This window comes from Natator depressus, chromosome 17, assembly GCF_965152275.1.
Source record: "Natator depressus isolate rNatDep1 chromosome 17, rNatDep2.hap1, whole genome shotgun sequence".
NCBI classification, from domain to species: Eukaryota; Metazoa; Chordata; order Testudines; family Cheloniidae; genus Natator; species Natator depressus.
The window spans coordinates 16,139,283-16,359,395 of NC_134250.1; the positions used below are offsets into that span (position 1 = coordinate 16,139,283).

Here is a 220,113-nt window from a genome sequence, read left to right on the forward strand (position 1 = left end):
AAATCTGGGCCAACATCTTTTTAAAAAAGCACCCAGTAGTGGAGCATTGACCTAGCTGGAATGGGGGGTGTTTTCTTCATTATTCTACAGTGTTTTTTAATGGGTCATAGGGCTTTAGGGTAGGAGGTTTTCACAGATAGACCTCACGGGGAGAGATTTGAACGAGGAGAGGCCAAGAGCTTCACTACAAACAGAAAACTTGGTTCTGTCCTCAGATCCATGTGATTCCTGGGACAGATCCGGCTACAATACCACAGCATATTCAGATCCATGTGTCCATTGTCACCAAAAAATGAGAGAGTCTTCGAGGCAAAACTGTTAGCACAACAGGCCTCTGCCTTCCTTCTCAACAGCATGTGAAGCCAGACCCATGGCTGATGTGTTCATACTCAATGATCCTCAGTGTTTGAGCCTTGAGCCCTCCATACCAATTATTCCTATTATGGCATCTGAAATGGGAGTATCAGGGCAAATTTCATGAGTATTGTTTTATTCTCTTCACTTCCTTGGCTAATTAAAGCTGTCGATTAATCGCAGTTAACTCAGATGACTACCTCAAAAAAATTAATCGTGATTAAAAAAATTAATCACGATTAATCGCAGTTTTAATCGCATTGTTAAACAATAGAATATCAATTGAAATTTATTAAATATTTTGGATGTTTTTCTACATTTTAAAATATATGGATTTCAATTACAACACAGAATAAAGTGTACAGTGCTCACTTTATATTTCTATTTTTGATTACAAATATTTGCACTGTAAAAAGGAGAAAAGAAACAGTATGTTTCAATTCACTTCATTCAAGTACTATAGGGCAATTTCTATTGTGAAAGTGCAACTTACAAATGTAGATTTTTTGCTAACATAACTGCACTCAAAGACAAAACAATGCAAAACTTTAGAGCCTACAAGTCCACTCAGTCCTACTTCTTGTTCAGCCACTCACTAAGACAAACAAGTCTGTTTACATTTACAAGAGATAATGCTGCCCACTTCTTATTTACAATATCACCAGAAAGTGAGAACAGGCGTTTGCATGGCACTTTTGTTTTTGAGTGCAGTTATGTAACCAAAACAAAAAAAATCTACATTTGTAAGTTGCACTTTCACAATAGATTGCCCTACAGTACTTGTATGAGGGGAACTGAAAAATACTGTTTCTTTTCTCATTTTTACAGTGTAAATATTTGTAATAAAAAATATAAAGTGAGCACTGTACACTTTGTATTCTGTTATAATTGAAATCAATATATTTGAAAAAGAAAACATCTAAAAATATTTAAATTAATTTTTTTAATCGCTTCACAGCCCTACTAATTAGTGCTTCTGAGCCTTCTCAGCTGGAAAGCCAGTAGGGAACTGGTTAGCTAAAGGATTTCTTTTACACATCTTTCCATTAATTCAGAGTTCCAGATGCAAAAAATCTAGCAGTTGGAGATGTGAAGCTTTTGTTTGTTCCCTGAAGGTCTTTGGGTCTGTAAATCAATGAGACATATAGAGAAAGGGAGTCAAGTGTGGCATGGGCCTGGGAGTTGAGACACTTGGGTTGTATTCCCAGTTCTGCCATGAACTTAGTTTGTACCCATGGGGTAGGCAGTTACATGCCCTGTGCCTCAGTTTCCTCCTCTCTTAAAGGGCAATAATAAATAATACTTTAGCTCCCAGGAATGTCGAGAAGCTTAGCATGTTAGGCTTTTCAAAGTGTTCTGACATTCTTGGAGGGAAAATGCTCTAGGAATGCCAGTTAAAAACGCATTTATTTGGGATGTCTCATTTCACTCCAGTATAAACACCGTATTCTTAGTTGAATATTTTTAGACATTTCCAAAACTCACTGCCTTCCCCCAACATAGTAAAACCGTTACAATCTGCATCCAAAAGGTGGGGTGTAATTCACCTACTTAGAGACGACCGGTACAAGGCAGGTTTCAGAGTAGCAGCCATGTTAGTCTGTATTCGCAAAAAGAAAAGGAGTACTTGTGGCACCTTAGAGACTAATCGAGGATGGGCACAGGATGGGCAGCGTAGAGTCCCTTCACACACACACCCCCACCCCCAGTGCTCTGCAATGTGGGGCTCAGTGATAGCTCTGAATGGATTGGCAAGGGTTGCTGTTACGGGTAGGAGTTGAGAGAGTTGTCTCTACTATTTCAGCCCCTAACGAGGCATACGGTCCATCCCATAAGCTAGAATAGCTGCCACAGAGGGTGAACTCCATCCCCTATGGCCTCCGTAGGAGTCCCACTTATTCAGGCTTTGTGAGAGGAGGGGGGACTTTCCATGCCATTAATAGAAGGTCCTGTTAAGGGGATAGCTGGGAGTTGGGAGATGCAGGTTCAGTTCCTTGCTCTACCACAGACATCTTGCATAAGCACAGACAAATCACTTAGCCCACATCTTCAGAAGGTATTTAGGTGCCAAACTCCCATTGATTTCACTCTGTGCTTTAGTTTCTTTGGCTCAGGTACTAAGGTAGTTAGGTGCCTAAACCACAGATTTAGGTGTGTAAAACCCAGGTTTGGCTACATTGTGATCTACAAAATTCCTGATGAACCCTGTAGGTGCCTAACTTCACTCCGTGCCTAAATTTTCAGGGGAAAAGTTCCCTTGGCACCTAAGTTTCTGCCACTGGGCATGCGCACCACTGCGTTGCTCTAGGTGTCTGGGCACTTATCCCTGACCTGAGCCCCAGGGAAGACAGATATTAGGCTGCCTAAGTCGCGTGTGGCATTCAATGGGGTAGGCTTGCTAAGAGGCGGTCTGCAGGACTGGATCCCATTCCAAATCTGACTGCTGAAGCCAGTGCTCATCTTATAACTTTTACCCCAAGAGTTAGAGCACTCACCTGGGATGAGGGAGACCCAGCTTTCAGTTCCCCGCTCTCTGCCAGAGGGGGAGCTGGGATTTAAACAAAGGTCTTCCACCTCTCAGGAGCATGCTCTGCCCACTGATGGATTGGAGTTCTGATGCAGAGGGCTCCCTCAGTCCCTCCTGTTGAAGCTGTTCCACTGTGGAGAAATAATGACAGAGTGACTGGAGCCAGGGGATGGACCCGGAGTCTTCCACCTCCCAGGTGGGTACCCTAATCACTGACCACAGTCATTCTTATTCCCACACTCACTCTCCTCTCTCTGCCCCAGTGACTGTTCCAGTGTGGATAAAAACGTAAATCATTCCTGTTTGTGGATCTGCAGCAGAGCTAGGTGCCTCTCTGCAGCCGGGTCTTACGCACCTATGTCAGAGAGGGGCAGGGCTTAGCAGACACCCCTGTTCTCGGCATCTCCCATTGGCTAGCGTAGGCAGCTCCCCCCCTAGCATGGTGGCTTTGGCAGCTTGCACTCGAAGGCATCTCTCTCACCCCATTCATTGTATAGGGAGCCAAGGCGCCTCGCTTAGCCTATGTGGGTCGCAGTGGTGTTCCTGCGATTTTCTAGATACGTACCTAAGACAGATCAGTGCTACTAAAATTCCAGTGCAAAAGGGGAATTATTCCCTTCTAGTTACTGCAGGCCTGCTTAAGGGTTGTGCTGCTTGCCAATCAGGTACCTAGAGAGACAAGCCAGGTGAGGTAATCTTTTATTGTCCCACCTTCTGTTGGTGAGAGAGACAAACTTTCGAGTTAATTAGGTACCTAGCTATCCAAGCAACATCCATTGCAGGCCCAATAACTGACCACCTGGGGAGGGAGCCCATTTTAAAAATCTGGCCTAGGCTTTCCGAACCAGCCTGGGACACATGGGCTAGAACCCTACAACCTAACCAGAAGCAGTGGCTGGGAATAAAAATGGACCCCATTGGGCTCAGTCAGCTCTTCTGCTCCTGCCCATAGGGCCCAGGCTACAATGGCTCTGTGCCTGCCAGCCACCGCCTCATTGCACTGTGGAGTGAGTGTCCCGAGGACTCTCAGTGCCTCTCACTCCGCAGTACACACAGAGCAAAGCACAGGCCAGAGGCTGGCAGGAGCAGGGTACCCATCACCGCCGCACACAGCCACCTCTGTGCTGACCCCAGGGCTAGGAAGAGGAGAGCAGCCTACACAAGCCTAACAACAAGGGTTGTTGCCTACCTTTTTCAGGAGTGCCAGTCTCGTCTTATTAAACCCTATCCAAAATACTTCTATGGTGGGTCACACAGCTACATTCCATTGTTCAAGGTCACAAAAAATACCTGCGCCAACGGTTTTAGAAGGTTGGTATTAAAGTGTGCCAGTTTCATTCAGCTACATCACTCTGCCTTCGTACCCCGTGGATCTGTTAATTTGAACAGAGGCAGCTGTTTAATATATTCACTTAAGAAACGATTTAGACGCTCCACTGGTAGTGTCCTCATGGGACACTGAAAAAGAAAACCCCGTCTGATTACATACGTACATCATCACCTGCTGCAGTCGAACCAGGTTTGTTGCTGAAACCATTTTCTCAGATTTAGAGAAAGTGAACTGTGAAGCTCAGCCCACCCTTAATACAAGGCAATGCTGAGGAGCCAAAGAAAAAGGGTAGAACTAGGAACAATGCATATATATTAACATTGTGCTGGTCTCTGCAGAAGGCTTCTTCTCCACGCTCCTTGCTGTACAGATACAATCCGTTAACATAAAATGGAGGTGTGTATATATATACATACACACACACACCCCTCAAAGGGGAACATACCTCAAAGTTTCAGCATGTGGATGCCAATCCCTTGTAATTCGCGGCATTCTCCATTGGTACCTTGTTATAGATGATATTTAATGAGCATGTTTATCATCAGGTTAATGACTGAGACAAATCACCCGAGAGAGGAAAACAAGCTGCCTGACGCCCCAAAGTCTTCCACAGTGTGCAGCATTTGCATCTGGGCCGTGTGGGTGTAAAATGTCATCACCCAACCGGAGAAGCAATTTACACCCAGTTGGTGCTGGTTTAAATGGACACACAACACGGCATAAATGGAGAATCAGGCTCTATGGTCCAAGATCCTCACCGGTATTAGGCACCTAACTCCCATTGCAATCAATCGGTGTTAGGCACCTAAATACCCTTCAGGATCTGGGCCTATATTTCATAATCATTCACCTGTCCCTGCTGCTTATCACTTGAAGTCACAAACCTCTGTTTTACAATAGCACTGCTGGTTGCTGTGGAATAACTGGCTAGATTCGGACTTTAAGCATAGCCTTAAGCAAGGAGTGGTGTGTAGGCTGCCCCAATACAGCAGTCTGTGCCTCAAGCCAGGTCCAGATGGGGGTTTAGTGGGTGATGTAACTATGTGTTACCTGACACAAGCTAACCAACACCTTCCAGCAAGTTCATTGTAGACAAGGCACGTGCCTTGAACCCATACTAACCTGGTGGAGTTAAAACCTAGGCTTCCACTTGACCCAGCTTAGACCGTTACAATCTACGTTAGAACCGACATGCTAGTGAGTAACATGCAACAGATGTTAGTCACCTTGCTTAATACACTACTGGAAGGTGCTCAGATACTACTTATAGAAGAATCTATGCAGAACAGAATAGATTTTGACAGCAATTGTGACTTACATCAAAACTTACTCTCTTCTGAGTTAGTTTAATTCTTCAAGAAAACTGAAGGAACAAGACTCACTCAGTTCTAATAATCCAGCCAACTGAAAATTCTCATTGGTTCCTTAGCAGTTTCTTAAGTATTTGTCATATTATCTCGGAGAGAAAACAAGATTTCCACGCTGCATCTGGCCAGCGGCTTGAGTCTCTTAAGAGGTTGTTGACAAACTCATTTCACTGAAATGTTTTGCAAAGTGTTTCCTCACAAATGGATTCTGGGTTCTGAATAAAAGCCCAGATGCTGTTTATGCTGCTTCTCCAGCATCTCCGTGTGCTATATTTTAAAAATGATTTGAATCAAAGCTCTCATTCTTTAATTAAACTTCATTTAGCTGCCATCTGTCTGAGATCAAAATGGTTTCATGTTTTGCAATTCTTAATGAGGATTGTTATTGGATTTGTAGACACACATACACACAAAATCACCAAACTCTTTCAAAAGTAATAAATGAGAAACGTGGTGGAAGCGTTAGGATCTGCATCTTCAATGTTCTAATTGCAATGGAAGAGATTCCATTCGGTAGGTCATCATGTACAGACAAAAGCCGTGTGTAAAAATACACCACAAATGAAAAGATCAAGATTATGGAAATTGCTGGAATTATATCTGACTGTAAACACCAATAAAGCAATCATCATCACTTTTCAAAAGGGGAAAGGTTAGAATTCACTTTTCAAATGCCTCCATGTTTCAAAATAACACACTGCATAATGATGGAAGTTTTCTAAGTGAGGCATATTTTCAGTGGGACTGAGATCCTGTAGACTTCATTGGAAATTATTGGTGTTCATCACTTCTAAAAATAAAGTTAGTAGTAATATATCACACTAGCAGCTAATAAGCCTCAACCAAGATCAGGAACTCTTTGCGCTGGGAGCTGTACATACTCATAGTAAGATGTCAGTCTTTGTTCCAAAGAGACTACAGTCTAAATAGACAAGACAGACATTCTCATACTGTCCTCGTTTTAAAGACCAGGAATTGAGGCTGAGAAAGAGCAAGTGATGTGGCCAGGGTCACAAAGGGAATTGTGAAAAATCATGGAACTGAGCCCAGACCTCCTGGGTCCCAGTCCAGTGCCTGAACCACAAGACCATCCTTCCTCCCAGCAAGCCATTTTTATTTCGAGGTTCCTAAATAGGGAGTCAGGCGCCCAGTTTTTGGTACCCAAGTTAGAAATTATTGGTCCAACAGCCTACTAATGCACACCTGTGTTATTCTTGTATTTCCTTCTATCTAATCAAGTGACAGAGACGTGAAATAGAAAGTAACAGGGGAAAAGAAATGTTGGTGGAGATAAAAAAGAAGGTAGGAATTGTCCATTTAAAATGTATTTAACATGAAGAACTCCTTCAGAGAGGCACTTCCACTGGGAGCAATTCTGAAAGGATAGAGTTTGGAAGCTGAAAGAGGGCAGCAGCTTCACCACCAGCTTTTCAGCTTCTGAATAATCTACGACAGGATAAGTGCACACTAAGCGTCTGAACATATGACTAAGCACATCCCAGGATCAGGCCCTTGGGTCCTGGGCAGAAATTACTGGTAAAATTGTTTTGTTCCTTCCTTGTAGCCCGGGTAAAAGAGATAACGCAGGGTCTTTATTGTCGGTCATCTTTTTCCCTTTTCCCTCAGGCACATTATTACAGTAAGTGCATCCATTCTGGTGGATGTTAGACCTCCGGGGACAAACAGAAGTATTTGAATCATGGCCCTGGGTTATGAGGGGTCCCTTTTCAGAAGCACTGCTGTGGTGTAATTCTGAGCAGACACGGGGGTGAGGCATGGCCATAAGGTTGACTGGAGATCGGCCCATGACACGGCCATTTCCTGATTCCCTGTGTGACTCCTCCCTGGTAATCAAGAGGCTTTTCCCCTTTCAAGCCTTTATGATTCCATCACAGTTTTTGGACCAAATTCATCCCTAGTGTAACTCTGACATCTGTTTATCCTAATTTAACTCCACTGACTCAATTTAACCCTTGCCTTTTAATACAATTAAGGCCCCATGAACACCCATTGTTTCATGTTCTCTGTGTATATAAAATCGTCCTACTGTATTTTCCACTGCATGCATTCGATGAAGTGGGCTGTAGCCCACGAAAGCTTATACTCAAATTTGTTAGTCTCCGAGGTGCCACAAGTACGCCTGTTCTTTTTATGAACTATGCAGTACATTAGACCTAAATTCTGCAAACAGCACCACCCCACGTATGCAAAAGAACAGCAAAGAAATCTGTGGGAAACTTGGAACGATGCAGTAAAGCTTACTTTATTACAAAGACGCAGTAATCTAGTTTTCCTGAATTGAATTTTTAAAATTAAAGACTCACAATGTAATGAATCCATCTTTATTAGCAGGCACCTAGATGGCTTGGTTTGATTCAACAATAAATTTCAGAAAAGGAAATGATTTTGTGTGTGAAATTATTTTTTCTAATTGGCGATATTCTGGGTTTGGGTGGCAGCCGGATGGAAGATTTGAAATGTAGGTGTCAGCTCTTCTGATGTGAAACTGAACTTCTAACTGGGCTCAGTGAGACGGCTCTTTGCCCTTCCTTTCATTGTTGGCTTTGTGTCTTTTCTTGAGTTGGTAGTGGAGGAGGTTGTTTCTTTTTATTATTTGCATCTAACTCAGCAGTGACTGGAGGTCAAGGAAATTAATATAAAATCCCAAGAGCTTTCAAACAATTCAAGGTATGATCAAAAATGCCTCTGTGGGAAAGGAAAAGACCAGTATTAAAGTAGAAAGATGTGAAGCCCTTACTACAAAAAGGTGTCTTACGTCTTCCAAATACAGAAGCATATTATATTGTAAAAGGGTATTCACAACTGGCTTCTCTTCTTGGAATACATTTAGATACATTTAGAAGCTCTAGAAATGCACCTTCTTGAATTCAATGCCACCAACCTGCACCAGTGGAAAAAGCTGGCTAACCCAATAGCGAAGTATAGCAAGGATGTCTGGGTACGAGCACCAACATTGAGCAATGGTTTTCCAAAATTAACCCTTAATTCTTCAGTCTGGAACTATACTAAAAACAAACTGGGGGGTAGTTTCCTTTATTTGGAGGAATGGGGATGTGTCTGTGGAGGATCTATATCTGAAGGACCTGCCATCATTGTTTCCAAATGGTTTTTAACTTGACAAGCAATCAACAGCTGAGATTTCACAGAGCATCAAGTTATCTGCATTCATGTTTAACTAGAGCACTTGAGCCATCTTCTTTCAGTATTACAGCTTGCATCTTCCTCTTGGCTAATCTCAAAGCCATCTTTAATGATTCTAGTCTACTCAGTTTATTATACAGCCCTCTTTGCTGTATTATCTGAGCACCTGACCTATCTTGACTATCATATCCTACTTGTGCTTTTCAATCTCTCACCTACATGTGAGTGCATGTTAACTAAGTGCTTTGATGAGACACATTGGTCAGCTATATTAGAGTGTACAACAGTAATCTGAGAATGAGATTGCAGCAATTTAAAATTATTTGCTGGAGTTTACTGCCAACTGCACAATGACGTGTGCTGGAAGAATGGGAAGCAAGGTAGTAATCTGACACATTACTTGAAATCAGGGTTGGAAGGGACCTCAGGAGGTCATCTAGTCCAACCTCCTGCTCAAAGCAGGACCAATCCCCAACTAAGTGTCCTCATAGAAGAACTTTTTATTCAAAGGTTATAGAAATAGTCTAGAATCATGTGTCACTAGATGTGGCAAAACTATACCTACCTACCTGAGTTTTCTTCAATCCATGAGACTCCAAAGCTTTTAAAAAATGGATTACAATCGCCTTTGTTGAGAAATTGATCCTTATGAATAAGCTTTTATGGTTTTAAAAGATTGGTAAATTTATACAGCAGAAATGGCTTCATCTTATTTGTGAGCTGAGGGTGGAATTCAGAAGGCCAGCACCAATCCTATGCACCTCTCAAACCCCAAAATTTGGCTTAAGCCAGGGCCACAGACAGGCTTTCTGCCCAGAGATGATTAAATTGAGGAATTCTATGAACTCTGATAAGAATTTCTCTCTGATTTAAGAGACAACAGACACGTGCAAATGACAAGCACGTGAGACAGCCGAGGAAGTGTTGTCGAGGTAGTAATCCAGGGACCGATGTTCATACAAAATAAGACCCCTTTAACCTGCTCTAGTGGGCTAAAGAATCCTTAAAGTGGGCTTACATGTAATCTTCTATGCACCTGAAAGCCCCTGTATGCTGCTAGAGTGGTGTATATGGGCCTGAGCATAAATGGGAATCCAGGCCCCGTCCTTTGTTTCTGTCAAGTGTTTATTCATCCATACTTCATGTTGTAATTTTGTGCTGATGTTTCAATATCAAGAAAAGATTTTTTTTAAACTGTTGACTGACGTCTGAAGACACCAGTGGCAAATGAAGCATGACAACCATGTGTCAAAAATCTGGGGTTCAAACTCTAGACCCTACCCATTTTATTTTGGAAGTAAGGCATGATGAGGTATGCTGATGCCCATCAGAAGGTGCTCCTCTGTATTGATTTTTACCTATCATGGATTTCATCAATAATACAAAAAATAAAATAAATAATGTTAAGAGCAAGGCAACACTTTTTATTTTTATTTAAAAAGGCCTTGATGGCAGGAATATAGTGTAAAAATCATTGGAAAAACTAAAAGGCATTGATACATATTAGAATATACACTTTTTACATAAATTACATTTATTTATTTATTTATTCTGTCTGTTGAGGTTCTGATTCAGTACTGAGGTCTAATAGTTAATAGGTCCTGGAATCTGGACATTTAGACCACCATAGTCTAACATGTACATGGGCCATTGCTGAAAGAGAGAGAGAGAGAGAGAGAGAGAGAGAGAAGGAAAAATGCTGTTAAGACAAAATACTCTACAAAAACGTGCATTCATCAAGTTTCTGTCACGCTCCCACACAGGGCAAGTCTTCCATTTTCCAAGTCAGATTTTCTTTTTAAATAAGAAAATAAAACACCATAAAACCTACCCAAAATAACTTCTAAATGTATTAATATTTTTGCTTTTTTAAAAAAAATTATGCTTGAAATAATAATTGATAATAAATAACTAAGGCCAGTTCCTTAGCTAGAATAGATCCATGAATCTCCCTTGATGTCGGTTCTTATTTTTACATCTTTGATTTTCTACTTCAAGGATATTTTAGCTTCACCCCACTCCCAAAACATTCACCTTTTCATACATATAAAAAACAAAACCAAGAGCCATCATACAACAATGGCCAAAGCACATGGAAAGCTGGAGCATGTTAATAGCGCTTCCCTGAGTTTGACAGGCTGGTTTATGAAATAATGCAGCTGGTTATGCGTTGGGGACTTTTTTAGATCCTTCAGATTTGTGTCTGGAACCTGTGAAGTATCTTCACAGGCTGAGAATCCTGCACTCCGTGACATAACCTTGCCACACAGTGCTCCTTGCATAGTGCTGAAAATGGAGAAGAAGGGTGTGGGGCACATGCAAGGGAGAAAGGTGACTACATAGTAACTTGACTCTCCCAGAGGCAGATCCTGGAAAGTGCATCAAGTCTATTGCAGCCGAAAGGGCTGAGGGTGCTCTGCACCTTACAGGATTGAGTCACCAATGTGACAATGCCAACAGAGAGCTCTAGGCGGTTGCGAGGAGGGTCAGGCGTTGGAATGGCTGCTCTCTGTGGCGTGTTCCCCTCTCAGGGCAGGACACTAAGTCATTCCTGCCCTGGTCACCACTACCTTCCCCTCAGCAGCATCAGTGTATCGCAGAGGAGGCTTCACTGATGGACGCTGGCAGAGGCCAGCCCATGGCAGCCCTGCAGAGCATGCTGGACTGGTGCAGGGGAGATGCCGAGTGGCCTCTCTGCTGATGAGCCAGCTCTTCCCAGAGGCAACAGAGGGACAGCGGCTCAAAAGCGAGCGTTCCCCTTCTTTACCAGACCTGGTGTCGCCATTCTAAGTTAGGGGTTTATAGCATTTCTAGGGCCAGTGAAGGAAAGAGATGAAGGGTGGTAGGGGAAGAACCCTGAGCTAGACAGAGATGCAGTAAGTTGGTTGACGTTTAGAAGGCTTTACCACAAGTGAGATCTGATTTGTTGAAGATGTGGACTCCATATTGGAAGAGGAGGAAGAGGAAGACGACGATGAGGAGGATATCAAGTTCCCTTCAGAGATCCTCTTCCGCTTTCGTTTGGGAACACTGTTGTCTTTTTCTGAAGGGGAGGATGGGAATGAAATGGGTTATCTGAATGGCTGATTCTCCAGCTTAGGAATGGAAGCAAACACCACACCCAGTCCCTTTCAAGGCCCTGGGCGTAGGGCATACTGGTTTCACACAAAAGTCATATCGCAAAATAAAAGTATCTCCAGAGGCTTTTCCCTTGCTTCCACCAGCCAGGGAAAAAGAGAACACACCCTTTCCCTCTGCCCGCTGGGCCTAGCTTCCTCTTTCTTATATATCCTGCTCAGCCCTGTGATAGGCAGAGACCCGTAACCTTTTCCAGGCTGCTGCTTCACCTTGTCATGGTCAGACTTGAGTTCTCTATTCACAGGATACTTATTAGGGCATTAGAAGTCATTTAGGTCACTGTGCCCCTCTGATCCATTGCCTTCCTGCTGAGAGATTGCCAACCTGGCAGCTAACAAGTGCCGGTCGCGTTGGTGACTTAAGTGAAATGGAGCCGCGTCCAGTAGGACTTGGATTGCGAGCACAGACTCCTCTCAAGCACAGTACATGATTTCATCTTTGCAGAGTAAAAAACAGTACTAGGGCTCAGATTTTCAAAGCCATCTTGAGGGATTTATTCAGCAACAGCCATTAAAATTAATGGGAAGGGCATTCAAATCCCCTAGGCCACTGAAAATCTTAGTCTAAAACTACAGCCTCTGTTTCCCTTTCACACACAGCCTCAGGAAAACTGCAGAAGCGAAGCCAAACCTGCGAGATTTCCTTCCTGGACAGACCCCAGACTTTGTCTCAGGCCCCAGCTGGATGACGAGATGGAGAGGATTAAGATGACAAACATCAACCTAACTAGCCTGCTCTATTTTCTTTTGAGCCCTGGAGTCTGGCCTCCTGTGTATTTTGTGCCGCAATCTGTATGTTTTGCTTTGCAGTTTGCTCCACTGGAAGGAGAGCTTTAGCATAGAGCTTACCTGTGTGTTTGGCCTCAGTGCATATTTCAGCAAACGGTCTGTGTGAGAAACAAGGTGGAGATTAGCAATTGTGAACGGTTAGGGCACAGATGTTCTTTATCCCTTGCATATCTAACCATATCCTAGTGGGGTTTCCTCTGTCTTGCGTGTGTTTGGAGCCAGAGCAGACCTTTGAGATTGTACTAGAGCATGGGACCGTCTCCTCTGGCAGCCTGCCCATCTAGGGCAGAGCACATAGCAGACCGAGTCCTCTGCATGGAGCGTTATTAGCCTTAGGAAAATGACCTGAAAATTGCTCATCTCGACGTCTAAGCAATTCTTTGCTTTGCTCCTTGTTGGGCTCCAGGATCCCACGACAACCCCTTGGGCACTTATCTTCCCAGTGGCCCCCAGAGGGGATCAGGAGAAGACGTCAAGGATCAAGGCCAGAGAGCGTATTTCCTGGTCATGCACCCTCCAGCCCTGCACTGGAGCAGATGCCTGCCTCTTTTGCAAGCAGGATCGGGATAAAGGAGCAGAGTCCAGGAGAGAAGGCTGGCTCTCCAGGCAGTATTCCTGGGGAGTGCGCCCTCCTGCCATATGGGTAAGGTCCAGGCCAAGTGTGCTAAGCAGACCCCAGACTGTGGATCCCTCCCCTTCCCCTTTGGAACAGCAGTTAGGAGAGGAGTCAGACTAACACGCACTGTACAGGATGGCTCCCTTGGTACCAGCCGGACTTCAGACCCACTGTTAACAGTGTGTGGAGACAGCTTTCAGCTGGCCAGGGGCCTTCAACAATGAACTGGCAGAAACCAGATCCTTCAGCATTCCTTTCCATGCAGCCACTGCCCACTCTCATGTATTCAACCCCACAGGCATCAGGTTCCCCCACATAGGTCTAAGGTGGCACTAGGCTTCTCAGGGGAGATAAGCAGAACACATTCTAACTTCCACCCCAGAGTCCTTCCCCATCCCACACAGGTACCAGCAGCCACATCTCAGAGGACTCCTCTCTGAGCAGGAATTCCCCAACAGCACCCTGAACATCTGACACTCTGACAATAGCATCCCCCTAAGAAAGACTCTTCTCAGCCTCTGAAAAACACCAGGCAAAAAGGAAACATTTGGAAGCTCATTTGGATTCCTCCTTAGACTATAGGAGCTACAGGTTGTCACAGAAAAAACCCAGAAGGCCAACACAGGCCAAAATACTCCTTAACACAGAATCCCAGACTACTCAGGATCAATCCTCTTTGGATCATCCACCCACAAATCCAGCAACGAAAGAGAGGAGGAATAGGCCATCTTTCCCACCCAGCTCCTCAAAGGAGGAGAAACTTCATGGGTCAAACCAGGGCAACCAGAAGAGGAGATACACAAATGTCTGTTTACACACCTCACCTGTTCAATACAGTGTTAAAGAAAGAGCTTAGTACTCTACACATCCAACTTGAAACCACTCCAGAACCAGAGACAGTCAGAAAAGTCTGAGGTCTCAGAGTCCAAGGTGTGGCATGCCTCCCAAGCACCACAGAGACAAAGCAAAGTTCACTGCAAGAATGTTGGGCTTGAAGGGTTCAAGAAAGGAAATTAGCAGGTAAGAATATAGACACATTAGAAACATGCTCCAAAATTCCTCCAGGATACATATTTCACGTAGACCAGTGGTGCTCAACCTATGGTAGATTTAGCACAGATTGTACATCAAATGGTTGATCAGAATAAGAATCCACTCTAACGACTCTGAGTAAAATTGCAACATTGGCACACTGAGTTCTTTTGAGTTTTAGATATATGGTAGGGCTGCAAATCTGAGACTTCCTGAGACAATATCAGCTGCTTCTAAATGGACCAGCCCAAAGCATTTTCAGTGCCTCAGACAATCTTTCGCTACGAGAACATGAACAAAATATAACCCTCATCTTCTTGCTGTGACCCAAGACCTCTTGATGCCAACTAGCAGGGGCACAGGGATCCCCTGTATTCACCCAAAGGGGACATATAACATCTCTAATGAAATCCTGGGTTACACTGGTCATCATAATCATTGAGAGATGTATGTATGGGAAATATGTGAGGAGTTATATACAGTATATACTAAAAATTAGGTTGTCTAGGTTTGTGAGTTAAGGTAGGTCACAAAAGGGTGGTCCACATACTCCAGGCAAGCAGGGGGGAAAAAGAGACATGTATCTCACTCTGGCTGGTCATATGCAAATTGAGTATTGTATGGTTCACAATGGATGCCCATTTACTACCTGGGCAAAATGCTAATCAATAGGTAGAGGAGACTGGAGGCAAAAACAAAACCAGCAGGAGTTATCCTGTTCTGGAGTAAGACAATGAACTTTTGAAACTCTATCTGGGGTGCAGCTGAACCCCAGGAATTCCTTCAGTCTGTCTGGATAACCTGCCAGCGTGCTTGGTCTTCCGAGATGGGATCTCAGCCAAACTGGTTGAAAACACTGGGAAAAAGACTTGAGGCAAGCTGTCTTCTAAGAGATAGTGGAATACCTTGATAGGTAAGCCAAGGCTGTAGAAAGCAGGTTATAATTTTGTTTTATATGTAACCACATCTCCAGTAGTCTCACTCTCTATCATTTGAATCTCTGTTCTTTAATCATCAACTTATTCTGGTTTTCACTTTCTGTAGAACTAAGCACAGTGTGTTAAGTAGAGGGTGATCCTGCGCTGACTCTTACAAGCTGGTGTGTGCTCTTCCTTTGGGAGTGACGAATCATAGTTCTGTGAGAGTTCAGGGGAATGGGTCTGAACACTCCAGAGGGATGCTCAGAGGACTCAGGGGTTGGCGTGTGCCTATTGCTAACCTGGACAGAGAGGGCGAGGCCTGTGTTGCCAGAAGCTGGTGGTTTCAGGGAGCTGATCCCAGGCAGGCACAGACAACACTTCCTCACACTAGGGGCAGGTGGTGGTGAGAGGCCTCACAACCCTGAATACCCCTCCGAAGCATCCTTCTAGCTCAGTGCAGAGAGGCCATATCACCGTAACAAAGCTTTTCGTTAACAAAGTGTTCTTTATACATTACAATAGTCTCATTGCTCAGGGGCAGCAACCCCAGGTTACTTTTCAGTTGAAAGTTCCTTAGCAAGGTGATCAACTGCCTAATGAAATCAGCAGCAGTACATTCATTGGGCCAGATCATCAGTTCGTGTTAATTGGCATCGCTCCCCTGACATTTAGGCAGTTGTTTGCTAGAGAGAAGGACACGCTGCCTTATCTTGTTTCCTAAGAATATGAATTGGACCCCAACCTTTCCTAGCCTGACAGGATTCCTCATATAGCTGAAAGACACCCCCCCCCCCCGCCCTGAGAATTCTTACAAATGTAAACCAGAAGATACTATGGACCAGATCCTCAGCCAGTGTAAACTGGTGCAGCTCCATTGCAACCCATGGAACTATGCCAATTTACACCAGATGGGGATTCTGGCCGTACATGTTTACAAAAGACCCCAGAAGTAGAGGAGCTATTGAGACTTACTGGAGTTGGTTTATAATCACTATCCGAATGTGCTCTCGTGCTTTCAGGATCTTCTCCAGCCGGTGGATGTCATAGGTGTTGGGATTTCTAAAAGGGATATCATCTGGCAGACCAGTAACTTCAACAGCATCAGGACTATCCCTGATCAATTTGTATGGCACCAAGACTGGCCGGTTCAATCCCAAAGCCTCTCCTGCAACAGCAGAATAGAGGCCAATGTGACAAGTGAACATTAAGTGGAGGCCTTTGAACCCTGAGGTAGTATTTCAACAGCAAAATTATACATTTTCACTGTACTCAATGCAATTTTCCTAGACATTTCATATTTTGCTTAATAAACTGTTTTCAAAGTGTAAGTACCAAACCACTTACTGAAGAGAATGGATTTGCTATTCAAGGAAGGAAAAGATATCCCCTGGTTGAATTTTAAAAGCTTTCCAATGTCTAGGATTGGCAGAATTCAATTTTTATTTTTTATAATTTGATGGATAATAAAAATGTTTGTTTTTAAGCATTTTAAGATTTGTATTGATTTACATGCTCACTTCGAAATTATGGTGGGTATCAGACAACAATTCTTTAATGACAGTAAATACTGAGATTCAAAAGGTTAAAGCTTTATAACCATTAAAACACAAATTGTCAATATCTCATGTCAAAATATACAAAATAAAGATCCTTCAATCAAACTTGAATAAGTTCTCAAGCAGCCTTTTTCTTACTTTGCCTATCTGTACATTTTGATTACTACTGATGGAAATATTTTTTCTTGTGTGTGTGATGAAATCAATGCTTATTGATAAAAATCAAATCTTTGCAAGCATAGCGATGGCTCAGCTCTTTCCCTAGAAGTCAGGAATTCACACAAGGAAAATACACCCCAGGGCCTTTTTCAGGGCTCATTGTCCAAGCCAATCAGTTGCTGGTTCAAGAGTCAGAGGCACATTACAATGGTAGTGCCTAGAGTTTTGGAAGTCAAGAAGATTGGCTTCACTATGGGATTTCAACATTACTAGGATATTGCTTTAAATGAGCTCTTGGATAAGTCATACTTCTGAATATCTGTACTCAAACTTCTTGCAAGGAGAGAAAAAACATTTCTCGGCTCTGTCAGATTAAGTTACAAACCCCCTTTTAGAGTAGCAGCCGTGTTAGTCTGTATTCGCAAAAAGAAAAGGAGTACTAGTGGAATCTTAGAGACTAACACATTTATTTGAGGATAAGCTTTGATGCATCCGATGAAGTGAGCTGTAGCTCACGAAAGCTTATGCTCAAATAAATTGGTTAGTCTCTAAGGTGCCACAAGTCCTCCTTTTCTTTTTGTGAAACCCCCTTTTCTTTTCACTAGCCCAGCCCTAGTAAGGGATACTAATTCCTTACGAGATGATGAAATTGCTTCATGTCTGTCTGTCCTGTTTATTGTCAGTTTCCGTGGTCCCTGTTAAGCAATCTTGCTATTAGGCACAGTTGGGGGCTATTATGCAATACATGTAATCGAGCATTCACATACACATCCCATATCTGTATCTGTAGGTATCACCTAAATACTCATGGTCATAACATAACCTGATGCACCAGGGAAGCCCACACCCTCAAAGAGTGTGGGTAAGGTGTTCTGTTCCTGATCAAGTTATGTGAAAAGTGACAGCCCACGGTTGCAATATATGCCACCTCATCAGCATTTACCGATAATCCCTCTGATATCTCCTCCATCTCCAGAGATACGAAGCAGTCAGAGAGGAGCACTGGCTATGCTTTGACGATGCAAGCGCTGCAGGTTGAAGTTTTCTTTTCTTTTCATGGAGATCATCTTTACCAACCGTTCCAAGTCCCACCTGACGTTCGCTGTTGGGTAAGGCCTGTTCAGGGAATGCACTGCTCATTTTCTAGCTCCTGTATTGAAGGGACTCAGTTACACTGGCTCAGACCCCAGGTCCATCCAGTACCGTGTTTTGTCCTGGATGCGTCAGAGGAAGGTGTAACACACCAGAGTGGACAGCTATGGAATAACCTGGTAATCTGGGGCTATGCACCGTTTTGTGGCTGGAACTGGGTAATACAAACCAAAACCGGACTTTGGACACTCTGGCCCTGATTCTGATCCCACATACAACAGTGGTACACCAGCATATTCCCATCGCCTCTTGTGGAGTTACTCCTGGATCGACACTTTATGCAGCTGAGAGGAGAGTCAAGCCCTCGGTCTCTCGGTCTAATTCATCCAATAAGCATACTACACAAATGGACGAGGAGCAACAACTATACAGCACAGGTCCTGGAAATTGGGATGTTACCGCACCCTCTGGCTTGAAGCGGCTTCCATTATATACGGGGTTTATTGTTTGGTTCAGTGGCTCCTAGCACCCCGACGATCAAAATAGTTCCAGCACCCCTGCTATACAGTGGGACAGTACTTCTTTAGCAAACAAGTGTTGGTTTTACATCTGGAACTTATCCAGCAACAGCCAGACTGTGTGCATGAGAGAGAGAGAGGGAGGAAAGGAGGGAGCGGAATGGGGGATCACCCACAGCTATTGCAATGAGAGAAGAGTCCCCCTTGCATTCTCTTTTTCACAAGAGGCTGGAGCATTTGTAATAGGAACCTCTACGCTCCCTCTCCCTCCCATGACTCAATAAGGATCACATTTTTTCCTCAACCCTTCTGTGCAGCTGTTGTTCAATAGCTGGCTCTTCCTGCTGGAAACCAACAGACTGACTCAGTAACATAATATTTTCCTCTGCATGGAACATCTGCCACAGGTTCTTTATTCCTTGCCTGGATTAGAACAGCTTCTGAGCTTGATGTTGAGCAGTTTGCAGAGTGGCAGATGAAGCACTCTGCCTTCATACCATTGGCCAAGCTACAGTTCCCCATCCGGCCAACGACCTGTACAGCTTGGTCACTTGGGTGCGTAACCGTTCCAGTCAGGAACTCGACACCTAAAGCAGACGCGGTCATTAGCTCTGCTGGCTGAGACCATCTGTGGCTCCTGCAGATTGATAGCTACCCCGGAGCACAGCCCATTGCAACGTGGCTTTTCCAAGCTGCTTTATGCCCGCATCAGTTACAGCAATACTTGTTGTTTCATGCATAAGGAATAAATAGAACGCGATGAAAGTATTATTATAATTACTCCTAATAGCCTCAACATGTATTCAGTCCAGAATGTGGTTAACAGACAGAGGGGAAGCAATTATCAGAAGTGTCTAAGAGGTTTAGGATCACAAGCCCCACTGAAAGTCAAGTCACTTCTACATATTTACATAAGATAAACAGTCTGAAAGCCAGGGAACGTGTTAGCCCAGGCCATGGTTATTTCCAAGTATAACTCTAAGGCTCTGTACGGAAATACAGGGCTCTTCTGCTGCCCTAGACACAGGTGCTAACATCCTGCCTTCATAGTCAGGGTAATTACAGCTGAGTCATGCACACAGGTGGATCCAATCAGCATCAACTATGATACAAAAGGGGATAAGGGGTGTCAAACTACAAATTCCATTTGGACTGTAAGGCTGCCCTGTGCCTTCTCTAACTTCAAGGGGTGGTGATGGGGCTAACAATGGAGGGTCGTTAAACCTTGATGATGTCCTATTCAAATGGAAGCACTCTTGGACAAACAGTTGACTACCACCCAGGGCAAACCAGTTTTTCAAGTCTTGGCTCCAGAGGGGTGGTGATCAAGCAAGGGATCCCCTGAGAGGGGCATGAGGGGCAACGGCAGGTGACAAGGGAAAGGAGACAGGAAGCTATAAAAGGAGCAGGTCTGCTAAGTTGGAGGCAGCAGCTTTCTCTCACGGACCGGAATAGGAAAAGACGCATGGGGTAGAGGAGCGTAGTCCAAGATTTGCTGAATTGGAATTAATCTGCAAACTGGACACCATTACATTAGGCTTGAATAAAGACTGGGAGTGGATGTGTCATTACACAAAGTAAAACTAATTCCCCATGTTTATTCCCCCCCCCCCCCCCGCACTGTTCCTCACATGTTCTTGTCAACTGCTGGAAATGGCCCACCTTGATTATCACTACAAAAGGTTGTTGTTTTTTCTCTCCTGCTGGTACTATCTCAGCTTACCTGATCACTCTGGTTACAGTGTGTATGGTAACACCCATTGTTTCATGTTCTCCGTGTATATAAAATCTCCCCACTGCATTTTCCACTGCATGCATCCGATGAAGTGAGCTGTAGCTCACGAAAGCTTATGCTCAAATACATTTGTTAGACTCTAAGGTGCCACAGGTACTCCTTTTCTTTTTACAGATACAGACTAACACGGCTGCTACTCTGAAACTAGTCCAGGAGAGGGGACTGACCAAATCCCAAAGAACACTGAAGAGTGGTGAGGAAACTCAGGCATGGAATTTCAGATCTGTATATCTTAGATCTGTACATCTCTTGTCACAGCGATTGTTTTTTTAGTAAGCCCTTTGCCAAGCCCGTGCCTGTTTGCTTCAACTATTGTGTGTCCCTGGAGGGGTAAACAATCAACCAGAATGCTCACAAAAGTGGAGATCTGAGAAAGGGTATGCTTAAGCTACAGGAGGCTCACAGGGGTGGGGGGGTCAGCACTTGTCCTGGGGGTCACAGCTAGGTCACAGGGTCCCTCATCCAGGAGGGATATCAGACAGAGTCTGTCCCTAGGGAGCATGCCAGAGAGGCAGGAACCAGAGTTTGTGTCTGAAGCTTATCCAGTGACCAAGGGCTGCTCAAAAACACATGGGCCCAAACACAGCAGCCTGGTAAGTACCCACCAGGGGGAGCATGATCAGGGCTGTGACACGCGTCCTACTGACATTTTAAATTAAACACTCCAACTACATGAGCTGTTCGACTGCTGCGAGACACATTGCTCTATCAAACTTGAAGGCCCCCTCGTATGGATCTGAAGATTTCTTCTCTGAACATCTGGATTTAATTTTTGTTTACACTGAACTTCAAAACCAAATTGGAAGGGTGGAGCCAAGGTATTCCCAATGTAAACCCAAAACACTGGATAGTTCTGGCTTTCCTGATCTGTAGGGCAGGAAGAGCATCAAAAGGGGGAAGTGTGTTTCAGGCGATTAACCCTTGCCCTTTCTGCTGCTTGGCACTCGCACTTTCTTGGCAATGCTGCTATTTTTGTTTCTCTTTCAGGGGGGTGGAAGGGAGGCAGGGATAGTCTGCTCCAGAGCAGGAGGTGGAAACAGCATTTTTGTTGCTGGCAAACAGGCTACTGGACTGAGAGTTTTCAAGCTATCAGAGCAGACAGACAGAGTAGATCTGTTTGCTTGATCACAGCACGGCAGTTGAGAAATCACCATAGTGCGATTCTGTAAATCCCTGCACTCTGATAGGCAAAAAAGTTGACCTCCCAATACAGCGTTCAGGGACTTGCACGGTATTTGAGAAATAACTGTACAGTGGTTATGCAATTCAGACACCCAGAACCACAATGGGGGAACAACTAGTCACAGTTATGTACCAGTAACTGTACTACATCCCTGCTCTGAGACAATTACACTGCTGACTGTTGTAGGGGAAGCTGCAGGGTTTGGGGTTTTTTTTTTCCTACTGCACGTTTGCAAGGAATTGAGGTGGAAGTACATGGATAACGGGACACACAGACAGCCTGCAAACCGTATTTTCAAATACCACCTTCCTTCAGCTCCATGGCCTACTTCTCTGCCACAGTTCCAAGCACGTTTTCCCAAAACGTGCCTTGTGTCTGGAGTTTGGACACATCGTGATTGAGCCTTGCTGTGCAGCAAAGAGCAGGCAAAGGTGGGGTCCATGTCATGCTCCTAGGAGTTAGGAGGCAGGTGCATTTGCTGAGCACACCACTGTTTATTCTAACTTGTCACATCTTAAAAATGCATCAGTGGCTGATGTAAGACTAAAGAAGTTCTATGGCCCGGAGAAGTTTCTCTCCCCCCTTAAAGATGGAGATGTAGACAAGAAGGTCACAGTCCCAGCTGTCAGTCACTGGTGAGATGAGGAATGTCTCTAGAGATGAGCTGAAACATGGGGCAGTGAGAAGAAACCTGTGCCCCAGCAAGCTGCCATGTGCTCGGTCCATAAATAGAGCACTTCAGCCTCATTAATTTTAACCAGAGCTGCTCTCGGTAAGAAACTGCAAGGAGACAACTCACCGTATTTTTCATTGAAAAGCTCTTTCACTTGCTCTCGGAGAATCACCTTTTCGCCAAGCCTGTTTGCATCGTCCTCGTCTGTAAAGAGAGCATACAGGGATCAAGTAGCCCACTTAGTTCCCCCCGCCAGCATAATCAACAACAAAAGAAAGGTCCAGAGAACATGTAATCTAACTGCCACATCCAAAATGTAACAGATTTCAAACTGCACTGTTCCTTGCCTTACACCTTGTGTTATCTTTTATACCTGTGCAGTGGGTATAAAATGCTGTCAAATCTGCATTTGCCACACACTTACATGAACAATAGCATTTTACATCCACTTTGCAAGGCTGTAAATGACAACCCAGTAAGCAAAGCAATGGAGATGCAGGCCCACAGAGTCCCAAGTACTCCCAGAAGTGATATAAAAGAGTGAGAGCACTTTGATAACCAGGCTTCTAAGTACAGGGTTGTTTTATAAATACGTCATACAATCACACTGGCCTTTCTAGCCTTTTTAAATTATCATCATGCCAAACTTCATTTTTCTTTATTCTTTCATTTTATTGACAGTCACTTATTTAGACTTTTTGCTGCTATTCAGCATCCTTAGGGAGGTTCAAAGAAACACAGTTGCATCCAGAACATGATCTCTGCAATGCTTTCCCAGCTCTGAGACTTGCAGATCCTGGTGATAAATCAACAGTCTTTTCCATTCTTCTCTATAATTCAAACCGTGAATAGTTTCAAACACACTCTCTCTCCCCCCCTCCCCCAAAATCAGAAGATAGTTCTTGCAGCTCTAAAACCCAGATCAACAACCGGGGCTGGGTATCTGTTAAGATTATATTGTCATTTACTTCAGCTGCATACTTGCTGGCTACCTAGTGGAAAGCACAGTCCAGTATTCCTAATAGAGAGTCATCCTCTTGAAATTAACTTCGCTGTCTGTCCACAGTTAAATTACTCCTGGAAGGCACTTGCTGTCTTGACAAGTGCAGAACTTGAGGGGAGGGCAGTTGGGGGTCACAAGGCTAGATGAACATGGATCAGTGGAACATACATTTCCACACATACGAAGCCTGCTGGTGTATGAACCATCCTTTCTGTTTCTAACACGGTTAACGATTCAGAGTAGGATACGATGATCTGGGCATGTGATAGGTCCAAGTGGTCCAGTAGGAAGTAGAAGTAGAAGTAGAAGTAGGAAGGGGGCTCATTTCAAAAACAATAAGAGACACTGTGTTAACACAGGAGTGGCCACAGGGCCATCTTCATATCCCCTCTCCCCGAGTCCTGTTGTTCTGGTTGAGGTAAGATTTAATGCACATTTTAGCATCATTACTGGATTGTCAAATATGTTTTTGGTTATGGTACTTTACACTAGGCTGTGTTTGTCTAGGGTTGATAAGTTGGGACAGGGTCGTTCAGCGGTATCCAAAGAGAAACAGTACATTTGCAAATAGGACTAGAATACACTCTGGGCTGACCCCGAGGTATAGGAGCAGCCCAACGGCCTGCTGTTACAAAGAGTGGGCGGAGTTTGCTCAACCCTTCATTTCCCTGGACCGCAGAAATGGCGTTTTCAGGGTCTGGGAATGAAGCTCGTTTAAAGTACTCCTCTCAGGCAGTCCTTTCTGGCTAATCCAGCTCAATGTGGGGCTGCAGGGAAGGGAACAATATCAGAGGACCCTGTTCCCTGTTATCTCCCACCATTAACAGCTTTTTTAAACAGACAGACTCTTCCTTGTTAGCAATTAAGATTGGGAATTGGCCTTAATATTTAAGCGAGGAGAGTCAGCTTCCAGTTAGTGTCTGAAAGATTTAATACTCTGGGTAGGAAATAAATACAGTATTGAAAGGAAAGAATATTGTGTACTGCACATGTACATAGGCAGGCTACATACAGGACATATTCATCTGACGACACAGCCGTGGTGCACAGATTTTGACAGTTTGTTTGATCACTACTGTTTGTTTAACTTCAGCAGCAACTTGCTCGCAGCCTCAATTCAGGAAAGCATTTCAGCACATGTTGAAGTGAGTTGTTGAATCAGGGCCTGAGTTGCTTTAGCATCATCTTCAGAGCCCTGGGTTTTGTTCTTGTAGAACTATTGTCCAGTGTGCTTGGCTTTCTCACAGTTTGTTTGCCAACCACCTCAGAGTTGCTGTCTTCAATACTGCCAATACCAGACATTCAAAAATCCTGAGTAAGGCCCCCAAAAGGCATGAGATTCATTTAACAACCATGAGATTTTATTTTATTTTATTTGGTTCTTTTTCTGTGTCTTGGGTTTCTGCACCTTTAGGATGCACTTCACTCAGGTCACATTTCCAAGGTTTTCTCTAAAACCAGGAGGGTTAGAAATGTACTTTTTAAATGAAAGCTGAGATTCTCATGCCGCCAGGAGTTGGGGCTTTAAGTAAAACAGAAAGAAGTGTGAGATTCGCAACAGAATCATAAGAATTAGCAATACAGCATCCTCATTCCTGACTACCTCATGCACATAACCTAAAGCGTCAGGGCACAGCCTCATAAAAGCTTCTCTGAGCTGGTGAGATTGGAAGACAATAGCTCTGTATGCCACACACTGAACTCACAAAGCAAGAGTTCGTTTTAAAAGAAGCCTGAGGCCAAGTAGCAGCTCGTATTCAGCGACCACAATGAAGACGCTTGAAAGGAACATGCCAAAAATTGGCCACACGGAACTGATTTCAAGAAAGAAAATAAGAATTTCTCTTTTGCTCTCCAATTACAGTAGGCATGTGTTTTAGCCAGGGCTGTAGTGGGCTCATCAACTGTAACACCTGCACATCCCTTTCTACTCCCTCTGTGACTTTCCTGTTATTTATGCTGTTTCCTGGGCATACGGATGTATAGATGGTAGCAGACAAAGAAAGAAATATCAAAATCAAGTGGTTTTTTGTTGCTGTCTAACTTTACAGCATTTTGATTTCTCTGGGATTTAAAATGCTGAAGGTTTTGCCCTTTCACTAATACTCCAAGTGACTATCAAAGGAAAAAGATCTGAACTTGTTATCTATCCTGGGGCTGCTTTGGAATGGTGTGAGGTTCCTAAGTTGGTACCAGGTGACTCAAACTAGACTACCACAAGTTGGTGAAATTCTAACTGAGCATGCACAACAGAGAAGCCAGAGAGGAAGAATAGAAGAATGCAGGGCTTTCACTAAACTGTGCTTTCTTCTTACAACACAGAGTCACCAGTACTGGGCTTGGAAGCAATCACTCTATTTCTCATTCAGGTCTGCAGACGGCTCTAACCAGACATTTTTCAGGGCACAATGTTCATTGTCTAGGTGTAACTGGGCAGGAGAGAACATGATTTGTCTTTTTACATATTTGATATTGTAATATAATTGACTCAAGAAAACCAACAGCAATACACTCTGATGTACCGATCCCGTACAGCAGAGCATTGTTATACAAACCTTCATGGCACAGCGCTGTCCTATCATTTTTAATGGACTTTTTAAAAATAAAGCAAATAAAGCAAATAAAGATGGTGGCCAAAATATTTCATTCCTCGAGTGGGTGCCTAAGGTTAGGATTCCAAATCTGCAGGCAGGCACTGAAATAAAGAGGTTATCCAGCTTCATGATACTTTGTTGATTTGGCCCATGTGCAGACACGGAGAGTCTAATTCCCCAGGGGAGAGTTTTAGTTTAGCTGACTGGATAGAGTAGCTCAGGGGAGGGTAATGTAATATGTGAGGGAGCCTTTCACCTCCACTTGACTTGAATTCAACCCAGGTCAGCAGTGAGTACCGCCGAATGGTTGTTTGCTGCCCTACATAAAGTGAGTTGATCAGTTCTGGTCCAGTTCCTGGTGTGCAAATGTCTACGTTATTTACAAATGAAACCTCCACAATGAGTATCCTGCTTGGTAGGCACAACAGAGGACTGAACCGGGGAGGGAGAATGAACTTCCTCTCACACGCCTACAGGTGGTCCCTTCTGGTCAGGGCAGAGGGAGAAGCTTGTCCTGCTGCTTTTTAATCTGCCTGTGGAGAAACAGGTCTTTCCGTGAAGTGGTGTTAATCTAGCACCTTATTCCTGCACTAAATGCACCCAAAAAAGGAAGGGAAAAAAGTCGAGAACACAAAGAATACCTATGTGAACTGAGTCAATTATCAACACAATACCACCAGGGTAAGTGGAATCTGCTGGCAAGCTTCATTAGGCCCAAATTAACAAACCAATGGTACTTAAAAGGCTCTACATATGTTTCCTGAGTGTAATTATAAATATATAGGCGCATGTAATTGACATGTAGATGCATGGGGCCAGATTCCCACTCGGGAAAGAAATGTAGCTCCACTGATGCCCATTGAGAAATGCCTTACTGTATCATACACAAAAATGATGCAAGTCCTTGTTTATGTTAGTAAATTATCACATACATTAAGTCAATGGAGCTATGCCGATTTATACCAGCTGAGGATACGGCCCAGCATATACAATAATTTATTTAAGTAAATAAGAACTAGCATAATTTGTGTGAACTGCACAATAAGACTTCTCAATAATTAATCACTTGGACAGCATCAATGAGCTAAGCATAGATAAGCCAGGTCAGTTTGCCTAGAGCAGAACTGGCATTGATACCTAGAAACTACAGGTTTCAGAGTAGCAGCCGTGTTAGTCTGTATTTGCAAAAAGAAAAGGAGGACTTGTGGCACCTTAGAGACTAACCAATTTATTTGAGCATGAGCTTTCGTGAGCTACAGCTCACTTCATCGGATGCATACTGTGGAAATTGCAGAAGACCTTCCACAGTATGCATCCGATGAAGTGAGCTGTAGCTCACGAAAGCTCATGCTCAAATAAATTGGTTAGTCTCTAAGGTGCCACAAGTACTCCTTTTCTTTTTTCTAGAAACTACAGTAACTGGTGTTTGGAAATATATATCATAATTACAAAATATTGTTAAATGCATCTTGAATTCATTCAGCTCTTGGTGCCATGGGGGAAACAGAGTGAAAGGGAGGGAAAAAACGCCTGCAACTTTGTGGTGTTTGGACAGTTTCGATCCCTTACTAAAAACACAAATACATTTCTTGTCTGCTACCATCTACAATGCATCAACTGAGCTACGTACCATTCAAAGCAGCGTAAGCTTTTTCCAGTGATGTTATCCGTCTAGGGGCTACAGTACAAGTTAAAAGGAGAGAAAGAGAGAGAGAGAGAGCAATGAGTGCTGTTTCTTATTAGTTCCGTTGCACAATATTCAAAAACAGCACAAATCCCAGTACAGCATTGTAAATGACAATATGAACCTCCTCTGGTCTCTAATCTCATTGGTGGAAAGATCTCATCAGCAGTTAAATATTGCTATAAGAGCTTCATAAACACGATCAGGGGACATAAAACAGGCCCCAGTTCAGCACAGTATTTAAGCACATGAATAGTCCCATTGCCTTCAACAGAACTACTCAACTGCATGAAGCGAAGCACATTCTTAAAGGCATTGTTGGAATTTGCGCTGTGTTGATTACAGGACTCCTTTCTCAACACGTTTCAGTTGTTTTGATACACTGCTGGTTGTGCTGAAGGAAGAAGCCCTCTAACCCAGGATGCAATTAACTTTAACATTAAACATATATTTCATTAGGCTGAATACGCATGGAGTGAAATTCACCCCTGTGCAGAGGGCTACCCCAAGGGCTATGCTCCTCAACCTTAGCTTGTGGTCTTGGGTGAGAAATGGTGCCGAGAACTGCACAGGGCTGAATTACACACTGGGTGCACAGCACCCTTATTTGCTCGTTCTCTTTCCAAGCTTAGCCAGGATGGAAGGACTCATTTACATTCCAGGGAAGCCTACCACAGGCATTCAGGGGAGATATTGCAAAACCACTCAATCACCTGCAAACATGCCACATAATCACCTCTGAAGTATATGTGACATCATGTGAAACACATACACAGAGGAAACAGAAATCTCCCCATATGGGGAGCAGAACGTCCAAAGTCCTTACATGTAAATATGGCTAAAAAAGGAGAATAAATGTCATAGGGGGAAATTATATAGGCAAAGGATAAGGGCGAAATGAAGATTCTGAGAACTGCCTCTCTTAGCCCGTGCTGTGAAGAGTATAATAGAGAGATTACAGTCCTGCATGAGCTTTGATTTCTTGCCAGACTCAGCTTCCAGGATGCAGCAGGGAGAAAAGAGCAGGATAAAGGGGGCAAACGTTGTACCTTGCTAGAGAAAAGGGACTCTGCAGTGCATTTATTAGGTGGCGGGGTGAGAGCGAGACCTGAAGCTGACTACTGAAATAGCAGTGGAGATTGCAGCGAGGAAAATTCTAAGGCTAAAGCAGATGAAAAGTAAACAGGATAATTGTGTTAGTTCTGTAGCAATGGGGAGGAAAACAGTGAAAAAGGGACCCCTAAGGAGATGCTGGCTCTAGTCACCATCTATGAAATGACAAGTGATATCAAAAAGGAATGAATTTCCTGGGGAAAACCAACAGCAACAGAGCTAGGACCAGAATTTGCATTACGGTCCAAACAAAAATGAAAAGGATCATAATGATAAAGCTGACAGTTCCAAGGGGAGAGGAATGTGAGGTGCCGTGGCAAACAAGCTAATGAGGAGGAAAGTCTGAGCAAGCTATGGTAATGATAGAGGCTGGAGGTGATGGTGACTGGAGATGGATAGAAAAGTACCCAGTGTGAATATGGTTACAGAGAAAGAGCAGCATTCTGGGCACTGAAGAATTGTGGGGGGCGGGAGGAGAGACACACAGAGAGAGAATTCACTAAATGGAGATACAAATAGTCTGTTAGGTTATACATAAAAGCAAACATTTCAAACTAAAGCTTAAGAGAACGTGCACTGAAATAAATGAGATAAAACAGAGAACAAAAATATTTTTATGTTCCTTATACTGAATGCATAAGTCTATAATCTCGTGCCCAGGCATCTGCAGTAGAGACTCTTATTTAGCTCAGTGGAGTCAAATCAAACAGAAGAAGAACGGTGACTCACCTTCTCATAACGGTTGTTCTTCGAGATGAGTTGCTCATGTCCATTCCAATTAGGTGTGTGCGCGCCGCGTGCAGAGTCGTCAGAAAATTTTCCTACTAGCAGCACCCGTCAGGTTGGCTGTGGAGCCCCCTGGAGTGGCGCTGTCATGGCGCTCTATATATAACCCTGCCGACCCAGCACCTCCTCAGTTCCTTCTGGCCGGCTACTCCGACAGAGGGAAACGGGGGCGGGTTTGGAATGGATATGAGCAACACATCTCAAAGAACAACAGTTACAAGAAGGTGAGTAACGGTTCTTTCTTCTTCGAGTGATTGCTCATATTAAATTCCAATTAGGTGACTCCCAAGCCTTACCTAGGCATGCGGAAGGACCTGCTGAGTGGTCTGCCAGATCGTTCTGGGCCCCTGGTAGATAGCCCCCTCCATTCACCTGGAAGCGTCCTATGCAGAACTCCCACAGCCGGAGGGCTTCTCAACACAACGGGGAGGACTAGGCTCCACCCTGCTTGTTGATGTAAAACATGGCAGTGGTGTTGTCCTCCTCACTGCCATTCACTGGCCTTGCAGCTGGACCCAAAAAGTTTGGCATGCTAACTGTACTGCCCTGAGCTCCTTTGATGTTGATATGATGGGAGAGCTTGTCCTGAGACCACAGGCCCTGTGTTTGTAGATCGCCCAAATGCGCACCCCAACACAGAGCCGTCATGTCTGTTACCAGGGACAAGGAGGGCTGTGGAACGGGACTCCTTCGCACACTGTCCAAGGGTCGAGCCAACATTGGAGGGACTCAAGTATGTGTTCTGGTACCATCACTACAAAGTCCAGGTTGTCACGGCCCGGGCATCTGAGCCTCAGCCTGGCATGCCAGACCACATAAGTCCAGGCTGCCATGTGGTGGAGGAGATGCGGGCAACCCCTTGCAGTAGTGGCCGGGAATCGCCTGAGGCCTTGAATGATGTCTGACATGGCTTGGAATCGTGTCTCTGGAAGAAAAGCTCTTGCCTGCACTGAGTCCAGAACTGCCCCGATGAACTCTATTCTCTGGGTCGGAGACAAGGTTGACTTGTTCATGTTGAGGAGGAGGCCTAGTCTCTCGAAAGGGGATCTGATGAACTGGACCCGAGATTCCAACTGCTCCCTGGTGCATCCCCTGAGCAGCCAGTCGTCGAAGTAGCAGTATACCCGCACCTGTCTCTTGTGAAGGAAGGCTGCTACGACCGACATGCACTTGGTGAAAACTCGGGGGGCTGTCGACAGACCGAATGGGAGGACCATGAACTGATAGTGTTTGTGGTTGACCTCAAACCTTAAAAATCGCCTGTGCGTGGAGCAAATGGCTACGTGAAAGTACGTGTCTTTCATGTCAAGGGCGGCGTACCACTCTCCCGGACCCAGGGAAGGGATAATCGTGCTCAGGGACACCATACAGAACTTCAACTTCACCACGAATTTGTTGAGCGCTTACAGCTCTAGAATGGGTCGGAGACCCCCCCCTTTCCCTTGGGGATTAGAAAATATCAGGAATAGAATCCCTTGCCCCTGAGCTCCTAAGGAACCTCCTCCACCGCTCCTATGCCAAGAAGTGACTGCACCTCCTGGGTAAGGAGTTGCTCATGAGAAGGACCCCTGAAGAGGGACGGGGAAGGGGGGTGGGAGGGAAGGGAGGAGCAGAACTGGAGAGAATATCCCACTTCTCCCGTGCGAAGGACCCAGCGGTCCGATGTTATCTGGGACTAGGGACCTGTGCCGAGTCGTCTCCGACTGTTTCCGCACCGGAGAGCGGCGGTGCCGTGGGTCTCTTCCAGAGTCCTTCCGCAGTGCCATCTCCGCCATTGCCGGGACACTACGCACCGATGCACTTGGTGCTGGGTCCTGCTGCGCCGATGCTGGTTGCGGTCTAAGTGCCGCCTCCATGAGGAGCTGCTTCAATCTAAAGTCCCGCTCCTTCTTCATTCTCGGGCAAAACCCGTTGCAAATCCTGCACTTATCCGCCTGATGAGCTTCCCCCGGACACTTTAAGCAAGCATCGCGGGGGTCGTCCGTTGGCATAGGCTTGTTGCAGGACTTGGAGGGTTTGAACCCCGTGGGACTTAGGGCATGCCCTGAGTCCCCAGGTTGAAGTGGAACCCCCACGCCCGACAGCAAACTATTAACACTACTAACTAATAATGAACTAAACTAACTAATGAGAACAAATACTAAGTAAATGGAGCTAGGGGAACGTGGAGAGCTTCCAAGGACTGTCACTGGCAGTAAGAAGGAACTGAGGAGGTGCCAGATAGGCAGGGTCATATATTGAGCGCTACGGAGACACCACTCCAGGGGGCTCCACAGCCGATCCGACGGGTGCTGCTAGGAGAAAAAACTTTCCAACGACAGTGCACATGGCGCGCGCACACCTAATTAGAATGGATATGAGCAATCACTCGAAGAAGCAGCTTGGGCTTTGTAACCAGCCAATGAAAATCACAACATTTCTGTGCAGAATGTCTCAGTTGGACGCGAAGCAGTGGACTCCATGTTCACTTTTGCCGATTATGGAGAAATCAGATGCTTTTGTCTGTAAGTGTGCAGAGGTTACGGTATTGTGATTTGCATCTGTTACTATGGTGCTGTTATTTACCATCCTAGAACCAGACAGAGTTTCTGCCAAAGATGCCTGATGCAACAGTAAAAGCTTCCTGCTGGCAGGGAGGGAGCTGAAAAGCAAACTCCACCACCCTAGAATTACAGAGGGGGCTGGAAAGGCTCTCTAGGGTCCTGTAATCCATGACCATACAACCAGTACCCATACTCTCTGAGGGTAAAATCCTCACCTTGTGTAAATTGTCATTGCTCAGCTGAACTCAATGGAGCCGTGACAATTTACACCAATTGAGGATCTGGCTTCTACGCACCAACCTCCTAGAAGTTTAACCTAGTCTGCTCTTCAGCACCTCTTGTGTTGCCTCCTCACCCATCTCCTCCCTTGGCAAACTATTACACTCCCAAATTGTGACACCCTTACTCTGTGTGTAGTAGTCAGTGTAGTAAGGGTGGCATAGCTGGGGCCCAAGATCATTTATCCCCTAGGAATATCTGTGTTTATGTTACCTGGTGCTATACACTGAAGAGCAAGGTGCTACTCCTCAGTGTAAATAATGGGTTCACACTCTGGCCCTTCATTTTGTCCCCCGTTTTAATTCCAAACCACTACTTAGTGTTTTGCTCCATTAACGAGTTTAAATAACTCCTTGTTGCTGCTGCCCCTATCATGAATGTGTAAAGAGTGGTATTACATCATAGAATCGTAGGGCTGGAAGTGACCTCGAGAGGTCATCTAGTCCAGTTCCCAGCACTCATGGCAGGACTAAGTATTATCTAGACCATCCCTGACAGGTGTTTGTCCAACCTGCTCTTAAAAATCTCCAATGGCAGAGATTCCACAACCTCCCTAGGCAATTTATTCCAGAGCTTAACCACCCTGACAGTTAGGAAGTTTTTCCTAATGTCAAACCTAACCCGCCCTTGCTGCAATTTAAGCCCCTTGCTTCTTGTCCTATCCTCAGAGTTTGAGGAACATTTTTTCTCCCTCCTCTTTGTAACAACCTTTTATGTACTTGAAAATTGTTATGTCCCCTCTCAGTTTCCTTTTCTCCAGATTAAACAAACCCAGTTTTTTCAGTCTTCCCTCACAGGTCATGTTTTCGAGACCTTTACTCATTTTTGTTGCTCAGCAGAAAAACTAAGGTGAACTAAATGGGGTTCCATCCAGCAAGTTCCCTTTTCACTTCTCCCCTACGAACGATGCTTTCTGTGCCCTACATGGCTCATTGCATTTGTATGGGCAAGGCCAGATTCTGATCTCAGTGACCACAGTGTAAATCTGAAGTAACTGTACTGGAGTTACCCCACATTTTCATTGGTGTAACCGAGAACAGAATTCAGGTCACTGACTCTATACTTCCTGTTTACATATTTCTCTAGGCTGTACAAAGTTTGCAACACATAACCTCTTTTCACGAATTATACTCTCTAATCGCTGGATATCTTATTTGGACTCTCTCTTTTCTAATAATGACAAGCCCCCAATTGACACAGCTCAAAGTGTGGTTTACCCGAGGTCGTATCAAGAGGAATTACTAACTCCCTGTTCTTACCTATGAGATTCCTATATTCCTCCAATATAATTTGCTACTAATCACCCCCTCCTCGAGCCTTCTCAGTGTTACTAATGGCCGTTGTTTATTAATGGCATCACAACCACACTTGGAAGCCCCAGATGAGATCGATGCACCACTGTGTTTATGGTGCCAAGTGCTGTGCATGCAGAAAATAAGAGACAAGTAAGTTCCCGCTCCGAAGATCGTACCATATGACGAGACAAGACAAAGTATGGGTGGAAGGGAGGATCTGCACCCCCATTTTACAGATGGGAACTGAGACACAAGGAGATCAACAAAAGGTGGAAGATTAAGTAGTCTCTCTCCTACATGTCTTTATCTTGAACCGTCCTGCTATTCCTGCTGCACCTCCTCTCCCCTTGCTCAGCATAATAATCACACTTGGTTTGAACACCCAATTTACATGGCTTTCAGACCAGCTCATCCCACTGTCTAACTTCACCACTAAGTCTGGCCCAGAGGGTTTCCATGGGAGTTAGATCTGCTTACACCAGGGCTGCATTTGGCCCAGTACGTGTAGAGAGGTGACCTTGAGAAAACTTTGCAAGAATTAAGAGTGCAAATAAGCAGAGCAATGAGAAAAAGAGGGGACAGAGCTTTCAAATTCTACCAAGAAAGCAAACATTAAAGAGGGGAATGAACATGGTACAGGCCAAGTTACTTGTGCAACTGCCAATCAGTCAAGGTAATTGGCCAAGGGACCAGGCTTAACCTCCATAGTTGAAGGTAACCAGTCGTTTGGATCACAGATGGTTTAGATAGGAATTAATATGGAGAAATATACAACAGTGTTTTCCCACCTTGGATGTGAATGGATACCTTACCTAACAGAGGCCCCTCATCAGGGGAGCAGAGCATCCCCACTTTCAATAAACTAGGCAAGGGCAACACAGATGCCAGTGGAAATGGGTTTAGCTATTCTGAGCACTGAATCTCAATTCTACAATTCATGTAAACCATTGAAGCATGAAAGTTATGACGGAGACACTTAATCATGAGCAGCTGATGTTCAGCCTTGGAAACTAAGCAATGGTTCCCTGGCTAATACTCCCAGTCCATTTGAAAGGCGAGTGCAGAATGTTAATTATTCCTTGCCCACCAACCCTTGGTTTCTGAACAGTTACAAATTTGATTTGCCCCTTGGTTGTGATTTTCTGCCTATTGAGCTTTCCTCACTGCACTAACTCAAGGAAGATCCTCACGTGCCAGGTACTACAAAAGTCACCCATCATAATCTAAATGCCAGCCTCACAGTTTTGCCCTCTGGTGCGAATTTACAGGCACAAGTGAGGGCCTATAACAGGCTAGAAGTGTTTGCCTGAAACACCCCAACCTGTTATCGGATCTTCAGCCAGCTGACAAAGGTGTTCGGTGGGTTCTGCTGACTGAACAAGGCAGATGACTCACTGGTCCACCTGCATAAAAGGTAGCTGGGAGTGACTTTCGGAGGGAGAGAGGATCTAGGGTGTGGACTGAACACTTCTGAGGGAGGAGCCTGTAAGAGCAGCCAACCCTGGTGAGAAGCCTTGAGCTAAACCTTGTTTATTGCTGAACTCTTTCATTAACAAATCAAAACTCCAGGAAGGCAGTGAATTTCGACTCTGCATCGAGGTATGGAGCTGTCCAGCAGCATGACTATGCCCACAAGACAGGTAGCTGGATGTCTACATACCCTCCTCTAAATGGCCTATTTCCCCTTGTTTTTTCCTACCCACCCCCCCCCCAGACATTCTGGTTAAACCTGGATTTGTGCTGGAAATGGCCCACCTTGATTATCATACACATTGTAAAGAGAGTGGTCACTTTGGATGGCCTATTACCAGCAGGAGAGCGAGTTTGTGGGGGGGGGGGGGGGACGGAGGGTGAGAAAACCTGGATTTGTGCTGGAAATGGCCCAACTTGATGATCACTTTAGATAAGCTATTACCAGCAGGAGAGTGGGGTGGGAGGAGGTATTGTTTCATGGTCTCTGTGTACATAATGTCTTCTGCAGTTTCCACAGTGTGCATCCGATGAAGTGAGCTGTAGCTCACGAAAGCTCATGCTCAAATAAATTGGTTAGTCTCTAAGGTGCCACAAGTACTCCTTTTCTTTTTACCCTCCTCTGTGCTCACAGTTATTCGCAGGCACAAAAGGGAAGACCCCTTCAAGACCAGGTCTTAAAGCTCCACAGTAGATCCTTTTTCTGCATTGTACATCTGCACAGACTAAGTTCCTTTAAGATGGTGACTTCATCTCTATCTTGCATAGCATCAGAGACACCATGAGTACGTAACCAATACTATCAATAATCTTACCATGGTGGAATGTATCACTGAGGCATTCTAACCCCTGCTGATTAGGTAGCAACAGCCATTTGAGAAGGGAAGAACATGTGTTCTACAACATACAGCAGAATAAGCTGGAAGGCACTGAATGAGCAGACGGACATAATATTCCAAAGTTAAATGTTACAGCAATGCAAACTGGCAAGTTACATTTAGGGGAAACATTTAAAGCATGTTATTCAGAGAATGTAGCATGGACTCTGCACGTATCCAGCTTTTTAGGAGTACTGATTTCAAAGAAACATAAGAGGAGGAAGTATTTGTTTGGTGGAAAGGAAACCAGCCAAAGACACTTCCAACATTTCAGATGAACACTTCATTTTTTGTTTGTTGGATCTGAAAGCTTGATTAAAAGATAATTAAGGTCCCGGTCCTACAAACACATATGCTGAACTTCAAGCATTTGAGTCATCTCACTGAAGTCAATGCAACTGCTCTTAAAACACATGAACATACAACCCAAAGGGATCTCCTGGCTCATCAAATCCAGCCTGCTGTTATTGCAGGCAATCCCATTATACTATCTGATTCATAAATTTATCAAACTCCTTCTTAAAACTAGTTAGGTTGTATGGCCCCACTACTTCTAATGGCAGGCTGTTGCAGAACCTCACTCCTCTGATGGTTAGAAACCTTCTTCTAATTTCCAGCCTGAATTCATTCATAACCAGTTCATACCCATTTATTCTTGTGCCAACATTGTTCTTTAGCAAGCTCTTCTCCCTTTGCACCATTCACCCCCTTGATTATTTGAAGGTAAGCACGTGTGTAAATGCTTGCAGGACTGGGACCTAGGCGAAAGAATATTTGCTGCAGGGTGACCAGTGATAATGCTGTCACTCTGGAAATTATTGGAGGATTTGTGTTCTCTGAAGAACATGGCAGAATATGAGATTCTGGCAAGGAAAAGGGGAGGTGATCATTGAAACAAGACAAAAGAAAAAAATTAACGGAGGAAGTTAGCTGGTAATCACATAATTACCTTCTGATACCTGTGAGGCCACTGCACATGCAAGTGAAAGAGAAAAGGAAAAACAACAAAGGCAAAAGAAAAGACAAGTTCAACTGGCTAGGATGACGACTCGATGTTTAAAAAAGTCTTTGAAATTGCACAACAATTTACATTATCTGTTTGATTTTCCACTTTCAGATTATAACAGTAATAGCTTTAACATATTATATATATATATTCATCCTGTGGGGGGGAAAAAAAAAAAGAGTTAAGATAAGAAAGAATAATCATCCTCCTGCTACTCTTCCCGTTCGGTACCAGGACTGGGAGGGTAAGATAGAGCACTTGGGTCTGAACTTCAGAAGGCAAAGGGAGAAATAGAAATGAATGTCCCTGAAATATGTTATGGTTGGGTCAACGTGAGATCAAGTGCTTTTCCCTGTTTATTAGGAGTTTCAAATGGGAGATGTGCCACATCAAAGTCTGGTGGAGGATTGTGTTCTTGTGATTTAAAAAAAAAAAAAAAAAAAAGAAGAAGAAGAAGAAGAAGAAGGATGCCTGGATGTGTGGTTTTTTTTAATTAAAGAACACTGCCTGCCCTACTTTATTAATTGGAATATGGGAAATAATCTGTCCGTGTGGTGGGGAGTCTGGGGAATAGGACAGATGGGGCTGGTGTGCATTTTCAATCAAAGCACATAAAAATTAACATACAGAAAGACGGGTTTTTTGGTGGGTTTTTTTTTTTTGCTAGACTACTTATGCTTGATTTTTTTTTCAAAGGCTCGAATTAAGTCTGTTTTGTATCTCTGTGCCTCAGGAAAGAAGAAAAGAAAGAATTTATAGTGTTTATAGCACTGGAATTTCAACCCCGCACCTCTTCCATCTCCTTTTATTTTAATACTGAAAGATCATTCCAGTCTAAAAAGGATTCCAAAGGACTTTTCTCTGAACAAATAACATCGGCGGATTGAAAAAACAATCAGAAAATTAAAATTAAAAAACCTGAAAGTAAAGTTGGTTATTAAATACTTATTTTGAGGTGCTGCCCATAGGGCTATATCCAGCTAGATGGGATTCCTTTCCGGGATACCACAGCCTACTGCTGATACTGAAGCCTTATTCTGATGGCTTACTTGAGAGTTAAGTAGTGTATAAAAGATTTGTGCAGACACACAGTTAAAAGTGAGGACACAAGAGATTCAGCCGGTGTCTCTCTACCGCAGTGGCAGTAGAAGACTTCGCCCTGTTTGAGGTGAGATTTTCAAAAGAGCTGGTCTGACTTTGCTCCCGCAGAAGTTCGTTGTCAAACTCTCAGCGACCTCAAGGGGAGCAGAGTTAGGCCAGTCTAGTTACAGTACTTAGTTGATCCCATTACCAGAGTAGCTGAGCACCCCCAAATCTTTAATGTATTTATCTTTACACACCCCTGTGGGCAGGGCAGTGCTAATATCCCATTGTGTAGATGGGGAACTGAGGTAAAGCGACTTGCCAAGGTAACACAGGACTCTGGGGTAGAGCAGAGAATTGAATCCGGGTTCAGACCCAAGTGCTCCAAGAAGCAATCATTTATGCTGTCTAGAAATTATATGTCCTGTTACTACTGTGACCTGAAACTATTCAATAAAGAAATAATTTTAGATATTGGTTTCCACCAACCATTTATAGCCTTTATTTAATGTAGGCCCTTCATCTCAGCCGGATGATGAAAACAGGCTACTCACAGCTTGTCTTCACTACAGGGGTAAGTCGACCTAAGTTACGTAGCTTGGGTCGACTTATCCCAGTGTCTTCACTGCACTGCGTCAATGGGAGACGCTTTCCGGTCGACTTCCTTTATTCTTCTCAGGGAGCTGGAGTACCGGAGTCAACTAGAGAGTGCTCGGCTGTCGATTTAGCGGGTCTTCACTAGACTCACTAAAATCGACACCTGTTCAATCGACTGCAGCACTGTCGATCCTCCGGTAGTGAAGACAAGCTCTCAGTTTCTCTTCTGTTTAGAGACCGTTTCACTGGACTTCCTAGCTCTCAGGCACTTCCCCAATGCTGTTGTGTTTGAGGAACAAACACTGAAAAAGAACGTTTAACTAAAAGCAAAAGAAAAACTGATTTTGATTTTTTTTTTAAATGTCAAGGAACCATTCTGTTGTTCTTAGCTTTTAATAAAACTTGGGTTTTTTTTTTTTTTTTTAATAAGAAGCTGAGGTTAAATGAACATGACAGCATCCCTTGAATTTTAATTTTGTGTTTTTTTTTTAAAAAGTTTCCAATTTTATTATGACAGATGAAAGATGATTAAAGCAAAAGCAATGAATATGCAAATGTGTGTGTATGTATGTGTAATAAAAGGGATAACCAAATAAAGATTATCACAGCTTGTGCGAAAATACATTTTTCTTTATAAAAAATCGTCTTTTTGATGAAAGATATTTTAGTGAGAAAACTCGCATTTTTGTCACAAATTTTCAGGTTGTTGAAATAACCAGGTTTTCCCGCCCTGTGTTTTTGATAAAAGCACAAAACATTCTACTACAAAGTGAGACAATAATTAAAATTGTTTTTCAAGGAAACAAACACTTTCTTCCCCCCTCTCCCCAAGCTTTACAGATTATGTAGCATTTCCAATGTGGCTGGCAAGTTGAACTGTTAATACTTGAGCTCTGATCTGCTCCCCACTAATGGTCTGATCTGAGTCAGAGCTGTTCACCTAACTGTAAATATATAGATTTTCCATTAATTTACAGTGGAAAGAAATATTGGCCAGGATTCGCCCCTCCAGTGTCACTCCAATTTTATGTCCATGCAACTTCATTGAAATGAAGGCCTGTTTCACCAGATCCAGCAACGTGACCGGTCTATGAACTCAGTGTCTGTTACTCTGGTGGAGAGAGTGCTTTATAAGTGACACACTTTTCAATTAATCTAAGGCCTGATGGAAAGGCTATGGAAGTCAGTTGTAGCCTTTCCATTGACTTAAATGGGCCATAGCTTTGGCTCCATAGGATTAAGAGGGTCTTCAGTATTGCACAAGCTTGTGCTTGACCTCTGTACAAGGGTGTATTTCACCCAGCTACATCAGTCGTTAAACTCATATGCAAGTTTCTCACCTCCTGGCAACTCCCATCAAGGGTCCCTAAATGTTTTCCTATCTACTGCATTTGCCATCCCTAAAGCATGCCATCCACAAGCAATGCTGGCCAAGCAGACAGAAAGCAGTAAACAAAGGAGGCAGCATTTGGTTATTTCCATGCGTGGCCGATCACCAGTTGTAAATACTTTTTTAAATATAAAGTAGCTGTGTGTTTAATTGCAAACTATGTCTTTCTCCTACTTCTCTGACCTGTTGGTAGTTTAAAAACTGGGCAGGAGACTGAACTATTCTAATAGTGAACTGGAAAGGATTGGGAGAAATCCCTGCAAGATATTTCCTGTGATACCACCTCCCAAGTGCTTTTACATGTGGGCTTTGACGTCTGAAAGTCTGTCACAACTAAAACAAAGCTGGTCTCCAACGGGCCCACCTATGGCCAAGAGGCTATCATATTTCCTACGTCACCGCTAGCAGGTGTTGACACCAGAGATGAGGGGCTGAGGAGAAGTCCAGGGCTGACCTTGAAAAGACAGGAGGATGGGAAATCAACTTGTTCTAAATCAAGATGGGGGCAAGGCTGAGATGGGAACTTCACAGGCGAGCCCATGTGGGTATTAATTCATTACAGGTTCAAATAGAGAAAAGCAATGAACTTTGTTTGGGACAGTGGATTAAATTCTGAAAGACTGAATACAGCTGATGACTTAAAATCAATAAAGCGTAATCTCTGTGTTACAAAAAGCTACTGAGAGGATTCCCAGATAGAGCTCCAGAGGATCTTTAATTGCACATACAGCAAAACAAATCTCACCTCTTTTCATTCTCCTTCAAAGATACAGTTTGATGTCTGTCCATACTTCCCTTTGACACATTCTAACTACTTACAAAACAGCTTCATGGAGGAAAAACACCAACACATTCTTCAGTATATAATTCCCCTAGCTGGATGTCATTCTAATTGGAACACAGACTCCGAGATGTTTGAACTACCCACCCATTGCTTTGCATTCATCCATTTCCCACACCACTGTAAAGAAGAGTTGGGACTATGTACTGCAAAGAAGGGAGTAGGTTGGTAGCCAGAAATTAAAGAGATCTGCAGTGAATGCTGAATGTTTGTTCCCTAGTTCAGCCAGGTCTTTGGGCAGAGTAAAATGCTTCACTTCAGTAAGGACAGAAGTTTGGAACCAAGAATCCCCAAATGTTACTCTTTTAGGAGAGGTAATGGGCTGATCGATCCTTAGGAGAGGTCTTGTCTATGATTTAGCAAGTGATGGCCTGCAATTGAGGCCACACCAATCTGCAAGTGCAGGCTTGGAAAGTCCTATTTTACACCATCTGGGCTCACTGCTGCTTGAAGCCAGTGTAAGCTCAACCAGTACAAACTGCAGCTTTCCTTCTGTACACTTGGGGGTTTTTCACCAGTACAGATTATCCCTGCAAGATTGGAGGATCCCAGAGCCCAAATGGCTACCTTGCAATTAAACAGCCCCTTAGCCCCATGAGCCTGAACCAGGTGGCACAGGCCAGCCACGGGTGTCTAACTGCAGAATAGACATACCCTAGGTGGTGCTGTCCTGGCTGAATACAAAGTGTAACTCTTCTAGTTTGATAAAATACTAGCTGGTTTAACAAGTCTAGAGATGATGTCGTAGCACCAGAAAGAGCTTACCTCCCACCCACCACTTTTTGTCAGTTTTTGCTTTTATTTGGCATGACACTTGAAAGGAAAAATAGAAACAAACAGACCACAGGAAATCCCATATGAAGGGATCGTTAAACTTGGAAACCAAGCTTATTTGTCCCTTTCTGTGCACACATTATAAAAATCCCTAGGCACCCATGATGGAAAGCGTTCGAGGAGCTTTGAACCTCAAAACCAGGGACCATCTGTCAGGAATGGAGCAGATTCTATGGCAGATCTGCTCCTTGTTCCAGCTGTAAATCTGAATGAGTGCAGCGGGGGTATTTCACTCTTATCACCGGACTCCTCAATAGGTCTGTGTACTCTCTTCTTCTTCTTTTTTTTTTTTAAATAGCATTTAAAAAATACAAGATCCACCTTCAAGATGGCCCCTCTGTTTCTTTTCAGTTGTTCTCTCAAGGGTGGCACTTACCTAGCCCTCAGCTGTGACAAAGCCCAGTTGGAGTAGAGAAGAAAGTTTCTTGGATGGGAGTGCCAGCTGACTCGAGAGTGCAGAGCTTGGGCTAAGGGACAGTTTAATTGCAGTGCAGATGTTCGGGCTCAGTCCCTTAGCCCAAGCTCTGCAAGTCCGAGTCAACTGGGTATTTACTTGCGGTGATTAGAGCGGGAGAAACTGGAACTCTGGGCAATACTCATTGTATTAAGTTCCAGTCGTTTGTAGTCTTCCTCCACCAGACACACAGTTACTCCATGTATGTGTCCATGAACAGGGGATGCTCCATTTCCTTTTTGCTGCAAGTAGATAACAGTCCTTCAGAACACACAAGCAACCCACAGAGGAATCTATGACTCCTCTCTTGTTTTTATGACAGACCCTGTGTTTATCAAGCAGCAATGATCATTCACTCCCATCCAAGCAACTTTCTTCTCTACTGCATCTGCGAGCTAATAGTAACAGATATTTAAGAGGGTCCTAGATTAGCATTTTAAAAATGCGGGAAGTTTCAAGGAAATACCGCCAGGATAAATGTGTGAATTAGGAGCCAGCTGTCCTCATCCAGGTGCCATGGAACTCCACCCGATTCACCAAACAAGCAAGGCTTGGACCACATTAAATGAGAAATTAGGGCAACGGCAACTTTCCCCACACTGGTAAAGTGAGTGCATCATTAGAGCTATGTAACTTCCTGACTGACAATACATTCTTAGTCATTGCTCTGCTTAGGCAAATAGGCATCTCCTCTTACCAGGTTTGGGGATGAGTCCTTGAAAAGGCCTGGAAAATACAAGGAGAAAAGAATACTTAGAATGAAGCCAAGGCAGAAAGCAGGCATGCCTACGACTGGCGATTGTTGTGAACAGCAGTGATACTTGTTAGTCATTATTTGTAAGTTAGTGACGAGGCGCCGATCATGATCAGGGCCCCATTGCGATGGATGCTGTTCAAAGGTATGAAGACATGGTCCCTGCTCTGATGAGCTTATACTTAATCTGAAGCACCATGCAAGAGAGGCAGCTGGTCCAATGGGGGAAAAGAAAGCACTGGGCTGGGATTCCGGAGGTTGGATGCTCTTCCCAGCTCTGTTACTGACGTACTGCAGGACCCTGGACAAGCTGCTTCCTGGCTCTCTTTCCATTCCCTCTCTGTGTCTGTCTTGTCTTTTTAGACACTGAACTCATCAGGGCCAGGCCCGTCTCTCACTATGTGTATGTGCAGGACCCAGCACAATGGGACCCTGGTATCTCAGTTGGGCTTCTGGGCACGACTCTCCTGGGTAGCATTTTTCATCTATAGATCTCGAAGAGCTTCACAAGGGAGGTCAGCATCAGTATCTCCACTTTGCAGATGGGGAAATGGAGACAAAGGGAGGCGAAACAACTTATGCAAGGTCCCCTAGTGACAGAGCGGGGAAAAGAACCCAGGGTCTCCCCAGTCCCAGTCCAATGCCCTAGTCATTAAGCCACCCTGTCTGCACTCTCAGGAGTTAGCAGGGTTCTGAGCCACAGCCCACTGAAGCCAATGTTAATCTTTCCATTGTTCTCTGCAGGCTTTGGATCAGGCCCTTGTTGCACAGCGTCTGACCGTTCCAACTCATCTGAGAGGTTTTGTTTTTGTTTTTTTTTTTAAAAAAAAAAGGAACACACACACACACACATTCGGTTATACCCTTCCCGAAGCTGCCACTAACTCCAGCCATTGCTGATTGCCTGATTTCCTGGAAGCCACACAGCTGGAGTGACACATAACCCAAGTGACCCAGCGTAGCTTGTTGTAATCCTCCCCCACCCCCGTCACACACACACACTTAACAGGGAGCACTCCTCAGTGCTTCCTCCTTAGAGACTTGGCACCCTGCGGTGATGGGAGACAAAGGGTGACTTTTTCATTCCTGTGATATTTACCCAGGTACTTATTTTTAATATGAGCTGGCCCCCTCTGGCAGGCAGCAACTGAACAAAAAGGAAGAAGAGGAAAGGGAGGGGAAACCTAGATTTTATAGCTCACTTCTCTCCGTCAAATTGTTAACTGCCAGCTTAATTGTTGTCTCTCAGCAGGATGGAGGCCGGTGTCATTAGAGTGTATTTATAGCCTTTCCCTTGAGGAGGACTGGCAGCACATGTGATGGATTTAGCCTCAGAGACTTAAGTGCAGGCACATGCAGCGGTCACCGGCACTGGGACCATGTTGTGGGTCCGTCCTCCCCCCGCCCCCAGGCTGCATGGCAAACAGTCCTCACCTTGTTACTGTGAACTTGATTTTGTCAGCCACGGCTAATATTCTCTCCAGGTTCTGAGAGCCAAAAGTGCATGGTTTCCTGAACGGAATTCCAGGGGGGAGCCCCTCTATAATCACAGACCCTGGGTTGCTTTTAATCCGTTTGTACGGCACTTGCACTGGGTATTTGATTCCCAAGGCCTCGCCTAGAAGAAAAACAAGCCATACATGCATCTTATGTTTAGGATTCAAGCAGGATTTCAGGTATCAGGTCCGGCCTCAACTCCTGTTATTTCACACATGGGCAAAATCTCCCCTCCCCCTACCCAAAGTGCACGATCGAGTACAGAACCAAATGTGCGAGCTGCTTAATGGAGCATGTCAATCTTTAGATCAAGGACCAGCATTTTCAGGCCATCACCATGGGGACGATCAGAATGGAATGGTCCTGAGGCAAGTAGGGAATGCACAGAGCCGCAGTGAAGAGCTGATGAAGCAAAGGAGAGACAATTAGGGAGCTAAAGCTACATTAAAAAAAAAAAAAAAAGAAGGAAAAAAGATAAAGGGTATCCCAAGCTGGTGATCATACAGTACAGTAGGAAGGATGGAAAAGTAAGTGCTGTTCACTTTGGGACATTATTTGGGGCAATTTCCATTCCATTTTCCTTCCCCGATGTCCATCCGCAGGAGTAAGGCCAGCAGCTTCCGCCTGAGAAAATGCAATCACATGTTGGATGGGAGAGTGCGGCTACATTGGGTAGACTCCCTATGTTCCTTGGACTATGCTCCAAGGGAGGGAGGAAGGTCCAATGGTTAGGGCACTAGCCTGCCACTTGGGAGACCTCTGTTCAGGTCTCTGCTCCACCAGAGACCTCCTGTGTGAGCTTGGATCACATACTCCTCTGTCTCAGTTCCCGATCTATAGAGAATAGCACAGAGGTGTTGGGGGTGGTGCTCAGTAAGTGTCACAGTCACATCCCCAAGGAAACACACAGGCAGACAGAAAGGACCTGCCTCCGAAATGCCCTACTCAGTGGCTGATACTCTTTGTTTATACTCATTCCAGTCCTCCCCTCCCCTCCACACTCTTTCCCTCCACCCCTAGCACCAGGAGTTCAGACGCATCTTCCTGGCTCTACAATGCTCTGCTAATGAAATTATCATCTTCATCCTTCAAGGGGGGGTGGGGGGGAAATCTGTCTGTGAACTGCAAGTAGCATTAACAAATGATGCATGCTCCCTATAACAAGAATCTTTCCTGCTAAGTAAGAGCACCTACACTACCAAAGCCTTCAACAAAAGCCACTTATTTCCCTCCTCAGAGAACAGAAACACCATTCTGTTTTAATCCATGCTCAAGTGCCATGTCCCACATGTGACCCTCAGAACATCAACTGCTCTAAATGGAAAGGGGGAAGACGGATGAAACCACCCAGGGAGAAGTTATCAAAACAGAAATTCAGAGGAACAGGGAGATAGGAAAGGGAGAAGACACAGAGAAGGTAAAGTTTCAGGGAAAAAAGAAAATCACCCTGATCTCTCACCATATTTCTTATTGAACAGATCTTGGACTTGCTCCCTTAGAGTGTTAGCAATATCTATTCTCGAAAGCCTGGCGTCATAATTTTCTGTAAAGTAAAGAAACAATTATGGACTTTGGATGTTCAATTAAAGGGCACTCCATGACTTTTAAGTAATACAATTTTCTAATTATAGGAAAGTCCTCATCTAGCAATTAACCAGTTCCTAGAGTAGGCCATTCACAGTCCTTAGAAACCAAAATAGTTTCAAGAGAAATTGATATTTTTCTCCTGGTCTCGAAGAATGCTGAGCAAGAACTGCATTAAATCTGGGATTCAATCATCGTAATTACTGACATTACACAAAATAACCAACCTCAAGCCACGCTCTGCAAAAGGCAGGAAGCATTCTGAACTGGTGCTCTAAGGGAGGGTTCTGCAGAAGAGATCCCGAAGAAGTCAGGGACCTGGTTACTGCAGTCAGCCCTGGTGCTCAGGAATTAGCTAACCAAGGAGGCAGGAAAGTTGTGGACAACTCTGACTCTGGGTTGACTCTGTTTAGACCAGAGCAGTGATAAGTCAGCCACAGGAAAAAACTCAGAAAGTCCCAGCACCACCACAAACAGTTCCTTTGTGAGGGCTGCCCAGGCTGCGTCTCTGCTGTGAGCTAGGGGCGTGATTCTCCTGCTCACGCACACATATACTCACGCTAGCTCTCATCAAGCGAATGCAACTATAAAGAGCAGCGTGGTTGCGATAACACCAGGTAGCAGCCGCTGAGGCACGGCTGAGGTACGTACTCGGCACAGCTAAAGCAATGCCTTCAGTGCCATGACACAGGTTACCGCAGCAGCAGGGCTATTTATACTCATGCTGGCTCGATGAGTACCTTGGGTGCCCTAGGGCCACACTCAGACTGCCCCACTAATGCATGCCCCTACTTATACCAAGTCTGAGTTCAGATTGGCACGGAAGATTCAGACGGCATGTTAGGGGACATGAATGTTTGGCACTTTGTCTAGGAAAGGCAAATGGGCGCACCAGTTGCTTACACTGGGTTTAAATTTGGCTGCTTGTGTAGCTAATTCCAAGTAATTGTTCATTCTAGGTCTGCTCCACAGTCAATGGGGGTGTCTCCACTGATTTCAACAAGCCCTGGATCTGGCCCTTCAGCTGCGAAGGTCCGTGCGCTTTGCCGAGAAATAACGTACACAGCGTGGCACTTGAATAGCTCTCAACGCTTGCCTTTCTCAAGGCTCTGGCTATACGGCGTGGTTTTAAAAGCATAGCTGTTTCTCCTTTGCAGTTGTGGGGATGCCATGACAGTGCCACCAGAGGCTGGACATACTGGGAAGAAAAAGCCAGCTCTGGTCTGTGAGAAGGCCTGTGTGCATGAGACTTGGCAGCAAGTGCAGTGCTGTTCTGGCGAGCACTGTAGAGCTGAACGGTACGTATGTAAATATCAGCAGGGTTGAAAAGCCCCCAAAATGCAAACCCCAGGGCTCAGAGTTTTAATTTTGTGCCTTGCAAGGTCAGATTGAGAGATAATTAAGTCGTGCAATTATGGCATATTCCTGAATGTCTCTCAAACCCCCTGTGTTCAGAGCTTGCCCAGACTTTGCCTCGACCCTCCTTTTGATCCTTCCTGTCCTGTCGCCATACTGCTTCCTCTGTCTTCTCCCTCTAGCATCAGCTTTGGACCCTTCTTCCACCTGCCTGCCAAGCCTTTAAACCACACTGCTGCCTGGAGCCTTTGCTACATTCATCTCCTCAACGACAGTACTTCCATGCCATTACATGAACCGCGTGTTGTCTTCTGCGGGACAGATCTCACCAGGGCAGCCAGGAGGAAGAATGCTCTTGCGGTGAAGGTTCCACCCTGGGATTCAGTTCTCTGCCCCACTGCGTGTCTGACAAGTCATTGTTATGTCTGGGCCTCATTTTCCACATCTGGGAAATGGGGTGATAACACTTCCCTCCCTCCCAGCAGTGCTGTGCAGATATATACACATTAGTGACTATGGCATGCACCAATACTGTGCTGATGGGGGTCATACTAGTACCTAGACAGACAGGGATTGGCTCTCATGCTGTAAATGCCACTATACACAGATATATTAACAAGAGCTGAATGAGAGGTCGAGTACTGCCCTCTCATCTCTCCTCTCTTACCACAGCCAAGTACGTTCCAACCCCCATATGGTTTTATAGAAGACTGGCATGGAAAAGCTCTTTTAAATGCACTTCAGACTCACTGGAGATCTTCCCAGATGCTGCCCACTCTTACCTTGAAAGCCCTGTCTCTTCACAGCTTCATCAACAAGGGAGTCACTGGAGTCTCTCTCGCTGGCTGCAAAGACAAGGGACACGGCAGGCAGCGTTAGGGCCACCTGTGCAACTGAAGCAACAACAAACAAGGCCCTAATTTTCGTCCGCAGCTCCCAGTGCACTGACTGTGTTCACAGCACTCTGAGAAATCAGGCCTAAAAGACTACAGAGGAAGGAAAAGGAATGCAGTGCTCTGGAAACGGTTTTGATTCCTTTCATGCTTCATTATGGGTGCCCGGGGTTATCTGTAAGTTTCAGAATCCTACCCATAGCTCCTGGGCTGTCAGAGGTAGTCTCCTTCACTCCCTCCGCAAGAAGCTCTGGTCTGGAAAACATTGAAAATCAGATGAAGAGTGAGTGAGGATCCATTCCTGTAACCCTTCAAGTTCCTACTGCTACAATCTGTCACTTAGGAGAACATTCCTGTGCCCACAAACCCAACATACACATCTGGCTAACGCAACTTTAAACCTCCTGCAGTACAATAGGGTAAGCTTGCAAAATCATTTTCATGCCAGAAGAGTCTTCAGAGAGCCAGTGTAACACCCTGTGGGATAAAATTAAGTTCAGAGCTGCTGAGCATCTTATATTGCATGCAAGTACAATGCAGTTCCCCTCCATAGACCATGCAGTGCAGAAAATTTTTTATGATAAAAATGAACCAGGATAGGACACTGCTACCTGTTACAAACCCCACATACAGGTGTTCAGAGTTATACTACAGAGAACTAGATTTAAAGGAGTGGGACAGGTAAGAAGAGAAACCACAAATCCCAAACCCGCTGTCAGTTTACAGATCAAGTACTGGTTGGATGCCAACCAAATTCTGCGCCCAACTTTTACTTTCCATGTCAGCTGTCATTGGGCTTGCCTCCACTATTCCCCTCATCTGCGAGGGAGAGGTTGTGCCCAAGAGCAGATTAACACATTGCTAGCAGCCAGAACATGAGCACTAATACCACTTCCTCAGCAAGCCAGACAATCCAGAGTTTGGAATCGTTCCGAAAGAGACAGTAAAAGGTGTTTGAGGCATAAATACCAGACATCTCTAGAACTCTGACCCTAAAAGCCTGTCACTGGGCAGGACCAGAGAACGTGTTCCAACATCTCCTCTATGCCCCCTCTCATCCAGTCAAGCTTAGATGTCTTATCAATTTATTTCATCTGGTTGGGGAAATAAAACAATCTCAAACTGGATTTCTACAAAGCTAAAGGCCTGCAATTACGCCATCTATGGCCGTGATTAAATCAGGTCATCTAAGGTAAGAAAAACTAGGCTGGATTAGCATTTCGATGGGAGACCTCCAAGGAATTGGATGGGAGACGACCACCTAGGGGAGTTAGATGCCAGCCTGCCATTGAAATGAATGGGGGATTATAAAATCTAATTCCCCTCGGTGCTGCAGGAAGTTTTGCTGCTCATGCAGTAAAATGATTTCCTCCATTTAATTCCACATGGCTATAATGTCCTGGCATGGCGTTATGGACCATTCAATTGCTGGAGGTGTGGCCTGTCACGAGAGATGTAAAACCAAGCCTCTGCCCATTTGTGGTCATGGACTATCCTGTGGTGCTTTCCTCAGCACTTGTGGACAAATTATAACAGCAGTTTCTACTGGATACAGGATTCTTCTCTCCTTCCTGGCCTATGCTGCTGTGTCGTCTTGCTGTTGGCTGCTTTAACAGTTACTCTATTTTAGTTGAGGCTAAAAACCGATGCATGTGTAAGTCACAGTCCCCCCACGCTCAGACACATCCTTGTTACTAGTGCAGATGGAACCTGGGATGTTCAGCACTAAAAGCGCCGTCTTCTACTGTTGGAGCCAAAGAAACAACTCCATCAGCTGGCAGCAACAGCAGGCCTTAATCCTCTATATACACTAGCCACTAGATGGAGACCTAACATACTCAGCCAGCAGGTTCTACATATATACAAAGAGTTTTATATAATCAGTCTGCACACGGCTTTGTTCTTACTCTGGAGGAAAGGCCTTATATAAACACAAGACTGTCACGTAGCCTCTTATCCTGCAAATTCAAATGCATCAATCCACACTTCCAGGAAAGTTCTGCCGTCAGCTCTTCCCTCCAGGCAATGACTTCGGACTCCAAGAGCAATGACTTAAGTAGTACTTGAAGGTCACAGGCTTTGTATCCTACTACAAATCCTTTGAGCCAAACAGTGCCGTGCCACGCCTCCCCCCTGCAAAGCACATGAGGAGGAGAGCAACAATATCATCCCTTCCTTTGAGAAACTGTTTACAGTAACCATTTGATTGCTTTCGTAGGGAACATTTATTGAAGAAGATCAAGCTCTGGATGTGTTCCAGGTAGTTTATGGGACACAGGGTCTCTTCTTTAGAAGTAAAAGCACAAACAGTAGCATAAGGTGCAGCCTCCCCAGCAGGTTTGCAGATACTGTACCAATCAGAGGTTAACCAGACTTGCCTTACCTCTTAATGACAAACTGGATGCTGTTGCTAGCTTGCAGTATCTTTTTCAGCTTCGCAATCCCAAAGCAGTTAGGACGCCGGAGTAAGATGCCTTCAGGCAAACCCACCACAAACAGGTCTTCTGGGTACATCAGGAACTTGGCGTAGGGGACTTTGACAGGCTCCGAAATTCCTATGGCTTTAGCTGAGTAAGGATCAAGTCTGATTAGTTCATTTGGCCTTCAAGTTGGGCTCAAGTAAAACTGACATCACACCCTATATTTTGGGGGGAGGTTTTTACACACACACGTCTTTATGAACCTGACTCATACAGACTGTAGAGCACCCTATGGAAAGAAGAGAAAAACTACAAAACTATCCTGGGTCGTCTTCTGAATTTGCTTGTTAAATGTAACGTGTAACCTGCCTCTCAACAATGTACTTGTCAAAAGGGGTTTCCTGGAAACGTTGGCAGACACTCTCTTAAAGCAACAGGGACCCCCCATGTTGTATCCACATAGAGCTCCCTCTCTGCAATTGCCCGATTTCTGGAACAAAAGGGGGAATTGCACCCAGAATCACCATATTGTGACAGTTCTGTAGTGCAAATGTAACCCCCTGGTGGAGTGTGTTACAGGCCTTCCTCTGGGCCATCTTGACCAAACACACAGCTTGTGAACTTCGGACCTCCACAGCTAAATGCACAGACTGCTACAACTTGAGCTAAAGAGCTCAGGCTTCCCAGCCGGGGCTGTCACAGACTCCTATCCTCTGCAGATCAGCACAGAGCTAACCATATCACATGCACTCACCAACGGGTTACACAAGCCAAGCCATGGCTATACACAGCCAAGAACCAAGTTCTAGAGTGGTCTTAGAAAACTTTCTACTGTCACAGAGGTGGTCTGGGAGAACTTAATGCTGGTGAAAGGCACTGGACTGACAGGCCTGGTGACTGGAATCCTCTGTGTATATTAAACATGCCGCACCAACATGCCCTAACTTTGATGCGGAGACACAACTTTGACGGGCAAGAGAGGAGCTCCAGGACACATTCAGCCCCCGGCCACTCCACTGAGGCTAGCACCAAGGGTGGTAGCCAGTGACAACGCTTGCAGTGGTTTTGTGATGAGGATACTCGTCCACTAGGAACTGGACTGAGGACACAAGCTAATTTCACACATGGCTCAAGTTTCAAAAGCGCTTGGCTCACAGCAGCTCTGGGGAGAAAGTGGGGATTGCTCCATTGCGTTCATTGGGAGCCCAGCTCTTTTGAAAATCCAGCCAATAGGCTGCTGAATAGCCATCACAGAGCAAACGCTTTTGGTCAAAAAGAAAAAAAAATAAATAAAACCCTGGGCTGAACATGACCTAGCAATTTGGAGTTGACAGGCTCCACTGATTGCCAAACCTGGGAGTAATCCAGTTCCAACCGGAAACCTATTGTTAAGGCTAAAGCTCTTTAATAAACTAGCGTCACCAGGAACAGAACTTCTCTGCAGATCATTTCAGTCTTGCAGAACAATGGCAAACCAATTTATTTCGACCATCCTAGAAAGCTCTTCCTGTTTTAAAGATTCCTTCTGATCTAAAGCTGCCCACACTTAACGTGGAACTGAAATGCTTTCTAAATACATATAAAAACCCCATAACCCCACTACCACCCACCACAAATAACCCCAACCACCCACCAACCCAATTTAAGATCCTAATTCAATCCACAGAATGGAAGGTTTAGCCTTAACATGACAAATGAGTACATTTTTAAACACATTTGAAAACCCATTTCCTCTTTCTTTTAACAGGCAAGACCTCAGCTCAGTGGAGGGTGTTTCTCCAGCAAAACTTGCCCATATCAGCTAAAGCAGCTTAAAGGTTGCAGCTCCCCTGCTCTGCTTCTGGTGTTTGTGACATCAGCCCTTGTGGGAGAAACACAGAACCTTGAATTCTGGTTGTGACAGGCCCAGAAAACTTTGTTTATTCTCAAAAGGTTCTTGTAATTTTCCAAGTCCCTTGTATTCTGTTCAGTGGTTAACGTGTGTGTGTGTGTGTGTGTGTGTGTGTGTGTGTGTGTGTGTGTGTGTGTGTGTGTGTGTTAGTTTTTAAGTACATTTCAGCTCACACAAAAAGTGTGCCCCCACGTTCACCCTGAACTCAATCAAGATCCGCTACCAACTCCTGCATGGTGATAAAAATACACAACAATGCTTAGCAGCTTTTTATAGAGCTTTTTATCCAGAGATCTCCACCTGCTTTGTTAAAATGGGCAGACCAGAGTCCTATTTTACTGAGGGGGGACACTGTGGAAGTGAATGGCATTTTCTCAGGAGAAGTGGGAAGCACTTTTGAAAATCTGGACCCAAATGAGTTTCTCAAGGATACATGGTGTAAGAATAGAACCCAGGTTTCCTGGCTCCCAGTCCAATGCTCTATCCACTGGACCACATTGCTGTACTGCACTGGTGCCCTTTTATAATCCCCCCAATACCTTGGCACACTCCAGAGCAATCTTATTGAAAAGGCTTCCTGAAATTTTCCAAACAGAAAAGGAAAATACTCCAGCCCTTTTCCACTGTAGTAGAAAGTTTGTGGGTCACTGAGGCAATTCATGGGCAGGTAGTAGCCAGCCTAGACGGTTTTTTTCAGGAAATCAAGAGGAAGAGTTGCAATAGCAAGGTCCAGTGAGAATCCCAATGCATTTGTAAGCCCAGCAGATAGCAAATGAACAAAATTAGACTTCACGTTCAGTCAACAACCGGTTTGGAAATAGCAGGTGACAGCTCTGAACAATTAGCTAAGTTCTCAGCTCCCTGAGTCAGCGACCCACGCTCGGCATTAAGAACAATTGTTAAGGAACATCTTACCATAGCGCGCGTTGAACAGAGTTTCAACTTGCTTCCTCAAATGACTTAAAACGTCACCTAGGCCATCTGGAAAACAAGAGAAACACACTGACAAATAAACCACTTCTAACTCCAGAGACGTACAATAAAGCTGTTGGGACAGCCCTATTCTCCACTGACCTGGAGAGGCACTCTTAACCCTCTGCCTCTGCTCCTTTAAAAAGTCAGTGCCATTCCTTGCAGCAGCTACCGCCAAACTCCATCCACACCAGGGATGGGGGAGTGACATCACGAAGAGTCATTGGCAAGGCCCCACAGCTGACAAAAGGTCAAGTGGCTCTTGTGACTAGTGAAGCTGATCTGAGCTCCCAGGCAAGATGGGTTTTCCCAGTCTCCTTTAGCCCTAGAGCAACATCGCAGACTCCTGACAAGGCACTATAGGTTGACGGGACAGGTATTTTTCAGAGGTAGCAGCGCTGTGTCAGATCAGAGCATGGACTGCGTGATGTGAATGGAACCACAAAGGGGTTGGAAGGATTCCTCAATCACATGGTTTTGCATCTGTCACATTCTTGATGGTTATATAATTTATTTCTCCCATGCGGTTTTATTTATCTACTGATGATTATATATTGATATCCTTTTACCTCCCTGTTAAACTGTAGGACAGTGTCACAGCCAGTGGGAAGTGCCATGATTTTCATTCATATCGTCTCTCTATTTTCACAAGTATGCTGTTGTTTTAAAATGCCTTGTTTACTTCTGTACATGCTACTAGTCGATCTCGTCATATTTATGGCACCAGGATTTCTTGCTGTGATTCACTCAGCCCAATACTGTTTGTTAAGCCGAGTTCCTCTTGCTGACGAATGGCGGCAGAACAAAAGTACCATAAGCGCAGGCACAAACACTGCTAATTGTTTAAAAATGTCGCCTCCACACAGTAACAGGTTAAAAATAAAAACGTTAAAATTAAAAATTCAGATAAAAGTCACCAACAATTTAACTATTTAAGAGAGGTCAAAAGATGGGCTCTGTCCTTTAATTTTTAGTCATACAGTCCACACAGTCAACCTATGGCACTCATTCCCATAGGATGAAAAGCATCACTGGGTTAAAAAAAGAATTAGATAAGCTCATGGAGGATGGATCCAACAGTGGCTATTAGCCAAGATGGTCAGGGATGCAACCCCATGCTCCAGGGGCCCCTAAACCTCCAACTTCCAGAAGCAGTGACTGGACAACAAGGGATGGATCACTTGAAATTGTCCTATTCTGTTCATTCCCTCTGAAGCATCTGTCACAGGCCACTGTCAAACGACAGGCTACCAGGCTACATGGACCATTGGTCTGACCCAGCGTGGCTGTTCTTCTGCAGGAAAACGTCAGTTTTGGAGAGTAGAAAGGAACAATGGGATCAAAATAAACCCACTCAAAAAGACGCAGTGAACCTATATTTATTATTCTAATTTGTATTACAGGTCCCAACTGAGATCAGGGCACCCGTGTGCTACGTGCTGTACATACACAGAGCAGACAGTCTCTGTCCCAGCATGTTTACAATCTAAACAGAGAAGACAGACAAAGGGTGGGAGGCGAAGCAGAGGGAGGGAGGGAAAGTGGTTTGCCCAAGGTTACACAGTACGTCAGGGCAGATCCGGGATGAGAGCACAGGTCTCCTGACTCACACATCGGTGCTGTACCTACTAGACCATGCTGTCTCTCTGAGCAATAATGTTCTTATATAGACTAGAATAAACTGTATGGATAATTATCTGAGATAGGTGTGTGCTCAAGTCCTCAAGAATTAACATTTTTTCAGAAAAATAAAAAGGGGTGACCTTCGATACAAGGCCCATGTGACCTGAATCAAAGTTCACAACATTCTCACATGGTAACCTCTCCATTTTCAACCTCTCTCCCTTCCTGTCAACATAGCACAGGACTCATGCTTCACTCTTGGACCACTTAGAGATAAACAGGCCTACGACACAACACTGAAACACTGAGAAGTTGTGCGCCAAACCCTGAAGAGTTGTTTCCGTTTTCATTGTTCAGTTAGTCTCTGGTCCAGCGGCAGTCAGGAAGGCATTTCCCGCCTTCACTACGAACCTCCACGCTACTCTGTGGTCAGACGAACAGCTGATTGGGATGGCCAATATTTCTCACTTTGGGGAGCTGTACAGCCTCTGCTAATTCAGGGCTTGCTCCTGCATCATTTAAGTCAACGGGAGCTTTGCTACTAACCTCAGTGAGCACACAACCAAGCTCTTAGTGACGTGACTGGTGACAGACAACAATAGTAAATGATTGAATCAGACAGGGCATCACTGCAATTTATACTTAAAAAATAACCCCCAAACCTGCAACTGACACCACTGTTGTGGCAAGTAGATTTGCTGGGATCGATTCTCAGCTGGCACAAACTGGAGTGATTTCACTAATGTCAATGGAGTGACGTTGATATACAATCAATCAGGCCAGATCTGACGATCTGGTCATTGAAATACAGAGATGTACTTCTGAACAAGGTAGTTGGGAAGCTAATTACCTTGCCAAGAATTTAGATGGTCCACCCAATGCAGTCTGTCTACAGCCATCTGTTTTCTCTTGTTTTATACTCTGATTGGGAGCTCACTGGGGAAGGGACTGTCTTTTTGTTCTGTGTTTGTTCAGCCCTAGCAAAATAGGGTCCCGGTCCATGACTGGGCCCTTTGATAATACAAATCAATAATAAATAATAAAATAAAAGAGAGCTGTTTTAATCAGGCTTTAAACAAACCTGAGATTATCAGAGGATAAGCTGGCCTGCTTTTATTACAAATTCACTCTTACCTTCCATCGGCTTTTCTTCGTGTCTTAAGTCCTGGCTGGGCTCTTTATCTGAAACTGGAAGGAAAGCAAAGGTTTAGCAGTTTCTCTTGCATAAATCAGTCAATGTTCCCCAAGACACCTCAAGGAGCAGGCATGAGAATTTGCTTGAGGCTAGAATGAGGGATGAAGATAGCTAGCTAGAGCATCTGGCTGTAAAAGGAATATATTCCTCCTATGCTGGGGAAAAACAGTCCAGTGTATAGCCAGCATTTCCCAGATAACAGAACAGCACTAAGCAGAGAAGTTTGGGGACTGCCCCCACACCCCCGCTTCAGTCAACAGAGCACAAAGTTGAGTGACACAGGACACGCCTTCTGATCCATCTTTCTGACAGTCTGTAAGGGCACTGTCTGGTCCCCAGCGAGCAAGGCGTTTACCTCGGCTCAGATTCACATCCCCTTTCACAGGTCCCCAGAGCAAAGGCTATAAGGGGGGCTACTTAGGCTGTAGGAAGGTGGGGAGCTGCCTTTGGGGAAGGTCAGAAGAGGACTAGGTTGAATCCGGGCAAAAACCTTTTCTCGTTAGTCTCCCTCGATTACATTAAACGATTCTGCTTTCTTGTTACAAACATTAACTCTCAAGGAAAGGTCCTTGCTGACTGTGCTTTTTATTCGACTGCTTCCCCATCTTATTTTGCCTTTCACACGGTGCTCATTACGATGGTATCTTACATTCATTTCGCCCTTGTGGAATGTCCTTGAACAAAGTCACTTCCCCCTGTCCCTCTCATTCCCATCCACCTGTGGCCTATTTCGTTATTACGGTTATTTATTATTGGTATTATTGCAGCACCTAGGAGCCCCATAGTGCTAGGCGCTGTACAAACACTACAAAAAACATACTCCCTGCCCCAAAGAGTTTACATCTATTTTTAGATGAGTCCACGGGGCAGGAACTGTCCCTTACTATGTGCAGCACCCAGGCACAATGGGATCCCAGTCTTGGCATTATTGTAATGCAAATAATAACAGAAAATATTTAAATGTGCCATGGGGAAAAAACAAACAAATATTTAACACACACTTCGCCTCTGGATTCTCAAACATGTTTTCTATTGGACACAGTTAAGGCAGCTTCAGGGCAACAAGGCTACATGTTTAGGCCAAGACTAAGTGACAGGAGCCTCTTAGGCTCCCATTTCCATATTTGTGCTCCCGAATGAGAGACCCAATTTCAGTAGTGCTGACCACCCAGCAGTTCTTACTGGTCAATAGGAGCTGCTGGGCGCTTGGCAATTTTGAAAGGTTAGAACACTTACTGGTGAGTAAAATTGTGGAATTAGGACCCTAACTTCAGGCTCCTATTATTGAAAATCTTGGCGGGAAATTTCTACTCCATTTCTTTCTGATGTTTGTAGAATTTCTGAGCTTTCTAATTCCATTATTTTTATTGGATTTTTTTTTTTAATTACCTGTTACTGTTTCTAGCATGTAGTTGGAATCGTCTGAAGTCATGCGGCTGGTCACTGGGTCGTGCATTTCATCGGAACCGGGGGATCGGTCTGTGAACAAAGCACCAAAGACAGTTCTGACAGCCCAGCCACTATCCCTGGAAGCAGACTTCAGAGCCTTATGGTCCATCCACAAGAATTCATGAAAAACTAACCTACCCAATATGAGCCTCTGCATGTTGCTTTGATAAAGGATGCACTTACACAGTCACAAGGGCACGTAGGACCAGAAGCAGGACTACTCACACTGGTCCACATCATCAAAAGTATTTAGGCATCTAATTCCCATTGAAATGGGAGTTAAGCGCCTAAATATATCTTTGAGGATCTGGGCCATTGTGTCTGGAATGTTTTGATGGCAACTCTGCTACCTTTCTCCTATACACTTTAACACTTGTAAGAGGACATCAGAAACACATCTATAAAACCCACTCCACCTTCCCAAATTGGTGAAGATAGCAACATCTGCAAAAGTTTCCTTATAAGCCTCACAAAGGTTGAAGGCCAAAAAATGGCTTCATGATGACTTAATATCTAGACATCCAATTTTGGCTTAAAAAAATTAATGCTGCTTGACTCCATTGCCCACTCCTCAGGAAGACCATTCCACCCACTCGCTGCCTCACTCCATAAAAGAATGCCTCCTTAAATTTTTCTTAGATATATGCCCTCTTAATTTAAACCTGTCTCCTCTAATGCTGGCCTCTCCAATGCCCTCAAAGAGATCTCAAATTTTAATTTTAAAATAAACCTTTAGCTACTTTAAATACTTCAATCAGGTCACTACTTAATCACCTTCTCTAAGGATAAATAATCCAAATTTCATCAAGGTCTCCTCATATGTGAGCACCTCCATTTTATTAATCTTCCTTGCCCTAAGCTGTACTCCCTCTAATTTAACTATACTGGCCTTCCATTGCCTTATGTGGACTCTGAACTCCAAGTGTCATCTAATCAGGGCTCAAAAACTATGATAACTCAGCTTCCTTAAACTTGTATAAAATACACCTATTAACGCCAGCCATTAGCCTTCTTCTCTCCTGTTACATGGCGAGCCGAAAATGAAAATGTTTGATCTAGCAATATACCTGGATCCTTTTTCCTTCCTCTATATTAACTATGGAATCAAGTCCGCTCTCATCAAAATGGTGTAAAATCCAGAGGGACTCCCCTGACTTCAATGGAGTTGCATCAGACTAACACAAGTGGCTCTAATTCAGAACCATCTGAACTGCAGCTGGCGTGGGCATTATTTCTACCCAAGAGCGTCACCTCCCAGTGGGACACACTCAAAGTCACGCTCTTGCTCTAATTCCATCAAGGTTACTCTGTAGTTAATGCTTGTAAAACACATTGGAAATGCACCTTACTAATCACCCCTTAAGATGTTCCTACCATTTGGTGCACTACCGAGCTAAGGTAACAACCCTATAAATACCAGCCCAAGGAATGGTCTTCCTGAGGGAAGCTCCTAATCTCTCCTCTTTACTCTCCAGAACCTATTGTTTTCAACGCTGCTGTCCCCATTATGGCCTGCGACCACTGGCTCCTCAACAACTCTAGGACCCAATGCAAGAAAGGACTTGGGCCCCGATACTCAGAGGTACTTAAAGGTGCCTATCTTCCACTGAAATTAATCAGCGTTGGGTGCCTAGGATCTGGACCTTGGGTAAGTGCTTAGGTCCCAGTGATTTCAGTGGGATTCAAGCATGTGCTTAGCCGCCCTTCCTGAACAGGGATGCTTTCCTGAACCGGTGCCCTGGTCAGGAATATAAACACTTGAGGTTTGAGATCTGCCAACCTTATACAACAGACAGGAAACAAATTAGGTGATTTTTGTGGTCTTGCCTTCAGAAACTATTTACCTACTTTGCTGTAGAGGATCCCAACACGGACTGTTAGCCCAGCAGCTTTTCAGGGCGATCATCTCCCCAAAGGTCCGTGGCTCATGAATGCACTCTGGGTCCAATCCTGCATGTATCCTTTCAGCCCCTTCTCCGCGGTCTACTCCAAAACCACATGCTTATTGCGCTGGATGCCACCTGACCCAGCTTGCATGGTCTACCTGTCCCTTCCGCTGATCCAACTGATCAATCTAATTCACTCCTGCACACGTTCCCCAAACGAACACCACTCAATGGGCTGGGATAGCCAAACACCAGGGCTAAAGAAAAGATGGGGGACCACATTCTGCTCTCAGTTCCACAGCTATAAATCCACGGTAACCCCCTAAAGACAAAGGGTTAATCTGGAATTCTATCAGCATACCAGATTGCCCCCTTGTGTCAGGACGCAGCTTTTTAGGGTTTCTTCCCGTCTAGCACCACAATGGTCTGGCACTTCTGTGGCCTAGCCCTCTGGCCAGATCAGCTCTCCATCTAGTCCCCTTCTGGCATGAACAGAAAAGAAGCTACATCTGAACTCAAAACAGCCACTTGGGCATTAAAGACCATAACTATATCTTCACAGAGAGCCAAAGGAAATCCTACCAAGGTGAGAGGCCTGATCAGGCCAGGTTACTTGGGTTAGGGCAAGGAGAATGAGCGTTCCCTGTCCTGGGCTTCCTCCAGAACTGGCCCCTTGTAAAAGCTGCCAGCCTTTTTTATCTGGCCTGATGGGCCCTCATTGACCTCGGCCTGCTGTCAGCCCTGCTAAGTTCCAGAGGACCAAGTCTACCAGGTTCTACCTGGGGAACCCACTCTAGGCAATCCCTGGAGAGCTGAAGTCATTGCTCTTCCCTCTAGCAGGACACCTTCTTAGGGTGGGTGATGCCACGACAGGGGGCAGCAAATGTGTGGTCCACCCTACCAGTGTGAGTGAGAACAATTCTAGCCCCTGCTACTTTTAGGGTGTGTGTGTGTGTGTGTGTGTGTGTGTGTGTGTGTGTGTGTGTGTGTGTGTGTGTGTGTGTGTGTGTGTGTGTGTGTGTGTGTGTGTGTGTGTGTGTGTGTGTGTGTGTGTGTGTGTGTGTGTGTGTGTGTGTGTGTGTGTGTGAGTGAAACATAGCATATGTGCACCACTGATTGCTCACTGGCAGCTTGGTAGCCTTAGAACTGGTTGCTTGGAGCTACTATTTATCCACTTGTATAATGATAAGCCCTAGCCAGATGCAAGCTGCAGAGACGTCACCAGTGGTCCTACAGGGCATATCAGCTAATGAGAGACAGAAGTGACGACAGAACACCAGCTTTCAATAGGCTCAATTACACCCTTGGGAGCCAACGCACAGTGCTATAGAAACGTGGAGGCCACAATTTAAAGGGATCCGCCTAACATAGCATTTTCCCACACGGGTGCATCCACCCCATAGGTGTTCATCTCCAGAATAAATCAACAGATACAACTTAAAGTGAAATCACTTTAAAATCCCTTCCAGACCCACTCCATATTCTTCCCCAACAGGCTGCAACCACTGTTTCCAATTTGCTCCTTCTAAAAGCAAGAATGTCTATGGCTTTCTTTGCACTGGGCTGGGAGTCAGAAAATCTGGATTCTACTCTCAGTCCTGCCATGGATTTGACATGTGACCTGGGACAAATAATTTAACTTTCTGTCTCTCAGTTCCCACCTCTGTAAACAGGGACAGGGATACTCACTGGGGCTCGGGTGGAGAGCACAGGGATAGAGGAAGGCAATGGTCACCTACTACCTCCGTGCTTCTTGCTTATCACTGAAAGAGCAGTGTTAGCATCTGCTCCAGAAGAGTCTGCTCCCAGCCTGCCTGGCCAGAGATGGGACAGGGACAGGGAGACGGTGAAAGTCATAAAATGAACTGACACAGACCAAGCCCTTGAAAAAACAAAGCCATGTGTTGTCCCAAAGGTCTTCCAAAGAAATCAGCTAACTTCTGATGCACAACTGGAACTTTACTTTCGAAAGAGAAAGGGACTGGGGAGCAAAATTCATCCTAAGAGAAAGTGAGATGAGGAGAGATCCCAATTTCCTCCAACCTGCCTTTCCAAAAGCAAAATCTTCACGCAGTGCAATCGGAGGCCAACGTTCTTTGCCTAGATATTTCTGAGCAATTCCAAAGTTTTATATTTTACCTGGAACGGTTATTTGAATGATGTCCAGCTCATCTGGCTCTATTTTGATAGGTCTGATCCCACTCAGTTCTGCTGAGGTACCTAGCAGGAAAAAAATTAATCAGATGCATGAAAGACAACAACTGGCCACTAATTATCCATGCCCGGGAAGGAAAAATCCTCACTGCCAGCATGTTCGATTCTATACAGTGACCTGTTCCTCATAACAACGCTCAGCACTTCACCCATAGGTCTCAAAGCACATTGCACATGTAGGTTACCATCACTAACTCCACTGTACAGACAGGAAAACTGAGGCAGAGAAAGGATAAGGCTTTGTCTATATGAGAAAACTGCACTGGTTTAATTTAAATCACTTTCTTCACTGATTTAGTTAAATGATCACACCCCTATGCGGATGCAGTTTAAGAATGACTTATTTCACTTCATCTTAAACCGATTCCTAATCAATTTAAACCAAACTGAAGTAAGCCTGGTTTAAAACCACAATAAGAGAGTGCTCACAGTCTGTTGTAACAGTTTAAATATTCTGGTTTAAAATTCTACCAGAAACAAACTAGGGCAACTTCTTCCGGTAGAGAAGGCCTCAGTAAATACGGTTCCGATTCAGCAGCACATTTAAGCATGTGTTTAAGTCTCATTATCGTCAAAGTGTTCTCTTGAATCAAGGCCTGCCCAAGAGGCCATAGGACAAGTATCTCTGCATCCCTGTCTGTGAAAAGGGAAAAATACTTACTCGCTTATTTGCCTCCGAGGGATATTGTGACAATCAATTCATGTCAAAAAGGTTTCAGAGATGTGTCTAAAGGAAGTTCTCTAGAAAGGATCCTTGACTGTAATTCACTCTTGCCACTAGTATGACAGAGCGACAGTCTGTAGGCCGTCAGGGCCCAGAATGAGTCTGGTCTATTTTCTCAGGCTTTCCCCCCCGCTTACTCTCCTGGGTAGGTATTCTTGTTATTATCTTTTGTATTTGTTTTTAAATAATGATGCATTCCCACTCAGATGGGCTCATTTTAAAGAGGGAGCATGTGTGGGTGTGTGTGTTGTGTGTAAACACAACACCACCACACACAATATCCCTCATACAGATAGTCACAGAATGCTTTATTACCCATCAAAATATACAATATAGAAGGCATTGTCCTCCCCATGACATATCTCTTCCTATAAGCTATTCAACAGAAGCATACAGAGATTCCAAGCCCCACACAATGGAAAGCATAGTACACTACGGGGAGCGGTGATAAGCAGCAATGTTTGCTACACTTTTGTCATTTGTATAGAAATGTTTCATTACAATAGCCATAACTGCAGCACATTGCTAGGAGAGTGTGCACTCAGCAAATGACATGCCACGTGGCATGTCATCATCTCAGCCGAAGAACTGGAGAGTTTATCTGCTTCCCGGGGAAATCTGATATTTATTAGACGGTACCTAGCCTTTTTTATGTCCCTCACCATTACACTTTCTCAGTAGAAAGCAGCCATTATTTCTTGCTCACCTGGTTCACAGTCTTCAGAAACACTACTCTTCTCAGACCTGACAAGGAGAAGCGGACATGAGACACGGTAAAGGAACTATCAATGGATCGCTTAAAAAATACATGCTTATGTACAGTGCAGTAAATAGACTAAAGGCGCATTTTCAAGGGACTGAGGAGGAAAAAAAACTAGCTCTGACTTCAATACTTCCTCTGCATAAGGAAAAAATAAAGATCCCACACTGACGATCCTAGCAGCAGAGCACTCCAGGGCTCCAGTTGAAAGAACTCATGACAGCTCTCAGGGTTTCTGGGGTCAGTAAACCATGGCAAATTCCTTTCTTTAAGGCTTATACAACTCGTCAGCAAATCAGATCATGATAACACATTTTCATAAGGAAGTAAGAGAGAGATACCGCAGGATGGCTCAGGAGGTTTCTCCGGCATGAGCTTTGGATGGGCAATGCCACTTAACTTACCAGCGTAAACCTTGCTTTACAGCAGCGTGGGGTTTCTGCAGTAGAGGTTTGCACTGGGGTAATTACATTGGTGTTGCTACTGCAAAGGAAATGTTTGAAAACGTTCTTAAGACAGATGGGTCTCAAATCAAGCTCTGTTTCCCCCCTTTAACAGTGCTATTATATGAACTTCTGGGAGGATTCAGGTATCTCCTGCACATCTGAAACCCTGCAAACATTTCAAGCATTGCCACAAATGAGATAAATCTTCTAGCCAGTGACCTACTGGAGGCTAAATCATGGGTTGTCTTGGGATTTTTAGCAACCAAGCCCACTGGGTTCTGAGTCCCCACTCAGTCACATCAGTGCAAACCAGGGGTAAAGCCACAGACATCAATGGAGTAACGTCTGTGTAAAGAAAGAGGAGAATCTCACTGAGTTTTAACAACAAACCTCAGGTCTACACTGCAAACTCGCATCAGCGCAGCTGTCCCCGTTAGCGCTTCTGGTGAAGACGCTTTAAGCTGATGGAAGAGAGTGCTGTCTTCTGCCAAAAACTCATTGTTTGGCTGAATCTGCACCCACCAAAGACAATGGGAGTTGTACCATTGACTTCCAGGGGAACAGAGTTAAGCCAGCCAGGAATGCTGTTAAAATCCCTTTCTAAGGATGTAAGGATTTATATGGAGATCAAGGCTATCCACAGCTACTAGAATACATGCCAAATATTAGAAAAAGCAAACAAGAGTTTTTGGAAGGGATGTAAACCCCCGTGCTTCAGAGCATTAGGCAACCTGTAACTAATGGCTCTTCAGAGGAAACCTTCCCTGGGGCAGATTATCCCATCATTGTCCAGTGCAGGGTTTTTTGCACCTTCCTCTAAAGCATCTGGGGTTACCAAATGTCAGAGACATGATATTGGACTAGCTGGATGACTAGTCTATGTTCCTAACAGGGGAGCAAAAGTCTCTGTACATACTCTACACACGAATATGGACTTTTTCTTTAAAAAAAAAAAATTTAAATTAAATTTAAAAATGTATATTTTATTTAGAAATATACATTACCAAAACATGGGGGGGGGGAGGGTCTGTATGATCAAAGCAAGTTTTTCATCTCCACTGTAATTTAGGATTTCCTATACAACAAACTGAATTAACCCAAGTGGGCTATAATTCACATAGCCTGTGAATTCAACATACATGGCTGGATTATGTTCTCACTGAGACCAGTGTTAGTCAACAGTAGCCCAGTTGAACTCAATGGGCTAGTCAGTTAGATCCCTGTAAATCCAGAGTGACCCCCTGACTTCACTGAATTTGTGGTAGTGTTTCACTAATATAACTGAGTGCTGAATCTGGTTCAATAAATCTGGGATTTATATTCGGGTAAAACCAAGGAAGTCAGATCAGAATAAGGTTCAGTACAAACAGCCGAATGATTATGCTGCAATGAAAACAAACTAAAAACTCGAAACCCTGCTCTGGTTGGTATCCCTCACAATCATTAAACTCCACTTAGAACCACTGCCCAACTCTGCTCCAGAAAAAAAAAACATTATTTTTCTCTAAGATTTTCTAAAGCTATTTTACCAGAATGTGCAATCCTGACTCACTACTAGAAACAGTCAGAGCACAGTAGGGATGAAGGTGAAGACAATTCAATATTAGCAGGTGTTCAACATGGACAGGAAGCCCCCAGATTCACTTGCACGTTGAGAATGCAAATTCCAGACCTTTTACTGACTCGGATACTGTTGCACAGTCTGATAAAAAAAATCTACCACTGAGTATTCTAAGCAAAATTTCTTAGGGGCAGATTGGCTAATTAGCTTCACATCCCTATCATCTTGTCACTATTCTGCCTGCCTGTTTGTCTTCAGGTCGATTTAACTGTATTTTTATATTTGGGGGGTGGGGGGAGAGAATAAAGTATACTAACTGAAGAGAAAAATCAAACAAGAGGAAGTGATATGTTTACAGCTATTGACATACAAAGGATGATTTTCAGGGGTGCTGAGCATTTTCCAAAGCCCCTTTGGAAGTCAACAGGAGCAGTGGGTGCTCAGCAGCTTTGAAGATCCAGCCTAAACACCTGAAGCCTGATCACACACCCATAGAAGTCAATGACTGGTTGGCTAACTGAAGTATAGCTTTGTAGTTAAGGCACTTGCTTGGGACTCTAGAGACCTGGGTTCAATTCCTGCTCTGTAACAGACTTCCTATGTGACCTCTGTCAAATCACTTAGTGCCTCAGTGTCTCAGTTCCCCATCTGTAAAATGGGGAAAGCAGCACTATCCTGCCTCCTTGGGGTGTTGCGAAAATGAACACAGTAACAACTTCAGGTACTATGATCATGAGGGCTGCGTAAGTATCCATCTAGACAGAACAGAAAAACTCTGATTAACATCAGCGGTGCAGAATCAGGTCCTAATTTGTACTACCCATTATGCTCTCATTTAGCAAAGATTATGCACAGTCAAGTAGACAATAAAGCTCTTCCATCTATGCAATATATCTACCTATACAATATACCTATATAATAGTATACCAATATAAGGAAAGGCCCAATCCAATGCCCACTGAAGTTAATAAAACCCTTTCATTGACTTTAATGAGTGAGCCCCATATTTATATATCAGTTCTGAATTTCAACAACTTATTACCAGTATAATCAATTCATACAGCGTATTACTTCCTTTAGCAGGATACATACTTTGTGCAATCCAATACCACACTTGAAATTACAGACTCCCCAGTTACAATTGTTCATCTGAGACCTGATTCAGCAAAACGCTTCTTAAGCGTATGTTTAAGTGTTTTGCTGAGAGGAAAATGAGCGCTCCCATGCTTAAAGTTCTGCATGTGCCTATATACCTTGACGAACCCTTGCCAAAACACTGTGACATCGCGATGTTGGATTCTGCTTGTAAGAGGCAACCCTTTGCACATTCCTTAAACCTAGGGCGGCAGTCAAAGAAGAGGACTCCTTTGCAAGCTCGAGCACTTGAACGAAAGCAAGGACCTGACCATTTTCACAGGTTTTGAAGACTCCCTCTTGCTCCAGAGACTCTTGCATGAGTCTCAGCCAAGCAAGAGACTTAAGAGAGTTCCCATCCCACAAACATATGCGAAATGGCACCATACAGAGCACGAGCCAAATTCCACTCTAAGTTCTGTCCGCTTCCCAGCGCTTATTGCCGTGAAGTCAATATCATCACACAAATCTCGTCCTTGTCTTGGGCGCCGGAGAATATGGAGAACGTGACTGTCAGGTGTTAAGAATTTTGGGTCAGTACGTTCCCTGTGCTAAAATACTCTGTGATAGGTTCACTGCTCAGCATGTGACAGCAAGTGCTGGACAAAGAGGAATTGATTCAACAGCAGCCCTTTTGGCCACGTGTTCCACATGTTTACTTATTTCCCCGTTAGGCCCTCGCCAAAGCAACAAGTTTATCCATTCTTGGAAAGCACAGCCTCGTCCGCATGCGACGGCTGCCAGTTTGACTAATGCACCTGGGGCTGAACCAGGGACCTGCTGGGCTAAAGCATGAGCTGCAACTGATGGAGCTAAAAAGCCAAGGCTCTGTAGCTGGGGGCTGTAAGAGAGTCATTATTTATGAATCTGTAACACATACAAGCAAATGGGTCACATCACACAGTTTAGTTAAAACAATGCAAAAGGCCGTGTCTCTTCTCTCTGTTTTAAGAGTATCTTAAGCTTTCATCTGTTCCTAATCAACTTTAGTAAATAAAAACATAATACCACCTAGCTCTTGTATTTAAATAAACTAAATGAGAATGTGGACACAACAGCCTTTGGGACCAGTTTAAGTGAATAAGATTTTAAAATCCCACCGTCAGTTAAATTGGATCAACTCGGCATGCCCTAAGCACACCAAGCAGCACCCGCTAGCCAAGCCGTGTGTGTCCTGTACAGGGCATCACTGTTGTTACTTGTGACACAGCAATTCACAGGCAGAGCCAGTCCCTGCCCTCAGTTGTAGTCATCTCAGGATATTTGTAAAGACCTTTTTCCTGTGGGATTCACGATCCATCACAAAATTAAACAGGATGCTGCAACCAATGCCAAACACCCCAAGGCCTTTAGGGCTAGAATGTTATTAACCTCAATGGGTACGTCTACACCACACGCTAAGTCAGGATTGACCCCAAGCGCCCCTTCCATGCACACACAAATCAGTCTGACTTGGGTCAACAAGCACTCAAGGCCCGGTCCTAGAGCCTTGCTGGTGAGAGAGCAGAGCCCCCGTCCCACTGAGACTCGGATCCAAGCCATATCATTTTGCAGTGCGGCTGCAGCTCAAGCTGCAGACCCATGTCAGGAGGTTGGCGTGGTGAAGTATGAACGTGTTGGCACGGCTCTGAGTCCTGGGTCTACCAACTGTAAACCCAGGTTTACGGTGCAGCTGGAAACCCCAAGACCATCAGCCCAGCTCCCACAGACCTGGGGTTAGCCCCAGAGCACCATGCGAGTTTTGCCCTGGGCTTCACTGGGACCAGGATTTCACCCAGCAAAGCTGGTTGAGCACGTGGGAGGAGGGAAGTGTCACAGAATAGCCCCTATCCCCTGGCACACCCTGGGGGCTGTGGAAGGAATCACACCTCTCTGGGGTAACACCAGCACCCAGAGCGCTGCTCTTCACACAGAGCTGCAGCCACATACCGCCATGTACATTGGGTCTCAGCAGCATGAAGCTGGTCACGCACCAGAACATCTCTCCCCCTGCCGTCTGTACTCACATGTCACTACATTTACATGTAGTTCATACAGAGTTAATACATAATCAATAGGTGTTATAAGACTATCACGGGCATGCGTAATGTGTGTTACATGTGGTTATAAATGCATCACTTGAAGGCTTGATGGTTATAACCTATTGACCTCACAGACTTTAAGGACAGAATGAACCACCGTGATCATCTAATCTGACCTCCTGCACACTGTAGACCACAGATGCTTGCCCACCCATTCCTATAATAGACCCCTGCCTCTGGCTGAGTTGCAAGTCCTCAGATCATGATTTAAAGACTTCAAGTCACAGAGAATCCACCATTTACACTAGTTTAAACTTGCAAGTGACCCATGCTACCGAGGAAGGTAAAAAAACCCAAGGGTCTCTGCCAATCTGACTTGGGGGGAAACTTCCTTCCCAACCCCAAATACGGCAATCAGTTGGATCCTGAGTATGTGGGAAAGACTCAACAGCCAGACACCTGGGAAAGAATTCTCAGAGTCCTCCTCATCTCGTGTCCCATCACCTGTTTGCCTCTATGAATTTGATTAGGCATTTGTCAAAACACCTATCAATCAGTTATGAATGTACCCTTCTTATAAAGCGTGACCTGTTAGACCGCAGTCTGATGGTGAATTTGTAGACCTACTTTAGGCATCTCAGATAATTCAGGAAGGAAATCTTCTCCTACCTTGTTTGCACACGGTAGTGACCCGATCCCTTTTGTTCAAACTCAGTGGTTTTGATCTCTTTTTTTGGTATCAGCTCACAATAGCAGGATGATCTGATTTCTCTAGTGGTTTGCTAATGGCAGCTACGGTGGGCACACCATCAAAGGTGAAAAATGAGCCCTGAGGTTTTCATTATTGTGCTAAAACAAAGCACTTACAGTTACCACATTATTAGCAACAGCATTCAGTGCTTTCCATCTCACTCCCCTTACTCAGGTCTTTCCTGATTTCAGATGGCTGCCAACAGAGGATTGCAGAGCATGTTCCAAACTCTCAGGATGACAAACAAAATATTGCTTCCACTTGCAGCAACTGCATCTTTGGAAATAATCTTTCCAGTGCCAACAGTGTGCTCAGCACTGCCCAAGTGACAAAAGATGATACAGTCCCTGCCCTGAGGAGTTTGCAGTCTAAACAGACAGGCAGCAAAAATTGGACACAACACCACACTGTAAGGCTCGGACATTTGGGGAAAATCCTGAAGTTCTTACTCGGTTTTCACTCAGGCAAAAAAGTCACTTCCTTTGACTCCCCCATCTAGCCCTGAGAGCGTACCGTAAGTGATATCAAAACATCTCTCTTACACAGACACACATGCATGAAAGAGCTTGGGCTAATTGACTGCATACTTTCCACTTTTTGTTTTACACATTCCCCCTCCGGATTTCTCAGCATTACTGTGACTAACAGTGACTCCCTCACTAGCCTCGTGCGTTAAAAGTCTGACAAATGAAGGCCGATTAGACTTGTTCTCTCTTACAGCTTTACTAGTAACGTCAACCCGACTGCATCAGGTTAAAAAAAGACAACAAAAAACCAAAAAACATACGCATCTGAAATGGGAAGGTTTCCAGCTCCCTTGCTGCATAGCCTTTGAAACCAACGAAAGACACAGTATATGGCAGAGGCGCGCTATGATCAGTGCTTCCACGGAGCAAGACTCTCACACTCACTGTGAGCAGAATCTCACTCCACCAGCGGCTCAAGTGGACCCCAGTGGGGCTGCACGTGGGCTGAGGGAGTCACAATCTAGCCTCTAGTCTTTATGGAGGAAACTGCTTAGGTGGAGATGAAAGCCACATACCTGTTATTAGCCTGAGAAGTCCCTGCCAGGTCTAGCAGTGCCATTCTGTGTGGTTCTGGAGAGATTTCCCCCGATGGGCTGGAGGGCTCCAGCTTCGTAGGATCTTTGGTAAATTTACTTCCTGGTCCCAGTTCCGCAGCAAGGTTTTATAATGAAAAGCAAAACCAGAATTAACCACAGAAGAATTCGAATGCTAGCAGCATAGCTCACTAGACTACATGATGTTCCTCTCCTGCATTTACAAAGCCAGTCAGCAGCTTGTGATGCATAAAGAGTGAGTGTCTGGGTTACACATAAAGGGTATGTCAATACACCAATCTGAGGGTGTGAAAGACATAACGAGCTAGCTTTAAGCTAGCTTGGGTCCCGGAGCAGAGGGCACTTCAGTGTGGGCCGTACAAGCCTGTCTGGAACCCTGGGTAATTACTCACAGGACTAGCCTGCACTGAAGCAAGTGCTGCTGGGGTTTCCCTGCTCCTGGACCTGAACGGGCTAGATTAAAATGAGCTCAGGTGGGCCTACTCAAGCAGCAGTCACCCTGTGACTGCAGTACAGACAATCCAAAGATACGAGGACACCTTCTCTTGGCTACACTGCAGCATTAGTATGATCTAGCACAGGAAATTCTGCTTGGCAATTGCCTTCACGCCATTCTAAGAGAAAGGTCCTTCCAGCAAGAAGAGATGCAGGACCTCCTGGGAGATGGGCACCTTTGCATTTGAGTCAGACCTCCTCGCACAGGGTTGGCTAGTTAGAGTAATATTACTGAACGCAGTGAAAGGCTTGAGGGGGAAAATCCTCAGGAAACGTGTTACGGAGGCAGTTGCACAAGTGTTGGCCAGGAGGGTCAGGAGCAGGAGGGTTCCGGTGGCGGGGAGTCCGGGGACTGCATTGAAGATGACTGTCATTTACACAAGCCTCTCTCTCGATGGATTTTCTTTTACCAGCCCTTCCTATTGGTTTTGGTCCTCCATGTCTCCTCTCTCAAGTCACCATGATTCCTCACTTCTCTGGGGGCAAGTACCTAAAAGATGAATTCAGTCCCCAGGTGCCAGTATGCCAGGCTCCACCCTGTTCCCTTCCCGGTTTGATATTATTGTTGCATAGCCTCAGGCGGCCTGAATTCCTGAGCACGGGAGTCAGACTGGGAGGGGCCCGGCATGCACTGCGTTGAACAATCTGACACGGTATGGCCAGTTCAGAGCTTAGCACAGATACAAGCGGGTGCCCTGGGCAATGCAGTTTGAGGTAGGGAGGCAAGGCTCAGAGCAACCACCTGCCACACAAATTGACCTGGAGGCCAGTGGTATCCTGTAGGCTGCTGCTTGGCCAAAGGCATCACATTCTACTTCAAATACAAGTGTTTTCGAATCTGTATGTGGTGCGGCGAGTGGGAGAGGTGTCAGCACCATGGCCTGAGCATATAAAATCTGCCCCTCGTGTGTGAGAGAAAGAAGGGGGCGTGACAAAATTGAGACAAGGAGACGAATAAGCATTTAGCAGCCATGAAAACCTTCTCTTTGCCCTTCCTCTGCTCCTCAGTAATCAAGCTCCAGCCATGATCTTAGAGATGAAAAGAGCCCTATGAAGACGGCAAAGGAAAGGAAAATGAGGTGCTAGAGAGCAGGTGAATGGAGACTGAAGGATTAGCCAGATCTGAGGGAAGGAGGAAGCAGAATTATTCTGACAAGCTGCACAAACAAGGCAGGTATCTCGTTATCATCTGTAATACTCGAACTTTACTCAGCTCGAAGCCACATTTCAGCTACCTCCTTTTGAAGTGTGTACAATCTGTGGCCATGTAAAGTCCCTTTTCCTTTAGTCACCGGCATGTAAAAGAGGGCAAGGCTTTGCAATGGGAACATGAAGCAGCAGGGATCACAAAAGACGCTATTTATCTTCTCACAGTTCAACTGGGTCCTTCTAATGTACTTTTTCCATGTACCAAAATCTTGATCTTGCAACAATGAAGCCTTACTTAAGTACCCGCCCAGGGAGCAGCAAAAATAGGTTTCCTAGGCGCGGTGGGTTTTTAATTAAATGTTGAGCAAAACTGCAGTGGAAACCTTAGGATACTTTGTCGATGGCAACTTAAAGTGCAGCGCCACTCTGACAAAGTGTAAAGTAAAAATGGCACCTCCTTACTCAGCAGACCCAGTTCTTCTGTGTATTCAGATCTGCTGACTGGAGTCAAAAACTAAGTTTTTACTGCTTTTTGCTTCTGTTAGCCCTGCAGAGACCACACAGCTAGCAGGGAGTAAGCTGGAATGTGTTCCAATCCTGTGCAACAACAACGGAATTGTTTCCTAATTTCCAGTCAGTTACACTTGCACAAACCCCATTGTAGGCAAAGGGGTTGCGTGGGTGCTAGTGAGGGCTTCCCAGCACCATAACAAGTTTGTACAGGTGCCATTGAAGGGTTAATGTGGCTTGTAGAACCTTTATAACTGGCGATAAAAGCACCCAGCTTGACTCTCAGATCCCAGCCTAAATTTGCAAAGCACTTAGTTAGAGAAAATAAGTTTTTACTTGTAAATTGAGCCCATTGGGTCTGAAATCATTGGCAGACAATAAACACATGACCAGATGGTGCCATTTTTACAGTAACTTTTCATATATACATCAGGTTAAGATAGGAAAAAGCCACTGGAGCAATATTTTGGGTGTCTTTTCATAGTATTCAAAAGGAGCACTCAGATCTTACTAATATATGCCTGGTTTTATTTGCTAAAAGTTGCTTGAAATGGCATCTCTTTCATATTACATTGCTCCCAGTACAAGTAAAAAGGACCAAAAGACAAAGCTAAGCAGTTAAATTGAACTAGTTGGGGATTTTTGTTTTTTGTTAAATAAACAAACAAACAGAAAAACAGAGTCATGTTAGCACTTTATATGCAAGGGAGAGAGAATAACTTATAAATGGGAATCCACAATGCGTCCTCTCCCTTGTAAGTACAGTTTAAATATTCCATGGCTTTCTAGGGGTGAAATATACCCTGTGCACAAAGTCAGCTCATGGCCTATGCACGACTTAAGTCTCACTTCAGCCCTATTTCAAGGGCTAAACTTAGATTTAAGTGGTGCATAGGTCCTATGCATGGAGTGAATTTTCTTCTACTTGTGTATATTATGTAGATAAGATTTTATCCTTTGTGAACACAACTACATATGCCCTTCACTTATGGCTGTTTATAGATTACATCATTGTAACTCTATTTCTCTGTGTTCTCTTTCACTTCAGAGACAATAAATCAAAGACAGTTATTAACATACCTGTAAAAATTCTCTCATCAAACATCCTAGAAGAGGGAAAAGAAACGAAACAGGAGCATCTAGTGAATGAATTTCAGATATCTTTTAACAATATATTGAGTAAGAATCATGTTGCGTTTATTCATTCCTTTTCCTTGAAAAAAACAAAAAAAAAAAAACAAAAAAAAATCCCTGTATTTTCTTGTACAAATCCAACAACTAACAACATGTGTCTTTCATCTAAAGCACCTTAACATCTGCTTCTAAGTCATGCCCTCCATTTCATTAACTGTATTAAATAAAGCTGTTACTTTCTGGCGTTAGCAGAAGGCTATGGGGCCAAGACAGTTCAAGATGGCTTTTAATTCTGCTGTTCAGTCTAGCTCATTTACCATTATGGCAGGAATATTTGCAATCTTGTCCATCTTTTGTACATATGCAATTTCGGGACCATTGTTAAGTTTCCTATAAAAACTTATCTCAAGAGTTACCTTAAGAAAGTGTTCACTAAGCTGCTCAGTCCAACAGCTCTTACGTGAGCAGAAAGAAGGAGACTTGCACAGGAGCAGCTATCAATAGACCACTAAATGACTAAATTTAGGACGGAAGAATGTTTCTCACTGTCTGCAATTCATCTTATGCCCACGACCTAAAAGAACTTAGGTTTCTCTCTGAACACTAAGATGCTGACCTGGCAAATCATTTAATATCATGCATAACTTTAAGCATATGAGTAGTTGCACTGGGCCTGATTCTTTGTTCTAAGGCTCTGATCCAACAAAGTACCTAAGCATGTGCTTAACTTTAAGCCAACAATGCCAGCCTCCATTGCCCACCTGTTATATTTCCAAACAAGCACCTTCATGCTTTGTCCCAGGCCACCCCTCACACTTTGGAGCAGCTCCCCAAAAACATCTGCAAAGCCACCTCCCAATCCTCCTTCAAATCCCTCTTTCAAACTCTTCTTTGTCATGATACCTACAAAAAAACCTAACAAAGGTTAGGCCACTGGTGTGCTGGGACCACTACCTAGCATGCTGACTAATATGGTGCCATTTATTCCTTGCACTCTCCCATCCATCTGTTGCCATCTGCTGTCTCCTGTCTTAGATTGGAAACTCTTTGGGGGCAGGAACTGTCTTTTTATTCTCGGTTTGTACAGCATCTTGCACAGTGGGGTCCTGTTCCGTGACTGGGGCTCCTAGGCACTATTACAACACAAATAATAAAGGATAATAACAAATAATAATAATAGTATTGCTGGATTGGGGCCTGACTTAGCAGTGTTTTACACCCCATTTGCACTCATTTTGCATTAGTGTAAATGACTATGAGGTGCAAGGCAATGGAGAAACAGGCCCCTTGACTCCATGGGATTACATACACACACTGAAAGTTAGGCATGTGTTTAAGTACTTTGTTGAGTCAGGGATGTGTGGTTTTGTTTTTCCTTCTTGCTCTAATGTTCAATAGCCTTGGCTTCACTTTCTGTCATTCTTTCAACCTTCTACCAATGCACTGCAAAGTTCCGGCCTTCGCTCATAATGAAGTGTTACGATTAGAGCTGGCTGGAGAAACTTTGAAGGAACATTATTTTAACCAGAATATGCAGACCCATCAACACCAAAACACTGCAAAAATCAGCTCTATTTCCCTGAGATTTTGTTTTGAAAGAAAACCAGGAAGAAGTTCCAACCACATTGAAACGTCCCGTTCTGATATTTTCAGAATGAAGCACTCCAACTTGGTCTATTTTTTTGAAATTTGGTATATTATACAATACAGAATTCAAAAAAAAGTCAAAACTGAAAATTAAAATTTTGTCAAAAACCAAATGTTCTCATTGACTTGAAACAAAAATATTTTCTGAATTGTTCTTCGGGAAGCATATCACAATTTTCAGTTTCCATTCCACTTCAGCATGAAGCCAGATCTTGGAATCTAAAAATCCGTAGTGAAACAGAACCTCTGTCCTCAGCACAGATCTAGTGACAACAAGTGGACATACTACTTTAAACTGGGGCATCATCATTCACGGTGTCTATTGATAGGGAGAGAGCCAGTGCACTGGAGTGTATCAGTTTTCTAAAGGAAGCACGATGGGCCACGAGATTAATAAACTGCAGCTATGTGCACTGCAAAAGAACGGGATGAATCCAAGCTGCATAATTCAGATGTGGATTTTTCTAGAGGGGCTGCCATGAGGCCTCTCTCTAAAAAGGACTAATCTTGCCTCATCTACACCCTCTCATCCTATATAAGAACAATTTTCCTTGACATAAAATAAACAGGAGTCATTGTGCCAGTTGATTAAAGGGAAAGTGGAGAATTCATGACTGGATTCACTGATTTTTCAGCTGAAAATTGAGTGGCAGTAGGTGTCTAGAAATTCAGATCTGGCACTAATGTCCTATTTCTTCTATGTTTTTATAGCCCTACCACCAAGGGATTCCAGCCCTGATAGTTGCCTTTGGACACTATAAAGAACACTAATGTAATAACACTGCATTTTTCAGGTGCTAGCAAAGACTTTACTTAGGGAATTATTGAGTTTTCTCAAAAGAAATTGTAATGAAAGATGTGGTTTTTGTCTCCCTCCCCCAATAAAGGGAGCTTTTGTTGACGACACAAATCAACAGCTCTGAGTAAGGATGAAAATTATGTTAAGAAATTGTCTGTTTCAGATGAGCCCAAAAAGGGGAAAAACAAAAAAAAGGCACATCGGGGAGGGAACCTCACAAAATGATGAGGAGAGGAAGGATTGTTAGGGCATCAGCCTGAAACTTGCTCTGCCATAAATCTTGGGCAAATCCATCTGCGCTTCAGTTCCCCATATGTACAATGGGGATAAACAGCACTGCCCTGTTCCATGGGCGTGATACACATAATGATTCCGAGGTGCTGAGTACTATGATGATGAGGGCCACATAAGCTGACAGAGGCAGATAGGAAATGTTGGTGTCCCTGCTGGAGAGATGAGGAGGGATTATATACACCAAAAATGAAGAAATAATTGTGCAGCTTTCCACCCTATTCCTATTCTAGTGCAAAAAATAGAAACCACTATAAAAAACACAACATATCTGTGGCTATCAGGCAAATACAGGTAGGGGGGGAAATGACCATACATCTCAATATGCACTCATATGGCACAATTTGAATATGTCATGTGTCATTTTGACAGCCTACTTAATAAGCAGGCAGATAAAACTCTTGAAATGTTTAGGATGATCTAGAGCCGTTGTCACTGAAGCATTTGAGATAACATTCGTGGTTTGTTATTGGAGGGATGATTATAAATACCGGGCAACTGGCATTGGTTTGGTTTTGTTAAAAGCTAAAAAAATTGAGAGAGCTGGAAACCCAATGATGGGGGGGGGGGGGGAAGTATATCAAAACTCACACATCTGTTTGCAAAAACAAAGTAATTAATTATTTATATAGCATGTGGTAAGTCAAGTTTTAGGTCTATTAACCATCACAGTTAGTTTAAAAAAAAAAAAAAACCCTCTGTAAAACTATATTGGAAAAAATCTTTTCCAGGTGTTGAATCTGCCCAATGTGCTTACTACTCTTTCATTCCCAGACTGATTCAAGGGAACCCATCTCTCCGCCTCCGGTGGAAACATTCCTGAGGTACCTCATCTGCACATTTGGCTATACTTCTGTGTGGAAGTTTGTTTCAAACACAGAGTGGGCGAATAGAAAAAGTGATCCAATATTTGCTGCTATTATGTAATTAAAAAAAACAAAATCAGAATATAATTTTCTGGTTACTATTTTGGGACTACATTTAGAACAGAACACTACCTGCACGCTCACACAAAATAGGTAGGCTAAAATGTCATCCATGCCACCTCTTTGAAGTATCTCTGATTAGCCGTGTACCTTTTAATGACAAAGTGGATGTTGTGCCTTTCCTCCAGGATTCGTTTGAGCTTGGGGACACCATAGGTACAGGGTCGTTTGAATGGTATTTTGTCAGGGATCCCAATTATTTCTACTGCCTCTGGGTCACAGGCAATCTTCCGGTATGGCACAGGAACCATGTGGTCCAAACCCAAAGCTTCAGCTGAAAGATTAACAGATGGTTTTAATTTCCACGCGGATTTTTGGGGTTTTTTAAAGACGACAAAGAAAAGGTGAAGACAATGTAATTCAAGTAGATCTGCAAAACAGATACACGTCTGCTGTCCTACTATCCTCCTTTTTCCCAGCAACAGAGCCCTGGGCTTAACCCTCGTCACTGCCAAAAGTTACTCCTAAGGGAGAAATTTCAGAGTAGCAGCCGTGTTAGTCCATATCCGCAAAAAGAACAGGAGTACTTGTGGCACCTTAGAGGCTAACAAATTTATTTGAGCATAAGCTGAAGTGGGCTGTAGCCCACTTCATCAGATGCATAGAATGGAACATATAGTAAGAAGATTATATACACACACACACACACACACACACACAACATGAAAAGGTGGAGTAAGAGGCTAATTAATTAAGATGAGTTATCAGCAGGAGAAAAAAAACTTTTGTAGTGATAATCAAGATGGCCCACTTAGACAGTTGACAAGAAGATGTGAGGACACTTAACATGGGGAAATAGATTCAATATGTGTAATGACCCAGCCACTCCCAGTCTCTATTCAAACCCAAGTTAATGGTATCTAGTTTGCATATTAATTCAAGCTCAGCAGTTTCTCGTTGGAGTCTGTTTTTGAAGCTTTTCTGTTGCAAAATTGCCACCCTTAAGTCTTTTACTGAGTGGCCAGAGAGGTTGAAGTGTTCTCCTACTGGTTTTTGAATGTTATGATTCCTGATGTCAGACAGGTAGCAAATAGAATACGCCTGGTCGGGGTTCTAGGCATGTGTCTGCACAGATCTGTTCCTGTGCTTTCTCAGGGAGTTTCTTGAGCAGATGTAGTTTCTTTTGGTAACCCTCAGTGGGATCAAAGGATAATGGCCTGTAGAATGTGGAGTTAGAGAGCTGCCTAGCAGCCTCTTGTTCATATTCCAACTTCTTCATGATGACGACAGCACCTCCTTTGTCAGCCTTTTTGATTATGATGTCAGAGTTGTTCCTGAGGCTGACAAAGGAGGTGCTGTCGTCATCATGAAGAAGTTGGAATATGACCAAGAGGCTAGGCGTGTTAAAAAGAGAAGGGAGTTTAGCATATGGCTTCTGCTGTTGTGTTAGGGAACAAAAGTGATTGCTACATAATGTTATGCAAACCACAAGCACTGCAGATGCATAATGGAATTTTAACTCCTACTCACCATATCTACTGTTAAACAGAATTTGCACGCACTCCCTAAGGGTGTTGATATCTTCAGTTTCTTTTATAAAACTGTCCCATTTATCTATCAAAACAAAATATAAGAAATAAGGAACTTCCATATGGCATACAGACAGCAGATGCACTTTTCGCTGGCGAGGTGTTAGAATCGGGAACAAGGCTTGGCTGCCTTATAAACCATTATATCCCCTTCCTGAGCAAGTGCTGGCAGCTTGGTTGATAAGGTCTAGGCTTCTCCCATCATCCTGAGGTGTACTCCTCTGCAGCTGCACCTGCGTGAAAAGGACCTCGAAGGAAATGACCCTACATTTCAACATTTAAATGAAAGAACCTTCAGAACAGAACACACCGAACCATAAGCCAGCCTTTAAAAATCGTTACAAGAAGTTTTAAAATCTCATATCAACTTTCCCTTCCCCCCGCCCACCTATTGAAAATCTAGGAGAGTGAATGCCTAATTGCTTGTTACAATGCATATTACCCAGGGCAGGGATGGTATTTTCCTCTGCATTTGGAAATTGCCCTGCACACCAAGGGCACCCACTGTGTGGAAGAGAGAGCCAGGTGGGGATTTTAGTCTGTCCTTTTTGTTTGCAAAGCCAGGCAGGGCAGGAAGGATGGTCAGCCACAGACTTTGGACAAGTTATTTAATCTACACTAGTTTCAGAGTAACAGCTGTGTTAGTCTCTATTCGCAAAAAGAAAAGGATTACTTGTGGCACCTTAGAGACTAACCAATTTATTAGTCTCTAAGGTGCCACAAGTACTCCGTTTCTTTTTAATCTACACTGTGCCTCAATTCCCCATTTATAAAATGGGCAGACTTCACAGGGGGTGTTCTGAGGAATTAATGACTCGGATGCACTCCAGTACTGGGGTGATGAGGCAGGGAGGGAGGTGTGGGTACAGATAGGTACAGAGAGAGGCCCAGCTGCTACGCTGACACACTGCAACTAGGCAAAAGGAAATTCCGCCCTGCGTCCTCAACAGAGTTACGGCTAAATTGTGTTAAAAGGGATGCAGAGCCAGAGCTCTCTATGGAGCCAGCTTCAGAAGGCAGAAGGGGACAAAAGTCCCAGCAGCTCCTCACGGAGGATGAGCCAGAGACATTTGGGGATGGTCAGAGCACTGAACTTGGCACCAACCACTGCGAGCCGAATGCTTCGGCAGCCATGCCAAGCAGTGGGGAAACAGCAGAAGTGGCCAGGGGCTGGGACTTTTGCCAGAAGCCATTCCCTTCCCTTGCCTCTTTCTCGCAGTGCCCTCCCTGCCCGGACCCAGCAAGCATCACACCTGTTTTGTCATGGACGATGGAGAAGAGGATACGCTTTGACGAATGCACATTCTGGATGAGCGGACCACCAGGGACTGCAGATTTCTGTCCTGGACACAAGGAAATACAAGGTGAAAGGAACTATAAGAGCCCTATCACCTAATACAAGCAGGGGCAAGAGGCCTGCCCCAGTGTGCACAGAAGGGCCTAGACTCTACCAGATTCAGCATAGGACTGGGAAGCAGGGACTTCTGCATTCTATTCACAGCTTGGGCACTGACTTGTTGCATGGCTTTGGGCCAGTCACTGAACCCTTCCCTGGGCAATATTCATCCCTGAGTGAGCAAGGGACTGGGGGTGGGAGGGTGAGCTGAAGGGATTTGTATAATCCCAAAATGCAGGGGGACCCTTTATGCTTGTGACAGCAAGGGGAGGGGTGATCTGGCATAGACTGGCTGCTGGTGCTGCAGCCATCACACCGCCTGACCCTGATCAGAGCAGGCCTAGAAGACGCAGGGATTAAAAAGGCATTGGTGGCCCATGTACACTGCATTGCTACTACTCTAAGGCAAGCTCGTAGAGTCACATTCAGTGCTTTTCAATACAGAGCCACGCAAAACGAAAGAGAGCCCTTAAATTCCCTTCAAAACCCTCAGCTGAGTCTCTGACCCCTCAGAACTGGGCTCTCCCCCATTTCGGGTACATAAGGCTCTGCACCAGTTATTTTAAAGGGAAAAAGAACCACACGTTGTTTGTTAGTTCTGTCTGCAGTACACACACATGCGCTGCTCTGCTTCCTGAAACAGCTGGGGTCTGCGCCTTAGGAAGGAGCCTATCACTGGAGCTGTGGCAGAGAAGCCTCATCGCAGAGAGGACTGTACAACTCTAGATCCGCACAGGGGAGTGCACGTGGAGGCGGGACATGGCAAGTCTTTGTTTTCCCAGGGAATGAGGGTGATGCCCAAAGTCAGATTCTGATTCTGCCCCCCTACACCCACAGGAATATAGTGGGCTGTCATTAGAAAGCCACAATAGCCTCTGTTGAAAGCACTTTATGGCGCTAAGGATTTCAGAACTAGCAAGTGGCTAGCCGATCCCAAGTCCCCTAAGATCAATTGAAGCCTTTCCATTGGCAATGATGGCCTTTGGATCACCTCCTCCCCCCCAGTGAATGACTTCTCCTCGGTTATACTCCGATGATCCACCAGACGCTCTAAACTAAAGGCTCTGGCACGACACAAATGGTCCCCCACTCCCAAGGTTAAAATGTACCCAAAGGTGACCGGGAGTGCAGTGAAATTCTGCGGGCCTGAGGCAGGCCTAGAAGTAACTGTGCTAACCCCCAACACTACTACTCCTTTTCTCTTTGAGCCAGATCTTGGGCCAGACCCAAAGCCAATGAGAGCCTCTCCAACGACTTCAATGGGCTTTAGGCCAGGCCCTCCTTTGAGAGCAAATGCAAGTCTATTACCACAGCAGTCGCTGTACTCCTGTGAGGAAGGCACCTTCAGCTCTCCTGAGGGCCTGGGCATCAGCATCTCGCTGGCTGCATTCACCCCGTGCAGACTGGCAGACATCTCCTGCTTTAGGTCCGTGGCGATCTGCGTAGGCAGCGAGACACCATATAAGAAATTGGTCCTGGCTACAGTGGATGGAGTGTCTTGACTGGCTGGTTTAGGGATCTGGTTATTTGGACCGGAATCCCGACTGCCCTTGGATGCTAGGGAGGTACAATTCAACTCTACATTAGGGTTCACCTCTCTGCTGGGCTCGTCTGCTGGCCTGAATGGAAAAAAAGAAAGAAGAGGAAAACACAGGTACTTTCAAGATCCATCGTATGGCATCTGACATAGGAACGGCACGCTCCAGCCTGCATACAGCTAACAACGTCAGCTACAAGAACCATTGCTGGGCTCAGCAACACTGCATGCAATCTCAGTCTCATCTGATCTTAAATGTCTGCTAAATCAGCCCTACAGGTCAGGGGCACAAGGATTCCTGGAGCAAGGAAGAAAGGTTTTGCTCATACAGCCCAGGGGGCAAAGTGGTTTGCAACAGCTTTAAAGCTGCACAGGTGGGCTTGTGCCCAAGCTGTCTATGTTACTCGCCTTAATGGCACACATCGGGGAAAACAAGCTAAAAAGCAATGGGGAGGAAAGGGAAAGGGAAAGGACAGCTGGCAAACAATCATTTCAAGACAGTCCAGCAGGGTGGAAAGTACAATCTCCGCTCCACTCTAATGACTGGTCCAGCTTCTTCTTCGCTTATCATTTCCAATCTACGGCTGCTGTCAAAGGAGCTGTAAACCTGCCCCAACTTCTCCCTCTGCTAACTCCCTATTTTCTTCTCTTTCCCTTCTCTCTTCAGAAAGGTAAGAGAATCTTTACAATACGTTTTATGAGCCAGATCCACAGCTGGTGAAAACTGGCCTAGTTCCATATCCCAAGAGGGGGAGACGAATTAGACAGCTCAATGCAATCTTTAGGGGCAAAACTATGGATGGAAGTCACTATCGTGCATGGTCGAGGATAAAGCTCCACTTAGGTCCTACTCAAACTAAGGCTTCAGGGGAACTCAGGTGGTGCGTAACACCTTGTACTAACCATCTGAATGTGGTAAATTTTACCTCGAGTAACTACACACGCGTCGGAAGAGAACTGCCCATTTCCAAAAGGGGCCTCCAATTTTATATGCCCCTACTGGGCATACCGAGCGATTTCAGAGGTGCTGAGCACCCCGAGGTCTAACTCGTTTCAAACTGGAAGCTGTAGGCACTGGGCACTTGTTAAAATCAGGCCCAACGTGCCTCAAGTTTGGCAGGCCCAAAAATTAACACGACCGAAATTAGAGGCCACTTTTGGAAATGTGGTTATAATAGCATGGAGGGTGCCTAGCCCCTATATCACCCCTTCATGCAAAAATCCTGACCCCCCTCGCACCGGATAATACCCTTTCTAGACTGGAAAAGAGGTTTAGGAGGTTTACATTAGAACTCTCTTTGGTGAGGTAAGAGCATTCTGCCCATCATACACACAATTCCTATGTAATGACACGGAGAAGAATGGGGTTAACCTTGTACATTTAGGAACACTTCAATATGGTTTTCACTTGATATTCAATAATTAAAGAAAGATCCCACGGCCCCCAGACAGTGATAAATTAGTCTCTCACACAGTCTTTGTACGCCACGATTTAACATGGCTGCACCTACATTTCAAGGTTCACAAGAGAAACCAGTGCTGGGAGCAACACACGACACTTAATGAACATCTGCACCTCGCAGACGAGTGGAAAACAGCGGCACGTGATCATTAGCGGTGGTATCGAGCTGTTAATTAACTCAGCCTGGGCAGCCTTTTATGTGGCTGTCAGAGAGCCCCATAAAGCAGCCAAGCCCATGTGTAATGAGACAAATGGCACCAGGCTCTGCAGCGTCCCCCTCTCACGTGATCCAGTTGGCACACAAAACCCTTCAGAGGCCTGGTTCAGAGCCCGCTGAACTCAAAGGGGAGGGTCCTTCCCTGGACGTGGCTCAGTGTGGACAAGAAGCGAAGCGAAGCCTCCCTGCTCCCACCCTCTCAGGGTTTGTGAAGTTACCTTTTTAGCCTGAACCGGATACTGTGGCTGTGCTCCAAAATCGCCATCAGGGATTTCACATCGTATTCCGTGGGCTTCCGGAAGCCAAGTCCCTCAGGCAAGCCGGCAACTGCGAGTAATCCTGGCTCTTTCAGCAGCTTCTCATAGGGCAAGGGCACCACGCTGTTCTTCCCTATGGCTTCACCTGGGAAACAGGCACAATTACACGTTGGATAAAGTCACTGGCTTTTCCAGTCGGAATTTGCTCACAATTGCAGCTGGTCGGGGCTTTAGCGGAGAGATGCAGTGCAGGACAGACTGCAAACACCAGTGCGAACTGGTCAGGATAATTCTTCCCACCCATGATATTGTTATAACAAAACGTGGCCATTACCTATGGCAGTATCTATTATTTAAGGCTCTTCAGTCACTTCACAAACATTAATAAAGTCTCACAAAACCCCAATGAAGAGGAGCAGGAACAGTGATATGGGAACACACAAAAATTCTTGGACTGTATTGAGGACAACTTTTTGTTTCAGAAAATGGATGAAGGAACAAGGGGACACCCATTTTAGATTTCATGATGGGCAACAGGGAGCAACTGGTTGTGAATCTGAAGGTGGAAGGCAATTTGGGTGAAAGCAATCATGAAATGAGAGATTTCATGATTCTAAGGAAAGGAAGGAGTGAGAGCAGCTGAATAAAGACAAGGCACTTCAAAAAAAAGGAGATTAACAAACTTAGAGAACTGGCAGGTAAGGTCCCATGGGAAGAAAATCTAAGGCAGGGGCTCAGGAGAGCTGGCCGTTAGTCAAGGAGACAATATTAAAGGCACAACTGCCAACTACTCCAATGAGAAGGAAAGATAGGAAGAATAGTACGAGGCCGATATGACTCCATCAGGAGCTCTTTAATGACCTGAAAATCAAAAATGAATCTTACAAAGAGTGGAAACACGGACAAATTGCTAAGAAGGCGTACAAAAGACGAGCACAAGCATGTAGGGACAAAATCAGAAAGGCTAAGGCACAAAGTGAGTTACACCCAGCAAGGGACATAAAAAGCAGTAAGAGGAGGTTCTTTACATACATTGGGAACGAGAGAAAGATGAAGAAAACTGTAGAGCATCTACTTAGTGAGGATGGAAAGCTAATAACTGATGACATCAGAAGGCTAAGGTGTTTAATGCCTATTTTGCTTCAGTCTTCACTAGACAGGTTAATGATGATCAGATACTCAACACAGTTAATATTAACAAGGTGGAAGGAATGCAAGCCAAAATAGGGGAAAGAATAGGTTAAAGAATATTTAGATAAGTTAGATGTATTCAAGTTGGCGGGGTCTGTTGGAATTCATCCTAGGGTACTCAAGGAACTACCTGATGGAATCTTGGAACCATCAGCAATTATCTCAGAGAACAGGTGAGGTCCCAGAGGACTGGAGAAGAGCAAACAAAGAAACCTATCTTTAAAAAGAGGAACAAAGAGGACCCAGGGAATTATAGACCAGTCAGCCTAACTTTGATCCCCAGAAAGATACTGGAACAAATTATTAAACAACCAAATTTTAAGCACCTACAGGATAATAGGATTATAAGGAATAGCCTGCATGGACTTGTCAAGAAAAAAAAACATGCCAAACCAACCTAATTTCCTTTTCTGATGGGGTTACAATCCCACTGGATGGGGTGAAGCAAAAGACGTGACATATCTTGATTATAGTAAGGGTCTTGACATGACTTTCTTGTAAGCAAACTAGGGAAATGGGGTCTATGTGAAATTACTATAAGGTGGGTGCAAAACTGGTTTAAAGACCATGCTCAAAGAGTAGTTCTGAATAGTTTGTGGTCAAACTAGGAGGGAGTTCCTACTGGGCCTCTGCAGGGGTCAGTCCTGAATCTGGTATGATTCAACATTTTCATTAATGACCTGGAGTTGCTTATAAAAATCTGTGGATGACACCAAGCTGGAAGAGGTGGCAAGCACTTTGGCAGACAGGATGAGAATTGGTCTGAAATCAACAAGATGAAATTCAATAAAAGACAAGTGCAAAGTACTTCACTTAGGAAGGAAAAACTAAACGTACAACTACAAAACAGGGAATAACTGGCTAGGCGGTAGCACTGCTGAAAAGGATCTGGGTATTATAGTGTATCACGGATTGAATGAGTCGACAGTGTGATGCAGTTGCTAAAAAAGCTCAAGTCATTCTGGGGTATATTAACTGGAGTGTCATATGTAAGATATATGGAGGTACTTCTCCCGCTCTACTCAGCACTGGTGAGGCCTCAGCTGGAGAACTGTGTCTAATTCTGGGTGCCACACTTTACAAAAGAGGTGGATAAATTGGAGAAAATCCAAAGGAGGGCAAAAAAAAAAAATGAGAAAAGGTTTAGAAACCTTCTGAGGAATGATTAAAAAAAACTGGTCATGTTTAGTCTTCAGAAAAGAAGACTTAGGGGATCCTGCTAACAGTCTGCTAATATGCCAAGGGCTGTTATAAAGAGAATGCTGATCAAGTGTTGGGCTTAATCTACAGCAAGGGAGATTTAGGCTAGATATTCGGAAAAACCCTCGTAAGTTAAATTGTGGAATAGGCTTCCAAGGGAGGCTGTGGAATCCCCATAATTGTCCCACAGGTTCTTAAAAACCTCCAAACCTTGCACAGGGATGGTCTTGGTTTACTTGGTCCTGCCTCAGTGCAGGGGGCTGAGACTTGACGGTCTCTGGAGATCCCCTCTAGCCCTACATTTCTTTGATTCTATGATCTGGTGTAATTCAATGAAACTCCCTGATTTCAGCAGAGCTATGCTCATTTACACAGCCTAGCTTCTGGCCCATAGTAACTTCTACCTTGTTAGAAGAAGGGAGAGAAGATCTGACCAGGAGACTAAAGATCTGCACTTATTTTTATTTGCATATTCATTAAAGTACTCTCAGCATTCCTTTTTCAGGCAGGTGAAGTATGAATAAACATTGAGCCAAAAAGTAAAGTGTCTCTTTTGCCTAGCGCCATTTTGTGTCTTTGTTTCTCATTAAAAAAAACAAAATGAACTAGCCCCTTTCTCTCAACAGTCTTAATGTGTTTTACAAATGTCAATGCACTGAGCCTCACAATACCACTTGTGACATAAGGAAATACCATGATCCCCATTTTACAGGTTGGCCCAGAAGGGTTCGTTGACTAGCAAATTAGCAGTGGACATGGAACCTGTATATCCTGCTCCCGTGCTTTACCCACAACACGACTCCTGCTTCAATAGCCAATGTCAAAATAAGAGAATTGCACACAAATATCACTGCATCTCTTCCAGCAATGCCTCAGGGGGGAGCAGGGAACAAATTGCTCCTCTCTTTCTCTGGCAATGGAAGAAGACCATTGTCCCAAGAGACACCTTAGGCCAGAAATTCTCAACCAGGGGTACACATACCCATGGGGGAACGACAGGTCTTCCAGAAGGTACATCAACTCATCTATGTATTTGCTTAGTTTTACAACAGGCTACATAAAAAGCACAAGCAAAGTCAGTACAAACTAAAATTGCATACAGACAATGACTTGTTTATACTGCTTTATAAAGTATACACTGAAATGTAAGTTCAATATTTATATTCCAATTGATTTATTTGATAATACATGGTAAAATGAGAAAGTCAGCAATTTTTCAGTAATAGTGTGCTGTGACACTTTGGTATTTTAATGTCTGATTTTGTAAGTAAGTAGATTTTAAGTGAGGTGTAACTTTGGGGATACGCAAGACCAATCAGACTCCTGAAAGGGGTACAGTAGTCTGGAAAGGTTGAGACCCAGTGCCTTAGGCAACTTGACCAAGAAGTTCAAAAATGTCGAGCGAGTCCAGGTGTCCAATCTGAGATGCCTTCCAGGGGCCTGATTTCAAAGAATGAGTGCTCAGCACGGTCTGGAAACCAGGAGCCTTTAACGGTGTCTCAAGCTGGACACCCATAAAATGGAGGCACCCAAAATCGCTAAACACTTCTCAAAAATCTTGAGCCCCTCTCTCCTGAGAAAATTAAATTCTGAGCCTGACCCAAACCATAGACACCAATACACCAGGCACTCATTGCAGGAAGCAAGAGAGAAGAGACACCAGCACAAGGACCTGAATCACTCAGTGACTCAGCATCCAGATGCACGTACAAGTGCAGCACATCTGGCTGTAATGCCCAGCTGTACATTCGTTCATCATTCTTCTTTGTTGTATTTCAATTCAGGTCACTGCACTGGTGCAGGGGAAACCCCGCTTAGGGGGTCTGTAATTAGTCGTGGGATTGTGTGTGATTTCATTTAAATCGTTTTTTAACCTGGAGCTGATTTTACAAAATCCTGGAAACCTGGTGGCACTTATTAAAAGTAATTTCTTCAACACACAGCATTGCTTCAAAGAACAGCAACTAATGATGTGTGACTTGCCCAAGCAATCAGTGTTCCTTATAGCTTGGATGGATAATGTTTTCATTAACTCCATAACAGAAGTTTCAAAACAAACCTTTGAACCACAACATTGTGAGTTCACTCTCAGCTAGCTTGAAAAGTACTAATTGATTCCCTGCCTCAGTGCACTGGCTGCAGCAGATTTTCCCTTCCCCATATCGCCCCCTCTCCCTCCCCAGGACAGGGAGAAAGAAGCAAATGTTGATAGCAACCAATTATCGGCTAGATGCTTGCAGGTGCCTCGGCAAGTTTTCGTGGGGAATGTGCTACCTTCAAAGTGACCTTCAGCAAACCCAGCAGAGGCTCAAGCTTTAACTAAAAAGAGACAATAATAATCATTAATGTCTGATTAATAGAACTCCGTGGTAATCAGTCATTCTGTTGGTGAAGAGATTACTGGGCTCCAGAGGGAATCTGGGATTTTTTTTTTGAGCAAGCGTTTTCTGTGATTTTTTATCCTCATTGATAGGAGGCAACTTTCTTTAAAGGATAAAAATGGAAGAAAGAGAATTGTTAATTTCAAACAGACCTCTAGGTATAGGATACAGAGCCAGCCTGAGGTTCTGCATCCATCGTCAGCATACTTGGCTGTAGTCAATATGGAACTGGACAAACCCTGGTTATGGTCTGAAGAAAGGGACAGTCACATGGGACATGACGGTTAGCAGACAAGACAGCTGTGCACCAGAGATGCATACAAAAATCTGGAGCTTGATTTTCAGAGCAGCCATTGTTGCCACCGAAGACACTGTAAATCCCGGACGCACAGCACCACTAAAAAAAATCAGGCAAACATTATTTGCATTAGGGTAGCTCTCAATGTTTCCTCTAATTTTTGACGGGCCGTGTGCACAAAAATTTCTTCTGTGCAAATTGTTGTCCTTCTGTGCAAATGGTTGTGCGCGCGGTGTTTTGCTGTGTGCACGAGGTTTAGGATCCGTGTTCGCGCGCACGCGCGCACAGCTTAGAGGGAACAGTGGTAGCACTTAGAGACCCCAATTAAAATTGGCACCTCATTGGGCTAAGCGCTGTAAACCACATAGCAAGGGACAATCCCTGCCCCAAAGATCTTGCAATCTAAAGAAACAAGACAGGCAAAAGGTGGGGCGGGGGGGGAAAGCAGGCACAGAGCGGGGAGCGATTTGCCCAAGTGACACAGCAGGTCAGTGGCAGAGCCAGGAATCAAACCCAAGTCTTCCAGTCCATTGCTCTAGACACTAATAAATAAATAAATAAATAAATAAATAAATAGCAGCTAGCTCTAACATAATGCTTTGCACCAGTAGATCTCTACGCACTTCACACAAGGAGGTGATGATCATTATCCCATTTCTACAGATAGTAAAACTGAGGTACAGAGCAATGAAACGACTTGTCCAAGGTCACATCAGCAGACCGGTAGCAGAAATAGAACCCAGGTCTCTAGAATTCCAGTCTAGTGCCTGTCCCACTAGGCCAAACTCCATTCCCCATTAAGTCTTAAAAATATGTGTACATGCACCACCACGGGTGCTGGATTGAAAATGTAAAACCTTTCCTCCAAACTGACCCTCAGACAGGTACATTTTATTATGTACATTAATTTTCTCCCTCTTCCCTCTTTCTCACCTGGGGATCTAATAAGCTGAGTGCTGAATTTCACTGCTCGTTCACCTGTCTTTGTTGCATACCTTTCCCTACAGTGTCTATTTGGGCTGCGATCTGCAAAGCCATGGAGAGGATCCGAACACCCATTGTAATGGGACAAGGTATCCAAATCCATTAAGTGATTTCTAAAATCATAGGGCACCGGGCAATAAAATGACTTGCCCAAGGTCATCCCAGCACACCACTGGCAGAGCCAGGAACAGAACCGAGGTAACTTGTCTCTTTACTTGGCTACAAAGCACTTAGCACTCTTTGAGTGCTACACAGTAACAAATAACAAGACTGAACTGATTCTAGATAACGGACTGCAAAACCACCATCGAAATGCCAAGTTATAAACACAACAAATCTGACGTTCGCTGTTAAGGGCTGATATTCAGTCTATCAGTCCCCTGTTCATCTTCAGGCAAGCAACGCATTTTCTTTGTAAAACAAGCATTCAAAGGCATGTGAAGTGACACAGAGTGAGTCAATGGAGTAGAGATTTAGTGGACTCCCCTGCAAGCTCTCAGCTTCCAATATATACTTACTATATACATTTATCAGTTTTCAGTATATACTTGGGCAATCCCCTGTGCAGCAACCAACTTCCATTTAACCCTGCATAGGCCGTGGTTGCCTAGGCACCCCTGGGGCCAGAACTTTCAAACCTGTGACTACTGCCAGGAAGACATCTATTTCTCAATGGGCCTAATTTGCCACTGTGCAGAAGGCCAACACACTGTTTAGGCACTATTTCAACTTGACTGAGGACTTAAATGGGACGAACGCGGTGTGAGCCCTTGCACTGGCCCTCGGCAAGGGGCAAATTTCACTCTGTGGGAATATCCTGGTGTGTCTACTCATTTTGCTAATACAAATGCGTTTTCACTACAGTTGGCCCAACCCAGATTATAGAAAGGTGAGCTGGAAGCCTGTCTGGTTTTGTGCATGTGTAACTGCCGCCATCTTGACCAACAGTAGGATTTGAACCCGAGACCTCCAGAGCCCATACAGCTACAGCGTGAGCTAAAGCTCCCTAGCTAGGGCTGTAACAATGCCTATCCTCTGTGGATCGGGCACAGCGAGAGACCTGTAACACACAGTCAACAGCGGGTTACATCAGCAACACGGTGCTCAGTTACATTTTAACGGCAGCATCTTTATTACTGGGGAAGATATATGAGCTGGAATGAAACGAGCTTGTATCTCAGAGCTCAGGTTGCATGGCTCTTAGGAAAATCATCTTTTTCCTTCAAAAAAGAAATTTGGCACTAAAACCACCTTAAAAGCCACATTAGGGATAAAGACCAAATTTTAAAAACTCTGCTGGGAGCACAGCATTGGTCTGAGAATGCTGCAGGGACAGCATTTCTAAGGACGTCTCCCCACACACGTTAATTTATTCATTGGCACATTTAGTTAACGAGCCATGGAACAGTCTCTTCTAGGGCCTTTCTGCAGAGGAAAATGTAACAGTTAGGCCCATTGATTTCAATGGAGTCAACATGATGTACACTCCATGTCGATAAGGCTATAAAGTTCCCTTCATAATCTCTTAAGGGCCTGATCCTGCACTCACGCAGTGACAAAAGGGCCATTGACTTCCGTGGGGCACAGGATTTGGCTTTGAGAGCCAGCTTCAGTAAAGCACTCAAGCTCGTGTTTAAATCCATCCCTGTTCACCCCAGCACTTAAGTCAATTGGACTTAAGCAAGTGCTTAAAGGGGCAGATTTCTAAGGGTATTAGTCAGTGCTTTGCTAAACAAGGACGGACTTAAGCACATGCTTAAAGTTAAAGTGAAGCATGTGCTAAGCGCTGTGCTGATCGAGGCCAAGAGGGATCACGATGCAATGGCTAAATCAGAGCAGGGTTGAAAGATGTAGCCACAAGTACATAGAGGCCCGTTTCTGAACATGTCAAGGTAATAACGGGCCTTCAGCTGTTGGTGAGACCAGTCCCTTCAAAAACAACCCAAATGGAATTGTGAAGATTCTTACTATAAAGCACATCAAACACTTCCTCTACCATCTTCCTGAGTAGGTAAACGTCTGATCCTTGATGCGGGGAGACCCTCGGGATGCTTCGGCCACAGTCCTTTGCCTTCTTATGGAAGTCTGCATCCTGCTCTTTCCTCTGCTGACCTCCTGCAAGAAAAGAAAAAAGAAAGAGAAAGTGGAAGTGCCTGGAGGAAGGGGAGGGTTTTGGTCACTGTGGTTCCCCCCCGCATCACCCTCAATTGACCATGATTCGCACTGGATTCAAGGTCACTGGCAGTTTTGGTTGTCCAGCATCCTGGAGCGAGCTCCCAAATGACTCCGCTTTAAAACAACAGGGGCCTGGTTTTCAAAAGCTCAAAGCACCTACAATTCCAGCAAAAGTCAATGATGGCTGCAGCTGCTCAGCCCCACAGTGTCCCCGGTCCAGAAGGGCTGCTCAAGACCCTGCACACCACTTAAACCCAGCTTTAGCAGTCAAATCCATCCCTGAGCAGAGGGACGGCACAATGCAGATGCACCACGCCTATCCAGGGACAATAAGTTACCCATAAAGGGTGGGATTTTCCCATCTGCCTAGGGGATTTGGACACCCAGCTCCCATTGTAAATTAACTAAACGAAAATTGAGTATCCAAATCCCCACACCAGCTTTGGGGAAATTTCCCCACCTTTGCACTAGGAGCGCTGGCTGGCTAGCGGTAGCGATGGTGGAAATGCTATTGTGGACACGTATGACCATAAGAGCCTCTCAATGCCCAGTGACAAAGGGTTTACTGTCATGTTACAGCAACTCCTATCAGCCCTGACAAACTCACTACACCTAACACATTGCTGTCATAGTATTTATCCATAAACAATGTCACGCAGAGGGTCAAAAGCTTATCGCCTACTGGCCACCATAAGCATTGTGGGATGTGTGTACGCAAGTTATTCAAGATGTATGTATGTACTAAAAATATGCTTAAGCTATGTAACCAGGCAGGGCAAATAAACATATTTTTCCCAGACAAAGAGATGTTGATTTACCCGTCTGCCTAGTTCGCCAGTGTAAATCAGACATTGTGTAACTCAACACGAAGCAAGCTTCATTCGCATATTAACTCAAAAGGAAAAGCAAGTTAAAAGGAGAATGTGAGAAGATCTGGCATCAGCACCCCAAAGAACACAGAGCAGGAGAGAAGAACTTTGTCTGTGGGTTCACGGCAAAGGGATACATGTCAAAGATTGACTGGACTATAAGGAGGAGGAAAGGGACCCCTTGGTGGTCCATGACGGAGGGAGCAAAACAGACAGTGCATTTTGGATCCTGGCCCAGAGGAGTGGAGATGTTGCGAGGTCACTTTAGGTGAGAGATGTAACTTAGACAAAGATTTCAGCCTGCTAAAGTGATGTTTAGTCTCTTAGAACCATGTTATACTTTTGCTTTAGTTGTAATCAGACCTGTTTCTACTACTCTTACTCAGGTTTCAGAGTAACAGCCGTGTTAGTCTGTATTCACAAAAAGAAAAGGAGTACTTGTGGCACCTTAGAGACTAACCAATTTATTTGAGCATAAGCTTTCGTGAGCTACAGCTGCATCCAATGAAGTGAGCTGTAGCTCACAAAAGCTTATGCTCAAATAAATTGGTTAGTCTCTAAGGTGCCACAAGTACTCCTTTTCTTTTTACTCTTACTCAGTGTCACTTGAACCTCTATCTTTGTAAATAAACTTCTCTTTGTTTTAATCACGAAGTGTGAATTCTTAGTGGAAGCAAGAAAGCTGGTGAGTACAGTGTCTCTTCGGAGGCAGGGACTGGATACCGCAAGCTACCGCTCTTCCAGGGGGCTCTGGGCCTGGGATGCCCTGAGTGTTACCTGCAAGGCAAAGTAAGGGCTGGCAGAGTTCACAGAAGTTAGTCGGGGTAGTTAACAGACTGGGGAGACAGGGAGCCATCCCGCAGTTTAGCACCAGCACCCCTCTCTCTCGCTGAAGCAAGGGTTTAACAAGGTGACCCACAAGAAAGTGCCACAGCAGGACGCAGCCATTCGATAACCTCGCTCAGAGCAGGTCTAGAGGACACAGTGGTAAGGTCACCTAAGTCCTATCTACACTAGCCCCTCCACCAATGGACAATTAGGGACCGAGTGTTGACAAGGCCTTGCAAACCACCAAAGCAGCAGCAGTCAGTCAGTAGCGTCACACTTTGAAGCAGGACTGCAAGAAGGCACCTTCAATGTCGCTTTCTACATCACAGAGACCATATAGCCCCCTTCATTTATTGTATTAAGGTTTTGTTTAAATGATTCTCTCCCCAAATGGATTGGTTTAGGTTTTTGTAAAGGACAGAAAATCCTGCAAATTCCAGAAAGCCACAGAGGCATTACAAGAGCATGGGAAGCCAGGCACAGAAACTCCAACACACAGAAGACAGAGAGCCTCTCAGTGCCAGTGATTTAAACAATACCTTCCACCGTACAATTATTAAACAGCTCCCATGCTCCTGCTACATCCATTCCGTATCCCACGTCCTCCCCCATCACACTCCAGGCAAAAGGCCTGAAAAGAGTCCAGCCCCTACCCTAGGACAGAGCAAGGTTCAGAACAGTGTTCTCCCCCTCCAACCATGAAAGAGCCAGAACTCACCCGCCCAGCACCAATCCCGGATATGCCAACCCCTTTTCCTGATTTCACACACACAGCTTCATTGAAACGATTGTGATTAATTGGCCAGTGTACTTCTTTTCACTGGGTTCAATCTGCTTAGCCCTCAGTTTTTCTGAAAAGCAAATCCCCCTTGCTTGAAGGCTTTCTTACTCCTCAGTGTTGCGCAGCCCTGTAATACCAGCTATTCCCTGCTAATTTCCCCCCATTAAACCTCAGCTAAATTATGTCTACAGCAACAATTTCCTTGCATCTCTAAATGCACAGAAAATTAAACACTACAAGTACATTATTGCCATTCTTTCTAAACCTATTCACAAGGGATTTTCGGTGGCAAAGGACTAATTCTTTCATCATACTCTGCAGACTCTTGCCAATGATCTGCCCGGATGCTGTTTGATTGCTTAAGGAGGAACTGATGGATCCCTTCGTCTGAAACAATCCTCTATGCAAATAGGAAACTGAGTTATTGCTTTTTAAACCCAGCTGTGGTTAAACACCCGCCGGATAATGCAGCAGGGCAATAAGCAGAACGTATGCTGATAAATGAAGCTCAAGTTATAGCGTGCTGCTTCCGATCCAAGAGTCCCAGATGCTCAGTGTCACGTGGAAGGCAACGCAAGCGACAAAGCACAAAGAGTCTGGGAGTATGGGACAGGTAGAGAGATCAGACCCATGTACACACAATGAACATCACTATAACAGAGAGTAGGACGCTTCTCAGGATCTGAGGTGCTGCTTTCTTATGGATCATTAACAATAATAATAATACATTTACGCTTTGGCCCGGTCAACATACAAAAGTTAAACTGGTTTAACTAAAGATGCAATTCTAAATTGACATGGTTAAATTGGTCCAGAACCACTCTCTTATCAATTTAAGCCTCGACTACACATGCTTTTCTTGCATCAGTACAGGTACAGGGACATACCAAACCAACAGAATCCGTTTTAACCAATATAAATCTGTCCACACGAGGCTTGCACCGATTTAACTCAATTGGTTTTTAAACCCATTTAAGTGGAGCCGGCGTAACTTCCACGTGCAGACAAGGCCTGATACGACACCTCTTCATTTGAGGATTTCAAAGCACTTTGGACACATTAAATAATCCTTGCAACGCCCTGGGAAGGATGGGGTGGGAGGGGAGGCAGCGCTGAGACACTTCGGCAGTGTCTGCACTTCTGAGAAATCTCCTGCCAATTAATTATCCCAGTGCAGCTCCAATGATGGCAACAGCAGAGGATGCAGTAATGGAGAGCGGGCGCAGGCAGGTCAAGACAACACAGGGAGAAAAAGGCCACTGAACACTGGAGTACTGACTACTCTAGTGCTCACCTCATTGCTCCTGCCAGGAGGCCTGGTGGTAACCGTACAGAGGGAGATTGCTCGTGCTGATAAAGCCAGCCAGGATAAGGGACTCACCACCCCCTCATTTCAGTAACCAAGGTCAGAGTGGACATCGGACTTTTGGAAAACCGCCTAGTCTCCATTACATGAGTTGGCGGCAAGGAGCGTCATGCTGCTGTTGTGGACTGTGATTCTAGCCAAAGCAGCCGGGTGCCTGGAGTGGTGGGTTTGGGGATCTTACTGTATTTGAAAACTACTAAAAGGTGTCACTCTGGCAACGAGACGATAACCAATGATTGTAAGAGATAGTCACCATTTTGTTTAGTGCACCAAAACAAATGGGAGGTGTATACATACACACACACACACACACACACACCCACCCACCCCCCTGAGCGCTTTTCGGCTCTGCAGCGAGCGTTAGTGTAACATAAGCCTCTTCCCACAGATGAGCACATTGCTGCAGACACACGATCAGAAATAAGAGCTACTGAAGGAAAAAAAAAAACCTTGACACTCACTTAATCCATTCCTCAGCCAATGCACAACTGTTCCGTGGAGCGGAAGGACGTTCGTGTTGTTAGACTAGGGGCTTGTCAACACAAACATTTAATTTGTGGCAAGCCGGGGTATAAATCTACCCTAGCGCAGTGTCTATGTGGACTATACCGCCCAGATCCCTAGTGTACTCGGATCTACTCTTGTTTCACAGCAACAGGGTCCACATGGACATTTAGCACATATCGGGCTAGCATGGGTAGATTTACGCCACAGCTTGCCACTAACCAAGTGGTCATGTAGACAAGCCCTAGCACAAGCCTGGGCAAGTCACTTCATTTGTCCATCCCTCAGTTCCACACCTCCTTTCTCCCACCCTTTCCTTATGTTTTGTCTTAGGTTAGCTCTTCGGGGTTGGGACCATCTCTTACTATGTGTGTACACCTGGCACAAATGGGGCCCTGATCTCAATGGACCTGTATGCGCTACCACATTATAAATACTGAATAGTACTAATGACACAGTACCTTCGCCAGCGCTGTCACCCAGGAGATGGATGCACAAAGAGAGGTGACAAGAAATGTCTCTGCTCCCCTAAAAACAGCATGGGGGTGAGCACATACATCCACACACCCTAGAAGGACTCAATACTTGTCAAGTGGGAAAAGGATGAAGCTAGTAGGAAAACAAATGTAATTTTCCATCTTCTTAGAAGATACTAGAATAATAGGAAGTGGGGAGGAGGGGGGGAATATGTGGAGCTATGTGTGGGGAGAAAGCCAACAGACAGCAGGACCTTTTCATGTCTTCCTCAGTATTTGATGTTCAAGCCTTTATTGTTTCAAAAAAAGAAGCTTTTCGTGAAGTTAACTTAGAACAGACTTTAATGTTTCCAGCTGCATTTTACAGCTCTCTCAAGTTGTCTGCTATCTCTCTGATCAAGCTGTGCCAAGCCTCAAAACACTGTAGAAGCGAAGCACAATTCCAAAGTAATCCATCAGAAAGTACCGCAGTGAAGGGCATGGGAAGACCAGCTCCTCAGGTCAGTGCCTGCTAGTTTTGTTTGCACTGTCCGCCCGAGTCTTTCCGCCTTCCTGAGCTCAGTGAGAATTTTGCAGCAACCCTGAGAGGTTTTTCCCCCTGAGGCATGGGCTGCCCTTTCTTTGCTGACAAATACTGCACCTGCTTCACTGCTATGAAATGCTCCAGCTGCTCATCACAAGCTGGAGTAGAGGGTCTCTCCTTCTATGCCCTTCTCTTCTTTTAGGCTGGTGTCAGTGACTTCGAATGGTGTTGCAGTTCCACGTCCCAGGGTTAACAGTGGCACCATCAAAAGCGAGCACAGAATGCATGCTGGGCTTCCACATTCCACACCAGGATTTGGAACGGACCGATCAGGAGATTTCAGAGTCTTATCTACTGTTCCCAATACACCTGCTGCAGTTTTTATCTGCCAGAGGAACTACTGACATGAGAAAGCTGTCAGACAGAAACGTGGCTGTACAAATCCAGGAGGCACACGCTCACCGTACAGACTGAACAGACAATACCCCCACCCACAAAAGCACTGCTGTTTCTTTTTCCCCTGCAAGCCGCATCTCAAATCAGCTCAAAACTGCTCCAAACATTCAGCTTGCACAACCAACCATCTCATCCCAGGCTAAGCAGAAGACCTGGGGCCCAAACCCCAGCTGGTGTAAATCAGCAGGTTTCTCTTTTGACCGCAGTGGACTTCGGCTTGTTTTCAGCAATGACCCAAGGAGCCCCTAGCCAGGGGGACGTGGTAATACAGCCTTGACTTCCAATGAAGTCAGTGGAAAGACTCCCCTTGACATCAATAGTGCAGGTGTAAGGCTTGCTTAAAACAAAGATTCAGAGAGTAGAGCTACATGAGAATAGGCAGGGAAGGGGCCTCTCTGAGCCCCAGAACTTTACCTTCACACTCAAGATCTTGCATCAAAATAGCTCTCCTTCCAACCAGGATTTGGGGAGGGGGATAGAGGCAGCTTCTTTGAAGTCTAGCAACTCTGCTCTAGAAAGTTCATAGCCAGAGTTACCATCAGGCCAAAGAAGTGGATACTGAACAAAGCAAGGTCCGCTAAAGTCTTACTCCTGCTAGTGAGTGACTATGTGCCCCTTCCATATGCTAAGCCCAGAGCAAAGGGCCATGTCTGAGTCCCCAGTGGGGAGGGCCTCATCCACAGGACTGATTCTGATCTCACCAGCATGTAGTCTCACTGATGATTCCCTGCTTCTACTGCTGTACACAGGAGGAGAAGTGGCCACTGGATGCGTTTCTTCCAGCAACATTTCTCATAAACTCCTTTGGTCTCTGAAGTATTTGTCTGATTTTTCAGCAGGAATTTGCCTTTTATTAACTGCTCTGCACTTTAAAGTAAAGTGATGCTGGGATGGTGTAAGCGGGAAGGGCAAATCCAACTGTCCAATACCACAGCAAACAATCGGCCCCACGCTGGGCGGTGCTGAGCGCCTTCTGGGAGGTGCTGACTTGAATGGAAGTTGAAGATACCTTGGAGCATTCAGTCCTGGCACTAGCAAGTGCTGGCCACCTCTGATAGCCACAGCAACATTTACCACTCAATTTACATACATTGAGGAATGAACAACCTTAGTCTGCATTCAACAGGAGAGAGAACAGCAGAGAATCTTGAAGGGCAGAGAGAATGGGAAATAAGGAAGAGAATCTGCCAGTGCCCCTGGACAGCACACCCTGCAATGACCGAAGGGGTTGGCAGCCTGAAGCTCTCCTTGAGACACAAGCAACACATTTTGTTTACAATACGTTCTAGACAGTTTCTCATTAGGGCGGGGAAGGATGTGGGGGGGAGATGCTTGCTTGAAAAGTTTTCGGTTCTTTCTGGTAAGGCCTTGAAGTCATTTAAAGATCACACCCTTCTAAGGCTCTCCCCTCCCAACGAGACATAAATTCTCTTTTATTGACATTCATCTTTATAATTGCCAATTCCCCTTAGTATTTCAGGAAGGGCTGTGCTAAATGAGCATGCTCAAGTGAGGTCTGTGTGCTCAGAAACGCTGCTCAGTAGATAAGAGGCTTCTTATATCTTTCAGTGATGTCTGCTTTAGATTATTTTAGATCCTTTCTAAAGGGGCAACTGGACTATAAATCAGAGGCATTTTCAGGGATGCTTTACAATGCATGCCAGCTGGAAGAGCTTTCTCTAGTGGAGAAAAGCTTTTAAAATTCAAGGCAGTTATCAGATTTCGCCCCATCTTAAGCATCTGCTGCGCAGTCAGACCCCTGTCCTCAAAACTTTGTATTTCGTACCAATTGTTACGGTTCCGTTTTTACAACACAGGAAATTTAACCGAAGGGAGAAAGAGCTTAGAGTAAACTTCACGTGCCTTGGGCTGCCTCTATAGAGTAGATTTGAGTTTGACCTAATACAACAGTAGTTTATTATCTATGATGGATAGAGAGATTCATTGGCAGCCTTTGGGCAATGGGGACTGCAGAATGACCCTTTCGGTGTTTTCATATAGAACATCCTATTTTTTATACCGTCTACATACGTGGTGTGAATGGGCTGTAAACACTTGCAACTCTTTCTAAATGACTCATGCCAGGTGGAAGCTCACTTGCAAAATTAAAAAGCTTGAGACTGATGGTTATCAAAAGATGGATTTCTCAGATTACAATAAACCACAGTGAAACAGATCACAGCCTCCCCACCTCAGAAAGAGAGAATACCAAGAGAGGAAGGGAGAAATCTTCCACAAAGCCAAGTGCACAAGTTAGATTACACCCCAGGCACGCTTTGCTGGTACAGCCAGCACAGATGCAGTGAATAATCCAAGCAGACGCTGACCCTGGCAGCTTTATAAGGCTAATATTTTCACGAGCATGAACTGTTCTTGAGCAATTTCTCTAATGGATTAAGCACAAATATGGTTTCCATCAACACCAGGCACACACACACACACACAGAGTTTATTTTTGCCACCTAATTTCTATTACACGAGACTTTAGTATTTCGTGCAGCCAGCACGTGCAAAAAAATCTGCTCTCCTGTTGTGTCTGACTTCCTATCTCCCTCTGGAACCATCATTACCCGTGATGCGGCACAGACACTCATTCCAGACCCAGGCAGGATATGTCCTACTTCAAAAATCCAGCAGCAGAGGGACAAATGGCTTGAGTTCAGCAGCTGTGTGCTGATGGTAGGAACTGATTTCCTCACGTTTCAAGCCCCTTCCCTTGCCTTAATACTCAAGATCGCACAAGGAGCAGGGCGTCGCGTCAGGGCAGGACACGGCAGCATCAGGACACGGCAGCACCAGGTGCATCAGAAGTAGTGCAACTGAGACTAGCAGCATCATGGGACCTGGAGATGGGCAACAGGAGGATGGGGCTGTGCCTTGAGCCACCGAAAGCCAGGAGGGAATGGCTGGTCTCAGTCTTGGGTTGGACCATTAGGGTGGGTGGTGGCATTTTCTCCCAGCTGTGGGAGAGAAAGAGTGACCGACTCTCTAACGAGCACCCTCAAACCACCCGAGCAGCGACCGGAGGGCTTGTCTCGCTGACTAACGAGGTGTGCGTCATACAGAGCGACGCCTCCACAGCGGCCTGTTCTCTTACAATTATTTACCTTGTAAGGCTGCCCTAGGAGACACAAACAACATGAACTCTTCCCGCCAGGCATTTTCCCTTGCTCTTGCAAGGAGATGGGAAAGTGAGAGTAAAGCACTGGCTTGTGTGCCAAAGACATCCTTCACCACGGGATCATGGGCTCAGAGAAAGGAGATTTAGGGTTCCTTTTCATAGGCCTTTCATCCTAGCAGCAGACGTTGGCCACCAGTACATTCTTTTAAATTGCCTTCCCTCTCGATATCCCAATTTTATAGGGACAGTCCTGATTTTGGGGTCTTTTTCTTACATAGGCTCCTATTACCCCCCACCCCCACCCCCGATTTTTCGCACTTGCTGTCTGGTCACCCTACTTCCCTCCACAATCCTTGCCCTTTGCATCATCTGCAGCAGCATTTCACCTACAGGTAAAGGACAGAGCAGCCATGTTTTGAAAAAGGCCCCTGCAGGAAATGGCCGGAGAAAGAGGGCAGGATGTGGGGAGTTGATCAGCTGGCAAACTGTCCCCTGCAATATGCTTGCACTCCTCTGGCTTGAGAAAGGAAAGCACTGACCTTGCTCCTTTACTTACACTGCCCAGCAGGGCATTGCAATTTCATCTTCTCTCTGGCATTTATTTAAGAGACTGTAAATCCACTGATCTGGCACGGATAGATTGGGGCCCTTCCCTGCAGTGTGCAGAGGCGTACAGAGCAGTCAGTCACCAGCTGCCCTTTGCTACTTGTCTGCCAACTTCCTGTTTGCCAGAGTCCTCCGAAAGCCAAAGCACTGGTCAAAACATTAACTGTGGAACGCTAACGTAACAAACTGGGCACGCAACTAAAAGCATGATGTCCAATTCTTCCAATTGGAGCAGCCAACACCCAAAAACTGAAACCGAGGATGGATCCGGATCAGTGGACTTGCAATCTCGGAGAAAAAGAAATTTTCCTCTCAGATTTAAGACATGGCCACTGACCTGGCACTGATGGGATGTGACTAGTGACAAAGAAAACTCTGGTAGGAAGAAGATAATAGTAATAGAGCACAATGCTGTTCTCGCTTGTCCACAGGGGTGAGTCCATGCATGCACCAGAAGACGAGCACACATCTCCTGAAGGCCGCATCTGACGGATCGAAGTTATCATCAGCAGATTGTGACCACCATACTGTAGCTTTCAAGGTTCCCAACTGCAAATTTCTTTGCCTTATAAGATTCTAAGAAAGCAGCTGCTGAGCATCAAGCTGTGAAATCTTAATATTCCCCCCCCCCCCCCCAACTTGTGATAGCAAATAGGGAGTTTGGTTTGCTGAATTCTCTGGTCCAATTCGGGCAGATCTTTAGGGCTGTCATTTACGTCCAGGTTTTCTCTTCACTTGCATTGGCATGGAGTAGAAAGAAGGAAAGGAGAACAATTCTCTGATTCAATGAGCTCACCTTCGGTGCAAGCGTGGGGGATGTCATGTCCTCAATCCTGCTTTGTCTGAATGAAAAGCGCAGACTTGCTTTGTGATAGATACAGCACCTAGCCCAGAAATTCTCCTAGCTCAAGTAGCTTCAGACAAAACTATTCTTAAAGACAAGGACGGTGAGGGAATCTCTCTTACTGGAGTCCTGGACTACCTTCTGGTGGTGGAAGAAAAGCTTTAGAATCACAGAGCTCTTCTTTAGGTCTGGGAAAGATAACCAGAGTGTCACAGCTAAACAAAACGGGGAACAGAATGTTACACATAAGGGGTTAACACACGTTGCAAGAAACCAATTCAAATGAAGTGGGCAATTAACACCTCTGCAATCAGAGGACAAAGGAGGATTACGAGGTTACAAATTGTTGTAATGAGCCATGAAACCAGTGTCTCTGTTGAGACCATGATTCTCAGTGTCTATCAGAGTTATGAATTTAAGTAGCCAGGCTCACTGCAAGCTATTCCTAGTCATTCTTGAAATGGGCTTGCCACCAACTGTTTTGCCCGTGTGCTGGCTTTCCAAGACCAGGGCTATACATGCAATTTAACAGCCACAGTCTAGCCCCAAACCTTACAGCATTCAAAGAAGGATGCCTTTTGCTGGTCCTGAGGACAGAGCCTTTCCCTAAGGTCCTTGCACCATGTGAGTGCGGCTCTTGAAACATATGGAGACAAGGCAAGAAGCTTACAGGAAACCTCAGGCCACCCTATATACTGTAGTTCCATCTCAGCCAGCCCTCAGTGTTATGGTGACCTTGATCAATTGGGAAGAGACATCCGGGTATAACCCTTACACTGAGCAGGCCTGGAGTGGACTGCCATTTCTTTAACCTCTGGACCCAAAGTGAGATTAGCTCTATTTTACCATGGTGTCAAACAAACAGAAAGGAAAAAGGTCTTTCTTACAATCCTGAAACCAGTTCCACGGGGGCTGAATCACAACACATCAGGAGCGCTACATACACCCTGCTAGAGAGGTCTGTGGAACATATTTGAGTCTTTAGTGACCTCCTGGGAGCGGGGGAAGGCTGTGGCTGGGTCTGCTGGTTCAGGCCTGGGAGGGGTCACCTGCTTCCCCAGTGTCCATGTCACCTCTTCAGTTACTAGGGTGATTTACAAGGACATGCTGGGCCTTGGCACAGATAACACAGACAGAGGAGGATGGCGTAACACTTATCTCCCACTCTCTTTGCCTGGTTCTCCGTTTGCCTGCAGGTTTCCCCTTGCCGATGCTAGTGTCTTGCTCAGCCTCTGGGACGGGGACCAAGACAGCATGCCCAAGAGCGACTGCCGGGGACCTCACCACTCCGCAGGCCTACTTGCATGGGGTCATGGTGGGGATTGAAAGGGAAGAGAACAAACATTTCTTCTCATGCCATGCAAGGTAAGTGTTTTGCCAGTGCCCCTAACCAATAAACACCCTGGGCCTAATTTTCCTTTACACTAAGGGCCCTTTATGGCAGTGTAAACGGGTCTCAAAGAGAGTAAATGTAATCTGGATCCATTTTAAGGGTTCTTTACACAGCCAGCATGGCACAAAGAAGCACTTGTGTAAAACAGAATCAATCTCACAGGGAGTTACGACAAGTTACAGTCTCACGCTACAGCCACCAATAGAGAAAGGAAAGCCTTGACCAACAGCAGCGTCAGCCTCTGCGGGCTACAGAAAAGGGGCCCAAGTTATCCATCTGTGGCCTTGCCACATGGAAAATAAATGTGGCACAATAAAGTAGCAAGGAAACCAAACACATCATTTGAATTTACCACTAGCATTCTACATTCACCTCAGCATCACGTGAAATGAACTCTTCGTTACCAAGCGTGGACTTGGATTCTAACCCGGACCAGGAGGGTACTTACTGCAGAACTTGTGAAAATCCATTTGCAGTTCTTTCCTTGTGTTCATAAAGATTCTCCCCTTCTCTGTCCCAACCACATAGGTACTTTCATCGTGAACTGCAATGCAGGCTACCTCGGCGTTTAGTTTGGAAAGTGCGGAACACTGGGGAGGTGGGAAAAGCAGCTGGGTTAGAAGAGGGAAAATGTAGAAGCATCTCATGTTTTCACATGGTCATCTGTCAATTTAATGTGTATTTACAGAGTTATCTGCGTTCCATAGACACATTGTAAGTGGAGCCGGAAGTCACTCTTTCCATGCAACATTTTTTTGGTGCAAAATGACTTTTCAATCAAAATGAACATTTTAATTTTAGTCTAAAACTTTGTTTTGGCAACAATTTTCAGTTTGGACTTTTTTAAAAAAAAATTTTTAACTAAACACCTTTTTTTTTTTAAAAAAACACCAAGAATGTCAATGGGAATTAAAAGAAAAAACAACAAAAAAAACCCCCACAATGGTTACCTGCCTCTCGTAACTCTTGTTCTTCGAGATGTGTTGCTCATGTCCATTCCAACAGGTGTGCGCGCCCGCGCCACATACACAATCATCATCGGAAGGTGTTCCCCTAGCAGCACCCATCGGGTCGGCAGTGGAGCCCCCTTGAGTGGCATCCCTCATGGCAGTGTATATAGGACACTGCCGACCCGCCGCCTGCTCAGTTCCTTCTTGCCGCACATGGGGGTAAAGCCTGTCCAAGCCCTTGCGGAATCAGCCCACCATGGGGTTTCCGAAGACTGATCTACCCGCTGCCCCTGGTGGAAGTCCGAGATGGAGCTCAGGTGCACTTTTATAGAGGATATTGCCAGCCCTTCTTGCTTCAGGTCCAGTACGTTGTCCAAAACGAGGGGAATTGGCACTTGCTGCAGTAGGAAACCCTTCTGCAGGGACCACATAGAAAACCACTTCTACTTTGCCAGGTACGTGGCTCGGGTGGAAGGTTTCCTACTTCCCAGGAAAACTTCTCTCGCAGGGTCCAAAACACTGGAGCTCCAACGGGTTCAACCATGGGAGTTTCCACACCGTGAGGTGGAGGGACTCCAGGTTGGGCTGCTGGAGCTTGCTGTGGCCCTGAGCGATGGGGTCTGGGCATAAGGGGAGGGTTACTGGTTTGTTGACCGACAGGCTTAACAGCAGGGCAAACCAGTGCTGGCGGGGCACACCGGTGTCGTGAGGATCAACGAAGCCCTGTCCCGGCGGACGCGTGAGGTGAAAAGCATCTGTGGCGAAGCCTGGGCTGTGGTTCAGAAAGGAGCAGAACCCCTGGCACGTCCAGCCTGAGGAACGTGGTGTGGGCCAGGGCCACATGCATCTCCACTTGTGTTTGCAACTGGGCCTTGATGAGCCAGTCGTCCAGGTACAGAGGAAGGCTGCCACGACTGCCATACACTTTGTGAACAATCTGGGGGCCGTCAAGAGCCCAAATGGGAGCACCGTGAACTGGTAGCGCTGGCTGCTGGCCACAAAGCCAAGAAACCGTGTGTGGGCTGGGATAATGGAGATACGGAAGTAAACGTCCTGCATGTTGAGGGCAGCGTACGAGTCCCCCAGATCCAGGGAAGGAATGATAGAGGCTAGGGAGACCATGTGAAACCTGGCTTTATTGATGAATGCATTGAGGTCTCTCAGATCCAGAATAGGTCACAGTCCACCCTTGGCCTTGGGGATAAGGAAATATCTGGAGTAAAATCCCTTGCCCCTGAAGTCCTGAAGAACCTCCTCTATCGTCCCCAGAGCAAGGAGCGACTGCACCTCCTGGAGAAGGAGTTGCTCATGAAGAGGGACGGGGAAGGTGGATGGGAAGGTGGGAGGGAAGAGAACTGGATAGAATAGCCCACCCCTATTGTGCTCAGAACCCAGCAATCTGTTGTGATCTGGGACCAAGCACGGTAGAAGTGGGATAGCTGGTTCACAAAGGGAGGGTAAGGATCCAGATTGAGCCCTGGTGCTCCATCCTTGGGCGCACCTTCAAAAGTTAGGTTTCAGCCCCGGGGGCTGTTTGGACGAGCCCTGGCCTTGGCCTGAGGAGGACTGCTTGGCGCCTCCTATTATTCCTGCCCCTTCTCCTGGCTGAGTCCTGCCTTGGGGGTCTGGAGTAGAAGCAGGAGGGGGGCTGGGGTTTGAAGGGCTTCCTCTGGGGTGCGGGAGTGTGGATCCCCAGGGACTTCAATGTCACTCTTGAGTCCTTCAGACTGTGCAAGTGGGAGTCCGTGTTCTCAGCAAACAAGCCCACACAGTCAAAGGGCAGGTCCTGAATGGTGTTCTGGACCTCCGGGGGTATGCCCAAAACCTGTAACCAGGCACTCTGTCTCATGGTGATTGCTATGGCCATGGTCCGAGCTGCAGGGTCAGCTGAGGCTGGGGCGGCCTGGAGGGAGGTCCTTGACACCACCTTGGCCTCCTCAAGAAGCGCCATGAAGTCCAGGCGTGAGTGTGATGGGAGAAATTCCTAGAACTTAGCTAGTGTGCTCCAGGAATTGAAGGCATAGAGGCTCAGCACTGCTTGCTGATTAGCAACGCAAAGCCGGAGCCCCCTGGTCGAGTAGACTTTACAGCCAAAAATGTCCAGCTTCTTAGCTTCCCATGACTTTGGGGCAGGACCCAGGGGTTGACCTTGCCGCTCTTTGTGGTTCACCACATCCACCACTAATGTTCCAGGCTCCACCTAAAAAGGTGTCCGTACCCCTTCTGCGACACAAAATACCTCCTTTCCACCCCTTTGGCCTTTCCATCCCTTTGTGGTGTTTTGTATGGTCTTTATAAGGGGCAAGGCTACCTTAGAAGGACCCTCCGGGGCAAGAATGTCCACCACTGGGTCCGAGTCTTCTGGCACCGCCTCAGCCCGGAGGTGTATGTTTTGGGCCACCCTCCTAAGGTGGTCTTTGTGCGCCCTATTGTCCATCGCAGGGAGTGTGGTGGTGGAGGTGCCAGCCACCGCCTTATCCGGCAAAGAGGATGAGGAGGCCTGTGGGACCGGGTCCTCCTGACCCTCAGGCTCTCTGGAGGCTGGCTCGGGTACGTCTGCCCTATTCGGGGCGGACTGTGGTGCTGGTACCACACAGGGTGCTGGCTCGAGAGTTGCACCCGCTTGCGAAGACCCACGGTCCTTGTCACGAGGGGGGTCTTCAGGTGCTGTGGGAGTATGGCATGGCACCGACATGGCTGAAGGAGAAGCACAGGGCGCGGACACCATGGATGTTCTGGAGCCCTGCCCTGGAGCTGATGGTAGGCCCAAGGAGTCCAAAAGGGCCACTGTACCGGCTCCCGACACTGTGGGGGCCAGGATACCACCAGTGCCGGCACGTCCTGCGATCTGCGGTGCCGGGACCGAGACCAGTACCAACTATGTCGGGAAGTCAACAACTCATTATCGGAGTGCGAAGAATAGTCTGAGCCAGACCATGGGGGGTGGAGCCCGACGGTGCCAGAGAACAGTACCGCAGCGACGGGGAACGGCGCTGTGGCATCGTTGGCTTGCCCCAGTGTTGAATGAGTGCTGGCGGCGCCGGTGCTGGGCCTTGCGCCGTCACCAGCGCCGGTGCTGGGCCTTGCGCCGTCACCTGGACCGGCGCCGGTGGTTGCGCCTGCAGGGCCGGGGACTGTGCCATCATGGCTATAAGGTCCCACGTGGCCTCAAAGGTATCCGGCGTGGAGGGGAGATCAATCTCATCCTCCAACTCCTCCCGAGTCAGGGAGTCCACAAGCACCAGACTCCATGGAGCCCCTGGCAGGGCCGAGTCGACAGTGCAGGGATCTGAGGGCGAGGCTGTGGGTGCCCTGACGGAGGACGCACCCCGCTGGGATCCCTGTGCCGTTTCCTGACGGGGGACCGGCACCAGGGACTGAGAGCAGGACTGCATGCTCGAACCCACTTTGTGAGCCGGGGAGTGGTGTCGACGCTCCCTGGAGGAGTCTTTTCGGTGCCGAGGCATCCCGCACCAAAGCCTGTGCACGGCACGACGATGTCGCTGGTGCCACTGCCGGTGACAACTGAGGGTGCAGAGCCACCTTTATTAAAAGGAGCTTGAGGCGATAGCCCCGCTCTCTCTTCGTCCTGGGTCTAAAGCTCCTGCAAATGGAGCACGTGTCTGTTTGCTGGCCCTCACCCAGGCACTTAAGGCACGATGCGCGCGGATCACCCTTGGGCACAGGCTTCCCGCAGCGTTGGCAGGATTTAAACCCCTGAGACCGAGACATACCCCAATGAGGGGATCTAGGGAGGGTGCCACTCCAGGGTACCGCTAGGGGAAAACCTTCCGACAATCATGCACGCGGCGCGCACACACCTATTGGAATGGATGTGAACAAGCACTTGAAGACCAGAACAAAACAAAAAACATTTGCTAAAATTTCCTGTGAAAAATAATTAGCATTTTTAAATCGGTTCTAATTAAAAAAAAATTGCAGACAACTTTTATTTCAATGACAAAATATTTGCTGGCTAGCAGTCTAAGTCTTCATCAGTCAAGACCCTCTCCTTGTGTATTTAATCAACACAGAAATTATGGGCTATTAGGGTCTCTTATCCACCCGCTGTTCCTGACAATATGTTTCCAATGTTATTAATTATCTGTATTCTTGTGGCATCTAGAAACCCCCTTTGAGAGCAGAATCATATTGTGCTGGGTGCTGCATAAATCCATAGCAACAGATGGCCCCTGCCCCCAAAGACCTTACAACTGAAATAGACAAAGAGCGGCAGAACCGAAATTTTATTATCCTCATTCGACAGTGAGGGGAACTGGGACACAGAAAGACTAAATGACTTCCTCAAGGTCATGCAGGATATTTTGTGTCAGGGCCAGAAATTGAACCCTCCTGTTCCAAGTTCTTTCCCCAACACCAGCCTCTCTCTATTGGATTTTGAAGTGACTCGAATAGAGGGGCTTCAGAAGGACATTCATTATAAATTTAAAAATCACAACCCAGGCCACAATAGATTTAAAATGGCACGTGCGATTGCAAGGCAGTTGCAATATACCAATGGAATAGATACAGCACTTCCAGGTTTCCCGGTTTATTAGACCGCCCCTGTTCAGTTACATGGAAATATTTGTTAGAACAAATTGTTTTAAAATCCTGCTAAAAGGCAGTACAAATAATTTCACACATTGGCTTGCCTTCCTCTGAACTGTACACCTCCGTGGAATGCTGGGGTCATGCTCATCTCCATGACACTTTGAGCTGCGTAGCAAAGAGGGGCAGGTAATTTACGACACAGAGCATGCACCCACCAGTAACGACACAAACTATAGATGTGCATGGGGGACATATCTGGTGCTTTCCTGACTCTATTTAGTGCCATTTATAAACCACGTACGCTCCTTCACACAGTCTCCTAAGTGAGCCCCACACCCTTGAAGAAATCTTTGATTTTTTACAATTAAGGCTAAACCCAATATGAGAAGCTAAGAGGCCCCACCACTGTGGAGAGAGATCCTCCTTGTCTTGAGATTAAGGGACCAAGTTCAGAGGGAAGTTTAAGGGGATAAAACACAATCCAGTGAAATATTCACTGAACTCAAAGGAGTTTCCTCTAGGGATTGCTTTTCGTCTTGGGAGCCTTACATCTGACACTGACAATGGCTAGTCAGGTGGTGAGCCAAGATCTCCTGTTTATAGTACAATAACTTGATTGCTTTATCGTTGCCTCGTCCTACTCCTTCCCTCCCCACCCTGCATCTTGTCATAATACAGACTGTAAACTCTTACTGACCCTCTGTACAGCACCTAGCACCGTGGCTTTGATCTTTGACTGACATCCGTAGACATTACAGCAATACAAATAATGAATGGGTTACCCATTCTTCCTTCCTCTTCAGCATTTATGCTACACAAATTTAGACTCCCTGAGACTCTCACCCACTTAAACCTCCTTTCACACCATCTCTGAATTTGGCCCAAGGCTAGGGAATTTTTTAAGACAGGAGAATTGACATGCTAAGTGGCTGGAAGACAGGGATGTAGCAGGAAAAGCAACTAGAAGGAAGCTAAAGCCCCATGTAATTAACACCTTCTTCCGGCTCCTCAGCATGTAACTATGCAAGCTTAGATACTCTGAGACTCAACAAGAGTCTTGTACACTTAGGGCATGTCTTCACTGGCAACTTTAAAGCACTGCCGCGGCTTGTGTAGTTCCAAAAAAACCACCTCCACGAGGGGCGTAGCTTCCAGCACTGGTGCACTGTTTATACTGGCACGTTACAGCGCTGAAACTTGCTGCGCTCAGGGGGGTGTTTTTTCACCCCCATGAGCGAGAAAGTTGCCGCACTGCACAGTGCCAGTGTAGACAAGCCCCAAGACAGCCACTTATCCATGTGCAACATATATTGCCTTCTACATCACCTCTGGACTTGGTTCTCAGAAAGTGGATGGACCCCAAGTAATGGGAAACAATTCCTTTTTGGGGGAAGACATGAAGAGGGTAGGATAATGATTTACCATCCGTAAACTAGAAAAAGCTTAATTGGGAAAAAAAAAAATCCCTTCCATGAAAACAGCAAGAGGTACATTAATTCATTCAATCAACTAAACTAAACAACAGTCAAGGAAAAAACAGTCAATAATGAGTGGGATGGATATGTATGAACAAAAAATTCAAATAATAATTAACTCCAAGTTCTTTTTTAAATTTGTATATGAAACATATATAGAATTGCACTCAAAAGCTTATGTTAAAACAATATTATTAAGATTCCAAAGCCAAGCATTCAAAAGTTAGGAAATGCCAGAATTAACGTTACTTGTGCAATGCTTGCACATACGTGATCATGTAATTAAAGACGATACCCTAATGCATATGCACAAGGAGGCATAGTTTTTTGTGTAATATATATAAATGGCTAAGCTCTTCCAAAGTGACTAGTGATTTCGAGTGCCTTGGTTTTCGGGTACCTACATCTTAATGGGGCCTTGAGGTGGATATTTAGCATTTTCCGGAGGGAAACACACACACGCACACACGCACACATATATACACATACACACACAATCATATTTATATAAAAGTTAACTATAGTTGGAGTTACATGGGAGGGATATTTAATTCATCACATTTTACTACACATGTGAGTAAATACACACACTTTTCAGTTAAAAATAGGATTAGCTCTGGTCCGAGAAACTTAGCCAGTTATCTTGTTTATGTAAGCAAGACTGACTTGTGCAAGATTTCTCCCGAGAGTTATTTTCTTTGTTCTCGGAGATAAAGCCATTGTTATCATTCCCTTGTTGTGTAAAAGCTCATAACAACAGTGGTAAAACATCAAGAAAAATAAATTCAGTTGGTACCAACATAAATATTAATAGGAAAACACCACACATCGCAAAATTAACTGGAGCTGACTTTCTGGCCCCTCTGACTGTCAGGATGGGCATGTGATTTTCATTTCACAGCTCAAACAGCTCGATTGGCTTTACTGCAGCAGAGTACAATTTGATGAACTCAATATCCTTCCCATCTAAATCCAGCTCTTATTCAACCCAATTAACCTAATGTAAAGTGAGCTTCTGGGTGGCAGAATGGCCTCGCGAAGCTTTCAGAGCCGGAGCCTCTCCTGTGATTTCAGGAGCTGTCAAACCCTCTCAGGTTGCTGCAATATCATTGTTAATCATCACTTGAAATGAATATGCCCCCTTTGTTTAGATAAATTATTGGATCTCATATTTGGGTCCCTGTGGCCCATTGGAGAGGGCTCTAATGGGTATCATCTGATTTCAGAACCTATCCTTCAATGTTATCCTGAACCGTGAACAATCCCTTATAAGTGTGTAACCGCCTCCCCACCCCCAAAAACCACCTTGGCAAGCAGCCTCACTCACCATTGAATCTAAGGCAGAAACTAAACTGGTGATGATTTCATTTTTCTGATGAAAAACTGTATTCCATTGGTCCGGTCTGGAGTTATTGGGGGACCCGTTGGAGGGCTTCCCCGTCAGTGCCATATTCACCTGAAACAAAAAAAAAAACAAGACAAGACAAATGTATACCTTACCCACTACTTTTGCAGATGCAGTTGCATCAACGTGGCTGACACCAAGGTTGATCCAAGGATCTCCAGAGCGAAAAGTATGAGTGAGCTAAAGAGCCAGGGTCAGCAGAGGAGCACTGTAAGACACTCACCTCCCCAGTGGAGTGGGCACAAAAGGGGGACATGTAACACATACTGGTCAGCAGGGCCGGATTAACTCGCCTATGGGTCCACGGCTATTAGATTTTTTTTTTTGTATATATAACTATATACAAGTCCTTTTTTTTTTTTTTTGGGCGGGGGGGGGGAGTTTGGCGCAGGACAGGGCTGGGGCCTGGGAGGAAGTTTAGGTGCAGGAGGGGGATTCTGATCTGGGGCAGGGGGTTGGAGTGGAGGAGGTGGTGCAAGGTGCAGGCTCCGGCCAGGAGGCACTTACCACAGGCGGCTCCCGGCTGGCGGTGCAGCAGGGCTCAGGCAGGCTGCCTGCATGCCATGGCCCCATGCTGCTCCCGGAAGCAGCTGGATGCTAGCACATCTCTGCAGCCCCTGGGGGGAGGGGGCGCTCCCATTGGATGATCACAATGGTCCCTTCTGGCTTTATAATCTGTGAATTGGGCTGGGTGCTGAACAGACCCATAGCAAGAGAATCGCTGGCCTGAAGAGCTTACAGTCTAAATTGACAAGACAGGCAAACAGGGTAGAAAGGAGCACAGAGAAGGGAAGGGACTTGCCCAAGGTCATCCAGCAAGTAAGTGTCAGGCCTAGGACTAGAACCCAGGTCTTCTGAATCCCAGTCAAGTCCAGTGCCCTCTCCGCTGGGCCACTCCGCCGGGCCACTCCGCCTTGTAGCGAGGCAGCGGGAAATGAGCAAGCTGGGTGCTCGTTTTCAGTGCAAACCTCGTTTCCTGAAATCCCTGAAAATTACAGTGCTGTGCTCAACAGCTGTTTTACTATTATTAAACGGACACAAGGAATCTCTGTGCACATGACAGAAAGCACAAGTGGGAAAAGGAAATACTGCCCTGCCTGAGTCAAGAACACATGAGAACTAGTTATTGGGGGGGGGGGGGCAGAGAAAATGCAGAAGATTAACATTTGCGATCCAGAAGCCTGACTTCGATTGAGAAATGCTGATCACCTCCAGTGGAAAGCATTAGCAAGCAGTTCTGTTATTGTGGGATGCAGACTGTCAGATGAAACTGAATGAGTCAGTTAAACCAAGCAAAACTGGGTCACCTCACTCCTTGCAGAGGTACAATGTGTCAGGCAATCAAATCTGTACTCCTCATGAGTTCATTCATCTGCTAAAAACCCGCTCAGTGTCTTATTTTCCTGCATGCCAGACTTACTATACTGGCCTATATTTTATTTTACTGTATATGGTGACAACCGGTTCCAGCCACCACTGCATGTAAGCAGGGAAACTGAAAAGAGAAACAATTAGAAAATTCAACCCATGGGGCAAGATGCCCATATGCAAATTATTTTACTTCTGTCAGAGACAGAAAACCAAAATCATCACAGAATTTTGCAACCACAATCCAACCCTAAGCCCACATGATGCACCCTCTAGGCACACAGCATTACCAAGCTTAGTTACTGAGAAAACCTCCCGTCACTTGCTGCATTGTCTGCTGAATGCAGCATCACAAGGCCAGAACCTCTGCTTCATCAAGTTCACCCTTTCTGCAGTGGAGCATGATGGATATCAGGAAGCCAGATTACAGCTCCTGGATTCTCTGCTCAGCCCACAGTAGAGGTTAGAGAAACCTTGGGGCTGCTCTAACCTTTGCCTGCTGGCAAGTCTCCCAGCTGAGCATAGTCAGGGGACATTATGCTCCTCTTTGACTCTCTCCACTTTCCCTGCACCAGGGATTTGGGTGCATCGCTAGGTATACCAGCTCTGTACCTACCAGGTGCTCCACCACTCAGTGGGAGTCCCAAATAGGAGAATGCAGCAACTCTCGGTTCTCTTTGCATGGCCTGGGTGCATAAAATGAGGGGAAAGTGTGAAGGATTTGCTGCAGAACATCTGTCTTCTTGCCTGCCCCACATATACAACACGTAACAACAGAACCCATGATCGAGGCTTGGATCCATTTAACCAAACATTCCTTGATAAACATGTAGAGTGCTATGAAACGGCATGATGGAAACACACGTAAAAGAGAAAGAGGGACAGATCTTCTCACTAGACTTTGCTTTTAGACATACCAATTCTTGCATCGATTTAAGGAACAAATGGTTGCCTCCCACATATCCTTCTAACTAGGTGAGTCACCATTACCATATTGAATTATGGAACTAAGAGAACCCTTCAGTGAATCATTAGGTTAATACACAGCTCTGAAAACCTCATCGGGGGAGGAAGGGAAAGAGAGGGTGGAATAAAAATATAATGGCAAATAGAACCATGAAGCAATCTGAATTTTAGCACCAAGAGGAGACTGTCTGGCTTCCCAGTGGGAGCAAATCTTCCTGTAGGGATTGGGCTGCCACTTGGTTTCTCCTTCCTACTGTTGCCTTCATCATGTGATAAGCTTTTCCTGAGGAGGGGCCTAGCAGCAGGTCTCTCTGTGCCATTTGCTGCCAAAGAAAGGAGGCTCTTATAGAAAGAGACTTTGCAGTGAAATAAATTACACACCGCCAGGCCAATTTCAATATACATCAAGGTTCTTTCATTATTAGAGGGGGGATAAAGGGAATTACAATCATGTTCTGAAATACAGCTGGAACATGCAAAAAGAAAGGGAAAAATCTTTTTTCTTTTTTTTAAATGCCACCTTAAAAGAGTCACCGCCTTAAAAACAGGGCTTTACTGTGACAAGATTTGATTAGAATAGAATTCCATTCAATTTGCTTTCTCCAAGAAAGCTCCATGAGCAAAATGCAAAGCAGGTGTGAACTCTGGCGGGTGGTAAGACCAGACCTCTCCACCAGTCACAGTGGGGAAAGGAACATGGTGTCAGTTCTACTCACCAGTGGGGCCATAGGCTTGACTTTTCAGCAGCAGCCCAGGCTGGTTATTTCGGTTCCATTAGTGAATGTGATGGCACAGAGATTGGGGGGTTACTACTTGAGGGTCACCATAGGGTCCAGATTTTTCAAAAGAGGTCACCTTCTATTTAGGCCCCATAGTAAGTGGCTGGATTTCCAGCACGCTTGATGCTTAGAACTTCTGACAACCAGTCCGTCACTGAGCTGAGCACTCCGGAAAATCCGGCCCTTATCTGGGTCTCTAAAATGGAAGCGAAATCCGTGGCAAAATCCGGCACAGACTATGGTAGGCTGAGCCCTTGACAGTCTGTCTCAAGCTATGAAGAGGGGCTTTCTTTATCAGACTCATCATCAGCATCCCCCTTCCAGTCAGACAGAGGTAGCTGACGAAGCAGATCGGAACACAAACAAAATCCTGCTCCATAGAAGATACCTAGCAAGCTATAATAACGTTCTGTAGTTCTATACAGCCTCCTGACCCACTGCTTTGCCAATATTCGTCAGCGTGGCCTCACAACGTCAATGGGTGGTAGGGCTGCATTACCACCTGTACTTCCATTTAACAGATGCAGAAGTTGAAGCACAGTACTGTGCCCAAGAATCCAGCGGTAGAACGGGGTCCAGAACCCTGAACTCCTGTCTGTCAGTCACACACTAGCTACTAGAGAATGCTTCCTACACAGAAACTCCAGTTATATCCATGTGATGTTATTCAAATAAAGCCACAGACAAATTTAACATCCACCTCACTTTGGTCAACTTCAGCAAAACCAGCCCTGAAAATCAGAGACAGTAGCACCCAGACATCTAATTTTAACCTCCCTTTCAACCTAAGCAGGTGTGAGTTGCAGTGAGGTTTTGCTACAAAGAGAGAAGGGATTTTTAAGTTACTTTAAAGCCCCTTTGTAATACAACATTTTCTTTCTTCCAAACTTTGAATTAAAATCCATATGAAGTTATATCAGTTGTGAACCCAAGAGTCACTTGATGAGGGTGAACAGATAGCAACTGTGAAAAAACGGGACAAGGAGTGGGGTGGGGGGGTAATAGGTGCCTACATAAGAAAAAGTTCCCGAAAATGGGACTGTCCCTTTCAAAACGGGACATCAGGTCACCCTACACTTGATCCAAATTCACATGGCTGTACAGTGCTGATCCAACAGTGAGGCCTCTCTCCACCCCAGGGATGCTGGAACAAATCTGTATAGTGGGGGTGCTGAGAGCCACTGAACCAAAGTGTAAACCCTGTAAGTACTGGAAACCAGGGGGTGCGGCAGCACCCACCACACCCCGAGCTCCAGCACCTATGCGCTCCACCCTACCAATCAGCTCTCATTTGCTCTCCAGATGTCAACACTCCTCTCCAGATCGCCCTCTTGTTAACATTCTCTAACAAGACCTTCATGTGTTCTCCCATGCTGCCCTGCATACTTGGGAGGAGTTCCCTGGCAGCATCCCCAATGCCACCTCATTATCCTGCTCAGAAACGTGCCTTGACAACAATGCCTACAAAAACATGCCAGCAGTTGGGCCAATGGTGTCCAGAGACCGCTGCCTATCATCCTGAACAGTATTGTGTCACTGTTTCCTTGTACTCCCCCATCTATCTGAATCCATCTGTTGTCTCTTGTTTTAGGCTTAGATTAGAAGCTCTTTGGGACAGGGACTGGCTTTTTGTTCTGTGGTTGTACAGCACCTAGCACAATGCAGTCCTGGTCCATGACTAGAGCTTCTAGGCGCCATGATGATACAAACAAACAAGTTCACGGAGGCAATAAGCACAGTATTACAGAGAGAAGCAACACTCTCCATACAATCCGTACGGCCATGAGTACACAAGCAAATCAGATGTGTTCTGCAATCAAGGCTCCCACCTGGCCTACCACACAACCAACTCAATCCATCTGAAAGTTTTTAAACTGTGTCTGCATAGGAATCAAATGAAAATACACATTTCTTTTTACCCATTGTAGGCAAAACCAATAGACCGACACACCTGGCTCCGCTTAAAAAAAAAAAAAAAACTACCACCACCACCAATAAGCTAAAAAGTGGAGAACTCGCCCTCCTCCAGAAGCAGCAAAAATAAAAATGAAGTACTTCTCCACTACCAGCATTTAGTATATTGGGCCCGATTCTCCTCTCCCTTACACTGGTATAAATCAGTCGTGACTTTGTTGGAGTCAATAGAGCAACACCAGCGTAAAACTGGAAAAGGGGAGATAAGAATCAGGTCAACCATTTGCACCGCAATTTCTCAGGGAGGTCTCGGACATGTACAGAAGGGGTGGCTTCACTGGTTTGGGGAACAAAAGATGGCTGCTGAGCTTCCACCCCACACCAGAACCAAACCAAACTAAGCTGGGGTCTAGAAAAATTTAGTTAATTCTTTTCATTAGTCACCTGTTTGGCGTGTGGCTAAAACACTTTGGGATAATAGATAGGCCTATAATCAGAAGAGCTGAAATACCATGCATGCATGCCCACAGACAGACAATCCTTTGGGTCATTCTGGCACAACCAAAAGCAGAAGGGACCAGAAACCACAAGAGAGGCCTGTTCTTCTAGCCTATATATGTAAGCCCAAGAGCTGATATCGTTGGGTGTTTTTCAGAAACAAACTTCTCAAGCTTCTGAGGTTGGCCCACCACTAGTTTAAAGTTCAAGAACATCCAAGCTGATAAGACCATGAACATGCTGCTTCACCTCTGTCCTGTGTGTGTCATGCCAGTTTCCAGATCTTTTGCACCCCAACGTTACAGAGGGAAAAGGAATAGTGAACCCACAGTAGACTGGTAAAAAGGTTCGGATGGCAGAGCTTGGGGCAGGAAGGAAGAGAAGGAAAGTCACATTAGGAAAAGAAGGAGAGCAAGAGTCATGGAGGGGCCCGGGCAGTGGACAGATCTGGAGCTCTGAGCCATGTATAAATACAAAACTGCCACCACATTTTGAACTGCTGGGCATTAATTCCATCTTGGGCTTTGGGCAATGTGTAACAACAAATCATGAGAGCAAAATCCCAGACAGAGTTTCAGCTCTACAACTCACATTTACCCACTCCTTATTCAAGATGCAGTTCCCACTAGGAGCTCTAAGAGGGAGAAGGGAGACTGAAGCGCTAACACAAAAATCAGGAGAGAACAAACTGGAGCACTTTCCTCCTGTCACCAAGTCCCCAAGAATAAGTCACAACCATAAATCTATATTCCCCCACAGTACTGCTTGATTGCCTGGTTTTACACATTCTTACATCTCACATCCTCCTCGACTCCCCTTCAGCCCCGTGTATGTTTCTGAACCCACATGGTCCCAGCACAGAGTTTTCAAAACTAAGCGCAGCTCTAGGGGAAACACTACTAAAACCTTCAGCGCTGACAGTGGCTGGCATGTGCTGTAATGGCAGCCAGGCTGCTGTGCCTTCTCCCCTTCTCTCAGTGGCCCAACCGTTTAAAATTTCAAAGCCATTTCCTCTCCCAAAAGGGGCATCAGAAAAGCAGCATCAGGAACTTTTTCTTTTTTAAGCCTCTTCTTTTCATCCTGGCCCCTTGTTACCTTTTCAGTACCGAACTATAAAAAAAAAAAAAAAAAAAAAGACTCCTGGTGATTATAAGCCTATTATGAGCTCCCTTCTATTATTACGCTGTAAATGCAGTGCTATTGAAACGAGTGTTCTGGGGGTCAGCATTTGGAAGCTATTACAGGAAGAAAGCAGGATATGCCTGGAGACCTCCTCTGCCATGCGAGAGAGTGTTTCATTCACTCTTAAATTGCCAGTAATGACCTGTAAGTCATATGACCTCTATTCTCTGCTGATGTAAACTGGCCTAGCATCATGGAAGTCAACAGAATTGGACCAATTTATACCAGCAGCAAATTTGGTCCCATACATAAAAATTGCATCATGTCTTACTGTATTTCAGCGTATACTCCACACTCTATGCTCCTTTATCTGTCTGCCTTTAGCCACTTGTTGTCTCTTGACTTACACTTAGATTGTAGGCTCTTTGGGGCAGGTCTACTCTGTTTCTTCTATGTTACTACAGCACCTAGCGCATTGGGGTCCTGGGCCATGACTGGAAATCCCAGGTGCCAACAGGACACAAATAAATAATACTTGATTCACAGTTTACAGAAAGAGCAGACAAAATAGGTCATAAGGTGCTTTTTTAAAATCAGAGCAATATATAACAATCCTTCCTTTCTCCCAACATTTGTTTGTTTTGTCTATTTATGCTGTAAGCTGTGCCGGGCAAAGACTTGCCATGTGTATGTACAGTGGCTAGCAATCTCGGTTTGGGTCTTTAGGTGCCACTGTAATACAAAACACACCAATTTAGGTGAGATTTTTCAAAAGCATTCAGCAGCTGGCCTCTCTGCTCCTCCTGGAGTCAACGGTAAAACACCTGTAGCGGCAGCGTTAGGTCAAAGACCCACCCTTGTAGCACACAAACTTTTGGCCCTTCTCAGCCAGCGTCAGTTTTTGCCAAACACAAGTGATTTCCTTTAGCTAATTTTCCTCCCGTCTGGAAAGCTGTAGCTCAGAACAGGAGGACTAGCCTGTCAAAAGGATACAACGGCATGCTGATTTATGAAAAACGCTGCTTAAATGCATCAATAGATCAATCACAATTGACACTAAACACCGCTCCCTTGCTCCGCCCCTTGCCCTGCCTTGTTCGCTGGAATATTTACCGCATGCATCTGCGCTGCTTTAAAACCTCAGCTCTTCCTTGTACTCCGCTCCATCTTTCTGTGCTTCTTTCCCCTTCTCCTCCCACGCTTCTGTCTATGCAAAAAGAGCTGCATCCAGTGCTTCTGAAGTATTTGCTCTCCAGCCTGACTTGCTGAAAACTGTAGAGCTCTTTGCTGTAAACCTTCCCCTTTTCCCTCGAGGTACACCTCCCCAACACAGAGCCAGGAGCCTACTCAGCCCCTCAAATCCTACTCAGCCCCTTGAAATCTCCTTTCAATCTCTACCAGCCATGCCCTCGACTGAGTCCTGCTGCATCCGGAGCCAGCTACTTTCCACTCCTGTGCTGGCGACAACGATCGCTAGACAATACCAAGCGCAGCACCATGCATTCCGATAGTGTCTTTCGTGCAAGGGTCTCAAAGTGCTTTGCAAACAACTGAACCCCTCAGTAGTACCATGGCCATATCACACGAGGCTCACATGCAAAGCAAGGTGTTCTGTCTTCCTACTGTCCATACCAGTCCCAGCCGACCCCCTCACTGGTCCAAATGGAGTCCACACCCACCCCTCCTAAACAAAAATAAAGGTCAGGGAATTTGTCTTCAGTTCATTCATCCAGCAACATGCTGAGGCCGGCATCTCTCTGCACAGCCCCCTCTCCGCTGGCCCTTCCCCACTGTTAAGGAACCACTGTAGATAGTGTTTCCTGTGGAGGAAATGTGTGGTCAGCTACAGCCCTTCCACCAAATCTTTCAGATGGGGCAATGAGATGCTTCCGGGCTTTAATTTCACAAATAAAGGGTGGCAAATTAGGCAGTAATGATTCTGAGCCATTCAAACCAGATTGTAAATCATGTGCTTGAAGCTGCAAGCAGATAAAAGGGGGGGCCGAGAATTTCTAATGAAGCAAGATTAGAAAACCAGCTGAGCCTCGGTGCGCCCGCCTGAGGAATAAGAATGAAGCTAGCTGTACTTAACTCGATTTGCTACCCAGACAATAACCGCAGAAGGCAGGAACTCGGGGGCAGCCAACAGCAGAAACCTGATTGTTTCCCTGCAGGCCCTGGGACCAATCTCACCCTGAAAGGGAACCGAAAAGAGACAAAAAAAAGGAGACTTGTTTGGAGTGCTGGGATGGGGCTGACTGAAGGAAAAGCCTTTCATTGCTAGAATGGTGTTTCAGACACCCCCTGAGAGACATCCCACAAGAAAGGTGTCTAGTGGCCCTTAGTGGCCAGCAACCCATGTTACCTGTCTCCACATGCTCCTCTCCTCAGTCACTGACCACATCTGAGCCAGTGGGAAGACTAAGAGGTGCCTTTCACCACGGAACATAGCTGCTGCAGCCAAGCAATGGCTGAGCGGTGGGACTGGCAGCCCGTAAGTTTTGGGGAGAGCACAAGAAAGCCCTCACAAAGCCTGCTGACCGGCGCCAGGCCTTTACAATAAACTGCAGGAGAAAAGGAGGCTAGCGGCCAGCAATGAGCCAGTCAATCCCAACTCCTCTGCTAGGAAGCCCTCCTCAAGGATGGGAGCTGTAGGGCCAGATTCAGAGTCATGCTATGACCCTTTCCCACCAATGGTGGTAGGGCAGGTGCTGGCCAGACCCAAGCCCCTGGGCCACCACCAGTGAGCAGGCCCACTCCACCGACTCTGTGCTACCTCTCCAGGAGTTCCGGGGGTAGGGGTGCAACAGGGGGTGAAAGGATGCTCTAGCCAGGGCACTCTTACACCTTGGCAACACCATGCCCCTGCCTGGCCATAGGTAGCATGAAAGCAAGGGTGCAAGTTAGCCTGGGCTAGGGGCTGCACTGGCTTCTCACAGCCTTAGAACAGGCTGTCTCCTTCCTGTCCTCACACTGGCACAGAGATGAATTTGGCCCTTTGTACCTGTGAGGGGCTGGGTGTGATTCTCAGGTGCTGAAACAAGAGGGCACCAGCCCAGCCTTCCTCTCATGCCCTGAAGAGAGCTCTGGCCGAATTCTGCAGCCAGCTCTTTGCATTTCAGATCCATCCAGAGTCTGAATAAGACAGCATGCGCGAGCTGGTGAGAGCTCTAAAGAAGGCAGCTATCTCCAAAGGGAGAGGGCCAGCTGAAAGAACATTGGGGGGGGGGGGGCGGGGGGACAAGATCAGAGAACAGACGCTGACACAAGACTCTAAGGAAGGGGCTGCAGTTTACGAAAGAAGCCATCCGCAATTTAAGTACGGGCCAGGAAAGGGAGGATAAAAACCGAAGTCCAGGTTCTACTCTCGTTTACACCAGTATAAATGCAAAATAAACTCACTGGTTCTGGATTTGCAAGCAGGTAGCCATAAGCAGAGTCTGGCATTGGAGGTCAGGTTATTGACACCTGAGAGTTCTCTGGTGATTAAGTGCAAATTCAGACTGCGTGGTGGTAGAGGAGGATTACCCTGTCACTGACGATCCCACAGGAAGGATGCACGTGCACTCAGCCATGCAGAGGCTGGCTGTTACTTGTGCATGAAATAAGTTAATGAGGGTGGAAGCAATTCTTTATTAGATAAAAGAGAACGACTGCATTTTATGAATTACATCTGCATTCTGTTGCAGAGACCTCCATGCCAGCTCTTCCCATAAGTGGATTGTTAATGCACACACGGTGTCTTTACCACACTCTGCAAAGAGGCAGACAGGAATCTGTCCCATTCTCCAAGGCTGCTTGCCAGTACTGCAGTCACAGTAAGAGAAAATCCCCCAGGCTGGGATTCTTTGTCTGAAGCTAGCTGGAGCAATGGTAAATCCATTCCACCCAGAGGCAGCAACTTGACTAGCTGGGATCAGGTCCACCACAGCACAAGCTGCTGCTGCACAGCTCAGAGGGGAGCAGTCAATCTTTTTAATTCCTTCTCTACACAACCCTTAACAATCACTTTATTCTTCAGTGCTGACCTCGCGGTGTGGTGACGCTACTATACCCTGCCCCTCTCTTGGGAATCAGCTCTCACTGTACTTCAAGAGGGCTACAGTTAAATAGAAGGGTACCCTTGCTCTCCAGAGCCAGAGGTTTGTTCTGGTTGCCCGGAAAAGAAAGCATTAGACACTGTGTCTTGGAATCACTTTCTCTCGTAGCAAAGGATTTTCTTCGGGTTTCACAAGAACAGCTGCGCTCAGCTTGAAATTGGACCAGAACGTTGATGACCCCATTTGAAAAGTTAAAGGACTTCCCGGCAGAGGGAGAGAGAAGAAATGCCTGCGAACAGGATGGCAGAGGGATGGTGCCTTTCTGGCACAAGGCGGAAGGGCAAAGAGCTTCCTCCCTCGTCTTGAAAGGCAGAGCTATCATCAAGGCTGCTCCAGCAGCTCTGCTGTGCTATGCCAACCCTGACCCAGAAAAATCCTCTTAAAACCATCTGACATTTCTTAACAATTGCTGAGTGCCCAGTGCAAGCCGATGGCTGGGTTTTGTTTTTCCCCAGGATGCTCTGGGAAAAGAGCTTATTAGCTCAATGACTTTGTAAAATAAAACAAGAACTTAAAAAACAAAAAAAAAAAAAACACACACACCCTCCTTGGTGATGCCCCTGCTGCTGAGCTGCAAAGGATCTCAGTGACCCAGGCTAGCAAAGCACACTAGCCAGTCTTTTGGGTCAGGATCATCTATTGTCACTCTGGAACCACAGGTTACCAGTGATCTTAATGAAGTCTGCCATTTCCCAGAACACGTCCGTACAGGGCACCTAACGGCAAGGTCAAACCTTTTTCAGGCAGGCAGGCAGCATTAAGGATGAAAAATTTAAATGATTTGTTTCAATCTCTGGGAAAATCAGCTCTGCTGTGCAACCTTGTCTTTAACAGAGAGGGGAGGTTTGCAGAGGTCCCAGCAGACAATGTTCCACCTCCATCTATCTTGTGGCCTCTTGAATTAAGGGGGAACATTGTAGACGGGTCACAACAACATTCCACGCCATTAAGGTACAGCCTTTGGGCTCCTGGCAACTTGGTACCATGTGGGCAAAGTTCAGATGCATCTGTTCTGGTTGATGAAAAAAAAAAAAAAATCCAGACTGGGGCTCAAGCTAGATAATAGATCAATAATGATAATACTTTACAGCAAGACAGTGGCAGAACTAGATATTAAGCCCAAATGCTTTGCCTCTCAGTCCCTGGCCATTCACTGCACCGTATGCCTCCTCTATTTCAAAATAGTAAGAAAACTCAAGACAGTCTAGTTTTCCAGAGGATTGACAACCCTGGTCATAATGGGCAGTGCACTGGGGGCCTGACCCTACACCACTAAAGTTAATGGGAGTTTTGCCACTGACTTCAATGGGAACAAGACCAGGTCCCAAAAAGTTAGAAATACAGGACTTGCCTACACAGCAGGGCAAAGCACGCCAGACGGCTGTGATGTGCAAAGCACACTAACATGCTGTGGCCTAACTGCGCTGTATGAACCCTGCTGGTGCATTCTAAGTAACAAAACTAGGTACCTTTTAGAGCGCATTAGCAAGGTTTATGCGGGGCAGTTAGCGTGCAGCATGTTAGAGCACACCAGAGGGATGTGATTTGTAATGCACACTACCACCCCATGTAGATAAGTCTCCAATTCGGGAATGGATGTGTTCCAAGGGATTTAAGCACCTCTTCAAAGTTAAGCGCATGCTTGAGTGTTTTCCTGAATCAGGGCCTTATTTTGCTACCTTCTTTCTCACACAGATTGCACAGAACCCCCCGTGTGGTGGTGGGGGGAAGAGGAGGAGGATTTATTTGTATTGCTTTAGCTCCCAGGAGGCCCAGTCATGGACCAAGGACCCCACAGTGCTAGGTGCTGTACAAAACAAGAAGATGGTTGCTGGACCAAATAGCTTCCACTCTCAGTATAAGTCAAAAGACAAAAGGGGGAATCCAGACAAGCAGATGCACAGAGGAGCATAAGACAACAACAACACAACCTTGGCAGGGTGATCGGCAGCAGACTCAGCAGCCAAACCATTGTTTGGTTATTCTGGCTCGACAGGAGATCCGTACCAAAAGCAAATTCCCTTCACCTGACTACCTAATGGGAAATGGGGGTATAATTTAAACAAGATCATAACATGACCCAAGTAATGAAACCAGACTTCTAATACCGAAGAAAAATATTATATCTCCGTAAAGCTTTTAATCATGAATGGTCACGTATAGCGCTGGCAGCAGGTTTAGAAAGAAAAATAAAAAACTTTCTGGCAGGCGACAGGCTTGTTCAAATCAAATTAAGACTTGCAGCTTGAAGCTGTTTGTCTAATCAAAGAGAAAGTAATCTGTGGAAAAACTGGGGTAAACCATTCTTACACTAGTTAGGGCTAGCTCCAAGGAAACACAGCCTTTGCAAGGCAGGAATTTATAACCAAATACCCCAAGACCGTTTAATTCCGTCCCTTTTCCCCAGGTGTTGCCAAGCCTGCTGCCCTTGTAAGAATATGATGCATGTTTGCCATAAAAACAAAATGAAAAACACACTGATTAACCAGGTTTCAGAGTAGCAGCCGTGTTAGTCTGTATCCGCAAAGAGAAAAGGGGGACTTGTGGCACCTTAGAGACTAACAAATTTATTTGAGCATAAGCTTTCGTGAGCTACAGCTCACTTTATTGGATTCTCCACTGAATGCATCCGATGAAGTGAGCTACAGCTCACGAAAGCTTATGCTCAAATAAATTTGTTAGTCTCTAAGGTGTCACAGGTCCTCCTTTTCTTTTTACTGATTAACCAGTTACTTCCCCCAGGCCTGTTTTGCAGTGAAAAATGTGCTCCCCGACATCCCTAGGACTTCCCAGCCCCACCCTCCTTTTGCCTTTCTGTTGGATTCAGCATACTCCACGCTTCTCAATTACACAAGCGTCCCGGTTTTCCCAGGTGCCGAGTCCCCGCTGCTCCTACAGAGGTTATTTGTTGTTTCCATTGTGGAAGCATCTAGGAGACCTGACTGGGGATCGGGGCACACTGAGCGAGGCTCTGCATGCACATATTCGAGAAAGACAGTCGGGCACAGCTCTACAGAGGTATTTTGGCTCCTAACTTCCATTCATTTAGGAGTCTAAATCAGCCTGAAAGGCTGGGTGTCAGCTCTTTGAAGCAGGGACAAGCCAATGGGTGTATCTATCCCATACATTAGGCTGTAGGCGCCTAGTCTGTATGTTGTTTCTGGATGACAGCAGCTATAGAAAAATATTCATTGTAAACCTAAGGCAACAAACTGGCCCTTCATCCTACACCCTTCCTTCATTTCTGCCCCCTCTGTGAAAATTCCAGCAGCCCTAGAAAACAAGCTGGGAATAAGTGTCCCCATCCACAGAAATGGTCTAATGGTGTGTCCCCCTCCTCAGAGACAGTCTTGTGCTGCTTTAGGGGTCGTGCTTCAGCCATTCTGAATGATCTGCCTCTGCTGTTATGCAACACAACCACCTCCTATAAAACCCCTCTGGGTCCATTAAGAATTATTTGCATCTCTTCTGTTTATGAGCTGAGAGGAGTTCCCAAAATCCCTGGTGGCCTATATCTACAGATGTAGTCATATACAGTTCACCAAAAGTGTGACCAGCTGCTCTGCCCCGGAAACCTGATCAGCAGGAACAGGCGCACACAAAATTTTATTAAGATGTTTAAATAAAAAACAAAACAAAACAAAAAACAGTACAGAGTTTAAGCATGGAAGTTTCTGGTTATCAGGGAATAACGTACAGATTATCAAGGGGTGCAAAGTTAAGTTTAAGATTGGATGGCATAAGGAATACATAATCCGCAATATCCCCAATTCGGGGGGAAAGGTTAACAGGGCAAAGTACAGACATTGAGATATGAGGGTATTTTGTTCATATAAAGGCTATGTTCAGGTGTGGAGTATAATGAGTGGATACGATGATGAGGATGGATTGACCCTCATTTGGTGAGACTTAACATTCAGTGAGTTTACTCTCTTAAAACATCCATCCCTTCCAGACAGCTTTTCCCTCCCGGTTCAACAGCAGCTGAGGATTTTCAAAAGTTTGAAAGCACAAATAGCTAAGAACAGAGTTTTTCAGAGAAAGGTGATGTTCCATTCACCCTCTTGCCAAAAGTATTTTCCTAGATCTCTCGTCAACTATGGTTTTTTTTGCCTTGTGACTTCTTGGCAATAAATGAAGCTTGCCATAATGATCTACCACCAGCATAGGGGATGGGAATGGGACCATCACTCCACAGACCTCACAGCACTGGAATGAGCCTTTTCATTTTGGAGCTTGCGTATTTCTTCCATATCCCTGGCAAGTCTTGTCTTGCCAGGTGAGAGATTCTGGCCAGCAGTGGCCTAAACCACAGGAGGTCACTTCCTCCAGCTTTTGCATAAAACTCATTAGTTAGTGAAAAAAGCAGCCATGTACAAAGAAGCCCAGACCTTCCTAGGATGGAATTCGGACTCTCTTCCTGTTAGTTTGATCCACTCTATTCCCCTTTTATTCCCCATCTTCTGGACAGTAGCTGCTGGCACTGCATAGATACCAAGTGAATAGTATATCATCATGCCACCATAGCTCATCCCGGTGCTGGCAACGGCCCCAGAGCAGGGACAAGGGAGAAGGGGCTTAAGCATCCTCACTCCAAGGGATGCTGGGGGGTGGTTCTGACCCCCAGCACAGATTAGGGCAGCCTAACAGCTATCCTACTTTCACACTGCTGCAATGGCCCCTATAAGCCTCTGTAGGGGCAGAAGACTGGCTCTGCTCCTGGCATAGAGGCCTCCTCCCACCCGCTTAGATGGATCAAAGGGAGTAACAATGAATCTGTCCCTCCATTGTTAAGACTGTAGCTTACAACTGTACAGCATCTTTAGTGAAGCAGTAGAAAGTGTCGCGCTTACTTAGACTGGGAACAGGGGCCATCTCTTTGCTGTGTGTTTGTACCATGTCTCGCGCAACGGGGCCTTGTCCACGACTGGGACTCCTCGGCGCTATCATAAATAATAAATAGCAGCAGTTTGGTGTTCCATTCTGAGCCTGAGAGTGGCCACTCCCTTATCCCAACTTTCCAAGGGGGGGGGGAAAATCTTCTCTGCCTTAAGTTTGTCAAGTGTTAATCTAGTGAGGGCAGATTTGATCTTTTTCCCCCTTTTAAAAAAAGGAAGTTAGAGGTTGATCAGACATGGGCATTTTGGAAATACAGGTCTTTGAAAACGTTGCCATTTTATTTTGGAAAAAAGTCCCAGTTTTTTATTCTCCCCTAAAGCTATCCCTCAGAAATGACTTGGGTTGGTTGCATTCCTGCATCCTAAACCAGATCCAGTGAATTCTGTCGGAGTGTTTTTCTGACGGCAAGGTGCACATGTTAGGAGTCCATCCCTTACAGATGTTTCAACCTATAACAGACAGTCTCTTGTCACCTGACTTGATAAAGTCTGGCAAGGATTATAAACTTGGCTCATGGCCCGGTGGAGCTTCAAAGCTACACTGGCGAACTGTTGTGGTCCCAGAGAATGAAAACCACCCCAAGCAGAGAGCCAGCATAAGAGCTATCCACCAATTAATCACCACTTACATCCTATATTGAGGGCCTTGTACTGGTTAATTTCACTCAGAGTTTGTAAAGCCCAAACTTCTCCAGATTAAAGTTACAAATTCTGCCAGATGATGTGAATAGTGGGGAGTCTGGCATTTCATCGAACAGCATGCATCATCTTTACACCATGTGTATAACTAGAACACACTAGTGTTGCTCGCAGAAATAACCATCTACACGTTTTCACACACACACAGTCAATATTTTAAATCATTTAGAAACAATAACAGAAAACAAAAAGAAAATTCCCATCCCAAAAACTTCCTCAAAGACACAGTTAGGACTGTAAACGGATATCCGTTAAATTACAACAAAGTTAGTAGAACTCTGGAGTTATATAAACATATCTCAAAAGCAAGAAATTCAAAGTCAAACAAACTGAACTCTTACCCAGCTAGAACGTCAAACTTCTTTCCCTGTAAAACCAAACACCACACTGCCAAACAGTGATCCCTTCTTGATATCTCCAATAAGGACCTCAGTTCCCAACTGTAAAATGGGAATAATAGCACTGCCCTACCACAAAGGGGCGTTGCGATAATAAAGCCAGTAATGATTGCAAGGCACTCAGATACTGCGATGATGGGGGCCACATTGGTACCTAAGATACACACCCTCCAAAATATATAAAGCTATTCATATACACCATGCCTCTATAAAGGTCCAGATCTCACTTACATATCACAGGAGAAGGAGGGTATAGGCAGGGATCTGAAACCTTTTGCGGAAAGTGAACTCCAAATTCACCCCCCACCCTTTTTTTTTTAAAATGCTGTCACTACAATTTTAATAATGCCGTTTTTAATTGAATTGATATCTATTTCCCAATTCAACTGCATCTTAAATTTTTTTTGCCTGGGAATTTTAACTGCATTAAAGATCTTCTCTAATGCTAATACAAAGCAGACCCCTTTGAAATATTTCTGCAGGAAGTAACTGGTCCCTCGTGCTATGAAAGCTCCAGAGAGATAGCTCAGGTGAGAGTACAGTCTGAATCAGAACAAGACCACATGTTTTAACTCAGTCTTAAAAATCAAGCTCAAGTTGCTGGTTAATCAAAGAGGAGGGAAAAAAATCAATTTCAACCAAGCTTTAAAAAAAATGGTCAATTCTCTATTTAGTGACCATGGAAATCTTATTACAAAGGCTTCCTTTGAACTCTGAAGTACAGCAAGGCAGCAGTTAAAGGCCAAATCCTGGGCCCGCTGTAGTCAGTAGCAAAACTCCTATAGATTTCAGTCAGGCCAGAAACTGGCCCTCACCACACAGCTGTTGAGAGCTGGGGAACCAGTAACATGCAGTTGCCACCATTTTGAACAGTCACCACGTCTCCACCACAAAATGGCACAAGTTTATGGCTAGCATGCAATTAACTTTCATACCAGCGTATAATATATAGATGTATGCTTAGCTCTGCGTACATATACAAATTCACATCATGCTGCAATCAAATTATCTTTCAGAACAACCTCAGAGTCGGAGGGGGAACAGATATGCAGGGCATGTGGGTACTTTACATTCTCAATTTCCTTTTTTGTTTGATTGGCCTCTTTTCCACAGTCATTGCATTGTTTACAAATTAAACTGGTTGACCATGCCACGGTTTTAGTTACTGCACAGCCAACTAATTACAACCTAAGTTCTAAGAACTTAGCACATACAATGCTTTAGGCACAACGATCTATCTAGTCAGGTTCTTACACTGCGCCCATCCCTGTGGTCTCTGAGTGGCACATTCGACAATGCACATGAGTGCACTGAATTCAATGGGACCGCTCACATGCTAGAAAGTTAGACATCTGCTTCGGTACCTTGCTGGACTGGGGTCTACGTGAAAGGGACATTTACAAAAAGCAGCATTACAGAGGAGCTTGGGAACTTGATTCATATAGCTGTCAGTGCTGAAAGTGCATCACAGCTGCACTTTCAAGTTCAAATCCCACATGCTCACAGGCGCCCCTTGGTTCAGCAGCAGGTAATGCATGCTAGAGCACCTCTGACCCAGTCCAGCCCTCCTCCGGGAAAGTGTGATTTGAAGAGAGCAGCCATCAAGCTGGAAGGGACCTTGAGTTGGGCTTATCAACAAAAGTAAAGGGCTTGTGACATGAAGGAGGGAAGGTAAAAGGACAAGCAGCGAACAGAAGAGGGAGGAAAAAGACAACGGACGACAATGACTTATAACGTAGTACGTGTGCAGGTATATAGTGAGAAACAGTCCCTGCCCCAAAGAGCATGCAATCTAAACAGACAAGACAGAGTACGGCAGGAGGACAAACAGAGGCAGCACATAGAAGTGAAGTGACTTGCCCAAGGTTACAAAGCGAGTCAGCTCCACAGCCTGGAGTCCCGGACTCCAGTCCTCTGCTGTACAGTGCCCAACCTTGGGGATGCATCCAAAATGTGGAATCTTCTGAAGTCTAACTAAACAGGACTCTGTAAACTGTAAGAGCCTGATTTGCAGTTAAGGAGAGCTGTGGGTGCTCAGCACTTCTGAAAAGCAGACTCTGAGCTGATTGCTCGCTCTCTCTGTACAGCTGAGTTGCTTGAAATTTTCCAAATATAAATTTTACTATGAAAAATTGCTCACTTTTTTCCCCACCAGCTCTAATATATTCACAGGCAGGATGAACTCTTGAATGGGAAACTTTCTGGTACGAAATTTTAACGAGTCTCCTCCTGTAAACAATGGTAGTCTTGCCAAAAAAAAAAAAAAAAAAATCACAAGTTAGGCCACATAAAATATTGAGATTGCCTTAGAAATCCTGGGATTTTAAATATATAATAAACGCTGGGCTCTTTCTATTTGCCTTTGGTTTCTGAGCCTTTAAGAGGCACTCAAGTCACATTTTCAAGATTTTCTTCACAATGAGGGCTAGAAACTTTTTTTTGAAAATGAGAGCTGAGATTCTCACCTAATCACATGCCTCCAGGAGCTGGGACTTTAAGCAATGCACCAAATATCGTTCAAATTGGGAACACTGCAGCTGTGCTTAAGTGGCACCTGTTATATGAAATATATTGGGCTTCACTTAACAGATTTCTTTACTTCTTACCAGTTTTCCCACTGTATTCTAACCCTCCTTTGGTGCAACTGGAAGCTGGCTGCCTTCAGCCATAAAGGAAACCTTGGGTCACATTCAGGAGCAACTTGATACTTGTCCCGGGGGGGGGGGGGCGCACCACAGAGAAGAGCATGCAAAAAATATATCCAAGTAGCATGCTAATGTTGGCCCTGCACACCTAATTCCTACCAAGAATAGGTACAATCTACAAAACCCTGATCCAAAAATCCACTGATGTCAATGGGAGTCCTTCCACGGATTTGGCATGAGGCCCCAAGAAAAGTGGGACAACTGGCTCAGGGACAGTGCTAACCACAGCCCTAGCCACAAGTCCCACCCTTGAACATGCCAACAGCAGCTCCAGCTCTGGACGTTCTTGGGAACATGCTCCAGTAGGCTACCCTATTTTCCATACACACCTGCACACCAAGGCAGCCTTGACTAGGCCCTTCCTGTTTTCAGCTTGGAAAAGAGATGACTTAGGGTAGGGTGACCAGATAGCAACTGTGAAAAAACGGGACAGGGGGTGGGGAGTAACTGATGCATATATATGAAAAAGTCCCCAAAAACGGGACTGTCCCTTTAAAAATGGGATATCTGGTCACCCTACTAAGGGGGGTATGATGGAGGTCCATAAAATCATGCATGTTGTGGAGAAAGTGAAAGTGTTATTTATCCCTTCACATAAACACAAGAACCATGGGTCACCCAATGAAATGAATAGGCAGCAGCAGGTTTAAAAACAAAAGGAAGCACTGCTTCACACAAAACACACGATCAACCTGTGGAACTCATTGCCGGGGGATGTTGTCACGGTCAAAAACTATAACTGGATTCAAAAGAGAATTAGATAAGTTCATGGAAGATAAGCCTATCAATGGCTCTGAGCCAAGATCATCAGAGATGCAGCCCCATGCTCCGGGTGTCCCTACGCCTCTAACTGCCAGAAGCTGGAACTGGATGACAGGAGATGGATGACTTGATACTTACCTGTTCTGTTCATTCTCTCTGAAGCATCTGGGACTGGCCACTGTTGGAAGACAGGATACTGGGCTAGAGGGACCATTGATCTGACCCAGTATGGCCGTTCTGATGTTCTTATGTGTTTTACCCTCCTGCCCCACACACCAGCTGCTGCAGTGGTGAGAGCAGCCGTGGAAGGAAGAGTCAGAATGGGGGCTTGAAAAAACAGGACCACGCCCTTCCTCTCCAAATGATGGGGTTAGTTACTGCTCATGTTGATGCATAAAGGGTGGGGACCCACAAGCCACAGACAAAAAAAAACAGAGCAAAGTGCAAAAACTCTGTGTGTGTGTGTCTGTGTGTGTACACACACACACACCCACCCAGTGCTCCCATCCAGTCAGATTTTCCGTTGTTTTTGTTGCTCAACGTGCAGATCAAAGCCATTTCTGGAAAAAAGCTTTGCCACCACCACCACCACTCTGACACCTGGTCGAGGCACACGTTATGCAGCGCAGAGGCATGCCTGCCAGCAGGGAGACCTACATGCCTCTCTCGCAAGTTCTTGGAGATCGATCCTTGAAAGGGGTGGGTAAAAGCGCCCCTATGGCTACAGTAAAGGGTTCCATGCTCTGCCACCTCATCTGCATGTCCCAGTTTTAAGGCCTTTTCTTAGTGATCTAACAGAGACAATGCGAACTCCCAAGCCCTCACAGCAGGGCCGGCCTTAGACCAAATGGCGCCCCACGAGAGGAGCATCTTCAGCACCCCCAACTCCATTTGTTAAACTCATAAATACCTTATTTTTTATTGCATTTGTAGCCCATTTCAAGACTTCGATGCATGATTTGGATGCATGATTTATCCTTGTCTCATAAGATGATACATTTGCACGCTAGGATCTGTAAATCTGTATTTATTCATGGTAATGACAAAAACAGCACCCCGAGCCTAGCGCCCCCCAAGCCTGGCACCCCAGGCAGTCACCTCAGTCACCTGCCCCTAAATCCAGCCCTGCCTTACAGTTTGTTTCAAAGGAGATCCTGATCATTTGTGGTCCTCCATCACTTTCCAGCTTGTCAGCCCCAGACTGGGTAACTGCAGCATTGCCAACTTCAGACGTTCAAAAGTCCTGAGCCAGGTCTTTGAGGCTGACTTAAAGGAAAAAAATCAAGGCACTTTTAAAAAAATAACCCATTCTGAGTTCTTTTTGCTTCTGGGGGCACATCTTCACTGCAGAGTTCTCTACGCTTCAGTTAATGCCTCGAGTGAGCAGAGCGTCAGCGAGAGCACCCACACTGCAGGAAAATGCTGGATCTGCACGAAGCACTTGTGTTAGCTGCTTCCCCACCGCAGTACTAGCTTCAGTGTCCTCAGACAGTGGTGCTTCAAACTCATACCCACCCAGGGGCCAGCTAGCCGGAGTTTAAAGCACCACTTATGCTGAGCCACAGATTCGTGTGTCTATGGAAGCAAGGTTAAGGACAACACTCAAGTTATACCTTGAGTTAACACTGCAGCGAACACAAGCCCAGAGAGAAGAATTTAGCCCCTAGGGTTAAATTAATTCTGAATGTATTTTAGGTCACCTACCAATCATTGGAAGTTTCAACATACATTCTTCACAGACCACACACGGCCATTAGCTAGCTAATATAACAACGAGGCACCAAACCAACTGGAGTCTCTTGAGGAAACCATATAAAATTGACCAATAAGAAGTGGAGTATTGGAGACCAGACTTGGTCTGGTCTCAAGCTGTGGCTTTTCTAATCACTTAAGCAAACGTGGGTATCAGTAAAGCTGATGGATGCAAATGAACTTGACTCCACGAACAAGTGCTGGAACACCACAACCCAGACAAGCCACAGAAATTCGTTACTGGATGGTTGACAGCGCACCATTGATATAGCAGTGTGGTAACCAAATAACTGGCCCCGGCTTGTTGCTATTACTCCGCTGCCCAGCAAAGGAAGCAGCAGCATCAGTTCCTGCCGAGCACATTGCATTTCTCTGGAGGCAGAACAACTGGGCCAAACAATCGTTTTAAACAGTGACTGTGGTGAAAGGACTTTAAAACATGAAAATATTACCAGTCCCTCACAGGCTGACCTGCGAACAAGTTAGATAACAAAAGGTCTGGCATGGCCCAGTGATTCGAAAAGATCCCTGAACCTTCCTGGGATGTTCCAACTGAAATGTAATCCCTTATGCCTAATTCAGAGTATTCACCACTGAATAAACTAACCTATCTGAGTCACAGAACTTGTGGCTCTTGAAGTCTGTTTGTCTTTCCTCAACCCCTCTTTGTTCTTTTCACTGGGTAATATTCAGCGGAACAGCAAGACACTTATCTTTGTTTTCTTTTACAGACAGCACAAACAAAACCTAAGCACCTGTTGGAAAGTTCCTCACCTACATGCTTGTGAGAAAACGAAAATATCCGTAGGCATTATAGTCAGAGTTCTGCTTTTCCAGATAATCCATTTCAAACCTCACTCAGCACAGTTTAAACCCACTTAGAAAACAAGTAAAGAACAAATCAGGTGCTCTTGCAAAAGATAAAAATCTCACCATACTCTACCCTATTTGTGTAAGATGGGCAAATTCCCAGCACGCCATGGACCTTTCAACTCCGGACGACATTTGCACTTTATATTCTTTTGTTACCCACATTTTCTAAAGCCTGCTCTACGCTTGACAGTTGTACCGGTGCAATTATTTTGGCTTGGGGGATCTGCTTTTTTACCAGTATAATTGTACTGAGGTGCCTTATATCAGCTGGTATAAACCTTTTTATACTGGTATAACTGCCTCCATATTGGGGGAGTTGTACATTTATTATTTGTATTACCTTAGCACGTTGGAGCTCTAGTCATGGACCCGGCCCCCATTGTGCTAGGCGCCACAAAGACACAGAACAAAAGGACAGGCCCTGCCTGTTGCAAAGAACTTAAAGCAGTCCAACTTTCTAGTGTAAGCAAAGCCTAACACTGCAATGTCTGGATAGTTAACACAGCCACCAGGTTTTAACGGATTAAGAAAATAGGGAACTGTAAGTACCATTACCACAGAGAAAGGATACTCTGAATATCCCAGACAGGAAACTGCTGTCACCAAGAAAGAGTTTCTTGTACAATAAAGCTGCAGACCAGTCACTCATGAGCCATGCATCTGTATTTCTCGTTCTTACATATCGTCTCACTGTTAGGAGCTGCAGATCCCACAAGTGGTAATGGACAGACCAGCCACACCACACATCTTTGTCCAGGGGAACCCAAACTAAACAGTATCCAATGTTCCAATTTCTTGTAAGAACACTTGTTTTAAACTAGGCACACCACTGAGCCCGGGTATTTCTAACACCCCCATCACAACAGAATCCAAGCACTCAAGCCTGGGTATAAGTCCGGGAAGGGCAACTGTTATTAAAAAGTTCTGGGCAGACACCTGAGTTGTGGGGGAGTGCAGGTGGCGTCTAGGATTGTTCGAAGGTGCGTGGAAAATGCTGCACTCCTAGCATACCTGTAGTATATCCCAAGAATACACTGGGATTTATGATGCACAGCCATGTCTAAGCAATGCACAGGCAGGATACTAGAGTCATAGAGCCCCATTTCCAGCTGCAGCTGGGCCTACGTAAAACGTGAGGCCTCGCCTAATGGCTTAGGTCTTCAGATACTGTCATGATAGGGTCCAGAGAGAGAGAGAGAGAGAGAGAGAGAGACACCCAGGAAGGTGAAGCCCACTCCCTTGCTCACCAATGCTCAGGGTTGAAAAGAGGCACAGGCAGGGTTGGAGAATGGACATGTCCCAGGTGACATGTGCTTAAGCGTAAAATAGGAGCTTAACTAGCTGCTCTCTGCTGAGGCATCAATCTTAGCTGCCAGGCCAGAGTAACCTGAGTACCGCTACACAGCTAAAAATCCCGCCCCTGGCAGCGAGCCTCAGAGCCCAGGCCTACAGACTTGGGCGTGCACCTACCGCACTAAAAATTGCGGTGTAGACTTTCCAGCTCCGGCCGGAGCTCAGCTGCGAAGCCTGAGGGGAGGGGTGGGAGCTCCGGCCTGAGCTGTGACATCTACACAGCTATCTTTAGCCCCGCAGCACGAACCCCGCAAGCCTGAGTCCGCAGACCTGGGCTCCGCGACTCGCCATTGCGGGTTTTGTTTTTGCTCTGTAGACCGCGCAGCAGCACAGGCCTGGCCACTCTTTGTCTCGTGCTTTTTACAGACAAGGGCCAGATTTAGGGGCAGGCAACCCAGGTGACCGCCTGGGGTGCCGGGCTTGGGGAGCGCTAGGCTCGGGGGGCTGTTTTTGTTGTTCGCTGCAAAAGGGGAAAATAGAAGGTTTGAAATAACGTTTTTCCGGTATTGCATAGCTGGATTCATTTTTCCACTAACCTCCTAGAATGTTCTGGACCTCTGTAGAACCTTGTGGAACCTTCCAGACTTTCTGTAAATACAGCCTGACAGAGCCTAGCGTGCAAATTTATTATCTTATATGATGGGGATAAGTCATGCATGCAAATTGTGCATCAAAGTCATGAAATGGGCTCCAAATCCAATAAAAATAAGGTATTCAAAAGTTTAACAAATGGAGAGGGGGGGGGCACCAAAGTCGCTCCTCACCTAGGGTGCCATTTGGGCTAGTGTTGGCCCTGATGGGGTCCATGTGCTGCACCTGTGCTCAGTGGGAGAGAGCCCTGTGCATACCCTGAGGACTGGCCAACCTATCTTTCCTCCTCACAGGTTACATCTACACTGCAATTAAACACCCACAGCTGGCCCGGGTCAGCTGAATCAGGCTCGCAGGGCTCAGGAGGTGGTGTAGACATTCCAGCTTGGGCTGGAGCCTGGGCTTCAGGGACCTTCCCCCCTCGCAAGGTCCCAGTCTGAGCCCAAGTGTCTACATCCTAATTTTACAGCCCCACAGCCTGAGCCCTGCAAGCCCATGTCATCGGACATGGGCCAGCCACAGGTGTTTACCTGCAGTGTAGACATAACTGCAGAGGCCTGGATTGAGCTCCACTTTCAGCATGTCCTTGAGTCCCATTGACTTTAATGCAAACTTGCTTAAGTTCTTTGGCAGACCTGAGGGCGGACTGAAGAAACCAAGTGGCTTGCAAACAGACTGACCTCAAACCACTTCACGCTGCTGTGAGCCCCACACACGTACCTGCACAAACAACGAGGAGTCCTTATGCCACCTTACAGACTAACACATTTATTTGGGCATAAGCTTTCATGGGCTAGAACCCACTTCATCAGATGCATGGAGTGCATGGAGTGCATCATGGAGTGCATGAGTGTCTCATGAAAGGAGACTCAAAGAGCTTGGCTTGTTTAACCTAACCAAAAGAAGAATGAGGGGAAACATGATTGCTCTCCATAAATATATCAGTGGGATAAATACCAGGGAGGAAGAGGAATTATTTAAGCTCAGTACCAATGTGTACACAAGAACAAATGGATATAAACTAGCCATCAGGAAGTTTAGACTTGAAATTAGACAAAGGTTTCTAACCATCAGAGGAGTGAAGTTCTGGAACAGCCTTCCAAGGGGAGCAGTGGGGGCAAAAGACATATCTGGCTTCAAGACAAAGCTTGATAAGTTTATGGAAGGGATGGTATGATGGGATATCCTAATTTTGGCATTTAAATTGATCTTTGACTATTAGCAGTAAAGATGCCCAATGGCCTATGATGGGATGTTAGATGGGGTGGGATCTGAGTTACTACAGAGAATTCTTTCCTGGGTGTTTGGCTGCTGAGTCTTGCCCACATGCTCAGGGTTTAGCTGATCATCATATTTGGGGTCGGGAAGGAATTTTCCTCCAGGGCAGATTGGCAGAGGCTCTGGGGGGTTTTTGCCTTCCTCTGCAGCGTGGGGCATGGGTCACTTGCTGGAGGATTCTCTTCACTTTGAGGTCTTTAAACCATGATTTGAGGACTTCAATAGCTCAGACATAGGTTAGGGATTTGTTATAGGAGCGGGTGGGTGAGATTCTATGGCCTGCGTTGTGCAAGAGCTCAGACTAGATGATCATAATGGTCCCTTCTGAGCTTAAAGTCTATGGGTCAATTCATCAAAGCACTTAAGCGCGTGGCTAACCTTCCATCAATGCGCGCCCTCACATACTTCAAGTTAAGCACCTGCTTAAGTGCTTTGCTGTGCTACTTGCAAACCAATCTTTCAATTGTGGAGAAATAAGAATCTGCTGGTTTATAACTGTTTGTAGCTAAGGAGGAAGATTGTACTTCTAAAAAACAGGGCATATCTGTTAAGGTAAACTGGAAGATAACTGCACAGCGTGGGGGGAAAGAACTGACCTGGGGGAATATATGGAAATTCCTATCCACAAAAAACACTGCTTTATAATGAAGCAAAAATGTGCAAGTTTATTCACCCACAAAAACCATGTGTTACATGTTTATTATAAAAAGCACAATAGAAGATCTGCTACACACACAAAAAAAACAAACAATCAAAAGGAATATTACAGGTCTGATTAATCTAAAAAAGCTAAGACATTAGTAGCTCAAACAGATAATAGAGACACCTGACACTCAATCCCTCAACAACTTGACCCACTCTGCCTTGAAGTAGCAAGGTTTCAAAATGAAAGCGAGATGATCCATCTATACGACCAGCAGAGGCTGAATCAGGACTGAATTGAGCCAGCAGACAGCAGCTCAGCGAGTCATCACTTTTCCCTGGTGACCATCTCTTGTACTCCAGACTATAAACCTTCATTTTGAAAGAGGCTGAGACTTTATCCCTCTGGTTTCAGGAAGGAAAAAAAAAAAAAAAAAAAAAAAAAAAACACCCTTCAAAACATCAAGTGACCATATACCAATGCAGTTTTGTCTGCTTGAGTCTGCAAACAGCTTGAAATAATAGCCATCTACATGACCGGTTTTCACAGTGTTGTAACCGGGTCAGGACAGAACAGCATGATAGCCAGCTCGTGAGACTCTATTGCAAGTAATCAGGGTCTAAGCGCCAGATTTTCCAAAGAGCTCACGGTCTGATTTTCAAGTGCTCAGCAGCCACAACTGGGGCCAGGTTTTCATAAATACTTCAGCTGCCATTTAAGCACCTATATTAGGGGCAGATTTCAAAAATACGCAGCACCCATCAAGGCCCTTATGGCCAGGTTTAAAAAAAAAAAAAAAAGTTGAAAATCCAACCATTTATTTTGGTGCCTAGAAATGGAAGCTGAGCTTTCTTATTGGCTGGGATTTGTTTGAAAATTGGGCCCCTATTTATGTATGTAATCAGGGAGGGTTTAAAAAGATGGTTATCAGGAGCTACTATAAATGTTTGCAGGCCAATTGGGTTGCATGTGACACAGAAGATTATAACCCTTTGCCCAGAGTTATTACAATGGCACAAAACATAGCAGGTACTGTGTTTGCCCAATTCTACACCGTTTTCATGCTACACCACCAGTAGAAAACGTAAAATTAAAATAATGACTGCTCACAGGAAGAAACAAACATTTTTACTTTTTTTAAAAACCATTCTGAATTATGGTGCAACTGTTTTTAAGAGTTTGCTTCAAAACCAATACCCTATTTAAATGACAGCAGTGGATCTTTATGGCAGCCTCGCAGCAGTGAGGAGTAACACCACGCTGGAGACCTAGCCTGGAGTCCTAATCACCCCTGCCTTCCCCAGGGAGTAGAATCTGGGAGAGAAGGGAGCACTTCCCATCAATCCGCAGTGAGAAGCGGCATGGCTCCCAGGATATTGCACTGGACTGGGAGTCAGGAGATCTAGGGTCTAGTCCTGGCTCTGCCACTGATCAGCTGGGTGACCTTGGGCATGTCACATCTCCTCTCTGAGCCTCTCATTCCCTGTTTGTCTGTGTTGCCTCTTGAGGCAGGGACTGTCTTATTATGTGCCTGCAGAGAGCTGGCACAACCAGGCCCTGCTAGGCTCTACCTTTATTAATAATACTAACTACTGCCGCTAGCAGATGTAGCCATGCTGACTAGCTTCTATGGGAGTCCCTTCATGACAGATAAAAATCATATCATTTACAATCTCAAATTTGAATTTACAATATCTGTCTCAAGGACTAAAGCATTAAATGAAATGAAACAGGCCAATCACTTCTGTGCGTTCAATCAGTACATATTGATGTCATCATCACCCCCCTTCATAACACACACAGGGATACTGTAATGTTTAAAGTTGGGTCACCAGGTGTTGGACTATAGGATGCTGTAGGGAGAAGTAGAGCCATTCTTCTGACTCACCCTGGTGACCAGAACAGGAGGCTCTCTGTAGCTCCAGTTCAGACGTGTAAAAGGTAAGTATTTCTGAGAGGGAAACAAGAGACTTATTATTTGCATTGTGACAGTGCCTATAGGCTCTAATGGGACCCCACTGAGCTAGATGTTGTAATATATATTACATACACACACACACACATATACACACACAGTCAGTGACGCTTCCTGCCCCCAGAAACTTTACAATCTAAATAAACAGGGTGCAAAGAGAAAGTGATGTGAAGTGTCTTGCCCAAGGTCACACACAGCAGGTCAGTGGCAGAGCCAGGAACAGAAACCAGGTCTTCCAGTCCTGCCACTATCCATGAGACCGCATGGCCAAGATAAACAGCAGAATAGCAATCTCGTCAGAGAAAAGCCCTTTTATATCTGTATGTACAATACTGGTGCCACATCTGAGCCAGTGGGACGATTGCTCCTACTTTGTATTGCCCGCGCAACCCTTGCCTCCCCCACGATCTGGATCATAACAAGGTTTAATAGAGACAAGGGTTTTGTACCAAACATAAATCCTGCTGGTGTTCCACCTGCCGGGGTGGGGTGGAATACTCCTTCAGCTCACCAGCTGGAGCCCTGAAGCACTCTCAGGGTCAAGGAGGACTCTCTTACAATGAAGCTTTCTGCCTTAGCTGAGCCTCAGCGACAGACACACAGTGCGCTGACTCTCATGAGTCAACTTTCATTTAGAGATCTCTCCACTCCTTATGCAAGTGCCTGGCCTCCTTTCCTACTGCAGCTCTCGCCAAAGGAGGTGATGTGATTCATTCCCCTGCGATACGTGCTGCTCAAGAGGTTCTTTGGGGCTTCTCTCATGTCACAGCTCCATCACCTCATCAAAATCCAAAGGCAGACGCTCTGCAGCAGGAGAGTTCTGGTTTTATTTTTGGCAGACCCAGGGAATTCACACGACCCTTTCATTTCAAAGGAAAAATCCCCAGAGTTTTGCCTCCTTTTGGCATCTTGGAGGTTTCAGATCATAAACCCCAGACTTTGAAGTTCAATAGTGGTGAAGCTCCCTCTTCTGACACCTACACTTCTAACCCACCCTATATGCACCCCAGGAAGGGGGAAAATGAATCTACAAACCGTAAGATTTAATCATAGGAATGAGGATATATTTCTGCTGTCATTCCTAGAGGGGTGGAAACAATACGGCATTTCCCATTTCCTAGTAACAGAAACTGCCAGCAATATCAAAGTCCAGTATTACAGCCCCATCCACCATGAGAGCAATAAAAATAAAAATAAATAGTTTGACAGTAGGGAGTGATGAAAGGACTCAAATCGCTCTTCTCAGAACCCAAGGGTCCAGAAGACTAAAATTAGTAGCGTGTGCTAAGTGACTAATCCCATCTCCCTGTGGTTTGCTGCCTTTCCCTGTACCATTCTGACCACTAATCAGGAATGTTTATCACTAGCTAGCTCAAGAGATGATTACCTACCTACCATGAAAAGGAAAAAAAAAAAGTTACCCTCAGAAGTCACAGGACTCTTTCAGGGGTACCAACAGTGGTAGGTATTTCAGTTTTGTGTAGGCACAACTGGACAGACCAGCAACAGAAACACAGACAGATCAAACAGCTCATTGTATGGCATCAGGGATAAGCTTTTGTTAGCCATGTGCTCCCGAAAGAGGAATTTTCAAACAAAGATTTTTTTGAGAAATATAGTGACAAATTCTGCATGCGCGTTATCCCCGAATACCCCCCTGGCTTCAGCTAAACGACACGGATTTACATTGGTGTAAATGAAAGCAGAATTTGATGCATTGTGCTGTGGGTTACAGAGAAATGTGCTTCTGTATTAGTGATGCAGCAAATCCTATCCCTCACATACAGTTTGTAATATAATGTATTTAACAGGAGTACAAAGACCCTGCTACTGAGCTTGGAAATAACAGCTTCTCCCCTAAGTAATAAACTCACAGGTGCCATATTTTACCAGGGCCAACAGCCGCCCTTATTTTTCCACCTACTGTTACACAAAATTTGGTTGTAAATAAGACCAGGGTTGATCCTGCGCCTTCAACTCCCACTGAAGTCAGGGTTGAGGTGCTGTCCAGCACCTTACGGGATTGGGACCTAATGCTCCTGGTTCAGGGGTTCTCAAATTAGAGATAAGCACCCCTCCGCCCTTCTCATATTTCTGAATAGGAAGGAGTTCCTAGATAGTTCCTGCCTACATGGGAGGTCATAGACGAGATTGACAACTCTTGCTCTAGTTTATTTCCCCTTTGGGATGAAGTCCCACATTAAAATGTATCTAGCGTTGGTATCAGTCAAAGGAATTTTGTCTCCTCTTTTGCAGGGCTTGAAAAATAAAAGCCTCTGCTCTCTGCTGCATTACAGCCAGACACTGGCTAATGGCTCAGAGGTGGGGTGCAGTTTTGAAACTCAAGTTCTTTGCCAGCCCACATCCCCCATATTGATGAACAAAATGAAAATGCCCCAGGGGTGACCTCTCTGCTAATTTATGTAACTTCGTGTTCACAGAGCAAGGGCAAGCGGGTCAGGGGGGGATCAGGAGTGTTTTAGCTCTAAAATGGAGCTGTATTTCTTAATTTACCAAGGCAAGCGGGAGGAGGGAAGAGGAAGGTGAGTGACTCCTCTGGCAACAGAGACCAAAAAGGGAAATTAACACTCTCAGTGGCATGGGGAAAGGGGGCTATTTTTATTTTTTAAATGTTGATTTACTACATTCGTGGAGCAGAGTTCAAGCCAAGACTCCTCAAAAAGAAACCAGGGGGGGTGGGAAAAAAAGTTTCCAGAGTCTGGTTTCTTGGTATGTAAGCTAACACTCATGTTATTTAAAGCCAGAGTTTTAACAGCATTCAGCTACTGTTTGAGTGATCAGGATAAAAAAAAAAAAAAAATCGCAATCCTAATTCCTGGCCTCCTGGTGCCTATGACAACTGGTATCTGTCTCCTTGGAAACTAATCTCGTGGTATTTGAACAATGTAACAAGGGCCTTTAATCTCCCAAACACTGTAAATCTTTATTCTAGCCTGCTTTTCTAGTACGAGGAGCCAACATAAAAAGCTTCTTGTTTTCTGCACAGTTAGGGAGATCCTAACTGCAATTTTCCATTACACATACTTCTTTAAAATTAAAAAGGGGTCTATGTCTCTTGTGTTCAGAAGCCCTACAGGTAAATAATTACTCATGATTCACATAACTTAAGAATCTGTTCCTCAGGCAGAGAGAACTCACACTGACAATTACAGACAAAAGCTTTTTTTCACCCAGATGAAAGGAAAAGAGATACATCCATCACCCACTCCCTCCCCCACAAAAAAGCCACACAAGGGATGGCTACGTCTCTACTAACAGCCTGCTAAAAACAAGTCTGGTGAGCAGAAATGCTTTTGTGCCTGATCCAAATCATCAAAGCAGGTTGGTTTCCAGGTGTCCCAAGGCCTCAGAGCCTGGCATGTTCCGCCCTCATCCTTTTGCACCCTGAAATGACATCAGACAGCTGCACTGGACACAGTTTAAAATAGGTTTCTCGGTAGAACTGGCAGAAAAAAATCACCAGTAACTGGTTTATAAACTGCATCCAAAACTCAATCAAAAGCTATTAGCAGAGAAAAAGGGAAAGGTATTTTGCATGCTGCAGCGTGACTAGCATTACAAATGAAGAAGCTGTATCAGATCTCAATGTTACTGGGAAATCATAATACAGTAGCTAAAGGGACTGGCGGGGGGGGGGGGGGGGGGACACAGTTGCTAGTTAGAGCTTAGAGGTGTTTCAAAGAAGTACTAGCTCCGACACTGCCTGACATTGTACGTTGTTGTCCAGCTGTGGGGTTTTATCAGTTCATAACAAAATAATGCTACAACTTAGCACTTGCCTTGCATAGCACCTTCCAGCCCAGGATCTCTCAGGCCTCTCTCTACAGACACTAATGGGTTGAACCTCCCAACCCCTGTGCCAGGGGGTATGGTAGGACTAGCCTCGTTTTACAGAAGGGGAAACCAACACACAGAGTAATTAAGTGACTTGTCCCATACTAACTTGGTGTCAGAAATGGGAACAGAACCCAGGAATCTTGTGTCTCAGGCCAGGTCTACACTGCAAGGGAAGGTGTGTTTGCAGCACAGACAGGCATACCCCTGCGAGCTTTCGTCTAGCCAGCGTAACAGCAGCAGTACACATGAGGTGACATGGGCTAGCCACCCAAGTTCAAGCCCTCCAGGGACCCCGGGCATGTACGCAAGTTGCTTGTGCTACCATGTCTATTGTTCCCCACGCGAGCTAGATTAAAGCTCTCATGGTGTGGGAGGAAGCATTCCTAAGCTTGCCTCTTTCCTTTCTCTGCGCGTCCCCTGCCCCCCTCAGGCAGTTGGCCCTTGTCAGGCCAACTGCCCCACCCTCTCACTCACCCACACACCTTTAGCAAGAGAAGAGGGTGCACAATGCTCAGTTACGCACCCAGCCTGCTGCAGCTCCTCTCTGCTCTGAGCTGAAACAGCCTGCCAGGGGAGCAGCAAAGGCTGAGACCAGCCCACCCCCCCAGGAGGCATTGTGACCTAGTGGATAGAGCACCAGGCTGGGACTCTGAAAACCTGGGTTCTATGCCCAGTTCCACCACTGGCCTTTTTTGTTCCCTCTCAGTGCCTCAGTTTCCCCCGCTGTAAAATGGAGATGACACTGACCTCATTTATAAAGGGCTTTGAGATCTACTGAGGAAAAGTGCTATATAATTATGTATTATTATTGCTGTTAATATTCCCACAGGTCACAGCACTCCCCAGGAGTGTAAAACCTAGGACAGTCTGGTCCAAAGCACACCATTATACTCTACTATTCTATATTAGGCAATATCAGACAGCTAAAGGCCAGGTATAATGTTTTAAATGGAACAGTTTCTGGTTGAAAAATGCTGTTTCGTTAAAATGCAAATGTTTCGTGGCAATGTGTCAATTTCAACAACAAAAATCTCAAACAAGAATGTTTAGAGGCGGAAGAGCAATTGAAAACGAAACAGAGCATTGGATTTTGTTTTGACTTTCATTTCGTTTCCACTTGACGTGGAAATATGGTTTCAATGCACCGTGCGCTGTGGTTGGTCAGTGTTGTCACATGTTACCTTGTGTGTTCTTTCATTGGACGACAGCGTCTGTAGGAGAGCAACAAAAGTGATAAGAGGTTTGGAAAACAACTTTGGAGGAAAGGTTGAAAGAACTGGGCCTGTTCAGTCTACAGAAGAGAAGGCTGAGGAGGGCCATTACAACAACCTTTTACAAATTTGAAAACTGTTAAAGAGGATGGTGATCAATTGTTCTCCATGACCAGCAAGGGTAGGACAAGAAATAATCGACTTCATTTGCAGCAAGGGAGATTCAGGTTAGATATTAGGAAAAACGTTCTAATGATAAGGATAATTAAGCACTGGAACAGGTTACCCGAGGAGTTTCTGGAATCCCTGTCATTGAAGGTTTAAGAGCACGTTAGAAAAACCCTGTCAGGAATGGTCTAGGTAGAATGAAGCCTCTGTCAGCAAGGGGAGGATGGATTAGAGGACCCTGAGGTCCCGTCCAGCCCTTCATTTCTGTGATTCTATGAAATGTCCATTTTCTGACCTGCTCTAACTGAAGCTAGGCTACATACCCCATTCCCTGGGGGTGTGAGAAACAGGAGGGCAGAAGCAACGGTCTCCTGGATTGAAAATTCTGTTTATCCCGTTCAAATTGATCTGAGGGGCCGGAGGGGAAAGGGGGAGTTCTCTGCCCCTAAAGGAATTCAGCTCCTCTCTGGAGACTCCAGAGTCATCCCCAGCTCATAAAGATGTTTTCTATGAGCTGGGGACCTATGCCTCTGCAAGATAGCATGGTTTTTTTTGTTCTGCATTGTTTTTTTAAAAAAAAGAAAAGGAGTACTTGTGGCACCTTAGAGACTAACAAATTTATTTGAGCATGAGCTTCCGTGAGCTGTAGCTCACTAAGGTGCCACAAGTACTCCTTTTCTTTTTGCGAATACAGACTAACACGGCTGCTACTCTGAAACCTTTGTTTTTTAAAATTTCCTAGAGAAGATGCCCAGATCCTCCTCTGCAAATTACTCCAGCTGAACACTGCTGGGATGGATGGATAGATTTAGGGACAACAAAGTGCATTGAAAGGAGAATTTCCTTCACCGGTAAAGACAAATATGTACATCTCCCCTTTGGGGGAAAAACCCCCAAACAAATCACTGACTCCATCCCCCAGCCCTTCATCCCTCCCCTCTGCTACTCATGCACCTCTAATTCCATGGAATGGGCACCCCAGTACAACTGTCCCTCCTTTCAGAAAAATCAAGACTGCTTCAAAAGCACAGACTGAAGTGGGGGGCCTTCCTCCCAACCAGCCCCTACCTGCATTACATCTCTAGTTTCACTAGGACAGTGTTTAGTTTAAAAGACTTAAAACTTTACATTTACGAAGAAAAGAAAAGAAAGATGTAATTTGCTTGTATGTTACCGGAGAAGGGCCAGGGGACTGGAAAAGCCCTGAAAATAGTTCTCAACCGTGTACAGAAAAGTAACACAGACCCTCTCTCTTTACGCCCCTCTCCCAGGCTCTGCTCTGTCCATTCATACACCTGGCACCCGTCCCTTTTTCTCTGCAGCTGCTGCCCCCTGAGCATCCTTCCTGCATCCTTCCAACTTGTCATCTCTTTCTTTTCCATGCTGATATCCCTCTCAATGCAGTTCTCCCTCCATGGCACTGCATTGGGTGTGATGTAGTACAGTATTCTATAAGTGTTTCTCTCTTCCCTAGTCTTATTTAATTCTTTAAGGCCTGATCCTGCAATCTTTATTCAGGCAAAGTCAACATATGTTTTGTCTGAGTATGGATAACAGAATCAGGTCCCAAATTAAGGCCAGACTTTTTACCCCCTAATTCTCATTGGTTGTGGACCATTACTCATACTGAAATCAATAGGAAAATAGGGTACAACTATGGGTGGTACAGCCTGGTTCTTAGATAATTATATCCACTCAGGTAGGGCTACCAACAACCCCGTATTACACGGGCTGTCCCTTATTTCAATAGAAAATTACCTGTCCTGTACTTCATCTCCGTACAATGAGATCGAGAGCTGCTGAGCGATGCAAAAAGCAGCAAGAAATATCACAGCGAACGTAGGTGAATACTGGTTAATACATTAAATAAATAAAATAAATAAATAATACTGGAGGTGGGGTGGAACCGGGGTGCTAAGAAAACAGTCCCTTATTTTTGAAATACAACGTTGGCAGCACTGCACTCAGCACCATGATTGCACTGCCATCTAGCCAGCCATCTTAGGGATGTTTCTGAATAGTACTATGAGTGTCGTAGCATAGGCCCCGGTTCAGGAGAGCATCCCTAGTCAGGACAGCACTTACCGCAAACTCTTAAGGGCAGGGGTAATCTTTTTGGTCTGTGTTTGTACAGCACCTAGCATAACATGGTCCTGGTCCATGACAGGAGTTCCTGGGCACTACTGCAATATAAATAAATAAATCATCATCAAGTGCTTTCCAGGTAAATTAGAGCTGCATAACGAGGTCTCTAAACAAAAAAAAAACAAACACACTACTAAATGTTATTATGGTTTAATTTTTTCTTTAATATTTGTCTGGTTTCAGCATAGTAGATGTGATACTGGGACATCAATATGTTACAGTAAGTGCTATTAATGGAACTGAACCGTGTTTCTAGCCCTCGTGAAGCCCTCTATCCAAAGATTTCCAAAGCGATTAAACAAAGCTGAACAGCTCCATGGCTCCCACGCATGGCCGCCAGCCTAACCGTAACACAAAGGACACATTTAAAAGCAACATGCTTGGCTTGGCCCCAGACGCAGACGATAAATGTCGAAAACAACTCGCCCCAAAACCCAAAGCCAAGCCGAGCACCCTAGAACCAGGAGAGGAGGAAGAGCTCAAGTTTCCTTGCAGTCCACTGGGAACCTTGGTGCGGGTTCAGTCTCGCAAGGTGCTGAGCACTCCCATCCAACAGCGCTCTCAAGCATATGCTTAGCTCTGAGCATGTGTGATGGGGTTTACAGACCTCACACTAAGGTACAAGGAGTGGTGCAACTCTGTTGGGCCAGGAAGACCCCATCCCTCAGCAGCATGCTCCCTGTGGAGGACCTGTTTAGAAGAGAGCTCTGGCAGAGGGCACATGGAGTGCAGGAAGGCGGACAGACTGCAGCCACGGAGGCAGAAACACAGAGAATGCGAGTAAGACTCGGCTGGGATTCCTTGATTAAGGGGGGGGCAACTGGACTCTGAGCATGAGCTGGGAAGTGTCCCTGTCCCCCCGTTCCTCCCTGTTCCCCTCACTCACACACGCCCAGCTGAAGCCCTGAACTCCCAAGACAGTCAGCAGTAGGCTGGGGCCACACCCCAAAGGCAAGGCAGGAAGCACCCCAGAGGAGGCTGACCTGGAGGAGCAGTCAAAAGACACTGAGCCACGCCTTGTCTCTCCACCAGGTCCTGCCCAGGGCCCAAGCAGAGAGAGGGAGGGCCTGGGTCCTGCTACCCTTCCCTCATCCCCCTTGCTGCTCGAGAGATCCAAGGGGACTCAGGGCTGGAGGCTGGAACACACAGTGGTATGGCTGCCAGGCCCCCAGACTGCTCAAAAGAGCCACCTCAAGGCTTGGAGAGACTGTTCGGCTGCAGCCTGACCACTAGCCCTGCTGGCCCCTCAAGGGCCATGTGCTACAGCATCTATGAAATCAGTCGGACTATTCAGACGCTTAAAATTAAGCACAAGTTTAAGTCCTCAGCTCCTTGCACTGCGGAGCCCCCAACACAGTCTGTTAATCTAGGAGGCACTCACAGCACCACCTCTTAAGAAAGGGACAGATTTCTCTCTCTCGGCAAGGTAGGTGCTGCCATTTTTGCCCTTCCCAACTCATGGCAGCTGGCCACCAATATCAACTGGCAGAAGGTTGGTGAATTAAATATAGCAATATTTATTTGATCTCTCTGACCCTCTGTGTATTTCTGTTATGTTTCTCTGCTCAGTTTATTTAAAGGGACAGGCTAGAAAGGTAAATGCATAAACAATGCTCCAGCATGGACTACCAGAAACATATATGGCACCAAAGTGAATCGCGAAGCTGTGGCTTTGGCCAAAAAGGCAGGATATGCAAACCGCAAGAGACCGGGGAGAAAGGTGCAGCTGTGTGTTTAACAGGTCACTCAACCCGGGAACTACCACAAGACATTTAGAAAAGTTTACAGGACTTACAAGTCACAAGACACACAGCTGGCTGCAACTGTGCTAATTCTGAGGCTCACAACCAGCCAATTGCTTCTTAACCACAAGCTCGCTGGATCCTGGCCTAAGAAAGGTTTCCAAACCACTTCCAAAATGACGGCGAGATTTCCAAAGACGCAAAAGGAGAGTCAGGTGCCTACCTCCCTGATCCTTCGCATCTTTGAAAGTCTCCCCCAGAAGCAATAAGGTAGCTCAACGTTGTTAACCTCTTTACAATGTGCCGTGAGGGGGTCAACTGTTCTTAAGGCTCAGAATGCCACGTGTCCAATAGAAATCAGAGAGGAAGGGCCTTACTCTGAGCTACGCCGCAAGCATGGCAGAGAGCCAGACAGCTCCTGCTACGAAGCAGAGATCTGCTTCTTGATGACCCAAAGGAAAAGCCAAAAGGGGAGCAATGTTTTGAGAACATCAGTGAGCTGGATTAAAAATATACACATCTGTCCTCAGATGCACCCTACGGGGATGACACAGCCTCTTTCGTGCATACTACAAGGCCGGCAAGTCCCAAAGAGAGCAAGGTGCCCTAATCCCCTGGAATTTCAAAGGAAGTTGAGTGCCTTACTCCTTTAGGCTGGTTTGAAAGTCCCAGCCTAAAGCCTTGTCTACACATTTGCAAACATCCTCTTCAGTCGTGAACACTGGTTCAGCTCCAGTGCTGGGATCTCTGGGCAGAAAGCCCACCAGCGTTTTAAACACCTGTCATCCAACCATACTCAGAGCAGACCCAATTGACAGTGTTTAAAACACCAGCAGTCTGTCTACATGAGGGGCTCACAGATTTCTGTGGTGTTTAGACGCTGCTTGTAATTATTAGAACTACGAGCACTGGCTGTTGGGAGTCTGAAAGGACAGGAAACAGGAAGGGGGGGGAGTGGAGGAGGCGGAGAGAGAGCTACCGAGGGTGCAGCAGCAGCTTGGTAAAGAGGTTTCCACTTTATTTTTAAAGTCCTGTTGAAGTTTCTTAGTACCTTGCCTAGTTGCTACAACATTTTGGCGACAAGGATGGATCTTCTGCCTCTGAACCCACCTGCACCCTTTCTGCAAAGCCCAGGTGAGCCTCCAATTGCTTTTACTGCCTGGATCCATATGTCTGAGACTTATCTGCTTGCAATCAGTGCTACAGAGATTTCTGAAGTAAGAAAGCGTGCTCTGCTAATCCACTGCCTTGGAGCAGAAGGGCAGTGTATATTTTATACGCTTGCAGATGATAAATATGAGACTGCACTCACGGCATTAAAGAACTCTTTTGTGCCAAAAGTGAACGTAGTAGCTAATCGCTCCAGATTTCACCAGCATGAGCAGAAAACAGGGGAGACTATAATGCAGCATAATGCTTCCCTGAGGAGTCTGATTGTAACTTGTGACGTTGGGAATATGGCAGATGAGATGATTAGAGACCAGCTCATTGAGAAAACAACCATGCTTCGTGTAAGAGAATGCTTACTTCTAGAACCACAAATTACACTAGAAAAAGCAATAACCATTGCTACTCAGATTGAGTCAGCTACAGCTGAAGCCAAAATAATGAGCCTGGATACAGGAGGCACAGTCCAGGCTGTGACTCCTTTGCAGAAAAGTTCACTATCGCTGCAGACAAACAAGAGGAAAACTAATGGAAAACCACCGAATCAGCAAATTCAAAAATACAGTAAAAGCATGCTTTCGCTGTGGATCCCCACAACACCTTGCAAGCGTCACAGGATGTCCGGCAAAAGTAGCTCAGTGCAATCATTGCAAAAAGATTGGGCATTTTGCTAAAGTATGTCGCAGCAGCCAGTTCAATCAACAGGTGCATGCAGTTACAATACCAGATGTTACTGTGCTGAGCGTGGACAAAATCACTACTGCACATATTCCAGAACAAATAAAGTGCACTGTAAACGCTTCCGCCATACCCTCAAGCAAATCACACTCGATGCAGCTAATGTTGGACACTGGCTCAGCAGTATCTATACTACCTGATTCCATCTATTTGCATTACTTTAAAGATGTGCCTCTTACTGAACCCAAACTTCACTTGGTGTGCTATCTGAAAAACCATATTCCAGTACATGGCTGCCTGCCAGCAATAGTTACTTTTGGTGATTGATGTGTAACTGCAGAGTTCTACATTCTCCACAAAGGCATTCCTATCCTTGGCAGAGATTTATTGGCTGCTTTAAATCTCAGGGTAGTTAATGGACGAATTGATCTTCCTCAGCAAAGCACTCTTGCGGTACACAGACCAGTTTCAGCTGGGACCCAACACCAGGTTGAGGAGAAACTCGGCTGTGCTTATGGGTTTCTGCATAAAGTTAAAATGCGGAATAATGTGATGCCTATACGACAGCAGTTATGGCGCTTACCATTTTCAGTCAGGGAAGCCGTTTCAGAGGAAATTAGAAAACTTGTTCAAAAGCACATTATTGAAGAGATTGACTCCTTGGAATGGGTTTCACCTATAGTAGTGACGCAGAAGAAGGGTGGAGGCATTCGCCTGTGTGTGGACTTAAGGGAGCCAAATAAAGCTATTGTGATCGACAGCCATCCTCTTCCTCACATAGAAGTATTTGCAGAACTCCGTGGAGCAAAGATGTTTTCTACTCTTGATTTGCAGAGCGCATACTACCAGGTTATGTTGCATGAAGACTGCAGAGACCTCACAGCATTTGTTACACACGAGGGACTATTTTGTGTTTTAAACATGTTCCATACGGTCTTGTATCTGCCCCAAGTGCCTTCCAAAAAATGAAGTCATTGATTCTGAAGAATCAGCATGGAGTTCAGTGCTATCTGGATGATATTATCATGTTATCGTTGGAAATACTTCTGAGGAGCATGACAAGAACCTGCAGTGTGTACTAAACTGCATCAGCAAAGCAGGCCTCAAGCTCAATAGGTCCAAATGCAAATTTAGACAAACTGAACTCTCCTTTCTGGGGCATACAATTTCATAGGCTGGACTAAAACCTGATCCAGATCATATCCTGGCTATTTCAAATGCTCCTCCTCCAACAGATTTGCAAACCTTACGTTCCTTCTTGACTCTTACCTCCTGGTATGTAAACTTCATTCCCAATTATGCTTCTGTCACTGAACCGTTATGAGAATGACTACGGAGAAGTTCAACCTCAGTGTGGACAACGGATGCACAAGCTAGTTTCAAAACGGTGAAAGACTTGATTGTACATAGTCCAGTACTTGCATTATTCAGTCCTGCATTGCCCACAATTGTAACTACTGATGCTTCTGATTATGGACTTAGGGCTGTCCTCACACAACTTCATGAGGACAACACAGAGAGGACTGTTGCATTTGCTTCAAGGACACTAAGTAATGCTGAGAGGAAATATTCTACAGTCAAAAAAGAAGCACTTGCTTGTGTCTGGGCTACTGAAAAATGGAGAACTTACCCGTGGGGCTGCATGTTCAAGTTGCACACAGACCTTTGATGACGCTGCTCACCACGAAAGGACTGGGAAGAGAAGGAGATCGTATTGCTCGGTGGTCTGCAAGACTACTCTCTTTCAGTTATGAACTGGAATATAAGCCTGGAAACCAAAATGTTGTAGCCGATTGCCTTTCTCGCCTGCCTTTGCCTTCACCAGATGGTCCACCGGAGGATGAGGGTGTAGTAGTTGCGCTTATTACAAGCGCTCTTACCACAGTTACAAAAGAACAAATTTCAAGCTGCTTGTTCAGCCGTGTCCAATTCAACAAAAACTATGGGAATTTCTGACAAAGAGATGGCCCAGTCACCCTAAAAACCTTGACCCAGTTTTGCTGCCTTATTTTAGAGTTTGGGATGAACTTTCTTTGCTTGACGGCCATGTGCTATGAGGTACACACCAGCTACTTGTGCCAAAAGAATGACAGTCAAAACTCATACACCTGGCACACGATACTCATCAAGGAATTGTCAGAACCAAACAACAACGACTACGGGATCTGTATTGGTGGCCAGGGATGGACTCTCAAACTGAAGCACTCATAAAATCCTGTGTCACTTGCCAAATGCATGATAAGACAGCAGTGACACGTACCCCTCCATTACAGCCTGTTCCTCTTCCTGAATCTGCATGGGAAAAAGTGGCAATTGATACTGCTCCAAGTGACTGCCGTTATGCCATCACTTTAGTAGACCATTTCAGTAAATGGCCTGAGGTAGCGTTTACTTTGCAAATCTCTTCTGCTACAGTAATTAATTTCCTCTCTTCAGTTTTTAGCAGGGAAGGGAACCCCAAAGAACTGGTTTCAGATAATAGTAGTCAATTTACTTCCCTGGAGTTTGAAACTTGTCTAGCACAGAGGAACATTTTACACAGAAGGTCATCCCTATATTGCCCTCAAGCCAATGGGGAAATCGAACCGTTTAACAGAAGTTTGAAAGAGAGTTTGCAAACGGCTAAACTGGAAGGGCGATTGTGGATAACCTTCACTACTGAGTTCTTGCAAGCATACCGGGCTACACGACATGCCACAGTGCAAAGATCACCCGCAGAGTTACTGCATGGGAAACAGATGAATATTAAACTGAACATTGCTGGATTGTTAGAGGTATGACCTGATGCCCCAACCGAGGATGATGTGAGAAAAACAGTTGAATAGAACCAAGCAAAGTCTAAGGCTTTCACAGACAAGGGGGGGGGTGCTAAGGAACCCAAGTTTGAGTGTAGTTCCTTCGTTAGAATACGAAAATCTGGAATGTTACGCAAAGGGACCATACATTCACAGCTCCTCTTAAAATCATCAAGGAGAAGGGACCTTACACCTATCGACTTTCTGATGGGCGGGTATGGAATGTTCTTATCTTGCACTTGCCTATGCACCAAGAGGAGATTATGCCAACACCCAGTCTGCATTGGAGGACTTCACCGTAGTATCAACACAACAACAAGACATTGCACTGGAACCAGGGCTTGAGACACGGCCTGTCAGACTCAGACGACCACCTGTCTGGACAAGAGACTGTTTTCAGTGTAATATTTCTGTGTTTAATATACTGCCAACAGTATAGTGTCTTGTTTCATATTTGTTCCTGTGGTTAGAACAGCAATGTTTACTTTAAACTGGAAGGGTTTCTTAAGAGAGAAGGGAATGTGGTGTTTAGATGATGCTTGTAATTATTAGAACTGGGAGCACTGTCTGATAGGAGTCTGAAAGGACAGGAAACAGGAGGCGGGGGGAAGTGGAGGAGGCGGAGTGAGAGCTACCGAGGGTGCAGCAGCAGCTTGTTAAAGAGATTTCCACTTTAAAAATAAAGTCCTGTTGAAGTTTGTTAGTACCTTGCTTGGTTGCTACAACACTTTCCTAACACAGGCACAGCTGAGACAGCATTAGTAACAGTGGGAAATATTTTGAAACATTGCCCTACTGTAGACCAGACTTTTACAGTCTCCTGATTGATCTCTCAAGTCTCCTGTAACAAGGAGAAAGGATCAAACTAGCCATGATAGGACAAGATCATCAGTTCTTTTCCTCTAGCTCAGAGGCAGTTTATGGACACAGCAGCACCATCTGCTAGTTTATTATTCCTCATGAAAAAATTCAGCCTTTTTTCCACTGACTGTACTGAGGTCTCTATCACCCCACGCCTGTCAGACACAAACACCTATGCATACGGAGTAGCACTGTCTTCATCTGAAATCATTTGTCAGAAATCATAAGTGCAGTTGGGAGAAATTTTCCCCCTTTCTTAGAATCCTAGACTTTATTGCCTGCCCTCACAGGATGGCTGAACAGTTGCACTGCTGAGGCACTCATACCAGACCATATGGACCAGTTAGATCCAACCCGCTTGCTGTTATTATCGGACCCTCCTGACACAGAATCTCAGCTTTCATTTAAACAAAAATTGAGTTTCTAGCCCTTGTAGCTGCAAAGAAAAAACTTCCAAGTGCAAGCTGATGCCATAGCAGTCTGCCTGAGTCTGCAGACACACTGCCTGAAACAACAGCTCTCAGAGGTGTCCCTGCCCTCAATCATCTCATGATGGGGCTGGTGACAGAGCCTAAAGAGGACATTTCAAATATCAGCATTGACTACTTATTCATCCTACCTACTCAAATGATCAGCAGTCCAAGTGGCAGGAGGAAAGTTCAGACATGGAAAAGTGGGAAGCTGCAGGGGGTAATATTGTAAGGGGGGGGGGAGGAGAAACTCAAAGGGAGAGGAACAGAATGGAGGGTGGGGAAAGAAGTAATTCCAAGAAGTAGCCGTGGCAGTAGTTGTCAGTGTATTTTCCCTATGAGTGCGGCTGAATGAGACAATAAGGCATGTAAATAGTAAACAATGATAACTAACTGTTTAGGCAGAGATGTTCAAAGCCAGCTAAGGGGTTTGATGGTGGAAATTGGGTGTCCAAATCCCTTAGACTGCTTTAATCCTTTTTCCTGTAGAAGGCCATACTCCATGCTTGATCTCTGGGCAAATCACTGGGAGACCTGCTGTGGATCCAGGGGAGTGTGTAGGCCTAAGCCCATAATCCACCACTAAAATGGAATTCAGCCCTGTGTCCCGACAACTCTGCTCTCCCCTGTTCCCAAGAGATAAGGTGACCTCTGTGCTGTTGAAGGAAGGATGGCAATCAGGACTGTACAACACACAGTTGTGAAAGGAAGCAGCCTCTTCCTGTAGATACAGGTTTTTGGTTGTTGGTGAGGGTGCAGAGCTGGGCGTCACTGAAACCCCATTGTCCCTCAATGTCTCCCCCTTCAGACTCCTGCACATCACATCAGGCTAGCAACTTGCCCAGAGAAAGCCAAACAGAGCTCCCTCTTGAATCAGCCCACAGCCACCTAGCATCCACACAAATGGAGCAGGCTGCCCTCATGCCTGTCTGTCCCAAGCAGCCAGGGCGTGCCCAAATCCCGACTGGCACATGCTAGGGCTGTCCCGAACTCACTAGGGCTGGACACTCTCATATGCTGCATTTGGAAAGTTCTAGTCTAATGGGAGATCACTGAACGCCACATCCCTGGGTCCCACACAGGGAAACAAATGGAGCCACGCTAGGCTACCTGTAGATGGTGTCCTACACAATAGATGTTCCCAGGGAAACTCAAAAGTGTTCAAACTCATGTCAGCCCCGCCCCCTCCAGGAACATGGATCTGCTGCGCTCCCAAAGAGAGCTTTAGAAAAGTGAGGGAGAAGTTCATGTGGAGCTTCTTGAACCTCACTAGGCCTGGTCCCCCTTCCAGCATTGCACCTTGTAAGGACATCAAGCTGTGCAACTAGAGTGTGAAATGCTACCCAGCCTTAACTCTGACCCAAAGCCCAATTGAGTGATCAGAAAGACTCTCACTGAATCCAAAGGGCTTTGGGATCAGGCCCTGGATGACTCCACAAGGTGCAAGGGAACGGAGTTCCAGGCCCATCATAAAAATCATCCAGAACACTCACTCTCTCACACACACACACACACACACACACACACACACACACAGGAAAATGCTTGAGCTTTAGGAAGTCAAACTCCCCACCCTCATTTGAGTTGCCGTGAATTTTCTGTTGCTGTTTTAAACCTTCCCTCCGCATTTTTCTAAATTTGGGTCGTCAAAGACAAAGGCCGGCACTTAAACCTCAGCAATAAGGGGCAAATGGATGGCAGAGAGGACTGGCAACAGGATCCAGAACCCCAGGTTCACTGGTTCAGACCTAATCTGGGCTGATAATCGCAGAACATCGTTCATGTACTTAAATTAGCTTCTATTGCTGTAAACACAGTCGTGGGGGAAGCTACCCACTGGCCCTGGGCTCTCCATGTGCCATCATTTACACCAGTGCTAGGGCTCTGACTTGGCAGAGTTACACACCGGTGTGAATGATCGCACAGGACAACAGAGATTCAGGCCCCCTGTCTGCGGAATTCTTCCACTACCAAACAGCAGCAGCGGCGGGGGAGTTGTAACCGTGGCAGGTGACAGGTTGACTCTGAGCCTTGGGTTCTGCATACACGTATGTAGAAAAGGAGTACTTGTGGCACCTTAGAGACTAACCAATTTATTTGAGCATAAGCTTTCGTGAGCTGCAGCTCACTTCATCGGATGCATACTGTGGAAAATACAGAAGATGTTTTTATACACACAAACCATGAAAAAATGGGTGTTTATCACTACAAAAGGTTCTCTCTCCCCCCACCCCACTCTCCTGCTGGTAATAGCTTATCTAAAGTGATCACTCTCCTTACAATGTGTATGATAATCAAGGTGGGCCATTTCCATACACGTATGTATGTATGTTGCATTAAATTCCAGATCAGATGTAATTCTCACTCACTGTGAAACACAGTATTTGTTGAAACTAAGTCGGCAGTTGTTTGCCCTTAAGTGTAAACACACTGAATATTAGGAGCTGCACCAATGTCGTATTTGCATAAGAAATGCAGCTTGTGTTACTCCCTCTATGGCTTCTTTTTTCCAATCCAATCAATCCATCTAGGTCACTGTTCCAAGATATGGGGGAGTATGTAAATCATGAAACCTAAAACCAGAGCAGTTCAAGAAGCGAAAAACTGACTAGGTTTCGTTTGGGGAGAAAAACGTTACTTTAAAATTATATAAATGTACTGATACAAACACACCCTAACCTTGGACCCAAAACTAAACCACTTCAAATTCTCACTGACATGCATATCTTATCGAGTCCGATTTGCATATTGTATAAATATTTATTTGCTTTTAATCCTGCAAAGCAAACCTGCCTTGGGGCACATTTCTTTTTAAGCAGCAACTGCACCGTTTTAATCGGGCGTTTTAGGCTCTTGAAAAGTGAAAACAGAAACAGCATCTCAAATTCAGTGCCTCCTTAAGGGGGCAAGGTGAGATCAAGTCAATTGCAGACTAGTACCCACTACCATATATTAAATGGAGCATGCTGAAAATAGGAATGCAGCACAGTCTAGTGGACAGGGCACTGAACTGGGAGGCAGGAGTCCTAGGCTCTGTTTCTGGCTCGGTCACTGTCCTCCTGGGTGACCTTGGGCACATCACTTTGCCTCTGTTTCTCCTCCCACCCTTTGTATGTCACATGTTTAGACTAAGATCTTCAGGGCAGGGACCGGCTCTTACTGTGTGTGTGCGCATGCGTGCACATGCCTGGCAAATGGGGCCTATAACAGTTACCGTAATATAAATGGCTCTCACAATTCACTTGTGAATGCAGATGCGAAAAGGCAAGTGCAAACATTACCGACACACATTGCACGGTCAAGAGAGGCCGTCCTTTCAAAAATTTGGCCTTATTATTTTTGTACACACAAGCAGAATAGAATAGAAAAGAAAAAGAAAGCCTGTTTTTTCCATTTACTGCCCCTTTCCCCCTAAACCAGGGGCAAGTCCATTTTACTTCCTTTTTAACACAATGGAACAAAACCAATATTGGGGTAGAATGCAACCGCTGAGAATATAGCGCCTTTCAATCCATAGAGTCCCAGCTCACCAAAGACTGGTGTTTGCTCAAGTGCTGACCGATTAAGAGCAGACATTCAAGTGTTTGTGGTCGCTGCTGAGATTACACTGTTTGCAATGGACCCGTCTCATTGTTTGTTTTGCCTTCAGTGCCTCACCAGAGAAGCAGAGTTCAGGTGGACTGGGGGCCTGCACTGTGCATTTCCATCCTTTCTAATGTTTGCGTTTCTTCTTGCTTTAGTCTTAATTCTGAATTTGCTGGATGTCTACAGCTTGTTTGTGCAGAACTACCTCATTCTTGTCAGCAGAAGCAGCAGGGTTTAAAAAAAAAAACAAAACCAAACCCCAAGACAGTGAACATTTGACATAAATGACAGACTTGGACAGGATATTTTTGACCAAGTTTAGGCCGAGTTTTGCCAAAGGTAACAATAAAGGCAAATCACAGAATGGGTGGGGGGTACTAAATTTGTATTATGTGTGCATGTGCACACATGCTGCACTGACAGGCAGCATTGTCCGACAGGGCACTGGAGTGGGACTCCAGAGACCTGGGTTTTATTCCTGGCTCTGCACTGACCTGCTGGGTGATACCGGCCAACTCGCTTCACCTCCCAGTGCCTTGTTTCCCCGTTCTTGGTCTCGTCTATTTAGATTGTGAGCTCTTTGACACTCTTATTATGCATCTGTGCAGCACCTAGCACAATGGGGGTCTAGTCTCAGTAAGTCCCTCTGTACACTGTGAGGAATGTTTGTAATACAAATAATAGTCCCAGAGAAAACAAGGCTCTGGCCATTCATGAGCAGCCCTATGGGAAAGTCCTACAGAATCTTAGAGAGATGAAACCGGTAGCGTTCTAGAGAAATGGGATATTGCACCATATAAATTATTCCAAAAACCTATAGAATTTTATAGAAAACAAAGAGATCCTTTCCATAGGGTTTTTAAGATCCCCAATAAAATTCTAGAGCATGGCCGTAACTCTCTGTTAAACCTGCAGAATAGTACAAAGCTCTATAGTCAGGTTATCACTTTCTATCAAGTTCTACAGGACCTAGAAGGGCACAAACATTTGGGCCTTTATGCTGTGGCAATGAAAATTTCATTAAGCACTCAGGCGCTGTGTGAGGAGCATGGAATTAGACAGATTAGGTTAGATACAATGAGCTGAAGGAAAAGACCTTGCCCGAAGGCTCTAAAACAATGAGGAGGACCTGGAAAATATCAGAGAAGGTATTCCTTAACCAAGAATGTCCTCTACCAACAGTCTGATCAGATTTGAACCTTGGGCAAGAATCACAGCTGCCGTGGAGGGGAGAACAGAGATACTGTGGCAAATTATATCTTTCACTAAGAGCAGAGCTGAGGGCTCACCTAAACTAGAACTGAAGGTGTCTCCAATCCATTTCTAGAGGGAATCCAGTCCAAAAGGGATAACCTTAATGTAAACGTGTCTGCCTCTATCTATGTAAATTTGAACACCAGAGCCTTGATCGTCCAAACATCAGAAGCACCTTAATTACCCTTGCTTCCGAGAGATGGATGGAAAGTGACGTTTGCCTGTATCCCTTCCTATTCCGCTGTGATCAAAGCATTCAAATCTGGATCTATGTAGCCTAAGATTGTGAATTAATTTCTTAATCAGCTGCCCTTAAATGGGTTGCAAGCAATTAGGTAATCTGAGTGAGTCACCCATCAGCGATGTTGCCAATCTGCTTTCAAGCCCAAGATACTGCAGCAGGAGCCTCAGGGAGTCATTCCAAAGGAAGCTAGAGAGCTCTTTGCTAAGCTCTTCACACACACACACACACACACACACACCAGAGCCTCAAAGTGGGTAAACACAAAGCTACTTTATAATGTAAAAGTAAATATTTAAAGAGTCATTTATTTCATCTGCTCAGCTGCAACACCTTGTCCTCTTTAGAAACCTCAGGAGCAGGCTGGGCGGCCGACTAGCTGTCCTGCTATTATGTACCTTGGTGAAAACCCACACAGGGCTTGCGTTCACGCATCATCACCTCGTTGTTTGCATCTCTGGCTTTCGTTAGCTCAAGTTTTAACAACCTGACCTGATCCATCAATGGCTATTAGCCAGGGCAGGGATGGTGTCCCTGGCCTCTGTTTTACGGAAGCTGGGAATGGGTGACAGCGGATGACGGCTCACTAGATCGTTACCCGTTCTGTTAATTTCCTATGAAGCACCAGACATTGGCCATTGTTGGAAGACAGGATACTGGGTTAGATGGACGTTTGGTCTAACCCACTATGGCCGTTCTTATGTAAAATAACCTGACCTTAGAAAGATGGGAGGTGGGGAGACGAGGGAGCAGCCCAAAACTCAAATTACGACCAAAGCACCTTTAACCAAGTAGCCTAGTCCATGCAGATGTGAGCTCTGTACTTTTCAGGTCAGTGCTTCGTTAGGAGGGTCCCTGCCCCGGGAAGGATCAGACCAAGGCTCTCCATAGTGGCAGAGGACAGGAATCCAAGCAGAGATCTGGAACTGAATTGAGTCCAAAATACAGTGGTTAGGACGTATTACTAAAAATATATTCTCACAGATATGACAGCAGGACCCTGCTAATTACTAATGCAACAGGTGCTCTAGGGTCTGATGGGACAGACGCAGAAGATCCCCTGCCAGTGAAGGACTATTCCCTGCAACCCAATTTTAAATGACCCAAGTGCCAGGGCCTCCATCACTTTTCTTGGAGGACCATTGCAATCCAAAGAGGTCATTGTGAATAGGTCTTCCCGGATATTCAGACTACATTTTCCTTGGTTTAATGTCATTCTACATTCTGTTACATTCCCCCCCGTCTACCTCAGGGGGTGGGAGAGGAGAGAGAAAGATCTCCATGGTCCTATTTCTTCTGCTTTTACAAAATGAGTTTTGGTTTCCCCTTTCCCCAGCAGCCGAGAAGACAGGACACTATTGCAAGTATCAACACCTAAACACAAGCTGCCCCAGTGACCAGTCCTCCTCCAGTCTCTCTGCCCCCCACAAACATCAGTTGCTGACAACACTATACTAAGAATTAAGCACATGTAAGGCCTGATTTTCAAGCCATCTCAGTTCCCATTTAGGTACCAAAATAAGCAGCAGGGTTTTCAAAAAAAGCTCACCGAATTGGGTGACCAGCTCTCTGAAAGTCTGGCTGTAGGAGTCACAACGGTAGCTGCTGCTGAGCATTTTGGAAAAGTTTGGCCACCGTTATGGATGCTGAGCCTTGGAATAGCTAACCCTGAGCTTTTTTGTACATCTGGCTCCAACTACTAACTTTCAAGGTTAACCAAAGAACAAAGCCACCGTTCCGGACAGCACCACACATAGTCCAGCAACACTCAGCTCATACAGAAGCACCCATTAAAGTCTAGTCCTCCCCATTCCCTTTTCAAACACATGCAGAAGAGCAAGGGCAACAGATTCAAGCCAGACAGAAAAATCAATACCCAAAGTGAACGTTCTGGCCTTAAATGCTTTTTTGGAACATCTCTAGCTAAGAGCAGGTTAGTGGGGGGGGGGGGGGGGGAACAAACACCCACCACACACAGCAGTTTAAGAAGAACTGCATTTGCTGTTAGGCTTTTCAGAAATATAGCTACAAATTTACAGCCTAGGAACAGGCAGGGGACTTCAGACGCTCTGCACATTTGTCATTCAAAGACTCTATAAGTCTGCCATTCCCTTCTGAATGAGATACAGCCATTGCTGATTAGCTACAGGGGAAGCAGGGAGCCAGGCAAGCATGTTCTTTGTTTCCCCTCATGCTAACTTCTGCACTCATGCACCAGATCCCCCTCACCCCACTCTTCCCAGCAGCAAGATCTTCAGGAGGGGAGCTTCCCACCCCCAACCCCCGCTCTCTGTGGCTGTCATCCGGTAGATAATTTTCTTTCCTGTTCCTCTAATCTCTTCCCCCCCCGGCCCCCGCTGCGTCTTTTAACGTCTTTAAACGACTCCCTCCAATTGCCGATGGACACTTGAACGGCTGCTCGAATAACTGGCTACACGAGCGCAGTGTTTCCTGCCTAACAAAATAACCGAGCTTTGCTCCACAGTGGGGCTGCACATAAAGAACTGCAGCACGGCAAATCAGTGAAAGCACCTTCCCTGATGGGAAAGGGATGGAGTGTAAAAAGGAGAGGACGGCTAGAGCCATTATGGCCAGAATTGTGAAAAAAGGCCTCAAATGGGGTAGGGTCAGCGGTTCTCACTTAACATTGCAGTTATGTTCCTGAAAAATGGAACCTGAAGCGAAATGATGTAAAGCGAATCCAATTTCCCCATAAAAATTAATGTAAGTGGGGGGGGGGAGGGGAGAAGGTTTCAGGGAATTTTTTTTTTGCCAGACAAAAGACACAATATGCAGTATTTACCATTGTGGGTCGCATATGCAGCTCTCTGTTACATGGGCTGCATTCACACAATAGATATACTACCTGCCTGGCCCTGAGGACGTCACATGGCCCTCAGTGGTATGCTGATGGGGCCATGGGTTGAGAACCACTGGGTTAGATTTTCAAAAGAGCTCCCTGTGCTGAGCGTACAAAACGTTGGTTGCAGAGCTCTTTTGAGAATCTGCCCCATAAGATTGTGTCTACGCTGCACACGAAGCACGGGCTTGGACTCAGGTTTGAATCTCTTCCGTATGTCCACACGCAAACCTGTCTAAGATCAGCAAGCACTCAGGACCTGGGTTCTAGGACCCAGCTAGGGGGATGGGTCAGAGCTCAAGTCCCACAGTGACCAGGATCCAAGCCCTGTCATTCTGCAGCGTGGATGCAGGTGAAGCTGCAGACCCAAGTCAGAAGGTCTGCCTGGTGGAGCATGGACCCAGGATGCAGTGTGGACACTCAAGCACAGAGCCTACAAGTGTGGGTCCTGCAGACCCAAGCTGCGTGTGCAGCATAGACAGACCCTGAGTGCCCAGAGGGAGCTGCTGGATGGTGGGCGCTTTGGAAAACCTGACACTTATGTCTCAGTGGGAGCTGAGTCCCAGATCCTCAAAGGTACGTAGGCTCTTACTCCCATTGGATTTCAGTGGAAGTTAGGAACCTAAATACCTTTGAAAATCTGGGTCTGAGTTCTTTGGAAAAACTGGCCTGCCACCACATCAAAACAATGACCAGCCAAAGGATCTAAGATCGTCAGGTTATTTATTTTCTATTTATTTATTGAGATTTAAAATAGATGCCTAGCCAAGGTTCTAGGTGCCCTAACACGTCACTGATGAATGATGCTGGGATTTTATTGCTTTGAGTACAAATACACTCCTCTCCTCCCCTTCATTGTTATGGGATGCGTATCCTCAGCGCTCGCCAAAAATCCTATCAAACGAGGCCTAGTGCAGCGTGCCTGGAAGGTCACCAAACACAGGCAAAAAAAAAAAAAAAAAAAAAAAAAAAACCCACAAACACCAACAAATCATAAAATCAACTGGTAACAAAATACTGACCAGTCGTAACAACAACAATGATCGGGGGGGGGGGGGGGGGAAGACCACTAGTAAACAAAAAATACATACATCTTAACTGCATTGAGATAATAAAGCATCCCCATCTGCTTTCAAAGAGCCCTTGAGGGCCAGGTATTTGTATGCTCCTAAGTATGGAGTAGAGGAGATCTCCAGTCTAGCTGGCGGCTAAGGCAGAGTAAACTTTTGTATCCCTGCAATGGCAGCAAAGGCTGCTTTTGTCGTGAAGTGCCTTGCAAGTGTATCCATTGATACCTCTATATTTAGGCAGGTGTAATTCCCACAGAGATAAGGACCTTGTTTTTCAAAAAAGCAGCAGCATCATACATACATTACAATAGCAAACATCAGAAAACAAAGACTTTGAGAGAGTGCTTAATCCTTGGGGTAGCTGCCTGGTAAATCAGAACCTAAAGGACGGCACTGACTGCGAGGAGGCGGATGGCAGAGAGCACAAAAAGGAAGCAGGCAGTTTGCCTATGACCAAGGAATGCTCTCAAATCTCCCTCCCCCCCCCCCCCCCATCTTGTACACAATCCTAGGGTTGGAAAAATATTGGTGGGGTAACCACAACATGCATTTGAGGGGCCTGGGAAACGGCTCAGTATTTCACGCCTCACAAGCCCCGTAAAATCAAAAGGCGTTTCAATCAGCGCTTGTTATTTTACAGCACGTCAGCAGTTGTTTCTTGCTCTACATGACTTTCCTGGGCCCTTTCCCATTCTGCTGCCTTTCGGAGGAGGAGGGCAGACCCACTGAGCCTTTCAATGGCATAACCATGGAATTATGATTCCCTGAACAGACTCATACATTGTGGCTGATCTTTCTACCATGGCGCTGCCTTTTGCTTTTCTCCCTCTTCGATTCCAGCAAAGGAGGAGAGAACTAAAGGATGGGAACCCCAACTCAAAGTTTAGCCATCTGGGCACGGACAATGCATGGGGTGAAGTAGTAATCCCTCAGAGCTGGACTTCAGCTCCATCTGGGGTCTGCTTAGCTGAGGCAAAGGGCACAGAAGCAGGATCAACAAAATACAATTAATGGCTGCTTAACTGGGCCTAACCTATAATAGGAGAGAGCACCTCCCCCTAGTCCAGGGCTTCACATGCTCTCTCACAGTGTGAAAACACAGGCTCCTAGACAGACTGTCTGCTGGACAACTCAGCTCCCATTCGGGCTTGTGCAAACCACTTCCCCTCCCCTTTAGCGAGTTTGTGCCAGTCGCACGACATCCCCGTTGCACCAACAACCCTGTTGCACCGACAGCCATTGGCTACGTGAGGCAAAAGTGCCATGAGCCAAGTGCTGCATGTCGTTTCAGCTGTTTTTAATGTGACTGAACTGCAGGGAGCAAGGAGGAGCCAGCACCACGTGGCCAGCCATTGCTCCATGGGCCGCGTGTAAGTACTCTACAGACCACAGAGCGTGAGAAGCACTGCTTGGTCCAGACTCATTTCCTCTTGCCTCAGAGGAGCAGCGTATGCAGACAGCCTCTGAGTGCGGCCCACTACGGGTATGCCTACACTGCAATCACAGGGTGTGATCGTGGCTAGTGGAGACGGACCAAAACTAGCTTTAATCCAGCTGGCTTGGGTACTGGAGTAGTGAAGCCAGAGAATCATGGGTTTTGTGTGGGCTGGGTAATTACTTGGGCGAGTAGCTGCAGTGCCCAAGGCAGGGAGATTCAAGCTAGCTCAGTATGTCTACACAAGCTGCAGGCAAAAAAACCACCACACGGCAGCAAGTCTCATAACCTGGGCCTACAGACTTGGGCTCGTGGAGCTTGAGCTATGGCGTTAAACCTAGCGGTATGGACGTTCCCACTGAGGCTCTGAAACCCAGTGAGGGGTTGGATCTCAGAGCCCAAGTAGGAACATCTACACGGACAATTTTAGCACCGAAGCGCGAGCCCACATCTGTAGACCCGGGCTCAGAGACTTGTGGCCGGCCACAGGTGGGGTTTGTTTTTTTTGTTTTTTTGTGGTTTTTTTTTTTTTGCAGTTTAGCTGTACCTTAAGGGCCGCAATGTCAAGAGCTATGGGACTGGTTTGTTATCACAGCCTGGCCAGCAGATGCAGCATTGCCAACCCCAAGCGTTCGAAATTGAGTTTGGAGTCACGTCTCCCGAAGTTAGGAAAGGGCTTAAAAACCCTGAGATTTTACAAAAAACAAATCAATACATTTGCTTTTAATAGGGGTTTCTGAGCCTTTAGGGGGCACTCATATCATGCTAGCAAGCTTTTCTCTGCAACCATAAAACTAGAACCCTTAATAAAACAAAGCAAAGCTGAGACTGTCATGTATTCACAGGACTCCTGAAGCTAGGGCTTTACGAGAAACCTCCAAGTACTGTGACAAAAATCACAAGTGTGGGGCAACATGGAGATGGTTGCTAGAAAGAGCAGAGAGACCCCTGGTGTAAGGCTGAGGATACTATGGATTAGATCTTTTCGCACATAGAGTAGGCTGCTTAATTTATAAAGAACTCCTATCCTCCTGGACACAACAGGGGCCCTGAATGCTGCGGTGTGGGTGAGGAAAGCACGGGTGGGAGGCCAGCATTTAATATAACATCATTCCCTAGCTCTTATAGAGCACTTTTCATCAGTGGGTCTCAAAAAGTAGGTCATTATTATCCCTATTTCATTGATGGGATAGATGAGTATGTCTACGCTACAGAGATTATACTAGCATAGCTATGCCAGAACAGCCCCCTAGTCAGCGTGGGAACACCCTCTCCCTGAATGAGATTAGCTACGTCAGTGGAAGCCCTCGTCCATCAATACAGCCGTGTCTACACTGGGGTTCTGACAGGCATAGTGTGACAGTCACACCCCTGACACGAGTAGCTATGTCGACGTAACTTCTCAGTGCAGACTGAGCCTGAAGCATAGAGAGGTGAAATGCCCAGGGTCACCCAGCAGGCCAGTAGCAGAACCCAGGTCGCCCGAGTCACAGTCTTCTATCCACTAGGCCACCTAAGAGCCCACAGCGACACCCCAGAGCAGAGCTTCGAGGTGTGACCGGGTCAGTGGATCCACTGACACTTCCTCTCTATGGAGGAGGGTTGTGACACAAGTGGCATCTACTGCATCCCGGAGGATGCAGCAAAGGCCACGGAGTACCCAGGAGGAAAGATGCCTCCCTCCTCCTCATCTTGTAGTGCCAATGCACTGAGCCCACACGCTCAGATTCAGTGTGGGAGATAGGATTTACCTGATCTATGAAAGCACAGTGGGTTAATGAGTCATGCTTTTCACAAGACCTCCGCCCTCAGAGTGTTATTTAGTCCCTTAATAGCGGCAAAGAGTCCTGTGACACCTTACAGACGTATTGGAGCATAAGCTTTCACGGGCGAATACCTACTTCGTCGGATGCACGCACAGCTACCCCTCTGTTACTTATTCCCTTAATGTGTGTGGCCATTTTAAACTGGGAGTATATTTTTTGGTATTCAGTATTGTTGTGCAGGGACCAAGTCAGGTGTTATTTGTATAGGGCTTATCTAACAGGCTAGGCCAGCCCCCAGCTCAGAGGAACATTGCCCAGCCCCGCTAGAGTCATCTCAGAGAGGGAGGCCTGCAGAGCCAGCCACTGCACCAAGCAAACAAGTGCAGCAGCTTCGGTTGCTGCAGCACAGTGACCTGGGGACAGGAGTTTTTTAGTTCTCTGGGCCCTAGATCAGTGGATCTGAGCATCCTTCACCTATTCCAGGTTACGCCCAGTGTTTTCTACAGAACGTCTGTGCCCCGACACAAAAATCAGAGCTGGACAAGGCCTACTTCATCTTCAAATCTATCCCCACCCTGCCAGGGAAAAGCTGTTCCCTGCAACGTGTGTTCTGATGCATTTTCTCCTCCCATGTCGAGAGCAGAAGGAAGTTCTCCCAACTGCCAGCAATGTTGTGCAACAGAAGGGGGTGAAGAGGACACGGCTCACAGAGCTCAGTTGTGTTTTCCCCATCATGCCTTTCCACTCAGAAGCTGTGGCACCTGAAAAGCCTGTTCCTTCTGCAAATATAACTGGGGGAGAGGGGAAGGGGGAACAATATCATCATCAGATACTGTGGAGTTAATTTTTCAGGGGTGCTGAGTGCTTGTCAATACCACTGACAGCGGCTGGAGCTAGGGTTCTCTGCACTTCTGACAGTTATGCTCCAAGGTCAAAAGACAGGCGCAAGATAATCGCCTCCAGTTTGGGTCTGATGCCATGGCACTTTCCTATGGAATTGCAGGGCCCAGTCCTGTGAGGTGCTGCTGAGCACCCATTCGTTTCAGGGAGACACTCAGCACTGTCTTCATGAGGCGTTCAGCTTCTTCTAGGATTGGGCCCGTTATTAAACGAGAAGCCATCCAGCACTGTGCCAATTTACCCACTGGAGATTGGCAAGTTGCCACGCTGGCTGTGTGCATCGGACGCAGGCAGGGAAATAAACTAAACCAATTCAAGCATCTTTCAAGACTGTCATTTCACCACTCATGTTTCTGTGCTAGCCGAGTTGACTTTTTTTAAATAAATACAACCTGACACTAATTCTAATGGTTTTAATAAATGTTTAATGTCTTGTTAAAGGTCGCCCGCCTACTGTTCTCACTGCAGATTTGTATTAATAGCACATGGGCCACTTGGTTTTAACTGTGTTGTTTCATCAGCATTTCAAATGTTTGGCATACACTTCTCCCAAGTGATGTATTTAAAGAAGAAACACACAATGCACTACATAATAAACTGTCAAGGAGAACAATGGCAAACAGCCAGTTAGCGCAATGGCAGGGGAAACATACAGATTAACATGGACACAAAGAGAAAAGATGGCCTATTTGGTGCATGCATTAGAGAGTTAATAAGCCCGTACAGATTCTTACTAAAAACCAGCAATAAATCCAAACTAATCCTGCTTTTAGCATCACAGTTTACACAGTGGTTTTAACACTGCCGTAGCAAGTGCCTACCAATTCCTGTAACCAACTTGTTTTATAGATAAAGGCTAAAACCGGATAGTAATAATAAAATATACATCAAAACAAAACATCCCCTTCAGGGAGGCTGGATGTTGGATGTAATTTCATCGAGGGGGTTTTCTAGGTGTTCATCCCCAGAAACTCAAGACAAAATTACAGCTTGTGATACCCCCTAAAGGGTACAGAGTAATTTATTTTCAGCAAGCCTCCTCTGATGAAGCTAATCTATAACCTTGTCAGTGTGTGCACTTAGGGCACCGATACAGTCACACCCCCAATCTGCATTGTGCTGGATGCAGAGCCCATGCCCCAATAAGGATGTTTATTTAAAGGCCCAATGCCAGAAGGCTCTTTAAAGTTCCTACCATATTTTACAAACTGAAAGGCCATTTTTCCCTCCCAGTGATAGCACACAGGCTTCTAACAGGGCCCTTTCAGCAGGATATATCATCTGCCTCAGCCAGGGTAGGGAAGCAGAGCTCCTTATTGTCCCAGACTGGCTCCCCTCCTGTCTTTCCTTCCATGCTCATCACCTGATGTAATTATCTGGAAGAGGGATGGATTCCTTCAGAACCGCTCCCATATGCTGGGATGCAGCTGGTCCTGTCGTCTTGCTCAGGGCGGCTCCCATTTTCAATACACCATGCAAGAGCACCACAGAGGGCCCAACTGGGGGGAAGACGGTCATTTCCAAACCTAAGGCAGAACCTGAACAGAAGGGCTGGCAAAGCAGAGTCTGAAATCAGCCCTTCCCTGCTTTACTAGAAACTTTGATCTCAAGAAACTGAGGGCTGCAAGGTAAGGATGGGGGAAGGAGAAGCAGAGAAACTAGAAAGGATCCAGAGGCGAGTGACAAAGATGATCAACGGAATGGAATGCACACCATGTGAGCAGAGGCTGAAGGAACTGGGTATGTTTAGTTTGGAAAAAAGGAGATTAAGGGGGGATATGATAGCAGTCTTCAGATACTTGAAGAGCTGCCATAAGAGGGAGAAAAGTTGTTCTCCCTCACCACAGTGGGCAGGACAAGAGGCGTCGGGTTCAAACTACAGCATAGCGGTTTTAGATTAAATCTCAGGAAAAACTTCTTAAGTGTAGGAACAGCAGGACAATGGAAGAAACTGCCTGAGGAAGTCATGGAAGCTCCTTCACTAGAGGCATTCAGAAAGATGCTGGGTAGCCATCTGTCTTGGATGATTAATGTTTAGACACAACAAACCCTGCATGTTGGCAGGGGGGTTAGACCAGATGACCCTCATGGTCCCTTCCACCCTATCGCTCTGTGAGCCTCTCCTGCCTACACCAGCTGCCATACGCGCCAAGAATTTACCAAATGGGTGCAATCCAGCTCCCAGATCATTCCAGAGACTACAACGCAAGTTGATTCTGGTCCTACTTGAGTACCGGTTTACAAAGGATTAATGTTACATTATAGCCCATACAGGAACACACACAAAATTGCAGGGGAGGGAACATGGACTTATGGTTAGAGCTGAGTCAGCCTCTCTGGATTCTGCTCCTGGCTCTGCCACTGACTCACTGACTTTTGACAAGTCACTTGGGGCCTGATCTGCAGAGGAACTGAGCACCGTTGACTTCTGTTGGAGCTACAGGTGCTCAGAGGTTCTGACAAATCCTCTGTGCCCCAGTTTCCCCTTCTATATAATGGGGATAATGCCACTTTGTTGCATCATGGGAGCTTGTAAGCTTCATTCATTAATGCACAAAAGGATCTTTGAGATCCTTGGCTGTCAGTATTGTAACACCGCACCCTGTGCCACTGGATTTTGTATACAGAATAGTCTAGGTCAGCTTGTCATCAATGAGCACCTCTTGCACACACCCCAGGCCACTGCTGCATTGTGATTTCTTCTTGTACCAGTCTGCCAAACATCTCCCTAAATAAGTAAAGCAGTAGATTCATCTGTCCCACAAAATGAAAAAAGGTGTAGCTCTCCCCTCGTTCTGCTGTCCAGTGATCACCAGGACGTGGGCCTGGTCCAAGCTAGAAAATTAGGTCAGTTTAACATCTGTCAGGGGTGTGAAAAATCCGCCCCCCTGAGTGATGTAGTTAAGCCGACCTAATTCCCCGTGTAGACAGTGCCAGGTCGACAGAGCTCCCGCTTCTCAGGGAGGTGGAATACCTGCAACAGTGACAAGTGAATACCTCCCCATCCTGTCAACACAAAAGGGCTACAGCAACACAGCTGTGCTTCTGTAGCGTTTTAAGGATAGACAAGCCCTTAATTGGTAAAGGAATAAACGTGCAGGTCTGCCTATTGTCAACGCCAGCCGGTGGCAGAATAGCTGTGAAAGGGGTAACTGGGTGGTGTTTAATGGCCTGTGATAGGTAGAAGGCCAGACTAGATGAGCTGCAGGCTCCCTTCTGACCTGAAATTCTATGACAACACACAGTACAGTAGCATTCCTGTCACGCTTTGTGTTCTCACCGATGGCCACGGGAAAAGCCCAGTTCTACCCCAGCACATGTCGTCAAACAGGTATCCTGGACAGCCAGCTGGGTGCACCCAAGTCCATGGGCCTGGGCTCTTTTCTTACAGAATTTGTACGCTGGTACAAATGTACACCAGTAAAAGCAAGATCAGGCACCAGGTCTCCAGACCGCCATGGTGAGTTTGGTTACTTTTCATTAGCACAAACAAAGCAGTTATTGAGAAATGGCATAGCATAGCCAATCGCTATCCCTCAGTGCACTGATTGTACTAATTCTGTGTTCAGGAGCGCTTTAACAGATGGTATATTATTTACCTCACAAGTATGAGACAGAACTCCAAAGACAGTAGCCACTTCCTGTGCTTCAACAATCCAAAATCAAATAAGATGCAGCAGGAGAGGGATGTTTTTTTTTAAGTTATACCTGTATAGATCACATTAACAGCGCTACTTTATTTTAAAGTTTAAAAATCTTGTGAATTATATACATCCATGAAATGCCACATATATAGAACATCAGAGTTGGAAGGGACCTCAGGAGGTCATCTAGTCCAAGCCCCTGCTCAAAGCAGGACCAATCCCCAATTTTTGCCCCAGATCCCTAAATGGCCCCCTCAAGGATTGAACTCACAACCCTGGGTTTAGCAAGCCAATGCTCAAACCACTGAGCTATTATATCCTCATTCACCACTAAGCCCTAAAACACAGAAGGCTGCAAGTCAGCTAGCATAGTATGAAAACATGGAGTTTCTCAATTACAGTGGCCAGGGCCTTCACGTAGGTGCATTTAAACTGTAATATCTTGGAGGCAGGGACTGTCTTTGTTCTGTGCTTGTACAGGAGGGTCCCGATTCATGACTGAGGATCCCAGGAAGCACTGCAATAATGGGTGTAATTTCCACACTACACTGCCAGATCAGCATAAAGGGATTTTATACTGTATATTTAGTGTATATGGGAATCAGGCCCTTAGAAATTAGATAGAGAAATGTCATCTTTTATTTTCTACACTCACTGTCATCCCTGAGACCACCCCCACCCTGCCCAGTTATTTACCACAGAATATTATAACCACCTCGCAAAATTCTGTCCACTCACTCGCCCAGGATAAGTAATTTTCTTTGACAAGTATGTAAAATATTACTTATCATAGCAGAAGAGCAGGCCGGTTGATTCTGTGCCTGGGCTGGAGAATTCTGCATTAAAAACGGCGCTAGGGTTGCACTGTTATTCAAGTAACACCACTGGGCGGGGAAATTGTGCATAAAAATGGACAAAGCCCCTGCTCCAAGGGCTTACAAGATACGCATCAACCTTGCAAAGACTTGTGCACATGCTTAACTTCACACTCACAAGTAGTCCCGTCGGCTTCAGTGGGACTACTCACACACTGAAGTTGTGAACCAGTGGATGGGAATCACTGTTCCTAAATGCAGCCATCAATGCGGTGTGTCATGGGCTCTCAAGACCTCAGAAGTCTCTGGGTGAAGGGACCTTACATATCCTGAAATTTGTACCGGCCTTTAATATCTGGCTGGCCATAATTTCGACATCCAAGGCTACCATTAATTAGAAACAAAACCCTGTTTGCATCTTTCATCTGTGCATAACTTTGCACCAATACTCAAACCTAGCCACGATCGCACTCCCTTGACTACCCTAAAACAGCTCACCTTTGGCCCCTCCCATAAATCATCTTCCCACACAGCGAACAGCACAGAGCCTTTCCTGAGTTACGGACTTTGGTGCTCACCAGTGAGGACAAGGCTTACAGGGCCACTCCTTAAATGCTACAATGACCAGCTTTGATGCCACAAACAAGTGACTGATTGTTCACTCGTACGGTATCACAATGTGAGTCTTCCACGTAAAAGAAGGACTTGGTCACTAAACAGTAAAAAAGATGAATGGATTTGTGGCATCAGAGCAAATTCACTGGGTAAGGTCAGAGATACCTATAATTAAACATAGCTAGAGAAGAAAGTTTTTCCAAGACACACACAGACCACCCCATTTAAACTATTAAGATCGTTCAAGGGCATATACTGGGGTGGCCAAACCACAGCTCGCAAGCCACATTTCTCTTACAGTTAAAATGTGGCTCACGGAGGCATTCTCCATCTACCAGACTGGGGCGGCGGGAGCTCAGGACTTCTGCCCTGTGACAGGGTGGTGGGGCTAGGGGTTTCTGCCCTGTGGGAGGTGCTGAGCCCCAGCAGGTAAGCCCGGCTCCTGAACTTCTGAAGATCATCATATGCAGCTTGGAGGATTAGTAAATTTGGCCACCCATGGCATATATGCCCAATGCAACCACCACAAAGCCAGAAAGTCCTCACGTATCCCTTGTAATCTACAACCACCATGATATTGTCTTCCCCAGATTATCTCACCCACAACACACAGACCCTGGCACATTTCCCTTCCTCTCCACGCAAAACATACAACCTTTAACTCTGACCCGGGGGAAGCAGTTAGAAGTGGATGTTTTAAACAACGCAAACCAGTTATAGGTTGCAGTATGTGGACACGTGTGTAGGGCAGGGGTAGATTTTTAGAGCACGTGTGTGCGTGGGTGTGGTGTCAGAGGATTATTAATAGACGGAATGGTTTGGGTTTGTGTAGGGTTGGGGTTTTTTTAAGTGGAAATAGTTTGCAATAGAGTTTATTGTTTCGGGGCGCCATTCTTTGCAGCAGTGTTATTTAGGAGACAGAATGAGGAAGTGTGATGCTGTTTTGTTTTTTCAATAGATGTTTGCGGTTACAATCAGATCCACTCTGCCCCTTTCTCTGTTGGAGGAAGAATCAGAGATAAGGGGAAAAATTCTTCTTGCCTCCCTTTCGTAGGGAGCTGAATAAACAGTCTCCAAAACTCTCCTTCCTGTTTCACAGATAGAACTCAGCCTCTTTAAAATGAACTCGTTTGTTAAAATGAGCATAGCTAGTTATTTCTACTGCTGTACTACCTAGGAGCCTCAGACATGGATCAGGGGCTCCCTGTATTAGACACTGTACAACCACAGAACAGAAAGATGGTACTCTCCCAAAAGAAATTATCTTGCAACTTTGAAAGCCCCTGCTCCCAAGCATTCTAGTGGGAGCATTATTTTCCTAGAAAGACAGGACCATAACAGTCCCGTGGCCAATCTAGCCTCTGACAGCAGCTGGTACCAGATGCTACAGAGAAAGGCGCAAGGAACACTGTATAAGGTAGTTATGGAATAATTGGCCCATAGAGAAAGTGTCTTCCTAACATTCACCTGCTATAGATTGATTTATGCCCTGAAGCACCAGGGTTGGTAACCCTTCAAAAAATGTTTGGGGGGAGGGGGGAGAGGCGGAGAGGGATGTTTGGGGTTTTGTTTTTTTTTTTTTTAAATCCTTACTAATGTAGCTCTGGCTGTCCTAAACAAGGGCCAGATTTTCAGAAGAGCCCATGCACCCAACACACAGAGAGCTTTTCTTAAAAAAAAAAAAAAAATCTGGCCTAAATGGGAATTGAGCTCTTTTGCAAATCTGGCCCATGATGCCAATTCCACAGGCAGACCCAACTGGACAAAGACCCAAGATAAGGAGGGGGAAATAAAGGGAGGTTGATTTCGTCCTTCATAACCTTCTGTGGGAAAGAGTGAAGCAGTTATTGTGAAGACGAAAGACAATAAAAATTGCTGAGGGGTCTTCATTAAATATTTATTAAAAAAAAACCCCACACACACACCTCACTCAGTCCCTACCTGGTTTTTATAAGCCTGTGAGTGAACAGATATTTTATCCTTATGATGTTGCAGGTCTGGAGAAAATAAAGAGAAAGTAGCCTCATGATTCAAGTGAAGGGCACAGATTACCTTGATGAAGTGAGTCCTGGGTAAAGGACCACTTTACTTTTGTGAATTAGCAAAGGCAGGCGAATGGTGCTTAGTGCCCTGTGGTCCCCTATTCATCTGGCTGAAGTTAATTTTCTTTTTTAAATGGGCATAGTAGGATTTTAGCCCCAAGCAGAGACAAAACCTAGATTATAAGAAAGTCTGATCAGTGACTGCTTGTAGAAATAACTGTAAATCCCAGTATGATGCAGCCAGCTTTTGGAAAGGTGTTTCCTGCAGTAGTAATATTTGTACTGAAGGGGGAAAAAAATCTTTACTGGTGGAGTTTGTAAGATCCTTTGGAAATGACTGCAGCATCTGGATGTCCTCTTCGAAATATGGCTGCAACGACTCTTGAGAGGGAGTGAAAACTTCCGGCCTTAGAACAACCCTGATGTAAAGACTTTCCAAACCATAAGCTACACATTTCTCTCTCCATTTGCGCTTTAGCAAGCTACTTAAGCAAGTGACCCTGCTTCAATCACGTGACTGGTCCAGTGTCAGGCCATGGGATTATTCACACAGAGCGAGGCACATGCCTAAGTACCCCACTGAATGAGAACCACAATATAGAGCTGTAGAGTCTTGGACACCAATGAGAATTATCCCAGTTTTGCAGGGCCTAACCAGTCACCACGCTGCTACCTCTTAGGGCTGATGGTATGGAGTGGATCCTACTGTAAGACATGAGGGAGGAGTAGAAGCAAGCGGCCCTTGCTCTAAAAGGCACGTGAGCTGTTCAAACCTGATCTTCCATAGGCCATCAAAAAAAAAAAAAAAAAAAAAAAAAAAAGCTGTACCCTAATGGATTATTTATGTGTTTCCAGTAGTGCCCACAATGTACGAGGGCACTGCCGGACAATCCAGGGCGACCTGCTTGATTTTCTGAATGACTCCTACCGCCAGGACAGGGAGAGCTCTTCTGGAAAATCTGGGCCTGACTGCAGGCGACGAGCCCTTCTGAAAATGCTGGCTCTCAGGTCGAAGGAAGAGGAGTCCGAGCCAAAGCCTAGCGAAGTCAATAGGAGCTTTTGCGGGCTTGGGAGCAGGCACGAGGTGGTAAAATGTAGGAAAGATCAGAACCTCAGCAGGTTCTGCACGATACAGCCCGGACATCGAACATATTGCTCCTGCAATAACTTGGAATTCTCTTTTGAGGCTGCAAGCAAATAGAGTCAGCCAGAGGCAGCCCATATGTTGGTGGACAAAATAACCAGGGGAAACCACGGTCTATAAATTTCATCCAACTATTTATATTGTGTCTATCACTGTGGTATCTGGAACCAAGATGGAGTTCAGATCACGCTTTGTCTAGTTTCTAAGAGAGTTTACACTTCCTGCTAACAGTGCTATTGCCAGGCTGCCCTTCTCAACACCCCCTTGTGGGGTGGCATGGGCTCCTGCTGTTTTGGGTCATGAACTGTTTGGTGGCCATTACAAACAGCTGAAGGCCATTCTACAGCTTTCATCTGGGATTTTTCAAGCAGTGGCTTCACTTTGCAGTAAAACGCCCACTGATTTCAACTGGGTACAGCAAGGCCAACACAGAGTGCGTCTGAAAACCCCATCCCTCACGTTCTCAACACAGAGACTTCCAACATAGATAGCTCTTTGTAACCATGTCCCCTGCACCCCTCCCTTACAATCCTGCCTGGTGGAATCTGTCACACGGACAATTTCGGTAGCTTGAAAACCCAACCTTTACACTGCTTTTCACCCAGAAGTTTCAGAAAGTGGGTTAGCACTGGAAAAGGACACTAATACATAGAGGTGCTTCAGAAAATCTCTCACACACCCCCCCACAGGGCCTTGTAGCAACCGCTATCACACAGGATTTCTTCCGTGCCACATTTCTAAACTGCAGTATGCGTGGGTGTAACCAACTGACCTGTAGGTTGAACCTTTCCCAGAAGGTAGCACAAGACACTTAGGCCAGTGGCCCCATTAGCTGTACTAACAGCAATCAGCATTTCTCCACACCCATAATCAGTCGGCTTTGCAGAAAGAAATGTAACAACGATATTTCCACACACCGTTTGATTGGATACCATCTTCCCTGAGCAAGGGGAATAAACTCATTTAGACATGGAAAACCTCGGTGTCTGCTTTACACGCTGGCTACTGATCTCCGAGCTGTCCACTGCTAACACTAAGCTTTTTGTGAATGCTTTGGGCCCAAGTCTGTACTCAGTTTCACTGGTGTAAATCCACTGGTTTGGATGAAGTTACTCCAGATTTTACTGCAGTGTCACAGAGCAGAACGTGGCTTTCTGGATTCAACTGACAAGATTCCCAAAGGAAGTACACTGTATTGATAAGGGCCTAAAACTTTTTTTATCTATTTTCTGTGGGAACAGCATGTTGGGATAAGGAGAAAAAAAATTTTTTTTTGGCACACTGGGGTTTAGATTTAAATGAGCAGTAGCTATATTAACAATGACATTTCATGAGGAATTTGGCTGAGGGGTCGATTCAGGAGCGATCCTAGGCCTGTGTCTTTTCAGTGCTGCAAAACTGGTGGAATAAAAACCTTTGCCTCATCAGGAGGAGCATGAGAACCAAACAGTTTTAGACTAAACTTTGGATCTGGATTCATGCTACCATTGTTTAGCACAGCATCAAAGAATTCCTCCCCTTCGGATGCAGAGTTCAGCCCGGACAATGCAATTTTGTAGCTATAAATGTTCAGAAGCCTCTACACTGGACTAATTACCCCCAGCCGAACTGAAGTTTGCAAGTCAGTATGGCACTAGTGAAGTGTGCAGAATTAATAGTATTGTCAGAGAGCTCAGAAGAAGTGGCAGACTGAGGAGGGGTAAGATTGAATAGTATTTTTGCCCCAGCTCCTTTTGAAGAGATTTAATTAATATGATGAATATATATAGGATCCTTTCAAGGATAAGCAGCTAGCTTCAAAAAAAATTTCTAAGCATGAGTTCTGTGTGTAATCTGACAAACGTTTCCACTGGAAGAGCAACTTTATGCACTCGTGCTGCAACACACGAGCCTGTCCTATTGGTGAGGCAGCAAGCATATTCCTTACAGGTGGAGGACCACAGAAAACACTTTTGCAGAAGCCCTATCTGGTCTCACTCTTCTCGACCCATAGCTAGACTGCAAGAGAGTTTGTATGAATTTTGATTAAACCTACAGTGATACTTGGGAGATAGGGTGGCAGAGCTATTTCTAGTGGATGATTGCATGATCATATAGACCAGCAGATGGTTTCAGTCTAAGGCCCCAATCACACAAGGTGTTGCACATGGGTGAGCCTACGATTTCATCAAGCTCCACTCATACCGAGCTCTTTATTTCTCCAAATCCAGGAGATGAGTTAAAAATGTTTCCTCCCTCCTACTCTGACTCTGGTCTAGGCCAATCTAAGTGAAGACGGGCATGAGACCCTCTGAACTGGAGGTAAACCCTAGCAGGGAAGACGGCAGCAAAGGAGACAAAAGAGGAGGCACAAACACAGGACTCTATTCCTAGGGACAAGCTGGCACCCAAAGGCAATATGAGGGATGGGGAGGAGAAGATGAGAATCCAGGGGACAAGGACTGCATCCACAAATGCATCTAGTCTTCTCATCTTGCGGGGAAACTTGGTCAAGCATTCTGGTCGAGGGCAGTCTGGAGGTTGAGTGTGCTTTATTTAGGTATTCCATTTTTTCCTTTAAACCTCAGTAGGCTCAAGTAGGGTTACAGATCTTCCAACCTGGGGATGCAACCTGTGTAGGATCACAATTTTCAACTGTATTAAATAGGCTACAAGACATTTTAAAACGTTAGCAAACTATACCAAGCTGAAAGAGGGCAGGAGACCCATAAACGATTGCCATGGAGTCTAACTTCAAGGGGCAAGGATTTCTACTTACACAACGAACTCAGAAGTGCTAGCCCCTGGGAAGCCAATGCCCAGCTCACACAGCATCCTCTAAGCACAGTGTCCTTCCAATAGTGCTAAATGGAGGAGGATCCAAGCTAGATGAGTTGGGGATATCCTATTATGGAAAAGATTGAGAACCACTGCTCTAGAGCAACTGGCATAGGCAGCTCTCAGAGCCAGGATAGGGAACTAGCCAGACCACTGACTTGATACAACCTGGCAGGTCCCAAAGAAAGGAAAGGTACAATTCTTACATGCCTCAGTCTCCCCAGACAACAGCCCTGAGTTCTCAGCAATACCCCCACTGAACAATGTTCTGGGATTGATTCTGCTGCTCACAAGGATAAATATCACCCCACTGCAGACTTTCCTGTTTTAATCAATAGTAAGATGAAGCAGTAGGCTACCCATACTCCCCCCTCAACAACCAAACAATACTCTAGAAACAGAACATCTGAAACTGGAGATGGGTACCCTGGTTCCACTCAGAGTCTCCAGGAAAATTTCCCCCAGGTGGGCTGAGCATCCCAGGAGCTCCTGTCATGTGTAAAGACACAGGAAAGGTCTGTCCTGGTGCTCAGTACCTCAGATGTACCAGCAATGCCACACAGCTAAATTTCACCTGGAATCCTTGCACCAACAGAATTAAAGGCTCAACCCTGCAGATAAGCAAGGACTTAGGCTGTGACAAGCCTCAAACACTTTTGGCCTCTCCCAAGAGGTTATTTTCTCACTAAGGCCCCCAAGTTGGCAAAGACTTAAGTCCACAAAGAAAATGTTACACACAAGTAGCCTCACTGAAATCAAGGCATACAGTTACACTCACACTTGGTCTTTGCAGGATTGAGACCCAAGCAATGAGCGTCTTAGGGAAGAAGGGAAAGAAAAGTAACAGGTAACATGTACAGTAGCTCCAGCCCCACACAGTGTGTAGCACTCTTAGCCAGCTTTCTGTGGCAAATTCCCCCTTCTCAGAGGTATTCCATGGTAAACTGAGGCAGCATTCAGGAAACACTGTGGCAGGCTTATACAAAGTTTTTAAAACTGAGGTTCTCCTGGAATTAAACTATGAATCAGTAATGTAATCCGTACATTATGCCTTGCATTAAATTTCATATTAACTTAAGTTTACTTTGCATTGTCCCTAATGAGGCAATTGATGTCCTGCATAACTGTATCAGATACATGATCAGGAGCAGACAGCTGAAGTTTTGGCAGCTGTATAATGGACGGTAAGGGCTTTCAGAAACTGGAGAGGAATGAGAGGTAATTGGACATTGTGGGACAAACACATTAGCAAAGTTTTTGCTAAAAGATTCATCAGTGAAATAAGTAACAATGTTGCCATCATTAGGCTTCAGAGTCAGCATGTCACCGATATAAACAGGACAATTCATGACTCTCAGAGCTATTGTTTCAGGCTCTCTGAAAATTCATCAAGACAAGACCACATCATCTGACACCCTGCTCTCGTCTGGAAGGTCTCCTTCCCAAACAAAGGATTAGGCTCTGGATCATTTTTAAAATGGAAACTAAGAATCTGGAGCACAATTCAGTAGCAAAAGGCAAATGCCACGGCAGATTTCACAGAGCTACGGAGTACATGGAACCTTGATGAGTCAAAGAGCTGTCCTAACTGGCCCAGCAACAACAGGTCAGATTTTAAAGTTTTGGGATCCTTTTTGATTAAAGGTATGATGTACAATAAGATGTCAGTTTCCCCCAGGAGGTGTCAGTTTCCCCTAGAGTACTTACATATGGTTCATCTGGTAGTACTGGTAGGAGCATAATGGTCACACCTAGAGGCCCCAACCAAGCTCAGGAACCTCATTGTACTAGGCGCTGTATAGACATCTTAAGAGGAAGTAGAGCTTATTTTTTAAATAGACAAAGACAGACAAGGGACGGAGGAGGAAGGAACAGAAGGATGAAGGGACTCATCTGAGGTCATGCAGCGGGTCAGTAGCAGAGCCAGAAATAGACTCCTGACTCCCTCTCCACCAGACCACATTGCCTCTTCAACACAGATTCTCAATTCCACAATGAATCCACCTTGCATTCAGTTCCTGGATCCTCCAGTCACTCCTGCCATCCGGCCGCAGAGAAACGCCACCTCTGTGCCTCCCGACTGCAAGTCCACCGCCCACCAACAAACAACTCGACCCAGAGGGGGAATTACTCAGGAGACTTCCAACAGCGGCAAGAGTCACCACCATCCACACATGAAGCCAGCCGGCTCCAGCACGAGACCGATCAGTGGGACCACTCGGATGTCCAGCTTATCCTGAGTGGATGCCTCACTATCCCCAGGAACTGGAGGGACAGGGCACAAGTCTCCCCAACATGCAACACTCTGACCCGCACCTGGCTTGATCCCCATGCAGAGAGAGAACCGCCCCCCCTTCATGCAGCAGTGCCAAGGGAGCTCACTGGTCACTTCACTTGGAAAGGGTAAAAGCCTCTTCCCTACAGGTATCTGCGTTCGGTTCCTGGCTTTGCCAGAGCCTGGCGTGTCCAGCCAGGTAACCCGGGGGGGGGCACTGTTAGTTTAAACTCTGCTGCCGCCTTCCACCGCGCGGAGGGTGGGAAAAACGCCGCCCTCCGCGGGCGGGTCAGTCCATTTTTAGCAGCTTCCTCTCGGGGCAAGCCCAGCAGCCCCAGCCGGGGAGGCCAAACCTACCTGGGGCAGGTGACGTCCCCTCAGCATCTGCCCATCATGCCCCCCCCCCAGCGCGTGGGAACTCCGGCTCTCAAGGCCCAGCTCTGACAGACGCCAAGCCAGCCGGTGTAAACGCCAGTTCGAAGCAGACGGGAGCAAAGACAACACCCCCCCCACACACACACACACCCCCCCAAAATAATAATAAATAATAATAATAAAGCCGATCCCCCGGGAGCTTGTGTCCCCAGCTCCGGCCCTCCAAGGGGAAAGGTCCCTGCGTGACAAAGTCACCTTAGCGCCCCCCCCCGACCCCAGGGGAGGAAGCAGGCGCGGCAAGGAGCCGGGGGAGCAGCACTGGGGGTGGGGACCAGCAACCCCCCCCCCCCAGCTTTCCTCCCGGTCACTGACCTCATTCCCAGCAGCGGCAGGTCCCGTCCCCCCCCCCCCGGGGAGGCGGGGGAAAGGGGGGGGCCCGACCCGCGAATTCGAATCCCCGCCTGCCCCGATACAATGTAGCCGGGGGGGGGGGGGCAGGGAAAGTTTCTCTCTTACCGCAGGGCTCAGCCTCGCCCGCAGCCCGGCTCCTCCCGCCCGGGGTGGCGGGGCGCAGCCTCGCCCGGCTGCTCCAGCCCGGCTCCTGCCGCCCCTGGATGTAATCCGCGCGGAGCGGAGCGGGGGAAGCGGGCGGGCGGGGAGCGTGGGGGAGGGGTAATTCCCTGCCGGCCTGGCTGGGCGGGCGGGCCGGCCGGGGCCCCCTGCTCCCGGGGGCTGCCGAGAGAGGCTCTTTGTTCTGTAATCCCAGTAAGATTGCCAGCCATTCGCCCCGGCGCTAATCCCAGCCCCGCTCAACAGCAGCATCCATTGGCTGCCATTTACATACAGGATTAGCCAGCCCGGCCGGGGGGGGGGCCTGGGCATGGCCCGGCGCCACGGGGAGGGGCCCCGGGGAGCAGAGAACAGGGGCATGGCGGGGGCATGGGGAGCCTGGTGGAGAATAGGACAGCGGGTCTCAAACTTTTGTACTGGGGACCCCCTTGCCCCCAGCAAGCCGCTGAGTGTGACCCCCTCTTCTGCATTTAAACCACAATTTTTATTTAATATTAATTAATTCATATTTAACGCTATTATAAATACTGGAGGGGAAGTGGGGTTGGGAGGCTGACAGCTCGCGACTCCCCCCCCCCCCCCGGTGTGGGAAGCCCTAGACTGAGGGCACCAGGGGGAGGATGGGAGTCATGCCAGAGAAGCACATGGTGGGGCGCCGGGAGGCTGCAGGTGGCCTGTGGCACCTTGGATGGGCGCCTGCTGGTCTCCTGGCCTCTTCCCCCTTGCCCAGCCCGGCGGCGTGGGGGGTGCACCGACTTGCAAAGAGAAGCAGGGAGAAGTGGGGTGGTGCTTTGTGTACAAGCCTCGAGCCAGGCTCAGCTATCGCGGCTCCCAGGTTTTCTGGGAATTGGGTCACCCTACTGTTTTAGGGGGGCAGTGCTTTTTAGGGGGGCTGGCAGGGATCCCTGAGGCGCCCCTGCACTCAGCCAGCCTGTTGCCACTGCCAACAGTCCAGCTGGCCGCCCCCTCCTGCAGCCAGTCAGGTGTTCTGCACGGGGGGTGGCTTGTATCTCCAACAGGGACCTCCAGCTGGCCCTGAAAACAGGGAGACGCAGTCACCCGGCCTCAACAGCGGGAGGGGAGGGATTCACCTTGCAGGCTCCCCTCCTCTCCCTGACCTGTGGGAGCAGGGGTCCCCCGCAGCTGGGGTGCGTCCCATCTCCTTGGTCAGTCTGCTTTAACCTCTGGGAAAGGAGTCAGTCGGGTATAAAAGGAACTCAGGAGAAGTGTTCTGCAGCATCGGCCAGGCCTCTGGAGGGACACTGTCGTGGCCACAGCTCTTCTGCCCGCACTTCTTGTGCCTTCACTGTGAGCAGGGCTGCCCCTCCAGATTAGAGATCGCAGGGCAGCGCCGAGGGGACATGCCAGCCCTTCTCCAGATTGCACGGTATGGGCACAGGGAGTGGCTCCAGAACACATCATACTCCCAGCTCTCGCCTCCCTTTCCCGGGGGAGCGGCCCTGCCTGCACTGGAATCCAAGCAGCAACCACAGAGCTCTGGGTTTGTACAGCACCGATGGGCTGAAGCAGCTGTGTGCCAGCTCTGCCTCTGTAGGGAAAGCAGATGTCTGTGAAGTGACAGACAGCAGGGTAGCTAGAGTGCTTTGGTGCAAAAGCACGTATCTATTTATTGTTTCACAGTGTGTCTATCGCCACCTCTCGGTGCATTTACACAGTCCTTAAAAATCACATAAGGCTCCTAGCTTGAAACAGCAACTCATCACAAGACCTCAGGAATCAATCTCCCCACAAACCCACACCCTCAGTACTCCATCCCTCCTGCAAACAGCCTCCTCTGTCCAACAGGGAGAGAATAAGTCAACAGGGAAGCATTGAACAGTTCTTGCATACGAAGGAAATCAGGCTCTACCAGGCTAACACCCGAAACAATTTCAAGTCCAGAGGCTCCTGCTCTCCTGCCAAACGCCCTGCAGCTCCAGTACTGGGGTATCAAAAGAAACCATTAGCAACGGTTCAACTGACCGCAGCTGGAAAAGGAGGATAGGCAGGTATTTCAGGTAGCCTGGGCTTAAAGTTGTTTGGTGTTTGAGATCCAAGCCGTCACTTTCTATTACACCCAGAAGCCAGTGCACACAAGTGCAAGAAACACCTTGGAGCAAGCAAGCTGTCACATTCTGTACTAACTTCCAAGTTGTCTTGAAGGATAGTCCCATACAGTATTATTTGAGGAATGGATTACAGCAAAGGCTTGAATAACTCCTGCATGATCCACACTCAGAGAGGAGGCCCCAGCATCCATCTAAGGTTTACTCTAGTACAAATATATTTGACTGCTGGGATATATCTTGGAAACAACTCTGCACCTTACAGGGAATTATTCTTGTCAGACACCGGCCATGAATAAACCTTTGCTGCTTTCAAAGCTGATACAAGCTTCTCATGAACATCACATCACAACTAAACACCCTATCATTTCCTAAGATTAACTACCTATATACCAGCTCCTCAACTTGGACAAAGATGCCTCTGTGCTTCCCAGTCATGGGAAAGGTAGCATTTCTTAGTCGCTGTAGCTCAAAGGGATGACCAGAACAGTCCACTCCAAGTCTGAGGTGTCGTTATCCAGCGTGCAAAGGCCTGAAAACCCGCAGGCAAGATGCCATATCATGAAAGCTCCCCCATGCAATGCTGTAAGCAACCTGGAACACTTCCATTCATATATTCACAGCAGGTCAAACAGCCGTTCTCCAGCTCCACATGCTTACACTTCTCTGCTTCCATGTGCCCTGGATGATATTAGCCTTCTCGCAGCTCAGGGACCATGGGATCACAAGTCTTTTACCTTCCAAGAGCAGAATAGGCAGAATCATTGACTCCCCTGGGATGTCTTGGGTTCTGTCTCAAATGGCAGATCTCTCCTTTGGCCAACCAGCAGTAAGGCATTTCCAGCAAGGTGGGTAACTAGAGATCTTGCTCAGATACAGCCCTCAGTTTTACACAGGTAAATCAGAGAGGGGTCTGCAAACCTGTGCCTTAAACAGGTTCCTTACCCCAAGATTAGGGGGTTTACTGACAGAGGATCATTACCTATAAAGGAAACACCACCAGATCAGGGAGCAGCTGCACACAGAGCTCCAGAAAACCCAAGGGGAAAGAAATGTAACTGAGCCCTAACCTGAAATTACCCCCATCGTTAGCATTGGAGAGAGAGAGACAATAATGACACAGTGAAATCCTCAAGAGCAGCATGGGGAGGACCAGCAGCTGGGAGGCAGAGAATGAATTGCTCCATGTAGCCACTACAGGTCTCTTTGTAGGGGGCCAACATCAGTTAGTCTGTTCCTTGCGTCCATCTGCTGATAAGCGGTCATATTACACAAACATGACCATCCTATGGTGCCAGAGGGGAACACACACCTGGCGGAGACGGGGAGGAGCTGGGATGGTGGAGGTGAAAACAAAATGCCAACTAGTCATCTCTTTGTGGGAAGTAGGAGCTGGAAGAGGCTAAGACTGGACGAGAAGTGACTCCTTGAAGTGAAAAACGACCGCCGCCGGGATAGCGTGGCATATTAGGGAGGGAGTGGATAGGGCACAGGACAAGAAAATCAGGACATTTTTAACAATGAGGGGAAATCAACCAGGGGAACAACTTACTCAGGGCTGTGGTGAATTCTCCATCACTTGCAGTCTTTACATCAAGCCTGGGTAGATTTCTAAAGGAGACGCTATGGAAGTTACTGGCTTGTTGCAGAAGTTACTGGGTGAAGTCCTTTGGCCTGGATTATAGGAACATAATGGTCCCTCCTGACCTTAAAATCTAGGAATCTATACCTGCCTCTACCACTGATGTGCTGGGTGACCCTGGACAAGTCTTGTCCCCTCTCTGCACCTCTGTTCCCCTCCCACTTTTTGTTTGTCTTGTCTATTCAGATTGCATGCTCTTCCAGGCAGGGACTCTCTCTGACTGTGTGTGTGTACAGCGCCTAGCACAATGGGGCCTTGAGGTGCTCCTGCAGTACAAATATTGAGAGGCTTGGGATGGAAGCTGCTAATTCTTACTAAGTGATGCTTATTCAGCTCAGCGAGGAGTGGGAAGGTGTGATTTGTTTTGTAATGCCCTAAGGAGGTCCTCGGAGTTCCTCTTTGATCCAATGCCATGTTCCTTTTGAAAAAAGAACCCACAAGAAAAAATAAGTAAGTGTTTGCCAAATGGGGAAGGACTCTCTGTTGGGGGGAAAATTACTATGTTCAAGCATCTCACTGGGTATTAAGTGATGGGAAGTTAAAACAAATCAAAACTATTTAAAAAAATAAATTGACAGTGTTTTAACCTCTCAAGTTTAAAAACTGCTGACTTTTTTTTCTTCCAAACGTATATTATGCAGCTGCTCCATTAGCTGGATTTTGTTTTAAATACGTGATGATTTATTACTGCTCCAGGGCCAAAGGGAGGGAAAAAAACATTTTAAGAGAAATGAATTTACGTTTCTGAAGCATGGAAGGTTTTTTTAGTCTCCACGAAGCTGTTAACAACTCTGCCTGGAGTGGAGTTCCACCAGCTCAGAGAAATATTCCAGCAACCCAACCTCACTTGCCCTGTGCAAACCCAACTAGAATACGCAAATAGCTTTGCTGTGCAACCCCAGGGAGTCAAGATTTTTCACCAGGAACCCTTAAGAGCTGCAGGGCAGAGGGGCACGATGCAATCCAATCTCTCTGCAACTTACCAGAACATGCTCAAGAGGTTTTTGCCATTAAGTAAGCAGCCTCTCCCACCAGGAGGAGCCAGTGGAGGGTCCATCTGAAGTGGGATAAGATGGGAGGGATGTTGCTGTCTTGTGGGGAGCAGCCTAGAGACAGGGAGAGGATTCTCTCTGGCCCTTGTATAGAGGAGTGTGTGTTACCTGGTATAGTCGTTCGATCCCTAGCTGCTGTTTGATGTACAGCAGTAGCAAAGTGGCTTTCACCTCACCATCCCCATCTACAGCTGGCCAGGACGTTGACATTAAGCTTCTACAATACATTCTGGGCAGAGACGCACCTCAGATCCACTCCAAGCCTGAAGCTGGTGCGGAACATAGCAGCCTGCTTGCTTTGAGAGGCATCCAGAGCTTCGATTCTCGACCGCCTTCTGCTTTGCATTCTTCTCATTGCGAGCCGCGCAGAGAGCATGTAAAGCCCAGCACTTTGCACAGGTGTAGACACCAGGCACATCAGGCCCCTTATCCACCCCAGCAGCCTACGGGTTTCAGGAGGGTGTTTGTGGGATTGCAGTTTTGTCAGCCCAAGTGTTTGAAAATCGCAAGACAAAAAAAAAAAAAAAGGCATTTGGTCCTTTTGATTTGCCTTTGGGGTTTTTGAGCCTAAGTATAGAGGACACTTGAGGGTGACGATTTCAAACTTTTCTCTGCAACCAGGAGGTCTAGAAACTTGAAGTGAGGGCTGAACTTCTCACCTACTCCTGGCCCCCCAAGGGGTGGGGGCTTTAAGGAGGACCCCTGAAGTCATGAGAGTTGGCAGTGCTGGTGTTGGCTTTGTGCACTATCACCCTGCCTGGCCTGGGACTCACTTACCAGGACGACCACCCTTGCCCCTGTGCCATGCTGCCAGAGCTGTTGGGATGAGAGGAAGGTGGCTCATGCGAGGACATTTTCGAGGCCCCCTGGACCTGAATTCACCTGCCCACTACCACCGCCTTGGTCTGAACTAGCCCCTATTTATTGACCCCCGAGGACACGCTGCAATGCCTGTGTAGTTCCTGGGTGTGGGAGAGTGATGAGAGGAAGGGATTTTGGCGAGGGTGGTTTTGTGGTTTTCAATTCTCTGCTTGGCTCATTGTGGCTCCAAGGGTGAATCCAGGTGCCAGGATTCACAGCTGTTCACAAGGACCATGATTGAGACATTTGCCCACAGTGCCTAAGGAATAGGTGATTTTTAAAGGTGTTGTGTGTCATCTGGAATAAAACCACACACTGATAAACAGCCATTAACACAGTGTGACCAACATGCTGATAGAAACAGCCAGACAAGCTGGCAAGGGTCATGCACACACGGCTCTCCTGCACAGTGCCCAGGCCTGGCATATAGTGTTAAGAGCTGCATTAAGGAAGCCATCTACTGGTCCTACAAATGCTAGGAACTATGCTTCACATATGGTGCCAGTGAATGGTGCTTGATCTATTAACTAACTCTCCACTACTCTATGTATATAGACATAGGGCATGCCTGTTAAGAGGGAAAGCCTTATTTCTGCCTCCACACATAAAGGTGCTATGGTCCTTGCACTCCCAGTGCTCAAGGGCTACCATGGGGAATAACTTCTCCAAAGCTCACAAGGAAGAGCAATTGCTCCCCTTTTTCTTGGCATCAGACAAGGGAAGATACATGCTGCCCCCTTTCCAAGGTTGTACAGGATCCCCTCTGGCCCATGACAGCTGAGGAACAAAGCAGCCAAGAGTTCCCGCTGGGTTTGCCCCATTTTAGAGATCACTTAGTGACAATCTGCCCAGAGATGGCTACATTTCAGTGGCAGGTGGGAAGCGATCTCGCTAGACACACACACGGGGATCCTTCAGGATGAAAGGTGCTCTAGACCTAGGGAGCTGTGATCCGATATAATGGATCATTTGCCCCTGTTTTATTGTACTCAGTCTTTTCCATTTTTTTTAAACACACTCTGCTTGATCTCTTATCCGTTGCTTATGGTTTAGCTAATTGCTTCTCTATTACCAAAAAAATAAGTTACAATCACCATTCAAACAGGAAAATCATTCAAGCAGTTGCACCATTTCATTCATGCCCCATCTGACAGCCAGTTATTTACAGTACAAGCGGCTACGTGATAGGTGTTTTCCATGCCTTCAGGAGGGATGGTGCTCTCCCCGCACTATAGAGCTCAGACCCGAAGGATAGACATGTAGACAAAAGGTAGGTGGCTGGGGAACGGTCGTCACTGTGTGGAACTGGATTCACTGTGAGCCGCACAGCAGAAGTGGGTCTTTAAGAGGTACTGTCAGATGGACCCAACAGCCAAAAATGGCAACCAAATTCTCCCTGGCTCAATAGCTCTTGCATAAGTCTCCTGCCTGGCACAACTGAGCGTCTCTCGATCTCTGCAGAAATACGATGAGGTTCCATCCTGCCATTCCAGCTCTTATTTCATACTGCTTCAGGGGTAACTGTGGCCATTAGTGCTGTCAGAGTAAGTTATGCCCTTTGGCCTCAAAGGCATCGATAACATTTATAAAAGGACAATGGCGTCTAGGCAGGACTAAGCCCGAGACAAGGACAACCTAGTACTGAAGAACGATTGTAAACAAGAAGGGTAACTTAGGCCCATCAAGAAACAGGCCAGGGAGAAGGGAGATGTCAGGGAAAGTATGGATACAGGAGAAGAAAATAGGAAAAAGTCTCTATATGAGAGGCAGTGTGGAGTAGTGGCTAGGGTGAAGGACTATAACTCAGGAGACCTGGGTTCTGCCACTATTTGCTGTGTTACCTTCAGCAAGTCGCTTTGCCGCCTTCTGCCTCTTCTTTAAAGTGACGGGAGATGCGTGGGTGAAAAGTGCTACGCATCACAATTCTTTTTTGAAAAAAGGAAACGTAAATGAGAATTGTACCCATTTGATTATATCCCACCTTCCACAGCCTTTCACGTCACTTTTCTTAGGGCAGCTTACACTTAAGTGCTGCTGTAGCGCTTAAGTGAAGACACTCCTGTGCTAATAGGAGAGCGTCTCCCGTGGGCGTAGTTAATCCACCTCCTCAAGAGGTGACAGCCACATTGCCGGGAGACACTCTCCCAGCGACATGGCGCTGTCTGCACGGGGGCTTTGGTCGGCACAATTGTTGCTTAGAGGGGCGGATTTTTCACATCCGAGCCATTGTAGTATAGACCCGGCCTTAGACTGTAGGTGCTCTGAGGCAGCAACTGTAACTTTGTTTGGACAATCCCGGGCACAGCAGGGCCCTGATCCTGACTGACCCAAACTTCTGGTATAGCATCGTTTAAATGTTGTGTCCCACTTGGTTTTTATTCCCTAAAAAAAAGGAAGGGATTTTCTGCTCCCCTGCTGCTGCCCAGACTTTCTGGTTGTGCGCTAAATCACCACTACCAGACACACTCGGGTGCAGGCTCCTTCTTCTCCTCTCTGTGCACATGCCTGTCCGCTGCTTCTTCAGTGTCAGCTGTGCCACGGCTGGTACTGCTCCATGTTCTCCACAGGAGTCCTGGGCAACCCACAGAAAACACAGTCGGCCATCAGCAAAACGGATGGTTCCCAGAGTGCTGTCTGTTACTCAGAGGAAACTGGGAAAGAGGAAGTCTGCTTTTCTCTCAGCTCTGTCCATTCTGGTCATTTTTAGGGGTTGTGTGTAGCAGGTGCAATATTTTCAGATGGAAATGTGATTCTCAAGTGGATGCTGTGTTAAGAATAACAAATCAATACAGGGAGTTTTCAGCTTTGGTGCCCACGTGTGGCTAGTCTGCTTGGGTGGCCTTTTCCACACCACCTCTGCACCCTTCACCTTCTCCTTTTGCCCCTTTTATGTTCCCCCCAAAATGCTTGCTCCCTTCGTCTTGCGTTCCCTCGCTAATCTTTGCTTCGGGATCATCCTCCTCCCTTATCATGTAAAAAAAAAAAAAAAAGCGCAAACGATGACAGCATGACACAGAGCCTGGAATTCATTTCCTTCGCAAAAGCACTTTTCCCTTGCTTTCTCGCTGCCTTTCCTGCCTCCCAGGTCTGTTGTATTTTCTCCGGAAGTTAGATTGCAAAAGGCTGGGCTTTGACAGCACACGCATTGTCTTGTCAGCAGAGCACCATGCATATGACTGGTGCTACTGATGGTGATTTTCCCAGGGTCACCTAGCAGGTCACTGGCAGAGCCAGTATTATTATTTTGCATACAGTATTAGAAAAGTAAGGAGCAGAGAGGTTAAGGAACTTGCCTGAGGTCACACAGCAAGTCAGTGGCAGAGGCAGGATCATATTATAGGAAATTCTGACCTATAATCCGATGTTCATTTTCTCTAGACCCATGGGTGAGCTCACATGAGTTCTGCTTCAGAAGAATCTGTGAAAGAGACAGAGGAGGGGTAGCAATTCTTCTAAAAAAATTAAGGATTTTATCCTACCATCAAAACACATCTTCAGCTCTCCTACAGTCATAGCCGAAACCTTCCACTCTCTTCAGATCAGCAGCATGCGTTGTAAAAGCGTAGATTTTCATTCACAGCTCAGATGAAGGTAGTGCACAGCTTGAAACTACAAAGTCAGAGACCTTTTCATGGGTGACATTTCCATCCCATCTGACGGCTCACATATCTTTCAAAGACATTGCAAATCAGCTACAAAGCCACGAGGAAACCCAGTCATTGTCACGGATAGATGCTTCACTGGGATACTGTATCCAGGAAGGGACAGATATTCAAAAGCAAGTGTCAGGTTCCTGAGATCACCTGTGAGGATTGTGAACAGCATAAAGCAAATCTCTCAGACCCAGCAGATCACTGATGCCATAAGGAAGGGAAATCCTGTTGCTCCCACTCCTTAACATCACACTAGGACTACTTCTGAAGACATATCTCATCCACAGGGCAACTCTTACCAGCTGTGTCCAGCTGATCTACTTCACTACAATTGCCAGGAACCCTGTTCAGAAGATGGAAATTCAGTGTTTGTAACCAGGATCAATTTGCATGGACCCTTAAGTCTGCCCTAAAGTCACTAGAACTCTGCAGGATCTTAAGGGACAAAATGATTCAGGCCAAGATTTTCACAAGTGACTTGTGATTTTGGGTGCCCAGCTTGAGCCACCTTTAAGGTCCTGATTTTCTGAATGGACTGAGCACCCGCCTTCTAGAAGTAAGGCCCCTTAAGCTGTCTCAAGTTGGGTCCCTCCCCCCTCCCCCCCGACCAAAAATCACCAGTCACTTCTGAAAATTGTGCCATCTTAGTCTCTTGCAATTGGATCTGCAAAGGCAGACCCCTGAATAGCTCTGCATCAGGCTTCAGGAGTCTGCTTCAGTGCAGGATTGGCCCCAACATTTCTCCCCCCAGATTTCTAATTGCTCCAGATTTCACCAGCATGAGCAGAAAACAGGAGACATATAATGCAGCATATTGCTTCCCTGAGGAGTCTGATTGTAACTTGTGACTTTGGGAATATGGCAGATGAGATGATTGGAGACCAGCTCATTGAGAAAACAACCATGCTTCGTGTAAGAGAGTGCTTACTTCTAGAACCACAACTTACACTAGAAAAAGCAATAACCATTGCTACTCAGATTGAGTCAGCTACAGCTGAAGCCAAAATAATGAGCCTGGATACAGGAGGCACAGTCCAGGCTGTGACTCCTTTGCAGAAAAGTTCACTATCGCTGCAGACAAACGATTACAACAGGAAAACTAATGGAAAACCACCGAATCAGCAAATTCAAAATACAGTAAAAGCATGCTTTCGCTGTGGATCCCCACAACACCTTGCAAGCGTCACAGGATGTCCGGCAAAAGTAGCTCAGTGCAATCATTGCAAAAAGATTGGGCATTTTGCTAAAGTATGTCGCAGCAGCCAGTTCAATCAACAGGTGCATGCAGTTACAATACCAGATGTTACTGTGCTGAGCGTGGACAAAATCACTACTGCACATATTCCAGAACAAATAAAGTGCACTGTAAATGCTTCCGCCATACCCTCAAGCAAATCACACTCGATGCAGCTAATGTTGGACACTGGCTCAGCAGTATCTATACTACCTGATTCCATCTATTTGCATTACTTTAAAGATGTGCCTCTTACTGAACCCAAACTTCACTTGGTGTGCTATTTGAAAAACCATATTCCAGTATATGGCTGCCTGCCAGCAATAGTTACTTTTGGTGATTGATGTGTAACTGCAGAGTTCTACATTGTCCACAAAGGCACTCCTATCCTTGGCAGAGATTTATTGGCTGCTTTAAATCTCAGGATAGTTAATGGACAAATTGATCTTCCTCAGCAAAGCACTCTTGCGGTACACACACCAGTTTCAGCTGGGACCCAACACCAGGTTGAGGAGAAACTCGGCTGTGCTTATGGGTTTCTGCATAAAGTTAAAATGCGGAATAATGTGATGCCTATACGACAGCAGTTATGGTGCTTACCATTTTCAGTCAGGGAAGCCGTTTCAGAGGAAATTAGAAAACTTGTTCAAAAGCACATTATTGAAGAGATTGACTCCTCAGAATGGGTTTCACCTATAGTAGTGACGCAGAAGAAGGGTGGAGGCATTCGCCTGTGTGTGGACTTAAGGGAGCCAAATAAAGCTATTGTGATCGACAGCCATCCTCTTCCTCACATAGAAGTATTTGCAGAACTCCGTGGAGCAAAGATGTTTTCTACTCTTGATTTGCAGAGCACATACTACCAGGTTATGTTGCATGAAGACTGCAGAGACCTCACAGCATTTGTTACACACGAGGGACTATTTTGTGTTTTAAACATGTTCCATACGGTCTTGTATCTGCCCCAAGTGCCTTCCAAAAAATGATGTCATTGATTCTGAAGAATCAGCATGGAGTTCAGTGCTATCTGGATGATATTATCATGTTATCGTTGGAAATACTTCTGAGGAGCATGACAAGAACCTGCAGTGTGTACTTAACTGCATCAGCAAAGCAGGCCTCAAGCTCAATAGGTCCAAATGCAAATTTAGACAAACTGAACTCTCCTTTCTGGGGCATACAATTTCACAGGCTGGACTAAAACCTGATCCAGATCATATCCTGGAATTTCAAATGCTCCTCCTCCAACAGATTTGCAAACCTTACGTTCCTTCTTGACTCTTACCTCCTGGTACGCCAACTTCATTCCCAATTATGCTTCTGTCATTGAACCGTTACGAGAATTACTACGGAGAAGTTCAACCTTAGTGTGGACAACGGATGCACAAGCTAGTTTCAAAACGGTGAAAGACTTGATTGTACATAGTCCAGTACTTGCATTATTCAGTCCTGCATTGCCCACAATTGTAACTACTGATGCTTCTGATTATGGACTTGGGGCTGTCCTCACACAACTTCATGAGGACAACACAAAGAGGACTGTTGCATTTGCTTCAAGGACACTAAGTAATGCTGAGACGAAATATTCTACAGTCGAAAAAGAAGCACTTGCTTGTGTCTGGGCTACTGAAAAATGGAGAACTTACCCGTGGGGCCGCACGTTCAAGTTGCACACAGACCACAGGCCTTTGACGACACTGCTCACCACAAAAGGACTGGGAAGAGAAGGAGATCGTATTGCTCGGTGGTCTGCAAGACTACTCTCTTTCAGTTATGAACTGGAATATAAGCCTGGAAACCAAAATGTGGTAGCCGATTGCCTTTCTCGCCTGCCTTTGCCTTCACCAGATGGTCCACCGGAGGATGAGGGTGTAGTAGTTGCGCTTATTACAAGCGCTCTTACCACAGTTACAAAAGAACAATTTCAAGCTGCTTGTTCAGCCGTGTCCAATTCAACAAAAACTACGGGCATTTCTGACAAAGAGATGGTCCAGTCACCCTAAAAACCTTAACCCCGTTTTGCTGCCTTATTTTAGAGTTCGGGATGAACTTTCTTTGCTTGATGGCTGTGTGCTACGAGGTACACACCGGCTACTTGTGCCAGAAGAATGACAGTCAAAACTCATACACCTGGCACACGATACTCATCAAGGAATTGTCAGAACCAAACAACAACGACTACGGGATCTGTATTGGTGGCCAGGGATGGACTCTCAAACTGAAGCACTCATAAAATCCTGTGTCACTTGCCAAATGCATGATAAGACAGCAGTGACACGTACACCTCCATTACAGCCTGTTCCTCTTCCTGAATCTGCATGGGAAAAAGTGGCGATTGACGCTGTAGGACCCTTTTATACTGCTCCAAGTGACTGCCGTTATGCCATCGCTTTAGTAGACTATTTCAGTAAATGGCCTGAGGTAGCGTTTACATCGCAAATCTCTTCTGCTACAGTAATTAATTTCCTCTCTTCAGTTTTTAGCAGGGAAGGGAACCCCAAAGAACTGGTTTCAGATAATAGTAGTCAATTTACTTCCCTGGAGTTTGAAACTTGTCTAGCACAGAGGAACATTTTACACAGAAGGTCATCCCTATATTGCCCTCAAGCCAATGGGGAAATCGAACCGTTTAACAGAAGTTTGAAAGAGAGTTTGCAAACGGCTAAACTGGAAGGGCGATTGTGGATAACCTTCACTACTGAGTTCTTGCAAGCATACCGGGCTACACGACATGCCACAGTGCAAAGATCACCCGCAGAGTTACTGCATGGGAAACAGATGAATATTAAACTGAACATTGCTGGATTGTTAGAGGTATGACCTGATGCTCCAACCGAGGATGATGTGAGAAAAACAGTTGAATAGAACCAAGCAAAGTCTAAGGCTTTCACAGACAAGGGGGGGGTGCTAAGGAACCCAAGTTTGAGTGTAGTTCCTTCGTTAGAATACGAAAATCTGGAATGTTACGCAAAGGGACCATACATTCACAGCTCCTCTTAAAATCATCAAGGAGAAGGGACCTTACACCTATCGACTTTCTGATGGGCGGGTATGGAATGTTCTTATCTTGCACTTGCCTATGCACCAAGAGGAGATTATGCCAACACCCAGTCTGCATTGGAGGACTTCACCGTAGTATCAACACAACAACAAGACATTGCACTGGAACCAGGGCTTGAGACACGGCCTGTCAGACTCAGACGACCACCTGTCTGGACAAGAGACTGTTTTCAGTGTAATACTTCTGCCAACAGTATAGTGTCTTGTTTCATATTTGTTCCTGTGGTTAGAACAGCAATGTTTACTTTAAACTGGAAGGGTTTCTTAAGAGAGAAGGGAATGTGGTGTTTAGATGATGCTTGTAATTATTAGAACTGGGAGCACTGGCTGATAGGAGTCTGAAAGGACAGGAAACAGGAGGCGGGGGGAAGTGGAGGAGGCGGAGTGAGAGCTACCGAGGGTGCAGCAGCAGCTTGTTAAAGAGATTTCCACTTTAAAAATAAAGTCCTGTTGAAGTTTGTTAGTACCTTGCCTGGTTGCTGCAACAACTCCCTCCCCAGGAGATCACTATGTAGGTTTTTTAGCTCAATTTGGAATGCTCTTTAGAGCGTCAAGAATGGGAGAGGAACAACAGAACACATCTAGGGGGACTAATTCATGGCGGGTGTAGAGCCATTCAAATCAATGGACTATAATGATGTATATAACCTAGAACGAGAAAATCTGAAGCCAGGAGTATGATTGTACGTACAAGGCGGGGAGATAACACTGTACAGCACAAAGATGGCTGCTACCCATAAGCTCTAATTACAATATGAAGGCGAGTGTCTGCATAATGAAATGAAAGATCTTACTCAGAAGGAAGAAACCAGGGCATCTTTTTGGCTAATTATCTTCAAGCCAGAGCAAAAACAAATTTAATGTAATTAGGTCATCAGAACATGGGAGCCTAACGACACAGAGAGACATCTGCAAGGGGCTTCAAAGCTGTGGTTTACGCTGTTCCTGTTTTGGACTTCCTCCATTAATTCCTTTAATATTGTTCAACTGCTTCAGAGGTTCACACTCCTTAGCACATTGGTGTGACTTAATTGTCCCATCTTAGCTCTGTCTGCCTAAAACAGAAAGTGGTTGGCCAGGGAAGTAATGAAAGTGGTGCTCCTGAGCCACTTAGAGGTGCTTTTGAAAAATCTGACCCATCGTTTTTAATCTGTGCTGCTGGGTCCCATCATGGGTTTGCACGACCTTTGCTTCTGAACAGCAATTTAGCTCCACTAGTACGAAGAGCATTGCTGGAACATTTAGCAATAGGAGGTAAATATTTCTAAGCAAACATTTACATACTAGTTAGACAAACAAGAAGGTACCAATATTCTTGTTATTAAACAAACTCTCATATGTATTTGATTCATCATCAGTGTAAATATCCTGCAGCATCAACACTTTTCTGAGGTTCTTTAAAAACATGAGCATTTAGAAAGCCACATTACCCAGTACTTTAGCCACAGGCCCAACATTTGACCTACCTTTACACTTGTTCTGTTCTGCAGTGTGAACTCCTCTTATGCCCTGATTCTGCAGAGAAATTGCAGAATTGAGGCCTCAGATTGAAAGCTCCTTGGGGCAGAGCCCATGTCATCTGATGTATTTGTCACCATTGTTCAAAAGGAGCCCTGAGCATGACTGACACCTCTTGGAGGCAGTGTGGCCTAGTGAATAGAGTACTTGACTAGAGTGCATGAGACAGGGCTTTTTTGTCAGGCTCTCCCAGTGGCCTACTGGGTGACCTTGGGCGAGTCACTGTCTGCTCTGTGCCTCAGTTTCCCCATCTATAGATCTTGACCTCCTTTGTAAAGTGTTTTGAGATCCATGGATGAAAAGTGCAGTATCAGAGCTCGATATTAGGCACTACTCTCATACAAATATTTAATAATGAAGCTCTTTACATTTCTGACATGAAGAAAAACCACTAACCCCGAGTCGTGGAAACCATACAAAATAAAGACATCAGTGCTTTTTTTTGCTCCGATTGGTGGCTCTGCTACAGACACTAATATGCAAATGTTCCCAGAGCTGTGCTGAAATCATTCATTACATTAAATGCCTTCTCATGGCTCTGGTGCTATAGACAACAAGTAGATGTTAAAAACATCCTTATTATTGTTTGTTATTTATATATCACAACAGAACCTGGAGGCCTCAGTCAAGATCAGGGCCCTGTTGTGCTAAGCTCTTTATACACACATAGTAAGAAACTGTCCCTGCCCTGCGGAACAAACAATTTAAATAGACAAGTTAGATGGGAAGTACTATTACACTGGAACTGAGGCCCTGCAAAATTAAGTGACTTGGCCAAGATCAGACAGGACCGCTGTAGCAGAGCTGGGAGTTTAACCCAGAGCTGGGCAATCAGCTAATTTTTCAGTTTGCTGGCAGTTCGGATAAAAGAAAAAAAATTCAATTTGGGCTGATCCAATTCCAAATATTTCCCCCTCCCCCACAAAAATGCCAGTGAATTGAACAAGTCCATAAAAAATACATTTTGGGGCAGACAGCACCACTCCTTCCTCCTCTTCCAACCATTTTGCGAATGGCACCTGAGTCCCCAGGTTTTTTTTTGGTTGAAACCATTTGCAAATTTGTGTCAAATTTGCAAATAGTTTTGGATCAACCAAAACGGCATTTTTCAACTAATAAACTGTGTGCCCCCAAAACTTCACCCAGCTCTGGTCCTGAGTCCCAGGCCGGTGTCTTAACCACCAAAGCATCTTTCCTCTGTTTAAATGTCCTGTTTATAACCAGTACACCTGGAAGATGTGCTAGGTGGCTCAGGCAGTCTCTTGCAATTCTACTAGCTACAGAGAGAAATACCAGTCTGAAACAATGAGCCGTACAAAAGCATTGAACTAGAAAAATTGTACTTGATAGTGCTGTCTTCATCTGGCCTATCTGTAAAATTAAAGAATTTCCTTGTCACAATGCTGACAAAAAGCAACATAGCCAGAAAACAATTATATCTTCATGAAGATTTTTTTTTTTAAACAATTTGTTAATTAGCGACTACTGGGCATCACAAGGATAGTTGTTTTCTCTGATATGCTGATTTATTCTGTCTCTCAGCGGAGTTTGAGATCACAAAAAAACTGCTTCTTTAGAACAGGGAATAGGGGGGAAAGTGTTAGTAAGTTCATGAGGAATTTAATTAAAATAGTGAGGTTTTTATTCTTCTATAAAAGGGAGCAGTGTTCTTTTTCTATAGCAGGTTGCTGGCCAAAGTCATCAGCTTGAAACAGAATGGCATTCCAGTTATACACCGAACTCATTATGGCCTTTCTAAAAAGGCCTGTGGACCTCACCACACTGGATACTAGTGAGGCAAGATCTGCAGCGTGGACTCCATTTTCCAAAGAGCTCAGTACCCAGGATCAAGGCCACGTTTTCACTAAAGCTCAGCAGACTTTGCTATTGCTGCCATTTTCACAGGGAAGAGGCTCAGAGGCAGCAGAATAAAACCCACAGGGGACAGCTACACTGCAAAAAAAGACCCACAGCAGCAAGTTTCAGAGCTCGAGGCAACTCAGGCTTGTGCGGCTCATGCTACGGGGCTAAAAATAGCAGCATAGACGTTCAGGCATGGGGCAGAGCCCGGGTGGGGGCAAAGGGTCTTGGAGCTCGGGGTCCAGCCCAAATGGGAACATCTACATGGCTAGGTTAGCGCCGGAGCTCCAGCCCAAGTCAACTGATGCAGACTCAGACTCGCTGCCATGGCCTGTTTCTTTGCAGTGTTGACGTACCCCATGATATAGACATACAAACAGCTGCCATTGCAACACACGTGGACAGATTGTCAAAAACATACTCTACTCTTTTTAAGGTCTAGCCATAGCCATCGCAGTGGGAACTGCTGGCTGCTTGTCTCCTTTGAATATCAGGCTCTCTGAGACTAGGAACAGTGTGTGTAGTTATTCCTTGCTAAGGGGATTACATTCCCAGGGCTATCAGTCCTCCTAGTTCAGGACGTGCTGATCTCAGACCAGGAAAGGATTCACTCTCCATCAACAGTAAATGCAAAATGATTCACAGTTTAGAAACAGGAGCCAGGAGCTCCTGTGTTTGTCACCGGGCTCTGAGACAAACCAACCCTGTGGCCTTGGCCAAGTTACCCTGCCCACATTTCCCTGTCTTTCTACTGGAGAGAGTACCTAGCTCCCAGGTGTGAGGATTAGTCAGTAGCACAGATAAGTGCTCAATAGGAGATCTTTTGGAAGATCTTCTGAAGCAGCCAGCCCCCTCAGACTCAAGACACTAGGCAGGATTGGCCAACGGCCTGTCGCCAGGAGCAACGCTTGTGTTCTTACGAAACAAAGCATGCCAGGGTGGAATGAAACACGGAGGAGCCACATGATTTCAAGTCAGTCACTTCACAAATCCCTGCCCAGGGCATGGAGGGATGCAAAACCCCTGTTGTGCCAGCGCAAGGAGGCAGGTGCTATTTTCTACCTGCTTCTCTTGGGCCACTCAAGGAAGCTGGGACCAGTAGTTTTTGCGAGATTGAAAGCATTTTAGGTGGGAATGTATGTCTGCGAAGGGGTCAGAGTGCTCGCTGGGGACCACAACCCTCCTGGAGGCGAGGCTGGGAGTGACTGAGCCTCTCAGATCCTCTTTTCCTGCCACTCAGACCTGCCATCCCACTCCCTGGTGAGCCGGTCTAACACATAGAACGCCTGCAAGTGTCATTCCTATCTATACATATCTGACCCCAATTCGGCTGCCAGTGAGGTTAGAACCCAGGACCTTCATTCCTAAAAAGCAAGGACACAAGTAGGAAATAGCTCCTGCCCCCTTGCAGTGATACAGCTGGGTTCTTGCTATTGCTTGAGCTAGAAGGAATAACTCCCTTAGCGGGCAGCAGTAGCAGGTTCATTATAGAGGCACCAGCTGCAGTTCCATAGCTAAGGCTTACTTGAGTGTTACATTTAAAGCAGGGGATTCAGCCTTCTTGTTACACATGAAAAAAATGCAACGTATCCCCCCCAAAGTTACAGCAGTTCCTGAGTACCGAATGAATTGTCTGAAAAATGAACAAGGACAGCTGCTAGTTTATTAGTCAAAATTAAAAATTAGCTCCTTTAAGAAATTTAGCAACTGTGTCAACCCTTTTTTATCTCTAACGAGCTTAATAAAAGAATAGTCTCTTCAAACTCCCCAGCTAGTTAAAACTCACTGAAATCTTGTGCGCAGGCTACATTTGATTGTTTTTTTTTTGTTTATTTTCATTAATGGACTTTTTCCAGTTATTCTCCATAACTGAAAGTTTATCCTTCAGCAGAATCATGTTCTTCAGATGATTCCATGAAGAAATGTCCTTCTTCAAAATGGCGGCATCTCCTCTGTATCTTTGAAAATCAGGTTCCCCCTAACCCACAAACACGGAGATATCGTAATCGTTGTCATATGGCTATTGCATGGTGTCACACCAAAAGGCATCCGGCCTGAGGCCCAGAGGCAGAAATTTGCCTGAGGTTGTGACTAGAGATAGACCCAGCAATAAACCTTGGCTCTAAACCCAGCTGAGTTTAGGAGGGGCTTCAATTTGGCTTTTCCAGTCTCTCTTGCCAAGATGCAAATCACCAAGAGCCAAACAATTCCTACTTCAGGCTGATGGACTCTCCTCTGCTGTGTCTTGGGGCCAGATTCTCCGCTCAGTCACAGCCAAGGATCCTCAGTGGTCTCAGCTGGTTTGCCTGGCTATAACCAATTGGCTGTGCTGGGTTTGAATACACAAGGCAGTTTAAGAGCAAGGCACCTGCCAAATTCACTGTTGAGCATCACGCTGTGTTGACATTGTCGCTGGTTTGCCTCCCAGCCATCCCATTCCTTGACTTGCCTGGTAACACTGGCTAGCTGGGCCATGGCTCCTGCCCCACGCTCAACTCCACAGGCAACTCGGCTTCCTGTAATCCTTATGCTAGACAAGGAAAGTCACAACGGCAGCTTCAACAGCTGTCGTCATCGAGGGAGCTGCGGTCAGAAGTCTGCACATCTGGTTTCAACTTGTCCATGCTCAGGAGTTAAGAGTGATGGTAAGAACATAGCCCCAAGCTCCCAAAATAGTATTTAGATACCACGCTGGAGACTATTTCTGCCTCCCCTGTCCCGCCCACTTCTGCCTCAGGGAGTGTTCTGCATTAACACACACTAGACAAAGCAGCCAGCTGGCACTGGGATCTGATCAGCAATCTGTAACTTTCACACAGGATTAGCAGAGCTTTGCTGGTGTAGTGTTGGTTGATTTGCTTTTGCATAAAAAGAAGAAAAAAAGTCGAAATGATCTTTGTGGCTAAAGCAACTTGGGTCAATGCTGGTCCAGGCTACAACTGAACCACCAAACAGGAAGAACCCTCAGCCAGATCCAGGGAGGTGCACAGGTTGGCAGAGAGCACTCTTGTAAAAGGGAGTTTGGTCTCTTTCCCAAAGCTTGGTTTGTGGATGCAGGGAAATGCTTTTGTGGTTTTTTTTTTCCTTAATGCACTAAGGATGCTTAAAAACCCTGCAAGGGCCCTTCAAGACATTCTTACTGCCAGTCGCATCACTTATATCAGAATGCGGATCGCAGCTGTCACGCTGGCAGGCTAGAGACCGGTTATTGTAAGAGTATCCATCTCGCTGGAGAAGTGGGGCCCATTCCTGGGAATGGAGATGCTCAAGCTAAAGGGAAGTTGGGTGGGACACTGGCTGCAGTTTAAGTCACTGCTGGAGACAGGCTCTCTTAAGAGAGGCCACTGAAGAGCATTCCAGCACCAGTCGCCTCCTTACCAAGGAAGCACAGTGCAAGCTTTTACTCCCACCTGAACAGAGTGGATCAGCCATTCCACGCCTGCAGCTTAGGATAGGGACGCTGTCTTTTACTACAGCAAGGTCAGGACTTAGCCAGCCTTGGGCAGCTTCTCTCACCCTCCTATTCACTCTCCCTGGCCTCTGGCCCCCAGTCATGGTGGATGCCACTGGAGAGTGAAAACAACACTGCCTTATTGGCTTAAGCCCAAGATGGCTAAAGTTATGCCACCTATGCACTACAGAATGCTCCCCTCTAGAGGTCCCAAGGGTGCACGCCAAAACCAAGACGCAGCCGGAAGGAGAGGGGATGGAGGTTCTTCCCATTTCGCACCCTGACCCTACCGCATTTAACTCAATGGCAAAGCTCATTGTGATCCAGGTTCTAATCCAGAGTCCAGACACTGGCTTTCCTCTGCAGCTGGCTCATACCACGTGTCTGTCTCATTTCAGGCCAGGGGGCTGGGTGTGCATGCAGAAAGGTGAGATGATTGGTCTGGCAATCTCTTAAAAGTTCAAAGACAGGTTAACACCATCTGCATTTGAAGAGGTGACTCTAGCTTCCTGCATTGGAATGTGTGGTGTTTAGATGTTGCTTGTAATTATTAGAACTGGGAGCACTGGCTGTTGGGAGTCTGAAAGGACAGGAAACAGGAAGGAGCGGGGAGGAGTTGAGAGGCTGGGAGAAAGCTACAGAGGGTGCAGCAGCAGCTTGGTAAAGAGGTTTCCACTTTGAAAATAGAGTCCTGTTGAAGCTTGTTAGTACCTTGCCTGGTTGATACAACAGAATGCCAGTTCACATCTTGCTCATCTTATCCATTGCTTTTCTAGAGGCCTTAGTGTGTCAATGAAGGGGTCAAAGTAACATCATGAAAATTTCTTCTCTCTCTTACAGTGGAACGCCACACAGATACATGCTACGCCTTGGATAGGGCCGAGGTCAGAACGGTGGTTGACGTTACATGTGCTTTCTCCGTGGCACTTGTCCACAAAGAAAGAGTGCTTGGATGCATCGCATTGAGTCTGTCAAGATGATAGGATATATTTCTTTCCAGCATCACATTTGCAATGCTTTCCGTATGCTGTCAACACCTCCAATTGGGGTTCCTCATTGCTGTGATTTATAACCCCAGAAAAAGGAGAATAATTTGGGGCCAAAAGATTAGCAAGAGAAATTAGCAAGAAAAACCTCCCCAACAGAACAGCTCTTCACTCTTGAACGCACTGGGAGTTCAGAGAAATAAGGGATCAGAAAAGGCCCCTCAATTCCACTGCCTGCCGCCTTCCCTGGGCTGCCTCCATTTAATCCTTGGCATCTCTATCTGCACCGCCACCTGTCGCAGTGCTCAGCTCTTTGAACGCTACTGCGCAAAGTTAGTTTGTTTTAGTCCTATGGATAAATGTTTTCTTCCACACTGTGTTGCATTAACATGGCTGAATTATTTCCATGCTAATGAGGTTCCTACAGAAACAATACGGCAGCTTTAGGGCACCTCGGAAGAAAAATTCATGGAGAACGGTGCCATTAGCAGTAAGATTTTGGGGTTTTGTTGTTGTTTTTTAAAAGTTGCCATCATTTGGATGTTACCTTTGGAATGCAGCGAGATGCTCATCATCTGGCACTAGGGAGGGTGTCCTCTGTTCTAAGCAAGAGGATTCTGTCTCTGTTTGCTGCCAGGGACTTAGAAAGCAGGCCGCACTCATTCTGTCACCCCAGCATGAGCAATTATTTTAAAGAAAGGTATTTATCCTGTGCAGAGCTCTGTCTATCCTGCCAGGTAACTAGGATCCCATTCTTCTCGCTTGGACTTCTGCAAAGGACCCATTTGTATGCAGCCCGTTTCTCTCAGAGAGAGAGAGAGAGAGAGAAAACATCTAAAATGGTCCTGAGCCATGTGAGGTGCCAGCAATGAATTATCTGCATACTGAAGTAGACTGGTGAATAATTCAGAGTGAGCCATTTCTCAACATAAGCAGATAAACCTGCAGGAAAAGCTGCTGAGGCCCAGCCAGAAAAGTGCTGCCATGCCTTAGGAGCCAGCCCCGGGTGTCACGGGAGTTGCATCCTGAGATGCTTTGGAACGTCAGCTTACAACCAAGGCAGTTGATCATTATCCAACTTTAAATCCCCCAGATACAAGAGTAATTCCGAGGGATAAGGCAGGAGAGCAGATTAGGTGCCTGATGCTAACTCCCTAAATAGGATACCAGTGTGAGACGAAAGAGGCAAACTGAAAGCCAGACAATGCGGGGAGCAGTCTTGGCATTTACAAACTTACAATACTTTGCACATTTCTAAAGCACCTTCCACCTGAGAACCTCCAAGGAGTTTACAACGGCTCAGACATTAGATCCTGTCCCCAAGGGAAAGCAAAGCATGGAGAGGCAGAGGCAAGTGGCCTCTAATTTTGAATGCTTCAGATTTTGGGTGCCCAACTTGAGACACTTGAGCCTGGTTTCCAGAAGCGCTGAGCACTCGTGACTTCAGCTCCACTCCATAGCTGCTGCAGGGGTTCCGATCAGACCCAGAGCATCTCACACCGAACATGCACAGAACCGAGGCTCTCCATCTCAGTGGGCATTTTGAAAATTTGGGCTTAACTGCAGGTAGCCTGCTGTGCTTGTCTACATGGGGTGAGTGTTGGAGAATGGGGGAGAGGAGCTATGGTTTTTTACGCTTCTTTATGGTGTGAATGCATGGGGGTCATTTCCCCTTTAAGTATCAGGAACATCATGTCTGCTTTGTCCTACTTTTGCTGGAAGATTTCCATGGATGTTTCAGAGCGTGCGGCTTGTGAGCTCTCACACCTTTATTGAAAGGACGGGGAGGGGGGAGGGTTGACTCGTTAACAAATTTCAGATTAGCAGCCATGTTAGTCTGTATTCGCAAAAAGAAAAGGAGTACTTGTGGCACCTTAGAGACTAACCAATTTATTTGAGCATAAGCTTTCGTGAGCTACAACTCACTTCATCGGATGCATAAAGTTCACTCAAATAAATTGGTTAGTCTCTAAGGTGCCACAAGTACTCCTTTTCTTCTTGTTAACAAAGACCCTCCTTTCTCCCACGTTTGTGGTAGAGGGAGAGTTAAATACTATCGTTATTAACCAGGAACCAAAAGAGTTTTAAATGGTCTGACAAACCTCTCTGTCACTCAGCTTACAGTCACTAGCAAAGTTGATTTGTCCTGTTCTCCAGCCACCACGGAGTTCTCCAGGTGACCTAAGACCGGGATTGCTAATGGAACCTTACCCTTCAGGCCTTCTTTAGCCATCCTAAGGAAGCAGAAATTGAGCTTGGCACTCTTACCAGTTGGGGTTGAGAGTGACCCCTCTACCTGGGGTTGAGAAGGCCACTGAGCTCTGGTGGGGATGGGAGGCTATTCCAAGGACAGTGCTGTCTTGCAACAGGAAGGAAGCATGTGGGGCTAAAGACAGAGACTTTACCTCACCGCCCCACTAAAAAAAAATCCAGGCAAGCTGGAGGTGAGGGGGAAGGGGCAGGGGAGATTCTAGCTCCGCAAACCCAGCTTGAAATTATGACACTTTTGAAATACAACAAACAGAGAATGAAGCTGCAGCCGGGATTTTTCTTGAAATGGCGCTTTAAGCAAAGATGCCAAGTTGTTGCTGAAGGTGGCTTTTACTTCCAGATGGAAAAGCCTTGATGATGAGGCTCTGGAATTAAAAAAAAAAAAAAAAAGCACCCAAGGTCGGCATGATATTGATACATTTTTAATAAAGCCTGCAGTTAAGGTTACAGCTGAAGTTTCCTTCTCTCCTTTAAAATCTCCATGTAATTAACAGCCACATCCTAGAGGGAAGGCAGGAGATTTGCCAAAATTGACCGTAAACAAGACAGGGGCTTTCCCCTTCCTGCCCCCTGACTGGAGCAATTTATGAAGGTACAATTCACATGCTTCCTTGTGACTCTGTGCTATTTAAAGCTGCCACAAAAGGTTAGAGATTGGATAGGGAAGATACAGAAGCACCCTCTAAACTGTGGTATCAGAGAAGGATGAGAAGGGCACCCCTAACATTTTTTCTGCTTTCCTACTCCTTCCCCCACTAGTTTTCCTGAGAACAAATCCCTTCTTGGAGCTTTAATTACCAGGTTCTATTTTGTGGGTCATTGTTAACAGCAGGAATAAAGGACTGAGTTATCAGGGTCTAACCCAACATGAATGAAACCAAAGGCAGCAGGACTGGGCCAGACTTTTAAAGATATTAGACACCAAATGCCCATTGCTTTCAATGGGACTTAGGCACCTGACTACCTTTAAACAATCTGTCCCTAGGTGCTGGTGAAAGAAGTAGGCTTAGAGAACAATAGCCAAGTTTTCAAAGATGCTGAGCCCTGGCAGCTCCCATTGGCTTCTCCTGGAGTTGTGGACACTCAACACCAGTGAAGATCAGCTCCCAGGGTCTCCTTATCCACCTTGCCAGGACAGAACAGGCCATTCAGTACACGCTTCCCCCACGTTGCTCCACCAATATGCCTCAAGCCCTATTTTGTCCCCTGTCCCGCCCCCACTCTCTGTGGTCCATCTAATTTTTGGTCTCTGCGTTATGACTGCCAGCAAGCGTGACAGTTTAGATGTGGACACTCATGCCCTAGGCTCATTGCACACCTTACTGGCCATCAAGTGCCCATCGGGTGGTGATGGTCTAGGCCGGACTTGAACTAGTGACTCCGAGGTGAAAGGCTTCACTAGCCTTTATGCAGCCAGCCAAAAGCTGCTTGAAGTCTTCTGAAGGACATTTCTGTCCCTGCTTGCGCCCTTGAAAAGGGATAGGTACTGAGCGGCCATGGTTCAAAAGTAGCACATCGATATTCCGATCGGATCCTCACAATGCCAAAGATAAAAATCATGTCTACATCATCTCGGTCTGGTAGTTAATATCCTGGACGCTTTTTATTAGCGTGAGATGGGACCAGGGCATGCCTTGTGTTTTAATGAATAGCCAGCCCCATCAGCATGTAGGAATACGCTGGCTACAGAGAGCATGTGCTTAAAGAGCATCCAGTGCGAGACTGTGGCTAGCCCTGTGCAAGCACATCAAGGGACGCAATGGGTGTCCCCTTCTGCACGGCCGTATGCGGGTCGGGAAGCAGCCAGTCCAGTCCGTGTGCAGCCAGCAGGTGCCTTCACAAAGAGGAGCTCTCTAGATACTGAGGTTTCTTTGAAACAATGAAAGTCATGGACTGGGTCTTCTCCCCACAGGTATTGAGAGCAGTAAGACTGGACCGAGCCATTTGCACAGGCCAATGGAAAAGCTGATGAACTTTACCCACAGTGCCCTGCGAATGCACCTCAGCCTTGCGTTGGAAGGACACCGCAAGGGCCAGAGGGTAGGTCATTCTCCATGCATTCCCGAGGAGACGGCCAGCTGTGACATGGACACCATGGAGCAGCCTATGTGAAAAAAGCTGGTGCCCTCGAGGAACAGGGCTGAGACTGGCACCCTGACTGCATGCTGCTCTGTGCGGGCAGAATCCCACTGAGGTCAGCAGGGTTCTGTGGGTAAACCGGACTCCACGGGCAAGAAGCCAGATTTCTAGAGGTCAACAGCTCACTTCACTTAGGCCACTCAATGGCCTTCAATAGTTTCTACCTCTGCTAGATTTGAACCTTCGACCTATAGAGGAGAGGCTCCAGGCCCCATTCTCCACCCACTCACACAGCTGTGAATCAAGGGTAATTCCAATAGAGTCACTAGTCTAAGAGGGTGTGATGAATAGAGAGCCAAGCCCTTTGCAACTGTCTATTAATTCCATGACCCATCCAGTCCCTCGGGGTCTTCTAAATGAACTGCTTTCAAGTTCTTTAAATATTAGGGACAAATAGTGTTTTTTCCCAGACCCTCAATATGCTGCATTTCAAAACTTTCAACTGTGTTGTGTGTCTCACAAAGGAGAGGGCAAAATGTAGTATTGCCTATCCACCTGGGTTCCCTGGCACACGGCAGTCTACCTATACCAGTGTTGTATATTATATCGACTGGAGAGAGAGAAGGTGCTTCCCATGGTTTTATTTTATTATAAAATGGCTGTATCTCGAGTTGATCCCGTTGCTATTTTTAATAGATGCCTTATTGAGATTCAAATGAATGTTGCAAATCCTGGCTCCTTTGCATAATTCTTTTTAATTAACACTTCAAAGGTTTAAATACAAGATCTGTGCTATTTCCCTAAGGAAGTTCTACTGAACCTCACTTACCCCAAAGCTTCCCCTCTACAGTTCTGGGGGCTAGAGCAACATAAGTATCTTACAACACCCACCCCACACGCACGCACACACACACACACTCTCTCTACATGGTGTGATCTGGATTTTACACTTCTCTTCACAATCAGCAAGTCAATAGCATGACAATACAAAGCAAGAAGTGTGAAAAATCTCTTTGTGTGAACAGAGCTAGTCGTACTCAGCAAAGCACAGTTGTCTCTCTCTCTCTCTCTCTAAGCACTCAGAATGGTATCATCAGGAATGTTTCTTGTCTTCAGACATGGAGAAGCTAGAGCATTACCCACACCCACATATGTTCAGAGATTGCATAAGAGCTAGAATTAGGAGCAGTTCATTATCTATCCACCTTGGGGTGGGGGTGGGGTAATTAGAAGATGCTAAAGTCCGACCAAATACTCGGCACATGCATAGTGCTTTCATGCACTGCTCACTAAGCACTTTACAAAAGAAGCAAAGGAGGACCTGTGGCACCTTAGAGACTAACAAATTTATCTGAGCATAAGCTTTCGTGAACTACAGCTCACTTCATCGGATCCGATGAAATAAATTTGTTAGTCTCTAAGGTGCCACAAGTCCTCCTTTTCTTTTTGCGGATACAGAGTAACATGGCTGCTACTCTGAAACCTTTACAAAAGAAGGTTAGTATCAATATTCCTGTTTTAAGAGGTGGGGAAACTGAGGCACCAGGCAGCAAACATAAGGTGATACAGTGATTCTGTAGCAAAACCAAAAACTGAACCCAGCTCTCCTGACTCCTGAATGCAGAGTGATGGGCCCAGCTGGTCAAAAGTATTTAGGCTCCTAACTTGCATTGAGCCGAACTCCTGTTAAGAATTGTTTTATTGGTTAGTTACTACGCTACAGGTTTCGCTTTAGGAAAAGGAACTAGGTCCTTCCAAGGAGCAGAGTCTATGTTTATTCAGTAGTTCATGATCAAGGCAGTAATTCCATGAAGGACCCAATGAAATAATATACAGTAATATCAACCCCAATATAAAATGTTCACTTCTCAGTTTACAGTGGAGAAGCAGCAGCCCTCGGGCTAACACAGAAGGTGGGGTATGAATTATGATAGACATTGGTAATAGCGTTTAGCAATGAGTCACACTTTTCTAGCAACTTGCAGCAAAAGATTTCAAGCTTCGCTACAAATATTAACTCTGTAAACCTCTCAAACATGCCTGTGGACCCAGGGAACTGTCACCCCCCCCCCCCACAACAGAGTGGGGACACCGAGGCATAAGGTGGTTAAAAGACTTGTTCCAGGTTTCACATCACGTTTGTGGCAGAGCCAAGAACAGAATGTGAATCTCTGGTCTGCCCCTCTCCTGACTGAACTATTAGACACGCTCCTTACCTCACAGAAATCCCAGTTTGGGAGCAGAGATCTGTTCCAAAAGCATTATACCCTTACCCTGAACCGTCACCCAAATCTGATCTCTAACTGAACCTGGAACCAAACTTTTAAAAGAAACAGTGTTCGGGGAATGTTTTCCAGTGTGTGCCCCTGCCTTTACTGCATCTGGCTGGGGCAGGAAGCAGGTGGCTTTCAACAGGCGTTAGACACCTCAGGAGATTTTCAAAAGTGCCTGGGCACCCATCCGCCTTTAGGTGCCTAAATGCCTTTAAAATCTGACCCAGGTGGGCCCTGTGCCAGTGAAGCTCCTCACCGGGGACTTGATGCAAAGCTTACTGAAGTGAACAGGATTGTTAGCATTGCAGGCCCTGAATAAGCAGCTCAAGCTACAAGCACCTCAGGGCGCTGGCCGTCTTTGTGTTCTCGGTTTCTACAGTGCCGAGAACAATGGGGGCCATGATTAGGGCTCCTAGGTGCCACCAGAAGACAAATAAGAAAGCGCGCTGACACAGAGAAGGGCACGCAAACCCTGAGCAGACTGACCTTCCCCCACCACGAGACATCAACCCTCCCTGACTTCTGCCTGGTAAGTGGAATAGCACACAGCTGAGAACCGCTGGAGAGAAAGCAGAAGCCCCGATGCCTGTCCAGCCCCGTTCTCTATTGCCACAGCAGGAAATACCCCGCCCCATTGTTACTGAGTTAGTTTTGGTGGGGAGAAGATTTAAATCCATAGGCGACCGGGAGCCAAAGCGCTGCTGTCTGCCACGCTAACCCGCTAACCGCTGGCTACATTTCAGGAGCAGAGGGAGGCTGGCAGGAGTCAGCAGCAGCTAGAGGTGCTGAGAAGTTGGAGGGCAAGGAAAAGAACCCAAGCAGCATGGCACACCTACATCGGCAGCTGACTGGCCCTACACGGACTGAGCCCCGGCCGTGGTGGAGTTGCCAACACTGTATTTCAAAAATAAGGGACTTTTCTTAGCGCCCCGCCCCACGCCTCCTCCCGATATTATATTATCAATAACAACAAGCCCTATTCAACAAACAAACAACAAGCCAGGGGTGTTTCTTGGTGCTTTTTGCAGCACTCAGCAACTCCCAATCTTGTTGTAAAGATGTGAAAAAATCAGGGCTGTCCCTTGTAACAAGGGGCTGCGCCACCCCTACGGAGAGCGGAAGAGGGCGGCCGCGGCAGGCACACAGGAGACAGAAGCTGCCTGCCACCTATTCTGCTCTTCCCTCACAGAAGCCAGAGCCTCCCCGCCCATTGCCATCTTGACACACAACACCCGTAGCTCCAGGCAGCTCAGGGAAAGCAGCCATTTGAAGCATGGCATCTGAGTGCTGTCTGCTTGGGACAATCAAGGCTGTGGGGGGGTTGGGGGGTGGGGGTCAAGCACGGTTCTGCTCTGAGAAAATGTTCTAGAACGTTCCCTGTTTATCATCTGCCGACGGGTCCAGAGCAAGTGCGCTCTGTTTGCAAGTGAAAGGACCTGGGTGTTGCTGTTTTACGAGGTGCCTGGGCCTGCGAACTCAGCCTTGGCTGTGGTGGTCAAACTGGGTTCTTCCCTTTAGCTGCACCAGCACTGCTCCTAAAGATTACGTGTGCCAAACCAGGTCCCCGGTTACCCCTGGGCTCCATTATCTCCCAGCGATGCCCTGATTGACACACTTCCAGTCCGTTTGCCATTGCTGGGTTCGCACAGTTGTCCCTGACAGGAATTAATAAACAGCTCTGCTGATGAGCACAAGGAGAAATAGCGCTCAGCTTTGCCGCCCAGAGCTGGGTCAGCTTTGCAGGGCTAACTGGAGCTGAAAGGGACAAAAACGCTAAGCAGATTGGTTTTTGCAAATAAAGGGAGGTAAACTGATCGCATTTTTACCTTTTCACTTTTCAGGGCAGAACTGCACTTTAAAAAAAGCTCATAAACTGCATTGACAACTGCCAGTGTTCAAGAGGCAGAAGTTCGGCTACAGAGAAGCCACAAGATTGGCTTAAAAACCCTAATATTTACAATAAGTAAACAAATAAATGTAGGGCTCGTTTGATTTCCTTCCTGATTTTTGTTTTCAATTATATTTTTATTTTTAATACAAAACCGTGACTAGATCTAACAAGAGGTTGAGCCATTAGAGTGCACTTGGGTCGCGTTTCCAAGCCTTTCTCTGCAACCACCAGGGCTAGAAACTTGCTTTTTCAAAAAACAAAAGTTGAGATTCTGATCAAATCATTTGTTCAGGGGAACTGAGGCTTCACTGCCAATATCATGAGAGCTGTGGATGGTGTATAGCAGCAAGGAGGTAATGGGCTCAGTTTGCAACAAGGCAGATGTAGGCTGGATATTAGGAAAAACTTTCTAGCTGTAAGGAGAGTTAAGCACTGGAAGAGGTAACCTAGGGAGGTCGTGAAATCCCCGTCAGTGGAGGTTTTGAAGAGCAGATTAAACAAACTCCTGTCAGGGATGGTCTAGGTCAGTGATTCTCAAACTGTGGGTCGGGACCCCAAACTGGATCGTGATCCCATTTTAATCAGGTCACCAGGGCTGGTCTTAGATTTGCTGGGGCCCAGGGCCAAAGCCCAAACCCACCGCCCTGGGCCAAAGCTGAAGACCAAGTGTTTCAGCCCTGCGTGGTGGGGCTCAGATTACAGGCCTCCCGCCTGGGGCTGAAGCTCTTGGGTTTCAGCTTTGGCCCCCCCTGCCCAGGGTGGTGGCGCTTGGGCTTTGGCTTTAAGCCCCCCAGCCCAGGGCAGCCTGGCTTGGGAAGGCTCAGGCTTCAGTCCCCCCATCCTGGGATCGTGTAATAATTTTTGTTGTCCAAAGGGGATCACGGTGCAATGAAGTTTGAGAACCCTGGGTCTAGGTATACTTAATCCAGCCTCAGCACAGGTGGATAGACTAGCTGACCTCTTGAGGTCCCTTCCAGCCCTACATTTCTATGATTCTATGACATGACACAGAAACAAGATGTCAAATAAAAATATAGGCCCCACTCCTGCAATGAGTTCAGCATGGGCAGATCCCTGCATACCCTTCGGAGCCCCAGGGACTTAAATGGGCTCAGGTTCTCGTTGCAGGATCAGAGACCTCCAGCCTGATGTTGTGCAACATGCATGGAAATAAATCTCAGTTTTAATTCTTCCAAGTGCAGAAATGATGAGACGCAACAAAACTGTATAATTATGGTTTAATTAGAGAAAGTCCCAGACATGTAAAACAGGTAGTTTGACAGTGGCTTTTGTTCAGCTACAAAAGGCATTAATTTGCAAATACACTTAATATTCTTTTTTTTTGTTTGTTATTCAGAGGGATATTTTCAAAGTCCTCCATACAATGAGAAATCCAGACTAAGTATTCCAGCAGCATTTCCAAGCACAGGAATCTATCTTTGATGTTCCCCCTGATAACATCTTTTGGAGCCCTGACTACATCAAATTAAATTCTGATTACTCTGATAGTGCAACACAGCTTCCAAATGTATTCAGGCGACTTTTTTGTTCTGCAAGAAAATTAGCTCTTTTGGCACGGATGCTCATTAGAAAGCGGTGGAGGGGGAGGGAAGAAATACATTCACAATGGTGAGGGCAGCTCTTCGCGCTGTGATTTAAGTATTAGGCCCCAAATTCTGCTGTGCTTAATCAATCCAAACTCCTCAGCCCCTGCGTTTTCAATATATAGCCCAGGGATGTCAAATTCAGTCTGTGGAGAGGGCTGAACTGTACTTTTAATTCTGGTCCATGGCCCTAGGTATATATTTAGGGCTCATACAACCCTCTATCCATACCAAACGAAGCGCTGTTCAAAGATCAAGGGGAGAATATGGCCTTTCTGTGGTCACTACATCTGTGTTTGTGTTATCTGTTATTAGAGTTAACACCCTATTGAGATAAACAGTAGTGGGGGGAGTTCACACCTCAGCAAGTCATTGCTTCAGGCTGCCTGCAGACTCAGGTCTGGTCCTATCCGGGGGCTCTTTACACTGGTGTAGCTACACTAGTGCAAACCCCTTGTGCAGGCATCCCCTAGTGCAGGTATAAGACTTGACCAGCACCATTATCAGTGTGGCTCACATAAATGGCACTTGTGCAAGTCACTTTTTTGCACAGTGCAAGTCCTCTACACTAGGGGTTTGCATTGGCGCAGCTAGATTGGCATAGCTACATCAGTGCAAAAACTCCCTGAGTAGGCAGGGCCACATTGCATCAGTTAGGCCTGGGTCACATTTGGAAGGGTTTCTTGGCAACCCTGAAATTAGATTCTGCAGAATCCAGCTGGCTTGTGAGGGCCACCTCAGTGTGTCACTTAGGCTGATGTTTGATACCCCTGACACAGACTCACGGCCTAGAGGCACAGACCTGGCCAGGGTATCAGGGACCTCTGAGGGGCTGCTGCAGTTCAGCCTGAAGCAGCGCTTTCTGAATGGAAAAGGGGTACGCCCTTGACACCCCGCCCTGGAATATTCTCCCCTAAATTCCCTGCTCTTTCCAAGATGTGATGCCACTTGCACCGGTCCCGTAGTGCACAGGCAGGGCATTGCCAATGGGTCGTGTGTGCGTCTCAGGCGGGAAACACCTCTTGGGCTGGTTTGGATACGTCTCCTGCTTGCACACACTTGTGCCATGCCTCTGACAGGAGACAGCCGAGCACCCTGCCACCTCCCCGGGGCAGCGCCTCATACTCTGCTGGGTCTATGCTCTCGGCCCCTTCCCAGCAGGTCTCTCTCTAGGCAGGTGCAGTCACCCCCAAATGGCCAATTCAGGCCATTTCACCTCGCGCACCGCTTCCACATCCACCTCTAGTCCCGACCTCAACCTTGTGCTCTGAGCCAACGCGATTCCATCACTCGGACTGACAGCCCTGGCTCGCTGGGTGAGCACAGCTTGGTGTGCGTTTGAGAGTGTCCGAGTCGCTGCCACGGCCTGAGCCAGCCAGCTCTTAGTCACCAAGTGGTATCCTGGAAAGAGAGGGCAGGGCAGCCCCTGGCACTTTGGCTAAGCCAGCCTGACAGGGCTCAGAGGAATGCCAACACCTCCACACAGATAGAGCTCGCATCCAGAACAGGACTTCACCCTGTCAGCTAGGAGACACCGGTACCTTTCACTGGAGCTGCTTCCCACCTAGCAGGCGCTGGGTAGTTCAGGTTAGAATGGACAGCAGCGGCTGCCCCGTTAATGGATCTGGAATGGGACTTGACCAGTTTCATCTCTTTGGAAACACCGGGCCGCATTCTGATCCCACGTACCCCAGTGTAGATCAGGAGTAACTCCACAGTCAGTAGCGTTACACTGAGGGAAACCAGCGTGGGTGAGATCAGAATTAGGCCCATTGCTTTCAGATGCATCAAATCATCCCTTTTTGTGCCAGGTGTCCCTTTAAACTATTTTAATAATAATACTCGCCCCTTACCCGCAAACTGCTGCAGAAACATGAGCCTCACAATTTACGTAGAGTGGACACTGTTTGGGGTGGGCACCATCTTTTTGCTCTGTATTTGTACAGCGCCTAGCGCAACGGGGTCCTGGGCCATGTTGGGGCTCCTAGAAGTTACCACAACACAAATAATAAATTGCAATAGTAATGCCCATGCGCAGCAGACAAGTTCTGATGCATCATCACAGACATAAGAACCTAGACGATGAGACTATGTCTTTACGCCCACCAAGCCCTAAGGCAGCTCTAGCTCCAGTACGGCACAGTAGCAGCTGATTGCAATTGCCTTTTTATCTTCTCTCCAGTGCCACCTATCGCAACACTGCTAGGGAAGGAGAACAAACCCAGTGCAGGCTCATTGTCCCCATTTTAAAGAGGGGTTAAGGCCTGGATCTGTAAAGGTGTTTAGGGGTTGCTGCACTCAGCATTGCAACACCTGATTTAGGAGCCTAAAATCTCATTTTTCCAAAGGGATTTGGGACTTAAGAGCCAAAGTCCCATTGGCAGTCAATGGGATTTAAACTCCTAAATGCCATCCAGTGAGTTAGCAGCAGAGCTGGGATTAGAACTCAGGACTTCATGGTGACTAGCCCTGTGCTCACTCCACTAGATCACTCTGCCTCTTTGGTAATAGTATTTTTGCTGTAAAATTCATGTGGTTCAGGCTATGTATATTAACTGTAACTTTAGCGCTCTCATGGCCAAGATGGAGTCTGCTCTGCAGGCAGCTCTGGCAATGAAAAAGCACGTGCAGGGGTGAAAGTCCCTTCCACTCCAGGGGCACCTGTTCCAAACCCCTCAGAAAACAAACACACACACACACACACAAAAGGAATATGGGAAAGGGAAATATTTATTCACAGGGGGATGAGAGGGGAAAAACAACAGGGGGAAATATAGGGGGAACAGTAGAACAGGGTTGCATTCAACACAAGCTCCCACAGGCCCCGTGGTACCGCAGTTTGAAAGGGCAGACGCCGAGCAATGTGTCTGCACACAGAGTTCAGGAGTTCTGGGCAGAGTTCCAGTCCGGTGGTGAGTCTTGGGTGCTCCCAGTCATCTTCAGCGCCAGTGAACTTTCCCCAACAAACCCCTCTGGTGCCCTCTTCTGCCACTCTCTGCAAAGCCACACCCAGCGACCACGTCCCCACTTAACTAGCTAACAGCCTCCCTCCTTATGCCCAATGAAGGTCACAAGCGCCAGTACTGGCAGCCCCCTGCAGCTCTGGGCAGCAGTGATACTGGGTTCAGCTCCAGTTTGTCCTTCTCAGGCGATTCCTCCCTGGCACAGTGCTCCTCCTGGCGGCTGCTCTGTCCCTCCCGGGCTTTGGGCAGGTTCTCGCTGCTTCACTCTGTGAGGGCCTGCTTGCTGCAGCCCTTCTGTCTGCAGCTCCAGCCACACACCCTGTCTCCCCCCTCTCTCTTTGTCTCACAACACTTCCTCCTTCTGTAACAAGCAGCACTGCCCCCCACCCCTGGAAAAAGATTTAAAGGGGCCATGCTCTCTAAACCCCAAAGGAGTTACATAAAAAGCCCATGGACTCTAGCGGCTCGCTGGTCTAATGGGCCTTATTTAATGTAACGATAGTTCAGCTCTTACCTACACTCTCCTGTACAACCCTCTGGGCCGAACAATGTCTCAATACAGAGTCAGTCTGGGGTGGTTTGGTGCTGGTGGATGGCAGCTGAGCAGGGCCTGTGCCATTTCACCCTATGACAGCAACAACGGGAATCCATGGACCTGCGAATCCCAGAGCTGGCCTTTGCACAGAGCCGCCAACCCAGCGGGACTGCCAGTGAGGGTTGGGACGGATCAGACTTCTTGTGTTCATCCGACTGTCAGCTACAGGCTCTTCTTCTTCATGGTATCCTGCAGATGAGTGTTGGAAAAGCCCTAGTGGCTTATGGAGTCTGGCCCCCTGAGAAGGCGCAGGATATGGCTCTCTCCCTACCCCATAGCAGCCGTATCTGCTATTCAACCACAAACTGGGCTCCTGATCCAGACGCTTTACAGCCTGATCCTAGCAGTGTGTTAAACTCATTCCCAAGCAGAGTCAGAGGGCCCATTGGCCTTCCCCAGCAGGTTGACATAATCATTACCAATATGATTGATCTGGGGGGCATGGAAGCGAAAGGGATTGATCCTGCAAAGGCATACATGGAAGGCTGCCAAACGAGGGGCAGGAACGTACCTTTGCGCTGGGATGATTTAAAAAGGTGCCCTTTAAACAGAGGGTTGGCACGCTGATTACAAAACACGCCCTGTTCATGCCCGGCCCTAGCACTTGCGCCTCATTCTTGTGCCCAAGCAGAGGTGGTTTGGGAATGTTTATAGGCACTGCAGCAGGGTGGTTCTCTAGCAAGGAGCCATCCCACGTACACCTACCCAATCCTATCTTCTGCCTTAGGATTTTGTATTGCTGCCCATCACCGCAGTATCTGATCCTGCAGCCGATTTAGCCATGGGAACGCACCATTGTTCATGTGCACTTGGGCCCTGCATCGTTAAACTGGGCATCCCTAATGCCATACTTATCTTAACAGGCAGAAGGCTCGAGCTCCTTGGCTTGATGCTATAATGGAAATAAAATGAAATATTTTTGTTTGAAGAGCTTATCTACTCCCCCACTGTGATTTAGGCATCTTTAAACCTCATGTTTTATTTATCTTCCCTGTTCGATTAACAGCACTGAAACGCATGTCTGCAAACAACGGCTTGTGCGACAGCATTATCCGGAAGGACTGCCAAGTGCACAGGCCCTGAACGGTAAATAGGCACTTGATGAATTGCAAAGTGGAGTTAAATAAAGGATGAGATTTTAAGTCACCTTCCCCGGAGCAGGGAGTTGGTGATTCTTGCCCTTTGCTATTCTGCCCTTCTGAAGTCCTTTCCCCTGAAGTCTGGCTGTAGGTTTGCCAAACCTGATCACACCTATCTATCCAGAGATGTTGGGGAGGTTACATAACGGCCCTACCCTGCTCTGGGGAGCATTGATGGCTGTTTGATGGCGGGAGGGGAGGGGAGGGAATTAACTGGTGATGTCAAGTCTACCTAGGGGACTGCTGTCCACACAATGGAGAATCTCCATCAGTATTCTCCAGTGAACCCTACCCACCATGTCAGCTGCTCCAGCAGGGAAGCCGTGGGCTGAATGGGGCCTGGAGGGCGAGCACCCATGGGGGCCCAGCCGCTGTTCCAACGCAGGGCTGAGGCAGAGAGATAGGGTAACGAAGTGGCAGTTACCCCCGTTCTTCTCATGCTGTAGCTGTTTTACAAAGAGAAGTTTTCATGCTCCAGGATCCTTCCAAGATTAAGATAACGGAAGAGCAAGTCTTTTCAAACTAAAAGTGTATGGAAAGGTTCTGCTAGTAACGACTTAATCAGCTTCCTTCTAAGGCTATAGAGGCATGTAGCATCACCCAGGGCTGGGATTTTACACATGGGGCTGCCCTGTTATCCCTTCGAAAACAAGGGCTCTAGTTTATGAAGGGCCACA

The 220,113-nt window shown here is 46.0% G+C and overlaps 1 protein-coding gene across 7 annotated transcripts; it reads right to left on the reverse strand.

Moving 5' to 3' along the window:
- Window positions 1-10,198: 10,198 nt before the first annotated feature.
- GTF2IRD1 (GTF2I repeat domain containing 1) lies at window positions 10,199-183,316 on the reverse strand. 7 transcript variants are annotated; one of them, XM_074974916.1, is made up of 29 exons: window positions 183,185-183,316; window positions 111,984-112,112; window positions 104,126-104,267; window positions 91,704-91,850; window positions 83,643-83,826; window positions 81,517-81,827; window positions 80,066-80,155; window positions 78,754-78,837; window positions 77,374-77,557; window positions 73,507-73,532; window positions 70,234-70,354; window positions 63,225-63,262; window positions 61,720-61,800; window positions 57,635-57,724; window positions 56,185-56,238; window positions 53,371-53,436; window positions 50,528-50,711; window positions 48,341-48,399; window positions 48,034-48,096; window positions 45,771-45,854; window positions 44,249-44,432; window positions 42,758-42,786; window positions 36,805-36,825; window positions 27,438-27,485; window positions 22,337-22,414; window positions 16,207-16,399; window positions 12,727-12,764; window positions 11,647-11,783; window positions 10,199-10,393 (listed from the first exon to the last, which is right to left on the reverse strand). In XM_074974916.1, exons 2-29 carry the CDS (start codon window positions 112,104-112,106, stop codon window positions 10,325-10,327), a joined length of 2,928 nt encoding a protein of 975 aa, XP_074831017.1. In that variant the 5' UTR covers window positions 112,107-112,112; window positions 183,185-183,316; the 3' UTR covers window positions 10,199-10,324. The 7 variants fall into 7 exon arrangements, with proteins under 7 accessions (XP_074831017.1, XP_074831020.1, XP_074831016.1 ...); XM_074974919.1 differs by lacking the exon at window positions 183,185-183,316 and adding an exon at window positions 161,692-161,710; XM_074974915.1 differs by lacking the exon at window positions 183,185-183,316 and adding an exon at window positions 119,822-120,343.
- Window positions 183,317-220,113: the final 36,797 nt, after the last annotated feature.

Bases quoted from the DNA above. Each gene is read 5' to 3' on its own strand.
- GTF2IRD1 (XM_074974915.1), bottom strand. The intron at 70,355-73,506 runs GTATGTTAATAA...AACTGGGACCAG, and splicing joins TGATGAGAGAATTTTTACAG to GAAGTAAATTTACCAAAGAT. The intron at 12,765-16,206 runs GTAAGTCTCAAT...TTTCTCACACAG, and splicing joins GTGATTATAAACCAACTCCA to ACCGTTTGCTGAAATATGCA.